Here is a 288,358-nt window from a genome sequence, read left to right as displayed (position 1 = left end):
TAGTTTTTCTCTTTCACCCCTTGTTTCGACAGCGAGCAAGAGCAGTAGCTGTGCTTCCATTGCCTTTTGTGACATCACTGTGCTTAATTTTGCAGTGTGGACTGTGGCAGCCTATGCCAATTGGCAGTGAACAGCCTGGGTAGCCCCTTCTTTCTTCCTTCCAGCATAGCTGCTTTGCACACCACACAGCAAGGCCTATGTTTGCTCTAAGGCTGCACATTAAAGTGACCATCAAAAGACTGATTTTACTGGCAGAGCTGTGATTTGTCCCCAGCAAACCAGCTCTTCCCCAATTGCATTGCAAGGGGAACATTTTCAATAAGAGTCTCTTGAAATATTTTTTCCTGGTCATACTAAACTGATATATCTCAGGGCACATTTTAGGAGCACGGGGTCTGGCATGAGATTAGTGAATGGTGTGAGGTAAAACAATGGTTAGAGATGAGTCTGAACCAAAACCACATTGGGGAGTGGGGAGATCAGAATCTGAATCTGGATCCAGAGCTGCCCCTGACTATAATGGGTGAAATCAAATCCTCATAGCTGAAGACCCCTGGTATTTGATGAGCTTGACCCATCTCTAATAACTAAGTAATCTGCACTCAGTTAGCACCTTTCATCAGAGGATCTCAAAGCACTTTGCATTGCTTAATTAAGACTCACAACACCCCTGTGAGGTTCTGTATGCAACATACCAAGGTTCTTAAGGGTAGAATTATAGGACACATGACATTTTCCTAGCATACTGCTTGGTTTTCTTGAAGTATTATAAATTTTGTTAGAGTACTTCTTTTGTTATTTGTACAGATCTAAATATTGTTTGTTTTACCCAGTGACCTATATAATTCATTTTAATATATCCTTAGGAGCCAGGCTGGAACTGAAGGGATGTTTGGAGAGAATGCAGCTTCCCTTCCTACAATAAAGTAATTGTTTCCATATTTATGGACAAGACAAAAGTGCAGTTGGTTTCCCTTTGTTTAGGGTTTCACGCTGGAATCCTACTTACCAACAGGAAGATTTGTTTGGCAATTTAAATATAGCCATTCTAGGTAATAAAAATGAACCCAGTTCATTAGTCCCCCCAACCCCCTGAGAAGGGATGAGTGCACTCTTCTTAACTGCCGATTTTAATAAAATGTTAGTTTGTAATTTAATTTCTGATGTCCACAATGCATTTTCTATTGGTCCCTCACAAAATCATGACTGTTGTTGTTATAAATGAAAAATACATATTTTTGGGGAGATGAGCCCCAAGACTTAAGACAGCAAGCCCCATATGGGCATGCCACAGACAATGGTCAGTTACTATGGTGATGGTGACCCTCAAAACATCAGCATACATTCACTGTAGTTAGTTCAGCGGTTCTAGGGTGACCAGATGTCCTGATAAAATCGGGACTGTCCTGATATTGAGTTATTTGTCCCGTGTCCCAACCAATGTACGGTCGGGATGCCATTTGTCCCGATATTTTGGTGCGGGGCTGGAGTAGATTGGTCACCCTAGCTAGCAGGCTCCCGTGCAGCTCTCGGGAAGTGGCCAGCAGGACCCTGTGGCCCCTAGGCACAGGGGCAGCCAGGGGGTCTCCAGTCCACATGCTGCAGCTGCCACCAGAGCTGGCTCCGTCACAGCCAGTGGGAGCTCTGGGTGTGAGGCCTGTGAATGTGGGCAGCACGCAGAGCCCCCTGGCAGCCCCTGACCTTAGGAGCCAGAGGGACCTGCCGGCCACTTCCCCAGAGCTGTCCCAAGCAAGTGCCGCCAGGACTTCACCCCTGTCCCAGGCGCTGTCGAGACTCCACCCCCACCTCCTAGAGTCAGGGGCGGCCAGAGGGCTCTGAGCGCTGACCATGCCATGCAAGCCCCGCCCCCGCAGCTCCCATTGACACGGTTCTGGCCAATGGGAGCTGCAGAGCTGGCTCTAGTGGCGGGCGCAGCACATGGAGACACCTCCTGGCTGCCCTGACCCCAGAAGCCAGAGGGACCTGCTGGCTGCTTCCCGGGAGCTGCCCCAGGTAAGCGCCACCTGGATCCCGCCCCTGCACCTCCTCCCTCTGCCCCAGCCCTCAGGTGAAGAGGTGAGCGATGGGAAGGGGCCAGCTAGGGGCAATGGGGCATAGATGGCATGGTCAGATGCCTGGCCCTGTGCTGCCAGAGTGTCCCTTCCTGTTGGAGGTGAGCTGATTGTCAGCTGGGCTGAGCCAGCAGCGCGGCCAGGGCTGAAACTGGGATCATGAGCCCCTCGTAGCTTCCTAGGGCTGTGCACCTCACTACCCCATGGCTCTGGTTGGGGCAGTGTGCCTGTGGCTTCCCCTCCCCCCTGTGTCCTGATATTTTACTCTTGTGATCTGGCCACCCTAATCGGTTCACAATCTTACTTTTAGTGGAGGGTACACAAAAGTTCAGGAGGGCAAACAGTAACATGGGAGAATAGGAAGAAAGATATATAAGAGGCCATATCTCACATAGGACTATGGAAATTTGTCAAAAGCATTTTGGGCTCTTTTTTTGAATGGCTAAATAAACTATACATAATATTAGAGAGATCTTGATTTGATTATAAGGTGCTATATAAACATAGACTTATTATTATGAGATGGATCCAGAGCCTACTGAAGTCAGTGGGAATCTTTCTATGGCCTTAATTTTGCAATTCTTCCTCATGTTGGGTAGTACTTTGCAAACTGTATATACAAGTTTAATTTCCCCTGCCAATAAAATGCAGCGATCTCACAGAAGTGAAGAATAATTTAAATGAAACTACAAGGGAAATGTATTTAGGTGGGATATAAAAAGCACTGTTGCAACCTGGCCAGGACATTAGGGCTAGATCCTTGCATCTACTCTTGCAAAAATTATTGTAACACCTTTAATTACCACAAATTCATGGTGCTAGTTGTATGTCTCATGTGAAGGATTATTGCTGTTTTTTTATTTGTCTTACCAAAGTGCCTTGGTCACGCTAAGGACCCCATTGTGCTAGGTGCTGTAGAGACACAGAACAAGAGATGGTCCCTGCTCCCATGAATGTACAATCTAAGTCTAAGATAAGAAGAGAAAACAGATGGATACAGATGGACAGGGAGTACAAGGAAACAATGAGAAAATATTGGTCATCATGAAAGGCGGTGGTATCAGTGCACCAGTTGTATAACTGTTGTCAAATTTTTGTAGGCATCATGGCCCTGGGGAGTTTTAAGGAGGGTTGTGAGGGAGGATAATGAGGTAGGGTTGTGGACGTTTATGGGGGACCACCTCCCAAGCCTGCAGGGCAGCATGGGAGATAATGCAAAGGTGCTTGTTTAAAAATGTAAGGAGTGGGCAATGGAGGCTGACATCCTGGGCCATTGGGAGGGAGGGAGTTGACATTTTGCTAGTCAATGAATGGTGATAGATAGGCGGGGGGGGGGCTTGAAAATGAATACAAACAGTTTGTTTGATGCGATAGAGAAGGGAGGACAGCCAATGGAGGGATAAAAATAGAAAGTGACATGGTCAAAGCACAGGCTAGGAAAATGATCTTTGCAGCAACATCCTGACTGGTTATGAGTGGGGCCAGATAGCATTTGACATCTGACACCATGTTGGAAGGATTGGTTCAGTTCTGACTCAAAAGAAAGATAGCTAATTATTGAGTCATCAATTCTGCTTCCTACAGTATCCAAGGTTTCCTTGGAGGTCTCCTTTCCAAGTCTTGACAAGATCCAACACTCATTAATCCATGCAATGGAATGCGATTTTCATAGGCTCATAGAAATGAAGGGCTGGAAGGGACCAGTGATGAAGTCCAGTCTCCTGTGCTATGGCAGGATCAAATAAACCTAGATCAGCCTGGACAGGTGTTTGTTCAACCCCTTTTTAAAAACTCTGATGGGGATTCCACAACCACCCTTGGAAGTCTAATCCAGAGCTTCACTACCCTTATAGTTAGAAAGATTTTCCTAATATTTGCCCTAAATCTCCCTGGCTGCTGACTAATCTCATTACTTACCTTCAGTGGACATGGAGAACAATTGATCACCATCCTCTTTACAGCAGCCCTTGACATATTTGAAGACTTGTTATCGGGTCTCTCCTCAGTCTTCTTTCCTCAAAACAAAACATGCCCAGTTTTTTTTTTTAACCTTTCCTCATAGGTCAGGTTTTTTAAACATTTTTTTTGTTGCTCTCCTCTGGACTCTCTCCAATTTGCCAACATCTTTTCTAAAGTGTGGCACCCAGAACTGGACACAGTATTCCAGCTGAGGCCTGATTAGTGTCGAGGAGAGTAGGACACTTACCTCCCGTGTCTTACTTATGACATTCCTGTTAATAAACCCCAGTACGTTGTTAGCCTTTTTTTGCAGTTGCATCACATTGTTGACGCATATTCCGTTTGTGATGCACTATAATGTAGTGTATAAGAAATTGCAAAGGGGAATCATATTTGGCTCATATTTTCAAAAGCGACTAGTGATTCTTTGGGTGCTTCAGTTTTGGGTGCCCAGTATGAGTCACCCACCCTCTGAAAATCAGGCCCCTTTAAGGTATCTCAGATTAAGCACCCGGAACTACTAATTACTTTCCCTTTATAAGCAGAAACAATGGGTCCTGATCCATGGCTAGGGCTTCTAGGCACTATGGTAACACAAATGATAAATACAATAAATAAAATGTGTCTACAGTCCAACACCTATTTATGCCACTCAGAAAGGGATGTCCTTTTTAGTAAATATAGCATGTTCTGGCATTCAAAGAGTTAATCTGCTGCCATCTAGCGGACTGTGAATAACTTGCAAGCTGCCTTTATAACTGCGCTATGGAAAGCAGTTTGTGTATTAAGGAAAGACTTTTAAAGTTCTTAATAAATTTAATACTCTGTCAAATTGTCCATGTTACACATTTTTAATAATTCTCTAGACAATAAAGGTTTTTACCCAGAGAGTCAACCAGAATTAAATTACTTTATAACAGATTTTCCCCCCAAGGATACTTCTTACGTAATGCAGTAAGTGCATGCTGTTCCGACAGCTTTCAGAGAGAACAAGGGCTTTTGTATTGAAATATAGAAAGGCAACATGATTAATTAGTTTCTCATTATTTTTCTTTTATTGTATATTGCTAGGGTTTTTTTTTTTCCTGAAAGAAACTAACAGAAGAAGACTTCCAAAGCTTACCCACTTGGTCAGTTTGGTTGTGTAAGCGCTAGAAACTTTTATTACAAAAATACTTCTGAGAAGTACAGTCTGTCCTGTAGCTGCTGCACTGCAATGCCTAGCAACCTGATCTCAGAGGACAGTCATGTGAACAACTGAACTGTTTGTTTGCTCCATGTTGAACTATTTGTCACTGGACATTTTGTCTCAAAAGCTTTAATATTTAATTAGATCCGGCCTCACTCACTGTTGTTACAGTTTTGCAGCTATCTCTGCTCTCCCCAAATGTTGCAGTTTGTTTTCCTGCAGTGCAGGGGCAGTCTGTCAGGGGGAGCGAACTGTGTTTCTGCGGCAGATGTGACTCTTTTATTCCAATTGATTTTCAGTTAATAACTTTTAACCTCCTGAACCAATGAGTCTGCTGCATGGTTTATGCATCAAGGAGCAGAGCTGCTATATGGCAGGATGAAAAGTACAGCTGTTGCATGTGTATGGAGCAAATTGCGCCATGGTAACTGTTAAAGAACTAATCAGAGACATGGAAAAACATTCCAAAACCCTCTCTACCTTCTAGAAATATGCCACTACCACCACCAAAGGCTTTTTCAGTGTCAACAGCTAAGGAGATTTATAACTCACTAAAATTCTCTGGGGAACAAAGAATTGGGAGATTGAGCAACACCTCATCTATCCACATGGCAGTTATTTATATAAGGAAGTAAGCAATAATAACATTAACAGCAGTCCTCACTTGCCTTCATTCTCCAAGTCCTACACCAAGAGGGCTTTCACTTTGCTCAGTCAAGGAGTTAAGATTATTTGCTATGACTTTTTTTATAGAGTACCCCAAATATTCCAAGGCACAAGGTACCAGGCACAGCCCTGTCTCAAAGGAGTCCCAGTCTCACTTGTAGACGTAAGACAACAGACGGTAACAGACAAAAGGGTGGGGGGAGGTGGCAAGAGTTAGAACAAGATAATGTGGTTAAATCTATCGTAGGCGCTCAAATGTCTGAGCACACTCAAGCTTTAATCTTCACAGGAGTCTCGTTCCCAATTTACAACTGGGAACTGAGGCACAGAGAAGCTAAGTGACTTGCCCAGTGTCACGCAGGAAGTCTGTGGAAGAGCAGGGACATGAAGCCAGTTTTCCATGTCCTAGGCTAGTGCCAGAACTGCTGGACCATCCTTCCTCCCCTTACTCAGTTGCTCCTGGATAGCTCTGAGTTTGAGTGTTGTTTTCTTTCCTAACACAATTTGTGAAGGCAGCACAGGGGAAGTGAGTTTTTAGGAAGGATTTGAATGGTGAGGGTGGTTGCTTAACTCGGTAACTCCACATCAACCACTGCTTTTTAGTAGCAGGCCCTCGCCCAGATTCCTTAGTGGTTACTGGTGAATTGCGTGCACATAGATGGCAGTTCCTCTTGTGGGAAGGAACATTGTCTTAGTGGATAGTCACTGGCACTGCTGGCCTATGATGCAAGAGTTTGCAGGTTGCTTGTAAAACTGTGGCTCTCTGCCATGCAATAGTGCATAGCATCATCGAACACAGTTTTGAATTTTTTGGAGAAGAGTCCAATTTTCTTGAAGAGATTTAGCAGCCAGCAAGGGGTAGACTCTCCCCCTCTCCTCCCCCCTCCCTCCCCCCCCCAGCTGAGGAGGACTAGGGAAGGCAGAGAGGCATGGATTTCATTCAGAGCTAATTGGGGAAGTGTAGTATCAGGGTTGAAATCATGTGGGATGTTATCTGATACAAATAAAAAAGAATAGGACAGCAGCATGATTCATGTATACAGCCACAATAAATGATTAAAAGGCAATGGACCAAAGCTTGAAAACATCCAAAACATGCATTGGCCGACAGCAGGCAGGGGTCGAGAGCAGGAGGCCATGATACCCTCTCTCCGTTGCCAGCCCAGATTGCATCTCTGCACACATCAGGGTACTAGAGGACCAAAAGCCCATTAATCTACTATGGACCATGCCCTCTGATGTTCCTCGGGACTGGGCTGGGCAATTGCCAACTCATCACCTACCTCTCTATTCAGTTATTCCCTCTCCCTTTTCCAACACCTCCCCAAACAGCCAGTCAACCCCCAGCCCCATAAAACAACTCTCCAGGTCTAGAACTGATGCCCTCAACAGGGGCGCCTATGAAAGGTGCTACAATGTGGTGTTGCTGGGTGCCATGTGCTCCCAAAATCTTCTGGTGGGAGGCTTGCCAGTGGCGCCAACTCTCATAATTTTGAGTCTCATGACACAATGTCCTTCTTAAAGTTCCAGTTTCTGGAGTCATGTGATTACGTGAGACTCCCAGCTTTCACTTGAAGGAACAAGTAAAGTTTTAGCCCTTATGCTTTCAGAGAAAAGCTTGAAAACATGACCCAAATGCACTCTGACGGCTCAGAACCCAAAAGGCAAAGAACAAGACCTTGGAATTATAATTTTTCAAAACTGCATGAATTTTAAGCCAGCCTCTCTCATAACTGTGGCATTGAACTTACCCAGCACAACCATGGGAAGAACTATCCTCTTCTAATAAAAAAAACCAGCCCCAGAACCTTTATTGTCCACACAGAGAGGAGATTTTTTGTTTACAGAATCAGCTGAAAGACCCCTAAGGAAAGCGTTAAGTCTGCTCCTTAGCAGGGAAGAGGAGGTAGTAACACATGACACAAAGAAAGCAGAGCTATTTAATACCTATTTTGCTTCAGTCTTGACTCAAAGATTTAATTGTGACTGGCTGCATAACACAATTAATATTAACAAGGGGGAAGGAACACAAGCCAGAATAGGAAAGAACAGGTTAGAAAATATTAATAGAAAATAAGATAAGTTAGAAGTATTCAATTCAGCAGGGTACTTAAAGAACTTGAAGCAACCTTGGAACCATTAGTGATTATCTTCAAGAACTCATGGACGACAGGTGAGGTCACAGAAGACTGGAGAAGGGTAAACATAGTAGGTCTTCAAAAAAGAGGAACTAAGAGGACATGGGGCATTTGGAATCAGTCAGCCTAGCTTAGATACTTGGAAAGATACTAGAACAAATTATTATACAATCAATTTGTAAGCACATATAGGATAATAGGGTCATAAGAGCCAGCATGGATTTGTCAATAACAAATCATGCCAACTCAGCCTAATTTCCTCCTTTGACAGGGTTACTGGCCTAGTGGATAGGCAGGAAGCAGTACATGGGACTTATCTTGAGTAAAGCTTTTGACACTGTACTACATGATATTCTCATAATCAAGCTAATGAGATCTAGATGAAATTACTATAAAGTGGGCTCACAACTAGTTGAAAAAACATACTCAAAGAGTAATCATCAATGGTTTGCTGTCAAACTGGGAGGACATATCTAGTGGGGTCCTGCAGGGCTCTGTCCTTAGTTTGGTACTAGTCAACATTTTCATTAATGAATTGTATATTGGAATGGTGCATAGGCTTATACAATTTGTAGATGACACCAAACTGGGAAGGGTTGTTAGTACTGTGCAGAACAGAGTTAGAATTCAAAAAGACCTTGATAAATTGGAGAGTTGGTCTGAAATCAACAAGACGAAATTCAGTAAAGATAAGTGAAAATTATACTACACTGAGGAAGGAAAAATCAACATACAATTACAAAATGAGGAATAACTGGCTAGCCAGAAAAGGATCTAGGTGTTATAGTGGATTATAAATTGAATAGGAGCCAACAATGAATGCAGTTGCAAAAAAGACTAATATTCTGGGTTGTATTAACAGAAGTCTCATATGTAAAGACATGGGAGGGAATTGCCTCACTCTACTCACCGATGAGGCCTCAGCTGGGGTATTGTCTCATTTTGGGCACCACACTTTAAGAAGGATGTTGACACACTCGAGAGAGTCTAGAGGAGAGCTACAAAAATGGCCTAAGGTTAGAAAAACATAATTTATGAGGAAAGGTTACAAAAATGAGGTATGTTTAGTCTTGAGAAAAGAAAACTGCAGGGAGACCTGATAACAGTCTTCAAATATGGTAAGGGATGTTATAAAGAGGATGGTGATCAACTGTCCTCCAGGTCCACTTGTAGAGGAAAAACAACAAGTTCCATTTTGCTTAGGCACTTTGCCATTTTATTTGCAAGGAGTTGTTTGTCCATCATGTTGGTGACCTTCTTCTTGAGACAATTGACGCCTTTTTCTCTCTAAGGCGGGAAAGAGCAAGGGTCACATGGCCTGTGTTCTGCCTAGTAACAGGAGAGCGTAAAAGACTGCTGCACCCAAGAGGAAAGGCTGTCCTTCCTGGTGGCAGCGCAGTACATGTCCCAGCCAAGACTTCAAGGGTTCTACTGAAGACCATAAGAAGAAGATCCAAAACTCCATAGTTCCAGCTATCAGTTCCTGATTGATTCCTATCTTACCTGTATCCGAAACTCCTGTGTCTTCACCTTGGTGTCCTGATGTATTCCATCTGTGATGTCCTCTGTCATGGGTCCATTCCTCTGAACCTGGTGTAGTATGTTGTGTACCTCTGTACCTTACCTGTACCAAATTCCCCTTTGTCCTTATGGGTTTGGGATCTTTACTTTATGCCAGTTTGTTGTGCCAACATGTACCCGTATGCTAGGGGTCCTATAAGTCACTGTTTCCTGTTTGAGTCACTGGTTAATCCTGACCCTAATTTTCTCTCCGTTGATAGATGAGGTTTGGGGAACAAATCTAATGGGTTGAGACTCTGAGGTGTGGAACCTAGAGCACATCCAGTTAATCATAGGAAAGATCTGAGTTCCTGGTTAACACACTGAAGGTAGGACAATAAGCAATCATATTAATCTGCAGCAAGGGAGATTTAGGTTAGATATTAGGAAAATCTTTCTGACTAGTTAAGGATAGTTAAGTACTGGAACAGATTACCAAGGGAGGTTGTGGAATCCTGGTCACTGGAGGCTTTTAAGAACAGGTTAGGCAAACACCTGTCAGGGATGGTTCAGGAATATTTAGTCATGCCTCAGCACACGGGGGATGGACTACATAACCTCTTGAGGTCCCTTCTAGCTTTACTTTTCTAAGACTCTGTAATAAACTACATGGATACTACCTTAGGGATCTGAGCCTGTGGTTCCAAGGTGCCTATGTCTCAGATTTGAAATGCATAGACCATAAAGCCATGACCTTGATATGATATAAAATCGGAAATATTTTGGGCAAACTATTTCTTCTTGCTGATGCTCTCCACAGAACTAGTCAGAAAAGAAAGAATCTTGCTTGTCTCTATTAACACTCAGTCTGTAGGGGAATCTGATAAAGATATCACATTTAACATCATCCAAGGTAAACTTTATAAAGATATCAAATTTACATATATAGCAGAGTCTGGCTTCACATTTAATTGGCATACACTTTTATATATAGCTCATTTTTAAAGTAAGGCCTTTAAAATGCAATTTGGCCAAGTAACTTGTGTAGAGCTGGAATCATGTGTAGTCTCATAGCAACTTTAGTGACAAAAGCAGCACAACTTGTAATATGACCTATGTGTATGCTTAGATTTATGGTGTATTAATTATTTTAATAGCACTTAATGACTTAGTGTCAAAATTCTTTTCCCAACTTTTTTTATTTAAGGGAAAAGCTGTTGTGTCACAATCTCATGCCTCTTCTAATTGGATAAGCATTTTCTTTGTCCTTGAAACAGCAAAGTAGAATGTGTACCCAGGAGCGAGAGAATGAGAAAGCATCTGCCTTTGCATTTGGCAGGTCTGAATTAAAAAAACCTCACCGGTGTGCTATAATTTTTTGAATTCTGACCAGCACCCCCCTCCTCAGATTCCAATATGCAGTTCTAAATGTCAAGATAGGCCCATTTAAAAAAAATCCTTTTGGAACAACGCACAGAACATCAGTGACCTGCATTCAACAGAATGCAGGCCGTGATCCAGCAAAGCACTTAAGTGTAGTAGTCTACTTAAGTCAATGAAATCACTAAAGTATCTGCTTAACTTTATCATGTGCTTTGCTGGATTGGGGCCTATGTCTATTTCTAGTCAGAGAAACAAAACGAGTGCTGAATACACACAAAACATTTCTGCCAGTTTTGTTTTTTAAAAGTACCACCTAAACTACACTGGATGGCTCAGAGTTACTTTATTTAGAAGATGCTTCATTGTGTCAAATATTTAATGGAGAGGTTATGATGCCCTGCCTTCATGTCAGTGCATTAAAATGGAGCACTGCAGAGATTGTTAAAATTCCAGATGATAATGAAGCCAAACATAAAGCTATTAGGTGTTTTAATAACATGTGAAAAATGTACTACTACACACCTGTTACACAGATATGAGGTCAAGAAAAAGAAAAGACATACATGAGCTTTGGCTAGTCTACTGCTCTTACAGGTACCGGTGTACTGCATTAGCTGCCACCCTTTGGACTCTGGTGCATAGTTATGACTTGTTCTCCTTTCCCATTATATCAATTTGTAGAACTACTCTACAGACTCGGGGGCGGGAGGGAGGTGGTTTTTGAAATGCAGGTATTTATACTCAGGACAATGTTTCCCACCACACTTCTTGATTAAAATTAACACTTTGCCTGGTTATAACCTGCTTAAACCTCGCATTTTCTGCACGTATTTCAACCTGGCAAGACACGATAATCTTTCTTCACAAATGCAGACCTTGTCATAGTTATTAATGCCTTTGTCGCCTCCATAGTATCTTACTGCAATGAGCTCCACTGATCACTTGGAAACTTCAGGTACTAAGTGGCATTTCTCACAATGAGAATGACACTATTGTGCCATAGTTTTATTTACAGGTGCAACTGAAGGGGGTTTTAATCTAGGAGGTCCTAAATGGTTTGTCCTCACTACTTAGGGACTCTGCCCCTCTCCATGTCCAATCACAACAAGTGTGATCAGTAGAAGCACTTAGACTAATAGTCTGCAGTTTTAAGTGGGAGGGAATTTGGGTGCAAGCTGTTAATTGGAGTGAGTCCTCTATACTTAAATTCACTCCCCAAGTTGGTTAGAAAGGGCCCAGATGTATTGACTCTGTTGCTATGCTGCGTGGTTCACCATTTACATTGGCTTTTCCCTGTGCTGCAAAGGTCTTGAGGTTTCTGAATGACAGAAGAGTCTCTTTTTTGGGGGGATGGGGATTCAGAGTCAATCAACTGGCTCTGAGTCAGTAGGTTAACTGTTTAATTTGTTGTGTAATTATGTATTACAGTTCAGCATGCATTTAGGTTTCAATTGGCCTATTTTATACATTTTCTTATAACCTATAATTCAACACTGCATAGTTTCACCGCATGTCAAAAGTAACCACACTCCAGTAGCTTACTCTTTAAAGAGATTTCTTTACCATTAACTTTGTAACGGTAGACACAGCCTGGACACTGTTAGAGTGACAAGGACTATTTCCTTAATTACTGTACACTGATAATAGCATTTACTCTGGCAGCTCCAGTGCTATTCAATCAAGCGAGATCCAATACAAAAAAGCTGATTTGCCAAAAAAGAGATTAGCATAAGTGCCTACAGTCACATTCTATTTTTGAAGTTAAAGCTACTATCTCTGTGAGCATTTCTTGTGGGAACTTTATGAAGATAAAATGGATTACTCTCATCTGAGATATTTGAGGAGAATTATACTGAATCTCAATTTTTAGACTAATTGCATTTTTATAGAAAAATAATTAAAACAAACACTGTAAAATAAAGAATTGGTCCAATCTGGGTTTCAAAGTGCTAAGGAGCATAGGAAAGGCATATTTATTATCTTATGTGGACACGAATATTCATCTATTGTGGTGAATTCTGCACTCCCCAATTTTGTACTGCTGGACTTAGTCATCAGCTGATCTTCTGGTGACTAAAGTTGTTGCTTTTTATCATTAAATGCCATTATTTGCAGAAGATCTCATACACGCTGGAAATGCAGACTTCAGCATTATGTACATTTGTAAGCAGAAGGTTAAGCAGGACATTTAAATGGTGAACTAAAATGAGATCAAGGCTTAAAACCAAATTGCAATGGGGTATGAGAGAGGTGGTAAGTGGACATTAATCACCAAACAGATTTAATCAGGTTTTAAGCACTCTTGGGGAAAACACCCAAGACTCACTCACCTAGGGTCTGATCCTACCAACACTTATGCATGAGAATAACTTTACTCATGGGAGTAGTCCCACTAATATTAACAGTGTTTAAAAAGATCCGGACCGTATTCTGCGTTAGCTAAAATAGCAACCAGACAATAATTTTGTCCTAAGGGGATTTGAGAGTATGAGTAGTTGTAATCTCACTCAAATCGTCACCCTGTGCATGATAACACACATGTGGCCAGGGAGCATAAAGATCCATTTTTCCATGTTCTATCCCTTGCCACAGTCTATTACTCTGACATCAGGATCACAGACAATTAGTTATTGCCAAAGATGGGCCTGCTAAAACCATGGAGCTAGTGCCTTCTCATGGGACTGAGCTCATTGTTTCAGGGACACATTTAGCAATCATAAATCCTGGCTTAGAACACTAGCCCATCTCTACTCTTATTTCAGCACTTGCACAATGGACTTAAACTACTGGTACTACTAAAATAAAAATTCCAAGTGGATAGCAACATTTACACAGATATACAATTCATTGTCACAAGGCAGTTTTATTAGATACTTCACCATTTAACTCTACTCCCCCAAATACAAAACCATACAACCCCCAAACTCCAGCCCATGGCAAGTTTAATGCCCTCTTTGGGATTGTCTCAAACAGTAGTAAAACAGATCCAACAACCAGGGTGAGTGCAAGATGATCTAGTCTTGGCTGGAGGAGGGGAGAGGGCAGTGAGGGGAGAAGAGGTAGAAGTGGGGAGGTGGGAAATGGGGCAGATATCCATCCATTGTTTATATTTTCAAGGAGTAGCAAAATGAAAAATTCTACAACCCCTTAATTCTGATTGTAGAAGAGGGACAGTGATGTAACTGTTCTCAGGGAACAATATTCTTATTTTATGGAAGGAGGTGAGCCAAGATACTTAAGCTCTAGAGAACCTTTAACACAGGAAGCTATTTATCATAACAAGCTTGGTTGATACTGCTCCCATACTGAACCAATTAGATTAGCCTATTTCGTCATACTTCATAACCTGGGATGATAGGTTTCCAAGCATGGTACAGTGCAGTAATTGAATTTTGATCAAACACACATGGCTCATAACCCTGTATGTGAAACTTTCAGAACAGTTCACAGCTTTTAAATATCCAGTCAACATGTTGCCAAAAGTACAGGATGTACTTGATGCAAGTGGGAAGGAGGAGAGAGAGTGTGCTGTAACTTGGTACAGCTGTAAAACAAACATTTTTTATTCTGATTCTGTTCCTACTTTTGCAAAGGAGCTGGGAGAAAGACAGCGAATGTCAAGTCAGTCACTTTTCTTCCCAGCCCCCATACTTCCCAGATATACACTTACATTACCACATGCTTTTAAATTCAAGATACTGTATTAGATACTAGGAATTGTCTGTTAGCATGATGTTCATTGCTCATGCTTATTTAACAAAATAACTGAAAAGTAGTGCACATCATCCTCTTAATAGGGCTACAATGGATGAGATCATGAAATGACAGCCCTAAAAGATAAAAAGATTCCTCCTTTCCCCGGCTTCTGCTATTGCCATACAGTGGGGTAGTCCTGCTCTCTTCAAACTATGCAGGGACAGTCAGTCACACAGACGTTGGTATCAGTCAGGTCCTTAGCAGACAGTGGCTTCCCATTACATGTTTTCCGTATGTCTTCCTCTCAGTAAATGCAAGGGGTTTGAAAGAGGTCTCTAAAGAGAACAGAAAATAGTAACCATTTCATTCCCAACAATTTTTGGTACAAGATGTTTGCCATAAAATATGTCCAAAGCACTGTGAATCTGAACAGCAAAATGAACATTGTGTGTTTTGGTACTTGTTAAAATAATATGTCTGATAAATACAAGTTACAGCTGCCACCTGGCCTACAACTATCCTAAGCGTGCCAGGGCTTTTTAGAGCAGTGGTTCCCCAACCTACATGTTTCAGTAATGGCACATCACTGCTAACCTCCTTTTCAGATGTGTGCACTCTACCCTGCCAGGGAGCTGGGGCTGCTTCAAACCCTAATTTCATGCAATCCTGTACAACTTAAAGGGATACACTACTGATTCAGCTGAGAGCTTTGTTTATTATGCTGATCCAAATGACCAAAAAAGATTGGGAACCTCCACTTTCATTCTGTGGATTATCCATCTCACAGCCTTCTTACACACCTGTTTTGGAGCACAGGTGGGTAAGAGAGAAAAAGTTACAGCTTCCAAAGGGGAAAATGGTGCTTTCCAGATTTAACCAAAATATGGACCCCACTTTGTCTTGCCTTTGGGTCAGGACCAGGTACAGTGACAGAGTGCAACCACCAATGTAAGCCTTCTAAACGCAGAACAGAGTCCAGGAAAAAAATGACTAACAAGCTGTTGCAGAGAAGAGGAGACAGAAAAAGAACTTAGTGTGCCACACGTCAAAACTGGGTCCAAATTTCAGCTCAAGGCAAGGTTAAAAAACAGGCCTGTTATAATCCTCTTAAAGAGAGGATTTATACAGTAATTACAGTAATGGAAACTGATCTTTATAATTCTTATACCAGCTACAGACCCGGTGTGTCGTATGCATCTGCAGAGGCTGCTAGCTACGTTTCTCACAGCCTGCAGATGCAATCTTGAGAACAGACCGTTCAAACCTATAGAGGCAGAACTATCAAAACAGGGCATGGGCATGTCCAAGATCTAATTAGGTTCAGGGGCTAAAGATAAAAAAATCCTAGAAGAAGCTGGGAGTGTGCTATTTTTTTCCTGTTAAGATGGAGAGATGCTGTGCAATATATTTTAATTTCTTGTCCATGGAATTTGTGGAACCAAGTTTTCCTTTCACACCATGTAAACAGGTTTAGAATGCATTTGTTTTTATCTTTCCATTTCCTTTCCTTTGTTACAGCCTGAGGTCCACAGAGACAACACAATGGTAACAGCATCCTGTTCTGGCACAAATTCACCTCACATTCACACTCCTGTTAATCTTTGTTGTGCGAGAAAGAACAGGAGTGCTAAATGTTTGCCTGTGTACTAAAGAGCAGCTTCAGCAGACCTAGGAATTCAGCTATGGGGTTTGGTTCCACCTACAGGAAGCAAAAAGAAAAATCATGCTCTCAAGCTTCTGCAGTACCTTATTCTACAGGTCTAGAACCTGCAGCCAGGCTTGTTGCAGTCATCTATCCAGCCCCAGTCCTCCTGACTTCATTTAGGTAAAGGACTCCCTGACTGGATGCCAGGTCATCTCTAATTAATACTAATTAATATAGTTCTGTAGAAGTCCAACTTTTCCAGAGTCCTTCAGAAATTGTGGAAGGAGGTCCACAAGAGACAGGTATTTTTGGCAGCTGACGCATGAATGAATAGGGAGTTATGTACACATAGATGGAAATATGCTTTAAAGTGAAAAAATCCTGATAAAACCATCCTTGAAATATTATGGATCATATTGGTCTTCTAATATCTGGTTAAACATTTGGAAAATACTACAAAGAAAGATAGCAACTTAGGTTTTGTCTACACTGGAACCTGAACAACAAAAGTTTTGTCATTCAGGGGAGTGAAAAAACACCCTCCCACCCCAAAAAACAACAAAAAGCACTGGTGCATCAGCTCTCCTGCTGACAAAGCTACCACCGCTTGTTGTGAGTGGAACTTTTTTGTTGGCGGGAGAGCTCTCTCCTGCCGACAAACAGTGGCTACGCCGCATGCCTTTTAGCAGCACAGCTATAGTGGCACAGCTGTGTCATTAAAAAATGCATAGCGTAGATGCGGCCTTAGAGTTTGGTAGGACTAGAAAGCATCACAGTGTAACAAAGACTGGCTTTGGGGTGGGGGCAGGGAGAACAGCAGCAGTTCCTGACTAAAACCTGATCTAACAAAACACTAAAGCACCTGCTTAGAATTAAGCACTTGCTTTGATGGAATGGGGCCTACGTTACTTTTGTGGTTAACTGCCTCCTGCAACTGCTGGTTGAAAAGAATATATCTAGTACATGACTGCTGATTAAGATACATGCCTTTAGTGAGAGAAAACAGCTCGTGTAAAAAGCCTAAGTTCACAGGTGCATATAAATATATGATGGACCTTTACAACAATGAAGAGAGTGTAAGAACTCAAAGTTACCAGACTGTACACATGTATCTCAGGGAAAGAACTGTATTACAGCATAGTAGAGAAATATAATCAAATCATGTAATTACAGTCACAATATATGCCTATGAGACAGCAGAAACGTACCATTGCCTGTGCAACCTTATCTTTGACATTTCCCCAATTGAATGTTTAAGCACACAACTGTAATGTTCCCAACATCATTGTGTGTATAGAACAGTGATAGAAATTGCAGCAGAAGCAACAGGAAGGGCAGTGGATCCAGAAATGGGCTAAATGAAGCTAAAAAAACATGAAAAGATGGAACACGTGAGAAGACTGAATACACAGAGCTGGGTAAGCAAATATAACCCAATATACTCTTGAGGAACAAAGGAAACCATAGTTGATGGGGTCACAACAGATGTTTTTCAAAAACTGTGACAGAACATTTAAAACACAAAGATCTTCCTGCAGATCTGAACAGTTTTACTGGCAGGCTACAACAATACACCTTTGGAAACAATAAAACCTAGCATTTTAAGGTTTTATCGGGTACAGAAATCAAAGCAGGGAAGTGATATCTCTGAGTAGTAAGTGGAGAGAGAAAAAAGCAGCAGAGTCAACAAAACAGCATCAGGAGACATTAGCTATTTCCCCTGCCATTTAAATCATTGCAGTCCAATAGCAGTCAGAGAGTTTGCTCTTTAAAATGCTTTTAAAACAGTTTTCCTGGAAAACAATGGTATGTGCATATTATGATGATGAGGTATACAGGTTGACGCGCACAACTAATGCAGTCATGTCCTACTCACACACAAAACCATAGAACTACACCACAATGTATTCCCTATTTTTATATAAAAATTTAAAATAATTTATATATTTATATACACCCACCTTCTCACTGTACAAATCAATGCAATGTGCCCCAAAGTGACTCCTTTGACTAGGTACTACACTACACTTCAATACTGCTGTAGATAGAAAACCTTACGATAAAGAGAATGAAATAATGACAATGTTTATAGAGAATACATGGTCTTGTGGTCTGACTGGCATTCAGGTAATATGGGTTCAATTCCTGGCTCTGCCACACCTTCAGCAAAGTAGTTGCTTTCTAACCCTAAGTTCCCCATCTGTAAAACAGCAGTAATATTTCACCTCACAGGGCTGCTGAGAGGATAAGTTAATGAACGTCTGTGAAGCAGTCACATACTATGGTGTTGGTGGTTGAGTTGGGGCAGGAAAATAACTATCTAGATACATGATTAGGATTTTTATTGCCTTTCTCTACAGAGAGAGGCAAACCAACTATTGAGGGAAGCGTCCCAATCCTTTGAGAGGATTGTTCTAAAATAGTAAGATCACTCAAAACTAGAGAAACAATAGGGTGAGCAGCTTGACTTATGGGAGGATGCCACGGCATTCAGCAATTCAGAAAATCATTATAAACACTTAGATGCCTAGCACTGCAGATAACTTGTCATGAATTCAGTGGTCTGGATTTACATCTTGCAAAGATGTTTTTACAGTCCTTATGGTAAACATTCAGTGTCTGACTCTAACAGCATGAAAATGCAGACCTCATTACTTCTTTAGTGATCTTGTCATTATCATGTGCCTGCTCAGTTAAGCCTCTCCAATTATTAGTATTGACCACACAGCTGAAGTCTAATCACATGAAGATGCATGTATTGAGCCGCACAAGATGGTTCAAACACAAAATGGTGTGCTGGCAAAAGTTGGAGGAGATATGTAACTAGCTCTTGTGATGTCTGTGACATTGTATGATTAAAATATGACATGCTTCTCATTGTTGCTAACACTGTTATACAAATCTTATACGAAGTATATCATATTAAAGTATCAATGGAAAAGTCACAACCTATCAAATGTGATTATCCTGTTTGTATGCGTGTATCATCCTTGTATCTAAAGTTAAGAATATTGACTATGTACCAGTATTTCAAATGTGTTTGCTCCTCGGGTAACACCCACCATGTAGTTTACATCCAGTCTAGCCAGTACATTGTGAATGGACCATTCAAGTTGATGGCCCATTAATGAACACAGTGGGCCATGGAAGAAGCTTATCCATGCCTGGTGGGCCTTCCTGTGCATGTTTTAGTCAGAATATGGGTAATGGCCGTTTCTATGACTCACTGAAGAATGCAAGGGCATGTGACTAGCTCATCTGACTCTGGACTCCATCTTGTGGCTGTACTTTTCCACAAACTGCACTGAGGGCTTTGTTTGGGACAAGGAAGTTCCCTTCACATGGGAGAAGGTATAAAAAACCCTGGAAGCAACTCCATTTTGCCTCTTTCCTGCTCTGATCTCTGGACTGTGGACTTACACTAAAAGGAGCATTCCAATCAATGGAATGAGGAGCGTCCAATCTTTTGGAAGTTACCAGAGACTTTACAAGCCAGCAGTTTATTCCACCATTGCTTCAAACCTGATACAAGAACTCTGCAATGCTTGTATGTATGTGATAAGAAGACAGAAAATACTACATTGACTCTATATAAATCCATGGTACACCCACATCTTGAATACTGCGTGCAGATGTGGTTGCCCCATTTTAAAAAATTATATTGGAATTGGAAAAATTACAGGGCAACAAAAATGATTAGGGGTATGGAATAACTTCCATATGAGGAGAGATTAATAAGACTGGGACTTTCAACTTGGAAAAGAGACTACCAAGGGGGGATATTACAGAGGTCTATAACATCATGACTGGTGTGGAGAAAGTAAATAAATAAGGAAGTGTTATTTACTCCTCATAACACAAGAACTAAGGGTCACCAAATGAAATTAATAGGCAGCAGCTTTAAAACAAACAAAAGGAAGTATTTCTTCACACAACGCACAGTCAATCTGTGGAACTCTGCCAGAGAATGTTGTGAAGGCCAAGACTGTAACAAGGTTCAAAAAAAGAACACGATAAATTCATGGGTGATTGGTCCATCAATGGGTATTAGCAAGGATAGGCAGGGATAGTGTCTCTAGCCTCTGTTTGCCAGAAGCTGAGAATGGGCAACAGGATGGATCACTTGATTATTAACTGTTCTCTTCATTTCCTCTGAAGCAGCTGGCATTGGCCACTGTTGGAAGACAGGATACTGTGCTAGATGGACTTTTAGTCCAGTATGGCTGTTCTTATGGCTGTTCTTATGGCTGTTCTTATGTTCCTTTGAACTCTCTCATCTTTCTTTTCTTTTATAAATAAGACTTTAGATATTAGATACTAAAGGACTGGCAACAGTGTGATTGTTGGGTAATATCTGAGTTTTACATTTACCTGGCTATGTGGCTGATCTCTTGGGATTGGAAGAAACCTTTGTTTGATTAAATTGATATTAAATAACCACTCATCATTAAGTCTAGTGTCTGGGTGGTAAAACAAAGGCTGGGATACCTAAGGAAACTGCATTTCTAACTTCTTGTTCACCAAAAGTTTACTTTTGTTACTGGCTTGGTATATCTTATGGAAGAATAACCACCAGTTTGGGGTGGGTCTGCCCCATTTCTCAACAGTTTGTCTTGAATTTGGTATTCTCAGCTGTGACCCACTGAGGCACGGTGACAATGTCAACTTCTGAAAGGCTTCATAAACGCAGCATGTTTTGAAGAGGAATGTGAAGGAGAGGGACACAGTTAGTAAGAAGAAGGGTCAGAGGAAAATAATCTGAAGAGAAGAGAGAAATTAAAGTTGGCCAGAACTTTGAAGGCCTTGCTGTCTAGTCATTCTTGGGTGTAACATCACCACCATACACAGGCTCTTAAGTAGAGGAGAGGGAATATGAAACGGGCGGCAAAATCGCACAATCCTGAGCAGTATGAAAAGGACACAAACAATCACTCCATGTTTTGTTGCAGTTATATGAGGGGGAATAAAGGATGAAAACACTTTCAAGGTGGACAGGCCTAAAATAGTACCTGTTTATGCTGAGTCTCCACACAACGTGCCTCTGTACTGACAGATACTCTTCCCTGCTAAACTTTCTGTTCTTGGGAGTGGTGTAATAAAGACATGTACAAACATTTTATATAAACTGATGAACTTGCCAACATGTCAAATTTTCATTCACCTTAAGTTTTCATGCACAAATCAGCCTCAGCGTCATTTAAAAGACAATAAAATGGAATGTTGCAAGTAGTCTGGACATGCTAAATAACTGTTCTTGAACTGTACCTTTCTTAAAATGTACTCAATATAAATAATTTTTAGCCCAATTCATACATGGTTTACTCTTCTTACATGTGGCATATACTGATAACACCTTGACTGCTTAAAAGTAAGGTTATGTTTACGCATGGTGTTTTTTATACTTATCCTTAATTTAGGTTAAAAGGAAACTAAATAGCTGAAATGACACAAATTTTCTATGAAATAGTGGTCTTTGGAAAATTCATAAATCGCTTTAGAAAACATTGATAAGGAAATACTAAAATAGTTTTGAAGATTGTATATGAATAAAAAATCCAGAAATGTTATGAAATAGGTTATAGTGAAGACAATGTAATGTAGATTTCTGGTCCAAATTAAAACAGTTTTTCTGTAATTAGCTTGTTTCAAATCTACTAAATGGTTAAGGGAATGTTTAAATTAAACAGTATGAAGATATTGACTATCAAACATCAACACTGAAGCTTCTGACTATATCTTTCATGACCTATTTTTGGTAAATCTTTTCCTGACCTGTTTTTGGTAAATCTTGGATGTCACATGGAAGTTTGGTTACAAAGCATTTGGTGAGATGCCAAGGGTATATGTTTCATTAAAATACAAGATGCCTTTGTCAACAAGGACCAAATAAAAGAAGAGCGCTAAGGACTTTATTGCGTAGGTTAGAGGGATCAATCCACATACCTATATTTTATTACATCTTCTATTTAAGTAGTATAAAGAATTTATACTTCTGACATATGAATGTAGGTACATTAAAACGTAGGTACATATGTTTTGTAAGAACTGTTTTGAAAAAGATAGAGCATAGATGATGGTTAAAAGAATAATAAAGTTGATATGTGACCATGAAAGTCAACAAGTTTGGGGTTTTTTGAGACTGAAGGTATAATACAGGCAAAATAAACAGGTTTTATTCTAACTTTGATGCATAATGTCTACTGTGCCTGTTGAATGAGGGTGTTCTATTTATGGTATTACACTTTTCTATCCCTTCCCCAGCTGCTGATTATCATTATTAAACTGTGAGCCAAATCAGGCAACCTCACTGAAATTTGTTCTTTACCTTCAAGGAAAACCTCTTTAAATTAATAGGATTGCAAAAGATATAAATCCTCACAGATTTTGGACCAATCTTTTTAAAATCAGGCTCTTAAGTCTTTTTTTTCTGACTTTCGAAAAAAATAAAGATGTCCATTTCATAGCTGTTACAGAGGCCTTACAATTCTGGAAACAGTGACATAGGTTTTAGACACAGGGGTGATATCCTAGGCCTCCTGATATCAATGCCAAAACTCCCACTGACTTCAACGGTGCCAAAATTTCTCTCCAGATACTTTGCCTGAAACCAGAGTAATTTTTATCCCGTTAGCTGTTACTAACTCACACTGAAAGATAAAACAATCGCAGTGCACGTTATGAATATCTGCATAACTCACAAGTAGCACAGCCTAGAAGTCATGAGCTACGTGTTCACAGAAATGGAGCAGCCACACAGAAGAGACTTGGAAAATGAGTACCTCTGATGTGAAGTCTTGCGCTTGATAACATTTCTCTAATATCTTTACCTGCTTTTTTCAATACACAACATTTAATAGGCAGTTACATAGTTCTAATAAAGTGTCATTAATATAAATCAGTTATCAGGAATTTCAGTGGACTACTGAATCCAATAAATCAAAATGCACCTGTGTATACATGATACTTCCTGCCAGACTTAAGGATACATCTGTGTTTTTCGGAATGTCTCATTGGTAATACTCAGCCTGGTAAGCCTTGCTCCATAGTAATCTATAATGTAACTAGAGCCATCCGAAGGTCCAACAATCTAGAAAAAAAAAACAAGATTTTCCAATATTAATTAAAATGTATACACTTTTTGTGCTAATGTCTCAATTATTGTTAATTTGTCCCTCACAAAATTAATCATTCTCAATTTACAAAATATAAACTGGATTCATTTTGAAATTGTGCTGCAGTTTAACCATTTTAGTGAGTATTCTCTTTGAAGCAAGACTTCCCTAGGGCTTGTAATCAACCAAATTACAGTGGTGAATGACAGGTTTCAGAGTAACAGCCGTGTTAGTCTGTATTCGCAAAAAGAAAAGGAGTACTTGTGGCACCTTAGAGACTAACCAATTTATTTGAGCATGAGCTTTCGTGAGCTACAGCTCACTTCATCGGATGCATACCGTGGAAACTGCAGCAGACTTTATATACACACAGAGAATATGAAACAATACCTCCTCCCACCCCACTGTCCTGCTGGTAATAGCCTATCTAAAGTGATCATCAAGTTGGGCCATTTCCAGCACAAATCCAGGTTTTCTCACCCTCCACCCCCCCACACACAAATTCACTCTCCTGCTGGTAATAGCCCATCCAAAGTGACAACTCTCTACACAATGTGCATGATAATCAAGTTGGGCCATTTCCTGCACAAATCCAGGTTCTCTCACCCCCTCACTCCCCTCCAAAAAACACACACACAAACTCACTCTCCTGCTGGTAATAGCTCATCCAAAGTGACCACTCTCCCTACAATGTGCATGGTAATCAAGGTGGGCCTTCTCACCCCCCCCCTTTTTTCCCAGGGACACACACACACACACACACACAAACTCACTCTCCTGCTGGCAATAGCTCATCCAAACTGACCACTCTCCAAGTTTAAATCCAAGTTAAACCAGAACGTCTGGGGGGGGGGGGGGGGTAGGAAAAAACAAGGGGAAATAGGCTACCTTGCATAATGACTTAGCCACTCCCAGTCTCTATTTAAGCCTAAATTAATAGTATCCAATTTGCAAATGAATTCCAATTCAGCAGTTTCTCGCTGGAGTCTGGATTTGAAGTTTTTTTGTTTTAAGACAGCGACCTTCATGTCTGTGATTGCGTGACCAGAGAGATTGAAGTGTTCTCCGACTGGTTTATGAATGTTATAATTCTTGACATCTGATTTGTGTCCATTTATTCTTTTACGTAGAGACTGTCCAGTTTGACCAATGTAAATGGCAGAGGGGCATTGCTGGCACATGATGGCATATATCACATTGGTGGATGTGCAGGTGAACAAGCCTCTGATAGTGTGGCTGATGTTATTAGGCCCTGTGATGGTGTCCCCTGAATAGATATGTGGGCACAGTTGGCAATGGGCTTTGTTGCAAGGATAAGTTCCTGGGTTAGTGGTTCTGTTGTGTGGTATGTGGTTGTTGGTGAGTATTTGCTTCAGGTTGCGGGGCTGTCTGTAGGCAAGGACTGGCCTGTCTCCCAAGATTTGTGAGAGTGTTGGGTCATCCTTTAGGATAGGTTGTAGATCCTTAATAATGCGTTGGAGGGGTTTTAGTTGGGGGCTGAAGGTGACGGCTAGTGGTGTTCTGTTATTTTCTTTGTTAGGCCTGTCCTGGGGGGGGGTGAGAAAGCCTGGATTTGTGCTGGACATGGCCCACCTTGATTACCATGCACATTGTAGGGAGAGTGGTCACTTTGGATGAGCTATTACCAGCAGGAGAGTGAGTTTGTGTGTGTATGGGGGTGGGGGGGTGAGAAAACTTGAATCTGTGCTGGAAATGGCCCACCTTGATTATCATGCACATTGTAGGGAGAGTGGTCACTTTGGATGAGCTATTACCAGCAGGATAGTGAGTTTGTGTGTGTGTTTTTTGGAGGGGAGTGAGGGGGTGAGAGAACCTGGATTTGTGCAGGAAATGGCCCAACTTGATTATCATGCACATTGTGTAGAGAGTTGTCACTTTGGATGGGCTATTACCAGCAGGAGAGTGAATTTGTGTGTGGGGGGGTGGAGGGTGAGAAAACCTGGATTTGTGCTGGAAATGGCCCAACTTGATGATCACTTTAGATAAGCTATTACCAGCAGGACAGTGGGGTGGGAGGAGGTATTGTTTCATATTCTCTGTGTGTATATAAAGTCTGCTGCAGTTTCCACGGTATGCATCCGATGAAGTGAGCTGTAGCTCACGAAAGCTCATGCTCAAATAAATTGGTTAGTCTCTAAGGTGCCACAAGTACTCCTTTTCTTTTAGTGGTGAATGAGCTGCTAGACTCTGGCCTTAGACTGAACCAATCAGGATTTGAGCCACAGCAGGCTGCCTTTTAGAAGATCTTTCTGACAGATGGGTGAGCCCCAGAAAATGTCTCCATTTCAGTAATAAGGGAGGATAGATGGGAGAAAGAACAGATGATGGCAGCTATTTTGGGAATGTGAAACTGGTAAAGAATGGGGCCAAAGAAGAGCTTCTCTGGGATTTTTCTGCAATTGATAAATGGAGGTAGAAAGCCCAAGGAGATGAAGAACAAGAAGAGAAAATTGGCAGGGGGGAGGTATGAGGGTAAGAACTGTCCTCAACTGTGCCTATCTCTGATGGAAGGCAAGGCTACTGGCGTAAGGTAAAGTTTTAGAGCATATATAATTTAAAAACCCTGAAAAACACTAACATAACATATATTCTTTTATAAAACACCTGCACGTTGAAAGTTATGAATTGAATTTTGTTCCATTCCTGGCCCTCTCTTGTGCTAAGGCTACCAGTTGTAGCTAATGGGAGTTGATTTTTGAATCATGAACAGTATCAGAAGGAAGGAGGAGAATGAACCCAGAATCTTCTTCCCTTGAAAGCATAATGCCCAGAAGTGAAAAAATTAGCCCACAGGGAGGCAGCATGGTCTACTGAATAGGACAGAGGGCTGGGAGTCACAAGACAATTAATTAGTTTGCTAGCTCTTCCACCATGTAATCTTAGGCAAATTGCTTCACTTCTGTATAATTGAGGACATTTGGATTCCATGATGATGGACATGGAATAAGAACCTGAATAAAGACAGAATAGGCCCTAGAATGTCAATCCTTTGCTGGCTGTTTTCAGAGTATGGTGCAAAGCCCAGTTACTTCAGTTGCTTTATTCTTGACCTTTTTGGCACTCCTTCTCTCCCTCTACCCTTCATTCTTTGCACCAATTGAGAACTGATCCCTTTTGTTGATGAAGGTTTCTCTGCTTTGTGGGAACATCATTGTATCTGATTTGATTATTGTTGTCTTTCAGATTTTTAGACTATTTTGATGGTGCTTGAATGCCTCAGAGTTGATTAAGTAAAATTCAACGTGTACTGTGTGACAAAATTATGTATCAAGCTATTCACCCCTGCCACTTGGTGCTTTCTTGAGCAATCCCTTACAGAATGGTGGTTGTTACAGGTTGAGAGATGTCTCAACTGACTTTTGAGAAGCAGGGCAATGAGGCAACACCGTTTCCTCCTTAACATGTTACAAAGCTTCCCCCCACTCTCTCTGCACCACAAAAATCAGTTCAGATGGCAGAACTAAACCAAGCTGCCTTCAATCCTCCTTTAATGCCTTCTTGATGGACCAGCAGGTATTGCCTTTATCTCCTTCAGAAACACATGGAATTTAACCACCTTCAGGAAAGTTCATGGTGTCCCTGTGCATACAGCTAATTATGAGGGGGTTCTGAGGGAAGAAGGAGAAAGGCAAGTAAAAACTGCTTCTGAGCAGAAGCACTACATGCCAAAAACCCATACTGAATATTTACAGCCAGGTAAAACTAATAAGCAGCAAATGCTCCATGTTTTGCTTCGACTAGCACTGGGGAAGAAACAGTAGGTTCAGCCCCTAGTATGTCTATGACTGAATGCACCCCTATATTCACACCCTACACACCACAGTAATAATCTTTGTACAAATTATGCCTTGTAAGGTTGTACCCCTATGTTCACCCCCTTTATAGGACTATGATAAATCTTGTACAAAGCATGCCTTGTGAGTATCATTTGAAAACTCGTAATTTGCTGTTCATTATTGTTCTAGTAAAATATATGTGGCAACGTTGTATGTAAAGCTATAAGATACTACTATATGATGTTACTAAGACATATTCCAAATCTGGAGAGGTCACAATCTGGTTCTCCAGAGACAAAAGGCTAGTGAATGCCTCAGCCAGGTATCAATAAGATCAAATGGGCCTGGTTACGTTGCCTTTCTTTGGCAGGAAAGAGGGTGTGGGTAAAAAATATCTACATCTTCACAAAGGAACAGCTGGGAGTTTCCATCCACACAGACTTTCTATCTACTGAACTTTAGCTGGAGATGACAAAGAAGAGAAGGATCTCTACCCACGGCATCAACAGCACTTGAAGAACAAAGGAAGCAGCACAGGACTGGGGAGGGATCCTAACTGAAAGAGTTTCAGCCAGCAAGACTGTTGGAACTTGTGGTGAGAGAGACCTTTGCTGTGAATTCACTCTAGCTTGTTAAGTTAGCCAGTAGTTGTGTTTTACTTTTATTTTCTTGTAACCAATTCTGACTTTTATGCCTCATTACTTGTAGTCACTTAAAATCTATCTTTCTGTAGTTAATAAGCTTGTTTTACTGTTTTATCTAAACTGGTGTGCTTGGGAAACTCCATTTGAGATAACAAGATTTATGAGTATCATTTTCTATTAATAAAATGATGGAGTTTATATGAGCTTGTATTGTCCAGGAGAGGGCTGGGCAGTACAACACATACATTTCTGGGAGAAAGTCTGTAACGGGGAATTTGCTGGTGTTACTCTGTAGTGTAATTCATGAGTGACTGGCTATAGCACTCATACTCCATAGCTGGGAGTAACTTACATGCTGGAGGCTGTATGTGAGCAGACCAGGAGTGGTAGCTCTCATGGCGAAGCAGTGTAAAAGGCACCCCAGGTTGAAGAATTGAGGGGACACAGCTGTTCATCAGTTCAGATTGTACCCTGGGTAATGTCACAAAGGGATCACTAATAACTCACTCACTAATAACTCATTATTTTCAATAATATCATGGTGAAATGGCTATAGCAACATTGTATGTAAAGTTATGAATATAAGCTGAAATCATGACTGAAGCATGTTTATGACATTTCTTACCAGGTGTCATCAAAACTGATGGCCAATCACCTGTCAAGTGGCCAATCTTTGGCAAGGAAGGGGTCAGGAACAAACAGATCTGCATCTTAGCAAACAACAGTGTGAAATCTCTTTCATCAAAGATTCCTTGTCTCTATCCTCACAGCAGGAGTGAAATTTATCTAGGGGTAATCCTCAGGAAAATGCATTTCAAAGGGTGATTGACCTATACAAGTGAGGGCCAAAACCACCCCAAGTTCTCTCTCCCTATTCATCTCTCCTTCACCTAAGATGACAAAAGAAACAGTCTTTTGACTTTGGGAGCAGATCCTAGCCCGAGAATTTGGTCAGCCATGTTACTGGGAGCATGTGTTAACAAGTTAGACTTGGTTCAAGGTAAAATTGTTAAGTTTTAGCACTAGAAAACATTTTATCTTCATTTCTCCTGTAACCATTTCTGACTTTAAGGCCTTATACTTGTACTCTCTCTGTTTGTAGTTAAATAAACTTGTTTTATTCTTTAATCAAATCTAATGCAGTGTTGCATTCAAATTGAACTGTATGGGTAACTCCATTTAAAAGGAAAGAAACCAACAGAACTCCACTGGCCATCACATACAGTCCTCAGCTAAAACCTCTCCAATGCATCATCAGTGATCTACAACCCATCCTGGACAACGATCTCTCACTTTCACAGGCCTTGGGAGGCAGGCCAGTCCTCGCCTACAAACAACCCGCCAACCTGAAGCATATTCTCACCAGCAACGACACACTGCACCATAGTAACTCTAACTCAGGAACCAATCTATGCAACAAACCTCGATGCCAACTCTGCCCACATATCTACACCAGCGACACCATCACAGGACCTAACCAGATCAGCCACACCATCACCGGTTCATTCACCTGCACATCCACCAATGTAATATACACCATCATGTGCCAGCAATACCCCTCTGCTATGTACATTGGCCAAACTGGACAGTCCTTACGTAAAAGGATAAATGGACACAAATCAGATATTAGGAACGACAATATATAAAAACCTGTAGGAGAACACTTAAATCTCCCTGGACACACAATAGCAGATTTAAAGGTAGCCATCCTGCAGCAAAAAAAACTTCAGGACCAGACTTCAAAGAGAAACTCCTGAGCTTCAGTTCATTTGCAAATTTGACACTCTCAGCTCAGGATTAAACAAAGACTGGAATGGCTCGCCAACTGCAAAAGCAGTTTCTCCTCCCTTGGTGTTCACACCTCAACTGCTAGAAGAGGGCCTCATCCTCCCTGATTGAACTAACCTCGTTATCCCTAGCTTGATTCTTGCTTGCATATTTATACCTGCCTTTGGAAGTTTCCACTACATGCATCTGACAAAGTGGGTATTCACCCATGAAAGCTTATGCTCCAATACATCTGTTAGTCTATAAGGTGCCACAGGACTCTTCGCTGCTTTTCCATTTAAAATAGCAAACTACTGGATATTGATCCTCTTAGAGGGGCAATGGACCTAAAATATCTGAACTGTCCAGGAGACGGCTAGACAGTACAGAATACATGTTTTGCGGGAAAAATTGGGACTAGGAGTGTGTTGGGGTTGCCCTATAAGTGGTAACCAATGCTAGTGGAAACCAGAGTGTGACTGGAGTATGCTGGCAGGCTGCAGCTATACACAGACACTCGGGGTGTGCCCAGCCTGCTGCTGGCTGTTTGTGAGGGGCTCAGGTTGGAAACTACAGCGGCAAAACATCATGAGGCACCCCTGGTTGCAAGGCAGATGGCGACACAGCTCCTCACTGGTCTGGACAGCACACTAGAATGTCATAATGTCATACAAACATGGCAGCTAAAGAACAGTGGTTTAATGTACATATACAACCATCTGATTTAGAATCTTTAACACAGAAGACAATATAAATGACATAGAATGCACATGTGCCTTTGTGGCTACAGTGATGAAGTTAAACAGCAAAAGTTCAGCTGGGCTTTAGTTCAGTCCAATTAGTTTAGCAATAGCTACTAAGGTAATAACTTCAGCATTGCAGGTTTTATTTTTGCAGGTCTGTATTAGAAAAGAATATGCAAGTTTATTCTAAATTTTCTTTACAAATACAGTAGCATGAACCACAGACAAACTGTTCTTTCTTCTCCCATTTGGTCCATACACAATGTTTGAGATGATGGCCCAAAGAAAAAATGTTGCTATCCCATAGGGGAGTAGGAATTGTTTTGGGTGGAGGGAGCCAAGATAAATTAAACAGTGTGGGAAATAAGTGTATGTAAAGGTCTATGATCAACTGGAATAAGTATTCTATCAAATAAAGGTAAGTTATTTTAGCCTATTGTGGCCACAATTTATAGTGGCCTTACAAAACAGGTTGTATGATGGTGCGAGGATTTGTGCCTTCCTATTAAGATGTAAAGAAAGTTTACAACTGAAAATACATTCTGTATATTTTAGCACAGGAGAGAGAAGTTACAATATTCTCTTCGGCCAGGATCAAGAGTTAACTACATTTTTGTTCACCTTCCTCCCCAGTGTACAAGATTCCATCATTGTGACACTGATGATTTGCCTCAAGAAAGTGTTCATGAGAAAAAGCACATACTGAGGTAAAACTACCAACTGTACAAAAAGCAAAAATTGAACAAAAAAAATTGAGTTTAATTATTCCGGATGGGACTGATTTAAAAAAGATAGTTGGAAATCAAAACAAAAAAAAAACAACCAAACAAATTCTTCTAAATAGACCCATCCTGGAATAGAGAAACTCTTGCCGCTTTGTGAGGCCACAAGATATCAGTTGAAGGCCTTAATCTTCAGTAATCCTAAAAAGACCCCTCTCAATTAACGTAGGTCATCTTTTTGCAAATATAGATAAAATAGCAACATCAACTTTCTCCTTCTCCACCCTGCAGTCCTTGAAGTAATGGGGTAGGCCAGCAGCTGTTCATATGTAAACTTGCAACTGAATTTTATTTATTTCAAAATATTAAATATAGAAGTTGAACATCACATGCATGTGTACCACAGCGCAAAACACAAAACCCATGTGTTATGCCTTCTTCTTTCTCACTCTTCTACAATCGTCTTGTGTTAGAAACACTGACCAAACTGCTTCTAAGCTCACCTTTTGATTGAAAGGGGGAGGTCTGTTTCTGATGTTTATAGAACACCAGTCACTACAGTATTTCCCTTTCCACTCTGGGGAACGGGCAGAGCACCAACCAGAAGAAGCAAAGCAGAAATGAAAATGGAGCAGGGTAGCCAGACCATGACTGTGGAGATGTATATTTACCACATACTGTTTTGCGAACAGAAGTGCTGGATATAGCCATTTGTTTTAAGTTTTAAAATGGCACACAACATCCAACACATTCTGGTTTGCAAAGCAAACATGTGGTTGGATTCCTGAAGTTTAGGAAATAAATGCACACGCTTTACAAACTACCTGGGACATTTTTAGTGTTTACTATTCGGCATTGTCACTGCCTCTTTTCTCCTGGTCTCCAGTAACTTGCTGTGTTTGTACAAAGAAATACTAACTAGAATCCAGACTTCTGCAGCACCACTGGTCACCATTTCAGAGGCTGGTTAATCTTAATAAGAAACTCTGATAATCTATGGTTTCAGAGTAGCAGCTGTGTTAGTCTGTATTCACAAAAAGAAAAGGAGTACTTGTGGAACCTTAGCGACTAACCAATTTATTTGAGCATGAGCTTTTGTGAGCTACAGCTCACTTCATTGGATGCATTTAGTGAATTTAGCGATGAAGTGAGCTGTAGCTCACGAAAGCTTATGCTCAAATAAATTGGTTAGTCTCTAAGGTGCCACAAGTACTCCTTTTCTTTTTTCTGATAATCTATACATGTCAAGGAAAGGAGGAGATTTTTTTCAAAGGTGCCTAAGTGCGTGTGGCGCTCAGGTCCCCATTGGCTTTCAGTGGGGCTGTGGCACTTAAGTGCTTTAGAAAATGTCACCCTAGGTAGTTAGGTTTATCCCTGCAGCCTCTTGAATGCATTTACACACGTCTTCTTGGTGATGTGTTAAACCAGGGATCCTAAATACAAGCAGTCATAAGATCCTGTGGTATTTACCACTCCAAGCCACATGTGACCTGGCCAAACTACAGTGCTGGACAACTAGATTCTGCTTAAGTTCTCAAGTAGTTTTAATAGGATACATCAGTCTTCACTCTGCCATAACACATATATGCAGTGTTGCTTTGTGTGGTGAAAAAGCTTCCAGGTTACAGCTAGAGGTGGTTGCACTGCAGTGACTGGAAGAAATATCTAGTTGGCAATTTATTTTAAGATCAAATCTATTTATATTTAAATCTATTTCCTATGATGCACCCTCTGCAACATCATGACTGAGAAATCAGGACCTGGATTTTAATGTGTAAGATAGTCAGAAAATTCTCTTGAAGCCAAAAACAGACTGGCCCCTTTTTTGGACTTTATCAAACTTCTAATAAACAAAAAATTGATTTGTATCCTAGTTTGAAAGTGTCAACTTACCTGCATTGAAATGAGAATGAAATCAATTAGGCTACCAATTCCACAAAACCCTACAGTGCAGAACTTTAACAAACCTAGAAAGGAAAATAAAACTTAATTACAGCCTTAAGCAATTCTCTATAAAGTTTATGGAACTTTACAGTTTCCAGGTGCATAGGCATTTCCCCCATCTGACCCCCCGGGGACATTTTAGCATGTGAGTGAAATTAACACAAGAATCTTTTAATTAATTATCAGAAAGTCTTTAAATTTTCTTTACATTTATGCACCAACCTGTAAAGAAACTTGCTTAGTTTAAAAGATTTAAACACAAAATGAGTGTAACAGACATAATTCTGAGAAAAGGAAGAGAATGAACACATTAGTGTCAACTTAAATTACTGAGTTTTTCCTTTCTCTGGCTGGATGCACAGTTAATCTTAAAAGAAAGAACAAAGAAATCTTTGCGCATTGGAGCTCCAAAACTTATTTTAACATGAAACACTTTCTACTGTCTCAAGTTGTAGAACATACTAATTAGACTTTGGAAACAGCTGCTGCATTACATGCTGGGTTTGAATATTGTTCTCATTGCTAGTGTATACAATACTAATGTTTAAGGGGTTGCCAACAATGTAGATACTTTTCTAGGAACTTACAGACATATTCCACTGCATTTAGAATGAATACATGGACATGACTAACAAATGACTGTTTCACTGAGATGATTTTCCATTAAAGGTGAGGCAGAACTGTAATAAAATGTGGAGATACTTAGAGGATGTCTTTAGAAGCAGAAGGTTGCCTTAAATAGTTTATTGAACAGACTTCATTGTATGTGAACACTGTAAAAATTTCAAAAGCATCAAAGTGACTTAAGAAACTTAAACCCCAAGGACTTTCAATAAAGCTTAAGGGGATAAGTTACTTTTGAAAATGTGTCTCAGTCTCCTAACTCACTTAGGCTCTTCAGAAAATTTTATCCAAGATTAGAAAGTGTAAAAAGGAATGTTTGTCTTTAACTAGATCAAGTTAATTGTAGGATATTGTATGAGGAGAACTGTGCCGTCTTCAGCAGCGAAAACAAGTTTATACCTGCGTGTAAAATGCACAGCACACTTTGGATGCAACAGAAATCAACATGCTGGAAATACAGGATACATACAGCTATATTGTTAACAAAATTGAAAAATGGAAACCTAATAATGAGAATGTGACTCTTGACCAAGAGGAAGAAAAACATTTAGCAGGCCGGCCTTCCAATGGAGCAAAAATAATTTCACTATGACTCTATAATATGAAATGGTGTCAATCAATGAAGCATACAAGTCATGTTATATGTACAAAATTATAAATACATAAATGTTTAAAAGAAATTGTTCTCAGTGGTTGGTGTCTGGGACTTGCAGCAGCCAAACATTTTAAGCTTTGACATCAGTATTGGCTGTAGTGTCAAAAAACATAAGGGCAACAGCCAGGAAACAAATGCCAGCAACAGGGGACAACAGTTCTGAGCTAGGACTAAAATGATGCATGCCAATTTCTCTGGTAAATACTAGAGTACCAAATTTATTATCTCTGCAACTAGAGCATTCCCCACCCAAAGTATTCGTGGATAACTCTTCCATCTTTTGTCATGCTCTCAATACATATTCTGAACCCCACTGGGAGTTGGCATTTTAGGGACCCAACAAGCCACTTTCACCCCACCATCTGTACTGGCGTCAGAAGCAGAGACAGTAGCTCCAAGTGTGTAAGCACTTTATGTATGGAATTAGCTGCAAGATTTTATCATTCTAGTCACTTTCATTCTCCATTACTGGTTGTAGAAACACTTATTGAGCCCAATTTTTGCTTTGGGGAGTATGGGGAGGAAATGCAGGAAAGGAAGCAAAGACAGAAAGGAGGAAGAAAAAATAAACAAACAGTGGAAGTGACCAAATAATTGTAAGAGTAGAGGGGAAAAAACAGGCCATTATATCACAAAAATTGTGGGTTATTTAAGTTTAGGGGGAGGCACTCCAAACCAGCCTTCCATGTAACAAACTAACTTGTTAATCTGTATTCAGTAGTTTGGATGAACCAGTGCTCCCTCTAAACACAACAGAGGGAAGTTGTCTGCAAGAGTGTTTGTAATTTTCATCACATTTCTGCAAAATATTTCAGCACTATTTACTCTTTAGTTCTGCTTCTTTCAGGGAATGGATGATCCCAAATAAACTGACACTTGACAAGCAAGCCACTGTATTGATTTTATATTAAAATAAAATGCTGCACCCCAGTGCCCATCCCCCAGCCATCTTCAAGCTATTCTGAATATCAACAATGACACTTGGTAAAGAGTTAGAATTTTGCAACAATCCATTCACTAATCAAACTTCAGACTTTCTACAGGAAAGGTCTTGATGCTTTAAGGGTTTGAGCCTTTGATTACTGCAGTAAAAAAGTCTGGGATCTTGTACTTAAATCCATCCTAAGTGAGGAAAAAATATCAAAAAAATTAGGGTGGATGCCTTTGGAGCTAAAAATCCTCGATTACCTTTTTAAAAGATGACTACCATAAAGCACAAAGGTAACTGAATTTTTGTGAACCTGAGAAATTTTGGGGATTATTGCCCTTCTGGATAATGTAAGATGCTCAAGGCTCTTGGAAGATATGCAATGCCAGCCATGCGTCTACTGGAATCAACCTTCAACCCATGATGAGGGCACCAAGGACCTGGCTCCATAGCTCAGGGGTTAGAGCATTGGTCTTGTAAACCAGGGATCGCAAATGCAAACCTCGCTGGGGCCTGAGCAGCAGTTTCTGGCTGGACCTGTTGTCCCACCTCTCAAATTGCAAGTGTAGATTTAATAGGGATCGTACTAACGTGCAGAAGAGGAGAAAGTATTTTAGCTGGAGTCTAAAAAGAAATCTAAGACTGAAACAGGACTACACTTATTCCCTTTACATGTGAATAGTGTTACTTATTTGTAGCTGTAAATTAATTTTTTTAATCGACATATTGCAAGAGATAAGAGCATGTGAAAGTGCTCTGAGTTTCAGAACATCTTGTAAGCAAAGCACCTGTAGAACATAGGAATTGCCATACATGATCAGACTAGTCCAGTAGCCCAACAGTGTCTAACACCAACTGCTTCAGAAAAAGGTGCAAGATGCCCTACAGAGAAAGTCTCTTCCTAACCCAGTTGGTTAGAGGTTGGCTAAAGCATAAAGATTTACTTTCCTTCAGGGTGGATAAAAATAAATGATTTTTAAAAAAAAATTAAAAAAAACAAAGATATTTTTAATTTATATCTGATTTTTTTATAAAATGCTTTTTGAGGAAAAAACCTATCTAAAGATAAAGATACGTTATAGCTCAAAGATATCTCATCATGGAATAGGGATTATAAATTCTAATTCTATAGTATGAAACAATATATTCATGTAATGTTTAAGAAAAGTTTTGTAAATAAGTTCCAATAGTTCATGGATTAGGGACCCAATCTTATGGGGTTCAAGGGACTTCTGTATAGATTATTTAGGTTAATCTTTCTATCTACCCAATGGGACTCAGTGATCAGTCTAGAAGATAGCATCAGAGATGCTTAGTTTTGCAGTTCTCAAACTGTGGATTTGTGTCTCCAGAGATAACATGATTGTTAACAGCAAAAATGTTTTTAAATAAATAATATATAAAGGAGAGAAATAACAGACTTCAACCCTATTGTCCCTCTGCAAATTTGCGTACACAGAGTTAATCCCTTACCTCTCTCTAAAAGTGCAAAGTTTCAAAAAGTTCAATGAATAGAAGATTGTTGGGGCAGAATAGATCTGGACAAGGAGAAAAAGTCTGGAGATAAATGTGAGAAGGGAGGGACAGGCAGTAGAAACAAAAGTGAAACTGTTTGAGCAGCATATTCCAGAAGTCTTCAGGTCTCTGAGTGTAGCCTTCACTGATTTGAGATCTACCATACCATTCTCTCGCTAGAAGAGACCCAATTTGGGAATAAGAACCATTCAAGAAATATATGTTTGCTGATGATGTTTTAAAGAAAGTGACACCAGTGAACTGGTGGAAGTTACACAAGCACTTGGATTCAGAGACTGTTGAAGTGATAATCTCACTTTTAACAGCAGTAGCTTCTTCTTCTTGTGTAGAAAGAATATTTCTCTTCCTTTGGACTAATTCACTCCAAACTGAGAAATCGTTTGGGACCTGAAAAAGCAGGAAAGCTTATTTTTCTTTCCCAGATTATGAACAAACAGGAAAATGAAGGTGAAGATGATGGGGTTAGCTGCAGAAGTCAATGTTTTAAGTTTCTCATGTTGACCTGGCTGACAATCGATTTAATTTTTGTTTTTAAATATTTCGTTTAACTATTTTAGTTAAAAGCAAAACAAACCTGATTTTAAAAAACTTGAATGTTTAACTAAATTCAAAAATTCATATGCTTGTTTTGTCAAAATATTACATCTTTGCTGTTGAAGAAAAAAATCCAGAATACATAACGTTGTTTTAGTTAAATAAAACAATTTAAATGTCTGTCTGGTGGTGATGTCCTCCTAATACAACATGGCAAGAAAATCCTCCAAATATTAAATGATTAACATGTTGAATTGGAGATATTTTGATGTCACTGGGAGATGAACAATCTGCTTCAATTACCTTTGGTAAATGAAATGACCAAGCAATCATTCATTTTCTGATACAGCTGTAAAACTAATCTGAAAAGTTTTCAAAATAAATCACTTTAAAAATGTATAATGTATTCCTTCTAAAAATGAAACCTACATCTATCTCTGAGTTGTGAAGAATATGTATTATGGTTATAACAACCAACAAGAATGCACTTTTATGTAGAAATCCATGATTAAATCGAGTCTTTTAAAATAATGATTTAAATCAATTTGATTTAAATCAAATCCACCCTGCTTTCCTTACAAAACTTGAGATGTTTCTGCTATCCATACAACTTCTTGGCCCCAACAGGTATGTCTACACTGCAATTAAAAACCCACGGCTGGCCTGTGCCAGATGACTCAGGCTTGCAGAACCCCAGAGCCCGGGCTCCAGCCGAAGCCTCTACACTGCAATTAAACACGTTAACTCGAAATTTTTTCCCCTGCAGAGGTAAGAGCAAAGAACCTTTGATAGCTCATTAAAAATGAAGGATTGTTGCAGGATTGCAAGATGTTTAGAAGTCTCGACAGTATGGTGTTGTATGCTCTGTACTAGATCTTCACAATGATGTAGTCAATGCTATTCACTGCCAAAAAATAAACTGTGTTTTAAAATGTTAAGTTAGAGGTCTGGATTTTTTGATACTCATCTTAAACGGAATTATTCTCATGTTTGGGGAGAGGAGAATAAAGTTTCAGAATGAAGGCTTATGCAATTTTAGCCTGAAGCCTTGTTTGTTTGTTTGTATGGCCAAATGGAAATATGGAGGTTTACAAGTAAAGTTCAAATCCTAATTTAAATCCCAAGTGAGACTGAGTTTGGTGGTCTCACAAAAACAAAACACGAATTGGTACTATATGGCACCATGGGCCCCCTTGAGAACAGACTAACAAAGATGGAAATAGCAGGGGAAGAAAGGTGCATCAACAGAGCTGCATGGGGAAGCTTTCACAATGCCCGGCTAAAGCTAATGCTTTCTTTCTCCATATCTTCATGAGAATTAAATTCACTCAATTAAAGAGGAAATACCTTAGAGTGAAAGCCTTTGCCATACTATTTATCTAACAACAGGAGACTATTATTTTGTGACATCCTATTCTGACAGTTCCTTGAAGCAAGAAAATCTGGTTTATAGTCCGCCTTTGTATTGTCAGGATTTATACCATCTTGTTAAAAAATGGTATCTCTTGTATGTAGAAAGGTCAGTGAGGAAAATCGATGTGTGCTCTAGCTTTAAAAGTATCATGCAGAGCAAAATGTGTGTATCTTGTCTTTAAAGGCAATGTGCCACATAAACACATTTACAAAGTAGTAAGCACTACACAGCTTCACATAAGAATAGTCTATGAATGACAGTTTTCAAAATATGAATTCAACAACAATATATATGGTGGTAAAAGTAGAAAAACAACAACTAATTTTTAAGGTAACCTGCTGCTTTGCAAGTCAGCTCCTAAACGTAATTTGTAGGAATTCAGATCATTTAATATTTAAGAGGTACCTTGTTTGACAAAGCACAAGAATTCTCTATAAGAAGTTGTGTGATTAGTTACCAGTATTCTTTTTGCTTCACTCCTCTCCATCCTTTCACAGGGGAACAGCTTCCAAGCTTTATAAGAGCTTAACTTGCAAATCTTTTAATTGTGGCTAATATCTGTGAATTATATTTCAGGTCCAATTGGTAATTTAAGTGTAATACATATAAGAATTCAAAGCAAAGTTTTCAGACATCTGCACTAAAAGTAATGCACATCCTTATTCTAAGTCCAACTGATAAAATAAGAAAATATTCGAATTTTGGAACATTGGTTTTACAGAAAATGGGCATCTAGAGTTATCAATTGCCTCTTAAAAAAGGGATCTTAGAAGATCTAATCTTTTTATGTAAATATAAATGTGCAAAATAAAAATGTGCAAATTATTACATGTCAGGAAAAAAGGCCACACGGGTTAACACAGAATTACCCATAAGAACAGGGAGAAGGCAGAAACTCAAAGTTCCCACTTGAAGCAGTACTAGTGTATTTAGCTGCACCAGTCCATTACATCATGCAATCTAGAGTTATACAAAAAAGGCAACTGTTTGTAACATACTGAGAAACTAATGAAGCTTAAACAGAGAGTTTCTTACAATATAGTGAAGGTAATTCTAGCAGAATAGGATTTATGTGTACCTTAAAAAGCCATCATCATTTTCTTCATCCTGTGGATAAATCTGACAAACACTATCTGAGGTAATTTTTATCACTATGGGAAGTCCTATTAAAGCCAATAGCTTCAAACAGAATTAACAATAGTAAGCACTATCCTGAGTGGTAAGTGTTTGCAGGATCAGATCCCATGTTCTGTTCATGTGTTCATGTTTACTTGTTTTGTACATGTAAGATTAGGATCTGGTCATGCAGATTTAGATATGACACACTTATCTATACGTGTTTAGATACATGTCCAGAAATCTATAGGTTGTTTCTAGTACTTCATTTTCAAAACCAGTGGAAAGCAATCTATAAACACCTTGAATATCTTCAAAAAAGTTAGAAACAAGTAATTTAAAAATAATCTGAAATGACTGCAAGAGTGAAACTCTTAAAACAGATTTTCTAAAATCAGTCTCAACTAATTTCATCTAAAGGTGGCAACTTTTTTGGTTGGGAATTTAAATATCTTAGTAGAAAGCACAAAAATCAAATAGATATTTTCATAGAAATAAAGAGAATTATTACAATGTATTTTGAAATAGAAAATATTACCTGAAAATGAAGATCACTACAGTTATTAATTTAAAAAGTTACATATCCAGAACTGTTAATACAACATACGCAATAAGATTTAAGGAAATGATCTGCTAAGACGTTGTAGAAATTCACACATTCTCTTAAATATAGACATGGGAAAATTCACACCAGATATTCCATCTTAACTTTGACCCTCAAGACATAGCTTATATAGCATTATATTGTGCAAGTTCCACGAAGTCATTTAGCTCATTTCAGCACACACATCGCTAATGTATAGCAATTGACTTGCATTGAACTACAAAGAATATATATCAAGTTCTATTACACACACATTCTAATTGCAGAACATTAATTATATTATTCAGACACTCAGCACAGTTTTGAATTTAAAATGGGTATTTAGATAAAACATTATTATGGTTACAGGGCTAGCAGCACTTTTGCCTTTCCTGATCCCTGAGTGCACTCCTACAGGTAACAGGTCCCATGCCTATATGTCTCCCAGGGTGGAGTTCTGCAGTTCTTGTGCTCTTAGGGTGCTGCAGCCCAAGGCCCAAACTGTGTATCAACCATGCTTTCCCAGTAGGTCCAACTGGGTTTGGCACCTGTGGTTCTTCCCTTCAGGACTCTTTTCAGAGTAAGAGCCGTGTTAGTCTGTATTCGCAAAAAGACAAGGAGTACTTGTGGCACCTTAGAGACTAACCAATTTATTTGAGCATGAGCTTTCGTGAGCTACAGCTCACTTCATCGGATGCATAGGTACTCCTTTTCTTCAGGACTCTGTGGCCAGTGGTATTCAGTGAACAAAAAAGCTTATGCTCAAATAAATCGGTTAGTCTCTAAGGTGCCACAAGTACTCCTTTTCTTTTTGCGAATACAGACTAACACGGCTGCTACTCTGAAACCAGTGAACAAAAAGCCTTCTTAAAATTAAAATATTTGTTTATTTTAACAGTAGGAACAAAGCATTTTAAAATAGCCTACAAACACATCTACCTTACCCAAAGGCTTAATATCCCCTGATGGCCTAAATTCTTCCAACTCCTCAGCAGGTCCTGTGTGTCAGTCTGTTCTCCCCAATGGCTCCCCAATAGCTACTGCCCTCTTTGTGAAAGTCTTCCTTTTAAACCCTGTCTTTTGATCTTCTGGTTCCCAGGCCTTTTCCTATGCAGCACTGTCTCTTAACAGCCCTTGAGAGTTGAGGGAAAGTGGTTTATCTTGAACAATTCTTTTATTTTCTGCTGGTTTTCCATCGAGCTCCCAACTGAACTCAACCAATATATTCACACAGAAAACATCCCAACAACCAGGTCAGCATAAACAATATTTATAAATTACAGAGCAGCTCCATTTCTGTTACACACATCTTCCTACAGTATATCTTCTACTATATAAAATATGTAATACTTAGAATACCAGTAACTGATTCATAGCCTTTATATAACTGATTTCCTACAGCGTGCTATAAGTTGTATAAATTGTTGACCTGTACTATGTGAAAGTAAATAAGGCATCAGTTAAGATTGTTATTGGAATGTTTACTGCGACTTTTCAGACCTACTTTTTTTAAGTGACTGCATAGAATTGAAGAACATTTATTATTATAACTGATATTTCTTGGGTTTTGACAGCTAAATTTTCTCAGTATACATTTTTGTAATGAGATTATTACTTACTGAAACAACTTAAAATCATTACACCACCCTGATCACCTTTTTAGTCACAGGCACTTGGACTGTTACCCAGGGATCCCCATCATGAAGGACAAAAGAGCAGAGGCCACATTGCTTCTTTCAACAGCATTGTCCAAAGTCAGTCCTGGGGTAAGCAAGCTCAATTCCCATAATTAATGCTTAACCATAACATATATTTTCTCATCAACAGATGTCAAACAATTCCACAACAGAGGGAGTGCGGCTCAGAAAGGTTAAGTAATTAGCGCAAATTCATACAATAGAAGGGCAGTAAAGCTGAGAATAGAACATAGGCTTGCTGACTCTCAATCACATGCCCTATCCCCTGAACTACAGCACCTCCCCTTTGTCACTACTAAGTTCAAGAGGAGTTATGTCCACTTAAATCACGGCGGGATTTGGCCACAGAGCCATTCTAAACAGTAAAAACATGGACACAGTTCATTGCAAAGGCTTTGCTTTCAAAGTGAAATAAGTACACTAGTTAGTAAATTTGAAAACAGTGAGAATCAGAGGTCAGTAGTTAAGACATAAGTATGCCTGTAAACTGCAATCATATAGAATTAACGTTTTATTATTTAAAATCAAAACAAGAAAAAAAAAACTCACCTAAGGCAGGATACCCAAGATAAAATCTATCTGCTCCCAACCATCCAAGAAATAAAGACAGAGCCACTGCCACTTTGTATGAGTAACCATTTCTGCCAAAAGACATAAGTAAAGATGACTGTGGTTGAAACAAGATATTAAGTTGCGTATATTCTGAATAATTCAATTAAAAATGACAGTCAAATGACATACCTATTAAGTCTCCCTTTATGAAAGAGAAGACTTGTGTTGTTTAGCTTACACAATTTTAGCACAGTCTTCAATAATTCAACGTTAAAAAAATTAGTATAATACTATTATCTGTGTAGACATCCACTGTAACTTGGACCTCAGGAGTGTACTTGGGCTCCAGCAGAACTTCCATCCTTTTTCTTTAGGTGGATTATTATTCTCGTTCAAACAAGATATGAGCCAGCTGTTGACACAATCCTAGCTTTCTAGAGTATTTCCTATCCACTTGTGTATTCTGCAGCACAATTTATTGAAAAGCCCCAGAATTGCACCAAATTTGCTTGGCAGGGTCAGTTCCAGGGCCAAGCAGTGAAACAGGAAGTGTCCTGGGCTAGATGAGGTGTCACCTAAGGTAGGCATTCATGGATGAGATTTGGGGAAGAAGTCAGCACTGGCCCATTAGTGAAAGTTGTGAGAGCAGCCTCGGATGAGGAAAGGGTCAGATAAGAAAGGACAAGTATTTAAGATAAGGATACATTTATTTTTAGATTCATCACAAATGAACAAAGAAGTTGGCCACATAAAAATGTACTGACGGCAGAAGATGTCAAAATGATAGCTCTAAAGATGGAGGAAGTCCTTTAGTTATTCACACAGATATGGAACAAGCAGAAGTGAAAGGCTCCCTGGACTCTCTTCTGAGATTGCCAAAAAGAGTGCTACCTAGTATTAACTGTTGTAGTGATGTGGACATGCCCACTGCTCACTTTCAGTCACTTTTGAAGTGAGCTTAGTGCTAATCACTGAACCTAGAGATGCTATTCCTATTAACAATCCCAGAGCCATCCATTGCCACATTAGGGAAGAACCAGCCTTGGAAAGGCGCAACAGAACCAAGTGTCATTAGAACCTTAAAATATGCAATAATTCACTATTCTGACACTTGCATGGCCAAGTGTCAGCAATTAGTGAAAGTGGCCAAAATAAAGTCTTAGATAAATACATGAATAAAATATTCATTTTCACAAAGGCAGTGGCCAAGAAGGGGTGCAAACACCTTTAATAAATATTTACATTTTTGCTTATTATCTGGCTTTACTAGCCCCACTACTGAGATCTTTACTCCTTCCACATCCACATTCCCCTCCTATTTCACATTCAAAAAACTGTTATCCTCTTCCGTTCATAATGAGCAAGTGCTGTTCTTAAAGATCACACCATTTGGTTTGAACTTCTAGTGCCTTTTATCAGTTCTCCAAAGACTTATGCCTATGTTTCCCATTTCCCAAGTAATCCTACTGACTCTAACAGAACTCACAGTGCCTAAAGTTAAGCATGTGCAGGGCCTACGTACATTATCCAGAGAAGAACATGCTATGCCAGTTTAGAGCGCTCCTGGATTTGGAAACAACCATTTTATGTGGGAGCAATCAAGGAAAGACTCCCAACCTTTCCTGATGGAACACTCTAATGCAGAATTCACAGGCTTTTCTTTGAGATACTGTGGAAGTCACTTGTTCAAAGTATGCCTGTTTACATATACATATGAAGCAGCTGTATCCACTTTATTCAACAGCAACACAGAGAGACAGCTTTATCTAGTGAACTGACATACTTGTTGAGACTCTAGCTCTGAGTTCTAATAATTGATCTGCTACTTAGGGTTTGTCTACAGGGTGCTTTAGTCCGTACCAGAGGGGAGTAAAATTTTAGCCCACTAGCATATCATGCACTAACTGGCCATTGTAGACTCTGCTGGCTTGCACTAAAAATTCCCTAGTGCACATTCATGTAGATTAATAGACACTACTGAACTTTTAGTGCATGCTACCAAGGTCACATGGGCCAGTTAGTGGACAGCATGCTAGTGTGGACTAAATTTACACCCATCTTGTGCAGACTAAAACACCATGTAGACAAGTCCTAAATTGTGGCCTTGAGCAAGGCACAGCCTCTGATTCTCCACCATCCCATATTTAAGGTATAACAATACTTAACTGCTTCAGAGAACTCACTGGTGTTTGCACAATTTGAAAGTGACAAATGTTATATAAATATCAATATGATAATTCCATCACTTTAAAAAGTTATTTATGAATAAAATTTTCTTGTTTTAAATTCTGTTCACTTCTTTCTAGTAGAGGACAGTCAAGTTATCCAACAAAACTCAAATGAGGCACTGGAAAAGCTCAGAAATGCACCTGGAGTGATGGGTAGGTTTACTGTTGTAGTATCAAATATGAGGATACCTGTGCAGAATAATGTTACCATGACTTAAGGGATAAAAATGGCCTTATAAAAGACTGGTAATGGTTTTAACTATGCAGATATTCATTATAACTACCTGTATATAGACTTGACAACTTGTTACACCTATGAAAGTTGGGAATATTAAGGAATTTACCATTCCTAGAAATGACAGCACACTACATGGCTTTGTGACATTTTTCAAGAGTGAATGCAAAACTCTGCCTGTAGCCATAGCTGAAATTTACAAGAGTTTTAAATAACTCAGCTAAAAGCTGCTTTTCCTGTATAAACAGTCATGGAAATGGTGAAGCCAGGGAAATTCTTTTAAGTAATCATGGGAAGAATATTGCTTTTAGTGCCTAATCGAGAGGTAGCACAGGAGGACTGTTCCAATTTCACTTCTTGAATTTTTAGTTCCCAGTTGTGAACCCAATAAAAATTTAACAAGCACAAAACTGGGAATAATATTAATTCAGAAAAATCTAACAAGGTGAAAGCAACCCTAGGAATTGCTTTATATTCCAGTTAGGGAGGAGGGGAGCAAATTCTACTGCATTAGGCTAGATTTCATCTTGTTCTCTGGCTTCCATCACAGATATGGCAGAGAGCAATAATTCTGATAGAAACTGGTGGTCACAATTTACTATGCAAGCAGTTTACTGTGGCTTGCTAAAATAGTATTTTGGCCTTCAGTGTGTTGAGTTTAGACTGTCCAGCAAAATAAGTATAGAGAAATTAGCGGTGGAACCGGACTGAGCTACACTACACTAACATTTTGCAAGAAGGTGGCTGAGATAAGCAAACTGATGAATAATAAGAATATCAAATTAGAGGGAACTGGCTTTCTCACTAGTGATGTAGGCAAAATTCAGCTAGGATTGCTGGAACTACAATTTCCTAAGATTCTACAGCTGGACAACAAAAAAGACCAACTTTATAAAGAAAAGTCCTCCAGGATTCCAGTAAAGAGGAGAAACAAAGAACATTGATAAGTGTACTGTCATATTAGTGTTCAATACTGAAGAGTAAAAATAATAATTGCAGTGCTTAGAAAGAATCCAGACAACACTCTGCACTGTTCAAAATCTGTATGTAGAACTAAGTCAGTTGAGTCATCTTCACAGATCTGACTATCAGGCCCTTTGGAATGAAAAAATGTGTGTTTGTAGACATCAAGTCACTCAAGAGAAGACGTGAGAATTGGTTCCTGTAAAATGGATATTTAGGACTGCTGGAACAAGATTTCAGTCCTCCTAAAGTTCACATTTTCCATGACAAGAAGCATTTCTGTTTCAGGACAATTGTTCAGCACAGTAGCTATTAATAGAACCAAAGGCTTAGGCTATGTCTACACCGCAATCAAAGGTGTGATTTGCATCACAGGTAGGCATGCCTGTACTAGCTTTAATATACTTGGGATGCTAAAAATAGCAGTAAAGACACAGTCGCATGTACCTTAGAGTGGGCTGTACAAGCCGGCTTGGTACCCTTGGGTATGTACTTACATTACTAGATTGTGCTGAAGCCCATGCTACTGCATCTTCACTGCTATTTACAGTGTGTTAGATAAATTAAATCTAGCATGGGTATGCCTACCAGATCTGCAAATCACACCTTCGACTGCAGTGTAGATATTCCCTCAGAAGCAATATCAAAGAAAAAAATCTAGCACAGAGGTAGATTTGCTTACATAATTATATATTTTGCCTTTAAGCAATTTAACAGCTTTGTTAGAACATCTCTCAAGTTCCATGCTAGTTAACTTAACATTTGTGATACAATGTTTCTAATAACTAATTCTTCTCACCTAATAAACTGAAACGAAGTAGATTCATCTATCTTTCCCTTTTCCCTCCTCCCTGTTGCCAACGCATGCTACACCATTTAAAATTAGTAACATAAAAACTGAGGCAAACATATTACAAAGCACAATAATTCACTTACACATTACGACATGCAATAGGTTTGTAAAATCCAACTTCCTTTCCAGTAAAGTTGTTTTCATTGCCACTGTGATCCTTACAAGTAATATTTGGTGCTGGATGACATGGAACTGAGGACACAATATAGATTATTTAAATTGAGCTATAACAGGCCATGCACCACAGTGCACATTGAGATTCCAAAAATGCAAAGTGAAAGAAATAAGTTCTACCTGTGCACTGAAGTGCACATAGGCACCGACTCCACGGGTTCTCTGGGGCTGGACCACCGACGGGGAAAAAATGGTGGCAGCCCCCCTACCAGAACCTCCCCCTCCCCCCAGCGCCTCCTGCCCATCAGCGGGCCCTGCAGATCAGCACCTCCCTCTCCCTCCCAGCGCCTATTGCCTGCCTTGGATCAGCTGTTTCTCAGCATCAGAGGCACTGGGGGGAGGGAGCGAGGGTGCAGCATGCTCGGGGAAGGGGGCGGAACTGGGTGGGGAAGGGGTGGAGCGGGGGTGGGAAGAAGCAGGGTGGGGCCTTGGGAGAAGGGGTGGAGTGGGGCGGATCACCCCCCCGGCAGATTACAAACTCGGCACCTATGGAAGTGCAGATTCCCAATATAATACACTGCTGGATGTGATTGATGACTGGGTCTTTCAAAGAGATACTATAACCTGTCTTGCATTAATTTCCCCCCCCCCCAGGATAAATGTTAAGCAAACACACAAATCAGATGACTCACCTAAATGTTACAATTTCTAGATCCTTAAAGTTTTCCTTTTACCGTGGGAATAGCAGAAACCAGCACAGCCAACTTAAGTATTATTTCTCTCTATGGTAAAGCATTCTAATTGCTTAAGTGCATTTTATTTGGCCAGTTTCTCCTCATCAAACTAGAGAGAAATACTGTTTCTCTTATTTTAAGTAATAACTGCTAAGGTTAAGAATTAGAAAAGTGATGTTTCCTAAAGTTTGCAGAACCCCACCTGAGTTCACAACTTGCCACTTTCTAATGCTGAAATCAGGCGTTAAGCAGGTCAACATTTCATGTCTTTTTCCTTTATTTTAATTCTGACTTTCAGTACTTGTAACTTATGTCAGCCTGACAAACAATAGCCCCCAGGGGCAAGAAGATAGTGTAGTCTTTTTTCTGAGATTGCCACTAGAAATTGGACTGGGACTAAAAATTCAGTTATTAGGCAAGTCTGGTAGGTGGAATCTGAGGCAAAGGTGGACTTTTGAATGCTATGTTATACCCGTTCTGGTTCTGCATGAATGTGTAATGGGCATCACTCTGTGGGAAACTCAGGTTCTATTCCTACTCTGCCACAAATATCCTGTGGCCAAGTCACTTACGTCTCTCAATGCCTCAGTTTCTTATCTGTAAAATGGAGATAACAGTACTACTCTATCTCACATGGGTGTTATGAAGATAAATACATTAAAGATTGGGAGGCACTCAGATACTATAGTGATGGGGGCCATATAAGTACCATAGGTAGGTAGATAGATACAAAGTTGTATTTTTGTTTAAGAAACAAAGAGGTTGAAGGTGGTTTTCTGATCTACTTAAAGAACAGGGCAGTAATTTATTCAAATGGTAAAAGCCCCAGATTATCATCCAAAATGTTGACATCACTAAGGCTCCAATCCTGCAGCTCAATGGGATTACTCAAAAACTTGAAGTTAAACATCTGTGTTCACAGGATTGGTGGGGCCTAAAATGGTATTTCAGAATAGGGTCTGGAGCTTCTGGCAACCCCAATGTGATTAGATTATATGGCCACATATGGATTTAACTTTTTATTGAGATGCTACTCTGGAGGAAGAGATAACAGATGTTGCAGGGTCCATTTAGAAGAAAAAGGGAGCACATAAATAGTCTGGGATTTTCTTAGAGCTGAGCAAATAATTCATAAAGAACAATTTACTTGATGAATTAATTTAGCCTCTTTCTGTTAACCGAATGTCTGAGCTTACAACAACTTCCTGGAGTTTCTCTGTTGTTCAAATTTACTCTGAATTAGCTGTAAATTATTCAATAGCTTGTTAGTTGTGACTGGTCTCAAGCCATATAGTATTGTTTCTGTTCACTCTTATAACCAGGAGCAGGGCTTGAAGGAGCACATGGAGCATGGAAGCTTTCAGAGCAGAGAAGATAATCAGGTTTGCAGAATTTTGTATGCCAGGGCGCTGATCAAGAATTGTCCCTCTGTTATAAAGAGAAATCCCTCTTCCTCCCAATATTTAATACTATATCTGTCAATGCTCCACAGTGTAAGCTTGAAATTAGCTTTCTGTGGCCATCTGAGATAGTAAAATTATCACTCAAATATTTGTGGAAAGTGAATACCAGAGGGGTACAAACACAGACAAAGTGTATTCAGTTTTAAATTTGAGTGCTCCCAGAACATTTTTTGCATTATTTGCCCAGGTCTATAACTGTCAGAGTCCACTGTGTCACTCAGTCTGAGAACATCTGACAAGATGAACACTATTCTAAGTGAAATGAGTGATTAATTTAAATATTTTTACCGGTGATACTCAGGTGAGTACCAGGTAATTTAACTCCAATACACACAGATATGTCACCTCCAGAAAAAGATAGCTTAATAACATCAAAAGTCTCCTGTAGTCGAGTGCTCCCTTAAGGAGTCATAACTGAAGAACATGAAGGTCTTCAACGTGGTTCTATTTTGAAGTTTGTTCTTTTAGTAAATATATACTAGATCTAAGGGGAGGGGTCATTTGTTTTAATTTTTATGAAAGGTAGAAACCTAGAGAATATACATCCCAAGTCAAAGAGATCTACAGAAACCAACCAACTCCCACACCCCAAAAAAACAAACCAACCCAAACACTAAACAAACTACTGGACTTGGCTCTGCTGATTTCTGCCAGTGTTTTAAGCATTTTATTTAACACTACTTAAAACAAAATAAACCCATACAGGTTCTCTATACTTTCAATGGAACTGCATACAAAATGAATTCAATAACAGTATTGTATTACATTTCAAAATAACCAAGTTGCAGGTCTACAAGGGCACGAGTTGAAGATGTTCCTTGATAAATTCCTTTGATCAGAATGTATATTAGACTTCTGAAAGCCTTACCGTATGCTGTGTGATTTGTACAATTCAGTGGTTCTTGTGTGATATTGTCTATTCTGGGATCTTCACAAATATATGTTCAAATAATTAAGGAAAACCATTTTTTGTACTAAACTCTAACTGTTCTGTAATTCAATGTACTACACCCTCTTCACTCACCTAAGATTTGAGAGCTCTCAGTTCAGTCAGTTTTCCTTCCCCTAGTCTCATACAGCTCTGAAAATAAACAAACAATCTTAACTATAGCAGAGCTGTTACTTTGCTATAATATCAGAAACACAGGGCCCTAGGCTGCACAATTGAGTGCTGTTACCCATAACACCTGAGGGAAATATAAGTTGTTAACTCTTATAAGAGGAATAAAATAAACCTTCTCTATTAAAAAAGGGAAGCACCTCAAAACCAGCTTTTATTTCCTTATTTTTTAGGATGAGTGTCAATGCACACCAGTAGTCTACCAACTCATGACTGATTTGCTGTCAAGTATTTGGTTAAAAACAGGTTCCATCTACCAACACCACCCAACAGAATGTAAAGTGATCGTTTGAAAAACATAAACTGTTACACATCTACACCAGACTAATCCTGAACAGGAACTGAATTGTAAAACTTCCTACTTATGTTACCAAAAACTGAACTCCAAGGGCCAAATAAAGCAGGATAGCAAGTCAACTTTTCCTCGCTTACCTTCCACTTTTGATCTTCATTAATGTCAGCTATTGTCAAAAACTATCAACAATTACCTTACTAGAGGGAGAGGGTGGGAGCTAGATGTGACCCCCCCCTTTAAACAGTCAATAGCTTCCCAACAGGAATATGTCACCCCCATATTTCTACCGACTGCAGCCTGCAGATTCAAAACTACAGGCTGATCCCTCTCCTCCCAGATTTTGGAAATGAATTATGTCCTGCAAAACCATCACCCCGGGTGATTTTAACACTAACAAAACAGAAGGGAGACCCCCCCCCAAAAGCCCCCAAAACCCCAGGAAAGAATCCCTCCCTTCCCCATTAACCAGCTCAGTCACTCTCCTGAGCTACTGTCACCATCGAGAGCCTCTGAAATTTCCCTACTAATGGGGGCGGGGAGAAGAGACACGCAAACCATCCCAAGCAAAGATCTTGCACCCCTTGCTCTGTCCCCACACCCAGTATGGGGGCTGATCTCAGCTGCGGTTGCCGCAGAGTGGCCTGAAGAGCCGGGGGGGGGGCCCCATCCCATGGGATGGGGGGGACTAACAAGCCTCGTCACACTCCCTTTGACAGTAGCACCAGGGGCTGGCCCTGGGACACAGGCTGGGGGCAGCCACAGAGAGAGAGAGAGAGAGAGAGACACACACACACACCAGGCGTCACCATGGTAACCGAGCCCCCCACCGCACCCCCAGCCAGACTCAGGATATTGCCCCAGCCTCAGCTCGTCGCACTTGAGCGGAGGCTCCCCGCCGGCAACGCCCTCCGCGGCGACACACGCCAGCCACAGGATGCCCAGCAACTGGGCTGCCGCTGCTGCTTGACGCCTCCTCAACAGCAGCAGCCGTCGCCTCGGCCGGGCGGCCACCATCATGGAAACCAAGCCCGGCCGCCGCGTCCTCAGCCCTAGGCTGTCTCGCAGGGGAAGGACGGCTCAGTATGCAGCGAAGTACTTTGCCCACATCAAAGATGGCTGCCGTATAGTGTCAATGGCGCTGAAGGCAAGCGGTGCCCGTTGCCGAGCCGCCTCTGTTTCCTCTACCGGTGGAAGTCAGGCTGCCCCTAGTCAAGATGGCCACCGCGTTCCCATTGTATTTAAAGCATAGGAAGCTCGGGAGCCCTCACTCAGGGCGTCCCCTCCTCTCTATGGTTAGGAAGCTCGGCTGCCGTTCCCCCAAGCGCCTTGCATTGTGGGAACATGGAGGGATGGGCAGGCGGGTGAGCAGAAGCGCTTAGAAGGCTGGAGGAAGAATAACAAGGGAGAGGAGAGGCTGGAGAGGGAGAAAGGGCTGGGGACAAGGTAGGGAGAATGAGAAGGAAGGGGGCTGGGGACAGGAGGGAGATTAACTCCATCCTCCTTCCCCCAGGGATGAGCTCTCAGGCTGGCCAAGGAGGCAAGGTGCTGTGTTCTAGGTGCAGTCTCCCTGGAGGTGGGTTTGAATCCACTGCTGACAACAGGCCAGGGACTAGCAGAGATAAAATGAAGTTCCCCTCAATTACAAACAGAGAGTTTTTCTCTCCGTCCTTTTAATGGGCATTTCAGACACAAATATGTGGGTGGGGGAAAATCACATACATAGGGAAGAAGAAAAGGTGTACTAGTGGGACCTTTCAGAGTAACAGCCGTGTTAGTCTGTATTCGCAAAAAGAAAAGGAGTACTTGTGGCACCTTAGAGACTAACCAATTTATTCGAGCATAAGCTTTTGTGAGCTACAGCTCACTTCATCGGATGCATTCAGGGAAGAGGCAGCCAGTCCCTGAAAGTTAAGAAAACCAACCAACCAGAGGGCAGGCCAAAAAATAAAAAACACCCCCCCCCCCACCAATGTGATTTGTTATTGTTTTAGAGGTTTGTTTTTAGAATGTCATTTTTTAAAGAAGTCTCTAATTTTTGGCAGGATTGTGGATGGAGAGGAGCAAAAAGAGTATCTGCCTCATATTTTCCTCCAACCCAAACATTGCTCATTGGTGGGAGAGAGGTTTCTGGACACTGGGGGTTAATTTTAAGCAAAATCTCCAAGACTATAACAGGGTTCAAAAAAGAACTAGATAAATTTATGGAGGATAGGTCCATCAATGGCTATTAGCCAGGATGGGCAGGGATGGTGTCCCTAGCCTCTTTTTGCCGGAAGCTGGGAATGGGTGACCGGGGATGGATCACTTGATGATTACCTGTTCTGTTCATTCCCTGGCATTGGTCACTGTCAGAAGACAGGATACTGAGTTAGGTGGACCTTTAGTTTGACCCAGTATAGCCGTTATTCTTTTAGCCGAAGAAATAAAATGCAGCTAAACATTTTAGTGCTATGACAGGTCAGGCAGGTTATAATTGGTTCTAGCTGACCCCCACAAGGTACATTTTTTTCCTGCAGCTAAGTATTATACAAAAAGGTACAAAATTGTGTTCTACTTTTCAGAATGTTAAAGAAAAAACTAATGATTCCTATTGATCACTATAAATGACAAACACATTAACATCAGTAAATACCTAGGCCCTGTCTAGACTAGTTTTCCCACCATACAATTTTTTTCAAAATAATTTAAAATCGACATCCGGAAATACAGATTAAGCAAATGACCCAGATTACAAAATGTGGTTTACAGTGCAGTTATGTCCAATCCACAATGGCCAAAATGACATGTGCTTAACCAAACTCATTTAAACCTGTGTTAAAAAGGGTTTCTTAACATTAGAATAACTGTAGTGTAGACATGACATCAGGCTCCCCGAAACCACAAATTCCAAATCCCAACAGGGTCATCTCTAGCCATCATTTTTCTATTCAAGGATCACAGAGTACTTCACAAATTTTAATAAATACAGAACTTATCTACACACTGGGGATTCTTGTACCAATGTACCTGCACCTGTCCAAATCCCTAGTGTCGATATACTGCACTACCATAAAAGAATCTTGCTGTTTCAAACTATGTCATATTGGGTGCGGCATCAGTTTTCAGCTGCTGAATTGGATAAAGGTGCTATAAAAATGCAAAGAATTATTTCAAAGTACTTGTTCAAATACAAACATCATATTACCTACCTTGTCCTCTTTTTTAGTTTATTTCACATACATCTAGAGTTTATCTCTTGTAGTGTTGAAGAAAACAAGTCAAGCCTTCAATTATCAGTCAGCACCTCTGAAAATAGTTTGGTTTTATAATAGTGGGTCACATTTTTACCCTTCGAGATTATTTACCATCCAAGATGAATGGTAATACTTGCTGGTATCTACCTGTCTTCGCCTCAGCTAACTAGAGAATTTTCATGAATGTAAAAGAACTAGGGATCAATTTTTGAACCATAAATAATGTAAAGAGTCATTTTTGGATTTATTTTATTTTGGAACACAGTATGACTGGGAGTCTTAGGCACTAAGATAATACAAACAATAATAATAATATAGTATGTTTGTGTGTCACTGCTCTCTCTGGGTAGAATCAGAATGGCTCAACTGTGTTTCCAAGTCCCTATACTGCTGATGGCTAATGGCCATTCCTCTTTAGTTAGAGTGGTAGGAGCTAGTGCCTTTAAAGCAGGACAAGGCGAGTTCTAACAATGTTGCTGTTGTGAAGTTCCAAGCAACTGCAGCTTTCAGGTACGACAGCCATGAAATCCTAGCTAGCCACTGATTTGTTGCGCTATGAAGATCTGATCGACCCTTTCCAACAGCCTCTTCTAAAACTACATTTTCTTTTCATCCAGATTTTTATGCGCTATGTTTATAGGTATCTCAGAAAGTTCTTTGTCAAACACATCACCAGCCTAAAGTCTTTTGAATTTTTTGCTTGGCTTTGTGTCCTCTTTCTATTTCCTTTTTATTACAGTCAGTGAACCCCTGAATTCCAAATGGCAACTTTGAGTGACTGTCCATGGACAGACTGAAATACCATGGTTTCAAGGACAATACAAAGCTTCCATCCAAGGCCCCAATCCTGCATGTGCTCAGGGTATTGCCAACTCCAAACATCCAGAAATCACGTGATTGGCTTAAAACTCATGAGATTTTTTTTTTTTTTAAATCTTTGGATTCATTTTATTAAGGGTGCATTTGGGTCATATTTTAAAGTTTTCCTCCACAGCCATGAGGGCTAGAAATTTACTTATTTTTGTCTTTTTTATTTTTAAATGAAAGCTGAGATTCTTCTCTAACCACCTGAATCCAGGAGCTGGGGCTTTAAGAAAACCAACAAATATTAGAAGAGTTGACTTTTGTACTTTTGCTATGGCGAGCAGTGGCATTGAAACCAATGGGGCTAGGCATGGTAGTAAAGCTAAGCCTGCGTGTAAGTGTTAGCAGGATCAGGGGCCAATATGGTATTTGGGCAATGAGAGACCCTAGTTAAAGGCCACTCCCCCGCAGGGCCAGCCCTGGTATGAGTTCAAGAACATGTTTACATGGTGGAAATGAAAGGACCCATTTCTTTCACTCCCCCCAGCTTCTCCATCCCCCATCATCCCCTTTGCTTGGGAATAATTTGTGCTTTTCTTGTCTTTCTTTCCCTCTTGCCTCCCTCCACTCCTTTCTCCCGCCCCCCCCGCCCTTCCCTATTTCTCTCCCTGCCTCCCTCCCCCCCGAGTCCCCCTGCCCTGCGCCGAGCCCCGCACGGAGCTCGCCCGCGGCCCGCAGCGCTGAGGGTATGTGCGTACGCGGCGCTCGCCCGGCTGATTTCCTGTGTTGCAGGTGACGGTGAGGTGCGGTCAAAATCCAGCCGCTCGTTTCCGCCCAGGTGAGAGTACAGAGCAGACGACGACTCGGGAGCAGCCAGGCCGTTTGCAACCCGCCTCTGCGGACCAGGTATTACACTCGGGGGCAGCTTGGCTTCCCCACAGGCTGGGACTCCCGCCCCCCTTGTCCGTTTCCTGCCTCCTCGCTGGTTAATGCTCCCGAGGGTAGGAGGGGGAATGAGCAGCGGCTGGGACTGGGCAGGTCAGGAACTTCCTGAAAGTTTGAGTTTCACTAATCCTCACCGGACAGCACCCCAAGCCTAGTGAACCTCGAGCAGGACTGGCTTTGGCTCTGCAAAGCCCCGATGAGCCAGGGGCTGAGCTGTCGGTCTAGGCACTTTTTATAGAGCCACAATCAATATAGTTTTAAACTACTCCCAGTCAGGGACAGTTCAGATTCAAGGCCCGTTTCAACAGCAGCCCCACTGGTTCCAAAGGGGTTTGGCCAGCTGGTTCTGGTTTTAACTCCATACTCTGTCCAAGACCGGCTTGATTTGGAAATGGGGAGCTGATCACTTTCTGTCACTCTGGAAATGATCAGAGGTCTCTGTCATAGGCTTAGTTTGATGGGGGCAGAAATGACATGTGGGTGGCACATGCGGTCATGTGCGACCCCCAGATTTCTGCCTTCCATTTATCGCAGGGGTTTTCAAACTGGGGATGGGGCATGGAGGAACGTTTGGTGGGGTGTGGTGGTGCCAGGCAGCTCAGGCCAGCGCCATGTGGCAGGGTTTGGAGATAGGGTTGCCAACTTTATAATATTTAAAAAACAGACTTTGGGTGTTCAGTCAGTAGATTTGATTGGACAGGTTTCCTTTTCGACCACCTTTTTGGTGGAAAATCAGACACCTGGCCACCCTCTCCAAGTCCTGCCATGTGGGGCTGTTCTGGGCTGCCTGAAGTCACCGCATACCCCCCTGAGTGTTCCTCCACACATCCCCTCCCTGAGTTTGAAAACCTGTGTGCTAAATGGAAGGCAAAGATATGGGTGGCACGTGTTCCTTTGTCCCCTCCAAGTGTCAGCTCTCGTTTGGGGGGGCAATACTTCCCCATTTTCCCCCCCAGTCTCTGCTCCTGCTGCATGTGAGTAGATGTAGCTGCCAGGATGTAACGGGCTCTTTATTTTTACATCGGAGGAAAATTAGTTTGATTATTGTGGGGGGATTGGGAGGAGAAAGTAAAACCTTTATCTGCACCTCTCCAGTTTTCCATGTATTCTCTTTCACATTTTTCATAGGTGCTGAGTGCCACTAGCTCTCATGGATTCGGCTGGAGTTTTTGGTGCTCAGCACTTCTGAAAACCAGGCCCCATGTGTCTTTAAACATAGGCTTCATCTCCAATGCAAACGAGATATGTTTTTTTCCACCAAGACATCTATCTCAATGTAAAGTCCTAGTGGAGACAATACACCGTAATTTTTAACTCACTGTAGCTAGTCAAGGTAACAGCTACCTGTGCCTTGACTCCACTAGGACTTTACATTGAGATAGATATCTTGGTGGAGAAAACACATCTGTTCTGCTGTGAAGACACAGCCATAAATTTGTGGCAGGAACTGTCCATATTTTTGTGTATTGTACACCACTGAGTATGCTTTTTGTCTTAAACAATAACCTGATGAAAGTCTTGTTTTTTAAGGCCATAATTCTTTCCTGATTAGGTGTGTGGGCTCCTGGACTGTGTAAGGTAACACATTATCCTGCCACAGGGCTGTATAAAATAGCTTCTTTCCTTCTGAATGATTCCAGAGTTGTTCAGAAAATTCTATGCACTTTGGGACAGGACACTATATTTTTGCCAGGTCTTAACTTTTTCTAGTCTAGTAATGTTGTTTAGGGGTGTGACCTTTTTTGTGTGACACTTATATACTAGCAAAAGCCCTAGTGTAACTGCAGGCATAAAAAGGCTTTTCCTGATGTAACTTATTTCACTTGCGAAATTGGTATAAGCTATACTGTCAAAAGCACTTTTTTGCCTATATAAGCTATGTCCACACTAGGATTTGCCTGTATTGCTATACTGGTGAACCTTTTTGTTAGTATAGACCTGGCCTACATCTGTGTTTGGACAGTACCTAACACATTTTGGATGTTACTGCAATTGAAATTGGAGTGTCATACCCTGCAGACCTGAGTGCATTGCACATGCCATGAGCTCCTTGCATTCTTCTGTGAAATGTTTGCTGGCAGTTTGCAGATAGCTGGCTGGTCACATGATACTGTCCTTCCTTGTTCCCAGTTGCTAAATTGCACTGAAAAATGCTGAAAACTTTCCTAATATTACATAACCACGTGAGCAATTGCTGTAGTTGCCACATAGACGTTGTTCAATTGCGAATCAGAGGGGAGGTGCCCAAGAGATAATTTAAAACATGGAAAGGTTTGAGAACCCTTGAACTACACTGTTTGCTTGTGTATAAACGGACCATATAAACGGACCATTTTGTATCAGGGATGTATCTTTTGCTATCTCCATGAAAAACTGCCCAAATCTGGCCAAGTTTGAAAAATCCTACTGGCCCTGGAGCGGAAAGCAGGGAACGTGCCTCTTCTGTGCTCTCAGAGGCACCCTGCTGGGCCCAGGCAGTGTGAAGAAAAGTTTTCTGATTAGAATACAGAGGAGACAAGAGCTGGATTGCAGGGGTTAAAACCAGGGCCAGATTAACACATAGGCAAGCTACTCATGTGCCTAGGGCCCAAACCTGAGTGGTGCTGAGACCCCGTGCATCAGGTTGCAATGGCATTCATTCAGATTTGGCCTGGCTGCTCCATCATCCTGGGTGGCATGGGACAACATGACCAGAGGTGCAACCCTGTGGTTTCCTAGGGCTCAGTGATGGTTAATTCAGCCCTGGATGGCTTGGAAGGGCAGTATAAAATGGAACAAGAAGACTGGTAGGAGAGCCTAGGATTGGAAGCTAGAGAGCATGGGAGTTGCAGTGGAAACTGGGGTGGAAGCAAAGAGGAGGAGACCAGAGAAAAGGAGTCGGGGGATAGAGAGAGAACTGGGAATGGTTGGGCAAGAAGACTAGCACTTAGAACAGGTGAGGAGCTGAGGACGAAAAGCCTGAGGAGGTGAGACTAGAACTAGCGAGGTGAGGAGAATAGGATGGGGAGGAAAGAGGACTGGGACAGACAGACTGTACATGAGGATCACTTCAGCTGCCACTGGTGTGTAGCTGCTTCTGCAATAGCTCTTAGCAGCTCCAGTCAACCGTTAAAGGCTGTAAGTGGAAATTTTCATTTGATTCTTTTTCTCCTGGGTTCTTCTGCCTATTTGGTGGAGCCAAAAGGACACTCCCATTTTTTCTGCTTGAATCCTTCTCTCTTGAATCCTTACCCCATGTCATCACTACTGTCCTTCCACCCACTACAACACAAACATGATTCACCTTCAAGACAGTATCAACACAAGCCTCTAGATGAGGTGGTTCTTGAATATGTGCTGCTTCCTTAGTGAGTCTTCAGGTTTCCTGTCAGATTGGATTTATTTTATGGTGTGAATTTATTTTGTGGTGTGACAGCTCCTGTGTTTGAGCTGTCTTTAAGGTGTTTTCCAGTTACTTCCACAATGGGATTGTTTTGCAGCTCCTATGAATTGTGTTTGAATGTGGGGCAGGTAAAATTGCCCTGTTTGATAAACCTCATAAGATATTTTCAAACTAAGCAAGGTCAGGCCTGGAATATAGGAGAGAGTGGTCTTGGTGCTTCAGTCTGTTGTATTTTCTTCTGAGTTGATTCAGGACCAAAGCCCAGCGTGGAATTAGGGAGGGATTGTTGCAAAAGTGGCACAAACCTTTCCTCAGAGGGGCTGGTTTTGAATGAATTAATCTTGTTTATTCCTCACACAGTATACTCCTGATTATCCCCAGATAACATGGGGGATCCGGGTTTTGTTTGGGTAATTGAGAAGGACTCCACTCACATGATCGGATTGTAGGATTGACATCCGGGCTGCAGAGGGAGCCCTGTGCTACTGCTCCTACACTCTGATTATTGCAGGCGTAAGGTGTAGGGGGAGGCAGAGGCCCCTGGCCAGGACTCTGCTCTGCCCCACCAGGACTGCAGCCTTCCTTGCATCTTGCGCCTTCATGGATCAGGTGTCACTGGTCCAGTGGCAGCGCAGGGAGTCCTCTGCAGCTCCACTGTCACGGTAAGGTTGCCAGGCGTCCGGTTTTCGACCGGAACCGGTGGTCGAAAAGGGATCCTGGCGGCTCCGGTCAGCACTGCTTACTGGGCTATTAAAAGTCTGGTTGGTGGCGCAGCAGGGCTAAGGCAGGCTCTCTGCCTGCCCTGGGTCCATGCAGCTCCCAGAAGCGGCTGGCATGTCCCAGCAGCCCCTGGCCAGATGGTCAATCAGGGAAGCGCCACACACTGTCCCTGCCCCCAGTGCTGGCTCTGCAGCTCCCATTGGCTGGGAACCATGACCAATAAGGGCTGTGGGGGGCAGCGCCTGTGGGCGCCGGCAGCGTGCACCACACAGAGCTGCCTGGCCATGCCTCAACCTAGGGGCTGGACATGCTGACCTGGAGCCGCCTGAGGTAAGCGCCGCCCACACCCTGAACCTCCTGCCCCAGCTCAGAACCCCCTCCCACACCCTAACTCCCATCCAGACCCCGCACTCCCTCCCACATCACAACCCCCTGCCTGAGCCCCGTCCTGTGCACTAACTCCCTCCTGGAGTCCACGCCCTCTCCCACATCCCAACCCTCTGCCCCCGTCCTGAGCCCTCTCCGCATCCCCAGCCCCACCCCAGAGCCTGCACCCCCAGCCTGGAGCCCCCTCCCGCACTCTGAACTCCCGCACTCTGAACCAGCCCACACCCTAGGGGGCTGGAGTTAAAGGTGGGCGGGGCCTCAAGGGGTGTGGCAGGAGCGGGGCCTTGGGGAAGGGGTGACAGAAGGGTGTTCGGTTTTGTGCAATTAGAAAGTTGGCAACTGTATGTCATGGCCTTGCTCACTTGCTCTTGTGACAGTGGGGCTGCACAGGGCTCTCTGTGCTCTCATAGGAGCCATTCAGTAGCAGGGTGGCCTCCCCCGCGTCCCTGAGTCTCTGCTCTATTATCCAGACCTCTGCATTAGCCATATCCCTTCTTTGTCTCCCTTGGGGATTCAGATACTGCAGAGGTTTGGATAATAGGGGGTTGGAAAGTCAGGCGTATACTGTGTATCTGTTTAAGTTGGTAAACTGCTTTGGTGGCCCTCAGCATGCCAGGCCCTATATAAATGCAAGGTGATATGCACATTAGGGCTTTATTGTCTCACAAAACATATTGCGAACACTAATATTTATTATTACAGTACTACCTAGAGGCCTCAACCAAAATTGGAGTCCCATTGTGTTAGGCACTGTACATACACATAGTAAGAGATGGTCCAGCTGTAGCTCATGAAAGCTTATGTTCAAATAAATTGGTTAGTCTCTAACGTGCCACAAGTACTCCTTTCCTCCCCAAAGAGTTTATTTAAATAACTAAGACAGACAAAGGACAGGAGGGGAAACAGAGGTGAAGTGACTTGCTCAAGTTCACGCAGCAGGGTCATGGTGCAGAGCGGGGAATAGAACTCAGATTTCCTTATCAAGCCCAATGCCTTATCAACTAGACCAATTTTAGACCCTGATTCTACAATATATTTTGCCTGTGTGGAGCACCACTGATTTTGGAGGGGCTTCGCACAGATGTAAGGTTCCACCCACATGATCGGATTGTAGGATTGACCCATAACTATGAGGAGTCTGCCAGTATTTCAGTAATTAAAATAACAGTGGAAAAAGTAGTTGTGTATTTTGAAAGGACATCTGCTTAAAGTGTAGTCAATTAAAAACAAGTTTAAAATAGTTTGCTGTGACATACCTGTATTTTAATCTCCTCTGTCAAGTTCTATGTCTTTTACAGTTGCATTTTTCTGTGTTTAAAAATCTTTTTTGTCCTTTTTGCTTTGTGAAAAGCCCAAACAAACAACAAAGGGAAACTTGGTGACCATTTATAAGTAGCAGTGAAACTGACTGCATTTGATTGTAACAAAGTAAACAATACTGTAAGTGAAGTAAACACAATGAAAAAATAGTTTATCCTCTAATATCGATTATAGTAATCTTACATGTTACTTATAGAAATGATACAGTAAAATTTTTTTTTTGAGTTGACTCTGTCTCTTAAGCAATCTGCTGGAAGGTATAACTTAGTTTACACTTGGTTTCTAAGTCGATTTATTTATTTATTTATTTATTTATTTTTAACGTCGTCTAGATTATTCTGACTGATTCCAAAGAGATCAATTCACCATGCCTGAAAATCCTGCAGCAGGTAGATGTTTTAAGAATAATTATCTTTGTTGAGTAGTGAGAGAATTGGGAGCCGGAATTCTAATCTGTATTATTTTGGGATGTATCAGATAAGCAGCAGGTGCTACAAATTCTTGATCGACTGCAAATGAAACTGCGAGAGAGAGGGGAGACTTCACAGAATGAAAACCTGACTATTTTATGTAACACACTCAGAAGCCCTTTGTTTAATCAGATACTGACCCTTCAGCAGTCCATCAAGCAACTGAAGGAGCAAGTAAGTTGAAAGTTACCTTTTTTGGCTATTCTATTGGCTATATTTATTTAGGAATTTAAATTATGGTATGTAGGCGTGTGTCACTGGGGATGCTGCCATTTGGCTTTATAAACTGTGACTGGGGTGATTGAATGTTCTGTTTTCCACCACGTTGGTATTTAACCGGGCTATGGCTCCGATAACTGGAGGATCCGAGTGCCTGGCATGCTCACCTACACACCCAGTTCAAGTCATAGGGCTAGTTGAACCAGGCACATGAACTTTAAAATCAGGAATTAATTCTGCATGCCCTGGGTGCCAATGAGCTCTGCAGGTGTTCTGTCATTATCCATATGGCTGTAGAAGACAATTTTACCTGTAAATGCAAATACATCTAGGAGCACAGTTTGTGGCAAGTGCATAATGAATGAATACCTGGAATATTCAGAATCAGTATTCAACAAGTTGATTTTGTTCAGGTTCCTTTTAAATACACTCCTGAACGAGAGAACTCTTTCTCCTGCTTGGCATGTCAACATCTGTAATTCCTAGGGGAAAGCCTCTGCATTTGTTAGTTGACTGGTGTTGCTATATATTGAATTCCAGCTCCTAGCAACTATAGCATGTGCAATCTGTTGCCTGTGGACCAGGCCCAACCAGGGGGAACACGGTAAATGTGTGGCCTGTGAACTGGAGAAAGCACAAGTGGCTCTTCTGCTGTTTGTTCGGCTTTCCTGAGCACTTGAGCGGTAAAACACTATGACTGAAATAACTGAATAGAGGAAGGATCATGAGACCCGGAATAAAATTTTCAGAAGTGCCTAGGTGTCTTAGCATAAGTCCTGTTGACTTTCAGTGAGACTTAAGTCAGGTCTATATTACAAACTATTACTAGCATAGCTATATTGATCAGGAGTACGATGAGATGTGATTTGTGACCGCCATAGCTGCGCCAGCAAAGTCCCCTTGTGTAGATGCAATTGTGCTTTTGCCAGGATAGTTATACTGGCAGATAAGCCAGTATAGTTTATTTGGCTCAGTTTTGCCACTATAAGCTGTGTCCACACTAGGCTATAGACAGACTGGCAAAGCCTTCCAAGTGTAGACCTGGCCTTAGGTACCGAAGTCTCTTTTGAACATGGGACTTAGGCCTATGTGACCAAGGTGCATTTGAAAATTTAACCTGTAGTCTGAAGGCTATTTTGACACTCCTTCCACATGTGTTTAGATCCTGGGGAGGAGAGGGGAAAAACAGGAGAGCAGGAAAAGACAAGAAAGAGGGATGTAATACATATAGGGAGAATGAAATGGAAGGAAACGGAGAGAATATTTTTTCATTTAAAAAATAGCTGAAACATGGAGGGATTGTATTTTTTTTTTTTAATTCTTTTTTAATACCAAAGGAACTGTGTTTTGGCTAGTGCTGCTGTCATGCTGCATTTCTTCTTCTGTCTCCAGCTGATTCAGCGTTCTTTCTGCCTCTTTTTCTTTTCCTCCTGTTTTTATTTTGTGCACAAATTAGATGTTGTCCCTTAGTACATGCCTGTTCCTGTTCGTCCTTTCATACACTTGGTGAAATAGTTTAGGCAATCCTGATGTTCGTACTAGGTATTAATATTCTGATTTAAAATCCTGATAAATTGTTTATATGGCTGGTTTTGTACAAAGTTTTATACCTGCAAATCTGTTTTTATATTGGATTTTTACTTTTGCAGGATGGTATTTGACTAAGTATTTCTGCTTGTTTTTAACAGCTCAATTACATGCCTTCAGACCGTTCAGTGGACTTTGATTTTACTAAGAGAGGGTTACTAGTATTTGATGCTGACAGATCCATTGCTAATGGGAATGTGTATATGGCTTATAATTCATCTGGACCCAGAGTAGATCCACTCACTCCAAAACTAGGAGCTGATGAATTAAACATGATGATCCAACGGATGGCAAAGGTAAAGTCCTGTCATTGCCAGTGTGTTTAAACTTATTTTCAACAAATGTCATTTCTTTTGCATACATTGTGTTGCAATAGATTGCCAAACATAACTTTCTGTACTGTGTCCTGGGGAGTGGTGTCTTATAACTCAGTAAGAGAGTAGAGTTGGTTGGGATTCCCCCCCCCCCCCCCCACACACACCCCACCACCCCCCCCCCAGTGGAAAAACTTCGACAAGAATGAAAAATATTTTACTTGACTTTTTTTTCTTCTTATAATCAATACCCCAAAACAGAAAAATTTCAGTTGGCAAAAACCATAATTATTTTCCCCATTGATGAAATTTCATGGGAAAGAGATGTTTCCTGAAAAAATTTCAGTTTTGAATTTTAGCTGCTGAATAGGAGAGGTATAAACAGTGGAAGTGATTAAAAACATTTTATATACCCCTTAATTTAATTTGAATAAAACTTGATTTTAAAACCTAATCAGACTGATACTAACTTCATGAACATAGACTGTGTAGCACGGGTGGCCAACCTGACCCTGAGAAGGAGCGAGAATTTACCGATGTACTTGGCCAAAGAGCCACAGTAATATGTCAGCAGCCCCCCATGAGCTTCCCTCCCTCCTCACACCTCCCGATCAGCTGTTTCTTGGCATGAGGAGGCTCGGAGGGGGAGTGGGAGGAGCAAGGAAATAGCAGGCTCAGGGGAGGGGGCGGGAAGGGGTGGCGTGGGGGCAGGGCCTGTGGCAGAGCCAGGGGTTGAGCAGCGAGCACCTCCCAACACATTGGAAAGTTGGCGCCTGTAGCCCCAGCCCCGGAGTCGGTGCCTGTACCAGGAGCCGCCAATTAACGTCTGAAGAGCCGCATGGGGCTCCGGAGCCACAGCCTGGCCACCCCTGGTGTAGCATATTAGTGTAGCAGAGCCATTATTGTACAGGCACAGGGATCCAACCATGTAGGACTGGGCCTATCCTATGCATTTAAAACTGGGCATTATTTTCATCAGTTGGGTTAATTGATTAGTCATTCCTTTCTATATTAAATATTGACTACCTTAATGTTACTGTAGTGTTTTACAAACTAAATCTTTTACTGGTTGAGTTAAAGACTGAACATTATTTTAAATAAAACAGATGTGATTAAAGTATTTTTTTCATGGGTATTTTATACTAGTAAACGCACCCAGAAACTCTGTACTGGAGGGAAAAATATATGTATTTAAAAACCATAGCCTTTGAATGCCGAGCTAAAAACTAACCCTTTTTAAAGCAAAAAGCAGCCAAAAGACAAGTTCTTTGCTTTAGTTATGCAATGTTTCCAGAAATTCTAAATAAACTGCATTAATCAGCATTTTATACATACTTTTTGTCCAGTTTGGAATTCATCTCATAATGTGAATGAAGTGTGAAAGCCGCTCTTAAATTTCCTGAGGGTTCAGAACCTTGGGCAGCCTGTATATACTGCATTCTGTTCTATAAACCTCTCCTATTTATTTTTCATATAAGTAACATATGTTCAAAATTCTGAATTTTTTTTTTTAAAGAAGGGGAGAGACTAGTTCTTCTTGTACTCATAAATTTTAAACAAGATCATTCTACTGTTGCAAATTAACTTTTTTTTATTAGGGCAGGCAAATAGAATATATAGATATAGAAAAACCATCTGTTGGAGGTCTTGGTTTTAGTGTGATTGCCCTTAAAAATCAAACCATGGGAGAAGCTGGTATCTTTGTCAAGGAAATCCAGCCAGGAAGCATAGCTGCCAGGTAAGAATATGCAGATTTGTGTTTTATTAACCTTTATTTTTAAAAAATCCCCCTTCAGAAGTGCAGCAAAATTATGATTTTGCATGTTTTAAAAAAATAATTGCAAGAAAAACACTGGCTAAGATTTAAAAAATGACTAATAATTTTGGGTATGCAGTGTTGTCCCAGGCTATTAGAGACACAAGGTGGGTGAGGTAATATCTTTTATTGGACCAACTTCTTTTGGAGAGAGAGAGAGAGGCAAGCTTTCTGAGCTTATACAGAGCTCTTCTCTGGTCTGGGAAATGAACGCAAGAGTGTCACAGCTACAGCAGATGAAACCACATTCTTGATCATTACGTTGATTTCTGATCATTAAATCATTCCCCAAACAACCTCAGGAGATACTCTACAGCCTCATCCCCCAGAGACCTTCTACATGGTTCCCAAGATACATAAACAAGAGAACCCAGGCAGACCCATCCTATCTGGCCGCAGCATCTTACTGAAGGAATGTTGAGACTTATAGAAACCATCTTCAAATCACTCACCACACAAAGGACCAGCTTCCTCCAGGATACAACCAACTTCCTCTAGAAACTCCGCTACATTCACAACATCCCTTACAGTGACAGCATTGCTGCCTGCCTCAGATATTTACAAGATAATGCCAACCCTCAGATATCCACCCCAAACACATCATCAAATTCATCCTCACACATAATTTAATATTCAACAACAAACACATTGCCAAACCATGGGTATAGTCAAGGTACTAGGATGGCTCCAATATACCAGTCTCTTCATTGGCCACCTTGAAGAAGAATTTCTGGAGAGATGCACTACGAAACCAGTGATATGCCTGATGGTCTGTCCAGAGGATGAAAATATCTAAACTCCCTCAGATTTCCACCACAACTTCAATAACCACGACCCATCCATTTGACTCGCTAGTGTGGGAGTGTTCTAGAGCAGAGGTTTCCAAACTTTTGCACTGATGACCCCTTTCACATAGCATGTCTCTGAGTGTGACCCCCCCCCTTTATAAATTAAAAACACTTTTTATATATTTAACACCATTATAAATGCTGGTTGCAAAGCAGGGTTTGGGGTGGAGGCTGACAGCTAGCGACCCCCTCCCCCACGTAATAGCCTTGTGACCCTCTGAGGGGTCCTGACCCCCAGTTTGAGAACCCCTGTTCTAGAGAATCAACTTCCTGGACACCAAAATCAGCTTCAACAATGGAATACTACAGACAACTATATATGAAACACCCACTGATCACCCCACCTACCGTGGAAACACACTGAAAGATCTAGCAAGTGTGTGTACCATAGTAGTGTTGCAACAAAAACCAATTTGTCTGGGTTATTAAATAGAATGTGGTGTACACCTAACTTGTATGCTAGTGGAGCCAATGTAATAAATTAACATTTTTATATAATTCACTTAATATTGCATTACGGTTTATTGTGAATGTTCCAGTTTAGATGACAAAATCCTGTTACGTAGTTACATCCTTTTTTTTTTTAATTCTTTTAATCTTTTATCAAGGGATCAAAGATTAAAGGAAAATGACCACATTCTGGCCATCAACTGCACCCCGTTGGATAAGAGCATTTCCCATCAGCAGGCTATTGCACTGCTCCAACAATCCACAGGATCTTTACATCTGATTGTTGCTAGAGAGTCAGTCCAAAGAAACAGCGGACCCTCTCCTGTCTTAAGTGACACAAATCCACCTGAGACTGTGAGTTATACTGTCAAAAATCAGTTTTTGGAAGGTGTTAGTGCTTTCTAAACGTATGAAAGGATTTTTACAGTTTTAACTATTTTTGTTTTACAGCAGCTAACTATATGTGCTTTTTAATTGTGTCTAAGAATGCAGGTATTTCATTTTAAAGTTATCATGCCCTAAATATGATGATTCCATTGCAAAGCTGCGTGAATTTGTTGTAAAGTAGATATTGGGGTTTTTGTGAGGGATCTGGAGTTGATGCTTTAGTCAGTTGACCCATTCTCAGTAGTGGAGCCTGCTTACAGAGGGGCAGGGTAGGGCAATTTACAAATTCACCTAATGCAAAACATTTTACCTTGGGCAATTGGACTCTGATTATGACTTAAAAGAGGGTAGGCAGTGTTTACTTTCAGCAGTCTCCACTGATCAGAATATGATTAACACCCCAAAGCAATGTCTTATTTAAATAAAGTGACGCATACATGCATCGTTGTGAGGGGAACGTCTTGATTGCATGGTTAGTTTGCCAGTTTTTCATATCAACGTTCATATGTTGCTAGTCTCCACTGATTGTGAACCCACTAACTTTCTTGAGCGTGAGGGCTTATTGTATACTCGGTTATGTAATCTCCCAGGTCCTGATAATTTAGTAGGGCCACACACGCCTGAGAATGGGGTTTGCAATATTGTGATCTTAATTTGTTATATTGGAAGCTTTGCTGGAGATCTTTTTCAGAGGGATTTTTGTTGTACTGGATAATTACTTCCCTCATGAATATTGTAGAGCTAGTGAAATTTGAAGATTTTAGTGGATAATCAATATTGTTTATTGCTCTGAAAATTTTAAAGAATTAAATTTTAACTGCTTTGTCATTAAAGCATTTGCACCAAACAGACTAACAAAATAAAATAGAAATATGTTTCTCTGTGGGGGGTCTTTAAACTTCCTTTATGATTTTTAACTGATCTTGGCCAAGATTTTCAGTATGCTAATAAATCCTTTATTCACAGAAGTCTTAAACCTGCCTGCTTTGCCTCATTTTGGTGTCTATGTAAGGTGATCATATGGCAGAGGAGTTCTCAGATTGTCTTGTATGCCACAAGGTTGCAGTGCAAAATAGCTTAGAGAGATGCTTCCAATTCAGTATGGCAAAATGTATATTGTGCTATTCATCCAAAGTGTACTGGAGCTCTATTCAGCATGTAAGTAAAATAACAGAAGTAGGAAACTAGTCAAATATTAAACAAAAACTAGGCGAATGCAGACTTCTCACTTTTTCCCTCCCTATGGGTTGCAGTAAACTTGATTTTCCAGAAATTAAAATGGTAGTCTTTACTATTGTAAGAAATCCTAAAATTGCCTTTATGTAGTCAAGAATGGTGTCTTATGAAAGTGAAAAAGCAAAATTTATGCAAAACCCATTGACTGACTGACCAAGACTCAATATGGCTCCAGTTGTATGTGGGGAAATTGCTCTGAATAAGATTATTAATAATTCCCAGCAGACATGAAAGCTGGAAATACTGATTATTAACTGAAATTAAAATTTCCCTCTTCTATTAACTGCAGATTCAGTGGGGCCATGTTGAAGAAGTTGAACTGATTAACGATGGCTCAGGATTAGGTTTTGGAATTGTAGGAGGAAAATCAAATGGTGTTGTTGTAAGGACTGTTGTTCCAGGCGGATTAGCAGATCGGGTAACTTGTTATTTTATGTCACTTCTTATTTGGTTTTAAAGTACAATAACTTCTTTTGACAGTTCTAAAATAAACTAATATATGTAAACAAAAGGAGTCTGATAGCATCAAAGACTGAATGCCAATATATATATTGTATATAGAAATAAATACATGTTCAAGGTATGATGACTGATAAAAAGTCAACACTGGAACTGAGCTAAGTTACTTCTCCGGCATGGCAGGGCTTTTATTGCATTCCAGATCAGACAGAAATATTAAAAGCTTGTCTAGCATTATATTTAGCATTCAATAAAATTTCAACCATTAGTCATCCGTGCTGGGACAGCTACTCTTAACAGACATGCAGATTCTGTATAGAATATATATATTTGGTTACAATTTTACAGGGGTCAACTCTGCAAACTCACATTCTCATGTCTGTAATCTTTAATCATGCAGGTTGTCCCACTAAAGTAATGGCACTTACTTGCATGCAGGGCTGGCCTTATGAGTGAGCAATGTGGGCAACCACCCAGGGTGCAATGGTCAGGGGGGTGCTATAGTCATGAGGCAAGGAGTGGATGGACCTGGGGTACAAGGCTGCGGAAGGGAGCTTGGAATGGCTGGGGGAGGCAGTGCAGCCCAGGCTTGATGTGGGATGGTAGGGGAGGCAGCAGGGGCCGGGGTGCCAAAATACAAGTTCACCCAGGGCATCATTTCCCCAAGGCCAGCCCAGTTGCATGAGTATATGTTCAAAGATCCAGTGCATGGGTTATTTATAAAGATTATTTATTTTTATGTGAAGAGGCTTGGGCCTGCGCAGAGCCCCACTGAAGTCAGTGATACCTACACAGGTGCACGGATTCATCTGTCTGGATCAGATTGCAGCCTTGGGGTCTTAGTCTTTAAAGACCCAATCATGACCAGTACTAACTACCCTCAACTGAAGCATTTAACAGGGTTGGGATTTCAATGAGAGCTCACCTATGACTGGTTACTAACTGCTGCCCATAACCTTAGGTGTGCAAAAAAGACATGTTGCGTTTTAAAATATTAATGTAAGGCAAGAGGCAGGTTATAGCACATGCTCCAATTCAGAACAGAAATGAAAACTGGGTATTTGAAGAGCTGGAATGGAAAAAGTCAGCTGTTGCTTGAGAGCCTCCTCTATAAAATGGTCTGAAGTAATGAATACATTTTCACTTACTGTGAAACACCTCTTTTGCTGTGAGGAACAAAATATTTTGGCTTCCAATGACAGCTGTAAATTAAGATATTACTGTATCAGTTTCAATTGAACAAGAGGACCAATGCAGTTAAAAATGTGAAATATGGAGCACGTATATGCCAAAGCTCAGTGAAGTAACACCAGTATTAATGTGCATGTTAGTTATTATGGGCGAAGTCCTCAGCTGGTATAAATCAGTGTACTTAAGTCAACAGGAATATGAAGATTTACACCAGCTGAGGCCATGGCCCTATGTATGTTTAGTATGGTTCTTTCTTACAGTAAAAATAACAGATTGGGTCTCAATCCAACCTTTTTTTTTTTTGTTTGGGTTTTTTTTTTTTTTTAAATAAATATGAGCAAAACTAGTCACGAGTGTAGTTCTGTTACATTCAGTGGAATTAGTCACTTGAGTAAAGGCTAGTCATGTGAGTAAGACCTGCAGGGTTGAGTTTTTAACATTTGAGCTGTTCAGGTTCTTCAAATAGCCCTAAATCAAAATGCTGTGCTTTGTATCCCTAAAAGCCTTTTCTGCTATTGGATAGCATAGTTCTCAGAGAAAATCTCAGACTACAGGATTACAAAACAGTGTCCGCATTTGTTTCCCAGTAAATATGAAATTTAACCTTTTTCTGATTAATTGTACCATTAAGAGCAATATGGTTTTACTTTTTTTTTTTTTTTTTAAATCAGTTTGCTGTAGAACTGCTAACTGCTGTGGAAAAAGCAATGATTAATTGTGTTAGCATTTCCTTACGTTATTTGTTTTGCAGCATTGATTATTTTTTATGATATTTTCATGCACTAGCTGCCCCATGAAAATATACTACTCAATTTCAGTTCTGCAATGTAAAATTTTGGTCCAGTTATTAATTTTTTTTTTAAATGTTCCATGTTTGAAGGATGGGAGACTTAGAACAGGAGATCACATCTTACAGATTGGACGAACCAATGTACAAGGAATGATCAGTGAACAAGTTGCCCAAGTGCTGAGGAACTGTGGGAATTCTGTTAGGATGGTGGTTGCAAGAGATCCAGCATGTGAGATTACTGTGATCCCACCAACCCCTGTGAGCTTGCCTGTTGGTGCATTACCCTTTCCTCCAGACAGGGGTGTAAGTATCTGACATTTCCTCACAATTCTTCAAATAAGTTCTGCTGTGGCTTACAGCCAGAAAGAGAAAGCACAGCGTTCACAAGTGCTAAAGAGTTTCAGACAGACTGCAACATATTTTGTTATTTGAGCTTCCAAATATCATACCATGGTATTAAATGATCCTTATTTTAGCCATCAGTTGAGCCTTTTGTAGTCTTCTACAGTATACTATAAATACCTATTATCTCAGGGCCAGGCTGACCAGGGCAGTTTCAGTGTTGCAGAATTTATTACAAAGTGAGTGATTTGATTTAACGGGATCATAAACATTATTGATAAATGGAACGTTTAGATCTCCTTTCTAGCTTATTACATTCTTGCTCATCTGAGCTGATTTAAAAAATGATGACTTTTTCTTTCCTAAAATCCAGCATGCACTATGACCAGAACAGAATTGTTCAGCACAGTGAGCTACTTCTCTTCATGAAACATAAGTGTAACATCTTCCTAGTCTACACAACTTTGATGGAAAATGTATTTTAAATATTTGAATCTTGTTTTAGCAAATCTCCTCCCGGTCATATCAAAGTTGCTTGGGTTTTTTTTTTTTTTGAAGTCATCCTCTTCAGTTTTGAATAATTAAAATCAACAAATGCTACACTAAGTGTACAGTAAGTCTGGAAACATCAACAAAGCTGTGCTTGTACGCCATCTGCTACTAATGCGCTAGATAGATTTAGGTGTGGAATCTCTGAGTAGCCTTTTTCTTTCTTCTCTTGATCTTGATTATAACTTGGAATCTGAGAGGAGCTGTTCTTTAAAACACAACCTATGTTTGCACTCTTTCCCACTGGACCAGGTTGCTCCAAAGGCATCTCTTAGCTTCTGGTGGGGGAGAGAACCTCACTTCTCTCTGGAGAGATCCTTCTCTCTGAAGATAGGTGATGTTGAGCTATAATGGGGAACCGGTTCAGTTCTCCTCTGAAGTGAGGTTGCAGTAATAGCAGAGGATTGGGGAATGGAAAGAGCCTACATTTCAAGTGGATGAGAATGGAAATGTTCCTACTTCCTCCTGTCCTCTCGTCTGCCCTCTCGAATTTTCCACCCCTTCAGGAGATACTAATGCAGCCAAGAAGACATTGGTTAAATAAATGTCATCCTGAGTTCTTTGAGCTTGGTGTCTTGAAAGCAGGACATGTGTAGTGCTCTGCAAACAGGCATTTCCTAAAGAATCTATATAGCCACGTAGAATCACTTGCTGGCTCTGTCACATTTTCCAAGACTATATATACAGCCTTAACTTTTCCTCCCCTAGCATATATTATTTTCACATTCCCTGTGTTAGAGACTGACCTTGCAGATTGACTTGTTCAGCAGTATACATGTTCCATAGATCAAGCTAGCAGCAATCCTGCATGCTCTAGCTGCTGCAAGCTTTCTAAAATGTCCTCCTTTCTGCTGTTAGTTTTTGTACTGTTTTTTCCACCGCTTTGCAGGGTCTTTCAGGTTTCTGAGACATCTAGAAATAAACTCAGATATTGCTAATCATGACATCTATTGCATTCTTTGTTGGCAGAACCCAGGCATTTAGATTGAAGAAGTATCTGGTCAATTTGCTGATAGATTAGTCTTTGCAGAAATTGACAGCAGTAGCTAATCTGAATGTGTTTTTCCCTGCTTCATTTATTGTACTTGTTAAAGGCAGGTCACGAAAATCACTTTGCACCAAGGAATCTACTGCACAAGAAAGATAGCAATTTTTTACTACCAGAATCTCGTTCTACTCTGACTTCTGAGAAAGCATTTACTAGCTGAGAATTTTACAATGGCAAGATTTTTCCAGCTTTATGATTACCGCTTAAATCAGCAGAAATAGTCTTGAATTGCCCATTAGTTTGTTGTATATTAAACCACTAGTTTTGCATTAAGCTACCTCAGTTCTCTACCACAGTTTCTAAATCCACACTACTCTGTGTATATAAGGAAACAGAAAATCTCATACAGTTAGTCATGTGCAAGGCATATACCTACAACCTACCAATTTAGCCACAGCTCGGGAATGGGCTGTTATGTTTGGGATTGTGTGTCTATATTTCCCAGAATCCACCCGTTAAATCCATATTCTACTACTCCACTTTCAGTAACATGCCATAGATGAATATTTTTGCAGAATTAGGAAATGGCATCAGTCATTCTGCGAAGTGCCTCTGGCACTAAGGTTTCTGGTGTTGCCTTTGAAGGAAAGGTCTTGGACTGTCAAAATGGCTCTGCGTGGAGAGAAACAACCAAAGATCAAGTGAGCAAATACATAACGGCGGATGGTGAGGGCCAGCTTCAGGGGACCAATCCATAAATTTCTCCTGGGATCAGATCGTGTCTGAATACCTTATTTAATTGTGGTTAAGAAAACATTGAACAGATGATTCAGAAGCCAAAAGATAGTGCCAAGTTATGTACTATTCCATTCTTCTCTGTTCTTGTTTCCCTTTTTATGATGAATCTTCTTATCTTTTTTTTAAGCTGTAAAGCTTTTTTAAAAATTCTCCAGATTTTCTCCCCACTCCCATGTTTTAACTTGTGTTCAGTGGAAGTGATTTTTTTTTTAATGTAGCTTTGACTTCCTGTTGTCACTTCACGTTCTAAACAAATCCTTTGAAGCTTCCACTTCTCTGTGCGGTCTGGTCCGGTCCAGTCCAAATCAGGATAGTAGTCATTTCAAACTTGCACTTAAATGTAATTAAGTAGATATGCATATGATTGATATAAAATTAAAGTGGTGTCTTGCACACCTAGCTTTGTCTTGAACACCATATTTTAAAATGTGCTATATGCGTTTGTTGGATATAATTACCAAAAAGTGCATATTGTGTTTTTTTTCCGGTAGCAACCACAGTATGTTTGGTGCTTTCCAAACATAGGAGTGTAATGATCTCTGTCCGAAGGAGCTCATGACATGTTTTACACTAAACAGAACAAGTGTGTGGTTTCTTTAATGATTATAAGGAATCAAAATATTTTCCATTAATAGGGTCTACAAGAAAAATAATTTTTGATAAAGCCAGGGGACTGAGAGCCAAGTATTTTCTCTCTTCCACTGGCATGGTGTCATGTACCTGAAGCAGTTCTCTATTCCCATCTCTAAATGTTTAACATCGGGTTGACGTCATCAAAATATTAGTAATGCAGGCATTTAAAAAAAATCCTATTTTTATAGGTGAAAAAATTAACCAATAGAGACTTTCCAAAGCACTTACTGTCTGACAGTGGGTACTGTGATAAGCATGGTCCCTGGGCTGTATATGAATATTTTATGTATTTACAGATACTTGTTTCTGATATCATATATATTATATAGCCAAGATTTTCAAAAGTGGCTAGTGATTTTGGGTGCCCAAATTGACACCTTTATTTTCTATCCTCTGGAAGTGAGACCCCTTTTGAGGTGTCCGTAGTTGGTCTAGCAAAATCACTGGTCACTTCTTCAACCCTTAGCCTGTAATTTTAAATGTTATTGATATAACAAACTTTTTTTTTTTTTTACTGTAATGTGGAAATTCAGTTTTATAAACTGTATAATATTTTATTTCTAGGCTAACACTCTTTTTGATACCTATGATGTGGAGCTTACAAAAAAAGATGGACAAAGCCTTGGTATAACAATTGTTGGATATACTGGAACATCTGATGTAGGTGAGTTATATGCTGACTGATTATGAAAGACTAGAGCAGAGGTTTATCAAATGCCCAGACTGGCCTTATGTTTTTGCTGAAGTCTTTGATACACGCCACATAGCTCAACATGCACTTTCATTTCTTTAATGAGTTTGATGTCTGAGATTTGAAGACCTATTAGATTATCCAGTTCATCTCTCTGCCAGTGCAGGACTGTGAGCATCTCAACAGTGTTTAATGTGTGTGCCATCTTCACAAGGTGATCCTTTTTCAGCAGACCGCTATTTCATACTTTGCATTAGTGTCTGAGCTCTGGGAGCACACCAAAATATCTGTACGTAATTATGGGTTCACAGAGTGCTTTTGTCCAACTCTACACATGAGAAAGAAGGAAAGCTTTTTGTGATTTCTACATACCCTCTTACAGAATATATCTATACAATAGAAAAGTGCATTTGTGTGAGATTTTTCACAAGGGACTTCTCTGATTTAAATTATTGAATTGCTAAAACTAAATGTAAGAGGATGAGCGAGGCCTTTATCCAGCAAAGCACTTAAGCACATGCTTCACTTCTAAGCATAAATACTCCCCTTGAAGTCAAATTCATCATATGTAAGTGATTTGGTGGGTCAAAGCCTGTGTAGGCATGGAAGCTGACCTAACATAGAAAGGGCCTTTTCTGAGCAGGGTGAATCAAGTAGGGCAGTATAAGGAGGCTTGCATTGCTGCTCTTATCTTGAGTGCAGATTTTGAATCCTAAATAACTACTAATTATGTGAGTGTTGTGATTTCAATGCTCATTTGTGACTAGGAGGAGGTGCAACTTCATTCCACTTGTGGTCCCAGGCCTCCAGAGGTGCACGGTTCTTAAGCTCTAAATAAATGTGTGCTTAACAAAAGGCCCAAATTAGTGCTTTCATTTATTTATTCATTCGTTGGTTTTTATTTTATTTTTTAAAGCAGATTCTTCAGGGATCTTTGTGAAAAATATAATACCTGGCAGTGCTGCAGATCACAGTGGCCTTATACAAGTCCAGGACAAAATTATTGCTGTAAGTAAAATATTTCATTTGGATCCAATTTTGGAACTAGTGGTTATTTTATATATATTTGGATTTTTAAAACACACTCTACTAGAGCTTGTTCTTCATTCATTCAGTGCTAAAGCACATCCCGTTTGTAAAAGAGAGGAACATTGGCAAATTTATGACTGTCAGCAAGAATTAGTATTTGAGCTTATAGCTCTGGTTTGCAGTGGTTAGATTATTAATGTACTGCCAAAAATGAGAGAGAATGGTAAATAGTAAAACAGGATAGATGTTTGGATTGAAGCATCTTAGAGCAGGGATCTTGACTTAGGGCCTGATTAAAGTACTGAGCATCTTCAGCTCCTGTTAAAATTAGTGGGATTTGAAGGTGCTTGAGACTTTGCAGAATTGTGTCCTTTATGCCCATCTATAAGTATTTAACATCGGGTTGACGTCCTCAAAATATTATAACGCAGGTATTAAAAAAAATCCTATTTTTTATAGGTGGAAAAAAATTAAAACCTGCTGGATAAATGTCAGGGCCATGTTAACATGAAATGGCTAACTTTGCATTCCTAATACAAGTAGGAATAACTCTATAAAGATTTCTTAACATGAAAAGAGAGATCTGACTTTTATAAAGTGCATATAAAATATTTGGGAGCAAATGTTTTGCAGATACAATGCCTAAACTGAAAAGGAGTACTTGTGGCACCTTAGAGACTAACCAATTTATTTGAGCATAAGCTTTCGTGAGCTACAGCTCACTTCATCGGATGCATACTGTGGAAACTGCAGAAGACATTATATACACAGAGACCATGAAACAATACCTCCTCCCACCCCACTCTCCTGCTGGTAATAGCTTATCTAAAGTGATCACTCTCCTTACAATGTGTATGATAATCAAGTTGGGCCATTTCCAGCACAAATCCAGGTCTTCTCACACCCCCCGCCCCCACACACACACACAAACTCACTCTCCTGCTGGTAATAGCTCATCCAAACTGACCACTCTCCTTACAATGTGTATGATAATCAAGGTGGGCCATTTCCAGCATAAATCCAAGTTTAAACTTGGAATTCATTGTTCTCAGATCCAAGAGTTTGGGTCTGTGGTCACCTATGCAAATTGGTGAGGCTTTTTATCCAACATTTCCCAGGAAAGAGGGGGGTGCAAGTGTTGGGAGGATTGTTCATTGTTCTTAAGATCCAAGGGTCTGGGTCTGTAGTCACCTAGGCAAATTGGTGAGGCTTTTTACCAAACCTTGTCCAGGAAGTGGGGTGCAAGGTTTTGGGAAGTATTTTGGGGGAAAGACGTTTCCAAACAGCTCTTCCCCAGTAACCAGTATTTGTTTGGTGGTGGTAGCGGCCAATCCAAGAACAAAGGGTGGAATATTTTGTACCTTGGGGAAGTTTTTACCTAAGCTGGTAAAGATAAGCTTAGGAGGTTTTTTCATGCAGGTCCCCACATCTGTACCCTAGCGTTCAGAGTGGGGGAGGAACCTTGATATGGATTTATGCTGGAAATGGCCCACCTTGATTATCATACACATTGTAAGGAGAGTGGTCAGTTTGGATGAGCTATTACCAGCAGGAGAGTGAGTTTGTGTGTGTGGTTTTTGGAGGGGGGTTGGGGGGGTGAGAAAACCTGGATTTGTGCTGGAAATGGCCCACCTTGATTATCATACACATTGTAAAGAGAGTGGTCACTTTGGATGGGCTATTACCAGCAGGAGAGTGGGGTGGGAGGAGGTATTGTTTCATGGTCTCTGTGTATATAATGTCTTCTGCAGTTTCCACAGTATGAATCCGATGAAGTGAGCTGTAGCTCACGAAAGCTTATGCTCAAATAAATTGGTTAGTCTCTAAGGTGCCACAAGTACTCCTTTTCTTTTTGCGAATACAGACTAACATGGCTGTTACTCTGAAAAATGCCTAAACTGTCACAGCCTGGCCTCTCCCTCATTTGGTGCTCTCTTGTACTTACAGCTGCAGTTTTGTGTGCATAGTCTAGTCAAGGGTCAACAGAGCTTACCCACTTCTCATTTGGGGACTGTGGAGTCCAGGTTAGATGAGTCTACCCACTTTTTTTTTTTTTTTTAAACCACTATGCACTGATTGCGTACATAGTTGTTTGCATATTTATGTGTGGAGGCTTGGTAGAGGTTGGCAGAAAACTTATGCTATGATCTGAACAGACTGTTAGTCTTTCAAACTCATCCAGGAAGCTCTCTCTATGCACAGTAGTGTGCGAGTTGCTGTCTGCACACAGTAACTCTGCTGAAAAGCAAACTTATTTTACGTTTCTGTAAATCTAGTAAAATTGCTGTTTTGTATTTGCCCATGCTGCTATCATAGAGACGGTTTTCTTTTGTATTTTCTTTTAAGAATAAACTTTGAAGATGGCATTTATCTGATTATTTTGAAGTAGCTGAGTTAATGCAATTCTTCTTTTGCAAACGTTGCAGTCTGTGAGGGCCATTAGTATAACTGTTAGAGATGAGTTGCACTGTTGGTTTACATATCTCTGCGAATGTTAGAACTCGACCATAATCTGATGTCTATAATCTGCTGTTTCTGTACTAGGTTGATGGGATTAATGTTCAGGATTGCTCCAACCAAGAAGTGGTGGAAGCGCTGCGGCGCACTGGCCAGGTGGTACACCTTACCTTGCTTCGACAGAAGCCTCCTCATGCTTCTTTCTCTTCAGGAAGATCTTTAGAGCGAGGTAGTCTTTCCCTCCCTTTGCCATTGGTTCATTTAATTTTTCTTCCAATTTATAATGACCAAAATAAACCTTTAGGGCCTGTTCCTGTGAGCTGCTGATCAACCATAAATCTTGGGCTTAAGGATCTTCTGCAAAGAATCAGACCCTTTGATGTAGGGTGGAAGGGTGTGTGGGGAGTGAAGTAGAGTTGACAGCAAAGTTCCTGTAAACTGAACAAGGAAGCTGCTAGTGGATACTGGTTATCATATCATGTATCCTGTGTACTACCTGGCTGACTTGAAAGTTTTTTTTTTTTTATCTTTACAGTGCAGCCAAATATGCCAGCCTTAGTCCTGTCTGGAGCTGTAGAGACAGAAACTAATTTGGATAGTGAGACTGAGGAGGATCAAGAGGACAAAGATAACTTTGAAAATGAAAAGAAGCAAAATCTACACAAAATAGGTAGGTAAAACACCTTGTAGTTTTTTCTCTCCTCTCCTGTATATCTATTGACTTCTTGAAATTCATTTCTTTAACCTAATTTTCATAATGATGTGACCGTTTGGCTTCCTTTTCCTTGAACAATGTTAATTTTCTGCTCTTCAGTGCTTTTTTATTTAAATAAAACCAAAATTGCTGTGTTTTCTCATTTACTTGCAAGAGATTTTTTTTTTTTGTAAGTACATGGGAAAGGTGCCAGATGGACAGCCCTATCACAGACCTTTGGCTCTGATTCTTAGAGATGTTGGGCACCTTTCTGGAATGGACACAGATGTGATAGTGTGCAAACTGTGGCTGTGCAAGCTTCCCTTGACTATCCTGTCAATGTGTCTCAACCCTGATCTGCATGACCTGCCTTTAGGGATGAGTTCAGACTCCACAGACATTCAGTCCCTGATCTCCTTGTTCAGGGTAACAGCTGTGCTGTTGCTTTTTGGTATGTGGATACCTGCCCACTCTGAATTCGAAGAATACGTCATCTCATATCTGACCAGCCACAGATGTACAGTGGCAATCCGTTTTTGTCACTGTTAACTTGGGCTGAATTTGAATGGGTGACCAAGAGCTTAATGATATTTTCAGTCTAACTAAAAAGAGATTGCTAGATGAAGTAAGAAATCACTATCTAGGCAAGCGACATGGATTGCTACAGGGAACTTTAAACAAGCAGACAAAGGTACAATGTGACCTCATGGCTGGAAGTTAAAGCTAGACAAATTTTAAACTAGAAGTAAGGCGTTTGGGGGGGGGTTTGGTTAAGTCAGGATAATTGATGATTGGAACAGATTACCAATGGATGGGGTGGATTCTATATCCGTTGAAGTCTTTTTAAAATCAAAATTGCATGTCTTTCTAAAAGAGATGCTCTTATTTCACTGCAAGTTATTGGTTTCAGTGCAGAAATTTCTGGGTGAAATTATATTGCTTATGTTAAAGAAATCAAACTAGATTATCATAATAAATTTTAAGATCAGAAGGAATTATTAAGTGTTTTTAAATCATAGGATCTTTCATCCTCAAAATCCCTGTATTTTTGGTAAATTTAATTGTATTTTAAAGACAACCTGGACATGGAGAAGAAAAATGATAATTCAGATGTTCAATACTATGTGTCCTCGATTACACATGATGCTGCTGTGGCTATTTAGGTCCAAAATTAATCAGTATAGTGACGGGTGTTTGAATTGGAACTTTTTTTTTTAAATGCATTTCACTGATGTTTACGTGTATTATTAAAGTGTGAGTTGAAAGAGGGAACATTGCTTGGATTCACAGGAAAAAATGGTAAAATCGATAGAATTTGACTGAGGTTCTCAGTAACACCCACTAAAGGTTCATAATCAGGTGCATGTTCACTCCGATATTTTTTTAAAATGTCTCTGAATCTAAAATTGTATGCAAAACACCAAGTAGACAATGTAAAGCGCCCGCCCCCCGCCCCAACTGAAGTCAGTAGAGTGCTGTGTGGGCACAGAGGTTTGCCCATGCAGAGCTCATGGCAAGTGATGGTAGAAAACACTGGAATGAAGGGCAAAAGACAAATGTTACAGGAATAAAATCATGAATTTCCTTTTGGTTTGTAATGTAAGTCTTGAGGGGTTTGTAAATCTTTCTAAATATTTTTACTGGAGGTAAATATGAGGGTTTTTACCTATCATGGAAGAAATTCTCTTGAGTCAAGGACAAGGCACATGGACAGGTCAGGAGTTGCCAGGCATAGAGAGTTGTGTGAGAGAAGGCACAAAGAGTGAGGGTGAAGGCAACAAAGTGTAGTGGTTGATTCTGAAGCTTGTGCAGAACAGAGAAAGACAGTGAAGGGAGGGTGGGGGGGAAAAGCTGGACAGAGAAGTATGTGGAGGCAAAGTTGTGTAGAATCATAGAATATCAGGGTTGGAAGGGACCTCAGGAGGTCCTCTAGTTCAACCTCCTGCCCAAAGCAGGTCCAATCCCCAACTAAATCATCCCAGCCAGGGCTTTGTCAAGCCTGACCTTAAAAACTTCAAAGGAAGGAGATTCCACCACCTCCCTAGGTAACGCATTCCAGTGCTTCACCACCCTCCTAGTGAAAATTTTTTTCCTAATATCCAACCTAAACCTCCCCCACTGCAACTTGAGACCATTACTCCTCATTCTGTCATCTGTTACCACTGAGAACAGTCTAGATCCATCCTCTTTGGAACCCCCTTTCAGGTAGTTGAAAGCAACTATCAAATCCCCCCTCATTCTTCTTTTCCGCAGACTAAACAATCCCAGATCCCTCAGCCTCTCCTCATAAGTCATGTGTTCCGGTCCCCTAATAATTTTTGTTGCCCTCTCCTGGATGTTTTCCAGTTTTTCCACATCCTTCTTGTAGTGTGGGGCCCAAAACTGAACACAGTACTCCAGATGAGGCCTCACCAATGTCGAATAGAGGGGAACGATCACGTCTCTCAATCTGCTGGCAATGCCCCTACTTATACATCCCAAAATGCCATTGGCCGCCTTGGCAACAAGGGCACACTGTTGACTCATATCCAGCTTCTCGTCCACTGTAACCCCTAGGTCCTTTTCTGCAGGACTGCTGCCGAGCCATTCAGTCTCTAGTCTGTAGCGGTGTGTGGGATTCTTCCATCCTAAGTGCAGTACTCTGCACTTGTCCTTGTTGAACCTCATCATATTTCTTTTGGCCCAATCCTCTAATTTGTCTAGGTCCCTCTGTATCCGATCCCTACCCACCAGCATATCTACCTCTCCTCCCAGTTTAGTGTCATCCGCAAACTTGCTGAGGGTGCAATCCACACCATCCTCCGGATCATTAATGAAGATATTGATACTGGCCCCAGGACCGACCCTTGGGGCACTTCACTTGATACCGGCTGCCAACTAGACATGGAGCCATTGATCACTACCCGTTGAGCCTGACAATCTAGCCAGTTTTCTATGCACGTTGTAGTCCATTCATCCAGCCCATACTTCTTTAACTTGCTGGCAAGAATACTCTAGGAGACTGTATCAAAAGCTTTGCTAAAGTCAAGGAATAACACTTCCACTACTTTCCCCTCATCCACAGAGCCAGTTATCTCGTCATAGAAGGCAATTAGATTAGTCAGGCATGACTTGCCCTTGGTGAATCCATGCTGACTATTGCTGATCACTTTCCTCTCCTCTAAGTGCTTCAGAATTGATTCCTTGAGGACCTGCTCCATGATTTTTCCAGGGACTGAGGTGAGGCTGACTGGCCTGTAGTTCCCAGGATCCTCCTCCTCCCCTTTTTAAAGATGGGCACTACATTAGCCTTTTTGCAGTCGTCCAGGACCTCCCCCGATCGCCATGAGTTTTCAAAGATAATGGCCAATGGCTCTGCAATCACATCCGCCAACTCCTTTAGCACTCTCGGATGCAGCGTATCTGGCCCCATGGACTTGTGCTCCTCCAGCTTTTGTAAATAGTCCTGAACCACTTCTTTCTCCACAGAGGGCTGGTCACCTCCTCCCCATGCTGTGCTGCCCAATGCAGTAGTCTGGGAGCTGACCTTGTTCGTGAAGACAGAGGCAAAAAAGCATTGAGTGCATTAGCTTTTTCCACATCCTCTGTCACTAGGTTGCCTCCTTCATTCAGTAAGGGGCCCACGCTTTCCTTGACTTCCTTTTTGTTGCTAACATACCTGAAGAAACCCTTCTTGTTACTCTTAACATCTCTTGCTAGCTGCAACTCCAAGTGTGATTTGGCCTTCCTGATTTCACTCCTGCATGCCTGAGCAATATTTTTATACTCTTCCCTGATCATTTGTCCAATTTTCCACTTCTTGTAAGCTTCTTTTTTGTGTTTAAGATCAGCAAGGATTTCACTGTTAAGCCAAGCTGGACGCCTGCCATATTTACTATTCTTTGTACACATCAGGATGGTTTGTCCCTGTAACCTCAATAAGGATTCTTTAAAATACAGCCAGCTGTCCTGGATGCCTTTCCCCCTCATGTTGTTCTCCCAGGGGATCCTGCCCATCAGTTCCCTGAGGGAGTCAAAGTCTGCTTTTCTGAAGTCCAGGTTCCGTATCCTGCTGCTCTCCTTTCTTCCTTGTGTCAGGATCCTGAACTCAACCATCTCCTCGTCACTGCCTCCCAGGTTCCCATCCACTTTTGCTTCCCCTACTAATTCTTCCCTGTTTGTGAGCAGCAGGTCAAGAAGAGCTCTGCCCCAGCTGGTTCCTCCAGCACTTGCACCAGGGAATTGTCCCCTATACTTTCCAGAAACTTCCTGGATTGTCTGTGCACAGCTGTATTGCTCTCCCAGTAGATATCAGGGTGATTTGAAGTCTCCCATAAGAACCAGAGCCTGCGATCTAGTAACTTCCGTTAGTTGCCGGAAGAAAGCCTCGTCCACCTCATCCCCCTGGTCTGGTGATCTATAGCAGACTCCCACCATGACATCACCCTTGTTGCTCACACTTCTAAACTTAATCCAGAGACTCTCAGGTTTTTCTGCAGTTTCATACCGGAGCTCTGAGCAGTCATACTGCTCTCTTATATACAATGCAACTCCCCCACCTTTTCTGCCCTGCCTGTCCTTCCTGAACAGTTTATATCCATCCATGACAGTACTCCAGTCATGTGAGTTATCCCACAAAGTCTCTGTTACTCCAGTCACATCATAATTCCTTGACTATGCCAGGACTTCCAGTTCTCCCTGCTTGTTTCCCAGGCTTCTTGCATTTGTATATAGGCACTTGAGATAACTCGCTTATCATCCCTCTTTCTCAGTATGAGGCAGGAGCCCTCCTGCTCGTGCTTCCTCCTGGTATCCCACGTCCCCACTTACCTCAGGGCTTTGGTCTCCTTCCCCCGGTGAACCTAGTTTAAAGCCCTCCTCACTAGGTTAGCCAGCCTGCTTGCGAAGATGCTCTTCCCTCTCTTCATTAGGTGGAGCCCGTCTCTGCCTAGTACTCCTCCTTCTTGGAACACCATCCCTTGGTCAAAGAATCCAAAGCCTTCTCTCTGACACTATTTCTAAAATTTCAGCCCGGAACAGAATTTAATGGCCAGTTTAAATTACAAAAATGGCTGCCTAATTTGGAAATGCTGACAGACTCTTAATTGTAATGGTGCTAAAGTAAACACTGCTAATTTAAGGCCCTGCCTAAACTCTAGAAGTGCCTTTTAAAAGTTAATGTAGAAGGTGAGTTCTGTAAAACACGAACTATTTTCCTTTAGGCCCAATTGGGCTACATTTTTATTAAATTTTCCTGAAGAGGTATTAAATAGTGATGCTGGCCCGCTAAACCATGTTTAAACAACTCTCTCATGATACATGGTTCAGGAAACAGTGTGCATGGGGCCTTAAACTTTCTGCTAGCAGACTAGAGAGGCAATTAACATACAGCTGCATCTGTAAGTGTGAAGACTGGACGAGTGCTTGCTTGTTTTGTGCAGCAGTATATAAAACCTGAGGAGAGAATTATGAATCCAAATGTGGATAGAGAACAGCATGTAACATTAGGGAGCAAAAAGCTATTGGAGAAATCAAAAAGCTATGCTGTTTGAGAAATTTGTAATCCAACAGTTACAAAGTGAAGGACACATTGCTACATAGTGAGCGTATGAGAAGGGGAGAAGAGAAGATCTGCAAGACAAAGAAAGAGGTCAGCGTTTGAAAGTTCCAGGGATCCAGATCTTAGCCTATACTTAAAAGTTAGGCTGGCATAGTTACATTGGTCGGAGGTCTGAAAAAAACGCACCCTTGATCGACATAGTTATGTCAACCTACCTCCAGTGTAGGAGCAGCTGTGTTGACAGAAGAATGCTTCTGTCAACATAGCTAACTTTGGTCGGGGAGGTGGTGTTTCTACACCAATGGGAAAAACCCCTATCATCAGTGTAGGCTGTGTCTATTCTACGGGGTTATACCAACAGAGCTATGCCTGTAAAGTCTCTGTAGTGTAAACACACCTCAAAAAAAGTGTTGTATTCCAGGAAACCTAGTAAGTAACTAGTAATACTAGTACGATGGGGAAGAAAAGCTACATCCGATGAAGTGAGCTGTAGCTCACGAAAGCTTATGCTCAAATAAATTGATTAGTCTCTAAGATGCCACTAGTACTCCTTTTCTTTTTACATGAAAGCAGAGAGTAAAGAGGTAAAGTTCTGAAGATATAGAATGTTACTGCTAATGCAAACCATTGCTGGGAAGCAATTCCATTTCTGAGGCCTTGTCTAATATAGATAATATAGCATGTGCCACAAATTATGAAAAACCAACCCAGAGAAGTGACCAAGAAATGGGGGGGGGAAAGGGATCTCATGGTACTGAGTGAAGGCATTGGAATTAATATGCTTGAACCAAACCTCTAGATCCAAAATCTTTTAAATTTTCAGGAAGTTCTCTTTAATGGGCTGAGCCCCAAAAAATCAAATAAGGACACGTGAATTTCGGGATTGTTTTAAGGGTGGGGGAATGATCTTAATTTTCAGTTAACTGAACGCATTTAAGAGTCTGATCCTGAGAGGTGTTGAGTGAGCATTCATGGTGGTCATAGAAGTGCATATCTGACTCCACTGGGAGTTTCAGATGTTCAGCGCTTTTCAGGTTGAGGCCATAATTTTGTAGCAGAAAAAGGGAGTTCATAGCTTCATATATTATAAAGCCAGAAGGGACCACGAGTTTGTAAGCTAACTCTGGTTAAACTAACTGTCGGTGTCTGGATAATCAGGACAGAGGTGACAAGTCTGGTAGATTCTGGGTGTAGTCGGACCCTGGTTTGGGACCACCTGATCCTGAACCCTGAGATGGGGGTGGGGGAATTATTTTCTTACCAGGTGTCCATGGGGAGGTTAAACCCTATCCTAGTGTGAGGATGCAGTTGACTGTAGGGGAACACATGAGGCCCCTGTTAGCAGGGCTGGCCTCAATGCTGACCTACTCCATTATCTGAGGACAAGATTGGGAGTATTTCTCGGAGATACTGAGCGGAGTTAAAATAGCCCTGGATTGCCCAGAGAGGCTAACTCAGGAGATCCGGTTCCTGACTGTTGCTAGCTATAGGTGAGGAGCTACACCCTGGAGTTGGGGTGTCTGGACAAGAGGATGCTCCCCCAGAAGCCCCACTTAGTGATGAAATGATGCCAGTGCCCCAATAGGATGGGGGCATCCTAACTAGAGGGACCAACTTGGCCAGAGATCAGAGGGAGGATGAGATCCTCAGCCAGGCCTATGACCAGCTGTCAGTGGACAACAGAGAGGTAATAGACCACATCGAGCAGAGCAGTACCCACAATTTACGCTCCGGGCTGAGCGACTATATCATCAGGAGAGAGACTGAGCGGCTGGTGAAGTTTGATCACAGTTCCTCGTTGCCCAGTCTCATCAGTGCAAGCTCGTGGCTGGTTCATGCTGCCTCCGCTGCAGGCCACCTCAGCATGAGGAGACTGTGGCCAGGATTCTAGGCTGCTTCTACTGGCCTGGAAATCAACAAGAGGTCAAAGACGTCTGTAGCTCGTGTCCCAAGTGACAGCTCATTGGGCCTAAAGAGGGGTGGCCAAAGCCCCACTCGTCCCACTCCCATTTGAGAGAATCAGGATGGATCTGCTCAGACCCTGAGAAAAGAGTGCAGCTGGATATAAATGTATACTGGTTAGACTTGATAATGCCACCTGATATCTGAAAGCAGTCCCATGGCACTGCCCCAGTGCAAAGACTATTGCAGCAGAACTGCTAATGGTCTTTGCCCACATCAGTGTGCCTAAAGAAATCCTAGCCAACTGAGGCACTAATTTTGTGTCCCATCTGTTGAAGGAGGCTTGTGAGCTATTAAAAACAAAGACCCTACAAATGTGCATCAATCGCCTGCAGACTGATGGTTTGGTCAATTGGTTCAACCAGACCTGAAAAGGATGTTTAAAGAAGTTTATTACTGCATCTCTACACACTGGGATCAACTGATCCCCCTCCTTTTTATTTGACAGTTGGGAGATACCCCAGTCATCTACTAGATTTTTTCCTGTTTGAACTCTTTTATATAAGAGACAACCTGGGGTATCTTAGACTTTGTCCATGAGATGTGGGACGAGTGGGCTCCTAGAACAGAGAATGTTGTACAGTACATACTAAAGCTCTAGGAGAGGCTTGAAATCCTGGGGGCCTTCTTCACCAAAGAGAATCTCTTTAAGTGCTCAACTGGGCCAATGGTGAGCTTTTAACAAAGAGATGGATATGTGCGTATTTAAACTTGGGACCAAGTACTTTTGCTCCCTAGCACAACATCCAAGCTGCTCACTAAGCGTTAAGATCCATATTAAGTAGTACATGAAGCGGGGCCTGTTAAATATGAAATCAGACAAGAGGAAGACAATGCAGATCTACCAAATTAATCTCCTGAAGCCCTGGAGGGACTGGGAGGGCTTGTTTATCACTTCTGATCCATCTGAGCCAGAAATGGGACCCCAAACGTCCACATTCCTGGACCCTGACTCAATACGAATGGGGGCACAACTTCCATCCACAGCAAAGGGTCAAGGGAGAAACCTTCTGAATGCCTTCCCGATGGTGATTCACCCCAGCCAGGATGAACTCACTTCATTCAACATCATGTCCAGATAGAGCTGGGACAAGGCATCTGGGAGAACTCCCTGCCACTTCCCAAAAAAACTGTGGAATGCAGTGAAAGAGGAGCTCTGCACCAGGTTGGAGCTAGAGATCACTGAAGAATCCCACAGTGACTGATGATGCCCAGTTCTGCTGGACCCTAAGCTAGATGGCACGATCCAGTTTCTGTATAGATTTTTAGAAAAGTTAATGCAATCTCCGAATTCAACAGACATCCTATGTCCCAAGTGGATGAACTACTAATCCGGATGGGTGAGACTTAATATAGTACAGCATTAGATTTTACCAAGGGATACTAGCAGATCCGGCTCATACCAGAATCATGTGAGAAAACTGCCTTTGCTGCTCTGGTTTATATCCATTAAGGACTATGCCCTTTGGCCTCCATGGGGCCATAGTGACATTCCAATGACCCAAGTCCTCTGATCTGATGGTTTACATGATGCAGTTTATTTACAGGATGTGGTCATCTATGGCTGAGACTGGGAGGCCCACCTGCAACTGGTTGCCACTGTCCTCCAGTCCCTGTGGGAAGCCAGCCTAACCACAAATGCAGCAACTTGTAAAATTGGAAGGATGACATCATCTAACTGGCATATCCTGTGGGGAAAGGTCAAGTCCAATCACTGTAGACAAAGTCCAGGCCTTAAAAGCTGCCCAAACTCGACTGCAAAAAACAGGTCTGGAGATGCTTAGGGCTCGCAGGTTATTACTGCTGGTTTGTGCCAGGGTTTTCCTTGATAGCGGCATCCCTCATGGACCTGATTAAGGACAGCTGTCCCTGGAAAGTTTGATAGCCTGACATCTGCAAAAAAGCATTCAAAAAATGGAAAGGCCACTTGTGTAAAGAGCCTGTCCAGTTCATCCCAAACAGAAAACAGCCTGCTCTGTTTTTGAAAGAACTTATTTTGCAGACCAGTGTGTCAGAAGTAGGCCTGGGGGCAATCATATCCCAAGAAGTAAATGGAGAGAAACATTCTATGCTATTTTTTTTTTTTTAGCCACAAGCTATTCCCTCAGGAACTAGTGTGCTTTGTGATAGAAAAAGAAAGTCTGGTGGTGAAATGGGCTGTGGATTCTCTCTGATATTACATTCTGGGAAACCCATTGAAGCTGGACACTGATCGTGCCCCTTTGAGGTGGTTAATTGCAATTGAAGACACGAATCCCTGCCTTATGCACTGGTACCGGTCTCTCTAGTCATATGCCTTTCAAGTACAGCATAGAGCTGGAAAGGCTCACCAAAAGGTGTTTTTGTTTTGTTTTTTTTTTCCTGAGGGGCAGAGGGCATAGACAGCTGGCCTGGTTCCTCGGATGCCATCTTGAAGGGGAGAGTGTATGATGGGGTATACAAACCCCACACTGGGCATCATTATAGGGTTAATGAGCTGATGTGGGCTCAGGTGCTTCCACCCCACCACACCTGTGAGAGATGTCAGGTATGGAAGGAAGAGCTCAAAATGGGGAAGCCCACCTCAGTTGAGGGCAGAACAGGGAGGAGAACAGACCTTTAGTCTTCCATTCGTGGAGATGGGGTGATAGAAGACAGGAGCAACTTGGATGGCCACAGCCTGGTATTCCCACCCTGAAGGATGGGAGGGCCTGATTCACCTTTTGAGAGCACTATTATTCTGTATTTGCCTGCCAACTTAGTGGGGGGCCACAACTTGACAAGGGCTCCTGAAGAAAAAGAGCTTTTATCACAGTTGTGGAAGAGTTCATTTGTGTAATTCTCTTTATTCATTGACAACCCTGGAAATGGCAAACTAGTTGGGGCTCTGCCAGAGGGTTGAGCCTCTTATGACTGGAACTGGGATAGGAAAATACCTGGACAGAGTAGAACAGAGGCACAGGTGAATGCTGGGGCCCAGCCTGGGGCCTAGGGGGTGGATTGGAGCAGGAACTCTGATGACACTCCTTGCTATTCCTCTGAGTTGGAGGGAGAGTCTGGATGTCTATGCACATTGGGAAGGGTAGGCATTTGTTTGATAAAAGATGCATGATAGTAAGTGGATATTTTTGTGTTTGTGGAATTATGGTTCATGCTTGAAGCAGCTGGGAGGTAAACATGATCAGTCTGTACCTGATAATGAAGCAAAGTGGGGCCAAAGATGAGCATCTATTGACAGAAACCTAAATGTAATACTTAAAGAGAACAATATTTATCCCATATTTCATGAATTCAGGAGACTTCAATGTAGACCCAGTTAAAAAAGACAGTGTGTTCTTCGATGAATCTGTAGTGTAACTATAGAAGCCTACCTCTAAAGAATCTATTGGAGGCTTAATTCTTGATATAGTTCAATAAAGAAACAATGATCTGACTAAATCTGACCTGAAATCCTTCTGTGCTTGTATCTCTTGAGTCTGTGGTCAGATATATATGTACAATGGAGACTTCAAATTGGAATCTGAACTGCTTGGTTCTGTACAGAGAAATTCTGGTTAGGCAGCTGAGGTAAACTTGGCTATCTGGTGTGACAGAAAGTGGTTGGTAGGGATCAAAAGCTACATGGGGCTCAACATTGGGAGGGAAAATAATTAGCATAGAGACCAGATCTCTTGGGGTGTTGCACTGTAATGCAAATAAATCTGAGCCTTTGTTTTTAACTGTTGCTGTTTGATTCTTCCACTGTTACTGAAAAAATTGAATAGCTCGCAATTCCAAGTAATAAAGCGATGTAATGAGGATTCGCAAAAAGAAAAGGAGTACTTGTGGCACCTTAGAGACTAACCAATTTATTTGAGCATGAGCTTTCGTGAGCTACAGCTCACTTCATCGGGTGCATACCGTGGAAACTGCAGCAGACTTTATATACACACATGTATATGTGTATATAAAGTCTGCTGCAGTTTCCACGGTATGCACCCGATGAAGTGAGCTGTAGCTCACGAAAGCTCATGCTCAAATAAATTGGTTAGTCTCTAAGGTGCCACAAGTACTCACTCCTTTTCTTTTTGCGAATACAGACTAACATGGCTGTTATTTTGAAACCTGTAATGAGGATTGTGTTGCAAGTCTGATTTGTTAGTTCTATCCTCTAATATTGAAAAGTGAAGGGGGAGATTTTCAAAGGTACCCAATTCCTCCTGATTTTTGATGTGAGTTAGGCTTCCAACTCCTAAGGTATTTTGTTTAACAGTTTAACAAAACGTTCAACATGACATGCACACACTTAAAGACTGAAAGGGGCTGCTGTGATTTGCATTCTGATTCCGGTAAGATGACATGTCAGTGATACCAAGTGTTCTGTGATTTGTCCAGACTTGTGATAATATTATGGCCATTTAAAAATAGTTTTCAGTAAATTCATTCTCCAGTTGCTGCTGCTCATTGGAATTTTGCTTTAGAGTTTGACTCTTACCAGCTCAACATTATTTAGGCTAGGAACTTTATACATGTGCTGAGCTTCTGGATGAGGTCAAATGCAGGGCAGCGAGTCATTTTATGCTGTCTAGCCCTGTCAAATTGTCTTACATGACTATAATACTGCCTTGGTTGCATAAGTAAGAAAGCTGAAAAGATATAAATGTCAAGATAGCCAAGTTCCCACGGAAGACTGGTTTAGAACTGGAGCTTATATTAAAGCTCATGTTACTCACTGGCCTAGTTAAACCAGACAAGCCTTTATACCTGCCAAATGTATAAATAAAGTCTGCCGCTGCATTGTGCTGATGTAGTCCCTTGATAACGGCAATGTCTTGTCAGGTGTTTACTTCTCAAAAGGGGTTGGTGTGGGAGGGGGGCACCATTGCTCTGTAGTGGTGAATGTTTAAACAGCATGTTTATAAAGCCATGTGAAATTTGCTTTGCAACCTGAAAGAATGATTTATTTACGGTATTAAACAGTACAGAACTCACATCTCATCAGTGTAACCATCACCTTTTATGCTTCTCAAATGAATAAATTTCACTTCAGCGGTAGCTGACATTTGTATTGTTTTCTTGCAAAAGTCTATTCTGATTCGCACTGCTTGATAGACCCAAATTAATGTATTTTTATTCTTCTGATCATTCCCCGTAATCTTTTATTTAAGCTGCATCTTTATTGAAGTAAATGTACTTGGCAGGGTTTAGTAAATTTAACATTCACGTTTATATTTTAGGAAGAGACCCAGACACTCCAGAAAAGGAGTTGAAATCAAAGTGGGGAAAACTGCTGGGACCTGATTATGAAGTCATGGTATGTTATCCTTCAATAAAGTACACTCATTTATGTTTCTTTAAATTACAGCGAGGTGAGCTTAACTTTACAAGCTGTTCAGGGGTTGGAACAGATCAGTAGAGTAGCATTTTTTGTTTTCCCTGAACATTCAAGGATGAAATATAGGGATGTTATAATTAACACATTTTTGTTCTGTTTATGTCTGTACTATTGCGTAAGTGTGAGTAATGTTTTTATTCTTTTTAAATCAACCTCATTTTTAAATTTGTAACGTATCAGCCACTTAAAATATTTGGCATTTTTATGATTGTTTTAATGATCTGTTTGTTTTATTGTATGCTTAGAAAAGGCTCAGGATATGAGTCGTATGTTTCACAATGAATCTTACATTTTTATGAGAAGAATGATTGTCAGCTGTATTTGGGAGAAAAGGAAGTAGTTCAAGTTAGGGGTAACTTTGAGGTGCTAACTGCCCATTAGATTTTCCTTCACCTCTTATTAGAGAATTTTCAAGGAAGAGATTGATTACATTTCTAAATATGAATCATCACAGGGGGAATGACCAGGTTTTTTTGCATTCATTACTGCTTTTTAAGACTGTGCCAGCTGAGTGCGTTTTTAAATAAAACATTCAAGCCAGCATCCTTTTCTGATGTCTTTAAAAAAAACCAAAAACTGTTTATCTTTGCAAAACATGTCCACTTGATTCAGAGATTCTCTTATTTTTACTGTTTGGCAGAACTATCACTCCAAATGTCTTGTTGGAAGATTTAAAGTAGCATTAAGAGGTGTCTTGAGGAGCTCCCTTCTCTGCAATCCATTAGTGCTCCTTTAAGAACTTTGAAGTCCATATAAGGCTGTGTTTTGATTCAATAAATCTAGTTACTCACGCCAACTGCTAGATATCCCCATCCTTGCACTGCCAGAGCCTGACGTTACTTTCTTTAGCACCATCCCATTTTCCAATATATGTATGGGATGTAAAGCTGGTTCATGAAGCTCAGGGGTCCACATTTTCCTTCCATTGTAGCAAATGTGGTTGTGACAGTAAAAATGTCTAAATTTGGCCCATCTGAATAATAGAAGGTCATGGTCGACCAGCACCTTTTTCAAAGTCTTTGTTTTTTTCCTTTGCATATGCCTCTCCTCCATTTTGGAACACCTCACGTTACCATGACGCACAGTTGGGTTTGAGCCTGGTAATGCAAACCCTTACACAGTCCTCACTGCCACACACAGCTCCATTTAAATCAGTAGGACTACTAGGAGTTTGAAGGATTGAGCTCTTTCTGATCACTTTAACAGCCACCAAGTCCTTCTGAGGTGAGGGGCTGATTACTGAGTGTGGGATTTAGATCCAGTCTCTGATTTTGATATCTTGTGGTGATAACTCTAAGGCGCCAAAATGGACCAAGATGTGCAATAAAAATTAAAAAGCATAATTTTCTTGTCTTTATTTTACTGTTGGCTGTTCTTATAATCAGTCCTCTGCTATAATTCAGCACTCCAATAAAGTTTGTGTACTAGTAGTATTTATTTGTCATGGTGTTCAATTTTTAGGTGGTTCGTGTAGACGTGCCAATTACAGATGATGCTGAGCTCCAGAAATACTCAAAGGTATGGAATCTTATTTCATTTTCTCTTTCTTTTGAGATGGGCATGAACGAAAACCTTAGAGATGAATACTTCTGAAATACGGGGGAGTTCCAGCATTGGCTCTAGCTCATCTCTCCTGCTTTGAGCAGGGGTTGGACTAGATGACCTCCTGAGGTCCTTTCCAACCCTGATATTCTATGATTCTATGAAATACTGCCACTTGCTGCCAATGCTGCTCATGTATACTGGGTCTGAATTCCTTCACACACCTTTTCTGAAAGAATTAAAACCCAAAACCAAAAAACCCCACATAGGAAAATAGGCCATGCAGAGTGTCCTAAATCTCCTCAGACTCTGTCAGGCAAGTGGGGAGCATGACTTTCAAGAATCTAGAGCCCCTTACTTCTAAATCTGGGGGCTGCTGGCTTCAGTGCTTTAGCTGATGCCAGTTATTGGGATAGGAGTTGGAGAGAGGCAAGAGTGGCACCTTGTATAATACCTGGAAACCAGTGCAGACTATGGAGCAGAGTGTCGCACTGACTACGAGAAACTTTTTGTTAGGTAAAGTCCTAATGCTGTAAGGGATTTGCAAGTGTGGACTCTTACTACTGTATGGAATCACATTAACTGCAATATCAGAGCCTAAATGGGCATCTGTCCAGAAGTAGCTGGGGTACCAGCAAGACCACCAAGTTGTAAACTTGAGTGATAGAAGGCAGGCAAAGTTCCTGAATGAAGGGAACAGATATTATCTCTGCTATCTTTTGTTTCTTCACAGCCTGCTAGCTTGTCTGGACTGAGCCTCAGCTAGCCTGCTAAGAAAGTTTTCCTAATGGTCGCAGATATTTGCTATGTGGAGTTTTACTAGAGAGTAATACGGTATTAAGGTTGTCCCTAGGGAAATGGCCAGCTCAAAATCAATGAAATTCCTTGTGGAAATATGGATACAAGTGATAGCAACTATTTGCCAAAGATACTTCAGAGAGATGTTCCCTGCCCCAAAGACAGATACAAATGTCATCAATAAATGAGATGATGACTGATTGTGTGTTTAGGTTTTATTGGCTTCCTCTAAAATAGTGACTGTGATCCTGTGACAGATTTTATTAAACTTTATTAAGTTTATGTACTATTGTGGGCTGGAATTGTATGTCATCTCTCTAGGGGGAGAGATGTGACTGACATAAAACCTGGAAGTTCAGAAGACTGTACTGAAAATATGTAAGACAAGTATGGACTTTTGGGACAATAAGTGTTAAGTGGATTTCCTGGGGAATACCTCAGGAGAGGTTAATGCAAATTCTCCAACTCTGGTTATGCAAAAACCTAGAGTTGTGAAGCTATGCCCTGAGAAAAGGGTCTTGTCTGCTGATTACCTGTTACAGAATGCCAAGACCAAAGGGCCAAGCTGTATAAAGAAATAGCAGATCTGCCCAGCCTGGATTTTGGTTCTGGATGCAAGACAGATATGAACTAGTACCCAGGGGGAAACCCAGTGGTTGGTTTTGAAGGACTAAAACCTATCCGAGCTCTAGGCTGGAGTTGGGTGTGACCTCCTATAAATTTTTTTTAGCATGTGTGTAAGAACTTCTATTGTTTTTAATGTTTTCTCTGTAATGCTTTTACCTTATGAATAAATGTGGTCGCTTAGAAGTTGTATGGTAACTTACTACTTTGGGCAGTAAACTGTCTGTAGCCCTTGGCGAGGAAGCAAAGCACAGACACTAGCCTTTTTAGGCAATTTGGCTTGCTGGGCATATCACAGTGGAAGGCAAGGAGTTATGTAGCCTTAAAATCCCTGATCAGGAGGGCGTGGGACATGGGTCTCTGCCTAAGAGAGGTGATGACGGGGAGCTGTAAGCCTAGAGAGCGTGTCCTTGATTAACCATGGAGGGGGAATACAGGTGCCTTTACCTTGAAGCTTTCAGTAGTAGGCTCTTCCTCTTTGGACATGCCTTTAGTGAAGAGTAACCCCTTTTAGACAGAGGATAGATGTCAGGTGCTATTTTTAGGGGGCGGTCCTATACATCCACCTCTCCTCTGTTTTGGTTTTGGTTTTTTTTCCACTTTATCACTGTGGTGATATTATTGAGAAGAAGATAGTGATGCACGTTTTTCCAGAAGACAGACTGTGCAAGGGAAAAACAGCAATCTAATTGAATAGAAAAATTAGCAAAATTTGTGTGATGCAACACTAGTTATGTCAGAGTTAGGATTTAAACATGCTAATGTGCAGCTAGTTTAATCTGAATTGGTCAGTTACTGAAAGTTTTAAATGCATTTGTTACATATAGAAATACATGTTTGTAAACATAACCACTGCTTATTTTTTTGGCAGCTATTGCCTCTCCACACTTTGAGATTAGGAGTTGAACTTGATACATTTGATGGACATCACTACATATCTTCAATTGCTCCAGATGGTCCAATTGCTACGCTTGGCCTACTGCAACTGGAGGATGAACTTCTAGAGGTAAAGTCCACAGAACTAGAAATGAAGGGTTGTTCTTTCTGCTCAGCCTCTTTAAAAATATACTTTTATGACATTTTAGGCTGGCTAATGCGTGTGCACAGTAGTACCTTTTAAACAATCAATGGGTAGGAAGAGCATGGGGTTAGGAGTCAAAAAAGCTGGATTCTGTACTATTCTGGCTGTGCCACAGGCTTCCTGTAAGATTAGGGACAAGTCAGTAAATTGCTTTGTGCCTTAGTCTTGCCATTGGTAAATGGGGAAATAATACTGCTCTATCTTGCCAAGGGTCTTGTCAGGTTTATGTAATTATTTGTGAAGTGCTCAGATACTAAGGAGATGAGCGCAATGATGATGTTTGTATTAGGCATACTTTTTATCTATTGTACTTGAATTAAGAGTCTTTGGCCTTGTCTACTCTAAAGGGAAAAGTTGATCTAAGCTATGCAATTTGAGTTACGTGAATAGTGTAACTCAAATCGATGTAGCTTAGATCTACTTACCACAGGGTTCACAGTATGCAGCGTTGACGGGAGATGCTCTCCCGTTGACTCCCCTTACTTCTCGATCCGGTGGAGTACAGGAGTTGATGGGAGAGTGATCAGCGGTCGATTTAGTGGGTCTTCACTAGGGGTGAGAGTAATATACTTCTTAAATTGAGCCTTACTGGACATTTTTAATCTGAACCTGCTCCTAGAGGCAGCAAAGGACAAAGTCCCACTGACTTCAATGAGAAAAGGATCAGGGCCTTTGCTAGATTAGTTCATCTCAGGTCCAGGGCTCAAGTGGCCTGGGTTTTGGTCATTATCAACCCTTTAGCACCAAAAAGTCTACTTGTATCACTGAGATCTAATGCATGTCCTTTTATTATTTCTTAACAGAGGAAATCTGGATTTCCACATGACAGGGTTAATGGAATGTTGAAAGTGTTGTTTAAATATCTTGGCCATTGAACAAAAATGTGAATACTAAGAGCAAAAAAAACAACACTCTGGAAAAATTTTATTGTATAAATAATAAAGAAAAATTGTTTCAATTTATACAAGTCCACAAGTATATCCAGCACTAGTGAATTTTATAATATTTAACCACTCCCCTCCTCCCCCCCACCCCTTCTGTAGCTTAAAAAACAACTGAAACAAAACCATGCTCTAGGGTTAAAACTATATATACCAAGTTTCAGCCTAGAGCATGTTTTTACAGCCAAGCTATAAATCCTCTTAAATAGGGGCTGGTAATGGAAATTATGGCAGCCCTTAACTAAAGCGAACAGCATTACACAGGTGCTGATATAACAACTGGAGGTAGTTTGAATTAATAATTAATGAGGGAGATACATTTTTAAATGTATAGCAAGTTTAAACATTTATAAAGGTCTATTTGATGCATGATGATAGGAATCATAGTACTTAAAAAAAAATTCTATTTTAACGGATTTTTCTTATGTTGTTTTCATGGTGTCCGTTGCCTCCTTGTCACTCTCCCAATCCTAAAACCTCCATTATTGTCATTTGGTGGAATGGCTAGTATGGAGTGATCAGTGGATGGGGCATCTGGCACCCTTCCTGCTTAGAGATTGATCTCCAGCAGCTATAAGAGAGCAGAGAGGGAGTCCCCAAGTCTACTGGTGGGCATAGAGTAGCCCTTGTCCATCAATCACAGAACGCTGAAAGATGATAACTTCCCACCACACTAGGACTCCAAATGCATTTTAAAAAAACAACAACTTTGTACCAATATTTCTGTTTAAATAATTAAGTAATGGTTTAGCCTAATAGCTCAGCAGTCACTGCAATGCTGGATTACAGTTCCTGGAGCTCGCTGAAAACATCTGCCATTTTAGAGGGCAGGAAAAGAAGAATTCCAGTTCACAACAAATGTCAAGGTTTCGACTTGCAGTTTCGTTCTGAGGTGGAACTAAAACGAGGCCTTTCTCATGTGTTTTTGCCAAACAGCACCATAGAGTTAGGCGATGCCTATGCTTACGGCAGCATGTAAAGTACAGGCATTACACATGTAGCTCCATACAGCTGGGGAAGGCAATGGGGAAAGGCTCTAGCAGCAGGACACTACACGGCTAAAAATGCCAGTGCAGATGCGGGAGGCACTGCTTAGGCATGTAAAGAGCCACATAGGGTATATACCCTGGAGGTTCAGGCACGTAGAGCACACTATTCACCTAAGCAGTGCCTCCTGTCTACATTGTTACTTACTACACTGCCTACTGCTACACTGCGTTGGTTGGCCGTGAAGCGAATGTACTCTGTACGCTGCTGTAATGTAGTCATATCTCCCGGGTCTGTGTGTGTGTCTCTCTCTCTCTCCTGTTGAAATTGTTCTGCTTCATATAAATAATCGTTAGGCTGAGATAAAGACATTGATTCCATTGCCTCATAGTTAGGACATTCACCTGGGATAGGGGAGCCTCAGGTTCAAGTCCCTGCTCTGAATCAGTCAGAGTAGGGGCTTGAACCTGGGTCTTCCGTGTCCCAGCTGAGTCACAGGGCCATTGACTATTCTGAGGCATGTCTGTCTGTCTCTCTCTTGAGCTGAGAAACCTTTGTGATTCAAGTTTTGTTGAAACAGAGATGCTTCTGTGGCAAGCTTCTGTTTCGTAAATCAGCATTTCCGAACAAAAAATATTTTATGAGAAAATTTCTGACAAGCTCTGCTGACTGTATAACTCTAGATCAGTGGTTCTCAAACTGGGTCGGGGACCCCAAAGTGGGTTACGACTTTGTTTTAATGGGGTTACCAGGGCTGACGTTAGACTTGTCAAGGCCAAAGCCGAAGTCTGAGCCCCACCCCCTGGGGCCAAAGCTGAAGCCCGAGGGCTTCAGCCCTGGGTGGCAGGGCTCAGGTTACAGGCACTCCACCTGGATCTGAAGCTCTTGAGCTTCGGCTTTGCCTCTCTCCACCACCACCCCGGTTTGAAAAACGCTGCTCTAGATTACCTCCTCAATTGTGTTACAAAGTTGAGAGTAAAATGGTGGGTTCTTAAACCGCATAATCCATATTTAAACTACATAAGCTCAATTCTTCCTCCTTTGCTTTGTGTTTATCTGAGGAAAAGTGATGACCCTGGAAGATAGGTATATGATATGGTATGGGGCATGTAATCTTAACCAAACCAACCTGAATCACATCCACAGGGATGGAGATATAGGAAATGACATTGGGCAGATCTTCAGTAGATGTATGCATTACTTGGTAGCTGTACAATCAGAGTTTTTTTGTCAGGCTATTGACACTTGGTGAAATTCTGCATTCTTTGTGTATGTAATATTTTTACAATACGACCAAGTGTAAAACCTAGATACCTTCTTTATGTGTGAACACGACCAACTGTTCAGTTGAGAGAGGGTGGAAACTCTTCATATTTATGTTTCTTTAAAAAGAGGGGGAAAAAGAGTATTAGTGCAGTAAGCCACTTTGAAGGGAATATTATTTTACATAACCACCATCTGTGATTGTAAAAATCATTAGCGATTGCCTTGCGGTCTTCCATTATCACTGAGCAGCTAAAGTTATGGGATGATAAGGCTTAACTTGTCAGGACTTTCTGCTGAATTGCTTATTGTAATTGCTTTTTCTTTTTATTGTGTAAAGCATTTGTGTATATTCTCTCAAGGATCTAGCTCATTTCATTCATTTGACTATAGTTTTAAAGCCTGCAACAGTTGTTGAAGTTTGGACTTGGTGCATTTGATTTAGAACTGCTCAAAATCTTCCAAATTTTGAATTTTTGGTGACATATTTCCTCAAACTCAATTTTTTGATGCCAGCACACCAGTTGCCTCCCCAGAGTGTTTTGGGATTTCCAACCACCTCTACTTTGTCTTCAGCATGAATGTGAATTTGAGGATTATTTGGTGATTTATGTGAAGATTGAAGCTCCTAGAGGGCATGTGCCTATGTCACCAAAACTATCATCATCTTTGATCCTAACTGGTATCCTTGTTGGCAGACTTGGCAGAGAAACCATGGATTGACTGGGACATGGAGAATGAATAACACTCTCAACCTAGCCCATGTAGAATGTAATTCAGGCACATGGGTGGGACAGTAGGCAGGAGTTTGCATTGCCTTTGCCAGTGGGATGCCTGTTGATGAAAAGAGCACTTCAGTCATGTGGGCTGTCAAGCCAGCAGTTTATACAGGCACTGAAAAGTGCTTAATAAATAAAACGTTCTGACATTAGGACTAATTTCTAAAAGCACTTTAAACTAGAGTCAAGTACTGCTGAAATCAGTTTTCCTGTCTGTGCATTGTGGGAGGCTGGGAATAACTTACCTGGAAGGAACCCAGAAAGAATGACTGCCATGGTGAAGGGATTAAGACCAAAATGCCTGCTGTAGGAGGTGTTGGGCCTAGAAACCCAGAGGGCAGGAAATGAATGAAGGGAAGCTGATTAAAACAGAAGACGTGGATCACCACTATGTAATAACAATAAAATCACCAGAATCCAGAGATGGAATAACAGTCTTAGAGTAATTTATGTATATTTTAGGGGGTACATTAACTAAACCACTCAAGCTTTCACTGGAATCCCTCAGTGAAATTAGACCTTTATATACAGTTGGGGAGGACAATTATTGCATATAGTGTAATGATTTAAAGTAAATGAGAGAGTGTTTTTATTGTAGAACCAGATCAATATCCTTTTAAATATCTGAACGGTGGTGCGTGTTTTCTCTTTTCTGCCTAGGTAAATGGAGTTCAGCTTTATGGAAAATCCCGCCGTGAGGCAGTTTCTTTTCTGAAAGAAGTGCCGCCTCCGTTCACTCTGGTTTGTTGTCGGCGCCTGTTTGATGATGGCAGCGAATCCTTTGTGGATGAGCTCAGCACCATCGAGGTTTCGTCTCCAGAGCCAAAGGTAGTGATAAGAGATTGTGTAGCTCAGTTGGAAAGAAGTTCACTAACTTTCTAAAGGACAGTTGGCTTTCTTCTTGTTTGCTTCAACCAATTTCAGCTCTTTAAAAACATCTGAAATCTATTTGCATGGGTATGTACACCAGCTCTTTGTACTCAACTGTCTTGTAAAATGGTCTTTACATCTCATCACTGTTTCACATGGAAATGCCAAGCAGGTTAAAAGATGTGAGAAACCAGCTCAGTAAGAGGGATTTACTTTGTACTTACATAGGGTCATCACTTCTAATCTTTAACAAAAGCTCATTGTATTATTTCCTGAGGGTTATCCGTGTGCTTGGTGCTGTTGGAAGCATGAAAGGTAACACCTGCTTCCTGGCTGGTGTTTCCAATCCCAGTAAGATAAACAACACAGCTCTGATATCATACTACAACCAGATGATAGGATTCAGCACTGATTGTTTGATTTGTCAGAAGCTGTTGATTTGTTCAAATCACTTTGCTGTGTCGGATGTCATTTGTGGTTTCTCAAATACCTCTCAGAATCCTTTTCTTTCTTCTTCCTTCCATTAATCCCATCAAATGGTGTCCGCTCTGTGAGTTCTCTCCCTCCAAGGTGTTCTGTTCAGTGCCATATGCTTAGGGCCCTACCAAATTCACGGTTGTGAAAAACGCGTCATGTGAAATCTGGTCTCCCCCGTGAAATCTGGTCTTTTGTGTACTTTTATCTTATACTATACAGATTTCACGGGGGAGACCAACATTTCTCTAACTGGGGGCCCCAACCCAAAAGGGAGTTGACGGAGGGTCACAAGGCTATTGTAGGGAGGTCACAGCATTGCCACCTTTACTTCTGCGCTGCCTTCAGAGCTGGCCAGTTGGAGAGTGGCAGATGCCACAGGCAGCAGCAGTGCAGAAGAAAAGGTGGCAATACCATAGCATGCCACCTTCACTTCTGCACCGCTGCTGGCAGCGGCGATGCCTTCAGAGCTGGGGTCCCAGCTGCAGAACTTTCTGCAGCCAGGGGAGGTTCCTGCAGGTGGATCTGAACCAACCTTTGGAAGGGCCTCTGCAGGGGAAGAGGAAGTCCTGTCCCTCACCAGCCCGGCCAGGACCAGCAGCTGGAGCATGGCTTATGGTAGGAGCCCTCAGCCACGGTGCCCCGAGCCCCTGTCCCTCCCTGGCTCCGGGTCCAGCACTCAGGGATTAAAGAGGTCTTTGGGCTGGCTATGTGGGTGTGTGACCATGGAAACCTGCCCCCAACCATGGCCCCCTGGGTGGTCGCCCACCCATAAGGCTAGCCCAAAAGTGTTCTCCATCCAGTGGACCCCACTGTTCCAACACTGTGAAATTTAAGTATCTGTAACAGTGACATTTTATTATTTTTAAAATCCCATGACTGTGAAATTGACCAAAACTGACTGTGAATTTGGTAGGGCCCTACATATGCTCTATCACACCACATGCTAACATGTCTTCCTTTATGCTATCCTACCACTTCTTGGGCTGGCCTCTCTCTTTTTCATTCAGTCTTGGTATATTGGAGTCTCTTACAGTTTTCAGGACTGTGGTTTACATGCTTATGCCATTTGAGCCTCTTCTTTATTCACTTCTTCTTTTTTTTTTTTTTTTTTTTTTTTTGCATTTAGGGGTGTTCCTCTGAGCATTTCTCGAGCATACATATTCCTCACCTGGTCTCTCTTGCTTACGCCACTCATCTATCTCCAAATTTGTAATTCTGTGCAACATCATTTGATCATGTTTCTTCTTTGTTACCCAACGCTCAGCACTGTACTTGAAAACCTAGATGGACCACAGTTTTACAGGCTTCCGCTTTTATGCTTACTTATATCTTCCTTTCACACCCTACACTACTTATCTCTCTCCTTTTGCGCCAAGCATTTATTGTCCTCACTCTCTAATTTAATCCTCTATTTTCTCAGGTTCTGGACCCCACAGATACTTGAAACTTTGCATTTTCAGTATTGACTGTGTGTCTAGTTTGAAGGATAATTCTACAGTGTTCATATAATTGAAATTACATACCATATTCTCGTTCCTCCGCTTATTTTGAGCCCCTGTCTCTCCAATACATCTCTCCATTTATCAAGATCCTCTTGTAGAATATTTTTCTCCTCACTGTATAGAATGATATAATCTGCAAACAACATGCACCAAGGTGCCTCCTTCTGTATGTCCTTGTGGGGATATCCAGGACAAGGTTAAATAAGAAAGGGCTCAATGCTGATCCCTGACACACTCCTACCTTTACCAATAGTTTGTCAGTTTAACCACTAGAAGTTCTGAGTATTGACCTTGCATCTACATAATGGTTTGAACAAGCCACACATACAGTTCTGATACCATTGTCTTCCTTATACACCACAGTATGACTTCCTAGGGCTCTCAACATCTTATTAAAGTATGAACACGATATCGGGTAGGAAAGTTTGGAGCATTGTGGCATTTGTGCTTTTACTTACATAAACACAATGTGCCAAAATAGCTTTTGGTCGTGGATGTCCCAAACTCATTAACTCAATGAGAGCAGGACTTGGCTTTAATTAGTGTAGTAGTGACAGAATAGCCCAAGTCTTTGGGTGGGTTGAAATGAAATGATAGTCTGGAATTTAAATAGAACACCGTGAATCTGCATGTGAAAGTTACATTTCATTAAACAATAACACATCTAACTAATTTAGTGACATTTTCTCTTTAAGGCTAAAGCACAAAGTGTTCAACAGAGACCCAGGAACACTTGAAGTTGTTGTCATTTATTCTTGACTAGAAGGTGTCTGGATTTTGAGGGATGCTTTGACTTTTTCATGTTCCTTGGCTTTGACAGTATTTTAGGTAATGTGTTTTCATTGAAAGATATTTCATGTTTGCAACTTTAATGTGGTTTACTCAGGTAGGTTGCTAAAAACTTCATTGTACTATAAATACAAGGTATGTAAATCACTGAGCTAGCATGCTATGTACATCACGTACATCATTCTTCAGCTTAATAGGTGAGCAGGAGCTTTGAATTATACTAAATCTAAGCCTTGTTCCCATTAGCTGATTACTTCCATCTTACAAATCAAGATTTTATGCAAAGCTGGGAAAACAGGAGGCATAGCAGTTATTTTCATGGTAGAAGCCTTAAAAATCCCAAATTAAGTGTTGAATCTTGTAACATTTTTCCATTATAAAATGTATTTACTCCTGGTTGCCCCTTCTCCCTGATCTAGATTCCGCTTGGTAGGATGGCCTTCCTAGGAGGATAGTTTGGCCAGCGCTATGGATATTTTGTTCGATAGTGGAGGCACAAAGAGGAGCCATGTGCCATTTATGAATGGTCCCTTCTACTGCTGTAGAACTCCTTCTTCCTTACTACTTTACTTTGCCTTTTACTGAACGTTTTTTATCCATATGACACCAGTTAAGTGCATTTGCCAACAGTTGATATGGATTGAATGACCCAAAGACACTCTTGCTCCTTAAATCCACCTCCACAGTAGTTCTACTTTCTTCTGATCCAGGGAGCAAGAAGCTATGTCTGGGATTATAGCTTCTTTATCCCTTTGTGATACCTGCATGCTTATACAATGAGCTGAAATTAAATGATTTGCTATGTTAATAATGGAAGGTTCTCAAGTTTCCTAATGACAATTTCCATTCAGACTTCGAAGAGATCATGCTACTTGGCTGTGGACTTCCTTTTTTTCTTATACATTTACTATATTGTTTCCCTCTAAAGCAAATGATGCAATAGCAGTAAAATTTGTAATCCGTATTTTATCTTGGACAACAAGGGATGATTTTTTTTTCAAAGCTTTTTGAAATATACTTGTGAAGTCAGTTATTTTTCAGAGGGATTTGTGTTTCTCTCTCTCTCTCTCTCTCTCTCTCTTCCAGAGTTCAAATGTTAAAGCAAAAATGAAAAAAAAAAAAAGTTTTTCAAAGTCATGTACTCAGTTCCAATTTGGGATTGATTAAGGTTCTAATACTTAATTTTCAGGACCTTCTGTCTTTTCATGGGCTTTCTGTTATGTGGTGGTTAAATCCTTGTGTTGAGAAATTTTTTTTCCTTTTATGCATCTAATGGGATGGCCGAAGTCCATTGAAGTGTAAAAGGTTAGTGCCATTGGTGTAATTATAAATAATCCTTAATGTTACATCTCAGTATTTGTGTGCAGTGTTTGGCACTGATGGACATGTTTAGCTTTGCTGTTGGGAGTTGTCATAATGGGACTTCCTGTGGTAAATGCATAAGTGTTTGCAAGATCAGGACTTTAGTCTGGATGGAATTAGAGAAAAAGGATATATAATATTTCAGATGAGGTCCATCTTGGATGAACCATTAATGTACAGGAATATTGAATGAATAAACATCCATCCAGAACTAAAAATAGGGATAGTATTTGCAGCCGATATTTTATGTTTCAGATGAAACCAGAAGTAGACCTTCTTCATCCTGAAGAGGAAGGAGATGGTGAACTAGCATTATGGTCTCCTGATGTGAAAGTTATTGAACTGGAAAAAGACTATAAAGGCTTAGGATTCAGCATTTTAGATTATCAGGTATGCTTTTCCTTGTACTGTATATATCAATAAATACTGAAAATACCTCTGATCTTCTCTTTCCCCTTGTACTGTGCCTCAACATTTCCTGTAAATATTATGATGATTTGGTAATGTATTTATAAAATACTACAGTGACACGGCACTTGGACTTTGAAATTTGGGAGAAATTATTTGTTACTTTGAGGCCAAATTTTTCTCTGTTACATTGGACCAACTATGTAAAGTATACTGTAGAACATTGTTTTAAGCCAGACTAATTACTGGATATAATAAAGTGCAGTTAATCATACTCTAAAGGCTATGGGTACTCTGAATCACTGGGAATTACTTCATAAATAATTGAGTAGTGAGAAAGCATTTAGTATCACAACATTTTTTTGCTATTTGTTAAATGTTTTGTCAAGTTCCCCCCGCCCTCTTTCAGTTAAAAGTACATTTGTGATGAGTCTGTTAGTACAGTGCTTTGCACAGGGGCTCCTAGGTGTCACAGTAATACAAATAAATAACCATTGGTTCTTTAGGGCGGAATCCAAAGGCCGTTAAATTCAATGGGAAGACTCCTGTTGTGATCAGTAGACTTTGGATCAGACCCTTACAGCACAACTATTCATTTTCCAACTTAAGGGCCATTGATACCAAGTGTCACCACAATTGACTTCCATGGTGAGGTTATAAAGCCAGAGGTGACAAATGGGGCAGCATGTGAAACCCAGTTTAACTCCTCTGCTACTAAAGCAATAAATTGCTTTAATTTAATGTGTTGTATAAGAATAGGGTATAGACATTAAATAATGTTGTCTCTTGACTGCTTTAAATTTTTAGACCAACATACTTGGGGCACAGAATTTTTTCATTATTTTTCTTAATTAAGAGGAGCTGAATCTCAGACCCCAATAATAGCTTAAAGCAAATTAGTCTTAAAACCAATATTTTTTATGTTTTTAAAAAAAAAAAAAAAAAGTTGTAGAACAGATTACATAGACATGATCCTAAAGCTCCTTAGTAATTAAGAGCCAAAGTCTCTGCTGGTGTAGTTGGGTAAAATTCCATTGAATCTGTGCCCATTTACATTAGTAAAGAATTTGGCCCTAAATAAAGATATAGAAAATGTCAGAATTTTGAGGTTAGGATGACGTTTCTAATGTTACCCGTCAATGTGATATTTTAAAACTTCTAAGCACCATACTCATAAGAATTAAAATTGCTGGATTGCTTCTCATAATAACATAGACATCTGAGCACTGCCTAAACATTGTGGTTGAAGGAAAAAAATGTAGTCTATCATTGCACATAAATGTCAAGTGATATAAAAATCAATTATATTTTATACAATAAGACATGAATCAGGAACAGATGAAGATAAAAATACTTGGAGTATTATGCATAACCTTTAATTCCCTATTTTGCCAGTGTGATTTAAGATTAGTGAAAGTAGATCCTGTTAGTCATTTTTGCTGATACATGTGGTGTTACAGTGCCAGCTTTTCGGTAGTCCCTGGGACTCTACAAAGCAGCAATACGCTGATTTGCTTTTAAGTTATCATATAATCAGAATTAATGAAGGCTTTAATAACAAGCTTTTTATTTACTTATTCACAAATGTAAATACATTAGTAATATTTGGATCACTGCAGATTTAAATACTTTCAGATCAATATTAAATAAACAGTAATGCACTTAATCTCAGTTCTATAATTACAAGATATTGGGCTATTCTGTTCTGTTCTGTAAAGCTGTGTTGCTCTTCCCAGTACATGAGGAGTTCGCTCTGAGAGAGCGAGAGTGCTTCATTTAAAAAACAATTGATAGTCCTCAGTCATGCATGGAAAGAAGTGGGCTGAGTTTGCCGACTGGAAAACTATCCAGACCCCCTTGCATTGGGTGATTTTGAAAAGCACAAATGACAGGTGCACAACTCACACTGAAAATCAGTGGAAACTGGGTGCCTAAAATCCCATTTCTGCTTTTAAACTTCCCCCTCGTAAGTTAATACTGCTTTAAAAATGTAAGTGTCCAGCTCCATGTAGTTTGCTTCTAAAGCTTTATTGGAAAAAAATTCAAGCTTTACAATGGCAACTATAAGGCTTACAGTGTGTTTTCACTGTTCATACCTAAAGTGCATAAATAGTGTCCATTTAGGTGACCGGTAACTTAATTTTAAAGTTTGGTATTTGTGAGATAATTGAGTTATAACATCTTTTACTGTAAGTGATTTAGATGATAAATCCAAATGAGTGAAACTCATTTTTTGCAAGGCAAAGGAAAGGTGATTTTGTTGAAGAACAAAGACCATATCTGTGACTTTCAGTGTTTCAGGTATTAAACTGGTAAGCTTCTAATGTATAGGCATATTGGACCAGAAGTCTGTGATAGTGGCCGTTACCAGGCGCTTTAGGAAAGGTGCAAGAAAACCCCAGCGTAAGCATTTATGGAACTACCTGCCCTTTGGGATGGGCAGTTGGGGGTATGTGTGTCTGTGTGTGTGTTCTTCTGACTCTCATCCTTGAATGGCTGGTGTATACTCTGAAGCAAGAGAGGTTTCAGAGTAGCAGCCGTGTTAGTCTGTATTCACAAAAAGAAAAGGAGTACTAGTGGCACCTTAGAGACTAACCAATTGATTTGAGCATAAGCTTTCTTGAGCTACAGCTCACTTCATCGGATGCAACATCCGATGAAGTGAGCTGTAGCTCATGAAAGCTTATGTTCAAATAAATTGATTAATCTCTAAGGTGCCACTAGTACTCCTTTTCTTGAAGCAAGAGAGTTTATTCCTCAATTTTTGTTATCCTATCTGTTATGTTCCTCGCATACACATAGAGAAGTTTGTTTAAAAACCTAAAATACTTTCACTGAAAGGTTGCAACATAACACTATTTCTTAGAATTCAGAATGATAACACACAAGAACCCAAAAACAGAGATGAAAGCAGGCTCACCATATCTTACTCTAGGTGGTCTCTCTGCAGACTGACTTCGGAAAGACCCTGATTGCATGCTCCCCTACAGAGCCTCCTAACCTGCAAGCAGGACCAGGGAAACCTTTAGGATTTAAAGTGGCAGCTTGTAATTTTTACAGTTTTCAGTACAGCATGTTATCGGATATAACTGTGAGGATATGCCTACACAGCAAAGAAAAACACATGGCTGGCCTGTGCTGACAGGGCTTGGGTTATGGGGCTGTTTCATTGCTGTGTAGACTTCTGGACTTGGGCTGGAGCCCGGGCTCTATGACCCTGCGGGGTGGGAGTCTACAGTGCAGTGAAACAACCCCCTGTAGCGAGCCCGGAGTCAGCTGGCACAGGCCAGCTGCAGGTTTTTCTTTGCGGTGTAAACAGACTGTGAGTGTTCTCATTATCCGCATAAATGTTTAATCCGACATTGAATCCTATTAAACTATTGTCCTGAAAGATCTGTTGTGTCCCAGTGTAAGTTTTTTCTGATACTTCATAGTACAAGCCCATTCGTGCTTCTGAAAAGCAATACTAATAAAAACTCTTAGCAGTGGAGAATAGGAATTGAGAACTGAGAGAGTGAAATTATTACTCTGGCATATTAATTTTTAATGGACTATCCTTCTCATGATGTTACATCTAGAAAATAAATAAGCATATCCCAAGTGATCTAAAAGATATTCCGAGAAATGTATAAATGTAACATCAGCTAATTTATACTTGATGTACATAACTTTAATTACAAATTAAATATACTGATGAAGAGTGACCAATAATATTTCTACCTTTTTCCCTACATTTTTTTTTTGTTTTCCTTTTTTTGTGTTTAGTAACTTAAGTACTTAAAATCAGAGGTTTTTTTTTATTATTACAGGCTCCTCCTGGAAGGATCTATTGCTGAAACATATGGTATCACTACATGAAGAGTGGGGCATAGCCTTTGTGCTAGCATGGAACATTTGTCTGTAAATTTTAAGCTTGGGATTTTCAGCTTTGCATGGTCACTTAAATTTAATAGATCTATTTGCATTCACCAGATCTACTAAATTGCAAAGAGAAGTTTTAAAACTACTAAGCTTAACCTTGCAGGCAAGATGCCGTGTTGAAGAAACAGGTGATCCCATGATGGACCCCCTAAAATTGTGTGATATGTTTCACTAGATTCCTCCCTGAGGGGGTCTGTTTATTTTAAATAACAGCCTCCTGCTCAAGACTTGGTTGTTTAAAATGAATAATAATGCTGATGATGCAAAAATACAAAGTGCTGAGATCAGTCATATCTCTTCATTTAAGCCTGGTCATTCTTAGGGACAATTTGGATGGGATACCTCTGAAGGAAAACCCCAGGTACAGTGGTAGGTGATGATGGAGATTCTACAAGCAGCATGCCGCCTTCTGAGTTGACTGTGAACCTATATCTCAGTGGAGTCTTGAGGGGCATGGTGTTACTGAAGATTCCATCTTAAAACACAAGTCCTGTCCACTTTCTGGTTAAGGAAGGCATGGTCTAAAGTTTTTGTATCCTGGTCAGTTTCTAGGTTGAGTAATATTCTTTATCTCCCTTAATTTTCCCCGTAATTTCACTTGGAGAAGTTACTCTGCTCCATCTCCTAACTAACTTTTATGTAGCATTGCTGACATGTTCAGTGGTAACTACATTGTGGTGGTGGGTGAGTGATCCAGATGTTTAATCTGTAAAGTGCTTTGGGCTTGTTTAGGATGTAAGATGCTATACATGAGTACATTAACATTGTTCTCTGCCAATAGGATGTGAAAGTTTTGCTTATTAGCAACTTTGACCATCACAAAGAAGGGGTGGAGGTTTGGCTTAACCAGAGGACTAAACCACCCACCCAACCAGAGGAAATATAAATGTTTGATGAATTGCCAACATTGCTAGTAGTAGTGATGATTTTTTTTTTTCCTTTTTAAAGAAAAGGCAAGAGAAAATGATGTTTCAATTGGAAAAAGGGGAAACACTGTTATATAAAAATGAGTATGATCATGTGGGGGTATATAGGGAGGAAGGAAATTCAGCACCCAAGATGTAGACATTTAAAGACTGATGAAACCAGATACTAGGAAGGATGGTCCATTCAGCCTGAAAAAATAGCTTTTAGCACAAATCCAGCAGAGCAAAGAGATTCCATACCCAGTTAGTGATGTGTTACAGAAGTATAGGAAGAACCAGACTGTTGTCCTGCAAATTTCACGCGATAGTATTAACCAGAAGCTGACTCTTGAATGATCTGATGAGCCTTTATCAAATTAAACAAGATGCTAAACAGACTTTACATGGAGCTTAATTGCCTGTATTTGGAATTCACAGTACTTCAAAATATCTGATATGTGACTACAGCTAGAATGGGGGTGGGGTGGTACAGTAGCGCTGGGGGTGTAGGAATATTGGCAGAAAGCTGGGCTTGCATTTACACAGCATCTTTAATCCACAAGGATTCCAAGGTACTCTTTGTATTGCTTCAGTCACATCTGAAACTCAGGGACTACTGGGGCCAAATGCAGGTGCCGTTGCACAATGCATAGCAGAATACAAACAAAAAAATTGCATAATCATTTCCAAAAGAGGCCTCAAGAGTTTTAAAAGGAGATACCCTAATCCATTCATTTACTGCTTGGAGTGTTCACCAGTTTGATTTGGGCTGGAGCATTGTATAACATCCCTCTTGCTAAACACTTTGCCCTCTTACAATTTTTTGGGTTTAGGCCACCTTGAACTGAACATGATTTGGACAGAGAGGCATATTCACATCCCCATGAAGCACACTTTCACCTGTTCAAGTGATGGAAACCAGTGGCTTATTGGCAAGCATGGTCATACAGCTATATTAAAAAGCAGTTGTACCATGGCTATCAGCTTGGTACTGGAAAATCTGATGAAGGCTGCTTTTCTTCCATCTCTACAACCCATCCATATTTATTAACATCAAAGTACTGTAAGCCTTAATGCCAACTGTGCTGAAGATCTTGTCTGACAGAGAATTTGCATCTTTCCCTCTATGGGAAAGTTCTGCATCACTTAAATCATATTAAGCTGCTTCATTTGAAAAATAATACTTAATAGTGTGTTCATGAATGTAGCTATTGAGAAAATTCTCTCATAGTTCTGCTTAAATACTGCTTTTCAGTACTGAAAAGGGGATGAATGGAATGAACACATTCCTGATGGAGTTCTAGGGTACTTGTATTGAGGTTTTGAAAGTCACTCATCACAGCAGTTCTAAAGACACCAGGAGTCCAGAAGCTACTTCAACAGATCAGAGGCTTTATATATCAGCATGAGATCCAGATGGGATAGACAGAAAAAGCTCGCTGTTGTAAAGAAACTAAAAAGGAACTGAGATGCAGGAAGTCCTAAGAGGACTTGGATATGTACTGAGGTGAAGTTTAGGAAATGGTAGCTCTGATTTCTCCCAGAATGAGAAGTTAGGAGAGAATCCCATGATATGTTACAGGAGGAAGAAGAAGAAAGCAGAAGTATTTGTAAAGGGGACTGCCATATCCCATGAATTGGCTCTGATTATGTGTCTTGTTTTTTTAGCAGTTTTTGCTTTATGAACTGTCATGGCAGTTTTCCAGGTAAAATACCTGAATTGGAGAGATCTTGGGCATTAGGCTGGAACATCTGTTCATTCAGAGTCCTTGAAATAACTAAAATAATAAACAGTTGTAGTAAAAGTTAGAAACCTTTCCCTCCTCCTCTAGTAAATACAGATTGGGTCACTTTTTGAATTTCTTGTCTGCTGCAAGAAAGAGTCTTTATTTTCAAATGTATGGGAAATCATCATTATTCTGTAGAAGTCACTCTACCTTGAAGGACAGGGTGGGAATTTAAGGGGTCAATACTGTAGCTTGAACAGTAGTTAAAAAGTGAAGTGTTTTCTAAAAAATTTGTCATGAAAAGCTACCATACTGGGGAACTAATATTATAGATGGGAGACTAGAAAAAGCTGTATGGATGGTTGGTGGTTATAGAAAGGTTCTGCAGTCTGCCTGTGATCAGGTGGAAGCTCATTTATGGCTCAAAGCAGACACAGTGAACGAGCAACCTCTTAAAGTTCTGTTTCACTTCTATGTGTATCTGTGTTGGGACACGTTAGTGGTGATAGGTGAACCTGAAAAGATTCAGAAAAGTCCCTGAAAGTTTAACATCTCCAGGTTTTCTCAGCATCTTCTCCTTCTCCCAAAAAAAGATGCAACTCATGAAATCCAGTCAGGATTTACCATTCTGACCATGTCCGGTACCTCTTCTAATCCTTTCCCTGCCTTCTACATCAATATTTAAATGCTTTGTCCTCACTTTTATGTCTCTCTACAATTCTTCCTACTACCATTCTGTTCTCATCCTTTTCTCGTGACCACTTTACTCCACCAAAGCTCCCATTCTCAACAGTCCTCTTTCAGCCTGTCCTGGTGCATGTAGACCTGGGGTGGGCAAACTTTTTGGCCCGAGGGCCACATCGGGGTTGCGCAACTGTATGGAAAGCTGGGTGGGGAAGGCTGTGCCTCCCCAAACAGCCTGGCCCCCGCCTCCTATCCTCCCCCTCCCACTTTCTGCCCCCTGACTGCCCCCCTGAGAACTCCCAAATCATCCAACGCCCCCTGTCCCCTGACTGCCCCGACCCCTATCCACAGCCCTGCCCCCTGACAGCCCCCCCGGGACCCTCATCCCCTATCCAAGCGCTCTTTGCTTCTAATCCCCTGACCGCCCCCTCCTGGGACCCCTCACCCCTAACTGCCCCCAGGATCCCACCCCCTTATCCAACCCACCCTGCTTCCTGTCCCCTGACTGCCCCCCCCGACCCCTATCCACACCCCGACAGGCCCCCTCGGACTCCCACTCCCAACCCTCCCTGTTCTCCATCCCCTGACCGCCCCCCCAACCTCTGCTCCCTGACTGTCCCCCAGGACCCCCCGCTCCTTGCCCCCTTACCAGCAGCAGGAGCTCGCAGCCGCGCCACCTGGCCAGAGCCAGCCGCACTCCCCACGCTACCCAGTAGGAGTGGCCAGCCAGAGTGCTGCCCACGTGGCGGTGTGCCTGTGGGGGAGAGGGGACAGCGTGGGAGGGGCCGGAGGCGAACCTCCCCGGCCAGGAGCTCAGGGGCCGGGCAGGACGGTCCCATAGGCCGGATGTGACCCGCAGGCCATAGTTTGCCCACGTCTGATGTAGACCCTCATCTCTGAACTGTCTTGTACTGTCTTGTCCTGTCTCCAACATCCCCTTTAGATTTCACAGTCCCTCCCTATTTCAAGGGAAGGATTGTTGCTTATGTCCTATGGCAGTCCTTCCTAGAATTCCTTGTGCCTCTAACACCCATCTTTAAAATTATTTGTTACCCTGTGCTATTCTTCCCATTTATTGCTGCTCCATTGAGTAATGATGAGTGCGACAGTGGGCAGAGTTTTTTTTTTTTTGTTTGTTTGTTTTTTTTAGAAACTAGCGAAACATCTTTGCTTGCTTTACTGCATCCCATTTACTAAGGTTCAACTGCTTGTCTTCTATTTATAGGGCAAATTCCTCTGGGCAGGAAGCTTTTCTCTCTCTTTTTTTTTTCTTTTTTGGTAAAACACCGACCACTCTTTTGGGTGCTGTATAAATAGTAATGAAGAGCTCAGCAAGTTACTGCTAAGTACACGAGAGGGTCCCACAGGGAAATGCTGACTTAGTGAAGTTATTGCTTAAGAATTCTGAGGATCCCAGTTTGAGTCTGGGTCGTGCTCAAATGTAGAATGTTGATGAAGTCCATTCATGTGATTGGAAATAAGACCGCTGGCTGTTCAGCTGCACTAAGGCTGTCTACGCTAATGCTGGGCTTCTAGCTGATATGTGCAACCATTGCTTTGATTGACTCTATTTGTATTTTCCCCTTTACCTCCGTGACACCCCCTCCCCCCATTTATCGTTTTCTCCCTTGCCTGTCTAAATTGTGTGTGTTGGGGGGTGGGATTGGTACCCTCTGCTGGTTTCCAATTAGCTTGGAATCTTGTCTGGATTGTTCTTGAGTCAGCATCCAGTGTGCTCCCCGAATCCTGGGAAGCCTAAGAGTTTATGCTATTAGAAGAGGACAGCTGGCTTCAGCCCAGAATTTCAGATCTGCTGAGCCCCAGCAAAGGATACAGAATATCACTGAAGGTAGAGAGAGCTTGAGGATAGCACAGAACTTGACTAGAGTAGAGGGAGCAGGTTGCTGGGAAACGTGTTTTTGAAGGGGTGGCTGGAAGAGAGACAGAAACTAGCCTCAAGCAGAGGAGGAAAAATTGGGCAGAATGCTTATTGTACTTGGTGAGAGGGAGCTGACAAGGTTGGATTGTGAGTGGGGGGCTAAAACTCAGGATGTTTTTTTAAACTGTAAAAAGATGAGGATGAAGTTTAGGCCTGGTCTTGGTGTACCTGAATAAACCCGTCCATCCTTCGTACACATCCATATGGAATGCTTCTCTTCCGAGACTAGTTCCTCAACAAGTAATAGCTAATTGTTCATGAAGGAAAGTGTCATACCTTTTGTACCTGGCTCCCCACAAAGAAATACTTTCGACGACAACACAACAAATTGCGTTCCTTTGTTTTCTATGGAGAAAACAAAAATAAACAGTGGGTCAAGTGGGGCTTATGAACTTTGCAAGAGCTAGGCCCACTTCCCAAAGGCATTACAGAAAGTGCAGCGCGCTTCAGTCCAAACTAGCTACGGTACATCCTTACTTCTCCAGCACATGAACCTCTTCTGAGCAGTAATTAGTCTGTACCAAACTCGGTGGTGGTTTGAGTGGATGAATGGGTAAAGGCCATTAAGTTCATTCCACTTACAGTAGAAGACAGTGTTGATTTCAGACCACCAGGAGTGAAGGGCTAGTGCAGAAAACCCATTCTGCCACCTATCTTTCCTCTTTTTCTGTGTTTTGTTTTTTCTTTCTCTCTGAATTCCTGTTTCTTCACTGATATTTCTCACAACAGAAGTTTTGATTAATGCCAGCTGTGAAATTCTTTTGCTTTATTCCCTCACTGCAGATCAATAAATACCCGTGTTTTATTTCCCAAGTTTTGCCTTCCTCCATCCGAAGCGAAAAAAAAATGCAGCCTTGCAATTTGAATACTTTTTTCTGTGTCTTAGGTTTTGTTTTAGTCTCACATATTAATAAATCTGTAGTTTCCCCACTTGCTAAGGTATACGTTCTTTTTGTGTTGCATAGTCATGAGTAAGTGACTTCAATTCATCATGAGTAGGAGTTGCAGAATCAGGTCTTAAACGTTTTGTATTCCAGTCCAGTTGTCTCCAGAGTCTTGAGTTTGCTGGTGATTGACTGCAGGGTGGAGCGCGCAATGATAGAAAATAGCCAGATCTAACAAACTAGTTTAGCTCTTTCCAGGAGGCAGAATTCTGAAAGACATCTTGTAGAGTTAGGGCAGCTGTAACTGTTTTTAGAATTAACTTCCCTCCTCACACCACCGCTACAGTGAAAGGGCGTTGATCATTTGGGCCGTTAGGCTTAAACCAGCATTGCACTCGCCCCAGAGAGTACTGGGAAGTGAAAGGGACTCCCATCACAATTTCTCCTCTGCTCTCCTCTTTGCTCCAAGGGGAAAGTAGGTAGATTCCTACACCTGAACAGGGTCCATCTTACTTCTGTTCCCCCAGTTCTAACTAGTTTGATGGCCTGCATGTTGAGGAAGCTTTGCAGAAGGAATCATGGTCGTTCTTTTGCTGAACTCTGCACTGGATGTGAAGCCGTGATATAAGCATCTCTAACACCGCTACACTGGGGAGGGACCAAGGGGTGAGGAAAGGGATTTCCTCCTATCCCTGGCCATTTTAGGGATAGTCAAAATCAAGCCCTTGGTAAATTACCGGTTAGTCCTCCCCATACTATTATCTATGGTTTGCTTATTCTTTGTTTGGGGCTTAAAGAGGGTTATAATCTATCTACTGCTCAGTGTTTAGTTTGTGAGAGCATGTGTATTAGGTTATTTTCTCAGTACGTGTGATCGTGTGCGAGAGATGTGAATAAGCTGAAGATGCTTTAAGTTAGTCACATTCTGATCAGTTTCTCAATATTTTGGTCAAAGGGGCAAGCAAGGTTTTGGTTACGTATAGCAGAACAGAAGAAACAGCAAAATTGATGACTTTGGGAGATCTCTTGAATATGGAAAAACTTTCACAAAAATAATGCTGGGAAACAATTTACATATTTGGTTTTGTGCTTTTTCTAGTAGAAGTCAACATACTTTCAAATAGACAAATTCTGCATGAGATTTAGGTCTGATAATATGTTTGATTTTTCCTTTTAAATTTTGAATACCTGGGATGGTTTTTGTTTAGTAACAAAGCTGGTTTTCATATACTAACCAGAGATCAGTCTGATATATATATTTCATGTGATTGCAGGCCAAGCTGATTTGCATTAATGGACAGAATAAATTTGAGCAAATTGTCTGCTTATGTTGATTGAATCCTGTTTCCTTTTTCTGTTCAATATTTTTCTTGCCTTAGCCCAGTTATTACTAGTTAAACTTGATTAACTTTATACCTGTTGAGGTGAAAGATTGTAGTTTGAATATCAGAGAGAGGTTTTAAGTCTTATTGTATTCAAGATACAAAATGAAGGTTTAAAAAAAAATTCATATACATTAGTACTGTAAGTGATCCCAGGCAAAATGTAATGTCACAGTAACCTAATTAACATCCTGTGATCTGTAACATGTTTCTCTTGGCTCTGTCTTACAAATCCTGCACTACACAAATTGCTAGTTGCAAAATTGTTCAGATAACTTAAAATTGGTACAGAAAAACTGTTTCTTTTGGGACTGTTTACCACGCAGTAATATTCTTGATATACGTTAACAAGTAAGTTCTTTTGAGGCAGCAGACAGTTTGTTGCAATGCTGAAGGAGGTTGATCCAGCCTATTCAGATTTTAAGTGGTGTCAAAGCTAATACATTCTGAAACTAAGAGAGAATAATAGTGTATAGTAATTGTCAGTCACCTGTAGTTGTATAAAGAAAAGGAGGACTTGTGGCACCTTAGAGACTAACAAATTTATTTGAGCATAAGCTTTCGTGAGCTACAGCTCACTTCATCGGATGCAGACTAACACTGCTGCTACTCTGAAACCTGTAGTTGTATATTTTCACATACACTCTTTCTACGTGAGACTTCGTACGGTTAGCATTAAATCTATACTTAACAGGGTGTTGCATTCAAAACTTTGATGCACATCCTCTGCCTAACAAGTGTTCTGCAGAATTTGATAGCCCAGCAGAATGGGATGCATGTTATTAACCTAAAACTCCTCTGTTATTGTGGGTGCTGTCACTGGTCTTCAGTGCCCTCTATTGGTTAACACAGAAATTTCATAGGCTTTGAAAATAATAAAGGCATCAGTCAATGAGTATCATTTTTAGAGAGACCAGACAGTAAGTGTGAAAAATAGGGACGGGGTGGAGGATAATAGGCGCCTATATAAGAAAAAGCCCCAAATATTGGGACTGTCCCTATAAAACTGGGACATCTGGTCACCCTATTCAATTTGGTTTTCCATGAACATGCTGGATGCAGGTTTTGTAGATCATTTACTTCAACATTGTTTTTTGTATAAAGAAACTTGGTGGCTGATTAGTTGAAAACCATCTGTGTCTATGGCATGTGTAACTATTGCTTCAGCTTGCTTCAGCTTCACTAAAAGTATGAGCTCCATCAGCATAGCCCCATGGGGTTATGCTGACATATGCTCATGGGGTTTATAACCGCAGTCTAGCAAGCTCAGGTTTTTAAGAGACTTCTTGCAGTTCAAAACCAGGATCCCCAGAGAGAGCAATTCAAGTGGCCTCTTTTTGACTCTTGGCACTGCTAAATGAATCCAGAACAAATGAGGCTCTAAGAATGGCAAGGCAAACATGACACCCAAGCTCAAGGAAAGGTTTGTGGGTTTTAAATGGAAAAAAACTATGGTTAGACATAGTATGTTTCACATTTGTTTTAAATCTGAGTAAATTGTGACCATTATGTGCAAGTTCATATGTACTAGGTCAGGCCTAATGCAAAAGTCAAAAAAGAAAAAAGACAACTACCAGGCCCCGTTTCCTAAAGGGATGTTTGAAGGTGCAGCCACCTCTTGTCTGTTGAGTTGTAAACATGGTAAAATGTGCCAGATCCTTTGTCTTGTTTGATCCCTAGGGAAATAAATTTGTCCCAAATCATAGTAATGGAAGCTCCCCACCATTTTCCTCTCGAGACCTATGAATTTGCTTTTCCTGTTTGCTTATAAATAATTTTATCGTTTACTTTAGAAGTGCTTCCTTAGACATATGTGTCTAGTTTTAGATAGGGGACTTGTACGGGAGTGAATTTGGCTTAATCTGTTTTTAGTTCTCCCAGCAGGATAACATTTTAACCCAGGCTGGGGAAAACCCCAATTTAATCACACTCATCCTACCTCCCAGGTAAATGAACCTTTTACCTGGAAGTCACTAGCTGAAATCCAGACATGGCTGCTAGTGACTAAATACACCTGTATCTGTCGGCTTAATGGTGGCCTATATGAAATGAGTTGATAGCCTCAGTCTAGAAGATAAGTATTCAAGATATAAAACTCACCATCACGATTAGCACTCTCATTGCTAGTCTCAGTAGAGAGGCCATGGATCAAATTGACCTAGGAATGTAGAGGATGTACAGAGCACAGGGGCACCTTAGCAGGGCTGTATGGAGGAAGCTTGCACTGCCACTGCCTGCACAGCTCCTGTGACTACATAGAAGATTCTAGCAGCCAGTGTTGTCAACATGCTGCCAGGTTTCTAAAGTCAATTTTTATTCATGCTTTACAAGACACGAACAGGAGTTAAATGCTGATAGCAAATGAGTTAGCAAGTATTGTTCTTTCATGGTGTCATTGTCATTAGCTTTGAGTTAAGTCATTAGTAAGAGAGGGTCTCCGTTAAACACTTTCTTTTCTTTTGAAAAGAAAAGTAAAATGCAGTCTGAAGATTTTAGACCAAAGCTAGCCTCCCAAATTATACAGCTTAGTAAATCTTTTTTTTTTTTTTAATAGCTTCAGACCACAGAAAGCAATTGTTATGGCAAGTCGTCTTATGGTCATCACATTGTGATGCATGGCTATTGGTGACAAATTATTCAGCTTGTCTGGAGGACTGCTTAGATTTCTGACTGATACGCCACTGTCACTGTGGTTTACATTGCTCTTCTCTTCCTGTACAATAGCTCCCTCTGCTTGAAAACATCAATGTAATTATAACCTAGAGCAGAATGAGACCCTTGTTTTGTATTTGCCTGATCAGTAATTTTTATGCGAATTCTTTTTTGTTTCATTCACTGATGTTTAATATGTACAGCTATTTAGCTTGCAGTGGGGGCAAGTGAGACATTGCAAAATAATAGTCCTGACTTTTGAAATCTTACCCTGACAAAGTCCATATAAAGTATTGTGCAGGGACTCTGGCCTTTTCCATGTTAGCAACAGAACGAGTTGGTTGGTATATTTTCAACTAAATGAAATTTAATTGAAAAAAGCTGTCTTGTCAAGGCTGAAAAATTTTGGTTTCGATGAAGACTTCATCAAAAGGAGAGAGAGAGAAACTCGGACTATAGGCTGGTGGTTAAAGTGCTTGCTTAGAACAAGGGAAACCTCAGGTTCAAGTCCCTGCTTTGCATCTATCAGTGATCTGAGATGAAGATCTCTGCAGAGCAAGGATTTGAACCTGTCTCCCCCACATCCCAGGTCCTAACTGCCAACTTCACCCAGACTCTCTTTTCCCCACCACCCCAAGAAACTTGTGCTAGCATGATTTCCTGACTTAGCTGTGCCAGCCAAACCCTAGTGTAAAAGCAGTTACACCAACTAAGCTGTGCTATGCTGTATAGTCTAATGGCTTGTCCACATTACAGAATTAAGTTGACTTTATCTAATTCGACCTCAAGCCCCTGAATTAATGAAGTTGATTGTGCCTGGCCACACCATGCTCATTGTCTCGATGAGTGCATCCTCACTAGCAGCACCTGTATCAATGCACAAAGCAGTGCATCGTGGGTAGCTATCCCAAAGTGCAACTTGCCACAGTGTGATTTAGGAAGTTTGTGCAATGTCTCATGGGACCAAAACATTGTCACCGGGGAGAATCGGAACATTGCATCAACATCCCATGATGCACTGTGCTCCCTCCCTCATCAACAGCAAACAACACAGTGGTTTTTGCACCTTAAAACCACCGTGCGTATGCCATAACCCCAGAAGCATGGCGTCTGCTCAGTTGTGCACTCTTGCTGTGAGCATCTCAAACACCTCACACCCTCTCCTGCAGTATTTCCAGAGCCAAAGTAGGGCCCACCGCATGGAACATAGCGATGTCCTGCAAGCAGCCCTGCTGGAAGCCATTGAAAAAAACAATTCACAGTTGCTGCTGGCAGTCACAGAGCAGCTGTACTCTGTTGAGCACCATTTCTGGTCCTGGGAAACAAGCACTGACTAGTGGGACCGCATCATTTTGCAGGTATGGGATGACAAGCAGTGGCCACGGAACTTTCGAATGCAGAAAGCCACCTTCCAGGAACTTTGTGCAGAGCTTTCCCCTGCTCTGGAGTTCAGCAACACAAAAATGAGAGCTGCTCTGACAGTGGAGAAGTGAGTGGAGATCGCTATTTGGAAGCTTGCAATGCCAGACAGTTACTGGTCAGTGGGGAATCAATTTGGAGTAGGTAAATCAACCTTGGGAGCTGCTGTGCTCCAAGTGTGCAGGGCCATTAATCAATTTCTGCTATGAAGGGTTGTGAGTCTCGGAAATGTGCAGGACATAGTGGATGGTTTTGCCGTGATGGGGTTCCCTAATTGCAGTGGGGCAATAGATGGTGCGCATATCCCCATCTTGGCACCAGACCACCTTGCCAAAGAGTGCATAACCCAAAAGGGATACTTTTCAATGGTGTTGCAAGCGCTGGTGGATCACAGGGGGCATTTCACTGACGTCAGCGTAGGATGGTCAGGAAAGGTTCATGATGTGCGCATCTTTAGGAACTCGAGTCTGTTCAAAAAGCTGCAATCCAGGGCTTTCTTTCCAGATCACAAAATTAACATTGACGACATTGAGATGCCTATAGTTGTCCTGGGGGACCCAGCCTACCCCTTGCTCCCATGGCTCATGAAGCCATACACCAGCTGTCTGGACAGCAGGAGGGAATGGTTCAACTGTTGGCTCAGCAAGTGCAGAATGGTGGTTGAATGTGCCTTTGGTCATTTGAAAGGGCGCTGGAGAAGCCTACTAACAAGGTTGGACCTTAGTGAGGAGAACATCCCCATGATTATAGCTGTCTGCTGTGTGCCCCATAATATCTGGAAAAAAGGGGGGGGAAATTCTCCACAGGGGTGGGCAGTTGAGACCGATTGCATGGTAGCCATTTTTGAGCAGCCAGACACCAGAGCAATAAGAAGAGCACAGCAAGGGGCACTGCGTCGTTTCAATGAGTCACAGTAATGTGAGCTGCTTGTCTGTATTGTGCTTTCCCAAACCTTCACCAGGCTTGTATCACTGTCCCTGTAAAGCCAACCCCCCGCCCAAGCCCACTGCTTCTACTCAATAAAGAAGATTTATTTCTTGAATCCATTTGCTTTATTTAACAAACATAAGTAAAGAGGGAGAACAGAGAGAAAAGATAACCTTGGGGAAAAGGGGTGTAAAGTTGGAACGGGAAAGGCATTTTCAGCTGTCTAACATAACACCACATTCCAGACCATCAAAGGTCTGTAAATGGGTGCCTTCTGTTCCTTGTACCCTTCCCTTCCCTTCCTCCCCCTGCCCCCCCCCCCCCGGTTAAATGAAAGGGCTAATGGACTTTTTGCCCATGGAACACTTTGGGGAGGATGATTCTGTGCCAGGCAATGCTGGCTGGCTGTTCACCAGGGTCTGCAGAGGGACTCTACCCTCCTGCTTCTGTTCCTGCAGTTCAACCAGATGCCTCAACATATCAGCTTGGTCCCTCATAATCCAAAGCATCTCATCCTGTGCCGCACGCTCTCGTTTCCTGCTCTCCATGTCCATGTCTAACTTCTCGGACAGTGAAATCCTCCACGCTCTCAGCTCTGTGTCAGCTGTCCCAGAGGCATTCATTAGCTCGGTGAACATATCCTCCTGCATTCTCGTTCTCTTCCTTCTAATCACTGAAAGTCTGCTTTCAGGTGTTGACCTGCCGAAGGACACATTTCCAGCTGTCATTCGGGGGGAAAAAATAAAGGTGCCATTGTACTTAATAAAATGTTTCCATAGCAAAGCTGTTTTCATAAAAAACAAAACAAAAAACCCCCTTATTACACTTGATGCAAGCCATAACATAATCAGAATCCATAACTGTTCACTGTGCCGTTTTGCTGCTCCAGCCATGGTGAGTAGGCCCCCCCCGGGTTGTGGGTGACCGCACTTTTAATGAAGTTTATGGCAGGCTCACGTCCGGAGCACAGGTAGCTAGTCGAACAATGGCCCTTCCCCATAGGACCACGGGAAGCTGTTTACGAACAGGGTGGGGGGGAATGTTTTCACTCCCAAATTGCAGAATCTTTCATGTGGGGCCCCAGTCTCCATCAGCTACTTTAAACTACTTGCCGACCTATGCCGAGCACAGTAAAGGCACATTAGCGGCCGCGTGATTTGGCGATCCGGAATGTGGGAGGGTGGGCTGGGTCTACATGCTCTTCTTTTTTTTTTTCTTCTGTGTAAGAGCACTTTTAATGATAACTTCCCCCATTTCCCCTAGGCGACTCTATGTGATATCAGTCTCCTGAGGGTAACAGAGGTGGAAAGGAAGGAGATGCTGCAAGCGTCCGGGTATAGACCCGGACCTTATGCTGCGTACTGCAATGATGCCAGCAGAATTAATTAAGGAGTTGCATGGGAAAGTGTCCTACCATGTTGGAAGAAACAAGAATGCCCTGCCCAGAAACCTTCTGCAAAGGATTGCAGAGTACCTCCATGAAAGTTTCCTAGAGATATCCATGGAGGATTCCCAGGCTATCCCTGTCCACATAAACAGTCTTTTCTGGGGGCCACCCTCTGCGTAGCTGGAGTGGCCTCTTGTGAGCAGAGAACTGCAGTCCTCGCTTTTTCTTCACAGTAAACATGCATGTAAACCGTGCGCGTGCGTGTGTGTGTGTGTGTTAAAGTTTAACCGGACTTTCATTGTAACTGTATACTCACCAGAGGTGCCTTCCCTGGCATCATGGTCAGCCACCATGATGTCCTGCGACCCACAGGGCTCCAGGGTTAAAAATATTTCCTGGCTCTCAGGGAGAATGGATCTACCACCTGCCCATCTCCCATTCTTCTCCTCCCCCTCCTCTTCATCCACTCATATAATCCTCCTTGCTGTTCCTAGACTCTCACACCTGTAAGGTGTCCACGTTGCTTGTGGGGGTGCTGGTAGGGTCACCCTCAAGAATCGCATGCAGCTGCTTGTAGAACAAGCATGTGTGGGATTCAGCACCAGAACGACTGTTCGCCTCCCTTGCCTTCTGGTACACTTGGCGAAGTTCTTTTATTTTTACAGGGCACTGCGTTGTGTCCCTTGTGTAGCCCTTCTCCCCCATTCCACAAACAATTTTTGCATAGATATCAGTGTTTCTTCTGCTGAATCGGAGCTCTGCCTGCACAGACTCTTCTCCCCACACAGCGATAAGATCCACTGTCTCTTGTGCAGAACAGGCTGGAGCGCGTTTGGAGTGTGTAGTCTCCATGATCAGCTGTGCTCAAGATGGCACGCTCCTAGTGCTGGTCAAACAGGAAATGGGAAATCAGAAGTTCACGGGGCTTTAGCGGGGATGGGCTGTTTTCTGTGTATCTGGCTGCAGTGCAGCAAAGTTGAGAATGATCTCCAAAGCGGTCACAGATGAGCATTGTGGGACACCACTTGGAGGCCAATTAAGTCGAATTACACAACGCTGCGTCTGCACTACCTCACAGTCGGCCCATGAAAATCAAACTAAGTGCTACACCTCTCGCAGATGTGGATTACAGAAGTAGACATCAGAGGTGACTTAGGCTGACATAAAGGACCTCGCAGTGTAGACACCAACATTAACAGGTCGACTTAAGGCTGCTTCCTTCCACCTAATTCTGTAGTGTAGACCAGTCCTAAGTCAGTTTGGGGAACCAGTGAAAATTATACTGGTATAAGAGCAGTTTTGCTAGTATAAGCTACAACAAATTTTGAAAGTTTCCACAAAACAGAATTGTTGTACTCTGGTCAGCTCTAATCAAATTGTCTTCACTGCTCTTCTGTTCAAACATGGCTTTGGTAGTAAGGGTGCACAAAGCTTGCTGTGTCTGTTTACTAGAGGCAGGCAGGGCAGTAACCACTGCGGGTTCTACAGAATACAAGTCTCCCAATTCTGGAGATCCTTCTCATTCCGCCGCTTTGTTTTTAGAGAATCTGATGGGTTCCCCCATTCCCCTTCTCTCTAGTGTCAGATGTAACTTGGGGACATGTAATTAAGTCTGTACATAATCTCAGAGGCTTGGCATTTTAAACAAACAACGTACATGCACACACAAATCTCTACAGAAGGTTTTCTACCCCAAGACTTCTTGTCAGAGGTGCACTGTGCAGGTCTGAGCAGAAGTAATAGGGTAGTCGAAGCATGCAGGCAACCATGTAGTGAGCAGTGCATCAGAGCCTGGAAAAGAGATTGCTAGACCTGATTACCAGACCCAGTTCATGCAGGGAATGGACTGGTATAGGGAGTGAGTGTCCAGTACTTGGGAAGTGTATAAAACAGAGTCAGTCTTGCAATGGGCTGAAATTAACTTGTTTTACCTTAACCTGATTTAGCTTCAGGCCTATTCCTTTTTTTTTTCTCCTGAACCGATTTACTCATCTCTAATTTCAGTCTTTTGCTGATGTTGCAACCCCCCCCACCACCACCTTAAAGCTAGTAAATTGTTGATTTGGAAGATTTGATTTTTGTGTGTGTAACTATATACGAATAAAAACAAAGTTAAAGGAACATTCTTTAAAGTCAAACAGTCAAAAGTTAGGAAGTGCCAAATTTATGGTGGCCTGTGCAGTCTTAATTCTGCCTCCTTGTGCATCCATCCTGTGCACTGAATGAGCTGGGTCCTGTGAAAAACCAGTATGTGTTTGTGTAATATTAGACACAATGCATGCACATAAGGGGTATTCCAAGCACTAGAGAGAGAGCGAATGTGTGCCACAATATTAAAATAAATGATGCCTGGTTTAACAATTATGAAAGGTGTTGAATGTATGTTTTCTGCTACTATATAATGATTAAAATCTTTGGTCATTTTATCTTATTGGATTAGGATGGATTTTCAAATGGGTAGACATTTGACGGAAGTGGTACATTTAGACATAAATCAGAAGGAAAAACAATTGGAAAAATATTCCTAAAAGGAATTAGCATCCCTCAAACCAGTTTATGAATCAATGATCATGGAAAAATCTGTAGGTCTATCAAGCACGTGATCTTTCATATTTTAAACTTTCCCATCTTTTCAAGCAGTTGCTTATCTTCATTAAAAATCCTCTCCTAAAACAGTCCTATGTCTTGTTTTTTAGCACTGTAAGTGTCTTTCTGTGTATGTAAAGCACCATGTAAATGTATAGTGCTCTATATTACAATAATCTGAGCAAATGTAACTGCTAAATCCTGAACACTTCTGTAAATTGTAAGGATTTTTTTAATCTAACGTTCACTGACATGAAGCCTTGAAAATCATATGCATGGACATTGTCTGACTTTTGGTCATAATAGGGTGGACTAGAGGGGATGTGAAGGAGTCAGCGCTGCTTTTCTATCTGCAGCTTGGCCTGTCCCCTCTTTCACTTGAGAGAGCTGCTTTAGGAAGGCATAAATCAGCTTGCTCCAGAGCCTGGATTTGTTAATCTTATGAGCATGCTACAGTGCCCATTTTTTCCTCTCTCTGTCTTTCAGGCTGTTAGGATGGTTATATTCATGGACCGTCCTTTTGTTGTGTGTGTTTGTAACCTATGGGATAGCCCCCCAGCATAAGATTAGTTACTCTTTTGTATATTCAAAATAAATAACACAATGCATTTATTGGGTTTTGTTGGGCCTGCTTTTTCAGGATCCCCTAGATCCAACAAGAACGGCCATTGTGATCAGCTCCCTGGTAGCGGATGGAGTAGCCGAACGCGGGGGTGAACTGTTACCAGGCGACCGCCTGGTTTTTGTAAATGAGAAATATTTGGACAATGCCACTCTAGCAGAGGCGGTAGAAGTGTTGAAATCTGTGCCCCCAGGTACTATTCGCCTTGGCATCTGCAAGCCTTTGGTGGTAAGGACTTTCTTATTTATTCTATGTTTTTTAATTTATTCTATGTTGTCACAACAGTGACACGTACGGGTGTAACGTGTACATAAGCCCCAATTCAACAAAGCATGTTGTTTAAGTCCATCCCTATTCAAGACATCACTGAAGCAAACGTTTAACTCAAAATATGTGCTTAAGCCCCCAATCAGTAGGACATAAGTACATGCTTGAAGTTAAGAACATAAGTACTGTCCTGAATAGGGATACTTTTTGGATTTGGGACCATACAGCAGACTTGACAACGCTGCTTTATTGTTCATTAATTAAGTTTATTTGTGTAGCGCCATATAATAAAACCCGAGGCCATGAAGTGCTTGCAGTATAAACAGACAAAGAAGCCCTGAAAGAGGAATGTAACAAGGTTTTTGAATTCTTTCCTATTTAAAAAAAAAAAAAAAAAAAAAAAGTATGTACTTGCCTATATCCTTATATAGCTTCTTTCCCCTTTGTCTCTTGTTAGGGCTGTCGATTAATCACAGTTAACTCAAAAAATTAATTGTGATTAATCACAGTTTTAATTGTTCTGGTAAACAATAGAATACCAATTGAAATGTATTAAATATTTTGGATGTTTTTCTACATTTTCAAATATATTGATTTCAGTTATAATGCAGACTACAAAGTGTACAGCGTTTACTTTATATTACTTTTATTACAAATATTTGCACTGTAAAAATGACAAACAAAAGAGATAGTATTTTTCAGTTCACTTCATACAAGTACTGTAATGCAATCTCTTTATTGTGAAAGTGCAACTTACAGATTTTTTGTTACATAACTGCACTCAAAAACAAAACAATGTAAAACTTTAAGCCTACAAGTCCACTCAGTCCTACTTCTTGTTCAGCCAATCACTAAGACAAACAAGTTTGTTTATAATGCTGCCCGTTTCTTATTTACAGTGTCACCTGAAATTGAGAACAGGCATTCACAAGGCACTTTTGTAGCCGGCATTGCAAGGTATTTACATGTCAGATATGCTAAACATCCATATGTCCTTTTGTGCTTCGGCCACCATTCCAGAGGACATGCTTCCATGCTGATGAGGCTCGTTAAAAAAATGTATTAGTTAAATTTGTGACTGAACTCCTTGGTGGAGAATTGTATGTCTCCTGCTCTGTTTTATCTGCATTCTGCCATATATTTCATGTTATAGCAGTCTCGGATGATGACCCAGCACATGTTGTTAATTTTAAGAACTGTTTCACTGTAGACTTTACAAAACACAAAGAGGGTACCCATGTGAGATTTCTAAAGACAGCTACAACACTTGACCCCAAGGTTTAAAAATCTGAAGTGCCTTCCAAAATCTGAGAGGGACAAGGTGTGGAGCACGCTTTCAGAAGTCTTAAAAGAGCAGCACTCCAATGTGGAAACTACAGCACCCGAACCACCACCACCAAAAAAAAAATCAACCTTGTGCTGGTGGCATCTGGCTCAGAAGATGAAAATGAACATGCATCTGTCCACACTGCTTTGGATTGTTATCGAGTAGAACCCATCATCAGCATGGACTCATGTTCTCTGGAATGTGGTCAAAGCATGAAGGGACATATGAATCTTTAGCGCATCTGGTTCATAAATATCTTGCAATGCCAGCTACAACAGTGCCATGCGAACACCTGTTCTCAATTTCGGGTGACATTGTAAACAAGAAGCGCGCAGCATTATCTCCTGCAAATGTAAACAAACTTATTTGTCTGAGCAATTGGCTAAACAAGAAGTAGCACTGAGTGGACTTGTGGACATTAAAGTTTTACATTGTTTTATTCTTAAGTGCAGTTATTTTTTGTACATAATTCTACATTTGTAAGTTCAACTTTCATGATAAAGAGATTGCACTACAGTATTCATATGAGGTGAATTGAAAAATACTAATTTCTTTTGTTATTTACAGTGCAAATATTTGTAATAAAATCAGCACTATACACTTTATATTCTGTAATTGAATTGTAATTGAAATCTATATATTTGAAAATGTAGAAAACATCCAAAAATATTTAAATAAATGGTATTCTGTTGTTTAACAGTGTGATTAATTGTGCGATTAATCACAACTTTTTAAATTGTGTAATTAATCAGAATTATTTTTAATTGCTTGACAGCCCTACTTTTATTTTATTTTTTATGTAAACCCATCTTTTTATCTTTTCAATTTATAGTAAAACAAATTCTATTCTCCTTCCCCTTCCTCATTCTCTCCTTCTCCATGGTCCTTTCCTCCCTCTCCCCAACAGCCCCACCTTTTTATTTATTTTATTTATTTTAAGAATTTGGGGCTTTTTTACCTTCCTGATGGTGTTTTTAATGCTAATGTATGCTTCAACTGCCTTTATAGGGAGAAAGCAAAGAGGAGGAGAACTTTTGCATTGTGGATCCCAGCACTATTAAAGACAACTCTGCATCTCCAGTAAATGATATTAATTCATCAATAATGCTTGAGGCACCACAGGTATTTGGCTGCTGTTTCGTTCTAGTTAAAATAGTTTAGAAGGAATTGAGGTTCTAAAAGCCCCCTTTCACCTTCCAAAAACAAGTGTCCTTCAGGAGAGGTGTCAATCCAGGGTTCATTCTGTCTGGTGGGAAAACAGGAGTCTGGGATGAGCTGTGTGTTCTGGTAAACAATCCCTCTCTAAAACAAATTCTAAGATTCAAGGCTTTTTGTGAGCTAATGCTGAATGTGTATGTGACACCTTGCCTACAGAGATACTGGGCTATCTTATTTTCTAACCCATTATGTTAAGATGCATTGTCTTATCTTGAATATGAAAGGTGATATGAAGTAAGAATGTTAGATCTACTGCTAATAATGATCAGTTATTAATTCAAGGGGGGGGGGAAAGGTGTGTAAGCAGGGTTTCTTTAGGAAAAGGCTGTTTGTTATCCCATGGTTGGGGTGCTAACCTAGGATCTGCAAGTCCCTGCTTTGCCACAGACTTCAGGGACATGAGGAGCTGGAGTTTGATACCTTCACTTTGATACAGTAGGACCTTACTTCATATTTTGACTTCAGTGGGCTTCTCATGGAGTAACATACTACTTAATAGCAGTAAAGGTATTGACCTCTGGCCCTAGAGTCTCAAATTCTCCTGCAACACTTCTCTAGCTGTCACGGCTTGTAATGAACCTAATGTGTGTAAAATTGTTTTGTTGTTTGTTTGTTTGTTTGTGTTTTTTTTTTTTTTTTAAAAAACCCACCAAAACTGGTCGGTCACTCACCAGTGTTAGTTATTGCCTCAGCCCACCAATCTATCTAATCGCTGTTGTGTCAAGTTGGCACACTTCAAAGAAGCAGCTCTAAAAAGGGTAATGGCAGGCACCCTTTACTGGATTAGTATTTCAGCTGGTGAGATGAGTGGATTGATCTGACTCTGGAGGGTGAGATGTTGGCCTTTTAATTAAAGGATTGTGTGGAATAAGCAAGGGATGCCTTCCTGATTAAACTGATGATGATATGCATGCTTGCGTAGTGGGATGGAAGATAAATCCTCAGAATGTTATGTTAGATTTATTTAGGCTTTTTCCTGCAGCTCTTAAAAAAATACTGTCTAACAATTCCCATTCCCCAGCTTCCGCCCAGACTTGCTTTTTCCTATAGCTCCAGGAATAGTTGAGTTGCTCCCAACTTTCATTTCTTTATTGTTTTAAAAAAGTCATGTCTGTCTTTGTAAAAATGGTAAATCAGGGCAAGTTTCAAAGTTCCAGTTTAGCTGCTTCTGCTAAAATGTAAAAGCTAACGGATACTCATTTAAAAAACAGAACAGTGGTTGTAATATTAAAATGTGCCTGACGTAAAACACAACTGTAAGAGAGCTTGCAGGAAACACGATGTCAAATCTATACTCTGTAATGTTTTATGCAGGGTTTTAGAGATGAAACGCTCTTTCAAGAAGAACTTGTTGATGAACCACTTCTGGATTTGGGGATGCCGTTTCTGCTACCTCAGAATGAAACAGACCATAAGGAGTCCTGGGAAATGCATGAATTCCTTAAGGCTAAAATAGAGGAAATTGGTGAAGAGCGGGAAATGTTAGTGGATGAGTATGATGTGGACCCGGATTATTTTACATATGCCTCATCACATGTAAAGGACACAACTCCACCTGCTGGGAAGAACCTCGTTTCGATTGGAGAATGGGTGAAGCAACTTGAGCCAACTAAAACACCAGATTTAAGATCCCTTATTAGCACAAATGCTAAGCAGTCCCCACATTACCTGTATGATGATGAAGAAATGGTAAGAAATGTTACCCTGGGTTTCAATCCTGCGTCAGGATCAGCTAGTATGGCTCCCTTGTAACTCTACAGAGTCTCAGTGAAGTGGGTAGGAGACCAGCTAGCAGATACTGATGCAGGATTTGGACTTGTTTTCTATCACGATTTTTTTACTCTTGTTTTTTATGGTTAGGTGGATTTTGACATAACTAATTTAGACAAGATCTCTCAGTACATCAAGTAGATACCAATGGACATTATTCTCTTGCACTTAACACATTCTTAAAATCTCAAAACTAAAATGTATTTTCTTGCTGAATATTGATCACCATTTGGCAAATAATTTGCTATGTTGTTAACGCTGCAGAACTAACGATGGCTCCCTTTGGTGACCCTTCGATCTGCGTCTTTGATATAACTTGGCAGGTGTGTCTTCCATCATCTCTTGTTGGAGCACAGGAGATTCAAAGCTCTCCTTGCCATCTTCTAACTTCTGTCTCTTGTTTTTCTGCAGTGCTGTGGCACGTCCGTGAAACTGACTGTCATCCTGATCTCTTATCGCACCAGCGCAGAATGTCTTGAGGGCTGCCTGTGCTGCATTGTTAGCTCAAGCTATAGCTCGAGTGTTGCCCCAAAACCCAGCTGCTGTTCAAGCACACACATCTCTACCTCGAGTTCATTGGTGCTTTAAATTCAAGCTAGCTAGCCAGCCTGTTGGGGGCATGGGTTGAGGCTCGAGTGCTGCTGATGCTGGAGCTAGTAGAGCAGTGGGGACTCAACTACTGTGTGCTGCTAATCCAAGCCCTCTGTGCGGCTCAGTTATTTTGCAGCGGGACTGCTGTTACTTAAGCTACTCTAGCTCGAGAGACAATAACTGAGTGGCTAACTTGAGCTAAGGCGGCAATGAAGACAAGCCTTAGAGATCTGGATGTTTGTCAGTTCCACTGAGGGCAGCTGCTTTGTAAGACACTGAGTGGAGCAGTACAACAGGAAATGATGAGGGGGAAAGAGATTGTGACAGACAGATAATACTGGGTCTGGGAGGGAGGGAGACAGCATAGGGCACAATATGTGAATGAAAATTTTGCATCCTCTAATACTCTGAGAATTTCTTCCCCTCTGAGTTTGCTTTCTGTTCCTGCATCCCCCTGAAAAGAAAGGGATGAAACCAGTTTTCCATGCACCTAGTTTGCCAATGCAAGTCAATTTTATCCTCAGTTTCCAGATGAAGAAATTGAGGTAGAAATATTAAGTGACTTGTTTAGGGCCACAGAGGTTTTAGCAGGGAATAGAACGTTTGGTCTTTCATCTCTTGTAGGCCTGTGGTCTCTATGTAAAGTTGCCAAAATGCAGCTTCTGGTGAATGTGATATTGATGTAAAACTGTGGTTATTCCACATAAGTGTCAGGTGAAAACCCCCTTGCTTCCTCTCTGGGTTGCAAAACAGGTACATAGTATGAAGTTCATTTTGTATTTTAATCACACCTGACATTGTTCACACTCACCACTGATATTGCCTAAATGAGCAATTAAGTTCATAATTATCCAAAAAAATGTTATGTAGTTATGAAAAATGTGAATGCTGTAAAATCAATGTTTATGTCAAATACTGCTCTATGGGGCAAGGCCAATGCTGTCTAATTTTTAACTTCTCTTTTCTCTTCCATGAAGTATGAAGCCACAATGGAGAACAACTGCCAAACAGCCATATTTGATGATATTGAAATGACTGAGTCCATAGCAAAAAGCAAACTGGATTTAGGTTTGTAAAAGGCTTTTTTTTAATTTTCATTTTGCAATACAGTTTTGTTCATATCTTTCAAACGAGGTAGTATCCACAGTATGAATCATACTCTCTCAAGACGATGGTCTGGCTTTGATGCCTTCCTTTAAAAGGATCCCCTCAACTTCAAAATCCCATGTGTTTCTCTGAAAATATTTACCTACTTATTGTTATAAGTAAGTAATAAGTAAGTAAGTAAGTAATCCTTAGTGACTGTAGCTGAAAGAGACCAGAGAAAATAATGCTACTGTTTCTCAGTTGTTGTTTTTAGCATGTCTGCTATGTGCATTTGACTCTTGTGTTGTCAGTTTCCGCTATATAGTTAGGATTCCATTGGAACTACTTACACTCCATAAGTGTTTGCAGGATTGGGCCCTAAATCACTTCCATTGTTGGTTGTGAAGGACCTTCACCACTACCTCAGAAATGAAGCAACTTTTACTGCAAGTAAATCTGCATTCAGGTTTTTTTAAAAATTTTTGTTAACCTATATTTGGCAATATTGTAGTCAATAAGAGCCATTAACAATTTTATGATGGGGTGCTGTCCATCATATTTGTGCAATCTCACACTCTCAATGTTTGGACAGAAAGAGTAGACCTTTCTTTCAGTTTGAGCCCCAAACTTTAAAGCTGGCTGGTGTCGTAGATCCAAGATGTTCCCTGGAGAATGGGGGGAGGGATAGCTCAGTGGTTTGAGCATTGGCCTGCTAAACCCAGGGTTGTGAGTTAAATCCTTGAGGGGGCCATTTAGGGATCTAGGGCAAAAATTGGGGATTGGTCCTGATTTGAGCAGGGGGTTGGACTAGATGATCTCCTGAGGTCCCTTCCAACCCTGATATTCTATGAATGGTCTCTGAAAGAGGACATCATCCACCTGATCTCCAGTCATTGGGGCGTGCTAACAGTGGACCTGTGTGTAACACAAAAAATGCAAAGTTCACCAGTTCTGCAGCAGGTACCCCGCTCAGAAAGCTGCAGCTCATGATGTGTTCACTACCCTGCCTAGTCTACATGATCCCTTTAGTTTCTCTTATCTTCTGAATGTGGTCCTAGATGGGCATCCACTGGTCCTCAGAGTTCTGGAGAATCCTCAAATGTTCTGGTCTGCAAACCTTACCTTGTCCCAGGGGAGCAACTTTGGGAGGAACTGGTTGAGAATTTGGAAGTGGAAGGCAGCTTAGGTGAAAGTGATCATGAAATGGTAGTGTTCCTATTTCTAAGGAATGGTAGGAGGGAAAACAGCACAATAAAGATAATGGATTTTAAGAAGGCAGACTTTAGCTAACTCAGGGAGTTGGTAGGTAAGATCTCCTGGCAAGCAAGTCTAAGGGGAAAAACAGTTCGATAGTTGGTAGTTTTTCGAAGAGACATTATTAAGGGTACAAGAACATAGGAAAGATAGGAAATATGGCCAGAGTCCACCCTTGCTTAACCAGGAAACCTTCAGTGATCTGAAACTCAAAAAGAGTCCTACAAAAAGTGGAAACTAGGTCAAATTACAATGGATGAATATAAACAAATAACACAGTATGTCAGGACAAAATTAGAAAGGCCAAGGCACAAAATAAGATTAAACTAGCTAGAAACATAAAGGGTAACAAGAAAATATTCTACAAATATATTAGAAGCAAGAGGAAGACCAAGGACAACATAGGCCGATTACTCAATGAGAGGGGGAAGACAATAACAGAAAATGTGGAAATGGCAGGAGTGCTAAATGACCTTCTCCCGTGCGCCCCCCCTCCCCCCCCCCCAAAAAAAAAAAGGTTAGTAGCGATTCAGTGTCTAACATAGGGAATGCCAGTGAAAATGAGGTAGGATCAGAGGCTAAAACAGGGAAAGAACAAGTTAAAAATTACTTAGAGGAGTTAGATGTCTTCAAGTCACCAGGACCTGATGAAATACAGCCTAGAGTACTCAAGGAACTGACTGAGGAGATATCTGAGCCATTAGCGATTTATCTCTGAAAAGTCATAGAAGACGGGAGAGATTCCAGAGGACTGGAAAAGGGCAAACATAGTGCCCATCAGGAAAAAAAGGGAAATAAGGACAACCTGGACAATTACAGACCAGTCAGCTTAGCTTCAGTACCTAGAAAAATAATGGAGCAATTAATTAAGCAATCAATTTGCAAACACCTAGAAGATCATGAGGTGATAAGTAACAGTCAGCATGGATTTGTCAAGAAAAAATCGTGTCAAAGCAACCTGATAGCTTTCTCTGACAGGGTAAAAGCCCTGTGGATAGGGGGAAGTGATAGATGTGGTATATCTTGACTTTAGTAAGGCTTCGGATACTGTCTCACATGACGTTCTCATAAACAAACTAGGGAAATACAACCTAGATGGAGCTACTATAAGGTGGGTGCATAAATGGAAAACCATTGGAAAACCATTCCCAGAGAGTAGTTATCAGTTCACAGTCAAGCTGAATGGCGTATTGAGTGGGGTCCCACAGGGATGAGTTCTGCATCTGATTCTGTTCAATATCTTCATCAATGATTTAGCTAGTGGCATAGAATCATAGAATATCAGGGTTGGAAGGGACCCCAGAAGGTCACCTAGTCCAACCCCCTGCTCGAAGCAGGACCAATTCCCAGTTAAATCATCCCAGCCAGGGCTTTGTCAAGCCTGACCTTAAAAACCTCTAAGGAAGGAGATTCTACCACCTCCCTAGGTAACGCATTCCAGTGTTTCACCACCCTCTTAGTGAAAAAGTTTTTCCTAATATCCAATCTAAACCTCCCCCACTGCAACTTGAGACCATTACTCCTCGTTCTGTCATCTGCTACCATTGAGAACAGTCTAGAGCCATCCTCTTTGGAACCCCCTTTCAGGTAGTTGAAAGCAGCTATCAAATCCCCCCTCATTCTTCTCTTCTGCAGACTAAACAATCCCAGCTCCCTCAGCCTCTCCTCATAAGTCATGTGTTCTAGACCTCTAATCATCTTTGTTGCCCTTCGCTGGACTCTCTCCAATTTATCCACATCCTTCTTGTAGTGTGGGGCCCAAAACTGAACACAGTACTCCAGATGAGGCCTCACCAATGTCGAATAGAGGGGAACGATCATGTCCCTCGATCCGCTTGCTATGCCCCTACTTATACATCCCAAAATGCCATTGGCCTTCTTGGCAACAAGGGCACACTGCTGACTCATATCCAGCTTCTCGTCCACTGTCACCCGTAGGTCCTTTTCCGCAGAACTGCTGCCTAGCCATTCGGTCCCTAGTCTGTAGCGGTGCATTGGATTCTTCCATCCTAAGTGCAGGACCCTGCCCTTATCCTTATTGAACCTCATCAGATTTCTTTTGGCCCAATCCTCCAATTTGTCTAGGTCCTTCTGTATCCTATCCCTCCCCTCCAGCGTATCTACCACTCCTCCCAGTTTAGTATCATCTGCAAATTTGCTGAGAGTGCAATCCACCCCATCCTCCAGATCATTTATGAAGATATTGAACAAAACCGGCCCCAGGACTGACCCTTGGGGCACTCCACTTGATACCGGCTGCCAACTAGACATGGAGCCATTGATCACTACCCGTTGAGCCCGACAATCTAGCCAGCTTTCTACCCACCTTATAGTGCATTCATCCAGCCCATACTTCCTTAACTTGCTGACAAGAATACTGTGGGAGACCGTGTCAAAAGCTTTGCTAAAGTCAAGAAACAATACATCCACTGCTTTCCCTTCATCCACAGAACCAGTAATCTCATCATAAAAGGCGATTAGATTAGTCAGGCATGACCTTCCCTTGGTGAATCCATGCTGACTATTGCTGATCACTTTCCTCTCCTCTAAGTGCTTCAGAATTGATTCCTTGAGGACCTGCTCCATGATTTTTCCAGGGACTGAGGTGAGGCTGACTGGCCTGTAGTTCCCAGGATCCTCCTTCTTCCCTTTTTTAAAGATTGGCACTACATTAGCCTTTTTCCAGTCATCCGGGACTTCCCCGGTTCGCCATGAGTTTTCAAAGATAATGGCCAATGGCTCTGCAATCACATCCGCCAATTCCTTCAGCACTCTCGGATGTAATTCATCCGGCCCCATGGACTTGTGCACGTCCAGCTTTTCTAAATAGTCCCTAACCACCTCTATCTCCACAGAGGGCTGGCCATCTCTTCCCCATTTTGTGATGCCCAGCGCAGCAGTCTGGGAGCTGACCTTGTTCGTGAAAACAGAGGCAAAAAAAGCATTGAGTACATTAGCTTTTTCCACATCCTCTGTCACTAGGTTGCCTCCCTCATTCAGTAAGGGGCCCACACTTTCCTTGGCTTTCTTCTTGTTGCCAACATACCTGAAGAAACCCTTCTTGTTACTCTTGACATCTCTCGCTAACTGCAGCTCCGGGTGCGATTTGGCCCTCCTGATTTCATTCCTACATGCCTGAGCAATATTTTTATACTCTTCCCTGGTCATATGTCCAACCTTCCACTTCTTGTAAGCTTCTTTTTTATGTTTAAGATCTGCTAGGATTTCACCATTAAGCCAAGCTGGTCGCCTGCCATGTTTACTATTCTTTCGACTCATTGGGATGGTTTGTCCCTGTAACCTCAACAGGGATTCCTTGAAATACAGCCAGCTCTCCTGGACTCCTTTCCCCTTCAAGTTAGTCCCCCAGGGGATCCTGGCCAACCGTTCCCTGAGGGAGTCGAAGTCAGCTTTCCTGAAGTCCAGGGTCCGTATCCTGCTGCTTACCTTTCTTCCCTGCGTCAGGATCCTGAACTCAACCAACTCATGGTCACTGCCTCCCAGATTCCCATCCACTTTTGCTTCCCCCGCTAATTCTACCCGGTTTGTGAGCAGCAGGTCAAGAAAAGCGCCCCCCCTAGTTGGCTTCTCTAGCACTTGCGCCAGGAAATTGTCCCCTACGCTTTCCAAAAACTTCCTGGATTGTCTATGCACCGCTGTATTGCTCTCCCAGCAGATATCAGGAAAATTAAAGTCACCCATGAGAATCAGGGCATGCGATCTAGTAGCTTCCGTGAGCTGCCGGAAGAAAGCCTCATCTACCTCATCCCCTTGGTCCGGTGGTCTATAGCAGACTCCCACCACTGCATCACTCTTGTTGCACACACTTCTAAACTTAATCCAGAGACACTCAGGTTTTTCTACAGTTTCGTACCGGAGCTCTGAGCAGTCATACTGCTCCCTTACATACAGTACTACTCCCCCACCTTTTCTGCCCTGCCTGTCCTTCCTGAACAGTTTATAACCATCCATGACAGTACTCCAGTCATGTGAGTTATCCCACCAAGTCTCTGTGATTCCAATCACGTCATAGTTCCTTGACATCACCAGGACCTCCAGTTCTCCCTGCTTGTTTCCAAGGCTTTGTGCATTCGTATATAAGCACTTGAGATAACCTGTTGATCGCCCCTCATTCCCAGTATGAGGTAGGAGCCCTCCCCTCACAGACGTTCCTGCCTGTGCTTCCTCCCGGTATCCCGCTTTCCCACTTACCTCAGGGCTTTGGTCTCCTTCCCCCGGTGAACCTAGTTTAAAGCCCTCCTCACTAGGTTAGCCAGCCTGCTGGCAAAGATGCTCTTCCCTCTCTTCGTAAGATGGAGCCCGTCTCTGCCCAGCACTCCTCCTTCGTGGAACACCATCCCATGGTCAAAGAATCCAAAGCCTTCTCTCCGACACCACCTGCGTAGCCATTCGTTGACTTCCACGATTCGACGGTCCCTGGTTCTCAAACAGTGGGTTGGGACTCCAAACTGGGTCGCAACCTCATTTGAATGGGGTTGCCAGGGCCAGCATTAGACTTGCCGGGACCTGGGGCTCAAGCTCCATCCCCATCTGGGGCAGCGGGGCTTGGGCTCTGCCCCCACTTCCCTTCCCTGGGGTGGCGAGGCATGGACAGAGGCCCTTCCCCCCTCATGGTCATAAAGTAACTGTTGTTGGAAGGGGGTTGTGGTGTAATGACGTTTGAGAACCCCTGGCACAGAGAGTACACTTCTAAAGTTTGCAAATGACACCAAACTAGCAGGGGTTGCAAATGCTTTGGAGGATAGGATTAAAATTCAAAATGATCTGGGCAAACTGGGGAAATGATCTGAAATAAATAAGATGAATTTCAATAAGGACAAATGCAAAGTACTCCATTTAGGAAGGAACAATCAGTTACGCACGTACAAAATGGGAAATGACTGTCTAGGAAGGAGTACTGGGGTCAGACTGGATCACAAACTAAATATGAGTGAACAGTACACTGTTGCCAAAAAAAAAAAAATCAACATCATTTTGAGATGTATTAGCAGGAGTGTTGTAAACAAAATGCAAGAAGAAATTCTTCTGCTCTACTCCGCGCTGATTAGGCCTCAGCTGGAGTATTGTGGCCAGTTCTGGATGCCACATTTCAGGAAAGATGTGGACAAATTTGGAGAGAGTCCAGAGTAAAGCAACAAAAATGATTAAAGGTCTAGAAAACATGACCTATAAGGGAAGATTGAAAAAATTGGATTTGTTTAGTCTGAAGAAGAGAAGACATGATAACAGTTTTCAAGTACATGAAAAGTTATTACAAGGAGGAGGGAGAAAAACTGTTCTCCTTAACCAATGCGGATAGGACAAGAAGCAATGGGCTTAAATTGTAGCAAGGGCGGTTTAGGTCGGACATTAGGAAAAGCTTCCTAACTGTCAGGGTGGTTAAATATTGGAATAAATTTCCCAGGGAGGTTGTGGAATCTCCATCATTGGAGATTTTTAAGAGCAGGTTAGATAAACACCTGTCAAGGATGGTCTAGATAATACTTAGTCCCGCCATGAGCGCAGGGGACTGGACTAGAATACCTTGAGAGGTCTCTTCCAGTCCTATGATTCCCTAAATGGGTGGAGTTTCCAAATAAGGATCCAGTTGGTACTCTTTGTAGATAATGAATGAACAGAAGAGTAAATTATAACATTTGTGATGGACACCACTGGCAGGGCTTAATGTTTTACAGGCAGTTTCCATTAAGCCACCATGTCAGGACAAGGGATAGCCACAGATCATGAAAAATGAGAGGTAGTGAACACCCTGAAAAGCTCAAGGTGCTCCCTAAAAAAATAATTTAAATAGCATTTTCTTAATAATTTAATCTTTGGGACTGAGCTGGTGACATTTAATTATTTTCACCACTATTCCATGATTTGTGATGTCTCTGTAAGGCCAAAATCATGATTTTCCTTAAAATTGATGGTAAAATACTGCTCTGTCTTCTATCAGTGTAAGTAATTTATTGGTCAGTCTGGGAAAACACTCAGTGGCTGGGTGAAGGAGATTGATTTTTTTTTTTGTTTTGTTTTGTTATGCCACCCCCCTTTCCAGCAGAGAGAACTGTGTGGACAGACTCTCTTGCTCTTACACAGAGCCTATGAAATGAAAAATGAATGACATCTCCCTTGATTTCAGTGGGATTCCAGGCAGGCACAGGCATCTGTCTGCATGGTTCTCTTTGCAGGATGGAGGCCTGTATTTCTAAGCTCACTTCTCAATGTATCCTATTACAAGGAGCAGCTCTCATTTCAGTCCTCTAGCATTCTCTGTTGTCTCTGAAAATTATTTACACCAGAAATATAGAATTGCTGAACTGAGGTTATATTATTTATGCAGCAGGAGTGAGTCCCCAGCAGCATTTTAAGTTTCCTGCATGAATGGTTGTTCTGTGTCCCTCGTTGAGTCTTAGTTAAAGAATATTTAGATAAGTTAATGTATTCAAGTCAACAGGCCTGATGAAATTAATTCTAGGGTACTTAAGGAAGTATCTGAAGCAATCTTTCAACAGTTAGCAATTCTCTTTGAGAACTCCAGGAGGATGGGTGTGGTCCCACAGGTCTGAAGAAGGGCAAAGATAGTATTGGTATTTAAAAGTGGAACAAAGAGGACTCATGGTGTTGACCAGTCAGCCTAACTTTGGTACCTGGAGAAATATTGGAACAAATTATTTAATCATCAATTTGTGTGCAGCTAGAGGATAATAGGATTATAAGGAATAGCCATTGTGAATTTGTCAAGAACAAATCATGCCAAACCAACCTAATTTCCTCCTTTGACCAGGTTACTGGCCTCGTGGATATGTGGGAAGCTGTAGATGTGCTATATCTCGATTTTAATAGGGCTTTTGACACATTTTCACATGACATTCTCATAAACAAACTAGAGAAAGGTACTCCAGATTAAATTGCTGTAGATGGTGCACAACTGATGGAAAGACCGTTCTCAGAGTAGTTATTAATGATTGGCTATCAAACTGGAAGGGCATATTTAGTGGGGTCAGACAGTGCTGGGTCTGATATTAATTCAGAATTTTCATTAGTGACTTGGATAATGAGGGAGAGATTATTCTTATCAAGCTTGCAGATGATGCTAAACCAGGAGTGTTTGCAAGCACTTTTGGGGACAGAATTAGAATTCAAAACTATCGCGACGCGTTAGAGAATTGTTCTGAAATTAACAAGATGATATTCAATAAAGGCAAATGCAAAGTACTTCACTTAAGAAGGAAAAATCAAATGCACATCTACAAAATGGAGAATAAGTGGCTAGGCAGTAGTATTGCTGCACAGGATCTGAGGGTTCTAGTAGATCACAATTTGAATATGAGCCAACTATGTGATGCAGTTTTGACAAAGGATAATATCATCCACAGGAGTGTCATATGTAAAACACAGGGTAATTGTCCCACTCCACTCGTCACTGGGGAGGCCTCAGCTGGAATTCTGGGTCCAATTTTGGGTGCCATACTTTTGGAAAGATGTGGATTAATTGGAGAGAGTCAAGAGGAGAGTTAAAAAACAAAAGCAGTAAAAGGTTTACAAAACCTGACCTGTGAGGAAAGGTTAAAAAAAAAATTAGGCATGTTTAACCTTGAGAAAAGAAGATTGCAGTGGGACCTGACAATAGCTTTCAAATATGCTAAGGGCTATTATAAAGAGAACAGTGATTAATTGTTCTCTATGGCCACTGAAGGTAGGAGAAGAAGTAACAGGCTTAATCTGCATCAAGGGAGGTTAGGTTAGATTATTAGGAAAAACTTTCGAACTATAAAGGGTAATTAAACTCTGAAAGAGGCTTCCAAGGGAGGTTGTGGAACTCCCATCATTGGAGGTTTTTAAGAACAGGTTAGAAAAGCACATGTCAGGGATGTTGTAGGTTTACTTAGTCCTGCCTAAATGCTGGGAGGCTGGATTTGATGCAGGGCTGGCCTTACCATAAGGCGAACTGAGGCGGCTGCCTCAGATGCCAGACTGTGGCGGGAGGGGGAGCCACTAGGACCCAGAGTATAGAAAATTGTGTCTGCTGCTGGTGCATATGTATTCTCTTTGCTCTAGATGCACAGAGATGGTGGAGTGCTGTGCTGGGGGAAGGAGGGCACAAGAGACATAACAGGCAGGGAGAAAAGGTGAGAGGGAATAACAGAAAGCAGCAGGAGCTGCAGGGAGAGAGAGGAGGAGGAGCCTCTTACGTACCTCTCTATCACCCCAGGAGCCTGGACTGATTAACACCAGCTTCTCAGGGAGCTTCCTGTTTCCTGCTGCTTCCCTGAACCCATCTGAGGAGAACAGGCAGTCAACTGAAGTAGTAGGAGCCAGTTAGACCCCTATTATGCTATCATCGTCCTCACTCAGGCCCTGCTACCAGCCTGCTTATTTGTTCCCTTCAACTGAGTGTTGAGAGCTCCTATAGCTGGCACAGGACAGCAGTCATGAGTGAAAGAAGAAAACGCCCCTCTGGGGCAGCATTCAGAAAAAAAAAAAAAGAAAGCAAAGGAAGCTTTTCTATCTAAGCAGAAAGGAGCTCTCCTGAGATACATAGACACAAATGTTCATGCTGAGCCTTCCTGCCCCAGTGAGGATGTGAGTGGTGAGGAGATGCCTGATATTTCAGTTAATCAGAGTGCAGGTGACCTGGCAGCTACTTCATCCATTTGAGATGGAAATATGGATGCTGTAACCATGCACATTCCTGAAGAAAAGTGTAGATCAGAGAAGAGTGTGGTGGAGGTGCAAGAAACAGCTGCTGCTGAGTTTAGTTTCTTAAGTCTGGATGATCCAGGACTATATCTGGAGGAATGGAACAACTGGACAAAGCAAAGTCATACCTACAGTCTTACCGGTCAGATGAGGGATTTCAAAACGTTCTGAAGAGTGCACAGAAGTTGGCAGAGGAACTTCACACTGAAGCTATTTTCCCAACCATTGAAGAATACAAGAGTCACCAAAGAAGACGACATTTTCATTACGAAGCACGGATAATCCCATAAGAGACCCCAAACAACAATTCGAAGTTGAATTTTTTAACCAGGTGCTAGATTGTGCAATACAGTCAGTTGAAGAACGGTTCATGCAGCTCAAGGAACACAGCAGTATCTTTGGGATGTTGTATGATATTCCAAAACTCCTCACTATACCTGAAGACCTATGCCAGCAATGCAGGGCACTAGAGAGAGTGTTGACACATGATGACTTGCGTGATATTGATGCGAGTGATTTAGCTGATGAACTGAAAGCCCTTTCAAGATACATTTCAGCAGGATCAACTTCAAAGGCTGTTCTGGAATATATGTGCACAAATAAGATGACCGCCCTCTTTCCAAAAGCTTTTGTTGCTCTGCGCATACTTCTAACACTTCCTGTAACAGTTGCCAGTGGAGAACACAACTTTTCCAAGCTGAAGTTAATAAAAACACATCTACGCTCCACAATGACATGGGAGAGGCTGGTCAGCCTTGCAACCGTCTCAATAGAGCATGAACTGGCCCAGACTGTGGACCTTCAGCAGAAAGCAGTTCAAATCTTTGCAACCAAGAAGACACGGAAAGCACCACTTTGATTATTCAAACAGATAAAAATGCCAATGTTTACTATGCAGACAAGAAAAGTTACATTTGCTATTCAGGCGTTTGAAAGTAAAGTGTTACTTAAAATTTTTGAACAAGGCATTTTAAGTTGTTAGTTCTCGTTTATTGGGGTAGGTAGCAGAGCCGTACCATGAGAGGAGTAGAACAGGAAAAAGGCAGAATTTAGACCTTTCAAAATTTTGGCCCAAGCAAGGGGACATGGGGGTGTCATTTGAGCGCCCCACCTCAGATGCCAAAATGTTGTGGGCCGTCCCTGATTTGATGGCCTCTCCAGGTTCCTTCCAGCCCTACATTTCTATGATTCAAGTCACACATTACATTCCACATTTGGGCCTCAGTTGAGAGGTATGCTTCCAAGTATAGTAGTTTCTAGACACTGTTAATAGTGAAAAGGACAATAGATATAGAGACCTTTACATCTAGCCATTTTACCATTCAGATACGAGGCTTCAGAATGACTCAAAAAGACATAAGTTAGTTTACCTTGAAGCAGCTGAAAGGGATGAACAAAAGATGGAGGATTACATTCTTTCCAGGAACCAGGAAACTGGGAGAGCTGTCATTTCTACTCAGCTTGCAGCAGTGTTGTCCAGGTATGGAGGAAGTGCATGATTTACACTTACTTCTTTTCTATTTTCCTCTTGCTTTAAGTTAGCTGATTAGTGGAGCAGAAAGTTTTGATGAACTGAATGTAACTTTAATCCATAGAAGTCAAATCTTTGACCCTTGCACAAGCTAGAGTAAACTGAATTTTGCAGGTGATCTCTGCAGTAGCCAAATGGCCTGAACTCTCACCACCCAGGCTGCAGAGCACTAACAGATCTGTATCACGTTGGCTACAGCCCCTGCGCTTCTCCTTGGTAGAGGTTTTGGCCAGTGGATCTGTCTCATCAGACCTGTTGACCATGTCTTAGGCCTTCCCCTGACCCGCCTCTAACCTTCTCTCGGAGGTGTTGCAATGAAATCTGCTGCAGTGCATGTGGAGTCTTTGCCCCACCTTTCACCATTCTGCTCCCCCTTTGCAGTGTAACTGTGGCAGTTTGGGCCCTCTGCATCTGCAGAGAATGCGTGGAGAGGGCTCTCGTTCTGTGGGAGCACCTACCAGTGCTGCTTTCTCGTGGGGACATGCAAGTGGAATCTCCTGTTGGGGAAGCCTGGGCTATTCTTTGAATAGATGAATCACATGTGGTATAGCAATATAATTACATCCCACTCTTGGGGATAAAATGGCATGCTCAGGATCTGCTCACATTACATCTCATTTGGCTTTAGGAAGAGTTTGACTTGCCAGTAGACTAGACTGCTTTTTGTGGCTTGTAGTGCACAATTCATGTCATTTATAGCATATTAGCTAATGTTTATAGTCTAAAGAGTCCTATAGAACCAGTAATAAGATGCACAAGTTTAAGCCATTACACAAAAGTTTTTAAATTTGCTTTTCCCCCACCTTATTTGGCTTATGTTGCAACCTTAACTGTGTTTGAACCTATATATATATATTTTAAAGTATGGGCATCTAGTTTCCTGTATAACATTTTTTATTTAAACATGAATATGCTAGAATGTATTGTGTGCTATGGCAGAAGTGTCAAAGCCTGTGTGAGTGTGTGTCGCATGGATGCAATGGTGTTTTTTTTTTTTTCCCCAATTAGTGAATTACCTGAACGAGAAGAAGGAGAAGGAGAAGAAACTCCAAACTTCAGTCATTGGGGACCACCCCGAAAGTATGTTGATATAATTACATTATTTTTTTTTGTTTAAGAGACATTTGAAGCCTTGCGGGCTCCAGGAGTTATTACACTCCTTACTGTAGACTTTTCTTACACATGTGTGACTGTTTTCATGGCCCTTTTATTTTAGAGTGCTCTAGAATAGTGTTAAGGTAGTTAGATGCTCTGGGCTTTATTAAATACTGTAAACGTTAACAGATGTTCAGTGGAGAAGGATTATATATTCTGTGTATATGGCTAATTTTAGAAAGCTGCCAGCTTTGTGTTGCAGTTGAGTTGAAAGTTCTCGTTCAGCTCTTCGCTACTGGTTTGAAACGTTACACATAAGAATTCCACTGTCAGGTACATGGGTTACTCTGCTAATCTTAGTGGCATAACTCTGAATTAACACAAAATTTGGTCCAATAGTGTTTGACTTTCAAGCTACCTAAAAATATTTCTAATCTACATACTAGATAGCAAAGTGAAATAATTCCTTTGATATCTCTCTTTCCAGTCAGTGTATGTTATATATCTTTAACAAAAGAAAGGCCATTTGTCAGTTAAGAAGGCCTTGTCAAGGTTATTTCACTTTGTTTTGAGAGACAAGTTTGAAGAGGGAATGGGGGAACAGAGATAAAGCAATTTAAAATACAATTGACAGTATTGTGTAATTCTGAACTATTTGCATAATGTTTCATGACAACAGTTTTATTATCAGAACAGTTTATTTTATTTCTGACGTTGAAATACGGTGGAAATTGTGAATACTTTAATATTTACCTTGAGAAAGGTAACTGCCCTCCAGATAAATGTATATGCCAATTGATCAGATGCGTTTTCTCTTACAGAAAGAATTGGTTACTTTAGCTTTATTTTGTACTGTCTCAAACACATTGGCTGCCTGCAGTACAAAGGTCACGTAACAAGGTGTGATTCAGGGTTAGGCATAATACAAACCTAAAACTTCAGCACAAGTAGAAGCCTAATGTATGTTACCTCAGACATATGACAAACAACTCTAAGATAGTTGCAGGAATTCTTTTTGACCTCTCACTAGTACATTCAGCCAACTGAATATCAATTGAAGTTTTCTGTATTGAAACACTTAATATTAACAAATTAGTATCGCCAGGTTGGTGCAATCTGTTCTCAGTAGAAGCTCACCACTCCAGAATTTGCTTTGAGTGATAGAGCTCAACTTTGTTTGTCTTGGTACCTATTTTTTACACAGACTTTCTCTGAAGGGAAAGGTTGTAGGAGGGGAAGCAAGTTGGTTTGGTGATAGTTTTGTTGGGTTATATTTATTCACTGATGAGGTGTTTTTTTTTATTGCTCTTACTGTGAGCTCACCTGGAAACTAGCAACAGGTGCTTCTTTTAAACATTATTGCTAGTAAATTGATGAAACCTGAAAAACTATGTTAGATTCTTGGAATATTAATTATATATTTAAATCTGTTAATAGTTATACAATTATGTGGCACTGCTTGCATTTTACAGTGTTGAAGTCTTCAGAGAACCTCACATGTCTCTTGGAATCAGTATTGTTGGTGGACAAACTATTATAAAGCGCCTAAAGAATGGAGAGGAACTTAAAGGTATCTTTATCAAACAAGTGTTGGAAGACAGCCCAGTTGGAAGAACAAAAGCCCTAAAAACTGGGGATAAAATACTTCAGGTAAATGCAGATAAATTTCCTGTTTATGTTTTAAAAAGAGAGCATAGCTTGAGAGGGTCTAGAAAAAACTGGGAATTAAGCATTGAATATATTGTGAATTTGATTTTACTCCTCAGAGTGCATTGTTCTCTCTCTTTTTTAAAAAAGGTCTTGACTATCGATTGCTTCTGTTAGCATCCTATTGTACTATTTCAGAGAAGTTAAATAGGCACTGATTTTAAAAGTGATGTTTTCTGAAATAAAACAAATAGAAATCCTGCTTTTCACACCATTTTTCATGAGCCATTCAATTGAAGAATGTAAGTTATTCTGGAATAGTTGTATGATTTGAGTGGTTCATTCTTCATGCAAGTTTTGTGGCATTTTTAGAGAGTATTCATTGTACAGGCTAGTTACATATTACTTTTGGAGTCCGTCATGTTGGCAGGTGCCTCATTCTTTGAGAGGGGACAGTAATTTTCATAGGTGCCATTATAATTGGACACCGTGTTGCAATTTGTTGGATACCATGTTGTGGTTCTTCACTCTCCCCTGAAACTGCTGTGACAACATGATTCACTAGGTCTGATGCTCTGCCTTGAAGATAGGTGGAGCATTGTGGGGCTTTTTCTCTGTAGATTTGCTGACTAGGTCCACTGATGGTCCCCTTTTGCCTTGGCCTCTGGCCAGGTCATTTTTTGCCTCACCCTTTTCTGGGTAAACCACTGTTGTCACCCAAGAGTCCCAGGACCTCACAACAAATTGACAGTCCATATCCAGGCTCAAAAATCCTCCCAGCCTTTTGTCTGAGGACTTCCCACTAATCTTCCCAGTGAGGCTGTAGAGGAACCCTGTCCCTCCCTCTGCTCAGGGTTCCAGTCCAGAGACCCTTGTAACAAGGAGTTAAGGTCTGTCTGGTCTGATCTGTTGCTTCTTCCCTGGGTTATTTCCCACATTGGCTTGCCATCTCCTCAGGGAACTCGGATTTTCAATGCAGTGGGGGCCCGGCCCCAGGGTTAAACTCATAGTTCCAGTCCTCCAAAGCAATAAAGGAAATGCAACTAAATTAACAGGAATAAAGAGCAGCACCAGCTTCTCTTTCCTGTCAGGATCCTGGCCGTCTGTCCTATTGCTCTGTGGTTGCAGGCAAACAAAGGTAACTTGACTCTGCTGTGCTCCTTTCTGGGAGCTGAGGATGAGAGGTCTGTAATGTTCCACTGTAAGAAAACTGACTGTCCTTTTTGTGTCTGCTGCCTTCCAGAAGTGATGTGCTTTGAGAGTTGCTTCAAAACATAACTAGCTTATGCTTAGGTAAATTGAACATTTGTGTGATACCAAGCATTCTCTGATTTTATCTGAAAATAGTCTTTGGTAAAATACAGCATGTGCCTTTAATTGTGAGCACCTGAATACTATACCTTTGCCTTGCTTGTTCCTCAAAGTGTTGAAGAAATATACTTTATGTAGTGTTTTTTTAAGTATTTTTCTACCCTATGAAACCTTTTGTTGACTTCCTCTGATGTGCTAAGCTTCACTGTCAATAAATGCATGTAAATCTCTTTTAGTAATTTATGAAAAAGACAGATTGTCTAATAATGAAGATACACTCCATTTGTTAGGTGTCTGGAGTAGACTTACAAAATGCCACGCACGAGGAAGCAGTGGAAGCTATCAAGAATGCAGGAAATCCTGTTGTTTTTGTTGTTCAGAGTTTGTCTAGTACCCCAAGAGTAAGTTACCCTTTTTTCCTTTCCTTTGTTTTTTCAAAACTTAATTCCCTTTTAATATGCCTTTTATTTGAAACGTGGCCAAACTTCTTTCAGCAAGATTTGGCCATAACCACAGTTTCCAGTCAGAGACCATATGGTTACTTCTTGGGACAGATTCTGGTCTAAATTACTCCAATGTAAATTCAACTGACTGTGTTGACTCAGCAGCGTTTACCCCCACGGTAATTGAATTAGAATCCGCCCCCTTGTGTGTTACCTGGTATTGTAAAAATATTCCTCTATTAGCCAACTGTTTTTTTTTTAAACATCATGTAATGAAACTTGATTGTAGAATAGCATCCTCCATAAAAACTGTGTCCCCAAAGGCTTAAAGTACAATTACAAGCATCAACAATAATTATCTGAGGGAGAGGAAAAACTAGGAAATACAGGCAAAAGAGAAAACTATCCCCTTGTCTTCTGGGCAGTGAGAAGAGGCAACAATTATAATTTACCATCCCAGAAGCTCATGTGATTCATGAGCAAATACAGAATATCCAGTCAGGCAACTCCATGCCACCAAAAGGCTATGTAACAGAAGACCTAGTGCAGAGGTGGGCAAACTTTTTGGCCCGAGGGCCACATCTGGGTGGGGAAATTGTATGCAGGGCCATGAATGTAGGGCTGAGGCAGGGGGCTGCCGTGTGGGAGGGAGTGCGAGGTGTGGGAGGGTGTGTGGTATTCAGAAAGGGGCTCAGGGCAAAGGGTTGGGGTGCAAGGGGTGTTTGAGGTGCGGGCTCCAATCCGGCGCCGCTTACCTCAAGCGGCTCCCGGGTGGCAGCGGGCCTAAAACCGGCTCCCTGCCTGCCCTGGCCCCGGGCCACTCCCGGAAGCGGCCAGCATGTCCAGCATTGGCTCCTGGGTGTGGGGTGGGCAGGTGGCTCTGCTGCATGCTGCCCTTGCCTGTGGGTAACACCCCCGAAGCTCCCATTGGCTGAAGTTCCCCATTCCTGGTCAATGGGAGCTGTGGGAGGTGGTGCCTGCAGGTGAGGGCAGTGCCTGGAGCCCTCTGTCATTCCCCTTCTACAGGGGCTGCAGGGACGTGGTGTCGACCACTTCTGGGAGCAGCGTGGGGCCAGGGCAGGCAGGGAGCCTGCCTTAAGCTCGCTGCGCCACGGGGCTGGCAATCCCGCGGGCTGGATTGAAAGCACTGATGGGCCGGATCTGGCCTGCGGGCCGTAGTTTGCCCTCCCCTGACCTGGTGAGTCTCTCTGACAACTCTAACCATACCGTAGACAATCTGGCACCAAAAAGTCCACTCCTTCTTCACAGCCCCATTGAATCTCTGTGTTCTGTGATGACCTGCAGCAATCAAAGTGGGAAAGGAGAATGTCCAAGCAGTGGTGGCAGAAAGCATAGGCACCATACAATGGGCATAGCTGTGATAACGCAATAACTTCTGTCTATATATTTGACCCCTTCTGAGAAGCATGTCAAGAAAACGGAGTCTTTTCCTGAGACTCTTGTCCTTACCCTTCTAGGCAACTGAAAATGGCCTCTGAAAAGGCATAAAGATAATCTGGGACCCTTAGTAATTTTGGGTGCCTCTGTTTCTGAGTGCCGAGAATCTGACTTTCAGCATGGCTGAGCGCTGGCAGCTCCCATTGACCAGTGGGAATTGTGGAAGCTCAGCACCTCTGAATATCAGGTTCTTGGTGTCAAAGGTGAGGCGCCCAAACTTAGAATTTATTACAGCAGTTGGGGGGAAGTAAATGACCTCAGGTCACATAGCAAGTCAGCAGCAGAGCTGGGAATGAAACTCAGAACTCCTTACTTCCTTTTGCATGGCCGAAGCATGAGGCCACGCTGCTTCACCAGTACTGAAGAAGATGGAGGCACATTGCCACTTCAAATAGCTGGACATGTACTATCTGCAGTAGTTAAACTTACTGTGGTATTAGCAATATTTCCCATTCTCAGTATAGGGAATACCACAAATGTGGTATAGGTACACACCCCGGTGCTTAGACATCCATTTGTTTCAGTGGTGCCAACTGCACCTGACGTTGGTGTCTCTACTACCAATAGCCGGGGTCTCAGAGGTGTTTGTTTTGAATTTAAGATAGTATGGTTATACGTAAGGAAGTTCCTTCCCTGTCAGGCGTTCAAAACACTCTCTGATATTTGTGCTGCTCTGCTTTAGTAGTAATTTTTACAGCCTGCTTTGGGATGGTACACCATGTGTCATACCAATCATTCTGTAAAGATATGCTATAGTATTCATATTCCTGTGTCATTTTTAACGGTTGCCACAGTGAAATACTATTCTCATGTTGTTTTGAATAACATACCATTATGTACCTTATTGAGAGATGAAGTGTTCAAAATTACATTAGTCAACAAACATTTTACAATATATATAGTAAAACATGGTACTCTCTCTTGCTTGAGGTGTTCCATTTAAAGGACGTTAATCGGCTCTGAGTAATTCAAGACCAGTCCCTTATATTTCATTTAAGGGTCCTTACAATATATTGAAGAATATATAATGAGAAGAGCAAGAGAGAGAATCTGTTCTTATATATTCAAATTTCAGCCTAAATGGTTTAAGTTTGGCAAAGTTTTATAAGCAACCGAAAACAAGGTCTTCTAAGGGGAAGTATTGGGCAGCCTTAAGAATGGTGAAGGCCAGAGAGGGGAGTCTGGGAGCCTCCTGCCACATTTTTAAGGTTGCCCAGTACTTGCCCTTAGAAGACCCTGTTTTCGGTTGCTTATAACTTTTGCTAAACTTAACTCCTCAGGCTGAATTGTTCCATGTCAGGTGTCTGTGCCAGGCTGATTTTTTTTTTTCATGATGGTGAATTTTAGGCAAAATGGTTCAGCCGTTCTGAGAATGAAGATAGGAAAAAGGAGCTGGAGGCTAGGGGGTAAAGTTCTGAGATTAGATGAGGAGCCTAGAGAGAGAGGTTGGGACTGGGCACTAGTGGAGACTGGGTGCCTGGAGGCCTGGGAATAGGGGGGGAGAGAGAGACAGTCATGAGGAACAAGGTGTGTGTGGAGGACTGGGACTGGCTGTGCAAGGAGGTTGGGTGGGACTGGGCACATTGGGAGAGGGAGGACACAGGGACCCAGAGTCTGGAACGGGAGAGTAGGAACTGGCAAGGCAAGGAGACAGGCTGCGATGAGAAGATTGAGGAGTGGAGGCTGGAACTGGCAAGGGTGAGGAGAAAGGGACTGGGACAAGAAGTCACAGGTGGAGAAGACAGGATTGGAGCAAGGACAGGTTGGACAGGACAGGGCAGAAAGTGGCAAACTTGGGGGTAGTGGGCAGAGGACACTGAGCATATTCCCCTCTAGATCCTGGAATGAAACAAGAGTCATGAATCTCACTATTTCTCTGCTGTCAGCAAATACCTATGAAACCTCCTGGCAGAGTGTCTCATCCCACACTAGAGCTGGTCTACATGCAGATTGACAACTTACTATTGTTGTTAGTTACTCCATTTGCTAAAGTGGCAGAGATCTGTGTGGTGGATCTAATGCTTCAAACCTGCTGATGACCCATGTGGACATCAATATGATGCCACGTGATGGAATTTCTGTTTTTTAAATTTGATTTAAAAAAAAAATCCTAAGAAACCACACACACACACATTATGTTAAGGGAAGATTATTAATGTTGTGAAGTCAAGTTATCAGAAGGTAGAAAGTGCAATCTTAATTTGGCCTCCTTGGGCATATGCATCATGATACAGTCTTTAATTAAATGACCACATACTAGTTTTTCCATAGGACTCCTGCTTCATTTAGTGCACTGGATGGATGATGTTCACTTAATGAGAAGCTGTTCAATATTTTTTTCTCCTCATTGTTCAGTGTGTGGCCTAACGTACTGCCACCATTCAAACCCTGCTCCTAACACAGCATTCTGAATTTCCTCTTTGGCTTTTCTCTCATGCTTCTCACTATAGTATCTGAGTGCATCACAAATCTTAACTGATCGTCAAAAAAACCCTATGAGATGAGGGGGTGGTGTTATCCCCATTTCATAGAGCCGGATAGACAGATGATGGTACTAATTTTGGGTGCCCATTTGAGACATTGGACCTGATTTTTCAGAGTATTTAGCATTAGATAGAACTTCATATATTCAAAGGACAACTCCTGTTGTTAGCTTGCAGTTGTGAGTGCTCAGCACTTCAGCAAATCAGGCACCCAGAAAATGAGGAATTCACAATTTGTGATCACTTGTGAAAAGTTTGGTTTCAAGTAACTTGCTTAGAGGGCACTCTTTAACAAAGAGCGGGATAGAATCCAATTCTTAAAGGCAGCATTCAGCTGCGTTAAGTATGTGACTTTCTTTGTCTTCCTGTAGTCTCCTGCCTCTTTCACTACACACCACAGCAGTCTACTTCACTACTCTGCACAATGCTTATTCTCCCCATGGCAGCTCTGAACTATGCCTGAATGAGGCAAGTGTCCGTATGTGGTCATGTAATTAAAGACTGTATCATAATAAATAAGAACAAAGCCTGACTCCAGGTTGGAAAGTCAACCCTAATTCTGGCATTTCCGATTTTATGAGTGCTTGACTGTGCAACTATAGCTATATCTATCTATAATACGTACATGTCTATTTCTTATGTTTTGCAGGTGGTATCTGTGGTACAGTCTAAGATAGATAAAGTCAAGAAAGATCAGGACACAGAAAGCAAAAACAAAAATGAGAAGGTATTTATTCCATTTGTGTATCATATCCAAGCTTTACTGGGTCAGATGATATAACAATGTAGTTTATAAATGAATACCAGGCTTTTTATCTTAAATAAAAGGGGTAAAATGCTACAAAAATTCTATGTATGTTAACTACATTGAGTAATATTTAATATAAATAAAATTTAGCACTTTTGTAGCTCTTTTATCTATAGATTTCAAAGTGCTTTACGAAGATGAGTAAGCATCAGTATCCCCATTTTACAGCTTCTGTCATGGCAACTGCCAGCCACAAGCTGTAAAGTGGAATAATAGTAAAAGTAACTGTGTAATTTCTTGAAAAAAGGTTAATCATGTGGGTCTTTGCACATATTTGATGCTGTTGGGAGTAATGTGTTTCTGTTGAGACAGTGGATGCTGGTATATATTTAAGATTGCTTACAGAGCCTTAATTCTGAATTTCCTGGCTTTCAAAATTTTGGATTTTTTTCCTTGTAAAAACTACCGGCCCAAATTTTCATACTTGGTTGCCCTAGTTAGCACAATGCTTTTTGTGTCCACAAACAGAAATGTCCCAGGTGATCTATAGTTGGTTTACAAATGGTCTAATAATCACTTAGAATGAAGGACCTTTCTGCAAACTTAATAATTGGTTAATTAACCAATTGGTTAATTTTAGTGACTGTGGTAGCAGACATACTAAAACAGTACATCTGGTTTCCTATCTCTGTCCTGCAATGCAGCAGTGGCCTTGCAAAATCTCCCCAAATGCATTCTTTGGAAACCAAGCTGGGGATTGTGACATATGTACCCAGAAGGCTTTGCAACTGAAACAGTGTAGGGATAGCACTATTGTGGATGTTGGCCAGTTCAGCATGGCTAGGTTGCGTACGCTGACCCATGTGTGCTTGAATTTGTTCAATCCTTTAATGTTGAAAGGAAACTCAAAGGCCTTGTTGCTTTAGAAAGTGTTTTGCAGGCTACTTTAGAGTGATTCAGCGTCTGGAGGTTTTCAGGTTATCCCAGGAAAGCAAGGAAGCTACAGGTTTCATGGCAGTTAGCAGTACATGAAATAAAGCAGTTACTATACTCCTTTCTTGGTCTTTGTAATCTAAAAAGCACATCCACTTGCAATTTTGCTGCCTTTAATCTCTAGGATTCCAGTGTGTTGAATACTAAAACAGTAGAAAGTCAATGAGTGAGCCTAACCTTTTTCAAAGCTGTTAAAAGTAACCCTTTATGGGTGCTGTAATGTGATGAGTAGAATATAGAACAGCTTCAATGAATAAGTGTGTAAGCTTCTCTTTAGCTTTGAACATTAATTCACAAAGCAGACACAATGTGCTTCAGCAGGGACAGTCTCAGTAGAAAAAGATGTCTATGAGTGGATTATTAGCGTGCATTCCTATGGGAAATCATGGATATTTCTACTCTAGTCTTCAAAGTGTCAGAAAAGAACTAGGTTTGAAAGCAAAATATCCAGCTTGGAAAAGCTGCTGTTCTTATCTGGGTCATTATTTTTAATTACTGGGGACTTCCTCTGTTACTCCGGGTGCTTGTTCTACTCTATAGTGATTTACATGTGTTAAATAATAATTTTTAAAATAGCCTTTATGAGAGCTGCTTACAGTGCTTCGGTTTCTTATGTGAAAACGAAATATAAAAGTTGTGCTGTGTACACCACATAGCTTTTGCCTTGGAAATGGTGGGTCAGTTCAAATATGTGGTGTAGTTAGATGCTCTAGAAGCCTAAATTGCTGAGTCCAATACACAGTTATGTGAACTTCCACCTTGCCTTCCTTTTTCAGGATAGATTCTATAGCCTGTCTGTAGGTCTGATCCGACAGCCATTGAAGTATCGGCCTGCCAGCCCCACCTCTTATGCCTGAAACAACTCCCTCCCCACCCCGAGTCCCTCCACGCTGGCCGGCCCACCGCAGGTCAGCCTGAGCCACCCCAGATGCACCACTCCGGGCCACACCGGCTGCCCCAACCCCAGCCAGCCACCCTGACCCTTGGGCCAGACCAAGCTGACCCCGGGCTGGCCTGGGGCCCTGGCCCAGCCCCTGACCACCAGCGGATCACCGAGCTCCAGGCCGCAGCTGGAGCTGATCCCCCGCCAGCTTCACCGAGCTCCAGGCCACAGCTGAAGCTGATCCCCCGCCGGCTTCAAGATCGGCGGGGGGGTCAAAGTGTGGCCGGGGACAGGGAAGGCTTAGCCTTCCCTGGCCTATGATATCCGCCGCCCCTGCTTCAGTGGGTTTTGGATCAAGCCTTGCAGACAGAGCAGATGTAGAATTGTGAACTGTGCTGTCTTTCGTATCCTGCTGGGTGTGTAGTTTTCTAAATAAAATCCAGATTATTGTGTGTTTTCTGGAAGCAGTTGCACAAACTGCATTCGTTTTAGTCACTTTATAAAGGCTCGGGCAATTTTTTTCTCCTACGAAGGAAATGGGAACTGCAACTCAACTCTTTTCAAGGGGTTTAAAGTTTGTATTCTTGTCTGTTACATCAAGTAACTAAAGGCTCAGTGGGAGGTGCCTCATAGGCTGAGAGGCAATAAGGGAATGAAAGAGACAAGTGGGCTCTTGGAGGGGAGCTAAAGTGAAGGGAGCCATTTTGGGGCAAGTTTCTGGGAGATCTTGTGGGCAGAGGGATACTGGGGGACACACTGGAAACCTGGGAGCTACAAACAGAAGGGGAAAAGAAAAAGGTCTTGTGTGACTTGGGTGAGGGATGACTGGGCCTTTCTGGGGATGAAGGAGAAGAGAAGTAGGGATTTGGCAGAGAAAAGAAGAGGTGTATATATGGCACAAGTAAACCAGCATCACCCAGTTCAGGGAGAGATGTGTGAAAGAGACAAGAAGGCGACCAACAATGGAGGTGTTTAGCAAGTGGTTGGTGGTCAAAGAGATCTGGGGGCATGAGGGCGTAGGGCGGAGTTGAACTGAAAACTGGGACAGAAACTTTTATACTGGAAGAAGAGAGGAAGGAAGCCAGTGAAAATGACAGAGATTAAGAGTGATGATCTCGTAGCCTGAAGCGTGAGAATGGTCTAGCTGAGGTATTCTGAATTCCCTGAAATTTAGAGGCTACATAAAGGACAGAATAGTCGTAGTTAACCAAGTGATTAAGGCATGAAATAAGTATTTCAGTATTGGCAGTTTTAAAACAAAGTCTAATTTGGCCTGTGTTCTGGAGGTGAATGTACAGATAAAGGAGACGTGGGAATAAAAGAAAATTCAGGGTCGAGGCTGACACCACTGTTTCTGACCTCAGGAGCAAAATTAAGGAGAGTTATCGCAGGCATGGAAAATAATTTTTTACTCAGGGAGAGGACTTAGCTCTTAGGAGCTTAGAGTAGCAGGATGTTATGCAAAAGCAAGGAACTGATTATCAGGAGGAAGTGAGAGTGAGCCAGGGTATAAATGTACATGTCATTTGTGTAAAAATTATATCCAGGTTTTAAGCAATGAGATGATCTGGGGTGAAGTGATGGAGAAGAGGACTAAAATAAGAGCCTCTGGGAATAATTTCTTGAGAACCAGTAGGAAGTGAAGAGAAGGATGTGAGATTGTCTGGCTAATGATGGCCAGCTGGTACATCCCATTCCTGGAGGCAGGCAGTTTCAGTTTTACAAAACACTTTGAAAACCAGGCAGAAAGCTGTCATGGAGAGGCCAATTCGGAGAAGGCCCCTTTCTCATTACTATGTGGGAAATGAGCTTTCCATATATGGCAGTGGACGATGAGCGCCAGCTTGTAGATCCTGGCAGAAAGTCTTTACTTTACAGAGCTGATCCTTGTACCAGTGTGAGTGGATGATGTCCAAGAGATGGTGAGAGAGATTGGGTTAAAAACTGATAAAGTACACAATACATGAGTGCTGATGAGGAGCCTGTCAGCAAATGAAGCATAGAGGAGAGTGGCACATGGGAAGGTTTTGGTTCTAAGAATAGTTTTAACAGAATTTCATTTATTGTCTTTGAGCTATATCGATCGTATACATACTACAAATCCATGCCTGGAATTGAAACTTTCTTATTTTGCAACCTATAAATATGCCCCCGATTCAAATGAAATACCAAGTGTGGTCTGAGGACACTGTTCAAGACAAGTGGGAATCTCATTAGGAATTTCTTCAGAAGTCAATGTTTAAATTATCTTGTAGGAACCTGCTGGTAGAGGCTGTACTGTTAAATTAGATATGATCCCTGACTGTTCATAAAATGGAAAAAATGCAATTAGTGACTTCTGTTATTATGTTAAGCTTTGCTGTTGCTGAGGTAAAGTACGAATAGTGTGTGTGCCTTAATCAAAAGCCCACCCAATTTAATTTAGAGACTCCCACTGGTTTCAGAGGGTTTTGGATCAAGGCATGCACATAAGAAGTCCCATTGTCAGGACAAGATGAAATACGTGATCAACAAAATCCCAATGTCCAAAATCCTGAATTGTTGTATGTGCTTTACAATTAAGATCAGGTGCTATACAAACGTGAAATATCTGACAACTCTGGCCCAGAGGAATTTGCAGTCTAATTCTGCTATTCAAAAAAATCCCAATTATTTAAACTTGCAACAATCAAAATAGCAATGGATGCTAAATGGAGATGCTTTTTCTTATTCATGTTTGAAAGTGTGTCTAATTTAGAAACATTTCTATCATTTTATATGCTGCTGCTTTTTGGGCTTGTGCCATGTAACTACCATTAATGTTGTCTCTTTTCAAAAAATTATTGAGGCCCTTTGTCAAGCTTTTCTGAAATCCCACTTTGGGTCAAGATGTAAGGAGTAGCAAATTTACTTAGATTTTATTAGGTTGAAATAGGAGTGTGAATCATTGCTAGAAAGAAGTGAGAATTTGGAGTAGGATTTGAGGAAATAGGGTGGCTTTATGGCATACAAAATCAGAGGTTACACCAGGTTAAAGGTATTTTAACTTTGTTTCTGTTACAAAAAGTGTTCATAATTTTTAAAACCTTTCTTTAAATCTTGGAACTGCCAGCTAAATCCTACAGCCCCACAGAAAATCAGGTAGGTCCCATACTAATTTTGATGACTCTTCCCAACAAATGTTTTGTTCCTTTCTATGGGTACATTTCTGAACTTGTCTGAACTGCTCCGGTATGAAATCTTACCACTTTTACAGGAAACTCCGGGGTTAGGGGCTTTTTGTTTGGCTTTTGAAAATAGACTTTCATTTTCTTGAATATCCGAAATTCGATTGTGAATCTTTCACACAACTCACACAATGGAATCTACAGCCAAGAGGTTGAAGTTCATTTACATTTTTGTATTAAGTATGTTGATGTCAGTGAATTGGCAAAGTGCTCTCTTTTTGAGGACCTGATCCAAAGCACACTGAAGTCCAATTAAAAAAAATTCCAATTGACGTCAACGTGCTTTGGATCAGACTATGCATGATGATATTTACAAAAATTCAGGAAGTGATGGAACAAACTGATGTTAGCCTTTTTAAAGCCCTGACCAGTAAAGATCTGCTTTGGATATGAAGACCATTACAATCCTTTTAAAGGTTCTATAAGCTTAATATGATAGGAAAACAGAGGGCACCTTGCTTACCTGGGGCTCTGAGGGGCTTTAATATTGATCTTGAAAGTGCTGAAAAAGAACTTTATAAAAAATTATAAAGAACAAAAAAAGCTAATAAGTGGACTCGAAAGTATAATGGTTCTGATTTGTCACAGGCAGTTGGAAGTGTGCAGTGCAAGTTTTCCATTTCTACCTTTTAAAGAATTTAGAATACAGAAAATGAGTGGCGCTTGGTGGACCTCTTGTCCTGGTTTTATTTTAGAGTGTGTATGTGTGCTTTCTTTTGCTGTGTACATTTGGGAAACTGTTGCTTTCTTAAGATCCTCTCATTAGACACCCTTACTACAAATTGGTGGAATTCATTCGATTTATTACTCTTTTGCTGGCCTCAGTGCAGCACTCCGCTGTAATAATTTTAAACGGACAGGATGATATTTTATTATCTCCTACAATTTTGTATTCAGATGCCATTGCATATTAATGATTAGAATATTTTAACATAAATTTAGATGTAAAATATTTTATGAATCTACATGCAGGTCCTGTTTTCATTCTATGCAATGGAAAATATTATTTCAGATCTGATGTTTCATTCCCAAATGGTAATTCCCAGCGATTTAAAAAAAAAAAAAAATTCATTGCAGGCATTTTTGTTGCTCTAATGGCCTACTGTACTCACTGTTCACTTGCTAAAGTGCATCCTGCTATTAGTGGTGTGATTGTAGGGGATGTAATTGAACATAATTTAGTGAAATCATGTAGCTAACCTAAAGCATGCTCCAATTATTTTGAACCTATAAAAACAGTTGCTTGGATGTTTCAGCTCCTGTTTTCATTAGATTCCAGAGTCCTCTTTTTATACCTGATATGCGTCGCTATATGCATCATTATAGGAACTGTCTTTATTTATGTGAGGTAATTTATAATTCAAATTATATTTTAATTGGAACCAAAATATAGATGAAATAGTGTCATATTTTACTTGTAGGAGCAATGAGAGGTTCCGTTCTGATTTTGCTTGCTAAGTGTTTTTGATTTTAAACTGCAGCAGGAAATGGTGATGGAAGATGAACAAAGGGTTTAAAATCCATGCTGGGATAATATTTAATGTCATGTTTTTAACCCCTTTCTTAATGGTCACATGTTTGTTGTACTCCACTAAGTAGGTTTACAATGAAATACCAGTGTTGTTCCAGTAAGTAAATGTGCAGTCCATTTCCTATTAATGTTTTCTTTCATTTCTTTTTGTCTTCAGAGTCTCTGAAAAATATTTTTCATTTGTAAAATGTCTTTGAAAAAGAGGAGTTAAAGTGCATTATTTTAAGAAAATGTATTAAACTGAAGGGTATGTATATACATGGGGTGGCCTTTTAGTGTGTGGAGAAGAAAAGTAATTTATATGGTACGTGGCAAAATGTTTGAAACCTCTTTATTTTGTTTTTCATCCATCAGAGAAAAGTGGGGGCACCACCTCCGCTGAAGTTGCCGCCTCCTTATAAATCACCCAAAACACTCCAGTCAGAGGAGGATGCTGTGGGGGAGGAGGATTTTTATATAGAGGGTAAGTAGTACCACATTTATCTAAGAAGCGCATTGTATCTTTAGGGAATATAATCTGTCCGTGTGATGGTGCTACATAGCAGTGACATTGTTGTTACAAATTCTGTGTATGGATTAATTTCCGTCCGCGTGAGTAGTGCTCCATATGGTGTGGAGAGCTGGTCTCAAACTTCTCTTTACTGTGTACTGATCTTTTTAAGGTGGAAGCTCCTGCCCTTCCAACTGCAACCCTAGAGCTTCCCTCTTTGCCAGAGTGCAGAGAGGTGCTTGATTCATTTTTAGTTCAGTTGGTCAAAAAGCAATGAACAAGATCTAAGCTGACCTACAATTTGCAGGGGAGTGTCGCTGCTTGAAGGCAGATAAGATGCTTCAGCATTGTGACAGCAGCAGCTGTGCAGATCAGTTTGAGAACCATCAGTACACAGCCCCTGCCCCAAAGAGCTTGCAGCCTAAATTAGGCATCACGGTTCAGGCATTATACCTTTCTTTAAAAAAAAAAAAAAAAAAAAAAAATGCAGGGGAGGCTTCCCCCCCCCCAGTTTAAAACCTGGGAGAGTGAGAGAAAGCTATGCATAGAATGAGTAATTAGGAGGCTTGGGTGGAACAAAAGGAGCAAGCGAAGTCTATCAGGTCTGTCACAATGGGCTCCTTGAAAGGTAACTCTCTTATTTTGTATAGCACCTTTAATCCCTGAGATGCTATAATTTTCTACAGATATTTCACAATGATTTACGCTTTGATCAGCGTGGAAGTGCAGGCATCTATAAATTGGAACACTGTGTCTGTTCAGGAGTGCCCAGCAATGCTTCCTAGAGGTTCAGGACCTGATTTGAGTGGCTCTAGCTTTAGATAAACAGAAAGTAATGACTCAATAGGAGTGACTCTCAGGTGACCAACAAGAGATAATTTGAGAATTATCTATATCACACTCAGCACCAGGATAACAGAAACTTACAAAAACTAGTCAATGTGTTGATTTCCTCTCCTCTTGTTCCTCTCCCCGTTACTGTAGACTGGTACTTGTATGTGTTCTTGTGTGTGGTGGTATGGGTATTTTTTGTTTTGTTTTGTTTGTGGGAAAGCCAGAGGAAAAAGATGCATTTTGCTTTTTGACCTGTAGGTGGTCAGGTCTGTGGCTAAGTCTTGTTCTTGTGAATAGAAGTTCCAAAGCCATAGGACTGCTGATGAGGAAGCTCTGTGACCAGCTCCTATGAATTTAATCCTTGTTGTTAGCAGTGCTATTTTGCCTCTCAGGCACAGTTGTTGTTGTTAGCCTTGATCAGAGGCTGAGACAGTCCTCAAGATGGTTTTGGGTCTGTCCCATTAAGATTTTGGAGGTGAGGATCTTGATTGGTTATTCTCTGGGAAACCAGCTAAGGTTATGTCTATATTACCACTTACGTTGGTATAATTTATGTTATTTAGGAGTGTGAATAAGCCACCCCCTGAGCTACATAAGTGAGACTGATCTAAGCGCCAGTGTGGACAGCACTATGTGGTGGGAGAGCTTCTCCCGCCGATGTAGTTAAAGCCACTCGTTGGGGTTGGATTAATTAAGTCAATGGCAGAGCTCTCTCCTGTTGGCTCAGAGTGGCTACACAAGAGAGCTTACATCAGCACAGCTGCACCGCTGTAAACTCCCTCGTGTAGCTGTAGCCATAGTACATGGAGCACAGGGTGATGTGTTTAAGTCCACCTCTGTTGCTTAATTGGCGAGCTGCTATATGTTGAACCATTAGGAGCTTTTTCAAAGTTCCTACTTTCAATCCCAAGTACAGAGTGTTACTAGAAATGAGCCTGGAAGTTTTATAAAAGTGTCTTAGGTCCTTATCTGTCAGGTTGGATGAAGCATCTGGGCCAGCTGAAAATGGAAAAAGGCATTGCAGGGTGCTGTAGTTGTTTGAGTACCCAGTATAGGGAGGAGAAATGCCTAGCATTTGACTCTTAGCTCTCTCCAGTTTTAGGATAAATGGACTTTCTGCCTTTAGACCAAGCTATTCAGTTCTTAATCTATCAGCCTGTGCAGCCTCCCTTCACTGAGGCAGAGTCCAGCCTGAAGCTGGTGTTACCAGATGTAAATCTCAACAAAAGATCCTTGATCCAGCATTGCCTGATGTGGCCAAGGTTCCAACCAAGTGTTTCATGGCAAATGTGTAGCCCCAGACCATTCCTTTACCTCACTCTCGGTTGTAACATTTAAGCTGGGATTGACATTCTCAATTTAGTGTATCTACAGTCTGCTTTAGAAAGTGCAACCAGGTTCATGTGGGATAGAAGACAGCAAGACAGGATGGTCTTCAGCCTGAAATAAAAATTTCAAAATGGTGTGTTTTAATGACTATTTTCAGAATATTAAAGAAGATGTATGTGGGAGGTTTTTTTATTCTTCTCTTGGGAATGATTTTTCCATGGTGGAGGAGTAGGTTAGTAACCTGCATGCCCCCTGAACAGTGGGTTTCAAATAGATTTTTTTAAAATACTATAAAAGGAAGCCATTTGCACAAGCAATAAATCATGGCAGGGTGTACATCAGTAGGCATTGGTGTGCTGGTTTGGTGGCTGAAAGCCAGAAATGTACACTAAGAATTTCAGAGTAACAGCCGTGTTAGTCTGTATTCGCAAAAAGAAAAGGAGTACTTGTGGCACCTTAGAGACTAACCAATTTATTTGAGCATGAGCTTTCGTGAGCTACAGCATCCGATGAAGTGAGCTGTAGCTCACGAAACCTTATGCTCAAATAAATTGGTTAGTCTCTAAGGTGCCACAAGTACCCTTTTTCTTTTCACTAAGAATTTGCAGATAGACCACTAATGCACACCTTATTGTAGTTTATTACTAAAATGAGGGGTTGGGAGTGGAAGGGGGAAAAAATTAATTAGTTTGTAAGTAGAGTTTTTTTCTCACGGTTTTCCATAGGCATTAGGAGCTATGTAATTTCATTTGACATTATAATTAAATTATATGCACACATTGGAGGATCATAATTTATCCTATAAAAAGCAAATTAAAATATATACAAAAATAAAAACATTAAGAATGAGTGGCATAAACCAGACAGATATTAACTCTGGCAAGAGCTCAGAATCCTGTCATTTCAACAGGCATTTTTCATTAAGTTCTCCGTTTTAATTAGAGAATGAAATTGATCTGATTGATTCATATCGGTTTTTACAAATAGTTTTTCTTTTACTTTAAAGAGTGGTTTTATGGTGATTCAAGCTCTGGTCTAGGACTCAGGATACTTGAGTTCAATTCCTGGCTCTGCCACAGATTTCCTGTGTGCATTTGGGCAAGTCACTTCATCTCCCAGCACCTCAGTTCCCCATCAGTAAGCGGAGATAATAATCCTTCCTTCCCTTTGCCTTGTCTGTTTAGACAATTTGAAGTCAGTGGAGTTGAGTGAAGGGATAGGGGTCTAGCTTCATGGTGCTAGTTGCAGGATTCTTGCTGTAGGTTAGTTAGGAGCGCTTAAGGGCAGGGACTGTCTCTTTGTATATGTTTTTACAGGTGATAGCGCAATGAAGCTCTGATCTCAGTTAGAGCCTCCAAACGCTTCCCTAAAGCTAATGTTCCCAGAAATACCCCAACTGGTGAGATGTGATGGCTTATTCTTTTTTCATAAAATCAAATGTGATCTGCACCTTTAAAAAATGTTCAAATACATGCGGTACATTTAATGTGCAAAAATATAAAATTACAAAGGAAACCAAGAAGTCCATAAATAACATCATGAATTAATGACGTTAAAATATTAGAATAATCAGATTACTGAATAATTGTGTTTGAAAAAATGTCAGAAGTGTTAAGGAGTAAATTGACTGATAAATCAATTAAGCTAGTGGGGGATCTGGTTGCTTAGAGTTTATTGTCAAGTCCTTTTGGGTGAGGCTGCATTGTGAAACAAGAAGAATAACATGATACACTTCGCAGGGGACTGGAGTAGATAACCTCTCGAGGTCCCTTCCAGTTCTATGACTCTGTGATTTTCGTTGCTGCTGCAAAATATAGAAATGTTTACTCCGAGACTAAGATGAGGAAGCTTCTGCAGTCAAACACTGCCTCTCCAATAGATGTCACTACAATCAACAGCAAATAGCAATGAGGGTTTCAAAGAGTGTAAAGATATGACCAGGCAAAAATAAGTATATAAACCTTTATGAAAGGCTGAGACATTAACAATTTCTAATATTTACAATGTTAATTTTGCTAAATGTACTAACAAATGTATTCAGCTTTGTGTGTCTTCATAGATAATCCAAAATAGCCAGGATTACACAAATAAAGCTGACTTTCATTTTTGAGCTGCATGTTAATCCTTATTTAATGTGTCTCTACACTGCTAATCTTCTCTTTCTATTCTTATTCAGACTTTGTAATTAGCTAAAATACGTAGGTTTCTAGCTCACCCCTAATAAAAGGACCAGAGGGGCACTGCTTTATAATTTAGAGCATCCTTGCAAGCATTTGTACCACATGAGGATACAGACCCTGATGTCCACGCCCTTGCCTTTTTTTCTTATGTTTTTGAATCATACACATAAACTTTCTTAATTTGGTGTTGTGCTGCAATATTGAAATTACATTCTCAATGAATTACTGGTAAAATTGTAACTGGGAACATTTGTGTCTGGAATTTTACTATGTACATGTGTATAATCCACTGAACAGATGGTTTCTCTGTGTGTGTTGTGCATATATATTACAAAGAAAGGTTAGAGTATGTTAAAAATGAGTGAATTAATGGTGATACAAAATAACTGAATTACTCATTAGAAAGATTCATCATTTGGAGTAAAGAATGAATAGGAAATTCCTAACATGACTACATTTAGAAACTACACTTATAAACCTAAAAAGAAAAGGAGTACTTGTGGCACCTTAGAGACTAACAAATTTATTTGAGCATAAGCTTTCGTGAGCTACAGCTCACTTCATCGGATGCATATAAACCTGTAAGACTTTTAACCATTTTTAAATGACCAAAATGAGAAATTTAACATCTCTTTAACGTTTCAATTCAGTATTCACATTACAATAAAACCAATGCTGCCTGTTTAAGAGTGGTGGTAAAATACAATCACTGATGAAGTTGAAAATTTTTGCATGCTAATAATGGTAAGATGGTTTTGTGTCTGGCATATAAAAATGATGCAAGAACACAGTTTAGTAACAGAAAATTATAAGATGACACATTTGTTCAGGTCCCTTAGATTATCAAAAGTTCACTGATAACCCCTGTAATTTGCACTAAAAGGATACACAGATATAATTAATGCCATTAACTATTTCTTTCTCTCTCTCTCTCTCTCTGCAGTAAGAGTGGCTCATTAAACACAATATTAACTGTAACTAGCTGTGAAAAACATAAATGGTTATGTTTTTTAAATAGATGTGTTTCTTGGGATAGAGATGTCATTTTTAATGCTAGCAGGGTAAACCAGTGCAACAAACAGCAGCCGTAGAGCATCAGTGGGTCAGATGTGGGAAACCAGAGATTTGCTTCTCCCTGCGTACTTTTATAGGCAGCTTTAATCTGCTGACAGATGTAACTGTTAGCTTGTGGGTAGCTTGAAATTAGTGTAACTGATTGCATCTCATAATAGAAAGAGACGGACAGATTGCCCTTAAGGAGGGAGAAATTCTCAGAAAAATAGGCCCAAGGTCGTTGGAAGAAAGACGAGCACTGAGTCTGTGTATGATGAGGATTTGAGCTGCTTACAGCATTGAATGTTTGTCAGGAATGCAGATCTCTTGAAGTACATGCTGGTACAGCAATGGTACAAGGGGGGTTCCCAGGTAAGGATTCATGTATGTGTATGTATGTATGTATATATATATATATATATATATGCATTGTAGTTATTGCTAGCAAGCCATTTTAGGTATTTTAATGATCATTCAGAACTAATTAAGTCATAAAGGCAAGAGAATAGTAGCACAAACCATTTTTCTCGGCTGAGAGCATGTACATATACTATGTAAGACTCTTAGGTGAATTCAGTACCTTTAAATTATTTGTCTTATGTTTCATTGTAAATCACTGTTATAATATACTTGAATGCATGACACCAGCATGCAAAATTTACAACAGCAGGTCAGTGCTTTAAACTAAAGTATCAGAATTCCTAATACTAAATTTCTTGTTGTTATATGGAATAATCTACTATTTTTCATAACTGTTCTTGTAATGTAGAGACAGATGGCTGAATTTTCTTCACTTTGCCTGGTAAAAATGTGTTAGGTAAATATTTTTAGAGTAGAATAAAAAGCTGCTGGGGAAACCTAAACTGAATATTCAGCAGTTTCATTGTATAAGGAAGCAGAATGGGAATAATGCAACTTTGTAGTAGACAAACAAGAGCTATTGCAATGAAGTGTAATCTAATCTTTGTTGTCTCAAATCTCATTTGATGTTAGGTCTGATCATTTTTTCTGACACAAGCCAGGTATCCAGGTATGAGTATTAAAGCATTTGTCATGAAATATATTTTGTCCTGGTACTTAAAAGTTTGAATATTAAATTCTTCAAAACATGGTAAGGGTGTTGAGAAACCTGATGTGATCTTATTCAGATACTGCAGATGCCTAACTTCTCTTAACTTATTACTGTCGAAAGTAGGGTTGGTATTGTAAAACTGCATACAAAAGGCATTGCTGTACAAATGGACTTAGAGAGGATTATACTAGTAGATATCTCTCTCACTTTGTCACTGAAGAACACAGTATCACTGCAATGACTTGCAATTAAAAACGTGGCATGATCGGACAGAGAGGAGGTTTTTAAGTATTTGCATGAGTATTGAATCAATACACCTGGAAGAAGCTATGTGACTAAATTATTGAACAGCTGATTTTTAGATAGCATCTTTCAGCTGTACCCATCACAAATGATGCTATATTACTTGAGGGGGGGGAGAGATATGCAGCATGTCTGGTCCAGAATAGGTAAAGCCCAACTTCCAGATACACTTGGTTTAAGCAGTAGCTATTATGAATACAAAGTGCAAATAATCTTCTATAAGAAGGAAAAGTAAAAATGTTAATGTCTATATTTTTATAGAGAGATCAGTTATTAAATTTCCCATAGCATGACCATAATTGAGACAGCAGTCCAACCTAATTTCTTTATCTGTTCAAGAGAGTCAAAATTATTTTTCTTGAATATCAGTGATGTGCATTTTCCCCCTTGATCCAACATACTAATTCTTAATAACTAGTCATCAATATTCCTTCAGCTTTGTACCGCTATGAAATACACCCAAAGGCTGAACTAGAATTATTAGCCATAGGTATTTGAGATACATAACACAATGACTGACTGTTTTAAAGTATGCTTTTATACCTGTGGAGTGCCAACATACGTGTTGAAAAGTAATTGCATCTTGGCAATTTGACCATGATGTATCACACAGATTGACATCTGTTTTTCTAATCTATCAGCAGTTCTAAAGCACCTGTCTCCATAGTATCTAAGTGCAGTACAGAATTAGAATTAGAAGAAACACAGTGGGAACAGAGGGCAGTCAATTTTCTATCCTACTGTAGAAATATGAGCCTCTAATTGTTAGTATGATGCTAGACATCATGAGTGAGTTCATCAGTGCCTGGAGGCTGAAATTTGCTCTCCTTGCTCCTACCAAAAGTAAATTATTACTAAGGCTGTAAAGTCATCAAATCATTGAGCTTTTGGGGACCTTAGAAGACCATGGCAATTTGTTGTGCTTTTGGTGGTAGCATATGTGTGCGCACATGTGTATATAAACATATGGACTATGTGAGGGGGTGGGATAGTAAAGGTTTGAGCAGCCTGATTTTGTAAGGGCTGCATTACTGATAATGACAAAGCCATGAGTGAGTTGTATAGGTCATCTCAAACTAGTGTCAAAATAAAACCTTTTGTAGCACACCGTTTCCTGTTCTGTAGATGCCATACATATAGAAAAATATTGTGGGAATGTTTTGGAGAGCTTTTGAAACTTCCACTGAGATTACTTTTTGTATCCCTGTACCCGTAAAGTCAAGTGCATTAATTACCAAGAGTCTAAATACACAGCTTGGAGAGCCATAAGAACCTGTAAAATTAGCTGAAGTTGCTTATCTAAATCTAAAAATGTTGCCGTTTTAAGGACCATTACATCAGGGTCTTACAGAGTAGAAGTGAAAGCAGAGTCCTCCTGGGAAACAGAAAATCTTCCCTTCTCTTGGTATAATGCTTCTGTTCCGAGGCCTACAGGACCATTAGATATTGGAGTTAAGTCCCAACATGTGGAAAAGCTGCTTCTTGCCCCAAACTGAATCTTAACCACTCTTGGCCTTGTGCAGGGGTAGATTGGATGGAAACTGCATATTTGTGAGGAGAAAGAGGAAAGATTTGAATTTTTAAAAAGAAAACAATAGTTGTTAGAAGCTTCCCCAGGCTTTGGAATGTTAAAGTAAATGTTAAGGGAGCATAGTGCCGGTGAGGAGTGAAAGATGCATGATAATCTTATCACATTTGTTCTGTCTTTTGTACAGCACCTAGCACAAGGGTCCTGGCTGATGATTAGCACTCGTAGACACAATGTATGTATATACAGACACACCTAAACAGGGCTAAGTTATGTCTCTTCATGCTCTGCCTGTGAATAAGGAGGATTATACCAGCCATGCTGTTCTTGGAGGTATTATGGTATTACATCTTAGTCCCTCCATATGCTGTGGGATCAGGGAAGCTAGTGGTACCACTTGCTACACTTTTTTTTAAATTTTTTTTATTTTAAGAGTAGGTTGCACTCCCCCTGTGTAATGATCCTGGTGCTGTCTGATTTGTTGGGGTCACGGCTCTTTCCGTGAAGCATAGGACTTCTTTGCCTTTTGGCACTAGCAAGTGCCCTGGGTGCCCAGCCTAGGTCTGAAGGGGCTCCCTGGGCACTCTCACCCTTCTAGCACACCTGAATAGTTTAGTCCTTAAAACCTAGAAAGCCTTCTTCATCAGATTACTAAAACTGATGATAAACCAGATGTAAAGGTTTAATGCCATTCTTTCCTGCCTTAAGTTGTGACCGATTATCCTAGGAGCTGTTTTGAGAATAATATGATATAATTTTATAGTGTATAATTCATGTGTTCATCTCAGGACACACAGTGGTGTCACATCTAGGGAAGTCCTGCAGTGAAAAGGTGTGGGTAAGTGGGCCCATTAGACTAGGAGATGCATGAAGCACTGATGACACCATGCCAGCAATACAAGCTGGTTGATGGTATAGAGGAGATGAGTTTTGAATACTAATTTCGAAGGGGGGAATTCACGATGTGAGGGAACTGGACAGACTGTTGCACGTAGCTGGTGAGGTGACAGTAAAAGATCAAGAATGGAGACGGGGAAGAAATGTGATTAGTCCAGAATTTGCTTCACAGAGATGGAGGTATGTGAAGGGATGAGCTTAAGGAGGCATATGGAGAATGGCTATGAAGGGCCTTGAGGAAGATGGAAAGGATTTTGTAATGGAGGGGGAGTTAGGCAAGGTCCTTTAGGATCAGGCACGAGGTGGTCTTTTTTTGTGGGCATGAGGGAGAAAGTGTATTGTGACATTCTAAATAGAGAGGCTGCAGCCAGGGGAAGGAAAGGGTGAATATGACTTGCGATGGCTGCTGGTGGGGAAAAAGCGATGGCTGTCTGCACAAGGAGCAGCTAGCAGGAAAGCACATTCTCTGGTCCCTGCATGAGTGTTTACAGCAGCCAGTGAGCTCTCTCCCTTCTTCCCTTCCCACGCCATCATCTAGCAGCACTAGAATCCTGGAAATCCCAGAGTGTCTATTAGCTTCCTTAGAGGCAGAGGCCAGGGAGATAGATATTCCTCTTCCTGGGATTCTGATTCTGTCTCGGGTGTTACCTGAGCCATGCTCCCAGAACTGCCTCCAAGTAGGACTCGGAGCCAGGGTTAGGGGAAAAGTTAAAAATGATTCAATATTTATTAACTAATGTATTTTAAAGGAACAGATCCCCAGTTGGATGCTTAGAGTATGAATTGTAATGATTTAGAAAACAATATTGGTGTAAAAAATAGAGAACACCCACACTTAGAGTGATTGGTACACAGCCAGTCACTGGCAGAATAAGGAGCAGAACCCAAGAATCTTGACTTTAAAAATATGTTTTATTGGTATTTTCACACCCAGGAGCTCCAGTTATGGAGCTAGGCTCTGCACAGATACTTCTTTCTTCCTTTGTGCAGGCAGGAAAAGATTTTAACAAGAAATTATTATTACTTGTTTTGTGTCAGCAATGTGTTTTGCTCTGCCTAGTGCACAGTAATAAAGAGAGTCTCCAGTATTGCTGACACAAGTAATATTTGGTGTTTTTCTTCACACCCCAGCTACCAAAGTCAAAGGATTACATGGGAATCTTGGAATTTTTATTTATTTATTTAAAATAAAGTTTCTAGTTTTTATGGTTGTGGGGAAAAGCTGGGACATCTGACCCATGTGTAACGTAAAGGTTCAAAAATCAGAAGGCAAAGCAAGAGGCCCACACTTATTCTTTTTTTATCTCCTGATTTTTAAGGCCATCTCATGGTTTTTTGGGACCTTACTCATAGTTTTTGGTAATAGTGATACTAAGTTGGCAATTGTGACTTTCTCCCCAGAAGGTCTTACACAAAGACAGATACTTAGAATACAGGACACACTGGAAAGTCCAGTGATGGGAAGAATTTCGTGTTTTTAAATTCCCTGGTAGGCCTTTTAGAAGAAGTGGGGAATTTTAAAGGGGACCGGAAGGATTTTATTTAAAATATACACTAAATAGCAGAAGCAGAGGTAGCTGCATCAGTCGGTTTGAAGGCTGGCCGGGGATGAACTTAGCAAAATATGACCCTGAATGGTTAATGGCACCACTGCAGTTGAGCTCAGAAATCAGGAGATAAACGTATATAAGAATAATTTCCAAACTAAAATATATATTCAACTCATTCCCAACTTTCAAGCCTTTGTGTTCCATGTGTGCATTAAGGTACCTTTGCAAGTAGCATCAAGTGTTAGATACAGCAAAAAACTTGCAGGAAAATACTCCAGAATGGTCAGATCTGCTTGCTCACCATTAGCTAGCCAGAAATGCTTCTTTAGGGGGGCCACAGTACCCACCCCCTCCTCTTCTAAGTGACTTGGACAGAGACTTCTAGATTATTTTTGCTTCTGTCTTGCAACCTTGGGTGAATCAGCCAATGTTAAATTTTGCTTATCACATACACAACACGTTTAGAAAGTGTTGTTCAAACATTAACTAATTAATTAGGCTGAAACTTGGTTTAAGCTGCTAAACCGGATTTTTTAAATTTAAAAATAATTCATTAAACCAATGTAGTTCTTATTAAATAACTCTGATTTTACATGTCTACATAGCCCTACACAGGGTTCTCAGGTGATAGTGAGACTCTAGCATTCTCCTTTTTCAGATTTCAGAGTAACAGCCGTGTTAGTCTGTATTTGCAAAAAGAAAAGGAGTACTTGTGGCATCTTAGAGATTAACCAATTTATTTGAGCATAAGCTTTCGTGAGCTACAGCTCACTTCATCGGATGCATCCTTAGTCTCTAAGGTGCCACAAGTACTCCTTTTCCTTTTTCAGAGGTGCCAATAAGCAGTCTAGACTTTTAGCCCCTTTTCCTCAGCAGAGCTAGAGTCCACATGATGGGAACAATCATGGCAGAGTTTCCCCTTCTGTGGCTTCAGAAGCTTCTGGTCTTTGCCTTGCCCTGCCATGATGAAGCAGGGGGAACAAACTGAAAGGCCATAGTAAGTGGTCCCTTTAGGGGACCAAGCCCCAGAAATTTCATCTCTGTAGGGGACAACAGAAAATGAGAAACAACATATTGCTTATCCTTTCCTCCAGGTCAGCTTTAAAACCTAGGATTGCAATGGATAAGTGAGAGGGTTGAACTGCCACTCTGTTTGCACCACTGGAAGGAGGAAATCTGGAGCATGGGGGGAAGTCACATAGCCCACAGTGTTGAAGAAAAGTCTGAGCTCCCTCTGGTATTTGCAGGAAGAGGAACACATCCCAATTTTTCCACATTAAGGAAGCATGGATGCCAAGCCAAAAAGCACCGCAAAGAATTAAGGCTTTCACAGCCATCTTTATTCAGTCCCACAGCACACCTCTTCTTCCATCAAATGAACAAGCAGTGTTTGAATACCAATTTAGAGAAGAGCTCTTGGATCTTACTGGTGAGATGAAATCCTAGCGGACAGTACACGTAGGTGCAAGCTAGAAAACCTTCATATAGCAAGAGGAACCTGGGGGAGAGGTTTTCTGTCCCATTTCTGGCTCCCTCCAAAAACCAGTGGACATGTGACTCCATGGCAGGAGTTGTGGAAAGGCATTCTGGAGCAGGACCTGGGGGTTCTGTTAGACTACCTACTTTTGCGTACATGCACCCTGACATGGCTATGCATCCTACAGATGTGCATCTATACAGATCATTCCTGAACCTTAGTAGAAAGGTTGCTGTCCTCTATTACAAACATGCATAGTAACCTGACTGTTGCAATATATATATTTGGTACTATTTCAGATTGGCCCGAAAAGTTATAGATTTACAAATAGCAATGAATATTTTTGAATATTTTATATTGTAATATCTCTGGCTTTCTAAAGAACGATGCTAGGTATGTAAGGCTGCCAAATGAGCTGGGAATCGCTCAGAAGACTTGCTGTACTATAGAACAAAATCTTTGAATTTAGAGCAGGTAAAGCCTTCTAGTTTAGCCCCTGAATAATGTAGGATTGTTCTATACAGTGAGTTTTCTACTGCTCTGTCCAGTTACATATTCAACACCCAAAAAGACGGAGTCTCTGCCAACTTCTGTGGGAAGCTATCCCATGTCTAGATGCAATAAAACTGTGTGGCGGGTGCTGCTGTACCCTTATTTCAAAATGCTGTTGCCTTTTGTGGGCTCAAGTGTCAACCTTAACATGATTTTAGAGTAGCTGTTTGTGTTTTCATGCAAGATTTTATCACAGGAAAAATGACTTCAGCACTGTTTGATTGCATTTAATCAACCAATGCCAGTATGACGTTCAACCAATTAGTGGGTTTTGTTTCTTTCTAATCTAGCTAAAACATCCTGCGTTATCAGCAGTGAGGCAGTAGGGAAGAAATATGCTGGAAGCTTTTGCCAATCCTCTGCACCAGAGTACAGAGCTCTGCAGGATTCTCAGCTGACCCTGAGACTCTCTATACTCAGCAGCCAGTATTTTACATGAATAACTGATTGGTAGATCAGAGTACCCAAAGGAGGTCACGTCTATGTAGGGGTGAGTGCTTTGATGCTTGTTAATATGAAATTTGAAAGGCAAATAAGTAGGCAGAAGTGAATTTCGCTCATAAGGAACAACTGCACAGCATAAGAGCACACCCTGTACGGCAAATTTTCCCTAGGCAGGCAAAAAAAAATTTAAAAGATGCTTAATTTTTCATAGATAAGTAGGTGTTTTAGATAGGATCATAAATGTACTTAGCAGTTCACAAAAAACATAAACAGCAAATGTCTCTGCTCCTAAGGACTTAGATATGATATACAATATAGGTATACTGTAATTACAGCCTACTGATGACCCTTCAGGTGCTGGGCTTGAAGTGAGGATATAAGATGGTGGTGCTCTTCCAAGCTCTGCTCGAAAGTAAGCTCCATCTCCTTGAGATGCCATGCTGTATTTGGCTCCTTAGGCTTGCCTTTCTTTTTAGTGGGATTCAAATTCTAGACTTGGTTCTGTTCGGCTCCTTGGGCATGGCTCCTTAAGGGCCTTTGAGGGGGGAAAAATGATCGCTAATGCCATCCACTTACATGACCAAAATGAAATGGCATTCACAGTAGGTTGTGGAGATCCTTATTGTATGATTCCCCCTTCTATCTTTTTACATGCTTTGATCAGCAATGAAATGCTTAAGTGTTGTCGCTTATCATCAAGCCTCTGAGTTACCACTTCATTCAGATGAATAGAGGCAGTTCTTCCCTCTCAGAGCTATTTCGGGTTCTTTGCAAACTTGGGTGAACATCACAGTATCAATTACTATTCCTGAGGGAATTCTGCACCAAAAAAATTAAAAATTCTGTGCCACAATATTTTAAAATTCTGCAAAATTCTGCAAATTTTATTTTGACAATAAATGTGGAGGCTCCAGCATGGCAGTGGGGAGCACAGGCCACTCCCCTCCCAGGACATGGACTTGGTGGTGAGGTTGCACCCAACCCTGACCCAGCACAAGGCCAGCCCTGCCCCTCTGCACCAGGCATAAGCAGGCAGACTCAGCCCAGCAGGATCCAAGTGTAGAGGGGCTTATTGTTGGGGGGATCCAGGTGTGGGGTTCAAAGGGTTCTATGTGGGGCAATCTGGGTGCGGGCAGCTCAGTGGGGGATCTGGGTACACAGGGGTTCATTGGGAGGTTCTGGGTGCAGGGGCAATGGGACTCTGTAGGGGGGTCCGGGTGAAGGTGGTTGGGGCTTGGCGGGGTGGTCTGGGTGTGGGGAGGATGGGGCTTGGTAGGTACAATCTGGGTGTGGGGGGCTCAGTGGGGAGGGCATCTGGGTGCTGGGGGAGTGGGGCTTGTTGGGATGGGAGTCTGGGTACAGCTGGTTGGGGCTCAGTGGATTGGAGGTCTGGGTGTGGGGGGCTCAATGGGGTGGTGCAGTTGAGGTAGGGGTATGATGGGCCTGCTTAATGGGAGAGCCCCAGCTGCTGCCTCTTCCCTCCCCCGTTCCTCTGTTCCCCATCCCATCCACCTTTCCCACCGCTTCTTCCCCACCCTCCTTGCCCTGCTTCGCCGCTGGAACTCACCATTGTACAGAAAATAGAATAGCTTCTAGCACACAGAAGGACAGTGTGATCAACACTAGGACCTGGGAGGTGGTATCCAGCTGCAGAATCAAGAGAGCTAGAGTGGAACCCTCCTTCAGCCAAGCAGCTCTGCATTCTTAGAAATGGTGGGTGGGCAGTGGCACATGACCCCATGTGTCCCTCCACACTCTGCCTCTGTGTTGGGGGGGGCTATGCCCTTCTTGCCCCCACCCCCAAATACACCCATGGATGTCTCCAAGTTCCCCTTGCCCCCACAGATTTTCCTCTCCACCAGCTGCGCTAGGCACTAGAAACCATGCTGGCATGTGACCGCTCTTGTGGCTTTCCTTTACTGCCCCGTCATTTTCTGCAGGGAAGCGGAGAGTTCTGTGAGGGGACATTAATTCTACATGCACAAAAAGAAAAGGAGTACTTGTGGCACCTTTAGAGACTAACAAATTTATTTGAGCATAAGCTTTTGTGAGCTACAGCACATTTCATCGGATACGGGAAGTGAGCTGTAGCTCACGAAAACTTATGCTCAAATAAATTTGTTAGTCTCTAAGGTGCCACAAGTACTCCTTTTCTTTTTGCAAATACAGACTAACACTCTGAAATCTACATGCACAGTGGCACAGAATTCCTCCAGGAGTAAGTTACATTCAGTTAACATTAGGCAGGTTTTCTTTACAACCATCAGGGCTGATGACTTATTTGAAAAGAGGGGGTGGGGAGTTTAGATTCTGGACCACGTGATAGTAGTTTGCAAGGAAAGGGAATGCTATAATTCTGTATATTCCCTCTACCCCAACCACCTATTCAAGATACATGGAAACAGCATGTCTGGGAAATAAATGCAATTCTGTTTGGGAGATATGAAGCAGAGCTGAACAAATAACAGTAAATAACATATTGAATGAAAGTGACTTCATTCTATTCACCAGTTGTCTGAAAACAGATTGTCACTTCTTGCAAATACTGTTTACTCTATGGCTGCCTGTTTGAAATTTGGAATCTGTGATCCAGGTTGTGTTGCTTAGTTGCGTTCAGTCACATAAGTCAAATTATATTGCTTTTTTTGTTGACTGGGTGGGTGTAACTATTGTAATCAGGTTTATAGTAGATAAGCTCCAGAAAGCAAAATTTAAAAATTGTTTTCTGTAAATACTTGTGATCGTAAAATTCAATCAAAGTTAAGGAAGGCAGTCACCACAGGAGGAAACAAACATGGAAATCGATCCCATCAGACTCACTTATCTTTTTTTATTAGATTACAGATTTGGTTAATTAAGTATATTACATCAACACTCTAACTTTTGACTTCTATAAGGCATTTGACTTGGTATTGCATGACATTTTGATTTAAAAAAAATGGAATGATATAAAATTAATATGGCACATATTAAATGCGTTAAAAGCTGGCTAATTGATAGTTCTCAATGTAATTATAAATAGGGAATCCTCATGTAGTGGGTGTTTTTCTTGTTTCCTGCAAGGAATCACTTTTTGGCTCTATGCAATTTAACTTTTTTCTTTTTTGTCAATCACCTGGAAGAAAAAACAAAATAATCACTGATAAAGTTTTCAAGTGATATGAAAATTGGAGGAGTGGTAAATAATGAAGAGGGCATGTCACTAATACAGAGAGAGATTTATTGTTTGGGTGCAAGCAAACACTGTTTTAGTATGGCTAAATGTAAATGAATATATCTAGGAACAAAGAATGTAGGTCATATTTACAGGTTGGGAGAGACTATCCTGGGAAGTAGTGATACTGAAAGAGATTTGGAGTGTGGGGTGGATACTCAACTGAGCATGAGTTCCCTGTGCAATGTTGTGGCCAAAAGGGTTAATATGATCCTTGAGTGCATAAATGGGGGATTCTTGAATAGGAGTAAAGAGGTTATTTTACCTCTGTTTTTGGTGCCCGTGCAACTGCTGCTTAAATACTGGGTCCAGTTCTGATTCCCACAATTCAGGAAGGATTTTGATAAATTGGAGATGGTTCAGAGAAGAGCTACAAGAATGATTAAAGGATTAAAAAGCATGTCTTATAGTGATTGACTCAAGAAGTTCAATCTATTTATCTTAACAAAGAAAAAGTTATGGGATGACTTGATTACAGTCTATTAGCACCTATGTGGGGAACAAATATTTAATAGTGGGTTCTTCAGTCTAGTAGTGAAAGGTATAACATGATCCAGTGTCTGGAAGCTGAAACTAGCCAAATTCAGGCTAGGTGTAAATTTTTAACAGTGAGAGTAATTAACCACTGGAACAATTTACCAAGAGTTGTGGTGGATTCTCCATCACTGACCATTTTTAGATCAAGATTGGATGTTTTTCTAAAAGATATACCTCTAGAAATTATTTTGGAGAAGTTCTATGACTTGTGTTATGGGTTAGACTAGATGATCACAGTGGTCCCTGCTGGACTTGGAATCTGTGAATTGAAATGGATATTGGCAGAAAACATTTTTCCATCTCTTGTAATGAGATGCTGCAAAAGAGAAGTGGGATTTAAGGAAAAATTTGAAGGAGATGGAAGGCACCTGCCACATGGAAATGAGAAGCTATTTCAAGCATTTGACAAGACATGAAAGGTGGAAAGCTAAGAGTGGGAGTCGGAGATGAGGGAAGCAGTTAGGAGAAAGGAAGGCAGACCATAAAGATCCCAAATAATATTAACTCTCAAAAAACAAACAGGTACAAAAGAAGCCTGAAAGTTAGCTTAACGGATATTTTATCATTAATGCTCAGTGCATATTGTTATACAGTTCTTCTTTATGACTGGACTAGTTATATTTGCAAGGTAAAAGCATCACATTTTCACAGATCATTTTTGGAATCAACATTTATTTCCTTTAAAAAGAACAGGAGTACTTGTGGCACCTTAGAGACTAACACATTTATTAGAGCATAAGATTTCATGGGCTATAGCCCACTTCATTTGATACATAGAATGGAACATCTAGTAAGAAGATATATACAGAGAAGGTGGAAGTTGCCATACAAACTTATTTCCTTGCCTCCGTTCTTATGAGAGAGTGATGGCATTTTGTACAGATAATGCCGTCGCTCTCGCTCTCTCTCACACACACGTGCGCACACACACTTAAAAATAATGCTATAATTTCTCACCTCTTCTGGGACATACATATATAAAAATAAGAGTGAGAGAGCTTCTTGTTTTATGGTAGGCTTGGGTTGGGAATGAGTGTTAGTCTTTGTCAGACACTTCAGCTAATAGAAATGCTGAGGTTACACTTGAAAAGTGAAGTAATGTATTTGAAGGTAAATAATTTAGTTTGTGCCAGTGAAGCAGAGCCGTGGCTAGGGGGGTGGTGTGGAGTTGCACAGTCCCAGGGAACTGCAGGAGACCATTGTGCTTCAGAGAGGCTGCTGCTGCACCATCTCATTGGTGGGGCACACTATACCCCACTTCTCAGCCAGCCAGCTGTGTTGGTTAGTGCAAGATGGGGAGGGGAAGGGGGCTTCCTCCCTGCACTTTTTGGAGGGGTTAGTACCTGTGTGGGATGTTAACCCAGCCCTTGTGCTCCGGGGACCCCAGATCTGGGTTGGGGGAGGCATTTTCTCCCAGGTCATATTGGCAGGGACCTTGTGTGTGGGGGCGTCCGTCTTCCACTGCAGCGTGGGGTATGAATCATCTCTTGGGATCATCTGGGCATAACTCACTTAATTCCCTGCCATTGTAAGGTATGTCTGCTCTGAGTTCTAAAACCCACAGCAGCGAGTCTCAGAGCCTCTATCTACAGACTCAGACTCGCACTACAATGCTAAAAACAGCTGTCAAGATGCTCGGGCTCTGTAGACTGGCAAAGGGGTTGGGTTTCAGATACTGAGCTCCAGCCTCTGACATACAACGTCTGCACTGCTGTTTCTAGCACCATAGCGTGAGCCTGAGACTGTAAACCTGGGCTCTAAGACTTGTTGCCGCAGGTTTTAAAACTCACTGTAGATATACAGATAGAGGCCTTGGGCACCGGTGGTTCCCCTGTCTCTCCTGTTCTCAGCCTGTGGCACACAGCAGTTTAGTATCCTAAGAACTAAAATACTTCAGTTAAACTAAAGTTATTGGCCTCATCATAGGCATATTTGGGTGAAATTTATAGTCTGTGTTAGGAGGTCAGACTAGATGATCGCCTCTAGCCTCACACTCTGTGAAAGAGCTGCAGTTATGGCTAGCCCCTGTGTCTCTTCTCCTGTCACTTGGTGTGGGGACTGACCACAAGGCAATAGGTGATGTATCCAGTTAAGTCCATGGGTTCTGAATATATTGACGCTTTATTTTAAACCTCATTCATTTTCCTTTCCAAATGTCTTGTTTTATGACATCTAAGTAAACATTAATGAAATTGTTTTGTCCATCAGTAGCTTCAGTGGTTTTGAACACAATGAGCAGCGTTCTTTTTGAGATAAGGTTCATGGAGCTCTTTGCCTCCATGGAGTTGAATGTGCGGCTAGTGGAAAGATCAATGGTATAATGTGTTCATTGTTTGAATGTCAAGAGAATTTGGAGCCCCAGTTTGTTAAATTATGGCCTTTTTAATGTGCTCATTTAGGCTCTTGTAAATTGTAATCAGTAAATTAGATGTTGCCCTCACAGCATTAGGGTTAGTATTCCAGGGACTCCCTGCTCTTTCATTTCTTTTCTTTTTTTTATGTTTAAAGTGAAACTAAGCAGGGATTTAGTTGTTTGATATGCGAGATTGGTTCTATGTTGTGTACGCTAGCTGCATTCCGATGTTGATCAATGCTGAAAGAAGAACAATGAATGCAGTATTGCAGCCCAAGTAGAGCTATCCATGAAAAAACTATGGCTGTAACAATGTCTTGTATGATTTGATACAAATACAGAGGGATAAATGAGGCCATGACAAAGTCTCTAAAACAGAGTATGTGGTGTTAGTAGTTATCTGGAGCAGGGATTCAGAGATTGCAATATCAGCTTCTGTATAAAAATGTAATTTGTCAGCACACGGCCCCCCTTCTCTTCTGTCCCACATGCCATGATTCAGCACCTTCTAAAACAAATAAATAAAATCTAGCTAGTAGCTCAATCATCAAGAACTTTTTTTTTCTTCCCCTTCCATCATCATCTTTCTAGATAGATTCTCTTTTATATCAGGAAAATACACATTTTTGGTGGGTGTGTTTGGGGGTGCGGGGGAGGAGGCAAGCTTCCCCCCTTTCTAATTTCAGCTCATTTAACTGGAGATGTAGATCCAGCTGCTCAGAGTTATAATATTTGTGAAGCAGCTCCCTGAACCTCTTGTGGGACTGTCATATATCTTTGAAACTTTACACTTTAAACAATCTCTTGTCTTCTTGCAGGATGGTGGCTGTCTTTAAATAATGATACACTGTATTTGTTGCAATATTACAACACCAAAGTTCAAGTAATTTGGGTTGTAATTGGCTAGCCATATCTCCTACTATTTATTTTCTTATTTCTCCCCATTTAATGTACTAATATTTAGTGGAGCAGGAAAGCATTGTGACAGCATAATGGCATATTGTTTGAAAGCAATTGTCTTCCATTTCCAAGGCTTCTGTTTAAAATGCAATAATTATCTGCTAATATATCTGGGATATATTATTGCAGGATTGATTAGTAAAGAACTTGTTGGTGCTATGGTCCTATTTAATTGTGTGTGTGTGTGTGTGTGTGTGTGTGTGTATATGTGTGTGTGTGTGTGTATATATGTGTGTGTGTGTGTGTATATATGTATATATAATATGTATTGGGAAAAAAACTCTGTAGATGCTGCACTAGCTGGCTAAATATTATTTGTAAGATGCATCTGCTGAAGTTTAGATAAGCTTATTGTTCATGGAAGGTGGAAACAACTCCATACAGTGACAAAACAAAAAGAACTTAATACCTTGTGTGTAATGCAATAACCACAGAATTACAATTGCCTTGTGTAAAGTATCTGGTAATGAAGGCAGATAATAGAATTCTTGCAAATGCAAATGCTAACTGGCTCCCCAGTGCTAGGCAGAGAACTGAAAAGTGATACCAGCTGGAGGAAAAAGACATCTAAAAATGTATTAAAAAGAAGATGCCTTAGATGCATGTTTGTTTAGGTAAATACTTATATAAATGATCTTATGAGAGTCTTATTAAGAGGCAAACTGAGAATACTAACAGAATGTTATAGGAAATCATGAGGAAACCCAAAGGATATTTGTATGCAGACTGGATAATGACAGCTCTGGGAATAGTGTGGCAGCATTTACACTACAATCACCTAGCACAGAGGACAGCCCTTTGAGGAGTATTTAAGGAGTGTTAATAGGTGGAGCCTGTAAAAGCCAATACTTCCTGTTATCCCCAATAGTAAAAGTATGCCCTGCTGAGCAGAGATTTAATTTTAAAAACAAAACAGAGTATGGGGTGTGTGTGTGTGTGTGTGTGTGTGTGTATTTTTACACATGCATGCATAAAAATTGCATTTACTGTAGCAGTATGTGATGGATGTGCCCTCTTACCAGGCTAAGAGGAAAGGAGTACTTGTGGCACCTTAGAGACTAACCAATTTATTTGAGCATAAGCTTTCGTGAGCTACAGCTCACTTCATCGGATGCATACTGTGGAAACTGCAGAAGACATTATATACACAGAGACCATGAAACAATACCTCCTCCCACCCCACTCTCCTGCTGGTAATAGCTTATCTAAAGTGATCACTCTCCTTACAATGTGTATGATAAACAAGTTGGGCCATTTCCAGCACAAATCCAGGTTTTCTCACCCCCCCCCCCTTCCAAAAACCACACACACAAACTCACTCTTCATCGCCGATGAAGTGAGCTGTAGCTCACAAAAGTTTATGCTCAAATAAATTTGTTAGTCTCTAAGGTGCCACAAGTCCTCCTGTTCTTTTTGCGAACGCAGACGAACACGGCTGCTACTCTGAAAACTGTTTCAAATGATTGCTTCCTAAATAGATATGGTAAGTTCACGATGGGCCCAGCCCACACAAAGGAAGTGGGTGTATGTGGGTTTTTCACACAGCAACAGGGAGAGAAAAACATTTACAAAAGAAATAGTCTCTTTAATAGGAAATTTTTAACACTTCTGTGCTCCTTCCTGCAATGACCTATTATTGTCTTTACCGTACCTTATAGTGCACTTCTACTCTAAGTAACATTGTGGGGTTGACCTTTGAAGCACTGTTTGGCCCTGCTGTTGGAACTTCATAAATAACAATGATAAGCCACATAAAGTTTAGTTACTTTTTCCTTAGGGGTCTGGGCTCACCAGTACTAATAGGAGTAAAACTTATTATTGTCATTTTAAAAAGTGAATAGGACTCTGAATAAGCAGAACCAAGAAAAAGGTGCTATTTTTATTTGTATATTCACTTTTCGGAGTCCAGCACTGCTTTTAAGTACAGTATGCTGCAGTTTCACGGTGCTGAGTAGAATATTTATAATTAAAGTACAATCTGCTTTAATGCATCAATTATTTTCAGTTCCGGAATAGAACTCCATACACAGGTATTGGTTTTATAAAGTCACTCCAGCAACAAACCTCTCCCCCTGCAGAGTCTGTGTACTCATGCACCGATTGGAGGGGCTATGCTATAACATGTTCCTTCAATTCACTCTGTTAGAGTCTCAACTGAGTGAGCAGAGGGCCTGACTGCAGGCTGCCTGGGGCTCCTGCTTGGATATGCTGTATTCCGTGCCAGTGTTGTGGCTGCAAAATCAGAATGGGCCTTGCTGATTACTTATCAATTATACTTTTATAATCTTTATAATTCTGAGTAAATAGTACAGAAGATTTTGATCATCCTCAAGGTCTACTGCCTCACAACTGATAGAATGAGGAAATCCAGCAGCTAGGGCACAGGGCTCCGGGTTAGGGAAATAGAGGTTGTATTCCCAGCTCTGTTCTGTGACCTTTTTGCTGCTCACTTATCCTTTCTGGCCTCAATTCTCCTAGCTGTACAGTTGGTGTAGGAAGTCTCAACCCTTAGGTGAATTAGGGAACTATTAATTAATTAGTGTTGATAAGGCACTTTGGTGTTGTAAATTTATTTGTGTATTATCCAAAGGGTTTGTTTATTGTTATGAAATTCCTGACCAGGTTAAATAGAAACTTTATTACTCTTGAATTCCAGTTGTGTGTCTTAACCACCAGTCCAGACAAAGCTTAGAATTAAGAGTTACTAATAGACTCTGCTGATATAACACTGAGCAACTGGTCTTCCTGCACCCTGTAACAGTGCAACTCATAACCTCAGCCTCAAGCTAGAGCATTTAAATGAGTATTAAGGATCTGATTTTGTCACAGAGGTCACAGATACCGTGACTTCTTTGGCTTCAGCCTACCGCAGCGGAGCTGGAACAGCTGTCGCCCCCCCACCCAAGAGGAGCAGCAGGGCTGGAGTTGTGGCCTGAGCAGTGGCTGGCGATCTGCCCCTACTGCTGGAATAGTTGCTGCCAGAGCAGTGGACAGGGTCGGGTCAGTCCCCACTGGAGCAGATGCAATAGCTGCTGTCACAAGAGCAGCTGCCGGTTGGGGGCCCAGGGCTGGAGCAGTAGCCACTGCCTCAGAAGCAGTAGCCAGGGCCAGGTCAGCCCCCAGGGCTGGGAAGAAGCAGCAGCTGCCACCACAGGAGCAGACCCTGGGGCTGAATCAGCTCCCAGGGCTGCTGGATCAGCTCCCAGGGCCAGAGCAGGAGCAGCGGCTGGCTGACAGCAGTCAGCTGTCGCTGCAAGAGCAGCGGCTAGGGTGGAGCAGTGGCCGGGCTTGTCAATGCTGCAGGAGGAGCGGCAGGGTTGGAGCAGTCAGCCCCTGGTGGGTCTCCAGCAGTTAGCTCCCCACCCCCCAGGGTGTTTTTAATAAAAGTCACGGACAGGTTGCAGGCTTCCGTGAATTTTTTTTTATTGCCCATGATCTGTCCATGGCCTTTATTAAAAATACCCGTGACAAAATCTTAAGGTTAAGTATTATTGACAGGAGGAAGAGAGTGAGAACAGATTAGTCAAATTTCATCTTTCTTTTTAATGGTCAGGCTGAGACACATGTAACAATCAAAACCTATAATTTTCCATTTAATTTGCTAGTGCTAGCAGTCTGTATTTTTTTTAACAGGCTAGTTTGTTTTGGAATTGGTGTTTGTGGAGGAATAGAGTTTAACAAATAAATTTTGTGAAGTGTATGGCAGATATCTGTGATCATGGGGTATAGTCTGTGAATCTAAGTGTGTAATTGGTGCATATGTTTATGATTGATTTAGGGGATCGGGGGATGATCCTACAAAGTACTGAGCACCCTCAACTCACATTGAAGCCAGTGGAAGTTGAGGGCAATTTTCCAGGATCAAACTCTATGGAGAAAGGTTTCAGAGTAACAGCCGTGTTAGTCTGTATTCGCAAAAAGAAAAGGAGTACTTGTGGCACCTTAGAGACTAACCAATTTATTTGAGCATAAGCTTTCATGAGCTACAGCTCACTTCATCAGATGCATACTGTGGAAACTGCAGAAGACATCATATACACAGAGATCATGAAACAATACCTCCTCCCACCCCACTCTCCTGCTGGTAATAGCTTATCTAAAGTGATCACTCTCCTTACAGTGTGTATGATAATCAAGTTGGGCCATTTCCAGCACAAATCCAGGTTTTCTCACCCTCCGCCGCCGCCCCCCCCCCCCCCCAACTCACTCTCCTGCTGGTAATAGCCCATCCAAAGTGACCACTCTCTTTACAATGTGTATGAAAATCAAGGTGGGCCATTTCCAGCACAAATCCAGGTTTTCTCAACCCCCGCCCCCCAAAACACACACACACACACAGACTCACTCTCCTGCTGGTAATAGCTTATCCAAAGTGACTACTCTCCTTACAGTGTGTATGATAATCAAGGTGGGCCATTTCCAGCATAAATCCAAGTTTAACCAGAACGTCGGGGGGGGTAGGAAAAAACAAGGGGAAATAGGCTACCTTGCATAATGACTTAGCCACTCCCAGTCTCTATTTAAGCCTAAATTAATAGTATCCAATTTGCAAATGAATTCCAATTCAGCAGTTTCTCGCTGGAGTCTGGATTTGAAGTTTTTTTGTTTTAAGATAGCGACCTTCATGTCTGTAATTGCGTGACCAGAGAGATTGAAGTGTTCTCCGACTGGTTAATGGTTATAAGTCTTGACATCTGATTTGTGTTCATTTATTCTTTTACGTAGAGACTGTCCAGTTTGCCCAATGTACATGGCAGAGGGGCATTGCTGGCACATGATGGCATATATCACATTGGTGGATGTGCAGGTGAACGAGCCTCTGATAGTGTGGCTGATGTTATTAGGCCCTGTGATGGTGTCTCCACATTGTAAGGAGAGATTGTAAGGACCCACATGGTGTCCCCACATTGTAAGGTTTCAGAGTAACAGCCGTGTTAGTCTGTATTCGCAAAAAGAAAAGGAGTACTTGTGGCACCTTAGAGACTAACCAATTTATTTTAGCATGAGCGTTCGTGAGCTACAGCTCACTTCATCAGATACATACCGTGGAAACTGCAGCAGACTTTATATATACACAGAGAATATGAAACAATACCTCCTCCCACCCCACTGTCCTGCTGGTAATAGCTTATCTAAAGTAATCGTCAGGTTAGGCCATTTCCAGCACAAATCCAGGTTTTCTCACCCTCCACCCCCCCACACAAATTCACTCTCCTGCTGGTGATAGCCCATCCAAAGTGACAACTCTTTACACAATGTGCATGATAATGAAGTTAGGCCATTTCCTGCACAAATCCAGGTTCTCTCACTCCCTCATCCCCCTCCAAAAACCCACCCCCATACACACACAGACTCACTCTCCTGCTGGTAATAGCTCGTCCAAACTGACCACTCTCCAAGTTTAAATCCAAGTTAAACCAGAACATCTGGGGGGGGGGGGGGGGGGGAGGAAAAAACAAGAGGAAATAGGCTACCTTGCATAATGACTTAGCCACTCCCAGTCTCTATTTAAGCCTAAATTAATAGTATCCAATTTGCAAATGAATTCCAATTCAACAGTTTCTCGCTGGAGTCTGGATTTGAAGTTTTTTTGTTTTAAGATAGCGACCTTCATGTCTGTGATTGCGTGACCAGAGAGATTGAAGTGTTCTCCGACTGGTTTATGAATGTTATAATTCTTGACATCTGATTTGTGTCCATTTATTCTTTTACGTAGAGACTGTCCAGTTTGACCAATGTACATGGCAGAGGGGCATTGCTGGCACATGATGGCATAAATCACATTGGTGGATGTGCAGGTGAACGAGCCTCTGATAGTGTGGCTGATGTTATTAGGCCCTGTGATGGTGTCCCCTGAATAGATATGTGGGCACAATTGGCAACGGGCTTTGTTGCAAGGATAAGTTCCTGGGTTAGTGGTTCTGTTGTGTGGTATGTGGTTGTTGGTGAGTATTTGCTTCAGGTTGCGGGGCTGTCTGTAGGCAAGGACTGGCCTGTCTCCCAAGATTTGTGAGAGTGTTGGGTCATCCTTTAGGATAGGTTGTAGATCCTTAATAATGCGTTGGAGGGGTTTTAGTTGGGGGCTGAAGGTGACGGCACATTGTAAGGAGAGTGATCACTTTAGATAAGCTATTACCAGCAGGAGAGTGGGGTGGGAGGAGGTATTGTTTCATGGTCTCTGTGTATATAATGTCTTCTGCAGTTTCCACAGTATGCATCCGATGAAGTGAGCTGTAGCTCACGAAAGCTTATGCTCAAATAAATTGGTTAGTCTCTACGGTGCCACAAGTACTCCTTTTCTTTCTATGGAGAAAGCTAGCTTTTTCTTTCTTACTCACTTTTTATTTTATCTCTCCACTCCTCTTCCTGTTGCCATGGAAACATGCAGTAGCAGTTAAATTGTACTGCTAACGTGCCTTTTCCTGTAGTAGAATGGTAATAGCTGATATTTGATCTAGCCCAAGTGCTGACTCAGGGACACAGTTGTACATATACTCCCTCTCCCTCTTTACAACGGATAATGCATCAGTCTCATTCACCTTGTGCTTCTTAAAAGTGATATCCAGTCACAGTTAATTACTTCAATTTCCTTTTTTGATGCCATTGAAGTGTTGGAATTAGATGATGATATGAAACTGGCTTTAAAAACTGTGCTGAATTTGGAATAAAATGGCACAGGGCAATGAGAAGCTATGAGACTTATCTTTCTAAGAACAAGTTGTAGAAATCCATATGCTAGTCTGAGAGAACTACCCCATATTTTTCCCTTTGGAAAAATGTAAATAGAAAATTTCTCCAGCACATTCAATTATATAAATCTAACATTTCATTCCAACTAATTTTTAAAAGTGTCACAATTTGCTTTGTAGTGCTCCATCAAGCTGAATGGAAACTTGTTTTTTTAAAAAAAACCCATAATAGAAGCTCAAATTAAACGTATACCTCAAATTTTAAAAAATTGTAAGAGGATCAAAAAAATACCACCATGGCGAAACAACAGCGTTAAAAGAGGTGATTAGAGGCAAAAAGGCATCCTTTAAAAATTGGAAGTCAACTCCTACTGAGGAAAATAGAAAGAAGCATAAATTTTGGCAAGTCAAAGTATAATTAGGCAGGCCAAAAAAGAATTTGAAGAGCAACGAGCAAAAGACTCAAAAACTAACAGCAAAAATATTAAGTATATCAGAAGCAGGAAGCCTGCCAAACAATCAATGGGACCACTGAACGATCGAGGTGCTAAAGGAGCACTCGAGGAAAAGAAGGCCATTGTGGAGAAGCAAAATGAATTCTTTACATTGCTCTTCACTGCAGAGGCTGTGAGGGAGATTCCCAGAGCTGAGCTGTTCTTTCTGAGGGCAATAAAGGAGGTTTTGGAACAAATTGAAAAATTAAACAGTCATAAGTCACCAGGACCAGATGTACAGAACTACTAACTGTGGTATGTAACCTATCACTTAAATCAGCCTCTTTACCAGATTACTGGAGGATAGCTAATATGACGCTAATTTTTTTGAAGGCTCCAGAAGCGATCCTGTCAATTACAGGCTGGTAAGCCTAACTTCAGTACCAGGCAAACTGGTTCAAACTATAGCGAAGAACAGAATTGTCAGGTGCATAGATAAACAGTTTGTTGGGGAAAAGTCAACACAGCTCTTGTAAAGGGAAATCATGACTCACTAATCTATTACAGTTCTCTGAGGGGGGCAACAAACATATGGACAAGGGTGATCCAGTGTATATAGTGTACTTGGACTTTCCAAAGGCCATGGACAAAGTCCTTCACCAAAGGTTCTAAGCAAACTAAGCAGTCTTGGGGTAAGAGGGAAGGTCCTCTCATGGATCAGTAACTGGTTAAAAGGCAGGAAACAAAGAGTAGAAATGAATGGTCAGTTTTCATAATGGAGAGAGGTAAATAGCAGTGTCCCCAGGGATCTGTATTGGGACCAGTTCTGTTAATCATATTTGTAAATGATCTGGGAAAATGGGTAAACAGTGAGGTGGCAAAGTTTCCAGACCATATAAAATTACTCAAGATCGTTGAGTCCAAAACAGACTGTGAAGAATTACAAAGGGATCTCACAAAACTGTGTGATTGGGCATATAAAATGGAATGTTGATAAATGCAAAGTAATGCATATTGGAAAACATAATTGCAATTATACATACAAAATGATGGAGTCTAAATTAGCTGTTACCACTTAAGAAAGAGATCTTGGAGTCATTGTGGATAGTTCTCTGAAAACATCTGCTCAATGTGCAGTAGCAGTCAAAAAAGCTAACCGTGTTAGGAACTATGAGGAAAGAGATAGCTAATAGGATGGTAAACAACATAATACCACTATATAAATCCATGGTACGTCCACACTTTGAATACTGTATGCAGTTCTGGTTAAAGCTATGTTAAAAATGGAAAAGATATAGAGAAGAGCAACAAAAATGATTAAGGGTATGAAACAGCTTCCATATGAGGAGAGATTTAAAAGACTGGGACTTTTCAGCTTGGAAAAGAGACAACTGATGGGGGATGTCATGGAGGTCTATAGAATCATGACTAATGTGTAGAAAATGAATAAGGAAGCGTTATTTACCCCTTCACATGACACAAGAACTGTGGGTCACCCAATGAAATTAATAGGCAACCCATTTAAAGCTAACAAAAGGAAGTAACCGGTTCTTCACACAATGCACAGTCAACCTGTGGAACTTGTTGCCAGGGGATGTTGTGAAGGCCAAAACCATAACTGGGTTCAAAAACGAATTGTATAAATTCATGGAGGATAGTTCCATCAATGGCTATTAGCTAAGACTGTCACAGGTGCAACCCCATGCTCTGGGTATCCCTAAGTTTCTGACTGCTAGATGCTGGGACTGGACAATAGGGTATGGATCACTTGATAATTGCTCTGTTCTGTTCACTTCCTTTCGAAGCATCTGGCATTGGCCACTGTCGGAAGATAGGATACTGGGCAAGAGGGACCATTGGTCTGACCCAGTATGGCCATTCTTATGGTCTAATTTCCATGCTGGGAACCCCAAATGCCAGAAACCCATAGTGATGCTGAGAGTCAGGTAATGTGTAGCGTACCTAGATGTGTTCACAGTCGGCTGCATATAATTTTATTTTGTGTTTATTTTATTCTATTTTTCAGAGAAGATCCGACAAAGATATGCAGATCTGCCAGGGGAGTTGCACATTATTGAGCTTGAGAAAGATAAGAATGGGCTTGGACTCAGCCTTGCTGGCAACAAGGACAGGTCTCGTATGAGCATTTTCATAGTTGGCATCAATCCAGATGGACCTGCAGGAAGAGATGGAAGAATGCACGTTGGTGATGAACTTTTAGAGGTAAATGATTCCTTTGGCTATATGTCGAGAGGGAAGAAAGCCTGTGAACCTAGTAATGAAATACAAAATAAAGATTTGGTGCCAGTTCATGGAACTGTGGTGACTTATGTCAGCTGAGGAACAAAGAAACAGAAGAAGGTATTAAGATGAATGGAAAATGGGTAACATTCACTATGCAGATGAGACAATGCTGTTGGCTGATTCAGAAGGTCTGATGAAGTTAGTGGAGGTTATATGTGAATATGACAAAGAATATGGGTTAGAGTTGAATGTGGACAAGATAAAAACTATGGTGGTATCCAATGATCCTGTGATATTCCAGCGAACAACATAGTCATACAGCAAGTGAGAAAGTATTGGTACTTAGGAAGTATTACAGAAGATGGAAAATCAGATATTGAGGTCAGCACCAGAATAGCAAGAATGAATTCTTGAAGAATAAACATCTAATGAGGCCTGGTCTACACTGGGGGGGGGGGGATCGATCTAAGATATGCAACTTCAGCTATGAGAATAGTGTAGCTGAAGTCGACGTATCTTAGATTGACTTAGAATCACTTACTTCGTGTCCTCGCAGCGCGGGATCAACGGCTGCCACTCCCCCATCAACTCCGCTTCCGCCTTTCGCCGTGGTGGAGTTCTGGAGTCGACGGCAGAGCGATCGGGGATCGATTTATCCATCTACACTAGACGCGATAAATCGATCCCCGATAGATCGATCACTACCCGCCGATCCGGAGGGTAGTGTAGACATGACCTGAGAAAGGGACATAACTTCTGACTGTTTAAAAACTTATATATGGTCTGTGTTAAATTATGGCTGTGAAATATGGACTTTCAAACAATAATAAAGAAACTACAATCCTTCAAATTATGGTGTTGTAGAAGAATTCTACAAATATCATGGATAGACCAGTAACCAATGAAAAAGTATTGGAGATGACTGGAACTCAACGAAAGTTAGAGATCTTATGAAAAGAAAGTTTTGATTTTCGGGCATATTTTAGGAGGTTCAGCGGATGATGCGTGTTTATTGACACTGGCCGAGAAAGTTGATGGCAGAAGAATTTGAGGCAGAAAAGGTATGTCTTGGATGGATGATATGATATCCTGGGTGTGTCAAAAGAGCTATTAATCCACAAAGGGATTAGCAGAGGACCATACAGAATGGGGTACCATGGCTACAAACCTCCAGTGATGCAGGTGTCACATAAGAGGAATAGGATGATTGGGTCCATTGATAAATGTGTTTTCAGTGAAGAACAAAAATCACATATTTACTTGCTTATGAAAACTGATGTCAATGCAGTCTGTGCTTTCAGAATATTCACAAACTATGGTTACGGAGGGACTACTGAAAAGCAGGTGAGAGAATAGCACATCTATCCTTGTGTTGCATATATTGTTTCATGGAAAAAATCAATTTAATATAAAATAAGATGAGTCTTGCCTTTTGTAGTTGTCAGGGTTTCCTTCCTTTCCAACTGATAAGAAAATACAATTTCATATTGTGATCCATTTTACTCAGTTAGAATTTAAAACATTGTTTCTTGCTGTCTGGTGCAAACTAACCCACAGACCAAGTTATTCTATCAGCAAATAAAGCATTTCATCTTCTTTTCGCCTCCACCCCTTTTCATCTTCCTGTTTGAAACACATTTTAAACCTTTTGACCTGATATTTGACTACTGCAGAGTGGCACTTAGTACTGAGGGTCTTTTGCTATTCCTGCAGTGGTTCCCACATCATAACTGCTTTACAGGTTTGAAAAAATCATTCATCCCTGTGGATGTTTCTCTTCTGAAGAAGCTTTCACTGAAGAGTAGGTGTGTACTGACCTACTGGACTCAGTGGGAAGCGATGTTGGGTCTTTCAGCAATTCTGTCTCTGTGTTGTATGAGTACCGAATATTTTCTCTCATTTCTTAACCTGAAAAGGAGAAATCTGACTGTCTGGAGATGCCTTGGGAACACTTAGAATTATCTAAAGATTTGTCAGTGTCTAATTATAGGTTTTCAATGCCCATGAAGTGTAAAAGGCTTGTTTTGAAATAAAGTATCACTGTATGAAATTTATCTCTGTTAGGGTGATAAATTGTGTTTAAAGACTCTGTCTCTTGCTGAAATAATGACAGGCAAATTGCCCTTTCCTGCAAATTCCTGTTGGTCCATGCTTCAGTGACTATAGAATCATAGGGTTAGAAGGGACCGCAAGGGTCATCTAATCTAACCCCTTGTCAAGATGCAGGATTTGTTGTGTTATAACTTTCTAGGGACAACTACATTTTACAGAAATGTTAAAAGGCCATTTGTCATCCTTTCTCACTCTTGAGCCCTAAAGAAAAGCTAATACTTTAGGCTTTGCTCGCTAAAGTCTAGTAACTACCCACGCTTGTATTCTTTACTGACTCTCAACTCAGGCAGAACTGTCATTGATATCAGTGGGTTTGTGGTTCAGACGAAGAACTGGGGGAAAGATGGTTTCTATTAGTGGTCTGGCACAGACTTCCTGGGTGGTCTTTTTCATCTCCATCAACTTCTTGGTGCCTCAGTTTCTCCATCTATAAAAGGTGGGTAATAATACTTCCCTACCACACAAGAGTGTTACAAAGCTAAAATGATTAGTGCTTGTGAAATGCTTTGACCTCCTCAGATGAAGCAGGGGAAACTAGAATGAGCATTAAAACTTAAGTCTGAGAGATGGAAATGCATGATGAGATTGCAAGTTATTGTTTGTTTATTATGGGAGTTTGTACTTTGGCAGGAATGTAGATTCTGAAATGTACAAAGAATTAAAGATGAGTTGAACTAGACTGATAAATCTCTGGTGTGTACCAGCCCAAACAAAATGAACCCACAAATAGAGTAGGTGTTTTGCTGCCCAGAGATCACTGGTCAGGGTAGTTTTGTATGCTAGCTCACTGAACCTTGGAGGACTTTTACACCAATATGCTTGCACAGATAGGGGGAGCCTCTGAGGTTTTCTCCTGGCTCCTAAATTATTCCCGGTGTCATATAATCCTTCTAACCATAGGTACTACTGTCCTTGAGAGATGGGCCATGTGGCATTTCTGGTGAATTTTATAAATATTTATTTTTCAGTGTTACTTAGTAGATTTTTGGAGGGTTTGGGCTTTGCATATGTGCTGTATGGTTGCAAGTTGCAAAAGAACTTTGGTATTGGCCTAAATCTGCTCCCAGTGAAGTCTGCGAAAGAATTCACAATTTCTACAGTGGAGGAAGAGTAGACCAGTGCTCACCATTTCTGAAAGTGCTGTCCTGTAACTGAACAAACCATGTCCACAGGCCTATAAGTAAATGCCACCTTTAATTTATAGTATAGTATAGTATAATTTAAAGAACATTAAGATTGCAAAGTCAAGCAGTCAAAAGTTAGGAAATGCCAGAATTAAAATTCCCTGTGCAATCTTCATTCAATCACCATTATGTGTATGTGTTATGATGTGGTCTTTAATTACATGGTCACATTCTATTTTTCCCATAGGACCCATGCCTCTTTCAGCGCACAGCATGGACAAGGCTCATTTAATGAGAAACTGCTCAATATTTTGTCACACCTTCATTGTTCAGTGCATGGCCTCCTGCCTTATTTATTCCATACTATTTATGGAAACATTGTTAGTTTCCTCCTGGGCTTTTTTTATGGACTTTGCTATGGCACTTGTCACTTACAGTATCTGAATGCTTCACAACCATTAATGAATTTGTCTTTACAGCACCCCTGTCAGGCAGGGAAATATCTTTTACCTGTCATGTGACAGATGGGGGAACTGACGCACAAAGAGAGAGAGTACCATCAAAAACGCCCACTGTTGTCGTGCCCGATTTGAGACGACTAGCACCTGATTTTTTCAGGGTACTTAGCTTTATATACCACTTCATGTGTTCAAAGCACAGCACCCATCGACTCCAGCTGCAGCTCTGAGTGCCCAAGTTTTCTGCAAATCCGACCCCAAGTCTCAAGCAGGGCACACAGTTCGTGAACAACTGTGAAAAGTTCGGTTTAAATGACTTGCCGAGCATCATGCAGATAGCCTTGGGCAGAGGCAGGGACAAAATCAGTTCTCTGGTTCAGTAGTCAGTTGCCTTCACCATGAGACTGTGCTTTCTCTTCCTGCACCCCCCTGGCTTATTCACGATGTATCTCCAAGCTTCTGCCACAAATGACAGAGGTGCCTAAAGACAACAGCCTTCTTCCTTATGTACACGAAACAAGGCAGGGAGCCTATGGAAAAATAATACGGGATCATTATATTTTCCCCAAAAAAATATTTTTAGGGCGTATCTATAGCTATACGCTGAGCTGGAAAATATTTATATTTGCACAGTAGGTTCATCCCTATCCTCATCTCTTTCAGAAGAAAAAGATGTGAGGCCAGATCCCGCTCTCTTTACACAAGCAAGTAGTCCCAGTGATTAAATAGAATTATTCCTGTTAGTAAAGTGAGCAGGATTTGAGATGCTGGCTTCAGATCCTAGAAGATCCTTGTTGTGTCATTGGAATGTTGTTGATTCCGCTGCATTTTCATAAAGTTCGCTAACTGCCTTTTATTAGTGGCATGCTATGCAGTTATGTTGTACCGGAAATCTTCACTCCTATTGGAAAGACTGATTGCTAATCCCCATGTCAGTGCCTACAGAGTGAAATTGATTCCATACTGGACTACTATTCAGTAGCGATTATTCCTTTTGTCATAGCTCAAAATCCACCCAGAGGGTTTCTATGGCTTATGTATTTTTATTACGATTATAGCAATATATAGATTAATATGAACAATACTGTAATAATACAGGTGCTATATCCACCATTTGCTAGGTAGGTTTATTTTGTTAACCTAACCACGTTCTATAAATGAACCAGCTGGTCAAAACAGTGATGTCATTTCTGCTTTAAAGGTTTTTGATGTTTCATGCTCAATTTGTATATCATATACTTGGTGGAAGAAGGTTTTTGCATTCTCTGCATTCAGACATTTAGTTAAAGTTATTCAGGGTTCTACCAGCAGCAGTAGTCCACCAGGGAGATAAAAAATTCCAAATAAGAAAATAGCAGGATCTTGGCTGGGATAGAAAGTCATATTGGATGGGTCTCCCCAAAAGTTGGGGTTTTTTCTAGCTATAGTCTAATATTTAAAGATTCTAGTCTTGTTCTCAGGGCTTTCTTCTTGAGGACGAGGCGGTGATTGGGGAAGGGAGGGTGGAATATGAGAGAAAAAAACCCCAAAACTTTAAATTAATGTTTTCACATTTTAGAAGTTAAAAAAACCACTGAACAAATGACATAATAATATAAAGCTGTAATCAGGACACTCACAATGCTTTTGTGGCAGCAGGCCTGGGCACTGTGTGCTTTTCTATATCCCTGCTCACCCATCAAACAACTGTGAGCAATTTTACTGCTTCTGCCATTGTTATCCCCTGGTTCCTATTCTTTCTCCTCACCAAAATCGGTTGCTTGTTGTCATGCTGACTGGAGTGGCTCACAACAATCCCCTTAGACTCTCCAATCTATCTTGCTACCCAGTCACATTGAACTTTGTGGTAATGGTCACACCAAAAATCTCACCACATCAGGTTTCTCCTAGTCCCAAGAGACCAGTCACTTACCCCAGCTCAGTTGTTACTCCAGATCTTACACCAAAGACAACACTGGCAGCCAATTCTATAGCAAACTAACCCGAGGTTATGCGTGGGGGTGTGTGTTGCCTTTGCGTCTGCCTCCACTCCGACTCACCTCGGTGGATGGTCTGCAAAGCGGGCAGCCGTGCTGGGACTCTAGCAGCAGGGCAGGCAAAGCAGCCACATGTGGCGGGGGAGGAACTCAGCTGGCAGCCAGCCGCCCTACTGCTTCCTCCCTGCCCATGCTGCATGGACCCACTGTGAATGCCGATGGCAGGGGGAGTGCTGCTTCCTTGCTGCTGGGCATCCATGCCAGAGGTGTCCCAAGAAATATGAGGGGAAAAATCACCTAGGTTCCCTGTAAGCTGCATGGCCACATAGCAGGCTATTTAGGGCCGCACAGATCCCCCAGCCCAGCCCCTCTGAAGCTGTCGGGGAGAGGGGCCCCTCCCCCAGTCTGGCCCAGCCATGCCAGAGCTGCCGTGACCAGGGAGAGGAGCCCCAGCCCAGCTGCGCTGGAGCTGCTGTGGCAGGGAGAGGTGCCATTTCTCCCCCCCCCAGCCCAGATGCTGTTGTGGGGAAAGACACCTGTGGGGGAGTTCTCTCTCCCCGCCGTAGCCCTGGGCCAGCCTGGACTCCAAACTCCTCATCCGCGGCCCCAGCCAGAGCCCGTACCCCAACCAGAGCCCCCCCCCGACCCCCCCAACCCTCTGCCCTAGCCCTGAGCCCCCTCCTGCACCCCAATCCCCTCATCCCTGACCCCACCCCAGAACCCACACCCACAGCTGGAGCCCTCTCTGCCCCACCCCCTGCACTCCAACCCTGCAGTGCCCGTGCCCTGAGCCCCCTCCCACAGGTTCCTTTTACCTTTAACTATAGAGAGTTTTTAGAAGGAAAAAAACAGTCTTTTACATGGAATTAAAGATGGTTATAGTTGATCTTTTGGAGGGAAAGAGAATAAGTTAGTTGAAATGGGCTGGAGCTGTTGTTGAAGTACAGTCCTGCTTTCTAGAAAACGAAACACTACAAAAACACACAAAAGGGGAAAGAAAAGAACAGCAAAGAGAAAATGCAGCTTCTGTCTCTGATGTGGACTCTCACTTGCTGCTTCATTGCTGGAAAAACTCCAACACAGCACAGTCTTATCAGCCACTCTGAGACCTGGCAAACTTGTTCCAGTGATTGGGCTATTTTGGGCATTGCTTTTAGTTGCCTTTCTGGTCACAGGCTTACAGCTGTGTTGCAAACAAAAATTTTTTTTAATGGATGGCTAAGCCAGATACTTATTAGACAGAGGGGAAAAAGAGAAGAAGTAAGGTGAAGAGGAAAAAGGATGTCTGGGAGAAAGGGGGGTTGGCCAGTTCCATTGGAGGTAGTGATGTCATCTGAGTCCCTCTCTCTGGCCCAGTCTCTCAGGATCAGAACAACAATGGCCAAACAGTGTTGGAGTCTCAGGAGATGGTGGGAGTGGGAGCCATGGTGGTAAAGCTTGCTGCAGTGGTTGTTGGTAGACAGCTTATTCTTCTGCTGCTGCTTGATTTTCTTTTAAATCATTCCTTTTAAGACCCCAAAAGGGAATGATGGGTGAAACGCGTTATTTTGTCAATCAATTAGACCTAATTTCTGATGCACCAATTTTGGTTTATTGATTTTCAGTTCTACCCATTTTGAGTTTACCAGGCATGATTTTAACACAGTCCTTGAATTGTATTACTAGGCCTTTTTCTTCAGTCTAACCTAGATTTTATCTCCCTTTTACATAATATTCATTGTTTAATGTTATTGTGACATCTTATGAACTTTCACTTACCGCTTACAGTTAGGATAAATTTGTAGGCCCAATTATTACAACAGTTCCCATCACAGCTATGTGGTAAAGAGAATATTCTTATATTAATACCCACTTTTAATGTCTTTTCACTTCTTTATATCAAAGTACGAGGGGCAGAAGTTCCTCTGATTTTTTTTTTCTGGGTTATAAACTTCCATGTCATTTACAGATTTAAGCAAGTACATGCGAGATACTACTTAAGCTTATAAAACCATCAGATAAAACTTCAGTTGCCCAAATCTATAGTACGTTGCTATGCACTGGATGCTGGTTGGACTCAGCAAGCACTTCATAAAACAACATAACTATTGCCGTAGTGACCGAATAAAAACCTGTGCCTACTGACCTGATAACATCATAACCAGGTGATGACTCAATTTCTTCCCTCTCTATGAAGTCCTGATCTTTTCAAGAAGACATGTTTTTAAAAACAAAAACAAAAAAAAACCAAACCCTTATAGAGAGCCCACTGAGTCATTATGTTCATATCTACTTAGTTTCTTTTCCTTTTCCTTTTTCTCTTTTTCTTTTTCTTTTCAAGGGATAATGGAACTTTCTGAAGTTATTGTTAAGCATCTCAGCAAAAGAAAACATTTAACATAAGCAAACTGTAATGCAGAAAATCAAACATAGTTTCCAAGTAGCTGTCTATGGGTTTTGATTCCCACAAAATAAAGTAAATATCCTAACGTATTTTGTGGCGCTGACATGTCTCCCATTGAAAATAAGAAAAGATTTCAAAATGGTGCCCCTCATGAAATTCTAGATATTCTCTTGCAGTTCCATTTCTGTAGGGTTTTCTATAATCCTTCATCACTGGGGTATCTGAGCAGCTAACATAATAAATTTTCTTTCCAAAAGAAACCCTTGCCTTTTAAAAAAAAAAAAAATCAATCAATTTAGGCTGTCACTGAAGAATAACTACATGGGATAGCTGAAAACCTCAAGGGAAATATATTGCTTTGACTACATTTTCATTTTTGTATAATTAAAATAATTGTAACTTACAGACCTAACTCCAGCTAATTAAATTTTGGACTCTGATACATTTGCAAAGTAGGATTAATTTAACCAGTGTAAAAAATACAAATTCTAATCTAAGTAAGCAGTTAAGAAAAATTGATGGCAATTCAACTAAATCCAAACTATTTATAAAACAGATATAATATCCCTAGTGAATAATTTCTTTTAAATTGAGAAAAAAAATAAGACAAATTTATCACAAGTTAATAATATGCTAATTTGAACTCTGAATGTCTCTGTGGAAGTATTCCCTTTTTGCCAATTTCTTAAACTTTACCTTTGAGTTTAGGATACCACCTCTAGAACTGTATCTCCTTGTATGGTAATTGCAAATAATAATAACTTTGAAGCTCTTCAAACTTTAGGGTAGTGTTATTTCCTTCGTGCCTGATCCTTTCATGTTCTGTATACCTCAAACTGCTATTGACCTCAGAGGGACTCTGGAGTATACAAGGCAAGCAGAATCAGATCTTACTATGCAAATAGATATATATATTTGGGCACTCCCAAATATCAAACTTTTAAAAAGGTGGTGAGGAAATGAAGGGGTGGGGGTTGGGGAGGAAATAAGGAATATATTTTGCAGGAGTATTTGTAAAATATGGATATGATTGCCATACAATTTGTTGCTGGATTACTTTAACCATTTGAAGAATATTCACTTGTTGATTCCTCCTTGGAAAATAACCCCAACAGCAAAAACTGAATGTCTTTTAAAATGTATCGTGGGTTTTTGTTGTCCTCAGATGGAGAAAAGAGTCAGCACCATGTGACTAGCAAGTGCAACTTGACCACTCTTGACCTGTAGGCCATAGTTTAGGATCAGCTGTTAAAAGCTGTGTTAGAAGTCGTGTTTAGATAACTTTTCTCATGCTGAATTTTTTTAGAACTTGCCATAAAGGATCATTCATTTGACTCTGAACACCAGACATTGTTTATTTTCTTTATTTAACAAAGGTTTGAGCAGTGTAGGAATTCTGTCTCATTTGTATTGAGTGATGGAAATAGCCGCTAGTATTGGCAAAACTTAATTAAATATGAGGTTGCTAATTTCTTGTATTAAGCATTATGCAATATGTTAATCATTTTACAGCTCTCCTGGAATACTTTGAGCTTGGCAATATTAATTCAATATAAAAATATATATATTGCTTTGAAAATAAGAGTGACTAAACTGTTGAAAATTAACATTTTTCTCAATCTTAAAGCTATACCTTCATGGTCTATCTTGAAGTCATGATGGAAAAATAGGGTATTCTTCAAAAAAATTCAATACCTATTTTTTCCATAAGAGAAATGATAGAAAAGCTAAATCAGTATTATAAAGTGTTACCTCTGAATTCAGTATCACATCCTGCCCTCCTCCTGCACATGAACTGATGGCAGGATAATAGCGTGGACTGTCCAAATCAAAAGTGAGTACACTGACAGAGGTTAGCATTGTTTACTTTCTCCTGTTTGCTTTTTCATATACTATTTTACCACAGTGCATTTGTGCTTGAAACCTCTTCCGGCATACTGATGTGTCTTCCTGAAAGTAAAGTAAAAATGTAATGTGCGATGCTGCTTTGCCTATTTTTAAGATCCTCATAGGCAATGGGATTTATATTTCATGCGTCCCTCATTTCTCTTTATCGTTTGATCTTCCTTTTAGCTTGTCATCATCTTTGAAGTGTTGGATTACCCACTATAATTAAATTCAAAATAATACATATTTAGCTTTAGTTTTAATTAAATACATCTGTACATGAACCAGTTTTTTTCCCCGTTCTTTTTAACAGATAAACAATCAGATATTGTATGGAAGAAGCCACCAAAATGCCTCTGCAATAATTAAGACTGCTCCGTCAAAGGTCAAGTTGGTTTTCATACGGTAAGACCAGTTCTCATCAAAACATCTAGTTGTAGTTGAGCCTTTACATTAATAGCCTCATTTTCAGAGATGCTGATCCCCTTTGATTCCCTTTGAAATAAGATAATCTTTTTCTTAACCACGTTTCTGAGCATTGTTGAGAAGATCTCTGTAATGTTGTTTAAAATCTCTTTCCAAGGATAACTGTGATGGCCTGCTCACCCTCTGGTGAACAGGTGACAGAGATGCTTAGAGACTGTTTATCTGGTACCTTTTGCTGCCACCATTATGCACAACAAGTATTCACTCCTTCTCTCTTAGATTTAGTTTTAAAAGGTTTTAGTCATTTCTCCCTAGGAACTGGAGATACACTCTAGCATGTGGAAATTATTGGGTAGCATCACTTCTAGAGGTAGCAGTTTGCTACCTAAATAACTTAGTAGCACATATCCAATTTAGTCTTAGTGAAAACAAAGCATCTTATTTATTACACTAAGGACAACTATAATCTAACATGGAACTGGAGGCTTTAAAGAAATAGTTTTATACACAGAAACTGCTCATCTTATCAGGTCTATGTAACTCTACCTTGAGCGTCTTAATTATTTACAAATATACATACATATTGTGCCAGGACCTGCGGGCCTGTTACTTCCTCCGAGACTCTGCCCTCCAAAGCCCACCGAATCTACCTATGTGGGGCTAGGGATACCAAGCTGAGCTCTCTTCAGGTTTCCTCCTCAGAGCTCTGCTAACCCTTCTTAAGTGAGCTACCCTCTCCAAGCAAGTCTATCCAGACCTTCTGTCTGACCCTCCAACTCCCTGTTCCCTGTGACTTCCCAGACCTCCCTCCTCAAGATCCACTCTCCAAATGTCACCTTGACCAACTTCCCACGCCTCCTGAGGTTCCACCCTCTGGTGATGTCACTGCAGATGATGTGACCAGCCTCAGCAGTTCCTTAAAAATAACTTTGTGGAAGTCTGAGAGATGCAGGGGGCAGTTCACACCTCTTAGAGCTATGGTTTCAAGCTGCCTGCAGACACAGACGTCATTGCATCATTCATGGTTTCATGCTTTCTTCTGCAGCTATCAGGTCTAGAAACTATTAAAAAAATAATACTAAGATTCTTATGTTGTCAAATGTTTATGTTGCGTATTCACATGCCTGTGTCTTAATCTGGCCTGGTTGGGAAGGGAAATGCTCTGATGAGTTTTCTTTCTCTTGAAATCACTCCCTGTAGCTTCTGTAGGACTCTCTGGTTTGGCTTGGCCTGCAACAAACCAATAGAAAATTAACCAGTTCCTATGCAGAATGGCTAATTTCTAGGGTTTATATATATAAGCCACAAAGGGATGCTGGAGGAGGATGGGTTTGGCCACTGGGAGGAAAGACCAGGTTAGGCTGTCTGCGATGAGTTCCAGTCAGCTCTCAGGAGGGGTTAGGCAGTTGACCTTACTGTTAAAAAATAAAGAGAACTTTTCATGGAACCCAGAAAAGTTCAGTCTTGAAGAGAGAGCCACTTGGGGAGAGTAGGCAGGTGGGAGTATGAGGCTTCTTGCTTCATGTGGGAAATGACTTCTTCTAAGAGTGCTTTTTGGATGGAAGGGCTCATTTTTAAAGAGGGATGTGGTAAATGGACTCAAGGAGGGAACAAGGCCTCCTTTGTGGTGGTTATGTGGGGAGGGAATGAGATACTGCAGTGCACCATGTATCTTTCAGTTCCTAAGGATCAAAGATGGGTATATTTCTTATTTTTAGATCTGCTCAGGAACTGAAATTTCTGTCCTGCAGAAACACTTGCATTTGAGGGGGGATTCCAAATCAGATCAAACAGTGAGATATGTGCGATTTTCACTGGGAGGGACATTTTCAAAAAAATTCTTTTTGGAAGGACCAAGATGAACTGTTCAAAAATTTCTGGTCCCAGCTCTCCAGCCTCCCCAGCTCTGCAGCAGCCAGTGAGCCCAGGTTGCCAAGGAACTGGGGAGGTGTGTGAAGAAGCTGTTAGGAAACCAGTGAAACCTGCTTGGTTTCCCTCAAAAGATTTATCAGAATCAACACTTTCCTGTGGAACCTTTTGATTTTTGCCAAATCAACATTCTCTGACAGAAAAATGTTCCACTGGAAAATTTCTGACCAGATGTACTTCTATTCTAAGCGGGAAAACATTCTCTATATTATTTTGGCTGTAAATGTATTAAGACATCCTAACTTCCTCCACCATAGTCCCAGCCTAATTAGAGCTGCCATTGTTCTAATTTGGGGACGGGGGAGGGCTTCTGCTTGTATCATTAGAGTGAGGACTGTCCCTTGCACACAGTTTTGGCTGTATACACTTTAATACTCAGGAATGAGTAATTTAGGACAAATGTGTGTAGTCTAGTTGTGGCTTGCCTCGTTTAATTATGCCCATACCAATTGGTTACATGGACTTCTAACCCATATATATTTGTGTGGCATATACTAGAATTTATATAATTTATTCATAAATACCTATTATTGATGTCAGGTTTCAGAGTAACAGCCGTGTTAGTCTGTATTCGCAAAAAGAAAAGGAGTACTTGTGGCACCTTAGAGACTAACCAATTTATTTGAGCATGAACTTTCGTGAGCTACAGCTCACTTCATCGGATGCATACCATGGAAACTGCAGCAGACTTTATATATACACAGAGAATATGAAACAATACCTCCTCCCACCCCACTGTCCTGCTGGTAATAGCTTATCTAAAGTAATCATCAGGTTAGGCCATTTCCAGCACAAATCCAGGTTTTCTCACCCTCCACCCCCCCACACAAATTCACTGTCCTGCTGGTGATAGCCCATCCAAAGTGACAACTCTTTACACAATGTGCATGATAATCAATAATTATTGATGTATAACCATGTGTATGTTTATACTCACACATCTGTCTGTGAGGCACAGTACACACAAATATAATGGAAGAGCTGTGTTAGTGCAATGAAGAATGAGTTGCCGTAGTTGGCAGTGCAGAGGATTCAGGAGTGATTAATGACTTTGCCTGCAGCTCTTGTGTTACTTCCCCTAGCTATTGAAAATTAAATGTCACATACAACAACTCACTCTCCATAAGTTAATTGCATGTGGAATGTGTGTCTGGTGTGAAAGCTCCAGAGGCTGAAGCAGAACATATGAAACTGAACCCCAGAACTAGATATAGTGCAGGCTGTCAGGCCATCTCTCTGAAGAGCAGATTGCTTGCAAAATCTGCCACAGTCTGCCACCAGACACACTTTTCTTTTAACTTTCTGTAATTAAAAATATCACAAGGCTCCTAATAAAGGTAGCTCACTTGCTGTGGAGTCTCTTTGGACATGAAAATTTCTAGTATGTGTTTTGGTCACATTTAAGAGATATTTATCTATAAAGGCAATAGAAGGGCTTGCCTAAATCTTCCTTTTTTCCAGTTTTGATCATCTATGAATGAATCCATTGGAATGAGAAGAGCTTCTTTTTAAAAATAACAGTTTCTCAACTACATACACTGAATTAGAAATGGTGTAGCCATTGAATTTGTTCCTGTTACTGTCTCTTGGGCGAGAGAAGGTGTCATTTTAAAAGTTGTTTTCCAAGTTGTAAATATATGTAATGTCTTTAGACTTCAGCAGAACAAGCGTCTTGTCACTGCTGTCTGCATTATGTTATGGTGCATTGACAATGGATGTATCTGTCTGCTTGACCTGAGCACCCTTTCAAATATTAATGGAAAGAAAGGCTCTCCAAGGGAAAGTGTTATTAGCAATCAGAGCAGCAGCTGCAATGAGTAGGCAGTAAAAGAGGGGAAAAAACAACCGCAAACTCACTGTATCTAGCTGTACACTCATCCTGTAAGTAAACCAAATACACTGCAAAAGTTTGTTTCAAAATCCTGCAAAAAACAAACACAAGCTTGAAGTCTAGTTAGATTGTATTATACAAGAAACCATAAGCTACTTAATGTAAACTATTCTGGGCCCAAACATTGTCATTGTGTCTCCTGAAACCCCCTTCTCATTTAAAAAAAAAAAAATCCCCATGTCCCTCCCCTTTCTGCTTGGTTATTTATCTTTTCTTATTTAGACTATAAACCAGGGGTGGGTAAACTTTTTGGCCTGAGGGCCACATCAGGGTTGCAAAACTGTATAGAGGGCCAGGTAGAGAAGGCTGTGCTTCCCCAAACAGCCTGGCCCCCACCCCCATCTGCCCCCCCCCCACTTCCCGCCCCCCTCAGAACCCCTGACTGCCCCCTCCTGGGACCCCCCTATCCCCCCCCGGGACCCCACCCCCTCTCCAATCCCCCCTCTCCGACTGCCCTGACCCCTAGCCACACCCCTGACCCCTGACAGGCCCCCTGGGACTCCCACACGTATCCAACCCTCCCCCTCCCCCCGTTCCCAGTCCCCTGACCTCCCCCCTCCCCGAACTTCCACTCCCTGTCTCCTGACTGCCCCCCGGAACCCCCTGCCCCTTATCCAACCCCCCTGCTCCCACACCATGCCGCTCAGAGCTGGAGGAGCTCGCAGCCATGCCACCGTGCTCCCTGGCAGGAGCAGCAGACCAGAACGCTGGCGGCGCAGTGATCTGAGGCTGCGGGGGAGGGTGGACGGCAGGGGAGGGGCTGGGAGCTAGCCTCCCGGGCTGGGGGCTAGCCTCCCCGACTGGGAGCTCAGGCGCTGGGCAAGACGGTCCCGCAGGCCAGATGTCCATAGTTTGCCCACCTCTGCTATAAACTCTTTGGTATGTGATTTTTGTCTCAGTTTGTATGCATATCCATTATTTTTTCATGTGATGACACAGCTTCCAAATTGTGCCAGCCCCAGAAGTGGTTCAATTTAACAGGGCTTTGGAAGCTTGTTTGCTCACTTCTTTTAAAGGACTTTTCTTAAATCTCTTCCCCATAATATTTCAATTAAAATATTGAAACACAGCTAACTCATACACCTCTTTGCTACAATATTGGGATTGAAGAGCAATAGACATCTTGAGTCTCGATGCATCTTTTCTGTCTGCACATACAAAAGCTTTTCCAGCTAAAAATGCAAGCGGTGACCATATTAGTGACTGCAAGCTGTGCTGATGGGTTTGCTGCTTGGATGACTTCGGCTGTGTCCCTCTGATTAAAGATCTGGAGAGAGCAGAGTGCCATTGCATTTATTACGTTTGAAAACTGGGGATGAACCACTCACAGCTAGCAAAGAATTTTATCTATAAAGTTTCTCCTGTAAGGAGTTTCTGGTACAGCTCTACCTTACCTTATTGTACCAGAAAGTCAGAACCAAATAACAGAAGTGATCAAACATTATGTTGCACAGAATAGCTACTTCAAAGCAGATGAACTGTTCTCCAGTTAGCTGTCACATGGTACCCTATAGATTGGTATTTATACAGGCGATGAGAATCAACAGCCTCAAGAATAGCGATTCATCCAATGTAATAGAAGAAGCAGCAATACTGGATAGTGTTTGACTTTCCAGTGTGGTCCCTAGCTGTGAGCTTTCCTTACAGTGGAATTGGGTTATGGATAGCCAACCCAGAGTTGCTGAAACTAACAAGCTCTTCATCTCCTTTTACACCCCATTCATTCTCAGCAACAAGAATCTAGCACCGTGCTTTCAATTAGCCCACCATTAAAAGCACTGGGAAGTCTCATCTCCAACCCTGCAGTTGGCAATCCCTATGGCAAGAAGAGCCCTGTGCACTGGTGCTGACATCACCTAAAAAACCAACCACAAATATGAGGCATAATGGATCCCCCAGGGTCCAGTGAGTGAGAGTGAAGGGGTTGTAAAATGAGATGAAGGGCTTGGACATTTCATTGCATGTATAGAGTTGGATGAGCCAGTCATGACCATAGAAGAAATACAAGGTGTCTTCAGCCTTTCCATTTCTACCAAGAAACAAATCCCAGCTCAAAAACTAAAGTGCAGTGTGAAAAACTTGTCTCATACTTTCTCACCTCCAGATAGTGTTAAAAACTGCATTACCGCCCTTTCCCAAAACTTTTGCTGATTAGACAAATTGCTGTAATTGCAATGAGGAACATAGAAGTCCCATTGTATTAGAAAGTTTTTCACGCCAATTTATGATCTTTTCCACTATAAAGTTGACAGTGGTCATTTAAAACAGCTGTTTCTGGCCAAACTCCAAAACACAGGCCTTAATGCAGTGCTATTTCCCAACAGCCTTGTTAGTTAGTTACATAAACTTGTAATAGCATATGAAAAGTTCACAGTTGTATTATCACTGTGGTTTTTATTTAGATTCAGCACATGTTGCTGTTGCTTGGCTTTCTCCAATAATGAACTGGAAGAAATTCAGCCTGTAAACATAGTTTGTTTGTTTTAAAAAAAAAAAAAAAAAATCACCTGAGCATTGTAAAAAAGAAAGTATAATCTTTCTGGGAAGCAGAGCTCAATTCAAGCATTGCCTCTAGTTTATGTTAAATAACATTGTACCATACTGAGTAGCAGTGCAATGCTGTTTTCTAGCTAATATGGCAAATGGGGCTTGTCTTTGTGAATCCCAAGTACTGGAAACAATAACTATCTTGGCTGGGATTTTCAAAGGAGCCCAGCAGAGAGAGGTGCTCAAATCCCATTGGAAATTCAGTGAGAATAAAGCAGCTAATTCCCTGAGGCTTTTTTGAAATACCCAGCGTTACCCCCTAGTGGGTGCAGTTTGCCAGACAAATTTTGAAATGTTACTTGGCAGTAATCTGGAAAAGTAGTGGAAATTTTACTGTGATAGCAAAAATATTTTAATGTATTTTGTTGGGAGGTTCTGTAGGGCTTTGCTTTCCAGAAAAGATCAAAAATGGGCTGATGCCAAACACTTTATTTCTAGGTTTGACATTCTCCCATTCCCCCATTATTATTATTTTTTAAACTTCCTTCTAGGCTTCTCCCGGTTTTGGTACTTCTATATGGGCAAGTCCATATGTCCAGGAAGTTAAAACATTCATTCTCTTATTTTTAAGATGGCAATGACCCAGCCTACTCTGCAGCCCAGATTAAATACTCATTTTAAATGGTTGTCATAAAATAAGCAGCTAGTTAAGTGTAGACTGAAAAAAAGGGGGAAAGATGAGAGCATTCCCAATGTCAGTAGGAAAAAAATCTTTCAAGCTGATGCATAATAGCAAAGAGTCATAAACACCACCCTATACCGGAAACCTACTGACCGCTATTCCTACCTGCATGCCTCCAGCTTTCACTCTGACCACATCACACGATCCATCGTCTACAGCCAAGCTCTGCGATACAACCGCATTTGCTCCAACCCCTCAGACAGAGACAAACACCTACAAGATCTCTGTCAAGCTTTCTTACAACTACAATACCCACCTGCGGAAGTAAAGAAACAGATTGATAGAGCCAGAAGAGTTCCCAGAAGTTACCTACTACAGGACAGGCCTAACAAAGAAAATAACAGAACGCCACTAGCCGTCACCTTCAGCCCCCAACTAAAACCCCTCCAACACATTATTAAGGATCTACAACCTATCCTAAAGGATGACCCAACACTCTCACAAATCTTGGGAGACAGGCCAGTCCTTGCCTACAGACAGCCCCGCAACCTGAAGCAAATACTCACCAACAACCACATACCACACAACAGAACCACTAACCCAGGAACTTATCCTTGCAACAAAGCCCGTTGCCAATTGTGCCCACATATCTATTCAGGGGACACCATCACAGGGCCTAATAACATCAGCCACACTATCAGAGGCTCGTTCACCTGCACATCCACCAATGTGATATATGCCATCATGTGCCAGCAATGCCCCTCTGCCGTTTACATTGGTCAAACTGGACAGTCTCTACGTAAAAGAATAAATGGACACAAATCAGATGTCAAGAATTATAACATTCATAAACCAGTCGGAGAACACTTCAATCTCTGTGGTCACGCAATCACAGACATGAAGGTCGCTATCTTAAAACAAAAAAACTTCAAATCCAGACTCCAGCAAGAAACTGCTGAATTGGAATTCATTTGCAAATTGGATACTATTAATTTAGGCTTAAATAGAGACTGGGAGTGGCTAAGTCATTATGCAAAGTAGCCTATTTCCCCTTGTTTTTTCCTACCCCCCCCCCCCAGATGTTCTGGTTTAACTTGGATTTAAACTTGGAGAGTGGTCAGTTTGGATGAGCTATTACCAGCAGGGGAGTGAGTTTGTGTGTGTATGGAGGTGGGGGGGTGAGAAAACCTGGATTTGTGCTGGAAATGGCCCATCTTGATTATCATGCACATTGTAGGGAGAGTGGTCACTTTGGATGAGCTATTACCAGCAGGATAGTGAGTTTGTGTGTGTGTTTTTGGGAGGGGGGTGAGGGGGTGAGAGAACCTGGATTTGTGCAGGAAATGGCCCAACTTGATTATCATGCACATTGTGTAGAGAGTTGTCACTTTGGATGGGCTATAACCAGCAGGAGAGTGAATTTGTGTGGGGGGGTGGAGGGTGAGAAAACCTGGATTTGTGCTGGAAATGGCCCAACTTGATGATCACTTTAGATAAGCTATTACCAGCAGGGCAGTGGGGTGGGAGGAGGTATTGTTTCATATTCTCTGTGTGTATATAAAGTCTGCTGCAGTTTCCAAGGTATGCATCCGATGAAGTGAGCTGTAGCTCACGAAACCTCATGCTCAAATAAATTGGTTAGTCTCTAAGGTGCCACAAGTAATCCTTTTCTTATTGGAGGTACAGTTGTTAGACAGAAATGGTCAGGCTTATAGAGGGGCAATATATATATATATTTTAAAAATTGTTTCCTGGTAGGGAGTGGAGGGAGAGGAATGTCTAATGGTTTATACTTAGTGTGGTGAAGAGGAGGGAGGTATGGTAACTTGCTCAAACAGACGTGAGAGAGAGCTGGGTAAGCAAGCCTTGCCAAAAGCACAAGCTTTCTGCCACTTATGCATTGGCTTCAGCCTGCTTGCCTTGACCCTTTACACTGACTGAGTTTCTTATTGCTTCAGTACTGTGAGATAGTGACTGCTATTGACATAATCAGTCAGCACTCTTTTATCTCTGACTAAAGTGAAAACCTGGGGAGCCTTCCATCCTAGAGTGCTTCACATCATATAGACATACACCACCACTGAAAGGCAGACATGTCTTTGGTGTGAGTCAACAATCAGGTGGACAATATGCACGCAGTATCCTACGCAAACCGTGGAGGAGAGTTGGAATAAGGACAGTGGTGTAAAATTATGGGACATTTAACATCCTTGCAAAATGGAGAGACATTTATTTTTAAGGTTATATTGGCAAGATGAGCATAGTGTGTAAATTGCATGAAAGTTGTTCTGACCTTGAAAAAAATGAAGGACTGTCTCAACCCTGATGAAATGCTTCCAGGAAATCTATGAACAAGTTGATGTTGGGCAATATTTTGCATGAAGTGGTATCTTCGAACAGGTTTCTTAGTGGTAACCGTAGTAACGGATGGCAAATGTGCTGAATTTTCATTTGCAGCCACTGTAATTCAAACACAATCCTCAAACCGCTAAGCATCTGCTCCAACATCAAAAGACGATGATAATTAATTTTAATTTTAAATAAAATTCCTGTTTTAATCAAGGAAATTTCTGGGAGTGGAGTGCAAAAAGCAATTTATTATTAGCTCTGTGATTTTAAAATATGCTCCCACTTTGAATCTGCTTTGAAGTGGTCTCTGTTGAAGTATTAAAGTGTTTGAATTTGTACAATTACAACAGGGATAGATTACAAATTGTGACTTTTTGCAACCCTGTTTTTTCCCCCAAGGAATGATTGTAATTTTTTATTATATGGAATAAAAATTACCGTCTGTTTAAAAGGACATACATTTGTAAACCTGATGATGGTGTTTGTAAGTTCAGCAGAAACTATTTTTATGTAATTAAGTAAAAACAATTTTATAATATTGATATTAAGATTTATGTTTAGCAATGTTTTAGAATTATAACAGCATTTCTCACAAAGATTTTAAGATGTATGCATTATCATCAGGCTATACATTTTGCGTCATGAGCTGTAGGTTATGCTAGCTTTCATGTTGTTAGTGCTTATGTAAGACTTTGACCATTGCTGGTGGGAGGGGGGAAGGCTGTATAACCTGAATTAATAGTAGGCAAAAATTGCCAGGTTTCTTAGACATCTTAGATTTGCTGATTAATTCTCATATGTGAGAACTGCAGTGTACCATTGTGAAAAGAAAAGCAGGAAGAAATGTCCTTGCCTAATATGCTGTACTGGTACAGTAATACATGCTTGGAAATCATGATGTGAAGATGAAAAGAAAATGTGATGCTGCTCAATTACTTCAGATTTCTGGCATGGCCTCCTGCATGCATGGGTTGGTGACGCTGGTCATTGGAGCGCAGATGTTAGCATATTTTCTGAGTGCTGCGAAGCTTTGAGGAGGGCCAGAAGAAGAGGCTGAGAGAGTCTGAGTGAGGGATTGTGATCAATACAGAGACCATTTTTTTTTTTGAACTTTATGGCTGCTTTGGTTGAAGATAAAGTAAATGAATTCACCAACCTTTGCATGTAGGATTTATCCGTTCAAATGCCTATGATTGCATTCGCTACTTTCTGCTCTACTGAAGGTTGTTGATCTAGCATTGTCTTTCTTTCTGAGTAATCGGGATATCCTGGATTTACATGTTTAACCCTTTGAGGGATAATTGACAAACCATACCCAGGTTTTTCCTCCAGATATTTACACTCTAAAAGTGATTTTATAATGAATATTTGTCTAATGTCTTATTCCAGTAATTAAAGGAAAGAAAATCTTGTGCCTAAGACACTGGAACGTGGGAGATCTGGGTTCACTTCCTGGAGCTACCACAGATTTCTTGTGTGACCTTGGTCATGTCACATAATCTCAATCATCCATCTGCAAAGTGAGAATGATGATGTTTCCTTTTATCTGTCTTGTCTTTTTAAACAGTCCCTGTCCCAATGAGCTTACAGGCTACAGTTATGGAGCACCTAGCATAATGGGATCCTGATCTCATTTGGAGCCTCTCTGCACTGTTGTAATATAAATAATAAAAACATTTTTGTTGTTGATTCATTTGTACAGCTTTTTTTAAAGCAAAACTTGAAGTCTCCCTTTTTTTTCTGTGTGTCAAATACTTCTTTAAAACAATATAATAGCTGCAGTTTCCTTGGTTACGTTTTATTAAGATCACAAAGGTGTTTACCTAATTTCATCAGCCAATTTTGAATGTCACCGAAGACATCCTGTAGCAAGGCAGCATGAATATCTGTCAGCCTTCCATAAAAACATCTTTGATAGTTGCAAAGTAATCAGTCGTTTTAGGAACACATAGTCATCCAAGAGGAAAAAGATACTTTAAATTATTATTTGAATATTATCTTTGAGTAACAATGTATTAATACCTAATGGATTTTGTGTTTTGTATTAACTGATTCCCCACCTCTCCTTAAAATCTTGCTAAGTTTGTTTCAGATTTTCAGAAATGTATATAGCAAATATGAACTGAAAAGAAAAAGCTACTTTACTAACACAGGTAGTAGATACAATAATGTTACCTATATGCCTGATAGGTGAATGCATTAGACATACCATGGGTAGATAGTAGGAGCCTTTTCCTGAAGAGATTTTGAAATCTTTTTTTGAGCAGGAAAAGAAATACCCATGCAAAACGCCTTTTAAAGGATGTATTTTCATTTCCCATTTATTGTTCTCTAATACTATTGAATTGCTCAAACCCTATTGAACATAAATTAATTTATTTCCAAGGTGACATGCCATGATCCTATATTAACTAATAAGGAATGCAAACAGAAATGAAAAGTGTGCCTTTCTAGGCGCCTAATGTTTTTACATAGGATAAATATTTTACTAATAAACTGTACTAAAAGAATCCTAATACATGAGGCAAGGACGAACTCAAAAAATAGTTTAGCCTTTGTGTGTGAATGTGTAATAAACTGATTCTGCCTTTTTTGATGTTTCATAGAAATGAAGATGCAGTTAACCAAATGGCTGTTACTCCTTTCCCATTACCTTACAGCTCCCAGTCTTCCATTGAGGTAAGATGTTTTTTGATTAGGGCTTACTAAATTAGATTAATCCTAATTAGTACAACATACATTCAAACACCTTGTCTGATTAATCCCTGAAAGCGAATATGCATCAGGTGGGAACTTGACCAAATGTGTGTGTTTCCCCTTGTTTTTTAAATGAAACAATTGGCATGGTGCTAGGTGACAAGATATTGTCTTAGTTACTGTGATACAGCAGGAAAATAAATCATTGAGCGAAAGCCTTGCTGTCTCCTGTCGCAATTATTTTCTGAGAGGGTTGAAAGTTTTGTGGGGGGGTGTTGCCTGGAACACAAGTGAAATCTCAGGGTCCTCCCAGAGAAGAAATTGTTATTTTCAGTGGGAGAGACACAGGGAGACACCTTGTAAGTGAAGGCCAAGACGTCCCACCAGGTTTTGATTCTTTCACAGGCATTAGGAGTAAATCTAGGTAGCTGAATTTAGAAAATAAATATTGAAGGCCTGGCGAATGCCCACTGAAGGCAGTAGAACTATTTCCATATTTATTATTTGCATTACGGTAGAGAGGTAGGTCCCAACAATGATTGAGGACCCCATTGCACTGAGCATCATACATACAGTCACCTGGCGAAAGACCATCCCAGCTTTCAATCTAGATAGCCAAGATACTCAAGAGTGTAAGGGGAAACAAGCCTGGTGAAATAACTTGTCAGTTTGGCATGACCAGGAATAGAACCCAGGTCTCCTGACTCCCAATCCTGTGACCTATCTATTAGACTATGTGTACGATTTATGGCTATACTATAGACTACATTTTTGTAGTGGAAATGACAGTATGTTACTTTATCTGGCGTATTAACATGGCGTTTTAGTGTATAGATTCATAATATGCAACTAAAAGCATATGGATGTTTCTGATTGTTCTCCAACAGTAGGAGCTTCCTCAGCGTGACAGTGCTGTTCTATATTATGGTTGTTGCATCACCCCTAATGTGACTCTTTTTATCCTTTTGAACTTTATGAATGCATTGTGCTTACTGCGCAATGCAATCTGGAATGTTACCACATCGTTATCAATTTGATGTCTCCTCATAATAATATAACTGAGAAATATGGTACTTATTTGTAGATATAGCACATGGCTAGCCTTGCTGCTGCTTATTAATGCTATGTCTTCTTGAGCTAATAAAGCAAAGCATGTTTTATGAGTCAATTGGGGCTTGGTCTAGCCTTGAATTGTTAAATTCTGGTCATTGGTACATTTGCTTTTTGATATTTTAATAAGCATTATTACAATCATGCAGCCTTAGCTCATGCTTTGAAATATTAGATGGAAGTTCTGGAGCATGCTTTTTGCAGTTTTCAAGTTACAGTAATGTTTAAGGCCATTTATTGTACATCTGTGATGCAATTCAAGTGCTATTATGCTGTACAGAAAAGCCACATTAATTAACTTTTGTTTCAGGGGAGCTCTTTAATTAAAACCCTGGGTTTCATTTAGCTATTTTGTAAAGGAAGAATATTTCTTTTTGAACTGAAGCTTCATGCTCCATTGGGTCCTGTTCCATGCGGCCAGAATCCTTGTTAGTCTGCGGTTTCTATGGACCAAGCCTTTAGGTTCACTTTAAAGTTTTCTTGGTCATTTTGTGATGACCTCCGCACCTTCTGTTGTCCCCTACACTATATCTAGAACTCCTCCCTTCTTATGTTGGTAAATAGTAAAGGTAAGACAAGTAGTAATTTCAGCTGCTGTGTTCTTGCACCCTCATGGTATTACCTGTTATCCTGCCCTTGAAGGGTTCATTCCTGTGGACCTGATGTTTAAAAATCTTCACTGAAAGGCAATATAAATTTTGAAGCACCTTTTTGCAAATGTACATTTAGGGGAGAGAGGGAAAGGTTTGTCATTTTGCTTGAATGGTTGAATAGCTCAGGAACTGGTGATAGGTATAGAGCCTTCTACCTCTAGTTCTCCATTTACAATCTAATTTAAGTCATCAGACTAGAAGTTGTTGTTTTCATGTGATAGTTGTACCATATCCCATGTAGCTCGGTTTGGTAGTCTCATTCCAGGTTGTCATGGTCAAGTGTCCATATCACCAAAATCTACTACTCTGCAGGAACCAAAGAATTCTGTCCCTTTTGCTATTTGACCCTTAATAGTAGACCCAGGAGATGGGTAAAGTTACATGCACTGAAGGGACGTTTTTTACCTATTCTGTGGCTAAATGCAGGATTTTCATTTCTAGGGCTATCCATCAGACCTTTGACACCACTTCAAAAATACTTCAGATGGTTGTCATAATTATGTAGGGCTTTATGCTGTAAATTAATTGTTCATATCTTGAAATGTAGACTATATTATGCACTTTCAGAGGAGACAGTAAGTAGATGTTTAACAATACGTGTGGCTTGTAGAATTGTTTTTTCTTATAAAACAGGCCTGGAGAGACAAGGTGGGTGAGGTAATAATTTAGCAGTATGTCATGATGCCTACATAACTACAAAATACTATTGCTAAACAGAATTAATGTTGATCTCTTCATTTTGATTGAAGTAGTTTAATGAGAAAAATGGCTGACTAGTAAACACTCCTGTAACATGGGGACATGTTTATTTCTGTGAAACTATAGGACAGGACCACAATAGACATAGTACTGGTACCAAATGAGCTAGTTAAAGCAAAATATAGTGTATAAGTCTAATAGAAGCTTTGTTTGCAAGAACCTTAATATTATCATAAAGCCACCTCTTACATAATGTTTTGTCACTGGGATGAGGCATTGTTTGTGAATACCGAATGGAGTGAGCCTCCTAAAGAATGAAGAGAAGTAGATTACCTCTTCAGATCGCAAGATGGCCATTTGCATAAATCCCGTTTTACCTGTTCAATGCCTAACAAGAATTCAGAATAGCCTGGTAAAGAAGTCTGCTAGTGAAGATCTTTGCAGGAAATTGGATTGGTAATATACAGTCAATTTTGCTTTATAAGGAAGCGTATGCTTGTGATATAGAGCAATGACTTGAATTCATTTGAACGTTAAAAAAAAAAAAAAGAAGAGAGAGAAAACAGCCCTAAAAACCTCTCTTCATCTTCAGGAGCTGGGTAAAAGGAATACAATTCTCAGGTAAAAACATATCGCATGTTTGCTAGGGAAAGACAATAGAAGTAGAAATTTTAGCCTATACTCTTGGTTTGTAATGTGTTTTTTTTTTTTTTAAACATAATAGTCCTTTCTTACACATGTGCTGCATCATTTCCCAGTCATGATTATGCTCTCTGTGTATGTGGAAAGCACAAGTCACCATAATATCTATGCACCAAATACAAAAATTAAGTTTCAGCATTATTCTGGTAAGACCATTTTCTCTGCTTCAACTATGGTAGCATTTTATGTTCCATGGCCTCTTTTTGGTGGGAGACCTCTAAAAAGGGAAGAAAACTCCTAATCTGTTATATCACTGCCTCTCCTGTGCAAAGGGGGGGTATTGCATGTGCTCTACAGGAAGTAAAACGTGCTCATCTTCGCCTATTGCAGAAGGGAATTCTATAGCTGAGCACCATTCAGTAAAACACCTTTTCCTCCTGGTTCATGAGCTTCATCCTCAGTAGTGTCGGAGTTGTTGTCCCCTGAATGCTAATTACAGTATTCGTGATGTGTAAGAAGAGGTGGTCCTAATATAAATTCATCCTCGACCAATAAAGACCAGCACCTGCCTTCTGGAACTTGTAACACTGATTTTAATCAGTGGTGGTTCATTGTGGATCTTCTTCCTTATTTCAAACAAGCATCACATCACATAAATGCTGTCTAATTTTATCATGAGCTATTTAGGGGTAATGTTTTGTTTTTTAAAACAATCTCTTTACCAGGATCACAGTGGCACTGAACATGCAAGCAGTGAAGAAGATTGCAGCTCAGAAGTTGTCATGAAAAGCTTGACTGATGATGAATGTATCAAAACGGTAAGTGACGCTATCTTTAAAGAAACGTGTTTAGTCATCCACAAAATTCAAAGCTTGAAAAGTGCTAACATTATGGGTTTGTGACACTCCCAACTGTGGTGCAAGAGCATGGGAGACAGGGCAGACTGTTAAAACACCAGGGCACAAACCCCAGACTGGTCATGACTCCTAAACTTAAATTTTACCAACCAGCTGCATTAAGTGCAAACTCTTCAGCCGTATTAACAGCCTTAAACAAAATCACAGACGGTCCCATTGTATACTCCGGTCTGTCTTGTCACTAAGGTGAGGTATCACTGTGATAGATGGCCCTTAAACCCAAGGATCACAGCAATATTCATTTTACTCCTAGTCTCAAAGTACCAGTCACTTTCCCAATACCTTGGATCTCACATGGAAGACAACGCTTGTAGCCATTCCTATAATAAATTATATGAAGGTGTATTAAATAGGAAAAAGAAGCTAGAGTTATTTACAAGGTTAAAGCAAGTGAATATAGACACATGAATCAGTTAGGTTTTAAGTAGAAATAGAGGCTTCTATAACCAGCAAGCTCAATTTGTCCATTAGGGTTAACCCAGAAAAAGCAGATGGGGATCTCTTCCTTATGCCTAAGAAACTCTTTGCTTCTCAAAAATCCCTCCAACATAGAGATCCTTAGTTCCTTTTGTTTGGTGTTTTTATCCCTCTTCTGCCATATGCTCTCAGTTGCAAATTCAGTTGATGAAAATGAGTCATGTGAGTGGGGGAAGGATTGCAGAACAACTCTAAGAGCCTTTAGTACTCTTGTTGACCATTCCTCAGTCCAGATGTAGGATCAGAGTAGCAGCCGTGTTAGTCTGTATTCGCAAAAAGAAAAGGAGTACTTGTGGCACCTTAGAGACTAACCAATTTATTTGAGCATAAGCTTTCGTGATCTAAGATCCAACCACAGCCAGTCTGGTATCAATGGGATTCCTCTTTCTGGATGGGTTTACAAGGAGCTTCTCTCTTCACACTAATTAATGGCCCTCTCCTGTATGGTGATTCATGCAGTCATAGAGGCTCGTAATACATCCCTTCAAAAATTGCATTACAATATGGAACACAGATATTACAAATAAGATTAATGCATGCAGCAACTCACAAGCATTCAATAGAATCCAAACACTTTCTTACAATTCTAATACCTATCCTATCAACATTAACCCACAAGTGAGCCAGATTTCAGCTACAAAGATATCAGAGTTCAGCAGAGACATGGGGACTTTGGCATGAGCTGGTGCCTGGTCTGCCAGCATCACAGGGCCTCATTCTGTTTTCACGCGGTTGTAGTGCAATTGAGTTTTAGTGAGTAACTCCTGATTTATCTAAGTGAGAGGAAAATCAGGTATATATGATTTCCTACACCTGTTCATATGATTGAGATGTAAATACAATTTGTTCTATATTGAGGTACAGCAGTGGTATGCAGCTCCCTGGTCCCTCTCTTGAGCTATACTCTGCAACAAGGGATTCACATCTACTTTTGTCGACAATATCTTCCATGCCCCAGAAAAAAGCTTGTGGCTATAAATCACACTCATGTATATCCTACCTTCATAGATTTTTAAAATCAAAAGGACCATTATCATAATGTAGTCTGTCCCCCTGCATAACATAGGCTATAGAATTTCTGCATCAAATCCATAACTTCTGGTTTAATGTGGCACTGTCAGAGTGTGTGCTGTAATAAATATCAAACTCTGCATTGATACATGTTGGTGGTTTAATGTGTTAGGATTGTACGTTATCAGAAACCTAGAATTTCTGGGGTTGTGCCTTAATCTTCTTTCTAAGGCTCTGTTAGAGGTTAAAATCGAGAAATCCTAGGTATGCTGAGGAGTGACTAACCCACAGAAACATAAAATTTGTTGGGACAATTATTTTGTCCACCCCCCAACCATCTACCCCACACAACAGTTTAGTATAGTTCTTCAGCTAGTGCATTAGTTGAGACATGCTATTTATGCATAATCTATGTAAGGTATTTTCACTGAAGGAAATGGAGCTTTTTTGTTTGTTTTGGGGGAGTTGTTTTTGTTTTGCTTCACAAAGTCATTGGTTCTTGCAAACCTATTTGTTTTTTGAAAATATTTGAAAATTACCAACAAATACTTGGAAGTCCACTGAGTTTTTTCCAAAGAACCAGAAGTTGATATAGTATTCGAGCATTGAAATCAGCCACCGAGCTAATATTGGTTTGTTTGTATTCCTGATTGACAAAGCACTCATGGGTTGAATATGTGCATTTGAATTGTCCAAACCACCCTGGAATACAAATGAACTGGAGTTTTAATGCATGAATTCTAACTGTAAAAGCAAATTTTTGTTACTTTGCATGCCGTATTTGGTATACTGCAGCTGGGAAACTGAGATACAGATTAATATGAAAAAAATACACAAAGTCTGAAGTGGGTGAAAGAGATGAACAGTTAGGAGAAAATCTTGGGCATATATTAGGGAGTGGATTACAGTGCAGGAGATGAGGGCGAGAGATGTAGTTGGGGGTGGCATTTTGGAATTCTTTGAAAATGAGGAGGTGAAGTATGAGATTAATGTAGCAGAGTGGAAACTATTGTAGAGATCCAAAAAGGAGCCAGGGGGAAGATGTGGCTGGAGCAATTGGAAAGGAAGATTATGTTGGCAGCTGCATTTTGGATGTAATGGAGCAGAAAAGTTGGCAATTGGGGAAACCAGAGAGGACGAGGTTGTAGTAATTAAGACAGGAAGTTATGAAAGCATGAACTAAGTCATTTGCAGTAGGGGTGCACAGGAATGGATGAATGAGGGAAAGAGTCCAAAGAAAACAATGGAAAGATATGGGGAAAGAAGGCATCAATATGATACTCAGATTACAATTTAGGTGCTGGGAAGGATGTTAGTGTGTCAACAATGACAGAGAGCAAGAAGAGAAGAATTTAAGGGGAAAGATAAGATTGTTTTTATGATAATAATACCTAGCTCTTACATACCACTTTCTATCACAGATCTCAAAGCACTGTACAATGGAGCTCAGAATCATTATTGCCATTTTACAGATGGGGAAACTGAGGCACAGAGTGGTGAATTGACTTTCCAGAGCCAGGATTAGAACCCAAGTCTCCAGAGTTCCAGTCTAGTGCTCTATCCACTAGGCAATGTAGTCTTGATCCAGAATATGTTTGGTGTACATCCAATGAAGTGACTGGATTTATGTTGGGATGAATTTAGACCATTGAGTGTGAGGTCATTATAATAAATATATATATATCAGTAATGACCTCACACTCAATGGTCTAAACTCACCCCAATGTAAATCCAGTCACTCCAGAGTCAATATCATCTATCTATCTGTCTATCTATCTATCTATGGAGTTGTCAGACTAAAGAGAAGGTGAAAGATTAGGGACAGGGAGATGGATTTGGAGGATGGATATAGTGCTATTAGGTTAACCAGGAACATCCTGGCGGTTTCAGATGATGCTGACTCTAGAGCAAGGGACAGAATAGGCTGTAAAAATAGTGGCGACCGATTGGACAGTAAGCTGTGTAAGATCTTTATCACAATCCAAATTTTGAAAATTGCTTGGTGAATCATGGCAAATAACTCTAGAATGTGGAGTTGATAAAGGGTGTTGGAGATTTCAATAATATTGGCTATATAAATACTCATTTTTATAAGTGCCTTAACTGTTGTTGCTTTTCTCCGAGCCAGAAAATTATGTGTTCAAGTAGCAGTATGGGTCTTGAACTTTTTGCTCTTTGCTAACATTGCAGGTCTGTGCTCAATGGCTCATTCTTTAGATGACAAGTTAAGAAGAGATTCCTGCTGCCAGTCTCTTGGTGACTGTCAAGGCCAAAAGAAAAAGATGTCTTATTGCTGAGAACATAATATTTCCCCTATTGCCCATAGAGTCTCATCACCACAAGATCCCATGAAACTACTCATTATGCTTAAAGTTAGACAAATACCCAACTCTAATTTCTGAGGTACATAGGAACATGTGAATTGCCGGACACACGGTCCATCTAATCCAGTAACCTGTCTCCCACAGAGACTAGTACCAGAAGCTTTAGAGGAAGGTGCAAGAGACTCCACAATAGACAGATGTGGCATAAGCTCATCCCCTTTTCTTCCCCCCCAACCTCTATATTGCATCTAAATTAAGTACTTATAGCCCTGGATAATCTTGTTTTACATGTAAATGTCCAGTTCTTCCTTCAGTCCTCCTAAATTCTTGGCTTCAGCATCATGAACTAGCAAAGAAGTTCCATAGTGTAATTGTGTGTCATGTGTAAATAGTATCACATTACAGAATTAGAGCCTTGATATCTCTGGTTTTGAAGAAATTTAATTAAGAAGCTGATGTGACTTCTTTTTTTTAATAAAGTTACCCTTTTCCCTGTTTAGGATGTCAGAAACAAAGCTGACAAACAGACGTTGATGGTAGATCAGCAGGATTTGGTGGAGCAACTTCCAGAAAATGTATGTGTGTTTGTATTTGAGGGTGAGGTTGAGGGAGGGGAGTTCAATTGAAGAAATTTTTGTTGTATTACAATTTACGTAACCAGGGTTCTTCTATAACCAAGAAGAGATTGAATTAATTCCTATTTGAACACTGAATGGTTTAAAAACATCCTTCTCTTTAAATATGTAGAAATAGTCATGCAAGACTGTGTTAAGAATACAGTTTCCTGTTTTTAAAAATTCAGAATGTTGTCTCACACAGATAAGTCTCTTATACCAAATGAAATTCCATCAGACTTTCTTTGCAGGCATTTCTGGATTCACAGTATCAAACCTACCCAATTTGGCTCTTTTAAAAATATTAAATATTCTTAAACTGAATTGTTCTATTGCTAATCCAATTAATGTAAAGATTTTCATACTTTGCTTTAATCGATAGCTACAGCTGATTTCAGAACAGCACATGCTGCCTTTGTATTTTTTTATTTTAACAACTGAACTATTTTGATTTCTCCTTTCAGGTCCTCAATCAGTTAAAACAATCAAAGTCTTCAACCAAAGTACCCATCAGTTTACATGAGATATCTTTGGCACCAACACCTTCTTATCTTTCTCCAGAGACAGAGTTCACCAGCCACAGTGAGAACCAATTATTTCTTTCTGCAAGATAGCTTACATTAATGGCAAAGTTACCCAGTAATATCATAGCAAGTAGTGTCAAAATGAGCTATAATATCCTGCTATAACTGGGATTGTTTTAGTCCTCCTTAGGCACGTTTTGCTTTATTCTTTTTATTTTGATGTTCCAAAGGGTCAATCATAGAATCATAGGACTGGAAGGGACCTCAAAAGGTCATCTAGTCCAGTCCCCTGCACTCATGGCAGGACTAAGTATTATCTAGACTATTCCTGATAAGTGTTTGTCTAACCTGCCCTTAAAAATCTCCAATGATGGAGATTCCACAACCTCCCTAGGCAATTTATTCCAGTGCTTAACCACCCTGACAGTTAGGAAATTTTTCCTAATGTCCAACCTAAACGTCCCTTGCTACAATTTAAGACCATTGCTTCTTGTCCTATCTTCAGAGGTTAAGAACAATTTTTCTCCCTCCTCCTTGTAACAACCTTTTATGTACTTGAAAACTGTTATCATGTCCTCCCTCAGTCTTCTCTTTTCCAGACTAAACAAACCCAATTTTTTCAGTCTTTCTTCATAGGTCATGTTTTCTAGACCTTTAATCATTTTTGTTGCTCTTCTCTGGACTCTCTCCAATTTGTCCACATCCTTCCTGAAATGTGGCACCCAGAACTGAACACAATACTCCAGTTGAGGCCTAATCAGCACAGAGTAGAGCGGAAGAATTACTTTTCATGTCTTGCTTACAACAATTTAACAATTTTTTTTAATATAAAAAGGTTTGAAACATTTTCACCATTATTTAATACTCTTTTAAAAGTTTGAAGGAACTTTTCTTTCCATATCGATTTCCTGTTCCATTGGTAAACAGTAGGGTTTTTTCTCCATTGTAGTAATAATAATAATTAATAACTACAAGAACTTGATCATAGATTGTTTAGTTTTTGTTTGCCAAAAGGATGGTCATCAGTAATATCAGAAGTGCTCTTGTGTCACAAATATCTTGGGCCACTGTTGTTTTGGATAGTTGCCTTTTGCAGCTGCAGAACAAAAGTGTTTCAACAGTGCATATGAACCATGTCTAGTTCTAAGTGACAAGTTGATTTAAAAAAAAAATCCTGAATTTAAGCTTGAAAAATTCCCTGTGTTTCATTGTCGTGACACTGCGTTGTCACATCCAAATGCAACATGTTTTGTCATACTGATCAAAATCACACAAGTCACATCTCAATTCTGAAGTCAATTTCACACCAGATTCTAATAGTTCTAAACTCAGATTCTAATAGTTAGTTCTAAGCTCAGATGTTGTCTTTACAGTATTCCTCCAACATGACTGTGTAGGGATGTTGAGAAAGTTTTTGCTCTTTAATTACTAATGTGCATCCTTATTAGATCAATTATATGTACATTTAATATTGCTGACTAATTTCTTTTTCTTTTAATGTTTTTAGGCAATGTACTGCAACCTCTGTTGCCAGTGGATCCAGCCACATGCCCAATTGTTCCTGGGCAAGAGATGACTATAGAAATATCCAAGGGGCGATCAGGCCTTGGTCTCAGCATTGTTGGAGGGAAAGATACTCCACTTGTGAGTTTATTGAGCTATTATTCATTACCTTAATTAAGAAGCAGAAAAAATAAGGAAAAGAAAATTTAGAAATAAGCAATACCATATATCCAGTAATCCTCTGCTAAATTATTCAGTGTTGTGAATGGCATACAGCTGCTTTCATAATAAATTTGGTAGTTTTGCCTGATATGTAAGATTAAATATGCATTATTTCCTTTTAAATTGACAGTTCTATATATTTTCACTATCTTCCATTACCATCATAATTGTCTATGTACCCCATTTTCTACAATTTAAGCCATATAAATTAAAGGTTTTGATGAGTTCCCATTGCTCACTTTTATTATTCCTAGAATGAGCTCTATTTATTTTACACATAAGCCTTCTCCCTCTCATTTTAAAAAAGTAATGAAATTGTAAATTATTTAATCTGAAACGTCCATGACTGGACCACAAAATGAATGTCACGGCTTCGCTTTGTGCTAATACCTACATACGTTAGAAACATAAATGCTTATTTTGTGCTCTGTTTAAGCAGGACACCTACTAAGTCCCTGTCAGTACCACCTGAGGCTGGACACAGATTGACAAAGATAACTTTATTACTTTTGTGTGTGTTCCTTTGTTTAGTCTACCCCTCCAGCCATGCTGCTTAAAAAGTTTGATTTTTTTTTTGTCAGTACCATCCCATTTTGTATTGTATTCAGCACCATTAAAGTATATCATCAATATGCAAGTTCAAAAGGTTAGCTAGCCTCAGAGGTGAAAGTAAGCTGGTATGCTCTGGTATGGCGTACCGGCAAGAGCTGGTGCGCTGTACCGGGACCGGCTTTCCCAGACAGCAATTTAAAGCCCTGGGGTAGCGGCGGCAGGGTGGTGGTGGGGATTTAAAGGGCCCCGGAGCTCAAGCCACTGCTACCGCCCTGGCCCTTTAAATCCCTGCTTGAGCCCCGCTGCCCAAGCCCTGGGGTAGCGGCGGCGGGGATCTGAAGGGATTTTAGAGGGCCGAGGGCAGTAGCAGCGGCTGGAGCCCCGGGGCCCTTTAAATTCCCGACAGAGCCCAGCTGTCGCTACCTCAGGGCTCAGGCAGCAGGGCTCCGGAGGGGATTTAAAGGGCTCAGGGCTCTGGCAGCCACTACCACAGTGGAGCCCCAGGCACTTTTAAAGCTCTGCCAGAGCCCAGAGCCCCGGGACAGCGCTGGCAGCCAGGAGCCCCCAGGGCCCATCAGTAATTTAAAGGGCCCGGGGCTCCACTGTGGTAGCGGCAGCTGGAGCTCTGGGCCCTTTTAAATCGCCAGTGAGCCCTGGGGCTTTCAGCCACCTCTGCAGCTGGTAGCTTGGGGATGTTTTAAAGGGCCCTGGGCTCCCAGCCGCCACTACTGCAGATGGAGCCCCGGGCCCTTTAAATCAAGATTTAAAGGGCCTGGAGATTTAAGGCCACGCCTCTTCCGGTTGAGGCCATGCCCCTGCTCAGGACTTCGGAATACCGGTAAGTCCCCTAACTTACTTGCACCCCTGGCTAGCCTAAACCTTTTCCTTCTTTGTGCTAGGTGATTTGCTATTTTAGTTCTTCACTCTTTCTCGGAGAGATACAAGACTATAATTTAACAGACTGTCAACATGAAATTCTTAGTGTCAGCAAATTGAGTCTAGAGTTCTCTGTATACAGCTCTGTTGCAGTCTGCCTGAGCATTGAGTCATCTTGAATCTTGCCATAAAGTGCGTTAAGCTGATAGTGTTGCTTTGTAATCTCTTTACATATGGTTATTACTCTCAGCAGGTACAACTTGAAATATTTCAGAGGAAGTCGCATCTTAAGCAAAATATAAATGAGAGGGAGAGAGATGGATCGGCACAACTGGGTGATTTTGTTTTATAAAGTGTAGGCCATGTCTTGGTTTTATAATATTAGAACCCAGATCTGAAGTAGTTCAGAATTTTGGTCCCATTTATCTGAAGCTCCAAAATGTGTAGGGTTCCAATAAATATATTGAGCCATCTCTCTGCTTCTTCATTTAAATGTTTTCAAATTCCAAGTGACATCCTGTCATAAATAATCCATTGTAAATCTTTCCTGAGAATTTCATAGTAATGAAATACATAAAGTTTCTGCCGAGGGGCAAACAGAATTAAAACAAACACCACTGTGCTGTAACTTCAGTAGCTATTATAGACTGGGTTCTGTGTTTTGTTAGATTATTTATTAAAGTGTCAACCTAGAAATTTGTAAAGAAAACAATTTATAAAGTTATCAACTTGCTTCCAGCAATAGGGAAATTCATCTGTATGAAGTAAATTTTCACACGTCTGACTTTCTTTTTTAAGTTACAGGACCTGCCAAAATGAATCTTAGCTGGTCTTCATCTTGTTCATTTTGAGCATTCAAAAGCATGCCGTATTACTTCATAGTAAACAAGTTGCTCTTATTAGACCAATTTACTGTGGGGACTGGTCTGGTCTGCTAATTTGTCTGTGGGGACCTACGAGATTCTTTCTTCAGTTACATGCACACAATCTCTCTTCGCTTCAGTGGGACATGCATATGCATAACTACAGACAAACTGTAGCCCTAAAGGGGCCAGATCTTCAGCAGGTTTATTTTACTTAGCTCAGTTAATAGAGCTGATTTACACCATCAGGTGACCTGGGCCTCAGTATTTTGATGCCATGTTTGTCACTAGGGCAAAGAGATAATAATTGTTTAGTAGTGTGATGGTGAAAACTGAGAGAATAATAAAACAAAACCAGGAGCTGGTGGAGGGAAATACCACCTGTGTTTGTTAGGAAAATTTCTCCTCCTCCCTCTGGCTCTGTGGGATATAAGGTGAGAACAAAGGAGTGGAACTACTGGTAGCTAATTAGTATGTCCCATGCTTCTTTTCATCCTTTGCTTTCAATTCTGTGGGATAGGTGGGTAAATTGTATATTTGTAAAGCCAAAATAACTGACTGGTAGCTTCACTACTTGAGAGTTATTTGATACTCAGAGCCATAGATATCTGCAGCCACTTCAGTCCTATTTATGTGACAGGAAATTGTGCCCACGGCCCATAGTTTTCCATAGTGTAGGGCAGTTAATTTGAAGCTGGCTTGCACAACATGGTTGTATTTGATACTTTAAAAATATTTTTTTTTTTAAATGCAGCCAATGGGAGTTCTTGAGGTCAGGGAGCAAGGGAACAGGAGCACTATCCTGTAGGCCTCCATTTACTCTGTACACTCTCATGTCTGAACGAGATAGGGAGTTGATGTCTTTCATCCCTAGAGTATAAATGCTACAGGTAGAAGGTAGGAATGAGATACCTATTGTAGGTGTCCCAGAGATGTACTCTATATGGGGATAGGCAAGCAATGGTAGAGCAAGAGCAGGCTTGTGCAAATGGCACTTCCTTTCACATCGAAGCGGCTGAAAAATTCCCCTCTGCACCACCCTCTCAGAAAATGAGATAACACATATTTCTGCTTTCCTTTCCTTCAGAGTTACAGCTGATCCTCCATGTGTTTTGTGTGTGGATAACTTTGTGGAAACGTTTTGAGGGGGGAATTATGTAGTCATTTGAGTTGTGAAGAATAGGTTTTTGAGTGATATACCTTGGCTCACAATATTACTGTGATGTGCCAATATCACAGCTGATACACGAAGAGCTTGTGTATTTTTGCTAGGGCTGTTAAATTAACCTAGAAAGAAAGGTAGGGTAAGAACGCGAAGACCTAGCCCAATATGTTTTTAAATACATTTGCAGCCAAAATTATTTAATTACTCATTTGCTGCTCTGTTTTTTTTACTGTTAACCCTAGTGAACCACAACAGTGAACAGTCATGGAGTAGAAATGTCCAGTTAAAAATTATTTTGAAGCTCCTTTAAGTTTATGATATACTGCCAGTAAATCTGGCAGCCCTGCAAAAATAAGCACCACTTAAAAATGAAACACATTCTATGACTTTTAAGTTATAACCTTGAATATCATCAAAAGTCACAAACTAGAGGCATTAAAAATATGGCAGAATGTTGCAGGGAGGTTAATTTGCACAGGAAATTAGAATGCAGTTTCTTAACTAAGATATAGTCGACTGAAAAGAAGACCTTAATATTCTGTTTAAAAAAACTTGTCAATGCATTGTAATTGAGTATTCTGGCTGCACTCAAAGGGGAAGCAGGAGTGCACCGGGCAGAACTAATGTAATTATTGGGAGGACAGATCTGGAGAAGTCAGGACTGTCCTTGAAAAAATTGAAATGTCTGTCAGCATTTTTGCTGGGACTGTCTTCTCTTCTTGGTGCTCTCCTGGCATTTAAGGAGGAGTAGTTATTTCTTTTCATTCTGAGGGCTGGTTTTCCCACTTATCTTACATTGCAACTCTTCAACTCATGGTCTCTCCTTTATAGCAGTTAAATTCAGCAAGCCTCTGTGTGAATTTGGCCAGCAATGAATTCTGTAAGAGTAGTGTGGTAAGGCTTCTCCTTTCCTTCCCAATAAGTCATATAAACAGTCTCCTTTAACTTAGGGTGTGGGAGTAAAGAACAACAAAAGAACCTTAGGAACCCCCCTGGCATTACATAGCACCTACTCAAGGCCCCATACACCACAGCAACATTAACCTAAATTCTGTGTTAAAGGGCCTGGATTCTGTGGTGTGTGAGGCTGGAAGTTCTGTGACAGCTTCAGATAAAGTTTTAAAAATGGAGCATTTTTATGGATTTAAATATGAAAATGAAAAACACAACCAAAAGGGTACTCTGTTAATCAAATTTGGTATTAAGTTTAATTTTATGGTGCCCCAACATTTTTAATTCTCAATTTACCGAGGAGCACTCTTGAAAATGCATACAGTATCTTCACTGTAGAATTTGTTGGAAAGAAGTCAAGCTGCAGGGATTGGTACCAGGTAGGGGACCGTTTGGGGCTTTTAGCACCCTGAGAAGCCTTAGGTTGGTTTACGGTGGTGAGAAATGTTTCTGCTAAAATGTTCAGCAGTGAAATAGTTAACACGGTTGACTTTTAAGTTGGCATCATTAAGTTTCAGGGTCAACACCACTTTGAAAGCAAGTTCACACCTCTTAAAGCCATTTTTTCAGGCTGTTTGCAAATGACTACATCGGTTACACTCAGTTGAAGTTTTGGAGGTTTTCTGTACAATCCCTAATAAGAGCTAGTGCTAAAATTTATTTTTAATGGAATACATTTGTTGAGTTACTCTACTGATGAAGAGAATACTATTGTTCCCCTGAGGATAGTAGTAATATATTGCTCCTAAATATTAGACTATTAACACTTTGTACCATTTCACAATGAATGAAACTATAAACAAAAATGGCTATAGAAATCTTACGTTTTAATTATTTTTTAATTATCCAAGAGAAGAAGCCGATGTGGTTTTGAGGGTAAAATATTTAATTTTAATTTCTGAACCATGCTTTTATAGCCATCTGATGGGTGTAACTAAAATGTCATACTTAACTGATAGGTGCAGTTTGAACACTGGAAGCCAGAAGTTACTTCTAATTATGGCTTGGAAAGTTCTGTGGATTTTCAGGAAATCACTTACTCCCTTTTCACACCTAGTTTTCCCTGTCTCCAAGATGGGGATAATATCTACCTCTTGGGTTGTTTCATGAATTAATGCTTTTGATGTGATTTAAAAGTAAAAAGTTACAAGTGCTAATTATTATTACTAATGAAAGTTTGGGTCTGGTTAATGACACTAGAGATTTGTAGGCAGTAAAATATTTGCCACTTGGCTCTGACTGATGTTGTTATAGCTATACCTGGATATCAAATATATACATATACAAGCATGCTACTGTGATACTGTATCATATGTGGAAAAGAGTACTTCTAAAAATGTTGATCAGTCTCATGAGTTGACCTGTTCCGAGTCCTTAGATTAACTAATGCAATTGGGAACAAAAAGTAGTCATAAAGGCATCATCCTCTTGGCCTTTGTGAATTCTTAATGCATCAATGAGGTGGTTTGTTTTTTTTAAGTCTGTGTGAATTAAGTATCTGTGATCATACTTCTGGGATTTACATAAACTTCTTAAATACTATGTGCTTTTGGGGGGCACCATTAAAGTTAATGGGAATGTTTACTGTTAACTTAAATGCGAGAATTATCGGGCCCTTTGTTTCCATCTCTTTGCCGAATGATGTGCACTCAGGGAAGGAAGACATAAGTTCATCTCATTCTTTTTAGTTTTCAGTCTATGAAGTATACTGCTAATGAACAGGTAGTCAAGGTTGTCAGTAATCATTAAATAGAATTATACGGTAGATGCTTTAATCTTTGTGCCAGTAGGTAGAAACTTTGAAAGCTATGTTTAAATAAGATACTAGTCTCATTTAATATTGTTAGCACCCTCCTATAGAACCTTGTTTAAACTTAATGTAATTTCTCTAAACTTTAACTTTAAAATATGGTTCTGTAGGAACATGCTAATGGAGATAGAAAACTGTAAGTTGATAGTGCCTTTGATGTTTCAAGCAGTTAGAAAATTCTTCAGCATTCTGGATAGTTTTGCCTCGGTGTGGGCTAACTTAATTAACACAATGGTTCAGATGGGCCAGTGTAGATTGCAAATTGTAGTGTAGATTGCAGGTATCCCATATAAGTGAATTAATTGTGAGTTGTTAGTCTTATCATCAAATTTATAAAATACGAGGCAATTTGATATCAGCTGCATTAACGCCTTTGACTTGGAGAATAGGATTGGTTTCTTGAATGGATAATGTAAAAATGAGATTGGTGGGTTCATCCTTGCTCCTAATGAATATTGACCCACAACAAGAAAACTTACATACAAGTCATCACAAAGAGGAGTCAAAATAAACAAGTGTTGCAGATCATATACTTGATAGCCTTAGTAAACTGTATCCTTCACAAGAGCTCTATCTTGCCAAGAAGTGTCTGCCTTTAGAGGGTCAGTCACTTTCAAGAACACAAACCAATGACCAAATTTAAGCTAAAGCTATTCAAAAGCAATAGGACATCTCAAAAGTGACTTCAGGAATAGCTGTGCTTCACAGGTAGCTGAAGCAACTTGGCATTTGGCTTCATGTCTCATACACTTTCATGCATCTGATCTACCCTATGATATACATTGTGTCCTGAGTATTTTCCTTCACAATTTTAATTTAATTAAAAAAAATGAGAGTGAGAGTGTTAAAATTTTATGCATGGTCCTGCACTTCTATTATTCCCGCTAAAGTGAGCATGTATACATTTTCAAAAACTTTGGTTTGCTTTGGCATGTGATTCATAGCTCTTTCTATCATTCTTACTTAAGTCATATATTTTTATACTAAACATCTTATTACCTTAGTTTTATTATTTCAAAATCAAAGAAGAGTTTGCAAATGTCTGTGACTGCAGACTGAAGGAATGTTAATGAATAGTGCTATTGAATTTTCAAGTTTAAGCTTTTCTGATCTTAATGAATATAACTGTAAGCAAAAATATTATGCAAGCTGAATAAAATTTGAATAAATATGGACCAGATGTAACTATAGAGGCCCATAACATGTAATACAAATATTATCCATTTCCTTAAAATAAATCTATATTTTAGCATGAACAATTATATTCATATTGAAGTTGTGGGTTAACCTTTTTTTTTTTAAATGGAACTTGGCAAGTGAACATTTCATGCAGGGGTTTGTACTTAAATAGGAAACAGATTTTTTCTTGACCTTCTGTAGAAAAGTTTTTCAGTATTTGTGAAACGAAAAATATTTTTGTTAACACAGTAATACATTTTTACATTATATTGCCTGTTTTATTACAGTAGTGTTTTGGCTTTGCATTTTGGGTATCTGTTAATCCTTTGTGAATGTTAGACATTGCAAAGCATCTGGGTTCTGGAAAGGATTCTGCATACAGCATGGTACGTTAAATATGCTACTTACATGAGGTAGGCATTTTACTATTAATCAGCCTCTGGTTGCTCTTGCTGAACTTTTGTCTTCTGGGTTACATTTAGATCTGTGAATTTAGAAACAAATACTCCTATATAGCAAAGTTTATTTGGTGTAACTTCCTCTGCCTACAAGTAACCAGCAGCTGGATTTATTTTAAATTATGGAAAAATCCTGATATGGGGCCAAATTCTTCACTGACACCCTTCATGCAACCAGTTGACTTCTATTGTTATCCATGAACCAGCTTTTAAAAGTGTAATGACAGATTTATAAGGTCAGGCACAAAATCTGTTTTCTCTCCCTTTACTGTGATGATTAATGATAATGAAACAATTAATGATATTTTACTTGCCTTGGGTGAGTGGATGTGCCTGTAATTCTGTAGTACTACTAATCATTGGAGGGTCCTGCCCTCTTTATCAACTCTAATAGCTATGTTTATTGGCTGCAATATACTTTACTGCATAGTGAATTTGTTTGAAATGTGTTATTCTGGGTTAGGCAAACAGTACGATCAGTTAATCAAATCAGAAAAAAAGTATTTCCTCATAAGACTATGAATATTAAACAAAAGATTGCTCACATTATCATGTGTATAGTTTACTTTCCATAGTTCCCTTTTGGGAAATGCTCCATTTCATATAGAATACTTCACATATTACATATTTTATATCAATAAAGTCTACTTGTGACTAAGTAACAAGAAGTTGTAAGACATAAAATACTGCCTTTAAGAGAGCCTCTGGGAATTAGTTTATTTTAAAAACCTCTGAGTTAAGAAATTCTATAGTATTGTTCTTTAAATCTGAGACATAGTAAGTAATGTGTCAAACATTAATCATATATTTTTAGACATTTATTTTCCTGTTCTCATCCCATACAGTTGTATTTGTTGTATACCTCTTTTCTCCATTGTTTGTCCGCGGGAAATGCAAGTAACTGCACTTCTTGGGAAGCAAGGAGTTAACTCTTACCATAAGTGACAAACCTTATCAGCAGGAGTCTACCTACTTCCTTCCAGCTTTTGTCTTCTGATAGTGGCGGCATGGATCACCTGTCTCAGCCCTCCAGCTCTGCCACCTCCTCTCTCTCTTCACTAGGAGAGAAAGAACTAAAATATAGAAAGCGGTAATGGAAAAAGGATTCAGACACAAAGAAGCCAAATATGTTTTTTATCTCTGTGATGATGCCCTTGATAGTGCCAAAGTGGTGGCTAGATCTTATGGAGGTTGTGCTGGTGGTCCATCTAGATATCTGGCTCAGAGACTAGAACAACACATTGGAGACAGGGCAAATCACAATTAACTGACATCCCTTTTATGGGGATGAAGCTTTTCAGGGACTATCTGGACAAGGTAACCAAGGACCATTTGGTGTCAGCAAAAGAAGCCTCTTCATCAGAAGTTCAGGCCTCCTCCCTTGTCTAGGCCAAGGTTCTGGAAGTGGAGGATTTCTTCTCTCCACTTCCTTCTCTTCCTTAGTATTCTTCACTTCCTCTTTTGTTCTTGGCCAGCTTGGTCTCTCTTTTCTGCTTCAGTTCTTGCAGGCAGGGCTCATTCCCTTGCATCTCCCCACTACTCCCCCAAAACTCCATCCTTCAGCTTGAGCAAGCAGGCTGACTGAAATGAGGTGTTCCTCCCTTTCACCCCTCCTCCAGAACCCCAGTATCTCATAGTCCTCTGAGCCAACTGAGCCTGGTATTTTACTTCCAGTGTTTCCTGGACCTGACACAGATTGAGGCTTCTGCAGAATCCTGGAGCTGTGCTTCTTCAACTAGTGGTTCCATAAGCTGTAGTTCTCTGTGGAGACCTTGCCCCATTAATCCCTTCTTATCTCCCTACCTGCCAGGTGACTTCTTTTGAATCTTTTGAAAGAGGATGACTGTCATTTATTAGTGGGGTGCATTTTAGTTTCATGATCCTTGCATTTGTTTTTTTCCTTCCCCATTGCCTCCAAACGTTTACAAAGGTCTTGACTGGTCTTGCTGCCAACTTGCATTGGGAAGAGGCTCGTGGTCACAATGCCATTTCTTGTCCTTCTGAGCAGGAGGAAAGAAATATTGCAAAGGGATTAACTCAGTTGTCATTAGCTCTCAGCAAATGATTGTTGGAGTCTCAACCCACAAACGTAGTTTCAGGTCTACCACTGATGGGATAAGCCAAACTGTAGATGGCTTGTGTCAGAACAGCTGGTGACATTGCCCCACAATTGTCTGTGATTCTCGAGCTTGTGGGCTCACCAGATCAGAGCTTTTCCTGTTTAGGAAGCTGATTTCACCCATCTTTCCACAGTCACACAGCTTCTCTGAAAGATTAGCTAGGACAGCCTGTAGGTAACTATGTTCATTCCCTGATGCCTGTGCTATTTTTGGTTTTTAGACTTCCAGGCCCAGATATATGGGGATCTCTGACCAATTGTTCTCTCTTCACTGACCATATGAACCAACATATTCACCTTCTGGTTTTCTTTCCTAAATCTCTCTCTTCCTTGGGTGAAGCAAAGCTTCACACACTTGATATAATGAGAGCATGGTCATTCTATCCAGACAGAACAAGATCCTTCAAGAATACATACAGGCTATTTATGACCTTTGCTGCCAGAGTCTAGAGGCAACCTATATCCACATAGAGGTTATGCGAGCGGGTCTTTGACTTCACAAGAATATGCTATGAATTATCCAGGAAAGATTCCCCCGAGCCATATTAGACCTCAGTGCATTAGAGCTCAGGCAGCCTCCTGTCTAGGGAGTATTCCCATATCTGAGATGTGTAGAGCAGCTATGTGGAGCTTGAGCCACACATTTACCACTCATTATTCCCTCATATAGGTTTCCAGATCAGATGCCAATTTTGGGAGGGCTGTCCTGCAGTCACTATTCGAGTAGGACTTCCTCTTACCCATGTTCAAGTAAATAGACAACCGCTTGTTAGTCATCAAGAGTGGAATCTGTGCGGCCAATCACTGAAAGAAGATGGAAAGGTAACTTACCTACAATAACTGTGGTTCTTCTAGGACAGAATCCATAACCCTTCCCCCACCACTATGGAGTCCTATTCCTATGAGATTCTGTACTGAAGAAAGAACTGAGGGGTGGTTGGGCCCATTGACTTTTTATGCCCTCAGGTAGAGTGGGCGTGAGGGCACGCAGGGCACTGGTGCAGTCCCAATAGACACCAGTGGCCAAAGAGAATCTGATCTTGTGTACGTGCGGACTAAGGGTCAAATCTATGAACAACACATCTTGAAGAACCACAATTACTATAAAGTAAGTAACCGTTCTCTTGCTGTAATTTCCCTTGGCTTCCAGATATTCCCATCACCTTTTACTCTTGGTTCCATAAATATGGATTTTTAAAATGGCAGAAGTCTAAAGATTTCCTGTCTAACATGGAGCACTGCTGTTTGCATATCCTAGCATGTACGCTGCACCCTTCTATCATACATGAAAGCTATTAAATAGTATTTCACTTTCTGATTTGTATAGTGTTCCGAGATTAATGGAGCATGCATTGTCAAAATACACAATGATTAAAACATCTAGTGGCACTTCTCCCCCCCCCCCCGCCCCCCAAAGCAGTGTGTGTTTTGTAGCAAAAAAAATCTTATTTTAAGGAACCTTTTATCTGATATATTTTTGAGCTTCTTGTTATTAAAAAAAAACTTTTTAATTTTTTGAAAGGGGTAAGTGCTGAGCACCCATAATGCCAACGGGAGCTGCAGATGCTTACTAGCTCTGAAAATCAGGCTCTAAATATATAGTATTTTTGTTGCTTGCAGTGTTGTGTTGGTTCCAGGATATGAGAGGGATGAGGTCATACCTTTTATTGGACCAACTTCTGTTGGTGAAAGAGACAAGCGTTTGAGCTTATCCAGAGCTCCTCTTCAGTATTTTTGTTCACACATAGGGTGACATGCTTCCCTTACAGTGTGGTTCTAGTAAAATGCAGATTGTTTTGAAGAAAATAGTGCAGACCAAAAATATGTGTGTATCGTCACATATGTTCCTTTATAAATATAAGAAATCACAATCAGAAAATAAATGCATTGCAGCAGTATAGTGCCTTCGGGTGGCTGGCCCTCAGACGTTTAAAGCTCTGACGAAGAGCAAGTTGACATTCTCCTTCGGTAGCTGTGGTTTTTGTTTTGGTATCCATAGATCATGGCTTCTGTTCTTGGGACCACAAGATGTGTAGTATAGTTGATAACCCTGATATCTTTGTACATTGAAAGAAAAGGAGGACTAGTGGCACCTTAGAGACTAACCAATTTATTTGAGCATAAGCTTTCGTGAGCTACAGAAGTGAGCTGTAGCTCACAAAAGCCTATGCTCAAATTGGTTCGTCTCTAAGGTGCCACTAGTACTCCTTTTCTTTTTGCGAATACAGACTAACACGGCTGCTACTCTGAAACCTGTCTTTGTACATTAAGAGAATCATTACAAGATTGCCATTCAGTTGTTAGATGGCTAGAATAGGATCGTGCACAAGCCCAAGACAGAACGTAAGACACCTATATAGCATGCATATAATATGTAAACAGCTTTTTAAATATTAGCTATAATAGTGACAATCCCTATCTGTAACTTAAATGTGTTTTGATAATTTTACATGTATGGTCAAAACAGTATAATAGAATACTCTGTGCAGATAAGGCCTGATCCAAAGTCCATTGAAGACAATGGAAGACTACCATAGAGCTCAATATACTTTGGACCAAGCCCAGAAACAATAGGAGGAATGATTACTGTTTGTTTAGAACTGTAAGTTAAGTAAGACCAGTCTCTTACTTTCTTCCTTAGTGCTGTTTTAAAATCTTGACTGTGCAATCAGAATCCATTGGTTCAAGTTGTTTTCATCTACTTGACAAGTCTGATGAAAATCATCTGGCTAAGACTATGTAAGAAAAATAAGACTTTGGCAGGTCGAATGCATTTTTTTAAATCTAGAAAGTTCTTTATCAGAATAAGTGTAGCAATGACAACAGTGTTCTTTTTATTATAGTATAAATTGTGACTATATAGCCCACTTAAAGTTCTAACATGCAGGGACACCAGTTAGAAACCGATTGGCGACCCCACTGCTTTCTCAAATAATGAATGTAAGTGATTCAGGCTAATAGTTTTTGACATTTCCTAAATCTAAGCCTTCGAGAAAGAGGGTGATATCAGTAGTGTTTTTAGATATCTGGAGATTTGTATGCAATAATATTGGGGAAGGTTGGTAACTCTGACTGGGCTAGCTGGTTTTAGGAGGAGCTGTGAATGCTGCCCTTAGATTGAACACGCGCACACACACACAAACTACACAAAAGGAATTGAATACAGGGTCTTACAATGGAAATTGTTAGGCAAACTAAGGTATAGACAACACTACCATCGCCCTACAACAAGTATTATCAAAGTCAGAAAGTACTTCACACTAGAGGAACTGTGGAATAACCACCCCCCCCGTCCCCCAGTTCCTCACATGTTCTTGTCAACTGCTGGAAATGGCCCACCTTGATTATCACTACAAAAGGTTCCCTGACCCCTCCTCTCCCACCCCCCCTCCGCCCCCCCACCCCCCCCCCCCCCGCTCTCCTGCTGGTAATAGCTCACCTTACCTGATCACTCTTGTTACAGTCTGTATGGTAACACCCTTTGTTTCATGTTCTCTGTGTATATAAACCTCCCTACTGTATTTTCCACTGAATGCATCCGATGAAGTGAGCTGTAGCTCACGAAAGCTTATGCTCAAATAAATTGGTTAGTCTCTAAGGTGCCACAAGTCCTCCTTTTCTGTTTGCGGATACAGACTAACACAGCTGCTACTCTGAAACCTGAGTATTCAAAGTTTCTAATGAAGTATTTTTTTAAAATTGTGGTAATGGCAATGTTTTATACACGTTTATCTCCAATCCTTAAATCAGTTCAAACAGATACAAAGTGTGTTTATCCATGTGTTTGTACAATGCCTAGGGCACTGAGGCATAATCCTGATTAGGATTGTGAGTGCTCGTACTGTGCTATGGCATGGTAAAAAGAAAAGTTGTATCTAGAAATCTGAGTTTCAACTCCCTGCCCAGGCTGCATATCTTGTGCTGTGTATCTGCTGTAAATCTCCCTACTATTGCTCCTCTGTGTCTGAGTAGAGTTGGGTGGGAAACAGTTTTCCCATCCCTTGAGAATGCTGGTATTTTGAAAAAATTCTCTGTCCTAACTCAGGACAAAAAAAAAAATCAATCTTGAAAATGTTCATGAAATAAACATCTCAAAATAGCAACAGCAACACCACCTTCAGATCAGGTCAATCGTCTGATTTTGACCTTTTAAAAATGATTAATCTGAACATCTCAACTGACCTTCCCTGCAAATAGTTTCGGTTCATGTTCTGATTTTTTTTCTTTTTTTTTTTTTTAAACAAGTTCCTTGAAAAATTCCCAGCCAGCTCTAAAAATGAACCTGTTGCTGTGTACTGCAGACGCACAAGACTCTGCTGACTTTTCCTCACATGACCAGCTTCAGATTAGGATGTTTGTCAGCATCATCCCAGGAGCTTCAGCAAGATGAAAAGCCTCCTTCCCAGCTTTGCTCTGGATAAATGGTGTATATTTATCAGAGAACAGAGTTTGATAATGATTCTGTGCTTCAATAAGAGCAGAGTCATTGTAAATACAGGTCTACATCATTAAAACAAGCAGTAGTGAGACTAAAATGGAGGAAGCTTCTGGATGTTTTCTTTATCACAGGATTAGCCTTAAGGCATTTGATTTCCCACCCCCCCCCCACCCACCTCCCGTTCAGGTTACGCTACATGTGTGTGCCAATAAAGTATCACACAAAGATACTTTTCTCTTGTCATGTAACCTTGAGATGAGTGATGTACATAGGCAGCATCTAAAAATGTTTTTAAAAACATGAACACACTTTATATGCTACCAACAGCAGCTGTTTCCTGGTTATATGCAATCAGGAAGGGACTGCAAAGCAGGGTCTGCACTTTGCTACCTTACAGCCTGTTGTTACAAAGCTTAGAGAAAGACTGTTTGTTTACAATATGTTGGGCCGATAAAGGGACTTGGAAACTATAACATTTTTGTAGGCCTCATCTACTCGAGAGATGCGTATCTGATACCCTCCCATCTGAGATCACTACACATGATTATCAGCTGCATTGTTGCAGCCGATGATTCTTTGAGTTTCAGTGTTTTGTGTTTGGAGAGGACAAGGAAAGAAGAAAAGTTTTTTATATACACACTATAAAATGGCACATCTTTTTGATGATGAGGCTAGTTGTCGGAACTGCAGCTTAAGACATACTGTAGTGGGGTATTAGCCTATCGGTTGGGGGTGAGAGGAAGCAATGCAAAAAGAAAGCACTAGCAAAATAAGAAAATGCTCTTTGTAATGCTTTTTCTTTGGGGACATCTACTGCTGGCAATAAGAGTGTATCACTGAAACCTTCCCTGAACTACATCTGCCACGGCCAACAGTTTCCAACCTCAGTAATAAACTAGTATTTACCATTGTTCATTTCTTCTGGATTTCATTTCTTGCAGATCTAACCAACCTTATTCACTACAAGGCATCAAGTTCCTGCCTAAAGTTAAGCATCTATGCCAAACCCTTAAAAATACTCATAACTCAGAAAAGTCTGGTTTTAAATTATGTCATAAAAAAGTAAATGATATTAATGCACCAGTTCAGGTAGAGTTCATATGTGCTGATGCCAATGGATAAAAATTATAGAAACCTAGTAAGAAGTACTACTCTGAAGTGGTGAGCAAAATATTTTTCTCCAAAATGTAGATGATAGCAGATGAATGGGTGTAATAATGTTCTTATCCTCACATATTAAAAATCTGTAGCATAGCCTTACTTGTCTTCACATCAACTAAATCATGGAATGCTGTCTTTTGAATATAGTGGTACTCAATTATCTGCTGCGTGATGTGGATGAGTAACTATAATTTTAAGAAACTTTTGCAATGGATGAGAATTAATGGAGAGAATTTTGTTTCTACAGGATGCTATAGTTATACATGAAGTTTATGAAGAAGGGGCAGCAGCTAGAGATGGCCGACTCTGGGCTGGTGATCAGATTCTTGAGGTAAATTAATTATGAAGCCTATTTAAATAACTTTGTATTTAATCCAAAATTGCTTTCTTCAGGGGACCACTCTAACCATTTATTAGATTCTGATCCTTGTAATGAAGACACCACTCTGAAACCAGTTACACTATGTTCATAAAGCTTTTTTTCTCCAGTAAGAAATCCCAGGAAATAATTTTTCACAAACTGCTATAAACTGCCAATTACAGATTGAGAATATATTACATTTTATCAGACAAGATAGTTTTGAGTTACATCAATGCCATGTACGAATGTACAATAGTTAAGAATCATCTGTTTAATCTTTTATTTAGAAGCCTGCTTTATAGTGTAACCTCTTAGTACCTTTGTTATGCTTTTATGTTCTGCAATATATATGTAGAGCATGTCCTTGTAATTCTGGTCAGCATTAGTACAACATCTTCAACAGATTAATAATCGTCAGTGTATATGTTTCATCAATAATCAACATAATTATAAATGTGTACCGTTTTTATTACCCTTTTTATAAGCTTGATGTTTTCTCTGGACCCCAGAGCCTTTTAAAGCATTATACTGAGAAAAATGGAGAGTTTATAGTTTATTTTTTAATGTATTGTCTAACTGTAACTATACATGGGCATAAAATCTGAGCTTTGCAGGATACTGTGCAAATAAGTGGGTGACTGCAGAGTGATTCCAAACTATTCATGCAGGCTGACCTATGGAGCTTAATCTGTGGTGTCAAACCCTTAGGCTTGTATTTTGCTTATATAATTAGAGTAATTTGATTGCCTAGTTGTTCTGTATGTACGTGGTCACCAGAACAATTTTATTTGTAACTTAACGTAATAAAAAGACTGACACCATAATTGTTAGAGACAGTTGGAAAGGGTTAGAGAGGGTTAAGAAAGGGATGTTGTTGACTGCAAATTAGACTTGAGTCAGTCTCTGGTGGTTCTAGTGCAGCTGTTTTTAGTGTCTCACTGTCAGATCAGGACAAATTCCCAGCACACCCATTTTGCTGTAGTGCATGGGGTTAGAAAAATAGTGAGGGCACTTAGAGTTGTTTTTACAACTCTTGCACAGAAAATATTTTTTTTATGTTAAGGTTATATTTATTTTCATTTTATAAACAACTGTGTCTTAACAACATGTGATTATTAACCATGTGATTAAAAATGAAGAAGGTTAATAAATTCTTCACTGACCATGCAGGAAGGTGCAAATGTGTGTATGCCATAATGTTTGTATGAATTGTAACCTTTAAAGCTGCTCTAATGAGGCAAATGTATAACATGTGCAGACATGGCTGTGTAAAGAAAAATATAGGGATGTGTAGCATATACATAAAAGTATGCATCCTATTTGGAATTAATGAACTTAGTGTATTTTATGATTAATATATGACTACAGTATGATTAGGAGTACAAAGAACCTTTTCCCCTGCATAGTAACTTATAAAAAATATACACTATTGTATTTACGTGTTAGTATTACATTCTATAATTACTGTAGTATACCTTTATACAATTACTGTTTCATCTTCCCTATTAAACCTTGAAATTTTTACACACTAGAATTTTTTAATACATGACAAGTAAATGAATGCACAGAGCGGATAATCTGAAGATGGTTTAAAGTAGGCTTGGAAGGATTAGATTTTTATCTGTAAATGTCAATTTCGCCATATACACACAAACCCAGGAAAGAATATTTCCATTGATGGTAATCGAAATTTACAAATAGGCAAAGTAACAAAAAAGCTGCTTGAGAATTTATTAGAGTTTGATTTAAAGATATTTACTTTGTATAATTGGACATGTGATGATGACAATTTGTGTATTACCATGTATAAAACCTTAACGCTTTGAATCTCAGTGTCTACTGTCATTAAATAATTATTTTCTCTCTTTCACTCCCCCTTCGCCTCCTCCCCCACATTTTCTGCATCTGTGAAAATTTTAAATAGATAAAAAAAAATTGGGGGGGGGAGGATGCTTAAAACTCATAATTTTGTGCAACTGTGAAAATTTAAATTGATGTTATTTAAAAAAGTTTAAAAATAAACATGGATATCCATTGAAATTATGCAAAAATAAAAATTGAATTTTGCAAAGCCTACTTTAAAGGATATTGATACAGATATTAGGTTTGGCTAGATCTAGAATCAGAATTTCAAGTTTCAGTACTTTCTGAGTACTTCTAAATTTGCTCAGACCCAGTGCACCATTCAAGCTCAATCTTAGGTCGAGAAGCTTAACTGAGAGCTTCTGTAGTGGTCTTGTGTGCCATCTATTGGAACAAAGCAAAATAATCATCTAATAGCAACTTCTTTAAAGCTAAGATATTGTCACTTCCTAACTTTTTTGTAAGTTTACATTTGAAGCTAGTGAATCTACTAATGAGAATTAGAAAATAATGCTCTCTTACCACAGATGAGAAAAGATCTAGTTTCCAGCCAGTACTTAATTTTTTCCTTATTTTTTCCTGTTCTTCAGTATTGTGATGTTGCGGGGGAATCTAAGCATTCATACCAGCAAAGAAGCAACAGAAATGTATAATGTGCAGAGGAGAAAGATAACACTTTCACCTCTGATACTAGGAGTAGAAGCAGTTTTATGAATGTAAATGAATTGAGTTTGGTTGTCTCTCCCCATTGTTCAATAGACAAGAGTGAACACTACAAAGCCACCAGTTAACAGCTTTCTGGCCAGGAGAGGCCAGGACCGAGTTATCATAAAGAGTACATCTCACTTCAAGTTGAGGTGACCCAGTACAAGGCATCGTAGGAAAGCTCACAGTTGAATATGGAAAGCTCAGCACTGTAAATTGGTGGCATAATTTTTTAGGAGTATCGGTCCTCAGAAAATGGTGCTCAGCACCTCAGAAGATCAGGCCACTAAGTTGTAGTGCCTCGGCACTCAAGTTTGAAAATTTTGGCCTGAAGTTGTGGTAGGTGGTGGGTTTTTGTCTATGGATATTTGCAAGTATGAGTTTTCCCACAGTGGGCTATTCCAGTCACCTCCGCTCAGGATGACAAACTAAAATGTCAATTAAATTTTCCGTTGCTTTTCACTAGCTGCCTTCTTTATTCACCTCTGTGAATAAAAGGGAGATATCTGCAAATACCAAATCACTGAATACCACATCTTGCAGTCAGTTTTAGTCAGTAGGAATTTTACCTGCGTAAGGACTGAGGGATCAAGCCTCAAGTTAGAACCTACTTAAAAAGTTTTAGATAACGTTGGGAATTATTCTGCGGTAATTCTGTCACTTTACTCTTTGTGATGTTATTGCACCCATATTTTCCAAGAAAGGGTTGTCATAACTGAAATACACAAGGTCAATAATCAACCATATCAAATTCGTAAACTATAGGGCAATGTAAGAATGGCTAATATACAGTAGCTGGATGGATGGTGTTGTGGTTAAGGCACTAGACTGGGACCCAGGCAATCATAGAATATCAGAGTTGGAAGGGACCTCAGGAGGTCATCTAGTCCAATCCCTGCTCAAAGCAGGACCAATCCCCAATTTTTGCCCCAGATCCCTAAATGGCCCCTTCAAGGATTGAACTCACAACCCTGGGTTTAGCAGGCCAATGCTCAAATCACTGAGCTATCCTTCTGAGCTGGGTCCAGTTCCTGCCTCTGCCACAGACTTCCTGTGTGACTTTGGGCAAGTCATTTACTTGCTCTGTGCCTCACTTTCCCTCTCTGTAAAATGTAGTAAGAATACTTCCCTGCCACACAAAGCTGTTACAGGGATAAATACATACTCTGGGATGAAAAGCTCATTAATAACTGTAATTAGGAAAAATAACAGTTTGATGGTTATTCCAGGTTAATGGCGTTGATTTGAGGAATGCTAGTCATGAAGAAGCTATCACAGCCTTGAGACAGACACCTCAAAAGGTGCAACTGGTTGTTTATAGAGATGAAGCTCATTATAAAGATGAAGAGAATTTGGAGATTTTCTATGTGGATCTACAAAAGAAAACAGGCAGAGGACTAGGTCTAAGCATTGTTGGAAAACGGTAAGAACTTCTGTTTTTTACCACAACTGCATTCCAAATGAGAATTTATTTTGCCATGCAAACAGTTGTAGCTGTTACATGGAGTGTGAAATACTGAAAGAATGGCTCCAGCCACAAAAGTCGGTATCTGAACTTCTCCTTGGGGGTTTTCAGAGTTGGGGTTTTGATGTAGACTCCTCTAGAAAGAACAGTGGCATGTATGTCATGTAATAACACTATTCCCAAGGCTGTTGGTTGTTTCCCTTGGCATTTGGCATTTTGTAGCATAACATAATAGTACTAAGAATATCAGTCTGTGAAGGGTCTGGTCTAGTGACCAAAATTAGGACTGAGAGTTAAGCACTCTTGTGTTTTATTCCCAACTTTGATTGTGTCTGTGACAGCTGGCAAATCCTAGCCTACCTGGATTAGCTTTCCTAGTTTTAAAATATGGATAGTAGTACTACCTACTGCCTGGAAGTGTTTTGAGGATTAGTTAGAGAGCTCTACAATCATTAACTATAAAATACTAGTCAGAACACAATGCGGAGTCAGAAAGGGTACAGTCAGTAATAGCTGCTTTAAAAGTAAACGTGGCTTTTTACTAATGTATTTTTAAAGCATTTCTTTTAAAGTTGTTTATACTAAAGCTGTGGTATATTAAATTAGTCTTTTATTGCTAGAGAAAACTTATAGCACAAGCAAAGTCATTGATCAGTCTCTGTGTATAAAACTCACAGCAACTGCTGTTTCTTATTGCCAAAAAAAACCCAGACCCATCATGTAATTATCCCAACTGCTTGTGGTTAGTAAAGATTCTCTGGCAGTTTCCACAAGAGTGGAGATGTTTAACCCTGGTGGTGTGAGCAGATTCTCATATGGGTAATTTAATTCTGCTTCCTGCAACCTGATATGGTATTCTCCAGTCCTCCCCACAACTGTCTTCATGCTAGACTGTTGTATAATATTGCTAGTAGTGCTCCTGTGGTGGTTGCAGTTCCCTCCAGAGCTAGCTGAATTTCTGTGGTAGATTAAATTATCCCTGTGTATAGTTAGTATTAATATACCATTTTGTTTGTGAAGCAAGTGGTAGGTTCCTTCAGGATAAAAGATAGTGTATACATTAAGTGGAAGTTAGTATTCACCTCTCTTTGGCCCTTTACTTTCTCCACACCAAGCTGAAGTAGCGGAGCTAAGTACCAAGGGGTTCTTCAGGGACTGAGGAAGGAATTCTCCCTTGTTCTGTGGCTGGTGGATCGACTGGTCTTGTCCCCTTCGTGTTTTAACCCACCTCTACCATGCTCTCGCAAGCCTTACGGTCCAGGTACATGGGACATCCCACAGAGCTGGGCTCTGTGCTGCCCAGGGTGCACAAATTCATGTTCAAGCTACAAGAATCTGTGTGCAGTGCTCTGTGCTCTTCTCTGTGCCTTGGGGCCCTCCAAGGCTGCAGAAAAGAGAGAGCATTTAGCCCTGTGTGAGAAAAAGAAAATCTGTAGTGAAGCCACTTCTTACCAAGCATCTCAAGAGATAGTCTAACTCTATCCTTAGCAGATTGTGCCTTGGTTTCTGGGCAGTATTTTTATATTACAGTAGCATATGCTTTTCTTATCTGAACAGATTGTACGCACCAGAACTAATAGCACAAGGGGAAAGGGAAATAGTGCATGGTTTACTATTTTAATGAGTTTAAAATCTGTAGCTTATGATCACCTCAGAAGGTCAGGTGTAATCTAAAATTAGTTTTCTCAGCTCCCAAAACTAAAATTAGTGTTTCTCAGCTCCCAAGTTTCTTTTAATGTCTCATAAATGCATGTAATCTGAATTGCACTCACAGAGACTAGTGGATTGTGTAATTAGCCATATGCTTCTTGTATTGTCAGAAATGGAAGTGGAGTGTTTGTCTCTGACATTGTTAAAGGAGGAGCTGCAGACCTGGATGGGAGATTAATACAAGGAGATCAGATCTTGTCTGTTAATGGGGAGGATATGAGACATGCCTCACAAGAGGTTGTTGCCACTATCCTCAAGGTGAGTGCATAATACATTCTTAGATATAAAACTGCAGTTACTGACAGTGTACAAGGTAATTATCTTGGAGTGCTATTTACACATAACCAGGACAACCTGAAACCGATTATCGAGACAGATAGGAATTTGATAGGGAAATTACACTGAGAGATTCATTTAGTTTTAGCTTTACATGTATATTTATGTAGTACATAGTAGCAAAATAAAGATACAGATATTACTTTAGGCATTTATTTGAGAATGTAACCATTTATTTCAAGCAATGGGAAAATGTTATGAAAGCCGAGAGGCATAATATTGTGGAACTGAATTGGAAGGAGATGCTTTTGGTTTTGCTTGCACTAACCTAGCAGCCATAGAATTGCAGTGTAAAATTTGTGCTAGCCCAGGCTTTCCTAACATGTTGGTGCTGTTGCCCTAAAGAACTTGGGGACAAATCCTGGCCAGAAATACATCCAGGCCATGGACAAGCCTGCTCAAGGAGACTCTGTCCCCTCCTTTGCTGCAAATGCACAATACTCTCCATGGGACTGTGGTAAAGGGCATTGTGGATGGGCCAAGGAGAGAATGCCTGTGTTAAGATAGGAGGGGACAGAAGACTGTGGATGCTATTTCTGGCCATAGGGAATATTATTATAGCCTGCTACCTCTGCCATCTACCTGAAATTACATTGGGAGGAGAGGACTCTGTCCTCAAGATCCCATGAAGGTTCCCTGTGCAAAGTTTTTATTCAAGCTTTGCATGAGGGCAAAGATTTGGCCCACCTAGGAATCAGCAAGCAAGGGTATGAGGATGTGTTATTAAACTGAATCTGCTTATCTTAAATTCAGATTTATTCTGTTTTACGGTATTTTTCCTGCTGATGTATTGTTTTCCGTTGGGCATGTGGGGTGGGGTTTGCTACTGGTTTTGTTATGGACTGTGTGTGTAATTGGTGGCTGGGCATCGAGGGCCTGAACCAAAGATCATTAAGTCAATGGAAAGTCAATGATTTCAATAGGTTTTCTATGAAGTCCCTAGAATCTGGGATGGATGCCTTTTATGTTGTTCAAATAAAACAAATGGAATAAAAAATTAGATTTTAGGTTTCAACATTCAATGGTTTCTTCAACATTGTGGCCTGAAAATATATGTGAGTAAGTCTCCAAAAGCTGAAATATTGTAACCCTGTATAAATACCATGTATTATATTTTATTATATTCCAAGTGTGCTCAAGGGCTAGTGCACCTAGAGATTGGAAGACTGAGAGCTGGTTCTTGGTTATCATCAAGGAAAACACCCCAAAGCAGTGAGGTTAGTGACAATTGTATCAATAGACAATAAAGTCATTGCGTTCTGCATGGAATGTAGATGAGGGTCTGTCTGGAGCAGCTAACGGAAGCTGGGAGGTGGATTATTGTTTTAAAATTATCATTATACAGTACTGTTCTTTTTCAGTAGTTTTAAGTAAATCTCTGTCTACAAGATGTTTAAATCAGGTGTCCTACACTTAAATATTGGGCAAGTAAAAAGAGAAATGGGCCCGTGCTTTCATTTTCAGTATGTCTCTGGCTTGAGCATACCACAGACATTTAATCACTTTTCCATCTAATAAACCTGCCCTCCCCCCAGAATCAGAATGCTATGTTCCTGTAGCTATTTTTGTAAACCCAAAATAACTTTATGACACTAAAGTGTATCTTTGCCTAGCTCATAATAGCAGAGCTGTGTGCAAAATATTGCACTCAAAGAACATACAGAACAATTTTCTACTTCACTTATTTTTTCCAAAATAAAGGAAAATGCTTCAGTTTTCAACCAGTCCAATTTTTTAGCACTTGCACTGTGAACGGTGTTGCCATCAAAACTGAAATCTGTATGCAACAGTGGAGAGTGGCATTATAGGATGCCGTCTCACCTGAATCATACTGTTTTGACCAGGAAAACTTACGGTCATAACAGAGATTCCTTCTGGGAACTCTGGCTCACTCACCAAAGTATTTATATTGTGAAAATCAGATTTCTCCAAGGGGCACCCAGGCAATGCTTTGAGATCATATTATTGCTGTTGAAGATGCAGCATACTGCCTCCTACTCTGAACACAGCCAGCTGTATGGGCAAGTACATAGGGGTATGAAGCCCAACCTCACCCCCCTCCACTTTCTCAGGCAACTAGCACCCACATGTGTGCTGGGAGAGAGCAAAGGCTCTGCTTCCTAGCAGGATCTTGATCATCTCCTGAAAAAAGGAGAGAGCTCTTTACAGCCTTCTGCCCTCTTTGTGAAGCCACACAGGAGTTGCCCAAAATCTGATCCATGGAAAATAAGCGAGTACTGTCTGTCTGTGCTTCATAATTGTTAAAGAGTGTAGCTGAAAAAGGGAAAAATACTGAGACTGGGAGTGGATGAGGGTCAGTCAGCAAGAAAGCAAGTGTTGATTGTGGGGAGTCTTGGAGTGGATGCGAAAGGTTAGAGAGACCTACAGAACGAAACTTCTGCTGGTCCTCCTGGTAGAACTAGAAATCTGGATGGATGTATCTCCAAAGTCAGTAAGAGAGAAGATGATTTGAAAATTGTACTTGTTCAATAACCACTTAGGAGCCTATGTTCCATTTTCAAAAGTGACATTTAGGAATCTGAGTCTTACTGAAAGTTAATGGGACTTAAGCTCCTAAGTGCTAGATCAATTTGAAAATGAGACTTATGCTCTTTTGAAAGATTTTACCCTGAGTTCCTGAAAACCTCTGTTCCCTACAAAGAAAGAAGGGCTGAAGTTCTCTGCCAGGCTTTGAGCCAAAATTAATATATAGAATTATGATGGTGGCAAAGCACAGTGGGAACTCCTCCAGGAATAGAACCCATGATACCCAGCACCCTACTCTAAGCAGTATACAACACACCCCTGTAACTGCCACTAACATGTTGTTGTCTGAGACCTTGGGAACCTCATTTAACATCTTTATGTGTTTCAGTTTACCCAAATGAGGATCATACTTACCTGACAGGGGTATATGTAAAACTCTGAGTTCCTCAGATGAGAAGTGCTGTATCATTGTGTAACCATACAGACACATTTTCATACAGACACAGTGTCTAAAGTTAGGATCCTAAATCCATATTTAGGCATTTTCAGAGGTGCTCTGAAATACTTGCAAATCCCACTGAACTCAACTCCTTTGAAAATCTGGTCCTTTTATTTGGGTGCCTACATATGGATTTAGGGGTTTTTGATGCCCATGTTTTGGTCAGTATTACTATTATTGACACTGAAAGTGTCTGTCCTATAGAGTATGTATTAGTTGGGGGAAGTAGGGTGAAAATTGATTTGAGTTCTGATAATTGCAAGATGAGTGGATTCTTGAAATCCAGGGCTAAATTTTCAAAGTGGCCTTAATATTTGTACTTTTTTTCATGCGCAATTTCTAAGTGCCTCAAAGCTTGGATTTTGCAAGCTGGTCAATTGCAAATACCGAGGTATGTGAACTAAGAAATGATTTTTGAAAACCTGGCTCCCACTCGGTTTTCCACATAGATCCACCAAAGTTTAAGTATTCTATGTCAATTTATATCAGTTGAAGCTCTAACTTTGTAAGCACTATGTGGATCAACATTTTTAAAATGTTCTACGTTAGCCCAATAGTCGAAACATTTAAATTTGGTGATTGGGCAAACAGTTCTTAAGTTACTGTAAATTGTGGTACTATAAAGAAAAGATTTTCAGATGATGTTGTAGCTTTATAAAACCACACAGCAATGAATGTAATTCCATAGGTAAACACAGATTTTTTGGTGACAATCCATTTATCACTCTTTTTTGTTTCCATTTAATGGTACTCTGCAGTACATGTCCCCTTCTCACTGCATAAGCATATGTGCCTTGTTTGTACTGCATAACTAAGATTTGCCTCACTCTGAACTATTCAATAGAAACTTGTCTGACCCCATGCATTTATTTCTGAGCTTTATTCCAGACTAGTCCATGGAGCTCTCCAGAGAGCAGAGAGCTTGTGCTAATGAGTTCTCCGTACACTCTAAGGAACACTAATCCTGATTCCCCAGAAATTTTATTAGCACTTTGTGGCTTGAAAATCTATTTGACTAGAAATGTTTCTTTGGTGCAAAGCAAGCATGGCTGCAGCTTGGCTGCTGGGATTAAAGTAGGGATGGATGAAAAGCTGTAGAAAATATCCACACGGGTTGGAACCCCTCTGTTCCTAGATTTGGATAGAAATGAATAGTACATTAAATGGCTTGTCACTCACCTAGTTCCAGTTATCCAAACAATAAGCATGCCCTTTGTCCCACTTACTTTTCTATCTCATTCTGTCCTTTTTCTATACCCATGGATTGGACCTGTACTCAAAATAAAAGTATCCATTTATGATCCTCTGCTTCTCTCTGCCATCACCAAACTCAACTTTAATCTTATTGGTCCAGCCCCCTTGCTGTTCCTTTCTGCTTTCACAGTCTAATTCTTTAAAATAGTACACCCACATGAGAGGGTCTCTCAGGTAGTAGGGCTGTCCCATGGATTAGAGAGTTACTCATTAAAGCCACTGGCAGTAGCATAAAAAATACAGTCTCCCTCGCTGGATACAAATCCAGGCCTTGGGGTGGATTTATCCTAGCCTTAGCTAACAAATCCCTCAGCAGGTTGTCCCGGGGAAGAGAATCTATGATTGATGAGGTTTAAGAGTTTAGATGGGCCCACAAAATAACTCCCCACCCATCCAAAAGCATTTACGATTCCTGCCCCAACCGCTTGTGCACAGGGCCAGACTGAGAATTTTGGGGAAGTTCAGCAAGATGATTTGTGGGATACAATCCAAACGTCATTGACTCCTACCGTGAAAAAAGTGTCTGTGGGGAGAGAGGAGGTTTTGGTCCCCACCACCCCACAGCGTCCGGCTGCAGAAGTTAGAGCCCTGCAGCTGTTCCGTACGTCCCTAATTCAGACTATATATATTTGCATTTTCCCGGCTATCTTTGCAAGGCACAGGGCTAGAAACTTTTTGTTCAACATGGAAGCTGAGCACTCTTTATGTAGTCCCCAAACATGAGCCCCATAATCCATCCCTTCCACAGAAAATCCTCTGGCAGAATCCTGAGGCAGGGAAATTCCATGAAAATCCACAGATTTTTTTTCCCCAAATTCCTTCAGTGGAGTGGAAGCAAAATGTAATATGCTCCACTACAGAGGTAGTCGCATCTGGCCACCAGAATTCATGGATCTTCGGAGATCTCTGAATCTTGGGGATCTGCGGAAGGGCACAGGGTCATACATCCAGAAGCCTCTGCAGTGGGTATAGCAGGGGTGGCCAAACAGCGGCTTGTGAGCCGCATGCGGCTCTTTTACAATTGAAGTGCGGCTTGCAGAGCGCCCCACCCCTCTTCTCCCCCCATTCTCCACCTTCCAGACTTGGGTGTTGGGGAGCTCAGGGCTTCTGTTTCAGCAGGAACAGGGCTGAAGCCCTGACAGGTGCCTCCCTCAGGGCAGAAGCCGCAAACTCCAGCCGGCATGCCCCGTGGAGCTGAAGCCCTGCACCCCGGCAGGTGCACCTGGCTCTCGAACTTCTGAAGATTATCGTATGCAGCTCAAAGGATCAGTAAGTGTGGCCACCCCGGGCTATAGCCTTCTACAGCTCCCTAGCAGCATGACTGTGTTGCTTTTCCTACCTGCAGCAGCCATGGGAACACTCCTTTGAGGGGGGGATTCACCAGCACAAAAGAGGCTCGGTATCAAAACTGATGTCCCCTCTGGCTGTACTAACTCACCTGCAGAATCCCCACAGGCTGCCAGTGGAAAATGCACCATCCCTCTCATCCATCCTCACACGCAGTCCTAGAGACAAATGGAACTGTGCCATGGAGGTGTCTGTTAGCCGACGGCCAAGGATGTTTGGTGAGGTGCCAGCTATGCCCGTTTATACCATCCGTGACTTTAACCGCTAGGACGCACTGTCCCTTCGCGGCGGGCAGCCCGGGCTAGGCTGACGGATGCCCCAAGGTCCTAACCACCCGTGACTTTAACTGCTAGAGCTCAGAGCTCCTTCGCAGCGGGCAGTCAATACTGACTGACAGGTGCCCCAATGGCAGCACTAAGAGCCTCTCCACACCCGTGACTTTAACTGCTAGAGCTCAGAGCTCCTTCGCAGCGGGCAGCCAGGATTGACTGACAGGTGCCCCAAGAGTTTGCCCCGTGGAGGCGGCACAACTCAACGCTAGGCTCTTAGTACTCTCACCTAATGGCCAGGCTTTAGAGCCAAAACGGCTGAGGTTCTTTAATTGTGTTGGCTGCTTTACAGTAAACCAGAGAAAACAAGTCAGGCTTATGCACAAATGGTTACCAAAATTTATTAAGCTAGATTCTAATCATGTGGTTACAAAATTGCTAGTGCCTACTTATTTAAATGTAGAGATGTTACACACACAAACAAGTTACAAAACTGAAGCCACAGTCCCAAAGAAAGAAAACAAAGTATAGAGCTCTATTTCAAAATATGTGTACACTAAAGATAGGAGATCAGGTGTGGGTGCTTCTTACCCTCCTTGCATCTCTCGATTCCAGTGGTGCCAAGCCAGGATCGGTCACTCAATTCCGCGGAAAGACGAATAAGGGACAAGGCGTAGGGACCCTCTTAGCTGCAGAAGCCTTGGGAGGCTGTCACTTATCTGACCAGCAGATAGATAGTGAAAAGCACTCAAAAATCATGGTGCTGTAGGTCCCCTACTTATACCTCTGTACTCCTTTATTCTCTTTCTCCTTTCTTATGCCAAATTGAGGCTGGTCTGTCTGGGTGACGCCAGCTTTCGCAAGAGTAGTTTACACTTGCAAGGGAGAGAAACAATAAGTGTCGACTACTGGACATTTCTTTTATCAGGGTAAATATTTTCCCAACTAGGATGTTGGTGTGTGTGCATCACGCTAGTTAGTAGGGGCTAAAAGCCATGTCTGTCACAGGGCCTCTGCCTGCTGTGAGCTTAATCGTTGTATCTGCTCCCAGAGGCACACTGTAGCAGCACACCTGTGCTTTCACAGCTTCAAAGGCTGTGCTGGAATATATGTTAAGTGCCCTGTTCCGGCTTCCTCCTGTGTTTCCAGCAATGCTGGTCTGAGGGGGGGGGGGGGGCTGGCTGTCTGGCTACAGTGTCTGATCCCCACTTCCATGGGGCCAGGATCAGATCAGCGTCTGGGTGGTCCCCACCATAGGTGTATCTAAGAAATGTAATCTGGCCCTTTATAACTAAGTCCAGTATTGCGTGTATGACCGGGGATGATAGACCACTTTGGAGAGGAATGTGGAGTAGACAGATGCCTGAGTTTCCAGCACAGGAGCCCTGTGGATGCAGGAACTCTCCAGTCTGAAAGCCATCGAACCTATCTCTAGTTTCACTTCTTTGGTACAGATGGGCCCTCACTTCTAGAAGAACAAACCTGGGGCTATAGCATTTGATTTGCCCCACAATTACTGGTTTTATCTTTATTTTCAGGTGAACCAACACAGCATGCATAGTCACTTTTATCCTGCACTGGCTCCAGTCATCACTACCTTACAGAACTTTGTCAGCACCAAGAGGCTGTCGGCAGATGCATCTCAGAGAAATTCAGGTACAAACTAGAGAGAGATGCCAAAATCACTGTGTGTGTGTGTTATTCCTCAGAGATACGAACCTCTGTTATGCTGGTTTAAAAATAAAGTCCTGTATTAGCTGAATCTGGTTTCCTTATCCATCTCCCACAAGATTTATTCTGACATTCCAAACCCCCTGAGCAGCTTCCAGCAAATGCCATTACTTTAAAGTAAATTTCCAGAGAAATGTTTCCTTCTTCTCTAAATATAGACTTCCCATTCTCCTCCCCAGTTTCCCTAACCTGAGGTCCAGAATAGGCAAGATTCTTTCCTGTGTTAATATCACTTACCTCTATCCCTGAGAGGGCCTGAAATATTGCCATTTGTTTGCCATGCCTTCCATAATTCACTTCCATCTTTGCAACTCATTAGCAGTGTGCCGATCCCAAACTCAGGCTGAGAGAACCTTTATAACCCATAGTACCATTCTGTACTGTATGTATGTGCAATATAATATACATATAATCTGTAGAGAAAAGTACTTCTATATATTAATCAAAATCATTAATTCTTGAAAGAAACTGATACCACTGATCTTCAGAAACATATCTGATATATTTTAATTAAAGCCAACACAGTTACTGATAGGTTTCAGAGTAGCAGTTACTGAGAGATCCTTTCTAGAGACTTACCTGTCAAAACTCTGGATCTGAATACTCAAACTTTGAGGCCATTTAGCTCCAGTTTCATATTTTTTGCTTCTAGAAGTGTCCAATTCTTTCATATAATTTTAGTGCTTTTTAGCTTACGCTGTAGCTAGTTGTGTGCCACGAGGAATCTGTGCCAGCCAGACTGATTAACTTGATGTCTATTATTTACTAATACAGCACAAATTAGAAAAGGAAATCAATAGAACTTTAGCAGGCATAAACCAGACATATACAGTACCCTTTGTGGTGGGGACACTGTGATTTATGAATAATAAGCTGATCTTTAATTTAGTGCAACACACAATAGGTCTATATTCCCTAGGCCAACAAAACACTGCCATTCAATAGATTATGTGAGCAACTGCTGCGTACGGTGGATTGCACAATGGCATCTATCAAATAGAGTGATTGTATCCATGTTTATCACTTGGTGAAACAGAAATCCTGTCCTTGTCACATGATCAGCGCCCAAAAGGGCTCTGCTTCTGCTCAGTGATAACTTTGGCTAGTCAGCCAGAGACCATTGTCACCTGACAGTGTTATCTCTTAATTATGTTATCTCTTAATTACAGAAGCTAATTGTTTGTTTCTTTTTTAGTAGGAGTAGATATGGACCTGAGAACTGTGGAGATAATGAGGGTCAGTGAGTTATTTTCTGAAAGGTGTTGTCTCCAACGAAAGCTGTTAATTTTTCACTACTTTTTGGCATGCAAAATTGCATTATTATTTAATTGGTGTTGGCACTTTATGGTTTTATTTATAGCTGTATATGTGAGGTGGTGTTACTGAATTAAATATGTCCAGCCTGCCTGGGTATCTGTTTCTTTTACAGGCTTGGGACCCTATCCTGCAAACACCTGCTACCGAGCATAGTTCTCTGTACAATGAGTACAATGTGGCTGGTTATAGTAAGTCCCATAGTAATATATAAAGGACCAGGCTGTCACCTAACAGAACTGTTGTCTTGAATCACTGAGTGCAGATGGGGACTATATATAGACATACACATACTCACGCACACACACACAGAGCTATAGATTGTTACACTGTGAATGGTTATGATATGTTTCTTCCTTTTAGGGACCAAATGATGCCCTTGGTATCAGTATAGCAGGAGGGAAGGGAAGCCCATTAGGAGATGTTCCAATCTTTATCGCCATGATTCAAGCCAGTGGAGTAGCAGCACGTACCCAAAGGCTCAAAGTAAGTTGAAGGAGGACTATAGATAGCCTCCTCTGTTAGTCACTATTTTATCTGGTGCTCATTTAGAAGGGGAGTTCTCAAACATTTGTAAGTGTGGATCACTCCTGGATAGGCACTTAGACCCCCCTCCTCTCCCATTCGTGATCAGAGACAGCCTGTGCCTACTGCTGCTGAGTGCAGTACCTTCCCATGACAATTACATTGTCTATGTGAAAATGTAACATTAAGGAAGTATTTAAATGTATTTGCAACAGTCTCTTAATGCAGTCCAGTAGCTGGGAACAGAGGGGAAAGTCAGCACTACATGACCAGTCAGCTCTGCAAGGATCAAAGTCAGTTGCTTCACAGGCCATAGGTGGTCCATGGACAACAGTTGGGGCACTCCTTAGATCTTATACAAAACAAAAACTGGCAACAAGTAGCTGATTTTAAATTGAAACTGACTTTTTCAGGTGCCAAAACTAAATAAAATTACACTTTCCCTATTGCCACTTGGCTTTTATAAGGTAAATTCGAAAGACTGTTGCTATTATGTTTCAGTTTTTGATGAACTATTGTGCTGAACATCCCGCGATTAGTGGGTAGACTTTCAGGATAACTATCGTTATTAGAATGATTGCAGTCTATAAGTACCTACTAAAATTAGGTAATGGGCTCTTCAGTCTAGCAAACAAAAATATAACAAGATCCAATGGCTGGAAGTTGAAGCTAGACTAATTCAGACTGGAAATAAGATGTAAATTTTTAACAGTGAAGTATAACTAACCATTGGAACAACTTTTCAAAGTTGTGGTGGATTCTCCACCACTTGCAATTCTTAAATCAAGACTGAATGTTTTTCTAAAAGATATACGCTAGTTGAAATAACTATTTCAGGGAAATCCTACATTACTATACAGGAGGTCAGACTAGATGATCTGCTCCTGTGGGAATTCTGCATCAGAAAATTCAAAAATTCTGTGCACAATATTTTAAAATTCTACAAAATGCTGCATATTTTATTTGTCAAAGTAACACAATATAAGCATAATTATTTTGGTAATTTATTTCAAAATACCTGTCAGCAAGTATATCTGTAATAATATAAAAAAAAAAGATTCAGGATTTTTTTTTTTTGACAAAGAGATTCCTTACTGTGTAAATTAATACAGAACTTTAAGTAATTCATTTAAACTACAATACGTTTCTGTATTTACTGCACCCCTTAGAAGCAGCGTAAAGGCTTGGGGGAGTCAAGGGTAATGGAGGAGCTGAGGGAGAGAGAAGGAGCCCAGGAGTGAACCTGTAGGGTTGTTGGGTGTGGTTGGGAGAAGTATGAAACCGGTTTGGGGTGGGGGATTGTTAGGGAGTTGGGGAGCCTCCCCGTGCAGACCCTGACTGACCCCTTAGCCTCTCCCATTCATTCAGTCAGGCACATCTGCCCCTGTCCCTGTGTGCCCCTCACCCATTTACCCCCTCATCTCCCTGCATCCCTTTACCCCCTCATCCTCATGTGGCCCTGCACCCCTACCTCCTATTCAGCCCCGGCTCAATGCTGTCACCCCACTAGCTCCTGTGCCCTGCCCAATCTGTCCCCCCCACGAGCCCTTCTGAACATCAGTCTGTGCGCCCACCCTCCCAGCACACACACATCCTGTGCCTCCTACACTGGCTCTGTTTGTGTGTCTCCTCCCCACCCCCAACACACACATCCTATGCCTCCTACACTGGCTCCACAGGCAGGGTGGTGTGAAGAACACAGACGGCTGCTGTGGCAACAGCCTCTGGCGTGTGAAAGGCAGAACTGCAGCACTCCTGGGGCAGAATATATTTTATGCGCAGAAAAAAAAATTCTGCACATACGCAGTGGCGCAGAATTCCCCGAGGAGTAATGATCACAGTAACATGTCTACACTGCAGTTAAATACCTATGGCTGGCCCATGTCAGCTTGCTTGGGCTTGTGGAACTTGGGTTAAGGGGCTGTTTAATTGCAGTGTTGGCATTTGGGCTCAGGCTGGAACCTGGGCTCCGGGATCCTCCCCACTTGTGGGGTCCCAGAGCCCAGGCTCCAGCGCAAGGCTTAACATCGACACTGAAATTGAACAGCCTCTTAGCCTGAGCCCTGCAAGCCCAAGTCAGCTGACACAGGCCAGCTGTGGGTTTTAAATTGCAGTGTAGACCTATCCAAGGACCCCTTCTGGTCTTAGAAACTGAATCATAATCTATGGAAATGACCTACTTGAAAGAAGAATATATGTAATGTTTACAGGAAAGCCATGGCTCTGATCCTACAATGAGATCCACTAGCATAGACCCTTGCTTAATGGAACTCTGCAAGGGTGCTAAGGCCCGGTATATCACCAGCATATGTTTTTATTAGACTCCAAAGCTTCTATATTTACTCATTTATGAATTAATATGGATAGTGTCTGCTTTCTTATATTACAGTTAAAACACACACACGCACCCCTCTCCTTATCCGTGTACGTGGACATGCAAGTGGCCTTTCCATGTGGAATGGAAATGGTTGGTTGTTAATGTCATTCTCCTTAGTCTATTGCTTACATTTGCAAGTATGACCCCTCTTTGTTTATCTGGGCTGTTATTTTTAAGGAACGTGCATTATCCTTCCTCTGAAGAATGCTGAATGATCAGTGGAAATACAGAATTCTCACAAAAGGCATACTGTATATGAGAAGCATGAGTGTGCAGTGCCAAGTTCATAAGGAATTTTAAGCATCCTTAAATTTAATTTTCCTTAATGCTAGTAATTTTCCATTACTGTTGTACTTTTAGGTTGGAGATCGGATTGTCAGTATTAATGGGCAACCTTTGGATGGGCTGTCTCATGCTGATGCTGTTAATCTCCTAAAGAATGCTTATGGGAGCATTATCCTGCAGGTATGGTGATAAATTGAACATGCAGCTGCAATAGGGTAGATAAGTGGTGTTCAAAAAAGACTAAGCATCACTGGCACAAGACATCACAGTGCAGTGGGGTGCTTCTTGATGTGAATTATACAGGATGAAAGCAATAAATTATTATTTTCATTCAAAAGTTCTTTATTGCCACCCATACAGACTGTGAGTGTGATTATATAAAAGCATAACATGGGGAACAAAACGACTTGTTGCTACACATGATAAAGCAACAAAGCTTTTAGCTTCTAACACTTTTTTTCAAAGTAAGTTAGCTACAAACATGGAATGACTCCTTTTCTTGTGCTGCTAGGCTGGGACTGAGTTGTCCAAAGTGTTAATTTCCTTGTTCGTGAAAGTGAAAAAAACCTAAAACTCTAGTTGTGTTTGGTATAAATTATTACATCTCAATTCAATATATTAGTGTGTAGGACTGACTATCAACCAAACTACAGCACTTGGGTACACAGCTGATAAATGTGGCAATTAAGAGTAATCTTGGGAGGGAAAAAACACTATTGAAGAACGTGTAGGGTTTTTTTTTTTATTACAGCAGCCCTCTTCTATGTCTCCAATATACACAACTTGAACCTGCCAAGCGGAAAATACTGGATACAAAAATCTACAAAGAAAATTTCAAAAAGAGAGCTTGTGATAAATAGTGCAGTGACATCAAATTAATCTGTTGGGTCAGATCCTCAGATGATGTAAATCAGAGTAACTCCATTGAACTCAATGGATCTAAAGCAACTTACTCCAGTTGTGCTAGATATAAGGCTAAATACTCAACCTTGAAACTGAAAGGAAAGTGCAGTTGTTTGCTTAAGTGTTTGTAAATCAGCAGAAAGGTGGAAAGATACTGTCATTTAGTGGTCTAATTGTTCCCCACTATTATACTCACTACTGGTCTATTTTTATTTTTTATTTTTTTTACTGGGATCAAAAAAACAAACAAACCCAGCTTAATCTTTACACAAAGAAGTGGGGAAAATAAACGCCAAAGAGGAGGTTCAAAGTAGTGCTGATGCGTAAAATTACTATAAAAATTAGAAACCAAGTTTTAAAAAAAAAAACCCTCTAAAATATATTATTAATATTATGGCAAAGCAAATCGTAATAGATTTTTACGCTTCTTATTTTGTTCAACAAAGTTAAAATAAACATTTAAAACTGAGTTCAGGATTATTCAGTTTCTTCCTAGTGTTTTGGACTAGCTTGTTCTCTTTTATATTTGTTCTTGGACTGGTGACATGGTGGTAGTTGAGCTCGTTCTGCAGCTGAAGTCAATTGGAGCTACGTGGATTTACACCAACTACAGATCTTGCGTGTTAAATTCTTTTGTTTCTCATATTGTTGCTGCCAATCAGTACTGTTGTTTTGATATCCACTCAGTTCACAAATTAGAATATGAAGAAGAATGATTTAAGACCAAATGGTACTGATATTAGATGGAGTGCAAAAAATACTAGCTCATTATGTATTTTTAAAGATTAAGATTTCTAATGAAGCATATTGTCAAATATTCAGTTTTAAAAGAAAGCATTTTTGTAATATGCATTTCTTTTTAGAAAATGGTCCTAGTATACAGAAGTTGAAGTTTTTTCGTCTCATATTCACAACTGCTAGATAGCTTAGAATTTGGTTACTTTCTCTTATACATTTTGTATTTTTATTCTCAATACAATGCAGTCCTTTTCCACAATTAAAAAAAAATTGCTTTATATTTTAAAATACAATTAGACAGGTAAACAAAGTATTCAGGTATATTAGTGGAAGCTGTAAATATGATCAGGAAATGATTATATTAATGCTAAGTATTGGTACTTTTTAATACTTTTTTTATTACAACAATATAAGTGGAATAGTTCTATCAGTCTGATAATCATGACTGACATGTCATTAAGTAATTGTATTTATTATCAAGTTAGACCACCTCATGGCAAACTGCACTGAAAGGTCAGATAATTATGTTCACTGGGGTGGAAAGGCTTATTATCGGGATGCCCTGTGAAGGGTGTTAAAGGAGTTTGCAAATGGAAGATTAGGTTCTCGGGGGAACAATCATCCCTTCTTGCTGTTTTGATGCTTCAGTTTAAATTAATCTGCTTTCTGCAGGTGTAGTAATGAGATAAGAAGCTTTTTACAAGGTTGTTGAACTCTGATACATTCTTACTGCCACAGATTTGTGAATATAGATTTATTTTGCCATCGGGTTTTATTTAACAAGGAAATACGACAACTTTCCCCCCTACTGGAATATTGTTGTAAAGAAATTTATTCCAGCTCCTACCTTCTGAACTATGTGCACTTCTGCTGTTGCCCTGACCACCCCAAAGGGAATGAATTATGAGCCTGAAACCTAGAACATGAAATTCCCATTAAAACTGTGGCATTCTGGTTTTTGCTTGATGATTTTACTAAGAATCACTGTTTGATGGGTTAGGACAGGGGTTCTCAACCTTTTTCTTTGAGCCCCCCTTCCCCCCCCCCCCCCCCCAGTATTATTAACAACTCCAGGGCCAGCAGATGGGGAGCCTCAAGGCTCTGGGCTTCAGCTGCCAGGTAAGGGGGAGCTTGGGGTTTTAGCCCTGTGGGGTTCCAGGCTTCGGCCGCCAGGGAGAGGGAAGGTCTTGGGCATAGATGTACTTTGATTTCTATTTGGAGGGGGGGGCAGTGCCCTGGGGGGGAGTGCCTCCTCCACCCCGAGTCACCTCAGCAGCCCACCGAGCCTGTCTGTGTTGAGGGAGGGTGCAACCAAAAATTATAAATCTCTGTTCCCTGAGGGCTCTGCCAGCCCTGGAGCCAGCTCCACCTGCCCGGGCGGCTCTTATCGGCTGCACATGCAGTGAAAGGGGGCTGGATGCTGAGGAGCAGCTGCAGCCCCCGGGCACCAGCAGCAGGAGACGGGGAAACACCACGGACACCTGTTCCATGCCATTAGCCAGCGCAACAGCTGCCCTGCACTGTCTGGCTCCAGCTACCTGCCTCTGACCTGGCCAGGGGGCTGAGAAGCAGGTTTGCTATCTCATGGAGTCATCTGAATCACGGAGTAGAGTGTTCACCCATGGGAAGTGAAAAGCAAAAGCTGTTCACTAATGCGTGGCCTTTACTAGATAATGAAGAGAGGCATTTCTGAGCTCCACATTTTTACATGGCTCCTTTACATGGCCCACAGAAAGTAGAATATGTTGCAGGAATACAGACAGAGTCTAGAAAAGAAGGGGAAATACTTTATTGGAGACAAGGCATATAAACAGAGAAATTCAAAGAATGGATTGAGTTGAAGCCTTCTATGCTTCAGTTTGTTTCACTGAGAAAGTAAATCATCCTTGAACTTAGCTTCACCTTACGTTTCACCTTTCATGTCATTGGTTTCATCTAAAGTATTAAGTTCCTTCCTGTGTGTTCTCTACTTACACACTTTCAGGTAGAAGCAGAAAAATACAGCTCATTTATTTCTGTTTAAATATTCTGCATAATTACTAATACTAGAAAACGTTAAAAATTGTGCTTACCTTGTAGCCATAAAAATCCACTCCTTTTGAAGACGGAGGTATTGATCACTGATGAATGAATCATGGAGCATCAGCTTTAATCTGGTTATTTATTGAGTGGGTTTCTGAACTTCAAAAATCTGTCCCTTTGCCTGCCATGAGCCATGTGCTCCCCTCTGCTGCATGTATGGAGAAGCAAAAGTGAGCGTTAATTGTGGTAAAATGAGGCCATGAATAGGAATGATAGCTACGCAGCATACTCCTGTCATTGGCATGTATCTAAAGACACTCTGTCAACAGCAATTCCTTGTGTTGTAATATGAGCATCAACAGGAGCAGTGTGCCTGGCCAGACAGGGAGGGAGTTGGGGAGCAACCACTTTCCACACTCAATTTGAATGAAATGTACATGCTTGCAGCTACAAATGTTTAGAAGATTCCCAAACCACTTCATAACGGTTCCTCATTTTGTTTTCTGCAAAGAGAGAATGATCTAAAACTAACATTCTGTGGAACCAAAAATTATTCTAGAGTGGAGACGGTCACTTTGTCTTTAACTAATCCCGTTGTCCCTACATGTTGCAGGAGTCTTTTCCATGTGATTTGCAAAACTTAGGCAGCGTGTTCAAGTAATAATTAGCTATCAAATTATTTGTGCAGTGAGCAAACTTTTTAACTAACTTTAATAAAAGTTGATGTAGATTGTTTCAATTTGAATTTACTTGCTGCTATTGTTGTTGGTTGTATTTATTTGTATTATCATAGTACCAGTTATGGATGAGGATGCCATTGTTCTAGGCACTGTACGAACACAGAATAAAAAGCTAGTCCCTTCCCCAAAGACTTACTATCTAAGTGTAAGATAAGAGACAACAGATAGATACTGACAGACTAGGGAGTCTAAGGAAACAATGAAACAAAATTGGTCAGCTTGACAGGTGGTGGCTTTCAGCCCCACAGTTGTCAAGTTTTTTGTAGGCCTCACAGCAAAGTAAAGTTTTAAGAAAGGTTTTGCAGGAGAATAATTAATTTGTTTTGTGGAAGCTTGTCCGAAGCATGAGGGCAGCATGGGAGAGAACACGAAGGTGCTTGTTTGAAAATTTAACAGGTGGGGCATGGAGGCTGACATCATTGGCTGATTGGAGGCAGGAGCTGACTTTTTGATACTGAATGAGAGATGATAGGTAGGATGGGTATAGGTCATAAAGAATCTTGAAAGCAAAGAAAAATTGCTTATGCTTGGTACGATAGAGAAGAGACAACTAGAGAAGGGATGCAAAGAGGGGGTGACACAGACTAGGAAATGATCTTTGCAGCAGCAGGATCATAAATGGATATCAGCGGGTCAAAATTGCGTTTGTCAAGTCAGAGGACAGGATGTTGCAGTAATGGAGACACGAGATGATGAAAGCCTGGCCAAGAGTTTAACTGTGTGGATGGATAGGAAAAGGCCATATCTTAAAGGTGTTAGGCAGAAAGAATCTGTAAAACCTAGCCAGAATCTGGATGTGAGGCCTAGAGAGAGGTCCAAATTGAAGATGACATCCAGGATACGAGACTAAATGACAGCTGGAAAGGCAATGATGTCCATGGTGATTAAGAAAGGAGGTAGCAGGAAGGGTTGGAGGGCAAGATTAAGAGCAGTCTTTTAGCCATGTTAAGCTTGAGCTGTTAGGTCGACATGCACAAGTTGATCTCAGTGAGAGGCTGAGGTTTTAGTTCGGACAGAAGGAAACAGGTCTGTCGTAGAGAGGTGGATCTGTGAATTGTCCACATAGAGATGGTAGTTGAATTTGTGTTTGTGGGTGAGATTACCCAGATATAAGGTGTGGAGTGAGAAGGAGACGTTAGAATTTGTGGGGGCAGAAGGATTAAAATGAAGGCCAGATTTGCTCCCTCCAACGAGAAATAAACAAAAAACCCAGAGATATGGGGAAGAATGGGAAGAACAACTGAGATCTCCATTCAGTAGCTTCCAACAGATTGGTCCTTTGGAAGGTTAGGGTTATTTTGCTCTACAGGAGTAGGAGTTTCAGCCTCATGGATGCTTGTATCTCTGGGATTCACCAGTGATCAGGGTCTTCGTTTAGATAGCCTTTGCTTCGTACCCGCTCTCATGCCCCATTTGTGTCTCTTAGACCTTCCTACCAGCCCTGGGGCACCATTATGTCCCCCTGTTCCTTCATCTGCTGTTGACCCTGGAACCTGGCCTCTCTCCACCCACAATGCAGGAACGTGTACAAAACTTAATATAGTATGAAGCCATAATCTGGCCTTAAATTAGAATAAAGGTGTTGTGCTGTATCCTGGCAGAAAATTGGTGGTCCTCTTAAATTTCTCCGTGATTTGAATGTAATTTGAGTTCAATTTATAAAGGACTTAAAAGATTAATTAAATATTTTATCTGAGGTTTTGATTGTAAAAAGTAGCCATTTTTCTTAACATACTCAGTGTTTGTTTTGTAATAAGTAAAGATGATGTTTAGCAGTCTGACCCATTGCTGACATTTTCTTGCATCCCGACTTTCAGGTTGTAGCCGACACCAATATCAGTGCCATAGCCAGCCAATTAGAGAGCATGTCTGCTGGATGTAATCTTAACTCCCCTACTCTTGATGGTCATTCTGAAGATCCAGAGTAAGTATGCACTCTTTGATGTGGGAGTATTCTAGTTCAGAGTACTGCCTAAAGGATACTCAAACATTTCCCTTCCCCTCGCACAGGCATGGACAGTGTATTTGCTCTCTTCTCTTGTCGTTTCTTTTTCAACTAATTTTTCAGCACCTTTAAAATGCTCATTATTGTTCTCTACTGGCAAGGATTGGAACCATACCTGCCTTCATCTGGTAATTCAAATGTGAATCTTCATGCTTTTGTTTTTGATAGATTTCCAAAAAGCACATCTCCGTAGATTTTCCAGTTGATGTGTTTTGCAGCTTCCTCTTTGAAATGAGTTATGACAATTGCAATTCAAAATAATCCACCATCTCGGGGATTAAAGAAGAAGAGGTTTTCAGAAAGCGGAGGGTTGATTTAAATGTTCCAAAATGTGCAACAAAATTATTTTTCTTTGTTCCTTGACTCTTTTTCCCCTTAATAACATAAAGGAATATTACAGATACAGATCAATAACATCTAATCATAGATATCTAAATTACAGATGTTCTGCAAATTGCACTTATTACATAAACTCACCAAAATTTAGAGATAGAAGACCTGCAAAGATCATTTAGTCTATCCCTGTACCACACAGCATTGTTCTCAACCATATGTTCTCTAGTGCTTTCTCCAGTTTTAAGTATTCCAACCTATTGAGCTCCCAACCCTTTCCTTGGGAGACTATTCTGTGGTAGAGCTCGCTGTCTGATCATTTTTCGTGATATTCAGATTAATTTCTTTTCACCCTACGATATAACTAAGATTATGTTGCAGACATTTAGCCATGCTATACATGTTTAGCTCTTTCAACCTTTCCTCGGTCCTTCCAATCTTTCCTTTATCATTTTGTGCTCCTTTTGCCCTTCTTTTTTGCTGTTTGATTTTTATTTCTTTATTTTAAGAAACTGAGGACAGTTTGGGGACATAGTAACATTTTGTGAACACAGACTACAAGTGGGATGCTAGAAAACCTCATGCTGCACTAAAGCTGAAGTGTATCACTACTCTACAAGATTAATTAAGTTCTAGTAAATAAATTACCTACATGGACTCAAATAGGCTATTTCCACAAATACAAAGCTGCTAGTTTCTTTAGAAGTGGGTTTCAGGAAGGGAAAAACATTTGCACAGCAAGAAATGTGGTAGACTAGCATTTGCATGCATTTTGCTGAGCTTGAAGATATTCATTTATATTAAAGAGATTCCATCTTCCATTAGCTTTTTCATTGTATTGTTCCTTTAGTCAATAATAATAATGCTTAGCGCTAACTGGAAAAACAAAAACAAAAATCACAAATATTATCTCAAATTGTTGCATGAATAACATCCATGCCTCTCTTGTGTTCTCTTTCCATGAATGTACATCCAGCCAATGTGAACTCTCACAAATATTTGAAAAAAGGGAGTTTTCACTTGAAGTTAAGCAGTTGTGGGAACTATTTTAAGCTTGCAAGTGCTAATATTTGCATTGAGTGCTTGTGCACTTCTCCAGTCAAAGAGCACGAATCAGATTGATTTGACCAACTTAGATTAGCAAAAAATCAAATACTCTCAGTCCATAAAGTTTTAAAAAAAAAAAGTCAGATACAGAAAAAAATATTGAATATTTTTCCAAACTGTGAATCAGTCTAAGAAACTGGCTTCTCAGACATTAAGCAAGTGGAAAAACTAAATCCATCAAATAAATTTTTCATTGTAAACTATTTATTCAGCTCCACTATTTACAGTGTGTGTTATGTCTGTAAATTACCTTGTGCTCATGAACTAATAATGCTTCAAAACACCAGTGAGAGAGAGAAGAATATCCCGTTTTTCATATGGGGAAACTGAGATCTGAATGATTATGGCCCCAGTACTGCATGTTGCTCCAGGTTGGTAGACTTCTGAACCTGCACGGAGTAACTTTAGAAATTGGGGCCTTTGTGACTCTTTGGTCCATGCTATAAGGCTGTGATAGATCTGAAATTAGAACTCAGGAATTTCTGGCTTCCGGTGTTATGTTCTGTCCACTAGAAACATTGCCTCTGAAGTCAGATGATAATGTTATGTTGCTATGAAATGATGTTGCAAATTCACTTCTCCTAAACTGGGACAGAAGATGGACCTGTCAGGGAGCAAATCGTATTTAAAAACACATAGCAACTGTGTGGGCCTTACTCCTGAATCACAATCTGCTATTGGGGGATAATGTGCTTTTGTTGAATCCTATTAAAATAAGTATATACAAAGTGAAGTCAATGGGACTCTACTTGGGTTCACGGGTCCATGCTAGTGCATTCCAACATGGGATCAGAGCCATGGTATGTGAAATTTATGAAAAACAGTTAAAAGGAAAATGGTTGTCCATTTGAATCTATTTGAAAGTCTGAATCTATTTGAAAGTGTTCCTTCTACAAAAAGACACACACTGGATATATATTGTTCTTCTAAGTGGTATTCATTGTTTTTTCAGGGCTCCTCAGCCTAAGATTATTGCTTTGGAGAAAGGTTCTGATGGCCTGGGTTTTAGTATTGTGGGGGGATATGGAAGTCCCCATGGAGACCTGCCCATTTATGTCAAGACTATATTTGCCAAGGTATCTTTTTTTTTTTTTTCCTTTTTGCATATATCTTTTAAAAAAACCCTACCGTTAGGAACAGATAACAAGTCTAATGCAAAAGAATTGTGTCCAATTTGTCTGGGTATGCGTGATTTGATCATCACTGCCTGGACCCAAAGCTCACTGTCAGCTAGCAAGGATGAGGGAAAAGCTGCTGTTTCATTATACTGACATGTGGAAAGAGAGACCTCATCTGAGCAAATACATGTTACTTCATGTATTTGGGAAACGTCTTTAAAATAGTCTGTATAAGGCATTATTTATCTGTAGGTCTCAAAGTGCTGTGCACAAGTGTATAAGTAGCATTTTACATTGGGGAAACAGTTGCAGAGAGGTTAAATATCTTGCTAAGGTCACAAAGTTAGTTGCAAAGCCAGAAGTAAAACTCAGGTCTCTGTGGTCAGCCGCTCCCTCACGTCCACGTTGTGGCCAACTTGGATGAGAAAAGACTCTCTGAAAGAGGAAGATGCTGTCAGCCTGATTCTCCATTGCCCTGCATGTTGTGAGGTCACTTACACCAGTGCAAACTGGGTATAAAATGCTACCACATCACAACAGTAGAGTTTCACACTTTGCACTGGTGTAGATGACTTCACAAGGGGCAGGGTGATGGGGAATCAGGCCCTATGGCTTTATTAATTTTTAACTTCCCTGTTTCCCCTTGGGAAGTGCTCACCACCACCACAGCCTCCCCCTTCTCTCCTTTTTTAACTTTCAAAGGTGTAGTTTCAAAAGCTCTGAAAGTGGCTGTGGGGGTTTTACCTCCTGTGCTCTGCTCTCGTTCAAGAGGATGATTCCTGCCTGCAGCATGACAGTCTTGCTTTCTTGCAGCTAAGGTGTAAACGTGGACCGAACCACAGAATTTGCATCGGGTTTCAAGCTTCCCTAAAGATATGGCATGCATGAATCCAAGATCTTGGTTTGGCCTATCGTAAAAATAGGGACTAGCCATGAAGTGCAGATCCCCATCCTAATTTCCCCATCACTCACTGGTGTAAAGATCTGGAATTCTGGCTCAATTCAATTCTAGCCCTATTGAATTCGGAATGGGTAACAGAAAGATGTGTTAGCATAAAGTCACTTTTATGGTACAGTCTCAAAGAGAGAGACCAAACAGAAAAAATGGTAGGGGACTGATGTAAGGCTGCATAAATATCTAGGGAGTTCCGCAAACATCTCAGGCCAGTGATTTTGTAGAGTATTCCAGGCACTTAGAATTGCTTTTCTCTTCAGTGAATCCAAACTTCAATAGAAGAAAAGACTTTGGGACTAGTACTTACATTTCAGAATGCCTTTTTGTCTTTCCCTTCAAATAACCTCTTGCATAGACTCTCTAGGCATGTTTCTAATCACTGGTTTGCTTTATACTGATTCCAAGGCCCATCAGATGCAGCCCAGATGGAGAGCAGACTGCCTTTATAAGCTTTTGGCACAAGGCCTGGGGTTTAGTGTCATTTTCCTGTCCTAAAGCCATCAATGCATTCACGAACCTTGATGCATCCTTGATGCATCCACGAACTACTGCACAATAATAATAATAATGCATCCTGCCTTTTATGTCGTTGGGAGCCTTATGCCTTCGGCAATACATTTAGTTGTTTTAGTGGAACATCTTACAGTGTTTTGCTCTGTTTTATGTAACTTTACCTACGTTTTTTTGGAGGGAAAATAAAGTCCACCCTTGGCACTGAGCAAAAAATAAATAAATAAAACTAAAAGCTTCCAGGTTTCTATAAATACTTTTCTCTTTGATCTTAAATACCAGTTCAGATGCTTGGGTTAGGATTCTTCCCAATAAGCAGATGAACACAGAACAGTAAAGGCCTGGCTTTCATTTGCATGGTGGTCCTGCTAGACTACTTTTGGCAGTGTAAAAGGGCTTTAAAGTGAGTGTGTAGAACGGGGCCATTGTGTAAATGAGAATCGGGATCTGTAACTTTGAGTTGCGTCCCACTCATATAAGAGTCAAGCCATCTCTCAGCTTTCAGCTGTTTCTCTCTCCAGCAGACAAAAAACCCTCACCCTAGGAGGGTGCTGCTGGAGGAGAGCAGGCCTCTAAGGCGAAACAAGCCTTGTGGCACACACCCTGTGCAGCTAGCCTAACAGCACACACAAGGCCCTCATCCAGTGGCCCACCTCCTTATCCCAGCAAGGAAACCAGGGCCAAGTGGGGCCATGCTCCAACTCAGCCACGCATTGCTAGACCCTTCTACCTAAGGGGTGGCTCAGACTCAGAAGTGGTGAGTGGCAAGGGTCTCCCTGCAGAGAGCCATGACAAGATAGAAAGTCCTACAAAGGTCCCACTGTCCTTCAAAGGACTCTGCCCCGTTAAAGGAGAAGGGGTTCAGAAGCTCCCAGCCAGATTACTACACTGAGGACTGCAATGGCTCTAGCCACCAGACTAAGGAAGAAAGGAAGTGTACAGCCCTGCTGCTTCAAAGACTTGACCCTTTCCTTGAAGAGGAACAGATGTCCCAGAAAAGGGCACAAACAGAGCAGCAAATCCCCTGTGCCCTCCCATCCACTTGCATCAAGTCTCTGCCAAATACCATCAGCATTTACCAGCACGATACTGAGTCATGGCTGCAGGAAAGAGTTGAGGTTTAAAATTGGTAACAAAGAGAATTGATGTTATTGAGCAGTGTCATGCTGTATTTTTTAAAAATAATTTAGAAGTAAGTCATATCAAATTGTTTGGTCATTTTTGTTGTTTGCAGGGAGCAGCTGCAGATGATGGCAGATTGAAGCGTGGCGATCAGATTTTAGCAGTTAATGGAGAAGCTTTGGAAGGTGTTACTCATGAGCAAGCTGTAGCTATTCTGAAATGCCAGAAAGGATCTGTAACATTAACAGTGTTATCATGAATCTCATTGCACCGTGGAGATGAATGCAATTATTTTAAAACATCGTAGAGCTGCTTTAATAATGTTCAGTCCTGAGTGAGATGAAAAACAAACTCCAGATAAGATTAATATATTCTAATCCTATTGTCTGTATGGCTAGCATACATCTGTGGTTTCATTTAGTCTTATAAATGAAGCTTATTGGTCAGTAATTTTTCTACTTCTTTAATATCTTGTGGCTTCTGTTTCCTCTCAACAAGGTTAACTTAGAAAACTTCAATAAACTGTGTGTGTTCTACTTCAGTTAAACATCAGTTTATCCCCGTCAGTAGGAAATCCCTGTTACAATTGCTGAAACTGAAAATTAACGCTCACACGCAAAAGAGAATTTAGATCATCATCTGATCTCATCTGATGAGCAGAAATAAATGCTAAGTGACTTGTCATCTCACTCATGATTTACTTATGCTAATTGTCCTTTCAAGTATGCCAAAAAACATTAACAACATAATTAAATTACCACTGTTCCAAGTGATGAAATATCTGATTCTCCTCTGGGAAAGTGTTTGTGCTCTGCACAGTAAGTTTGACAGTCAAATGCTAACTTTTCATATTTATCTCTCTGGATAGGTCCAGGCCAGTTAGTGAGGATTATTGTGATGAATCAATTTTCAGCCTTTAACATTAAAAACAAAAACAAAACAAAAAATGGGGGAGGGGCCCGTTTTTTCAGGTCTCTTAAAGTTTCCATGACAGTCTTTTAAGATCTTTATGTGGCATGAGCAAGATGTCTTATTCTGTTCTAATTAATTTTTTATAGAAAAAGAAATGTTCTGAAATGACCAAGATGCTCAGTACATGCATTTGTAATTGTGCTGAATTGCAGTACTAGTGTCCACAGTTAGACTTAAAAAGGCCAAAGTTTGCCTCCATAATGTGGTATTTTAATTCAGTTAATGTGAAAGCTCGTAAGCTGTGACCTAGTGCTGAGGGCTAAATGAAGACAGACTGAACCATTTTGCAAGTTTCCAGAAGTCTGCATGGTGTCAGCTGGCATGGGAAAGGGACCTTCACTTATCAGAAACAACCACCCATCCAGTATCCTATGCTTCAGATTGCTAGAACCTAGTTTTGTAAAATGCCACGAAGAGATTTAGCAAGTGAACATGTAAAGCAAATAAGTGGTAATGCAAGTCCATGCAGTTTAATCTTTCTGACTTTGTGGAAACCGGTGGCTTGCAGAAAGCACCTCAGTATGTTGTAGGGCTAAGAGGACTAATTTTTAATGATGATGATGGTACAGCAAGGAAAAGTACTGAAATCGGCAGCTGATTTAATTATCAATTGTGTGAGAGACCTTTCTATCGGTAAATGAAACCAGGCTTCTTTTCAAAATCCTATAATTACTGTTCTTCAGTATGTTTTAGCTAAAATGTGATATTCTCCTGACTGTATAAAGAAAAGTATATTGAAGTGAGGTTACAAGTGATAAAGTAGTAAGCATAGAAGAGATGATGAGCTCTTATTAAAAATGTTGTTTTCCTTGTCTCATTTAAAAATTATCTCTAAATATAACAAATCACAAAGTGCATTAACTTGTTGGAATATTTTGTGGGTATTCCATAAATAGTGCCTGAAAGAGACTTATGTTTTAAAATGGATTTCATTTCCATTGTGCTGGTTGATTTATTAATATGAAGTGTTAGTGGAATCTTGTTTATAGATGCACATCAAATGTCCAGAGGTATCGAATTGAAGAACTTTTAACTACCCACCTTTGGTTGCCAGAACATTCAAGTATGTCGAAGCTAAATGCACCTACGTAAACCTTTTTAGATGCACCTTGTTAAAATAATTTTTCAAGGTTATGACCAAAATCTAATGACTATTCTGATCAAATAACCATTACATGCATACTTGAAAATATTGCAGCATTGGTCTATTAAATTTTACATGGCCATTTGTCATCTCTTATGCACATATGGTTGATATAAAGAATATAGAATTTATGGGCTGAGATTTTGCACTTCTCATTGTTCAGATTTGAGATAATATTATTGCTTCTTGTAACTTGCACTTTTTCTGTGTGCTGAGTATGTTACTGCCAAAAATTGCATTGCAACTAATTGATAAACCAGTGAACATGTGGGGAAGGCAAGTACAGTATTTAAAGGACCAATTCTAGAATTAAATTTCAATTACACTTGTCTGGGTCGAGGTGTTCTGGTTTGTTAAAATTATTATCTACTTCTGTGCAAGGGAAAAAACCAATGAAACTTACTGATAGTATGTTTATGTATATCAGTCAAACAAGATGTTTTATTATTTCCAAAGATTCTAAATAAAATTCAGTTACTAAGAAGTTGTGCATTCTTTTTTCTTTTTTTTGGTACTTTTAAAGAATTTCGCTTCTAGTCCATATTAAATTTTATCCCAGGGTGTAATGTTTGCTATTGACAGTAATGAGCCTCACTTACTTTCCAGTAGGGGTATGAACATCTGTACCTATGGGACTGATCAGAGAATGTTTTGACAAGCAGCTGAGTCCATCCCTCCCAGCCAATCAGATTGCTTTTGGAGTGAAACTTTGGGAGTGAGCTATCTTGTGCACATCCATACTCCTTGAAAACACTAATTCCTCTGATGCAAACTATTCTAGGGTGTTAAGCAATTAGTTTTAAGCAGGGAAGCACCAACAAAGCAATCAGGTTGGGAATACTGGGATCCAGAGTACTTAACAGAGTTGGGAGGGAGGGAAGTGTGAATGGGGAACAGGTTGGCCATTGTGGCAGGATATGTCAGAGGTCAAAGTGGTTGCTCAGCAGAAGAGCAAGTTTGGCTGGAGGAAGCCTGGTTGCAGGAATTTTGCAAAAGCTTTTGGTGATACTGTTCCCCACAGCCCCAAACCAATCCGAGGTCTTCTCCAAAAGACCCATGGCTGTAGACTGAAGATCCTCATTTGTCATGGCTTTTATTTTCATAAAGGTCATGGTTTATTCACAGTTCCCTCTATAGCTTCCCCAGGCAGCCAGAGGAGTTGTAGGAGGAATGGTAAATAATCTGTGATCTGTGTGACACAACCAGGGGCAGTCAGTAATTCTATTTATACTTTCTAGACTAACATCACATAGAAAAGGGCAAGAGACTGACTCTGTATTATAAATAAATGCTGGAATTCTCCCTTCTATTTCTATCACCCCAGTCCAGGGCAGCTTGAGCTATGTCCTTGCCAGGCCCCAAAGGAGCAAAAGATCTTGGGCTCTGTCACCTTTGTAGTTGTCAATGCCTCTCTGACCCCACAGCTCAGTATAAAACGATGTTCTTGCAACCACACACTCAGGACACTAGTTTAAGATCTACTTCCAGACACTAGGTTAACAGGGAATAATAAAAGGATTGTGTCAAATTATACTTCTACTTGAGGAAGAGCTGTAATGCCACTAAATACCTCGTAATTAATCAAATGGTGATTACCACCATGGAAGTGTGACATATAGAGCCTGAGGTAGTATGATTATGCTGAGATGGAGCAGTTAATATACCTTTGCCTGAAAGGACTGGAATGAATTAATTTAACATTACACATGTATAAAACATTCGTTTTTACAGTTGCACTGAGCACTGGTGTATAATTCCATTATCATCTTTCTCCACAGTTTCACACTTCATATCCCTAATTTAGCTGCATTTATACTCTATTTAAAACACAGTCTTATTGTTTTCCTTCTCCGTTATGAACATTTTGTTCTCTGATATTATGGACAATCCTGTGATATCCAGATCATTTAAGAGAAAGACACACAAGACCTTTTCAGTGTATTGTAATGCTCTAAGCTTAAAAGGAACAAGGATCTTTTTCACGGTCTTAGACCTTTTTTAAACACACAAGTTCTACCGCTCTAAGTATACTGGTATATTAACAACTCTTTGATAATGCCTAGGAGCCCCAGTTATGGACCAGGACCCCTTTGAACTAGGCATTATGCAAACACAGAATAAAAAGATAGTCTCTGCCCCAAAAAACTTACAATCTAAATAGTTGCAGCAGTATGAGCCATAGTGTACTACTATAAAAGTGCTTAGTGTCAGTATAGTTTATTCCCATGCAGGGAGGCACATTTATTATCAATACAATTGCCTCCACATGCAGGGTTTTATTGGTACAACTATATTGGTTAAAAAAAATCACACATCCCTCCAAAATAGTTACACCAATAAAAATGTGTGTGTAAACCCGTACAACTCATCTAGGGTGCATTAGATAGAATAAAATATATACACACACACACACACAGATACCAGATTATTTCTTTACACAGAAACTGTATTTCTTATCAGAGCTGGGGTCACTTACATAGTCTCCTCAGCAAACTGCCACAGGGTGGAGCTGGAGAAGATCATTCTCATACAGACTTATGATTCCTTCCTCCCTCTTCCCTCCCCCCGCCAGGTTCCAAAAGGAAATTAACTCTTTTGTTTGCTCTGTGAATGAGAGTCATCCTTCCAATCCTGCAAAACTCTCTCTTAGTATCTTAGATTTCCTTTACTGCAGTTTGAGATGTACTGTGTGAAAGGGTGTTTGTTGGAAATAAATGATAGCATGACAATGTGAAGCCCAAACGTTCTTTTGACATTGTGGGAAATCCTCCTTGCAGGGTGCTAGCTTGAACTATATAACGTAAGTGGCAAATGGCAAGATCCTTTAATAAAGGCAATAAATGTTAGAAATCACAAACATAAAGTCACCCCTCTGGCCAGTCAGAGCAGATGATGGGTCTTTGCAGGTTGGTTTCCTGCTGAAAGAGAATCAATTACATGGAGTCTGGGTATTTTCTAACTGTAACTCAGTTCTTTACAATCTGTGAACAGAGATGTTCACAAACATCCCAGAGGCATCCCCCTCTTTCTAAAATGTCATCCCAAACAGTGATGGCACAAGCAGACTAAACAATTGCTTCGGGTTCCACGCAGCTCAAGATGGCCCTGATTTAGTATTACAGTACCTGCAAAATGCTGCTGTTCTTATTGAACATGGACTTTTTAACGAGTGTATTAGTGTGTGTTGCATTGGCATACTTTTTTGTTTTGTGGGAAATAATGCAATTAGTATTTTTAAGGGTGGGGTGAGGAGCAAAAGGAACCCCCCAAAATATTCCCGCTTAGGATCCCTAATGGTCTACCAGTGCCTCTGATCCCAAACACCTAGGAGCAACTCTGCCTGAGAATTAAGTGTAGTTAGAGAGATTAAGGCAGAGAGCAAACTCCCACTGCTTGCAACAGCTCCTCTTAAAAAGAAATAAAAATAAAAAAAATGCATTGTATCACAAAGCAACAATGCAGCTTCCAAGCAGCGTGAACGCTGCTCACACAGGAAAAGGAACTTGTAAGACTAACAGCACTATCTGGTGAGGCCTTGCCATAGTAGCAGTGAGCATACAGACAAAAGGCAATGCACATTCTGAATGAATATTTATGGGGTTTGGCCTGTGGCCTACTGAGGACCCACGTCTGACCATGATCTTTGCCATGATGGTTATGGAATGAGGATTCTGGTAACACGAGAGGGAAAAGCAAACGCTCATGTAGCTGACCTGTCAGATCTGACACGATCCCTGTGGCTGCATGGAGCATGTGTCGCTTAAAATGCCACCACAGTGATGTGGGAACCTGGTGCCCGTATGGCCAACACTCCTGATTTTTGCAGGAGTCAGGGAAGGGGTTTGGGCTGGGGCCGGAGCCAGCCTCTAAATAATGCCCAGAGTGCCAGCCCATAGAGAATTTGAACCCTCTGGTTGGCTGTCTGCCCCACTTGCCTGCCTCCTGAGACAGAATGACCAATCAGTGCTGCAGCAGGCAGAGCTCCATCTCTACCTCTCTTCCTCCCCTTCCTACCCCCTCTTGCCCCAAGCAACCTGAAGCCATTCTCACAGGAGAGGAGCAGGGAGCTGAAAAGCCCAGCCGCTTAGGATGGATCTCACTCCTTCTCCTCTCCTGTGAGCAAAGGGTACAGAGATCTCTGACCCTCTCTGGTTCCTGCCTGCAGCCCGGCCTGGGAAGGTGAAGAGCCCTGGAGCTGCACCGCCCAGGCCTTGGGGAGGGGGTGAAGAACCACAGGAGGAGCAGAGGTGAGACTGGGGGGTTATTTGGGAGAATGGGCAGCACTGATCTCGCTCTCTCTCGCATGCATGCACAGTGGGATGACCAGAGGGAGGTCAAAAGACAGACAACCCCCTTCTCTCCCCCCTTTCCCCCGCAATACGACCTTTTTCTTTTCCCTTTTTCTTGATTTTGAATCTCTGGAGGTTGGCAGTGCTGTGGTTCTCTTCTCACATCCACTGAGTAGAGCTGCTGTGTGTCCAGTTTTCAATGCCCGGTTGAAAAGGGACCGGGGCGGCTCTGGTCAGCAACGGTGACCGGGCCGTTAACAGTCCAGTTGGCAGTGCTGCGGGTTTAAGGCAGGCTAGTCCCTACCTGTCCTGACACCGTGCTGCACCCTGGAAGCGGCCAGCAGGTCCAGCTCCTAGGCACGGGGGTCACAGGGCTCCATGCACTGCCCCTGCCCTGAGGACTGGCTGCACACTCCCATTGGATGGGAACCATGGCCAATGGGAGTTGGGGTGGGGATGGTGCCTGCAGGAGAGAGCAGCGCGCAGAACCTGCTGGCCCCCTCCACCTAGGAGCTGGACCTACTGGCTGTTTCTGGGCACAGTGCAAGGCCAGGACAGGCAGGGAGCCTGCCTTAGCCCAGCTGAACCACTGATTGGGAGCCGCCCGAGGTAAGCCCACGCCCCAACTCTCTGCCGCAGCCCGGAGCCTCCTCCTGCACTCCAAACCCCTCATTCCTGGCCCTGCTCCAGAGCCTGCACCCCCAACCCAGAGCCCTCACCCCTTTCCATACCCCACCCCCCTGCCTCAACCTGCAGCTCCCTCCCATACTCTGAATCCCTCAGCCCAACCCCCCAGCCTGGAGCCCCTTCCTGCACCCCAAACTTCTCATCCCCAGCCCCACCCCAAAGCCTGCACCCCCAGATGGAGCCCTCATCCCCTCCTGCACCCCAAGTCCTGCCCCAGCCTGGAGCCCCCTCCTGCACCCTGAACCCCTCATTTTGGTCCACAGCTGGAGCCCTAACTCCCTGCCCCAACCCAGATTCCCCTCCCACACCCTGCACCCCTCATTTCTGTCTCCACCCCAGCCCAGTGAAAGTGAGTGAGGGTCGGGGGGAGAGAGACACTGAGGGAGGGTGACTGTAGTGAGCAGGGGTGGGGCCTTGGGGTAGATGCGGGGCCTCAGTGAAGGGGCAGGGCTAGGGTGTTTAGAAAGTTGGCAACCCTACCATTGAGTGACTCCAGTCTTGTTAGTTGGAGTTACTCCCAGTTTACACAGCTGTAAATGGGTGGAGGATCAGGCCCCTGGTGTTGGAAGTTTCCAAGCTCAGTGTCTGCTAGTGGAGGCTTATCGTGCGGCGGTGGAGATGTGATATGAATCGCTCTCTCCCTAGCCAAGCTCGCAGGACAGAAAAAGGCTGCTGCCCTGTTTAAATTAAAACATTTGTATTAAACGTGGTACAGATAACAGGCCAGGCTATGGAATTATCCTGCCAGATCCATGTGCAGCTGGACCCCTGTGGTTGTAGAGTTCTGCTCTCCTATGTAGAAAGAGGCTCGGTGTGTCTAAGATTCGTGCCGGGGAAAGGAACGGTGGCTGGGCAGACTCCAGGGGAGTTACGCATCATCTCCCTACAGTCAGCAGAAAACATTTCCTGAAACCCCATTTTCCAAGGCCTATGACCTGGGGCAGTTCCCTGAAATGCAGGTCCAATGGAGTGCCATCATCTCAGACCTGGGGCAGTGACTTGAAGAACCTAGGCAAGGACCACTCAGAATTGTTAAAGATCCTATGGCCCTTTTTGCAAGAGTAGGATTATCAGCACTTGTTCCCTGGCCAAATTTCAACACAAGTAATTATATGCCATTTTCCTAAAGTCCTCCTGCAGTCTTCAGAAGTGCAGAGCCTCCACTCGGCTAGCACTGGCCTCCCGTTGATCTCCCTGGGGATCTGCCAGGTTGGGTGATGGGTCCAGTGGCTCATTCTGCAGGAGTCACTGATCCAGACCAAGGTCACTATGATGTGCCAATGTGTTGTGATGTGACAATCCAGCCTCCAGACATGATGGGACATGCTCGACCACATGCAGAGTCTGCCCTACAGAAAGAGTTAAAGTGAAGTTCAGCTTCTAATGCTGAACCACAATGATAACCCCGTGGAAACACAAACTCTAGCTGCTCCCCACCCCACCTCTGCCAGCTAAGTGAATGTTATTCATGCCTATTTTATAGATTGCAGAGAGGATCAAGGACAAATCCTATCTCTGTCCCCTTGGGTGTGGAGGGGCCTTCTGGCACATACCACTGCATGGAGGGAGGGCAGGATTTGAGGTTGCCATGCCCAGTGTACAGCATGTGCTTCAAATACTATGTGGATCCTCCCACCCTCCATTCAGCAGAGCAAGCAGGCTAGAGGCTGCTGCAGCCAGTCTATGACCTGGAGGGGAAGTTTTCTTGCTTTTCGCTACTCTGTTTTCCCAACACCAGCTTCTAGGGCTGATCATTAGGGAGATGGATATGTCCCTGAGTAACTTGCCAAAGGGTTCGCAGCAGGTCAGTGGCGGAGCAAAGGAAAGGATGGGTGTCCTGTCTCCCCATCTGCTCTGTTCTGGTCTTTATGAATTCCTATACCGCACTATTTGAGCACCTTTTGCTCAGTCCATTACCATGCTGCTTCCAGGCTTGAAAGGGTTAAGCTGCAGAGGTTAGACACAAGTTTAACGCTGTCCTGATTCCCCTTGCCCTCCCTTTCACCATTGCACAGCTGGATAGGTGCAATGAGAAGAGGAGTTGGCATCTCCTTCCTCTGAACCATCCAATTTGGGGCACTCTTGGGGGCAGGATAGCAGACAAGGTGGAGCAATGGTCTGATAAGGTACATTCTCAAACAGAAACAGATGGTGCAATTTCCAAACCGGTTCCCTTCATTAGTGGCTGTTGAGGTCATGTAGAACAGGGAAGTAATGGCTCAAACACTAGGGAAGTCTGTGGTTTGCAGCATGACCATGCCCCCAGCACTGTCACTCCGTGACAGGTGTGTCATATACAATCCAGGCTGTATCCACGTTTGAAAAACACCCCCTTAATGATGTTCTCCGTCCTGATCTCAGCAGCAGCTACTTTCCTCCCAAATCATTTAGTGAAACTCCTTTCTATCATGCTGGCCTATTATCTTAAGCTTCCCATTGAAAAGCAATTTTATTTCATGAAATCTCGTCAGGAGATCATGACTATCTGAGACGGTTTTATCTGTTCTCGTAGTTATATGCTTCAGTGTTCCTGCCCGATAAGCAGAAAATCCGTACATAACTCTCCTGTTATATTGTTCCCAGAGGTCTATTATCTTTCTGCATCTTGGGAAGCAGCTAAAACTGGACAAATTATTTTGTGGCCAAATGGACTTTAAAATGCTGCTATTTCTTAAGCAGGGAATAGTTCATTGAGAGGGCCTTTTCCTTCCTTTTGGCAAAAAGAAATTAACCCTCTGCTTCTTGGAATCAGGACTCCTGCCAGTAATGCCACAAGTTTGCAGTGCAACTGTCTTGTCTTAGCTTCTCCTCTGAAGGTGTTCGTAAGTGTAGAGACAGTCTTGCCGGTTCCTCCTACTGATGTCAGCCTTGGAGTTCCAAGTCTGGAATAGCGGGCTTTCAGGGCCTCTCATTATTACCTATGGGGATTTACCAGGGTCAACGCTCAGTAATATTAGTCAATGGGATAGCAAAACCCTACAGTCTCATGTGCTGTGTAAGGCATAAACTGTTCCTAATCACCCTGAATATCCAATGCCCCTGAAAATGACACACGATCGCATGTGCTGAGTGGTTTGGACTGAGAACCTCAATTTTGCTCAGTTTTCCAGTTGGCCCTCATCTCCTTAATGAGTTGCTGACCCAAAGCCCCGTATCTGAAATGTGGAGGGGAGCGAGTCTTGAGATCCTGCTCTAGACATCACAGCTTGGGCCCATCTCTAATTCTGGGTATTGGCAATTGCTTTATTCGTGATATTTATCATGCTTTTTTGAAAGAAGACATCAGCCCCAGACACACTTTGCCATGTAGGATATATAATTATCTAAAGAATAGGGAGCTTCATGTTTGCCACTTTATAATAACTCTAAGATATTACTAAGGATTATTATTTACTGTGTCTGATTTTCATCTCATCTAACACATTTTGTAAGTCGGGGCAGCTCCACTGAATTCAAGGAGAGACATTGGTGTAAATTGGATTGAGTAAAGATGGAATCAGGCCCAAAGAGATCTTACAAAATTATAACTGACTTTTGGCCAAACACAGTCTTTCTCCAATAGATTAATAGGAACAGCAACATTTCTGTCAAAATCCAGGCCTAGCTTTTGAAAACTTAGGTTAAAAAAAGCTGACTATGCCGAAGCTCAGTGAGTTTGTCCAATATTAATGTGTTATGGTCCCATGGCTTTTTCTACTGAAATTTCACTAGGTGGAGCAATAGACAAAACATTTCAGTTTTTACATTCCACTAAATGCCAGTTCTTTCTGATATATTTCCCTCTACATCTCTGTGCTCTGGGTTTGCCGTTAAAGCTCCTTGATACTTCAGTCTCTTTGAGTTGTGTAAAGGGGCTATGCAGAAAGATAGGTCATGTGATAGCTTTATCCCTTTAACCCTTTAAGAAAAGGAGTGCTTGTGGCACCTTAGAGACTAACCAATTTATTTGAGCATAAGCTTTTGTGAGCTAAAGCTCACTTCATCGGATGCATACTGTGGAAAGTACAAAAGATCTTTTTATACACACAAACCATGAAAAAATGGGTGTTTACCACTACAAAAGGTTTTCTCTCCCCCCACCACGCTCTCTTGCTGCTAATAGCTTATCTAAAGTGATCACTCTCCTTACAATGTGTATGATAATCAAGTTGGGCCATTTCCAGCACAAATCCAGGTTTTCTCCCCACCCTCCCCACAAACCCACTCTCCTGTTGGTAATAGCTTATCTAAAGTGATCACTCTCCTTACAATGTGTATGATAATCAAGGTGGGCCATTTCCAGCACAAATCCAGGGTTTAACAAGAACGTCTGGGGGGAGGGGGTAGGAAAAAACAAGGGGAAATAGGTTACCTTGCATAATGACTTAGCCATTCCCAGTCTCTATTCAAGCCTAAGTTAATTGTATCCAATTTGCAAATGAATTCCAATTCAACAGTCTCTCGCTGGAGTCTGGATTTGAAGTTTTTCTGTTGTAATATCGCAACTTTCATGTCTGTAATTGCATGACCAGAGAGATTGAAGTGTTCTCCGACTGGTTTATGAATGTTATAATTCTTGACATCTGATTTGTGTCCATTTATTTTTTTACGCAGAGACTGTCCAGTTTGACCAATGTACATGGCAGAGGGGCATTGCTGGCACACGATGGCATAGATCACATTGGTGGATGTGCAGGTGAACGAGCCTCTGATAGTGTGGTTTTTGCGAATACAGACTAACACGGCTGTTACTCTTTAACCCTTTAGTTACTAGCTACGGCCCAGGTGGGAAACACTTGGGAACTGGCTAATTTCCTACTGCAAATGGTTAGCTACTGGGGCAGTGAGGTTCTGTGCCCTGGGAAGAGGAGAGGGAGTCTTGGAGGTGAAGTAGGATGGGGTCTTAGGACTAAAAGCCATATACAACCAAGCTATCCCCTGCTGGGAACTCCTCCCTCCAACCCCCGCACAAATTGTGGCACAGGGAGGCAGTCAGATGAAGCACTGGGCTGACCCTGGCATGGAGACCAGGGTCACTGTGTAGGGAGGCAGTGTCAGAGAGGAGGCAGGTGGGATGGGGTGGGTGCTCAGCGGGTCAGACGCTGGGTAAGTGGGTGGCACATCATTTTTCTCTGGGGTGGGGAATGGAGGGGCTTCCTGGAGAGGGGCCAATGTCCTGGAACAAATTATACAGGCCGTATCCTGAGTGTGCCTGGGGTTAAGGTGCTGGGCATGGCAGACAAATCTAGCTCTGGTTGAGGCACCTTGAGATGGTTATTCGGATGCGCTAATTATGTGCTTCTAGGCCACGTTACGGTGCCAGATGGCGATGCTGTTGATCTGCATGATATTTTGTCAGAGGCTCTTGCTCAGTTTAATTTCCCAGACAAAAGATAAATCAATCCTTGCCCCTGACAGCCTAATCTCTTTCTAAACAATTAAGCTCTACTGACAGCCACAGAGCTGGGAAAATGCAGCCCGTAGATCAGACCATTTCTGCATGATAAACCGCTAGGTATAAGTTTCTGCACTGCAGCTAACAGCAGCCGCAGTGGCAGTGATGTTTGGCAAACAATGCCGTGATGGATACCTGGGAGAACTGTTGGTTTATGGCAGGGATAGGCAAGCTGATTTTTAGTGTCACTCACACGGCCCGGGTCCTGCCCACCGGTCTGGGCATTTTAATTTAATTTTAAATGAAGCTTCTTAAACATTTTAAAAACCTTATTTACTTTACATACAACAATAGTTTAGTTATATATTATAGACTTCTAGAAAGAGACCTTCTAAAAACGTTAAAATGTATCACTGGCAGGCGAAACCTTACATTAGAGTGAATGAATGAAGACTCGGCCCACCACTTCTGAAGGGTTGCTGACCCCTGGTTTATGGTGGAAATGTTCACTCCTCTGTCTCCACGCTTTCACCTTATTTAAGTCAGCAGAGTCATCCTTTCCAGTGCCTGGTTCTCACACGTGCACAGGGAGCTGGAAATGGAACCCTGCCCATTGAAGTTAATGGGAAGTTTCCTATTGATGTTAATGGGCTTTGGATCAGGCCCTTCTGTCCCCATACACAGGCCTTTACCAGCTGGATCCTTTACAAGGCAAGATTTTCTCCTTTCATCTCTTCCAAGACACTTGAACCATCATGCAAGCCTCTTTCTAAGGGGCATCATTATTAGCAAATTATGTTCTTTCTCACTGAGGCTCTGGTGGGGCGGGCGGCGAGAAGAGCAGCAGCTGGAGCTGGAGCCACATGGAGGAGCTGCTCTCTGCTCAGCTGCTGACTCCTGACACAGAGCAGTGTCTGGCTTCCAGACCAGGCTCCAAGCGGTTGGTGCTGCCGGCTGTGGAGAAGGGAGGCGCGGGAATCCTGCCTGCCCCCCTTCTGCCCCAATTGCCCAGGCCCTGGCCTCTCACTATGGGAACTGACCCCTTCCTGTCCCCTTGCTCCAGGGACCAACCCCCGCCATGTCCCACTGTGCCTCGACTAGGGTTGCCAGCTTTCTAATTTCACAAAACCAAACACCCTTGCCCGGCTGCCTCCCTGAGGCCCCGCCCCCTTCCCTGAGGCCCCGCCCCTACTCACTACATTCCCCCTCCCTCAGTGGCTAGCTCTCCCCAATCCTCACTCACTTTCACTGGGCTTTGAGGGCTCTGGGGTGGGGCCAGAAATGAGGGGTTCAGGGTGTGGGAGGTGGCTCTGGGCTGGGGAAGAGGGTTGGGGTATGGTGTATGGTTGGGGTGAGGGCTCTGGCTGGGGGTGCGGGGTGTGGGGAGGGGCAAGGGATGAGGGGTTTGGGGTATAGGAAGGGGAGCTGGGTTTGGGGAGGACTCAGGGCTGGGACAGGGGGTTGGGGCATGGGCTTACCTTGGGTGGCTCCCAGTCAGCAGTGCAGCGGGGATAAGGCAGGCTCCCTGCCTGTCCTGGGGCATCACGCTGCACCCTGGAACCAGCCAGCAGGTCCAGCGCGTAGGCAGGGGATGGGGGGCCAGGAGGCTCTGCGTGCTGCTCTCGCCCGCAGGCACCATCCCCCGAGTTTCCATTGGCCACAGTTCCCGTCCAATGGGAGTGTGGAGCCAGTGTTCGGGGCAAGGGCAGCGTGTGGATCCCCATGACTCCCCCGCCTAGGAGCTGGGCCTGCTGGCTGCTTCCGAGGCGCAGCACGGTGCCAGGACAGGTAGGGACTAGCCTTAAACCCGCAGCACTGCTGACTGGACTTTTAACAGCCCGGTTGGCATTGCTAACCAGAGTCCCTTTTTGACTGGGCGTTCCAGTTGAAAACTGGACACCTGGTCACCCCAGCCTCGGTCCCCCTTCCACCCCGCTGTGTCCAAATGAGGCAGGCTCCACGTCAGCTCCTCCTGGCCCTGCAGGCAGCAGGTGAGTCTGGGGAGAGGGGGAAGTGACTGCGAGAGGGATGGAGAGTGAGTGACGGAGTGGGGGAGGAGAGGAGTGAGCGGGGGCGAGGCCTGGGGGAAGAGGTGGGGCAGGGGACAGGGCAAGGGTGTTCAGTTTTCAGCAATTAGAAAGTTGGCAATTCTATATCCAGAGGTCTGGCCTGCTATCTCCGCTGCCACTGACCCTCCCAGATGCATCACGGTCCGTGAAGTTAGGGCCTGATTCTCCTCTCACGCTGGTGTAAATCAGGAGTGTAAGTTCTTTGAAGTCCATGATGTTACACTGCTGTGAGACGAGACTCAGGACCTTTGCCTCTTGTTTTTACCTTTGACAAAAGTCCACAGTGCGGAAGCAGATGGAAGGTGCGGATTCTTTACTGGATAATGACAGCAAAGCCTTGTACGTGTAAGGAGGCCGTGTGAGCTAGTCGACTAGACTTTGAACGGGGAGTCAGGAGACCTGTATTCTATTCCCAGCTCTGCCTGCTGTGCGACTTTGGGAAAGTCACTTCACCTCTTGTTGCCTCTCTTTTCCCTCCCTTTCTTTGTCTGTCTAGTCTATTTAGCCTGTAAGCTTTTCAGGATAGAGAATGTCTCTCGCTACTTGTGTGTACAGCATCTAGCACAATGGCTGAGGCCTCTTAAGTACTACTGTTGTTATAGGCAGGGCTGGCTGGCAGGGTTTCCTAGTGTGCAGTTTGCCCTACATTTCCTATTGTAAAATCCTGTTTTCAGTTACTTATAACTTTGCCAAACTTTAACTATCTGAGTTGAAATTTCCCACACCAGGTGTCTACCTCAGGTTGACTTTTTTTTTTAATTACAGCCAAAATGATTCAGCCATTTCTGAGAATGAGGTCAGAGAAAAATACATTGTTTTGCCCATGTTAAAAAATTCCAGTGACCTTCTATTTGAAAAGCTCTAGCATCCCCGTGCTTCGGAAGCAGGGACTTTGAATTTGTCAGGGAATGGCCTTTGTGCCAGGGATGTGCCTTTTGCAATCCCTCTGAAAATCCCCCCCCAGATCTGGCCACGTGTTAAGCCTTTGAAAAATCTCAGTTTGCATATGCGAAGAAGGGACTTCCTAGAGTTTAATGGCTAAAATCTCTGAAGATTCCATCCTCACTAAGCATGCACCCCCTCACAGCTCCTAGTGCTGACTGGACCATGCATGCATCATCCCCACGGAGTTACTGAACATGCTCCAGCCCAGGGCTATGGGGATTCAGAAGGACTTTCCCTATAATGGCTGTTTCAAGCTGTCCTCCAGCTGATCCCCATAGAAGATGACAATCTACTACTTCTATCAGATACTCCGTTAGGTCAAGAGGCAGAGGTCTGTGTGGTGAGTCTAAAGGTCCCAACGCTGCTGAGGACCCATGTGGGTGTCAATATGATGCCCCATAATGGAATGCCAGTTTTTTTTAAGCGTAGAAAATTACATCAACAACTATGTTAAAAGAAGGTTGCAAAGTCAAGCACTCAAAAGTTAAGAAATCTGGCATAAAGGTTGCCTGTGTGTATGTGTTATGATACAGCGGTTAATTACACAATCACATGCAGAAGTCTTTGAGTTCTCCACCCTAGCTTCAACCTCAGGCCAGTTCCTCAGCTGGTGAATTCACAACAGCTTCATCAAAGAACTTGGAGCCATGCTGATTTCTACCTGCTGAGGATCTGCTTATACAGTGATTTGAAAAGCTAAGAGGATATGGGAAGAGGTCACTTCAGGTAACCTTAGACTCGCATAGGAGACGTTGCACTTAGGGTGACCAGATGTTCCGATTTTATAGGGGCAATCCCGATAATTGGGGCTTTTTTCTTATATTGGCGCCTATTACTTCCCACCCCTGTCCTGATTTTTCATACTTGCTATCTGGACCTGGTCACCCTAATTGCACTGAGGAATTTAAACTTGAATTATGGCCAATTCTACTCTTGATTACACCCAGAAAGCTAAGAGGGATTGCACAAGTGTAATTAGGGCAACAATTTGGAGAAGCAGTGCAGTCTAGTTGAGATAGTTGGTAATTGAGCCATGGATTGGGACTCAGAAGACTGGGGTCTATTTCCTTTTCTTCCACTGATCTGTTATGTAACCTTGGGCAAGTCATTTCCCTTCCCATCCTTTGTCTGTCTTGTCAAGTTAGATAATAAGCTCCACAGGGCAGGGACTATTTCTTCTGAGACGTTTGTACAATCTCTGTCACAATGAAGCTTGGATCTCAAGTGGAGCTTCTAGGCCCTATCCTAGTAATAATAATTACAAATCTTAGTAACTGGCAAAATTTGAACTCTCCTCCTGTCCTAATAAACATAGTTCTTCTTTGCAGTACGAAAAACTCTACAAAGAAATTAGTTAAACGTTAATAGGAGTGAAATGTAATGTTTGAAGTAGCTTAGGCAATGTTAGCAAGTTGTTGCAAATTATTTCTTTCCCTTCTCTGCAACATACAGTCTCTCATTGACAGTGAGGAATGTTGTTTGGTACTATGAAAAGTGGGACCAGTTATTTTGTTTATTTTCAAGTCTGAGGCCCACCATTCTTTGCATAATTTGCATTATTTTTTAACATCCAGTGCCATTAGTTGGGGAGCACAATGCAGCCTTTTTCTCCATTCTCTGATTCATGGAGACCGCACATTTAGACATGGACTGGAAGTTTTCATTCCTCACATATCTCCGAGATTATATCATGACAGCTCTGCAGAGAACAGCTCTTCCATTTGAATCCTCCCCCACCCTCCTTTTCTTTACTCAAAAGACCTCCTCTGCGTTTAGAGAGGGAGTCTGCTGTGGGATCACATTCTTGTTTGTTTCATAGACAGTGAAGATCCGGGATTATGGAGTGTATGTGTCTAAAAATTGTTCCATTCATCACATTTATCACCCTATTACCAAAATATTAACATAATTCCAGCATGTCAGTGTCCTCAATTTGTTTGCAACTTGCAAGCAGCAGGAGGGACCATTCTCCCTTGCCCTACATCTTGCGCAGATATTTACACCAGTACAAAATTACCTAAAATGCTGCTGATCAGAATAGGAATATCTTATAATATTCTTACTCTGCACTGGTGTAAATGATTGCACTGGGGGGCAGGGCAATGGAGAATCCAGCCCTATATGCAAGAAGATGGGACATGAAAGCACCGCTCCGCTGCCAATGTCATCAATCACTTGATCTCTTAGTGCTTCCCTTTGTGGGGTTAGGGACTCCAATGGCCCTCTCAGCAGCCACATGGGCAGGTCTGGGATCTGTGGGGTTGTGGGTGGTGTGGGAGAGGGGATAACTGAGGAATGGGCTTGCCCCCGTGGTACCTTCTCAGCCCCAGACTCCAGGGACATCAGCGCATACTGCACCAGAAATGGACTTTCTCCTCTGCTCTCGGATATCTGCTGGGGCTCACTAGGGCCCTTTGGCCTGCAGCAGAGAGTGTGGGACAACCCTGGATCTTGCAGAGACGTCCCATCCCCCTCTTCCCCCCCCCTCTCCTTACAATGGGTATGATAATCAAGTTGGGCCATTTCCAGCACAAATCCAGGTTTTCTCACCCTCCACCCCCCTCCACACAAACTCTCTCTCTTGCTGGTAATAGCCCATCCAAAGTGGGTGAGAAAACCTGGATTTGTGCTGGAAATGGCCCAACTTGATTATCATACCCATTGTAAGGAGAGTGATCACTTTAGATAAGCTATTACCAGCAGGAGAGTGGGGTGGGAGGAGGTATTGTTTCATGGTCTCTGTGTATATAATGTCTTCTGCAGTTTCCACAGTATGCATCCGATGAAGTGAGCTGTAGCTCACCAAAGCTTATGCTCAAATAAATTGGTTAGTCTCTAAGGTGCCGCAAGTACTCCTTTTCTTTTTGCGAATACAGACTAACACGGCTGTTACTCTGAAACCTCTTGTTATAGTGTGTATGGTAACACCCATTGTTTCATGTTCTCTGTGTATATAAAATCGTCCTACTGTATTTTCCGCTGCATGCATCCAATGAAGTGGGCTGTAGCCCACGAAAGCTTATGCTCAGATAAATTTGTTAGTCTCTAAGGTGCCACAAGTACTCCTTAAATAGTTTAGAGACTAACAAATTTATTTGAGTATAAGCTTTTGTGGGCTACAGCCCACTTCTCTGTGTAAATAAAATCATCCTACTGTATTTTCCACTGCATGCATCCGATGAAGTTGGTTTTAGCCCACAAAAGCTTATGCTTAAATAAATTCGTTAGTCTCTAAACTATTTAAAGGAACACTAAACATTTAAAGGAACTGTATCCGCAAAAAGAAAAGGAGCACTTGTGGCCACAAGTGCTCCTTTTCTTTTTACCCTGTTTCTATACACTACAGACACTATCAAAATGGAAAAGGGCCAGAGTGAATCCTTACTCTAAATTTTAGTGAGCACTCACTCTCATGAAACATCCCATTCATTTATATTCTTCAGATTTATAAAATAACAAGACGAAGAGACATCTGTCTGATACTCTTGACACCTATGACATATACTTAGGAATTAACTAAACCAGGGGTCGGCAACCTTTCAGAAGTGGTGTGCCAAGTCTTCATTTATTCACTCTAATTTAAGGTTTCATGTGCCAGTAATACATTTTAACGTTTTTAGAAGTCTATAATATATAACTAAACTATTGTTGTATATAAAGTAAATAAGGTTTTTTAAATGTTTAAGAAGCTTCATTTAAAATTAAATTAAAATGCAGAGCCCCCTGGACCGGTGGCCAGGACCCGGGCAGCGTGAGTGCCCCTGAAAA

The 288,358-nt window shown here is 41.2% G+C and overlaps 2 protein-coding genes across 7 annotated transcripts; one reads left to right on the top strand and one right to left on the bottom strand.

Moving 5' to 3' along the window:
* Positions 1-13,750: 13,750 nt before the first annotated feature.
* Positions 13,751-51,727, bottom strand: TM2D1 (TM2 domain containing 1). Of its 4 annotated transcripts, XR_013346786.1 has the most exons (8): positions 51,475-51,727; positions 50,075-50,148; positions 46,979-47,087; positions 42,614-42,705; positions 32,927-33,000; positions 23,196-23,335; positions 17,457-17,612; positions 13,751-14,938 (listed from the first exon to the last, which is right to left on the bottom strand). XR_013346786.1 is itself a non-coding variant. In XM_077823489.1 (7 exons), the coding sequence occupies exons 1-6, from the start codon at positions 51,636-51,638 to the stop codon at positions 23,225-23,227; spliced, it is 624 nt and encodes a 207-aa protein (XP_077679615.1). In that variant the 5' UTR covers positions 51,639-51,727; the 3' UTR covers positions 13,751-14,938; positions 23,196-23,224. The 4 variants fall into 4 exon arrangements, 3 of the variants coding, with proteins under 3 accessions (XP_077679615.1, XP_077679616.1, XP_077679617.1); XM_077823489.1 differs by lacking the exon at positions 17,457-17,612; XM_077823490.1 differs by lacking the exons at positions 17,457-17,612; positions 23,196-23,335.
* Positions 51,728-55,468: 3,741 nt separating this feature from the next.
* On the top strand, positions 55,469-271,710 carry PATJ (PATJ crumbs cell polarity complex component). 3 transcript variants are annotated; one of them, XM_077824427.1, is made up of 45 exons: positions 55,469-55,564; positions 61,745-61,801; positions 61,890-62,056; positions 63,790-63,984; positions 65,601-65,740; positions 67,275-67,470; positions 69,029-69,157; positions 71,270-71,482; positions 75,054-75,153; positions 76,097-76,188; positions 78,754-78,895; positions 79,202-79,336; positions 92,057-92,133; positions 93,676-93,732; positions 96,050-96,184; positions 100,890-101,057; positions 105,485-105,619; positions 126,691-126,900; positions 129,275-129,388; positions 130,799-131,173; positions 132,823-132,913; positions 144,218-144,371; positions 145,431-145,502; positions 146,990-147,167; positions 148,766-148,876; positions 153,509-153,586; positions 160,575-160,683; positions 190,143-190,339; positions 200,614-200,705; positions 212,671-212,743; positions 216,591-216,683; positions 221,095-221,169; positions 221,673-221,790; positions 223,240-223,376; positions 239,277-239,360; positions 243,188-243,381; positions 245,244-245,391; positions 246,600-246,686; positions 252,864-252,981; positions 254,255-254,292; positions 254,734-254,856; positions 257,633-257,737; positions 263,778-263,884; positions 266,358-266,481; positions 269,223-271,710. In XM_077824427.1, exons 2-45 carry the CDS (start codon positions 61,780-61,782, stop codon positions 269,367-269,369), a joined length of 5,655 nt encoding a protein of 1,884 aa, XP_077680553.1. In that variant the 5' UTR covers positions 55,469-55,564; positions 61,745-61,779; the 3' UTR covers positions 269,370-271,710. The 3 variants fall into 3 exon arrangements, with proteins under 3 accessions (XP_077680553.1, XP_077680552.1, XP_077680551.1); XM_077824426.1 differs by lacking the exons at positions 55,469-55,564; positions 61,745-61,801; positions 61,890-62,056; ... (2 more) ...; positions 67,275-67,470; positions 69,029-69,157 and having other exon boundaries at positions 71,326-71,482; positions 76,100-76,188; positions 254,252-254,292; XM_077824425.1 differs by lacking the exons at positions 55,469-55,564; positions 61,745-61,801; positions 61,890-62,056; ... (2 more) ...; positions 67,275-67,470; positions 69,029-69,157 and having other exon boundaries at positions 71,326-71,482; positions 254,252-254,292.
* Positions 271,711-288,358: the final 16,648 nt, after the last annotated feature.

This window comes from Eretmochelys imbricata, chromosome 8 (assembly GCF_965152235.1).
Source record: "Eretmochelys imbricata isolate rEreImb1 chromosome 8, rEreImb1.hap1, whole genome shotgun sequence".
NCBI classification, from domain to species: domain Eukaryota; kingdom Metazoa; phylum Chordata; order Testudines; family Cheloniidae; genus Eretmochelys; species Eretmochelys imbricata.
This window is presented reverse-complemented; position numbering and strand designations above follow the sequence as displayed.

Excerpts from the sequence above, each read along its gene's own strand:
- PATJ (XM_077824427.1), top strand. The coding sequence starts at position 61,780 with ATGCCTGAAAATCCTGCAGCAG. Across the intron at positions 67,471-69,028 it reads ACACAAATCCACCTGAGACT|ATTCAGTGGGGCCATGTTGA; the intron begins GTGAGTTATACT and ends TATTAACTGCAG. Across the intron at positions 129,389-130,798 it reads TAATGCTTGAGGCACCACAG|GGTTTTAGAGATGAAACGCT; the intron begins GTATTTGGCTGC and ends TGTTTTATGCAG.
- TM2D1 (XM_077823489.1), bottom strand. The coding sequence starts at position 51,638 with ATGATGGTGGCCGCCCGGCCGAGGCGACGGCTGCTGCTGTTGAGGAGG. Across the intron at positions 42,706-46,978 it reads CCTATTGCATGTCGTAATGT|AAATGGTTACTCATACAAAG; the intron begins GTAAGTGAATTA and ends GTCTTTTGGCAG. Across the intron at positions 33,001-42,613 it reads TCTTGGGTATCCTGCCTTAG|GTTTGTTAAAGTTCTGCACT; the intron begins GTGAGTTTTTTT and ends TTTCCTTTCTAG.